This window comes from Mustela lutreola, chromosome 9 (genome assembly GCF_030435805.1).
Source record: "Mustela lutreola isolate mMusLut2 chromosome 9, mMusLut2.pri, whole genome shotgun sequence".
Lineage (NCBI taxonomy): Eukaryota > Metazoa > Chordata > Mammalia > Carnivora > Mustelidae > Mustela > Mustela lutreola.
This window is the reverse complement of record NC_081298.1, coordinates 120,298,901-120,587,258: the sequence shown is the minus strand read 5'-3', so window position 1 is coordinate 120,587,258 and position 288,358 is coordinate 120,298,901. Positions and strand designations below refer to the sequence as shown.

The 288,358-nt window shown below is 37.2% G+C and overlaps 5 protein-coding genes across 11 annotated transcripts; 3 read left to right on the top strand and 2 right to left on the bottom strand.

The window, feature by feature from the left end:
• Positions 1-504: 504 nt before the first annotated feature.
• On the top strand, positions 505-2,241 carry LOC131840563 (heterogeneous nuclear ribonucleoprotein A1-like). The gene has a single exon (XM_059188690.1). The coding sequence runs from the start codon at positions 565-567 to the stop codon at positions 1,519-1,521; it is 957 nt and encodes a 318-aa protein (XP_059044673.1). The 5' UTR covers positions 505-564; the 3' UTR covers positions 1,522-2,241.
• A 58,336-nt stretch (positions 2,242-60,577) lies between these two features.
• On the bottom strand, positions 60,578-187,868 carry MEMO1 (mediator of cell motility 1). Of its 3 annotated transcripts, none has more exons than XR_009357398.1 (10): positions 187,025-187,096; positions 133,810-133,891; positions 117,855-117,923; positions 110,310-110,422; positions 108,307-108,418; positions 92,541-92,683; positions 84,357-84,433; positions 73,676-73,780; positions 69,213-72,316; positions 60,578-61,317 (listed from the first exon to the last, which is right to left on the bottom strand). XR_009357398.1 is itself a non-coding variant. In XM_059188688.1 (10 exons), the coding sequence occupies exons 2-10, from the start codon at positions 187,083-187,085 to the stop codon at positions 72,185-72,187; spliced, it is 894 nt and encodes a 297-aa protein (XP_059044671.1). In that variant the 5' UTR covers positions 187,086-187,102; positions 187,768-187,868; the 3' UTR covers positions 60,578-72,184. The 3 variants fall into 3 exon arrangements, 2 of the variants coding, with proteins under 2 accessions (XP_059044671.1, XP_059044672.1); XM_059188688.1 differs by adding an exon at positions 187,768-187,868 and having other exon boundaries at positions 60,578-72,316; positions 187,025-187,102; XM_059188689.1 differs by lacking the exons at positions 92,541-92,683; positions 133,810-133,891; positions 187,025-187,096 and having other exon boundaries at positions 60,578-72,316; positions 117,855-117,912.
• Positions 187,869-194,970: 7,102 nt separating this feature from the next.
• Positions 194,971-205,880, bottom strand: DPY30 (dpy-30 histone methyltransferase complex regulatory subunit). Of its 2 annotated transcripts, none has more exons than XM_059188685.1 (5): positions 205,775-205,880; positions 205,462-205,533; positions 205,329-205,376; positions 198,486-198,628; positions 194,971-195,313 (listed from the first exon to the last, which is right to left on the bottom strand). In XM_059188685.1, the coding sequence occupies exons 2-5, from the start codon at positions 205,495-205,497 to the stop codon at positions 195,241-195,243; spliced, it is 300 nt and encodes a 99-aa protein (XP_059044668.1). In that variant the 5' UTR covers positions 205,498-205,533; positions 205,775-205,880; the 3' UTR covers positions 194,971-195,240. The 2 variants fall into 2 exon arrangements, with proteins under 2 accessions (XP_059044668.1, XP_059044669.1); XM_059188686.1 differs by lacking the exon at positions 205,775-205,880 and adding an exon at positions 205,634-205,768.
• Positions 205,881-220,009: 14,129 nt separating this feature from the next.
• SPAST (spastin) lies at positions 220,010-286,932 on the top strand. Of its 4 annotated transcripts, none has more exons than XM_059188681.1 (18): positions 220,010-220,648; positions 237,714-237,797; positions 239,187-239,231; positions 240,097-240,180; positions 247,580-247,675; positions 252,510-252,697; positions 253,363-253,496; positions 253,759-253,852; positions 264,009-264,083; positions 265,347-265,418; positions 267,827-267,902; positions 268,137-268,228; positions 268,369-268,448; positions 271,046-271,088; positions 272,421-272,500; positions 274,266-274,336; positions 275,902-275,942; positions 285,536-286,932. In XM_059188681.1, the coding sequence occupies exons 1-18, from the start codon at positions 220,234-220,236 to the stop codon at positions 285,656-285,658; spliced, it is 1,893 nt and encodes a 630-aa protein (XP_059044664.1). In that variant the 5' UTR covers positions 220,010-220,233; the 3' UTR covers positions 285,659-286,932. The 4 variants fall into 4 exon arrangements, with proteins under 4 accessions (XP_059044664.1, XP_059044663.1, XP_059044666.1 ...); XM_059188680.1 differs by having other exon boundaries at positions 237,711-237,797; XM_059188683.1 differs by lacking the exon at positions 239,187-239,231.
• LOC131840560 (ATP synthase membrane subunit K, mitochondrial) lies at positions 243,094-243,454 on the top strand. The gene has a single exon (XM_059188684.1). It carries the CDS (start codon positions 243,173-243,175, stop codon positions 243,347-243,349), a length of 177 nt encoding a protein of 58 aa, XP_059044667.1. The 5' UTR covers positions 243,094-243,172; the 3' UTR covers positions 243,350-243,454.
• Positions 286,933-288,358: the final 1,426 nt, after the last annotated feature.

The following is a 288,358-nucleotide window of genomic DNA, read 5'->3' as shown; positions in this document are numbered from 1 at the left end:
TTCTAAAATTTATATGGAACCAGAAAAGACCTCAAATAGCCAAAGGGATATTGAAAAAGAAAGCCAAAGTTGGTGGCATCACAATTCCGGACTTTAAGCTCTATTACAAAGCTTTCATCATCAAGACAGCATGGTACTGGCACAAAAACAGACACATAGATCAATGGAACAGAATAGAAAGCCCAGAAATAGACCCTCAACTCTATGGTCAATTAATCTTTGACAAAGCAGGGAAGAATGTCCAATGGAAAAAAGACAGCCTCTTCAATAAATGGTGTTGGGAAAATTGGACAGCCACATGCAGAAAAATGAAATTGGACTATTTCCTTACACAACACACAAAAATAGACTCAAATTGGATGAAGGACCTCAATGTGAGAAAGGAATCCATCAAAATCCTTGAGGAGAACACAGGCAGCAACCTCTTTTACCTCAGCCGCAGCAACATCTTCCTAGGAACATCGCCAAAGGCAAGGGAAGCAAGGGTAAAAATGAACTATTGGGCTTTCTGCCTGTGGACGCCGCCGAGTAAGCATCGTTAAAGTCTCCCCTCCCACCGCCGTCATGTCTAAGTCAGAGTCTCCCAAAGAACCTGAACAGCTGCGGAAGCTCTTCATCGGAGGTCTGAGCTTTGAAACAACCGATGAGAGTCTGAGGAGCCATTTTGAGCAATGGGGAACACTTACGGACTGTGTGGTAATGAGAGATTCGAACACCAAGCGCTCCAGAGGCTTTGGGTTTGTCACCTATGCCACTGTGGAGGAGGTGGATGCAGCCATGAATGCAAGACCACACAAGGTGGATGGAAGAGTTGTGGAACCAAAGAGGGCTGTCTCAAGAGAAGATTCTCAAAGACCTGGTGCCCACTTAACTGTAAAAAAGATTTTTGTTGGTGGCATTAAAGAAGACACTGAAGAACATCATCTAAGAGATTATTTCGAACAGTATGGGAAAATCAAAGTGATTGAGATCATGACTGACCGAGGCAGTGGCAAAAAGAGGGGTTTTGCTTTTGTAACATTTGATGACCATGATTCTGTAGACAAGATTGTCATTCAAAAATACCATACTGTGAATGGCCACAACTGTGAAGTAAGGAAAGCGCTCTCTAAGCAAGAGATGGCTAGTGCTTCATCCAGCCAAAGAGGTCGAAGTGGTTCTGGAAACTTTGGTGGTGGTCGTGGAGGTGGTTTTGGTGGGAATGACAACTTTGGTCGTGGAGGAAACTTCAGTGGTCGAGGTGGCCTTGGTGGCAGTCGAGGTGGTGGTGGATATGGTGGCAGTGGGGATGGCTATAACGGATTTGGTAATGATGGACGCAACTTTGGAGGTGGCAGAAGCTATAATGATTTTGGCAATTACAACAATCAATGCTCAAATTTTGGACCCATGAAAGGAGGCAATTTTGGAGGCAGAAGCTCTGGCCCTTATGGTGGTGGAGGCCAATACTTCGCCAAACCACGAAACCAAGGTGTCTATGGTGGTTCCAGCAGCAGCTATGGCAGTGGCAGAAGGTTTTAATTACTGCCAGGAAACAAAGCTTAGCAGGAGAAGAGAGCCAGAGAAGTGACAGGGAAGCTACAGGTTACAACAGATTTGTGAACTCAGCCAAGCACAGTGGTGGCAGGGCCTAGCTGCTACAAAGAAGACATGTTTTAGACAATACTCATGTGTATGGGCAAAAAAACTCGAGGACTGTATTTGTGACTAATTGTATAACAGGTTATTTTAGTTTCTGTTCTGTGGAAAGTGTAAAGCATTCCAACAAAGGGTTTTAATGTAGATTTTTTTTTTTTTTTTTGCACCCATGCTGTTGATTGCTAAATGTAATAGTCTGATCATGATGCTGAATAAATGTGTCTTTTTTTTAAATGTGCTGTGTAAAGTTAGTCTACTCTGAAGCCATCTTGGTATACTACCCCAACAGTGTGAAGTTAGAATTCCTTCAGGGTGATGCCAGGTTCCATTCGAAATTTATTTGCAACCTGCTTGGGCACAGAAGCCATTGTCTCCACAAACCTTGGTGTAGTTGAACTGACAGTTAATGTGTTGTGACCTGGAGTTCACCATTAAAAGGTCACCCAAGCAAAGTCCTGGAGTTTATTTGGTTATTAATATTATTGTTGGCACATCCTATGCAATATATCTAAATTGAATTATGGTATCAGATAAAATTATAGATGGGATTAAAGCTTGTGTATCATCCATTATCATGTGTAATCAATAAACGATTTAATATTCTCTTGAAAAAAAATGAACTATTGGGATTTCATCAAGATCAAAAGCTTTTGCACAGCAAAGGAAACAGTTAACAAAATCAAAAGACAACTGACAGAATGGGAGAAGATATTTGCAAACGACATATCAGATAAAGGACTAGTGTCCAAAATCTATAAAGAACTTAGCAAACTCAACATTCAAAGAACAAATAATCCAATCAAGAAATGGGCAGAGGACATGAACAGACATTTCTGCAAAGAAGACATCCAGATGGCCAACAGACACATGAAAAAGTGCTCCATATCACTCGTCATCAGGGAAATACAAATCAAAACCACAATGAGATATCACCTCACACCAGTCAGAATGGCTAAAATCAACAAGTCAGGAAATGACAGATGCTGGCGAGGATGCGGAGAAAGGGGAACCCTCCTACACTTGGTGGGAATGCAAGCTGGTGCAACCACTCTGGAAAACAGCATGAAGGTTCCTCAAAATGTTGAAAATAGAACTGCCCTATGACCCAGCAATTGCACTACTGGGTATTTACCCTAAAGATACAAACGTGGTGATCCGAAGGGGCACGTGCACCCAAATGTTTATAGCAGCAATGTCCACAATAGCCAAACTATAGAAAGAACCTAGATGTCCATCAGCAGATGAAAGAATAAAGAAGATGTGGTATATATACAACAGAATATGATGCAGCCATCAAAAAACCTGAAATCATGCCATTTGCGACAACATGGATGGAACTAAAACATATCATGCTTAGTGAAATAAGTCAAGTGGAGAAAGACAACTATCATATGATCTCCCTGATATGAGGAAGTGGTGATTCAACATGGGGGCTTAAGTGGGTAGGAGAAGAATAAATGAAACAAGATGGGATTGGGAGGGAGACAAACCATAAGTGACTCTTAATCTCACAAAACAAACTGAGGGTTGCTGGGGGGAGGGGGATTGGGAGAAGGGGGGTGGGGTTATGGACATTGGGGAGGGTATGTGCTTTGGTGAGTGCTATGAAGTGTGTAAACCTGGCGATTCACAGACCTGTACCCCTGGGGATAAATATATATGTTTATAAAAAATAAAAAATTTAAAAAAATATATGGGCATAAATGACTTAAGGCAAACCAGGGAGATCCCAGTCTGAATTTTGGGCGTTTTTGTTCATTATTGGGAAGAAGGAACCTGTTGTGATACCTAATTAATAAATGGGCTTAATAAAATCTTCACACATGTTCATTTTACATTTGTATTGGGATCATGATTTGGCCATTTTTAAAATTATCTTTCTGGAGGTTTTCCGACAAGATGCCCAGTGAATCTACCTGACAGAGCCAAATAAACTGTTACTAGGAAGTGCACCCAGTAAGTGGCTTCAGTTTAGGCACATATTCTCTTGGCAAAGAAAATGTGGTGCATATATCTATATACATTTATTTATTTATTTATTTTTATGAAAATATATATAATATATTATATTATAAATATATAATACATAAAATATATATTATTTTATATATTATATTCATATATTTTGTATATTTATATAATATTTATTATTCTATGTATTATAATATACAATAAATAAATATAATATATATATTTAATATTTTATATATATATAAAAGTACCACATTATCTTTTTCATTCATCCATTGATGGACACTTGGGCTGTTTCCATAATTTGGGTATTGTAAATAATGCTACTATAAACACAGGGGTGCATGTATCCCTTCAAATTAGTGTTTTTCTGTTATATATATATATATACATATATATATATATATATTCATTCCAGTGATTTAAAAAAAGAGTGAAATCTTGCCATTTGCAACCACATGGATAGAAGGTATAATGGAAAAGAAGAAAGACATAGAGAGAGACAAACCAAGAAATAGACTCTAAACTATACAGAGCAAACTGATGATTACCAGAGGGGGTGGGTAGGGGGGGGAATGGGTGAAATAGGTGTTGCAGATTAATGAATACACTTACAATGATGAAAAAAATAATGAAATAAAAATTTTATAAAGGATTTAAAAATAATGATAAAAGAAGAAGAATAAGCTATGTGAATGAGTTTAACAGTTGAAGGAGATATTTAGGGGTTCCCAGGTGGCTCAGTCTGATCTGGTTTTGGCTTAGGTCATGATCTAAGGGTTGTGGGATCAAGCCTCATGTTGGGTTCTGCACTCAGCAAGAGTCTGCTTGGAATTCTCTCTGCCTCTACCCCTCCCCAGCTCATGCACACACATTCTCTCTCTCTCTCTCTCTCAAATAAATAAATAAATAGATAGATAAAATCTTTTTTAAAAAGTTAAAGGAAGTTTTCAAACTTGAAACTTAAGTAAATAAAATAATTTAAATAAAAAAGAAAAAAATAAAAATGTCTTCCCTACCACTCTTCTGGAACTCCCAAACCTCCTCATGAAGCAAAAGACCAATCTCTGGCGCAGCAGATGACCCTTAGTACCCTACTTCTATAATGGCCAATGTACATTGTGAATGGTAGGTCCATGCCTTACTGGTTGCTAAATAACATTTTTATTTTTATCATTTTTTTATTTATCATAAACATATAATATATTTTTATCCCCAGGGGTACAGGTCTGTGAATCGCCAGGTTTACACACTTCACAGCACTCACCATAGCACATACCCTGCCCAATGTCCATAACCCCACCCCCTTCTCCCAATCCCCCTCCCCCAACAACCCTCAGTTTGTTTTGTGAGATTAAGAGTTACTTATGGTTTGTCTCCCTCCCAATCCCATCTTGTTTCATGTATTCTTCTTCTACCCACTTAAGCCCCCATGTTGCATCACCACTTCCTCATATCAGGGAGATCATATGATAGTTGTCTTTCTCCGCTTGACTTATTTTGCTAAGCATGATACCCTCTAGTTCCATCCATGTTGTCGCAAATGGCAAGATTTCATTTCTTTTGATGGCTGCATAGTATTCCATTGTGTATATATACCACATCTTCTTGATCCATTCATCTGTTGATGGATATCTGGGATCTTTCCATAGTTTGACTATTGTGGACATTGCTGCTATAAACATTTGGGTGCACATGCCCCTTTGGATCACTACCCCATAGTGCAATTGCTGGGTCAGAGGGTAGTTCTATTTTCAACATTTTGAGGAAGCTTTGTGCTTTTTTTCAGAGTGGTTGCACCAGCTTGCATTCCCACCAACAGTGTAGGAGGGTTCCCCTTTCTCCACATCCTTGCCAGCATCTGTTATTTCCTGACTTGTTAAATGAATATTGAAAAAGAAAGCCAAAGTTGGTGGCATCACAATTCCTGACTTCAAGCTCTATTACAAAGCTGTCATCATCAAGACAGCATGGTACTGGCACAAAAACAGACACATAGATCAATGGAACAGAATAGAAAGCCCAGAAATAGACCCTCAACTCTATGGTCAACTAATCTTTGACAAAGCAGGAAAGAATGTCAAATGGAAAAAAGGCAGCCTCTTCAATAAATGGTGTTAGGAGAATTGGAGAGCCACATGCAGAAAAATGAAATTGGACTATTTCCTTTCACCACACACGAAAATAGATTCCAAATGGTTGAAGGACATCAATGTGAGAAAGGAATCCATGAAAATCCTTGAGGAGAACACAGGCAGCAACCTCTTTTACCTCAGCCACAGCAACATCTTCCTAGGAACATTGCCAAAGGCAAGGGAAGCAAGGGCAAAAATGACCTATTGGGATTTTATCAAGATCAAAAGCTTTTGCCGGGGGGAGGGGGTTTGGGAGAAGGGGGTGGGATTATGGACATTGGGGAGGGTATGTGATTTGGTGAGTGCTGTGAAGTGTGTAAACCTGGTGATTCACAGACCTGGGGATAAAAATATATGTTTATAAAAAATATATGTTTATAAAAAATAAAAAATTTTTAAAAAAAAGGGCACAAAAAAAAAAAAAACAAATGCCTTAAAGATACTCAAAAACAGTGAAATATCCTTTTGAAAGTCTAAAGAAAGTTATAAAATATCATCTCCCAAAAATACACAAATGCACAATTTTGAATCAATTTGCAAGTGTTTTGCAGGGACAGTTGGCTGTGGACTATATGTTTGAAACTTCTAGGAGAGGCTGTTTCATAATTAAACATGGCAAAACCTATGGTAGACTTTTTTTTAAATTCTGAGGTAGTACAAAGGGAAGGTTTGGTAACGGCTTGAAATGACTTGGTGCATTAAGCAATCAGAAAGAAACCTACTTGTAGGGCCCCATCTCTCCTAGCACTTATGAGAGCTACATTTTCATCGTTCCATCTAAAGATAACCTTCAAGAGTTTTCATTTGACAGTTCCTGACATGGATTTTCATGAGATGATGCAGTGTTTCCATGGCTTATATTTATTTCTGTATTCCAGAGAACATTTTGTGTTGCTCTTAGCATTCAGTGTTTTATTGTAGTCCTCATTTTAACTGACTGTGTGTCTTGCTCTTTCTGTGTGTGTGCCTGTGTGTCTGTGTGTGTGTAAGAGAGAGACAGAAGACAGAGAAAGACAGAGAGACAGAGAAAGAGTGGTAAACCTGATAAATACATAGATTTACTCATAGTTAAAATTCCTGGTAAAGAAGCTCTTCAATCAGACATGTATGATTTCTGAGCTTGTTTTCCAATCTAAACAAGAATACTTATTTCAGGGTGCCTGGGTGGCTCAGTGGGTTAAAGCCTCTGCCCTTGGCTCAGGTCATGGCCCCAGGGTCCTGCGATCGAGCCCCACATTGGGCTCTCTGTTCAGCAGGGAGCCTGCTTCCTTTTCTCTCTCTGTCTGCCCCTCTGCCTACTTGTGATCTGTCTGTCAGATAAATAAATAAAATCTTTTAAAAAAAAAAAAAAAGACTACTGTTTTGAACTCTCTATCAGGAGAACCACTTATCTCCATCCCATTAAGGCATATTTCTGGACATTTATCTTGTTCTTTTGTTTGAAACACATTCATCTGTTTCTTCATTTTCCTTGACTTTCTGTCCTGCTTTGTGCATATTATATAAAACATTCATCTCTTCCAGTCCTGATGGCATGGTCTCATGCAGGAGATGAACCTTATCCTTGAACCTTGCTCCAGTTCTTCGTTGTCTCATCAGTCTTAGTGATTGTCCAAGCAGCATTCTTATTTTTAGTGGCATCTAGTAGTTGAGTGTGTGCCAAAACCTGTCTGTGTTCCAAAAGGTAAGATCACAGTCAGTGCCTGGATGCAGCCTGATTAGAAACTGGACCCTCAGGCAGCAGCTGTGAAAGTATGTAGTTAGGACCCTCCAGAAAGAAACTGGAAAATGTGCATTTTTGCCGGCTCCCTCTGTGCTATAACTTGGTGTATAGCTGCATAGAGGGTGCTCTTGTACCTGTTAAAAACTTTTTGTTTGCTACAATCCTGTAAGACTCCTGAATGCAAGCCTCATTGACTATTAGAGTCAAGCAATCTGGGGACCTGACCCTTGGATGACTGCCACAAAAGCCGAAGAACCAGATGTGTTTATAAACTCCTTCCAAGAAGATACTGGCAACTGGGTTTTATTATTGGAGTGAAATTAAGGGAGAAGGCATGAGAGGTGTCTACCAGCTTCCCAGGTCTTAGGAAGATTACAAACATCCCCTGATGCCAGCTAAATTAGAAACCTAAACCTCAGGCAGCATCTTTCAAAGTATGCAGATAAACTTCTAGAGGGAGAAGGTAAGATAGATGAGCTCTAGCTTCCCCAGTCTCTAGGGAGGATTATAGCCACTCCCTAACACCTACTAAATTAGAAACCTGGTCCTCCAGAGTCAGGTTTTAAATTATGCAGATAAACCTCTTTCACAGGAAGAGTAGGAGATGGGCAATTGTGCTGGCTCTCTCTACTGTGAGCCCCAAGGGGATAGTCACAGCAAGTGCTTGTGTGCTGATGAGTAATTGCTTCTTGGGGTGCCTGGGTGAAGCAGTCTTGGAAATCTGACTCCGTTGCCGTTTAGGTCATGATCTCAGGGTCACGATCTCAGGGTCGTGAGATTGAGCCTGTGTCGGATCTGTGCTCAGCACAGAGTTTCCTTGGGTTTCTCTCTCCCTCCCACTGCCCCTCCCCACTGTGCACTCTCTCTCTCTCTCTCAAATAAATAAATAATCTTAAAAAAAAAAAAAAAAAAGAATGCTTCTTTATTTGCTATAGTCTTGGATCCGCATGGACACAAGCCTTGTTGGTTTGTAAATATAGGTGTTTTAGGAGTCTGTTCCTCTGGCAGAAGGAATCTCTAGTTGGGGAAATAGATTTGGGGTTCAGACCTCTTGCTGCACAGGGTGAAGATAGGAGTTGGAGTTCCAGACCAACTGTATGGCACCGCTTGAGGTGAGGTTCATAGCAAGAGTATGTCTCGGTCTTTCCTACTTTTTTAGTTGTGGTATTTTCTCATTTGTTGAATGTGTAGGAGCTGGCCATCTAGTGTTCGGATTTCTTTCGCAGGAAATTGCTCCATGTCTATCTGTACCTTTGGTGTGTGTTTGTGGAAGAAGGGAGCTCAGAACCCCTGTGTTGCCATCTTGGCCAATTCTACAGAACCTGCTAACATACTATTTTGGTAATCTGTCCTCTCTCACTTCCTTTGTCTCTACTTCCACCCCCTCACTAAATCTCCAGCCATACTGGCTTTACCCACTCCAACCATTTAGAATGAAAAGAGTGAAAAGAGCTACTGTGCCATAGGGAAACTCTGAGAAATATTAACATGTAAGGATTTTGCCCTGGGGAGTAGGCCTATCAACCTTGGGTCTGCCTGCAGACCTTGAAGCAGTCTTATGATCCAACTCTAGTCCTACTCACCTACAATCCAGGGGCAGTCCCACCAGACTAGGCACCCAGCTAGAGGTGTTCCCACCTGTCCCTACAGAGACATACCCACAAACCTCAGTCACAGCTGTGGCCCCCCTGTGACTCCGCCCCAGCCCTCTCAGCTGCAGTCCAGGCCAGTCCTGTCCCCCTACACAAGGACATACCCAGAGACATGTCAGGAGCCCTCCCAAGGACCCAAAGGGAGCCACACACTAGATTGCTAGTCATAATTAGAAAGGCATTCTCCACCAAATTCATAATTTCTTCATTTTATTTGCATTTATTTGGCTTCAATTTTAACAGCTCAATCTTTGGCATTCACCCTCCTGTAATCCAGATTTTGTATTTTTCTAGATGGTTCAAGTTTTCCCAATACTATTTGTATAGTTGAGATCCCCACCCCACCCCCAATGATTTGAGATGATCACCATATCACCCACTAAATTCCTATATGTATATGAGTTAATTTCTGGGAATGCTATTCTGTTCTATTGGTGAATTTGCTTCTTTCAAACACCATTATCATACTTTTAAAATTGTTGTTACTTTATGTTTTAATATCTTATCAGGATAGTACTTCCCCAGCATGCTTCCTTATCAGAATAATTTCCTGACTGGTCTCTTTTGTTTTATTTGTCATATGAACTTTAGAATAGACATCATCACTTCAGGTTTGGGGGGAAGAGGGAGGAAGTACTGGCATTTTTATTAGGATCATGTAAAATGTATAATTTATCCTGGAGTAAACTGTCAAGTTTATGAAGGTATTTTCTCTTTCTTTTTCTTTTTTAAAGATTTTATTTATTTTATTTATTTATTTTATTTATTTATTTGACAGAGATCACAAGTAGGCAGAGAGGAAGGCAGAAAGAGAGGAGGAAGCAGGTCCCCGATGTGGGGCTCGATCCCAGGACCCCAGGATCATGACCCAAGCTGAAGGCAGAGGCTTTAACCCACTGAGCCACCGAGGCGCCCCTATGAAGGTATTTTCTAAGACCACGTAAAATGTTTGCACTTGTTCAAATCTTCTATATTTTTCAGAAGAGCTTTAAAGTTTTCTTCATGTGTGTCTTGCCAAATTTGTATGTTTTGTTGTATGCCATACTGTTTTGTTATAGTTTTGATTGCTATTCCAAGTGAGGTCTTATCTTCTAACTATTGATATATTTTGATATTGATATAGATAGATTGCTACCAATTTCCATTTATTGATTTTGTATGTAACTATCTTTGAATTCTCTTATTGCTTGACAAAGCTTTTCAACTGATTTTCTTACCATTTCAAAGCAAACCATCATACCTACAAATGATAGTTTTATCTCTTCCTTTATAATTTGTATGTCTCTCTAATTTCTTTGCTTTCCCAATTATATTGGTTAATACTTTCAGCATATTATGTAATACAGTGGTAGTAATAGACACTATTCCTGATTTTAGCAGAAATGCTAAAATGCACAATGCTGATATTTAAGCTGAGATTAGTTTATTATATCAATAAAATTTCCACTACTCCCATAATATTCCAAATTGATACTTTTGCATATGGATATCTAATTTCCCTAATACCATTTGTTGAAAGACTTATTTCCCCTCATCAAATTGTCTTGGCCCTTTTCTCAAAAGTCAACTGACCATAAGTTTAGGGTTTACTTCTGGACTCTAAATTCTATTCCATTGATCTTCACGCCATACTGTTTTGTTATAGTTTTGAAACTGCAAGTGAGTCCTACAATTGAGGTGCTCTTCTCAAAACAGTTTTGGCTATTCTAGATTCCTTATATTTCCACATGAATTTTAGGATCAGGTTGTCATTTTCTGGGATTTTGCTATAGATTGCATTGAATTGGTAGATCAAAGTTAGGGAGTACTGCCATTATAACATGTTATATTAAGTGTTCCAATCTATGAGCATAGGATATCTATTTATTTAGATATTCCTTCATTTCTTTCAACCATGCTTTGTGGTTTTCAGTATACAAGTCTTACCCATCTTCAGTTTAAATTATTCCTATTTTATTCTTTTTCATGTTATTGTAAAGAAATAGTTTTTGAACTTCATTTTTATATTGGTTTTTAATAATGTATGGAAATGCAATTGATTTTTTTATGTTGCTTTTATATCCTACAACCTTGCAGAAGTTATTTATTATTTGTAGCTGATCTTTAGTGGGTTCTTGAGATTTTCTATACACAAGATCATGACATTTGTTTATATAGTTTTACTTCTTCCTTTCTAGTCTGGATGTCTTTTATTTCTTTTTCTTGCCTAATTGCCTACTATAGATTGAATATTCAAATCACTCAAAAATTCATATGTTGAAATCCTAACATCCAGAAATACACATATGAATAATGAAGAGCTCACCCCTGTCCCCTTTCCCCAAATTATGTGACATTCAACATTACATGGAAAATCTTGTGCTCAATGTGAATGTTCAAATTGAATTGAAAAGCAACTTGTTCGGGCGCCTGGGTGGCTCAGTGGGTTAAAGCCTCTGCCTTCGGCTCGGGTTCTGATCCCAGGGTCCTGGGATCGAGCCCCACATCGGGCTCTCTGCTCAGCGGAGAGCCTGCTTCCTCCTCTCTCTCTCTCTCTCTGCCTGCCTCTCTGCCTACTTGTGATCTCTGTCTGTCAAATAAATAAATAAAATCTTAAAAAAAAAAAAAAAAAAAAAAAAGAAAAGCAACTTGTTCAAAATGGTGGAATCTTTGGGGTGAAATCTTTGAGAGGTGATTAGGTCATGAGGATGGAGCCCTCATTATTTAGATTAGTGCCTTTGTAAAAGAAGCCTGAGAGGGGTCCCTTGCCCCTTCTGCCATGTGAGAACACAGGGGGGAAAAAAAAAAAAAAAACCTGTCCACTAGGGAGTGACATGTTAACAGACATCAGACTGCTGGCACCTTGATCTTGGCCTTAGCCTCCTTAACAATAAGAAATAAATTTGTTGTTTATAAGCCACCTAGTTTATGATAGTCTGTAATTATAGCCTGAATGGACTACGACATTGTCCCTTGCAAATGTATGTAGACTATTGAATAGAGGTGGTGAGAATGACATCTTTGTCTTATCTCTGATCTTATGAGGAAAAACACTCACACCTTCACCATTAAGTATGTTAGCTGTAAATTCCTATAGATACTTTTTATCAGGTTGAGGAAGTTCCCTTCTATTTATCTTATTCCCTTCTAGTTTTCTATTCTGAGAGGGACTTGACCTTGTCAGATGATTTTCTGTGTCTATTGAAATAATTGTGTTATCTTAAAATATGGTATATTACATTAATTGATTTTTAAGTTTAAACTACTCTTGTATAACTCTGATATGTTGATAGGATTTACTAGTATTTTGTTGAGAATCACTTTTGTAGCTACATAAGAGCTCATAAGAGATTGCCCTATAGTTTTCTATTCTTTTGATATCTTTGTTTTTGGTATTAGGGTAAAACTGACTTCAGATGATGGTTGAAGTATTCCCTCTCCTTCTACTTTAAGGAATAGCTTATAAATTGAAATTCTAGCTTGTCTGCTATTAAGATGAGAACCCCCATTTTGCTTATATTTGAGTTGACTGATATACTCTTGCCCATTCTTTTATTTCTAACCATTTTGAAACATGTTATCTTAGAAGTGTATCTTCAAAGAATATAATTGGGTTTGGTTTTATAATCCCTCCAAAAACACAATTTTTTTGCTAACGGTTAAGCAAATGTTTAGAACCATTTTGAACAAGTTGCTTCTCAAGTCCATTTGAGCATTCTCTTGGGCATAAGATTTTCAATATAATGTTGAATGTCACATAATTTGGGGAAAGAGGACGGGGTAAGCTCTTCATTATTCATATGTGCATTTCTTCCATGAAACTTATTATATCATAAATATGAAGGTAAATCCAGTAAAGACTGAGGCTGAAGAAACTTGGAGTTGAACAAGCTGTTGAGCTAAGTGGGAACAAAATAGGGGAAAAGGAGGAGTGGGACATTCATACTTGGGGCAATCTTCCTGTGTCTCAGATACTTCACCTCCCTGACTGAAAACTTCACCTCCCTGAAAATTGTTCCAGACAATTTTCCCAAGTAGTTATTTTCATCCCGTTTTTTTCCCAAATGAGAAAACTAAGGTTGGAATCGTTTTCTGACATTCAAAGTGTGATTGTCAACATCAGCATCATCTGGGAGCTTGTTAGAAATGCAGAACCTCAGGCTTCACCCTAGACCTACTGAATAGAATCTGCATTTTCACAAAAACCTCAGGTGATTTGTTAGGCGTAAAGATTCACTAGTGATTTTCCCAAATCCAAAATACGTAAGTAAGAGAAACTGACTCCAATGCCTGTGCTCCTTGCTTGGCAGCTGCAAGAGAATCAAGTCACTTGCCAGTCACAGATTAAGCTCAGCTACAGCTGCGTGGAGGAGTTCATGTCATAGTATCAGACATCAATTCCGTCATCTATTCAAGAGTTCATTACCAACACAAGAACTGACGCTGTATCTCAGAATAAGTAAGGTGCTGTGAACACCTAGAACAACAAATACATTCTAAGGTAATAAAAGTAAGTCATATTGAACACCGTTTGAAGTTTAAAAACCACCTTAAGCCTTAAATACTTTGTTATGCAAGATTTATATTGGTTGCTATGAGATCTAAGCTTATTTCTGAGTGATGCGAACAGCTTTGTACCCACTGCATGTCCATGCGTGCTTCTACACCCATTCAGACTGGAAAAATAACCCTAGTGTACGAATCATGGGACGTAAATGTGGATAACAAAGGAAAGTCTTTTGTGGAATGCTGCAGGAACTCTTCTAGAGGGCCTAGCCCTTTGAATGTGAACGAAAGTTAAATTCAGTTCACACCAAGTTCAAATTCTGAATCAAAGTTCAATTCTTACAAAACTCAAACCTGTCCTTCTTTTTACCCTGCTTCTCCTTGTTGATTTTATTTTTCAATTTTGGAGGAAATGTTGTTCATATTTGTTTTAGTTTTGCTAGGAAAAAAATGTTGATGTGCTTTTTGATCTAGCTCTGGTGCTCTGAGATAGGCCAGCTTGTTCTGCTCTGAGAGCTTAAAAGAGCCTTTTAAAGAATAAAAGCATTATATAGTTCAGGATCATAACTGTTCCCAATGAGACCTTCTAAAACTTGAGAAGACTGGATCAGCCACCTCAGAGAACATTGCATACTGTACTCTACTTGCTTCCTTTGGAATTTTAGAGCTGAGAACCACTGCAGAATAAGGTTTATAGATAATTAATGCAACTCCACTCCTTTAGTTGTAAAAACTCATCTCAATTTTTGGTTAATTCTCTCAGTAAAATGTAATTGTTTTTGGAGCAGCACTTTTATGAGGACACACTGTAATCATCGATGCTATGGTCCTTTTCATCTTTTCCCAGCTGGCAAACTCTCTTTAATGACATCCCAGGGTTGAGATAGAGCAAGAGATCGCATCTTGGGATCAAAAAGGCAAATAAATCCTTTAAACTAGTATTTGCCCCAGGCCAGGATGCCTTTTCCAGGGTGACAGTATGGTGAGCATGGTGGAAAAGCAGGTAAATAACAGAGAGATAAACTACTTCGCAGCTCCAAAATACGACGTATCTGGGTTCCAATATTACTGTCACCAACTAAGCTGCTTCACACAAGTCCTAATATCTGTTTAAGCCTCAGATTTCTCACCTATAAAATGGGACCAATCCCATGTATTTTGTAGGATGTCTGTGAGAAGTAAGTGAGTTAATAATTTTAAAGCATGGCGCATGTAACAAATGGGAATTATTACTGTAAGCCCATTTAAATCCCTCCTGGGAGAGAAAGCCTGAGGTTTAAGGACAAAATAAAAACTGAGAGCCAGAACAGAGTACCTCCTCTTTGGAATAAGATTTCTTTCCATCAGTGCTGAAGCCATGGACCACCCCATGCCCTGAGAGAGTGTAGGACATCTGGAAGAGTAGAGGAGAAGACTGACCACTGCAGAGAGGAAGCCTGTCTGAACCAAGGCTGTGGGTTGTCTCTGGGGCAATTCAGAAGAATTTGGGAATACCAGCTCCACACTCCCATGCAGTGTGCCACCTCACCTCCTACTTTCTCAGCTTCAATGACTCTGGTTTGACCAGAGCACTGAGGCCACAGCCTGGTGGAAACAGGGCCAAAGACATATGACAGCAGGGGAAAAAGCCATATGTCACTTTCCTAGCTACCTACCCAAACCCATACCTCAACAGGAGAGAACCTTCCTCAGTCATACCCCAAGAGGGTACAGAAGCAGAAACAGCAAAGAAGGTGAAGATTGAATTGGTTTACATACTGCAGCCAACCTTCTGCCCTGAGCTATCAGCCTCAGTTAGTCCCTGAGAAAAAGAAGAAGGAACTAAATGATCATTTTGGGATAATCAGGCCAGGCACTCTGTTTTTTGTTTTTTGTTTTTTTTTTAAGAATGTTGATAAGGTTTATTTTTTTTAAATTTTTTATTTTTTATAAACATATATTTTTATCCCCAGGGGTACAGGTCTGTGAGTCACCAGGTTTACACACTTCACAGCACTGACCAAAGCACACACCCTCCCCAATGTCCATAATCCCACCCCCTTCTGGCACTCTGTTTTTGACCCCTTCTTTCCTCACCACATCTCTGTAGGTGTGATGGTCCCTCTGAAGGAGAAGCAGGCTCAGAGAGATGGTCAATCTGTCCAAAGTTACACAGCTCATCAAACAGAACAGAGGTCTCTCTGTCATCTAACAAACCAGTCAGCATTGAATGCTGTTATTTGGCATATAGGGTGTTTTTATTTTTGTGAATCCGGGTTTCTGTTTGTTTGGTCAGTTGATTAATTTTTCTCTGGTTCTTGTTTCCCCCTGAACACTGTTTAGTCACAGGTATGAAATTCAACCCACTTCTTTCTAAAGACTTTGAGTGACAAATTTCAATTGGAACTTAATATTAAATCTTCCCTGGAAAATCTGGAGATTTCATAATCACTTATTATTGTAGGAAATCTAAAGAATATAAGAAAGCAGAAATTCTAACCCTGTAAGGTTCTTTTCCACAATGCCCATTGTTTCTCTAAAATGATTGACTAATTTCTTCTAGAACACAGTGTTTTTGGAAGTTATTAGGAGACCTTCTCAGGCAGGAGCAGCATAAAAGGCTGAAAGGCATCTCAAGAGGTGTGCAGCCAGGACACCCATTTAAAGATCTCATATATATTTTTATATAATTTATGGAGTTTTTTCCTATCCTTGTTCTATGACATTAAAAATGGTTCACCCACTTTATGCCAGGCAGCAGGGGATAAATTACTATGCCTCTCTAAAGGCACTTAGCATTTCATGTGGCCTGACTTATGAAAACAGAAGATTCTGGTGCCAAGTAAATATTGTTTGCTTTGTTGAGCTAGCTAAAGGATTACATGTAAAATGATTCCCCTCTGCTAAGAATATTGGTTTCCTCGAGATTTAGTTTTGTGCTTTAAAAAAAAAAAATACTACTCTGCCAGAAACAATAGGAAATTAACCAGCATAGTTCCTGTGGTTGATTGGAGATGTTCTTGAGCCCTAGAAAGCCCTAGAAATACAGACCAACACTTACAGAAATCATGCTAAGCAAAGAGGAGGTAGCCGATCCATCCCTTTCTTAATTATTTTCCAGTGTGCCAACCATTCTTCTGATCATATTGGTTTCTCTTATTCTTCAATATCCCCTTCAAACATGCCTCCAGTGTTTCTCAAGTTTCTTTCCTCAATAACCGTTTCTCAATAATCCATTCCTTCATGAAACCAGCCTTTCCCATATCTTTTCAGCTATCAACTCCATATAAATGCAGTATTCAACAATCTCAGATCATTATGAAAGACAGACAGAGGAGGAAGGAGAGAAGAGGGAAGGAGGGAGAGGGAGGGCGGGACAATTTATTCCTACGATCTTTCCCCCCAGCTTCTCCCCATAGCTCCAGATCCTTTTCCAACCCTAAGATGGACATGCCTACTTCAATGACCCACCCATACCTCACTCAAACAAATGCATGTTGGAATCACCTTTTATTTTTTTTTTAAAGATTTTATTTTATTTTATTTATTTGACAGAGAGAAATCACAAGTAGACGGAGAGGCAGGCAGAGAGAGAGAGAGAAGCAGGCTCCTTGCTGAGCAGAGAGCCCGATGCGGGACTCGATCCCAGGACCCTGAGATCATGACCTGAGCTGAAGGCAGCGGCTTAATCCACTGAGCCACCCAGGCGCTCCCTGGAATCACCTTTTAAAACAAAATTTTATTGAGATATAATTGAGATAAAATAATGTATATATACTTTAAGTATACAAAGTTTGATGTATGCATATACCCGTGAAACCTTCACTGTGATCACAATAGTAAACATTTGGTTTACAGCCCAAAGTTTCCCCTAGTCCCTTTGCAATCCCTTCCTTTTCCACTTTGTGCTCCTCCATCCTGCACTCCCCTTACCTCCCAAAACAAATGGATTTGCTTTCTGTCACTATTAGGCTTGTCTGCATTTTCTAAAGTTTTAAAGAAATAGGATAATATAGGGGCGCCTGGATGGCCAGTGGGTTAAAGCCTCTGCCTTCGGCTCAGGTCATGATCTCAGGGTCCTGGGATCAAGTCCCGCATCGGGCTCTCTGCTCGGCAGGGAGCCTGCTTCCTCCTCTCTCTGCCTTCCTCTCTGCCTACTTCTGATCTCTGTCAAAGGAATAAATAAAAAATTAAAAAAAAAAAAGAAATAGGACAATATAGTATATTATCTTTTTAGAAGGGCCTTTTTTCACTTAGCTTAATTAAGGAGTATCCTTGTTGACTATATCCACAATTAATTCCTTTTTATTGCTGAGTACAATGACATTGTATAAATATGCTATCATTTGTTTATTCATCTACCTGTTGATGGACATTTGGGTTGCTTATTATTGGGGGGGCTATAAATAAAGCTATTATAAACATTTCTGTACAAATCTTTATATGGACATATATTTTCTTTTCTCTTGGGTAAATAAATATCTTGAAGTAGAATGGGTAGGTCATGTAACAGATGTATATTTAACATTTTTAAGTAACTGCCAAACTGTTTTCCAAAGTGATGGTACCATTTTACATTCCCACCAATAGTATTAGAGAGTTCTAGCTCCTTCACATCCTCTTCAACACTTGGGGTGGTCAATCTTTTTCAATTTAGTCATTCTGATAGGTATGTAGTGGTATCTCATTGTAGTTTTAATTTGCATTTCTCCAGTAAGTAATAATATTAACCATCTTTTTATGTAATTATTTGCCATTTATATATCTTCCATGCTGAAATATCTTCAAATCTTTTGTTCATTTGGGGGGGGTGGGTTCTTATTATTGAGTTTTGAGTGTTCTTTATATATTCTAGAATCAAATCATTTATAAAACATATGCTTCCCAAAGATTTTCTACCACTCTATTGTCTTTTCATTCTTTCCTAACAATGTTAGGAAATGGAGAATGACTTCAGATTTTGAAGAAGTCTATTTCATCAATTTGACCTTTTATAGATTGTTATTTTGGTGTCATTTCCAAGAAATATTGCCTATTTCAAGGTCACAAAGATTTTCTACCTGTTTTTTTCTAGACTTTTTATAATTTTAGGTCTCACATTTAGGTATATGATCCATTTTGAGTTAGTTTTTGTAAATGGTGCATAGTATAGACCTAAGTTTCTTGTTTTTGTTTTTGTTTTTCATTATACATATGCAGGGGTGCCTGGTTGGCTCAGGCGATGGGGCCTGTGACCCTTGATCTCAGGGGGTTCAAACCCCATGTTGTGTGTAAAGATTACTTAAAAATATAATCTTAAAAAAAACAAAATACAGCAATGCAATTATTCCCACACCATTTGTTGAAAAAGCTATACCTTTTCCATTGTATTGCCTTTGCTGTGTTGTTAAAAAAAAAAAATTCATTGTCCATAATATGTGGGTATATTTCAGAACTCTCTATTCTATTCCTTTGATGTAACCACTTCCATGCCAATACCATATTGTTTTGGTTACTATAGTTTAACAACAATGTTTAAAATCAGGTAGTGCATTCCTCCAATTTTCTTCTTGTTAAAGTTGTTTTAGTTATTTTTAGTCCTTGGCATTCCCATATGAATGTTAGAATCAGATCACCAATTTCTATCCAAAACAGTCGGCTGAAATTTTGATTGGTATTACATTGGCCTGCAGATCAGTTTGGGGAGAACTGACATTTTAACAATATTGAGTCTTCCTGGCCACATACAAGGTATATCTCTCCATTTACTGATATTTTCTTTACTTCTATCAGCAATATTTAGTAGTTTCCAGTGTACATACCTTTCACATCTTTGGTCAAATCTATCCCTAAGTGTTCATTTTTGATGCTATTTGTTTCAATTTCAATCTCCAATTGTTTGTTGCTTGGTACATGGAAATAAAATTTCCTGTAACAAAGATTCAGTATATCGTAAATATCCAATGTATATTAAAATTATAAAAAGTCTGGCATGTAGCAAGGGATATATAAGTGTTTTAAAAGCATCAACAAGATCTGATAATGAACTAATTCTAATTCTAATATATGTGTATGTCAGATGTGAAGGAGTACTAAGGGTCAAAAATAAAAGATAATTGAGATTTCTAACTGAGATGACAGGCAGCAGTGATCTTATTATCCTAGATGGAGAAAACAAGAGGATGAATGCACTTCATTGGGAAGTTTCTGGACATGTTGGTTTGGCAATGCCTCTTTTGAAATGAAAATAGAAAAATTTAGCAGCAAGTAACTGGAAACTAGACTGTGTTCCTTTGGATTTTGGGGGCTTCAACGAAGTTTCCTGTGTGATCTTAACCTTCACTGCCCAACTTCCCAGAGTTATAACATGCTAATGTAAATCATAGGTCTTCAAGGAGAGTTGACTGGCATGGTGCCCATCACTTTCCAAATTTATTTCATCATGAAACCGTTTTTGGTGAGGAGAAACTTACAAAATAGAAATATTCTAAACTTACAAAGCACAGATACTCTTTGGAAAACAACACTCTATATGGTATCATATTATATATCAGCTGCTTGAAAACCTTCGGGTCTTGCATTTGATCAACTCATCTTGATCTGATAAGTTTTGAGCCAATAAGAAAATTGGCTCAACCTTCATTCCACATATACTGGGAAACCTGGTATCCTTTCTAGTATGTTGCCTGGTGAGGGCAACATTTCAACTGAGTTTCTGCTTCCACTAAATTCTTGATATTCCTTCTGAATTTCCTTCTATCAAGCTGATGGACCCTTCTCAATCTCCCTTCTTTCTGGAACACTACTGACTCAAGGCTGAGGGTATGGTACAATAGAGAGGAGCTGCACACAAGTGTGACACAGCCAACAAAAAATTGGGAATTAGAGATCCCTGTTATTTAAAGAGTTCTTAACTATCCCTGCATCCAGGAAAGTTTCACTGGTTGTCTCTTGTATTCAAGCTCTACCTTCTCTTGTTCCTGGGCCCCCTTTGTCTCATCTCCTCTCCTGGCTCAGCGACTAACTCTCTATTCACTTCCAACCCACCCAGGGCACATACCGAGGGTCAGTCTTTCCACAACCATATAAGTTAGTCAAAGGAAGTTTGAATGGTTTTTTCCCTTCACCAGAAATTCACTGCCAGTACTGCTTCTATAGGCCATTGTTCCTCCTGTCACAATCAGAAGGACACTACAGCAACACTGCTCTGATCCTCTTCCATTCTGATGTCTCTCTCTAGGCATCCCTAATGTTGCCTGTCTTCCCACATTTAACTTGCCCTCAGAGGAGAGATCTGAAGAGGACAGTTGGTCACTATCCTGTATGGAGAGTCCCTACATGCATGTCTTTGTCCTAAGGCACCTAATTCTCATTCTAATCATGCTAGTCAAGGTCAAAACTCATAGCATTACAATCCTTACAGAACTTCCCATTTTGCTCAGAAGTAAGAGGGAAGAGAGGGAAGAGGCAGAAAGAATAATAAAAGTGTAGAATCATACTGCTTCTTGGCACATTTAAGATAATTTGGTGCCCAGCCACCTTTAAGAGAAAGACAACGACAGAGAGGTCAAGTGACATATTCCAGGTAGCCTGGGGAATTGACAAAGAATTGACTTGGACCAGAGTCTCCTCATTCCAAATCCACTCACAATACCAGCTTCCACCTGATAAACCAGTAACTTTAAAACTTTTTTGGCCACAACTCACAGTAAGAAACTTATTTTAAATTAGGACACAGCAAGTAAACACACACACACGTGCACACACACACACACACACACATTATTGATAGCTTTTACATAGCTCTTACTATGTATGTGCAAAGGTGTATAGATACAGATATATAGATATCTGTGTGTGTATCTGTATATGTATGTGAATAGATGGATGGATAAACAGTGAGAAGGGGATTTATAAATCCTAAGCTCTCTACATACATTAATTTACTTAATTCTCACAACAATTCTAGGAGATAGTTACTTTTATTACCTTAACTTTACAGACAAGTAAACTGAGACACATAGACACTTGTCCAAAGACAAATAGTCAAGCCAGAATTTGAATAGGCAGCATGGCTCCAGAGTCCATGCCCTTAATCATTAAACCTACTATCTTTCATATATGTGTTACACATGTAGTAATATATTTATGTATACACACATATGTATATGTAATCCTTCATGAGATAATACTTAACCTTAATTCCTATGATGTACTCTTTTTAAAAAAAATTTTTTCTTAATTGCCTGAAAACTACTAATTGATTTACAACCCACATTTTTAAAACATTTGAAAGACACTGTTAAATTAACTAGGCTAGATTTCCTTTTTAGGTCTTCCTCTTAGAAAAGAAGGAAACTTCAAAGACAAGTATAAATTGATCACTAAGTAAAAGGGAGAAAGACCCAAGTTTCTGCTTCCTGGGAAAACAGTTCTAATATCTGTCACTTACAAGAGAAAAGAAGAGATGGGGAGAGTATTCTTGCATGGTATTAGTGAGTAAATATGTCTTCAGGTCAGACATGGAGAAACAATTCCCTAAACCTCGAGCTCACCAAAATAGTACAGTTATCACATTTATTAGTACACATCTGAGCTATTTTAAAATCAAGCAATCTTATCTGCAAAACATTAATTAAATTCAACAAATATTTTTCATGTTAATAAAAATAGTTTAACACTATTTTAGTTCTTACTAATATGTCTGGATCATTCTAAGCACTTTACACATGTATTCACTAACTTATTGTCTCACTATTCAATAAGGTGGATGCTATTCTTAAGCCAGTTTACAGACAAGAACACTTAAGACTTGCCTAAGATCACACAGCTAGTAAGTGTGAAACTGGGTTTCACTTTAGCCTAAATCTAGAAGCTTTGTTCTCTCAACCACTACTTTATGCCATCTTCCACTCAGTGTTTAAGCTGTTGTGCTGGGTACTACATGGCAATCTCCAAAGCAAACCTGCTTCCTCCTCTCTCTCTCTCTGCCTACTTGTGATCTCTGACTGTCAAAAAAATAAATAAAATCTTTTTTAAAATTTTTTTAAGATTTAAATGCATTACTTAAAATTAAAAAAATAAATTTAAGTGATCTCTACACCCAATGTGGGGCTCGAATTCACAACCCTGAGATCAAGAGTCGTGCACTCCACCAAATGAGCCCACCAAGGCGCCCCTGATTTCCTATTAAAATTGATTAAGTAATGCAAGGTCTTCTAGAAGTATGCTAAGACAGAACTAGCTCATCCTTAAAAAAAAAAAAAAAAACTAGCTCATTCTCAATATAAATCAAGTATTAATTCATCATTTAATAGGTAATATTTGCATAATACAATGGCTTACATATTATGATAGCATTGTATTATCATTAAAAATTCACATTGAAAATTCATACTGGTCTATAATCCATGATTATAATATGAACTCATTGAGTAGCTCCTATTGGAATTGACAACTTTTGAGCTATCATCTATCATAATTTATATCTACTGCCACCATTAACATTAGCAATAAAAGTTTCCCATGGAGAGAAAAATATACACACCAGCTACGTTTACTGCAGCATTATTTACAATAGCCAAAGTACAAAAGCAGCCCAAGTGTCCATTGAGAGATGAATGAATAGAGAAGACGTGGAACACACACACACACACACACACACACACACACACACACAGAAATATTACACAGCCATAAAAAAGAATGAAATCTTTCCATATGCAACAACATGGATAGATGTAGAGACTATAATGCTAAGTGAAATCAGTCAGTCATGAAGAGACAAATACCATTTGATTTCATTGATATATAGAATTTAAGAAATAAAACAAATGAACAAATTGAAAAAGAAACAAACAAGAAACAGACTCTTAAATACAGAGAAATGGTGGTTACCGGAAGGAGGTGAGGGGTAATGAGATAGGTAAACGGAATTAAGAATTCACTTACCATGATGAGCACTAAGTAATATATAAAATTGTTGGATGTAATGCATAGAATTATACATCTGAAACTAATATAATACTGTACATTAATTATATTGGAACTTAAAACTTTTTAATAAAAAAATAAAATTTTAAAAAGTTTCCCACAGGGGGTGTTTTTATGTGTATGTAAGAATATGTACATTTATATTTCTATTTTTATATATACATGCACTTAACACACATATAGTTCAATAACCTCATGCAATTTCTTTCAAGTTCTTAATATTTACTCGATTTCCCATTTCCTCTGCTGTCAGAACTTGTCTCAATATTAAAGGTGAAGGGCAGTTGAATGAAACCTTCCAAGGGGGAAATTTTGAACTACAAGAGAAATAGTGGGAGGTGGTCTATTTTCCTGTTTAGTTGAGCAATAGAGGTCTAATCTTGTTCTTGGCCAAGAAGATTTTCATAAATTCAACCAAACAGCCTAGAAAGAGATCGTGTAGATTAGTATTACGTTTCTTATACTGTTCTTCAGTTCACTACGTGCACTGAATCCACCCAATAAGCATTAATAGAGCAGGTACAACTATTAGTTACGTCACTGAAGTAACACAGTTTATGAGCATAGGAGCTGGAGTCAGGGTTCCTGGATGTGAATTCCATTTAGTCACTTACTGAATAATCAAGATCAACTCTGTTAATCTTACGGCTATTTTACTTATTTCCTCTTTGTCTTTCGCCATTCTTCTGTAGCTCTCTTCCCTCCAGTCACATCTCTCCTATCATTCTTTTTCTTATAGCTCTTGAACACAGAGAGAAGCATTCCCTTCTCCATATTTCCTGTTTCCTCAGCCTGGAATATTCTTCCTCTGGAATCCTTTGCCCAAATGTAATCTCATCAGAGAGGTTTTTCCTGATCACTCTGTATAAAGTAGCATCCACGGACATCTCCCATACTCCTTCTCTTTTACCCTGCTCAATTTTTCTGCAAGGAATATGTTTGTTGTCTGTCTCTCATCAATAGTACAGAAGCTCCAGAGCAAGAGGATCTTTTCATCCGCTATGTATCCTCAATGCCTGTCACAGAGTCTTTACTTGTTGTTTCTTGGTTTTCCTCTTTTCCCCTTTGCTTATTTGTTTTGTTTCTTAAATTCCACATATAAGTGAGATCATATGGTATTTGTCTTTCTCTGACTGACTTGTTTTGCTTAGCATAATACTCTCTAGCTAAACATCCATGTCGTTGCAAATGGCAAGATTCCATTCTTTTTATTGCTGAGTAATATTCCAGTGTGTGTTTGTGTCTGTGTATGTCTATTACACAAACATCACATCTTCTTTATCCATTCATTAGTTCAATGGATACTTGGGCTATTTCCATAATTTGACTATTGTAGATAATGCTGCTATAAACATAGGGGTGCATGCATCCCCCTGAATTACTATTTTTTATTCTTTGAGTAAATACCCAGTAGTGAGATTGCTGGATTATAGTGTGGTTCTATTTTTAACTTTCTGAGGACCCTCCACACTGTTTTCCAGTGCCTGTACCAGTTTGCTTTCCCACCAACAGATCAAGATGGTTCCCCTTTCTTCACAGTCTCACCAACACTTTTTATTTGTGTTGTTGATTTTAGCCATTCTGACAGGTGTGAAGTGATATCTCATTGTAGTTTTGATTTACATTTCCCTGATGATCAGGGATGTTGAGCACCTTTACACATGTCTGTTGGCTACCTGTATGTCTTCTTTGGAAAAATGTCTATTCATGTCTTCTGCTCATTTTTTAACTGGGTTATCTGCTTTTTGGGTGTTGAGTTTGATAAACTCTTTATAGATTTGGGGTATTAACACCTTATCAGATAGGCCATTTGCAAATACCTTCTCCCATTCCATAGGCTGCCTTTTAGTTTTGTTGATTATTCCCTTCACTGTGCAGATGCTTTTTATTTTGATGAAATCCCATTAGTTTACTTTTACTGTTGTTTCCCTTGCCTCAGGAGACATACCTAGAAAGAAGTTGCTATGGTTGCTATCAAAGCAGTTACTGCCTGAACTCCCCGCTAATATTTTTATGGTTTCAGGTCTCACAGTTAGGCCTTAACTATAGACAACAAACTGATGGTTACCAGAGACAAAATGGGTGGGGATACAAGTTAAATAGGTGCTGGGGATTAAGGAGACACTTGTGATGAGCCCTGGGAATTATATGGAAGTGTTGAATACTACATAGTACACCTGCAACTAATATTGCATTGTATGTTAACTAACTAGAATTTAAATAAAAACTTAAAAATATTTTTGAATTATCATACTGATTTGGTGAATGACAATACATCTCCTACCTAGTTCATAAAGATGTAAAAAGTCAAATGATTATGTGAAAGTACTTTGTTGAATGCTATATATATGATACACTTATCCTACAGTGAAGAGATTATTAAATGACATTTACATGACTGTAGATTATTCTCAAAAAGCTAAAGAATCCTAAATCATCAAAAGATCAAGAAGAGAGGCAGATGGGTGGCTCAGTGGGTTAAAGCCTCTGCTTTCAGCTCAGATGAAGAAGAAATTGAAGAGAGAGGAGGAAGCAGACTCCGCCCAATGTGGGACTTGATCCCAGGACCTCTCTCTCTGCCTGCCTCTCTGCCTACTTGTGATCTCTGTCTATCAAATAAATAAATAAAATATTTTTTTAAAAAGATGAAGAAGAAATTGGCCATAGTGTTCATATTTAAACCCTAATACAAAAGCAATGATTAGGAAATATAAAAGTCACTCACATCTGAATATTCTGAGAACGTTTTTATTTCCCATATCAAAACTAGTTAGTTAACTAGTTGATTTCTAGGTCCTTGGAAGGTTTAATGTTTCAAAATTATGTTTCCTATTTCCAGAGCAACTACAAATCAAAATAACACCTTAAGTCAGTTAGAAATCAAAATACTGAGGATAAAATGGTTTCATCACTAGATCTGAAGAACCAGAACTCATGCCAATCTAATTTCTTATATTACGGTGTAATCTCTACCACTTCTACTCTTACTTTAAAAGATTTACAGAAGCAGTGAAAGTTCTGAACAACATAATTTTCCATTAGGGGGGTTAACAACTTTAAATGTTATATCTTGATTTATTTCAGCTACTTCTTGATTCCGATCTTGTGCCAAGTAATTGAATGATCTAAAGATACCTTACCTTTTCAAGACTAAGAACTGTTTTTCATTTCCTCTGGAGCTTTGAGGTAACTGGCTAGGAAATGAAGAGAATTAATGATGAGACAGAAGTCCTTCCCCCTCCTCTGCTGCCAGAAACTTGTTACCTCATTACTGAAGGCTACAGATGGCTGAATGAAGTGTTTCCATCCTTCCTTCCTAACAGACAATCCAATTTCAATTCAACAGTCTTCTCCAAATACATTACAATGAAACTGTCAAAAAAGAAAGTCAGAGAGAGAATTCTAAAAGCAGCAAGAGGAAAACAGATATTAAGCTATAGGAACCCCCATTAGGCTATCATCAAATTTCACAGCAGAAACTGTACAGGCTAGGAGACAGTGGAATGATACTCAAAATATTAATGAAGAAAGCAGTGAACCAAGAATATCCTATCCCCTAAAATTACTTTTCCCGGAAATGAAGGAGAACGCAGCTGGGTGGCTCAGTTAGTTAAGTGTCCAGCTCTTGATTTTGGCTCACATCATGATCTCTGGGTTCTGAGATCGAGCCACGCATTGCACCAGGCCTCCCACTCTGTGGGGAGTCTGCTTAAGAGTCTCTCTCTCTTTCCTCTCACTGAGTCCCTTCCCTCCCACCACTGATGTGCACGCGCTCTCGCTCTCTCTCCCTCTCCCCCTAAAATAAATAATCTTTAAAAAAAAAGAAAGAAAGAAAAAGAAATGAAGGAGAAATAAAGACTCCCAGACACCACTTAACTATAGTATAAATATTAAAGGAAAACAGTATTAAAAATAACTACAGCTACTATGCTTGTTAATAAATTCACAGTATAAGAAGTATATTGTCACTTCAAAAACATAAAAGTAGAGTAGTAGAAAGGTAAAGTTTAAGTATGAGATTGAGGTTAAGTTGATAAAATGAACTGTTATGTAAATCTCATAGTAACCAAAAAGTAAAAATCTACAGTACATTCACAAAAGATAAAGACAAAGGAATTGGGCACCTGGGTGGCTCAGTGGGTTAAGCTGCTGCCTTTGGCTCAGGTCATGATCTCAGGGTCCTGGGATAGAGGCCCGCATCGGGCTCTCTGCTCAGCAGGGAGCCTGCTTCCCTCTCTCTCTCTCTGCCTGCCTCTCTGTCTACTTGTGATCTCTCTCGGTCAAATAAATAAATAAAAATATTAAAAAAAAAAAAAGACAAAGGAATTAAAGCATACCACTACCACCATGGAAAATCAGCAATTCACAAAGATAGGCACAAAAAGAGAAAAAGGGGGGGGGGGGACAATGGAACTATAAAACATCTAGAAAGCAATTAATAAGAAGGAATTAGTAAGTATTTACATAACAATTATCACCATAAATGTACATTGAATTCACCAATCAAAAGGCAAAGGCTGGCTGGATTTTTAAAAAAAACCAACAGTATCTTATATACTGCCTATAAGAGACTCACATCAGCTTCAAAGTCAAGGGATGTTAAAAGATACTCCAAGCCAGTGGAAACCAAAAGAAAGCAGAAATAGCTGTATTTATGTCAGACAAACTAGACGTTAAGCCAAAAATGGTAACAAGAGACAAATAAGGTCATTTTGTAATGATAAAGGGCCAACTCATCAAGAAGAGATCATAATTGTAAATATATGCACCCAATGTCGGAACACTTAAATATATTAAGCAAATACTAACAGATGTGAAAGGAAAAAAAAGAAAACAATACAATAATTATAAGATATTTCAATACTCTTAGCAATGTATAGATCATCCAGACAAAAATGGACATGAACCACATGTTAGACCAAATGAACCTAACAGACATACATAAATATCATTCCATCCAACAGCAACAGAATACATATTTTTCTTTAATGAACATGGACTACTCTCCAGAATAAATTATACAATAAGCTACAAAACAAATCTTAGCAAATTTAAGATCTAAATAACATCAAGCGTCATTTCCAACTACAGTGGAATGAAACTAGAAATCAACAAGAGCAAAGCTAGAAAATTTAGAAACATATAGAAACTAAACAACACACTCCTAAACAGCCAAAAGGTCAAAGAAGAAATCAGAAAGTAAATCAAAATGTCTTGAAACAAATGAAAATGGAAATACAACACACAAAAAACTGTGGAAAGCTGCAAAAAAAGCAGTTCTTAGAGGGAAGTTTATAGTGATAAATGCCTATATTAAGAAAAATAAAGATCCCAAATAAACAACCAAACCTTATACTTTAAAAGAATAGAAATAAAAAATAAGCCCAAAGTTAGAAGGAAGTAAATAACAAAGATCAAAGCAGAAATACATGAAATAAAGATCGGGAAAACACTAGAAAAGATCAACTATTATTTTTTGAAAATAAAAAACCAAAATTGACAACTGATACCACAGAAATACACAGGATCATGGAGGACTACTATGAACAATTAAATGCCCACAAATGGGTTAACCTAGAAGAAACTGATACATTCCTAAAAACATCCAATCTACCAAGACTGAATCATGAAGAAACAGAAAATCCAAACAGATCAAGATAAGTAAGGAAGATGAATCAGTAACCAAAAACCTCCCACAAGAGAAAATCCCAAGACCAGATGATTTCACTGGTAAATTCAACCAAACACTTAAAGAAGAATTAATGCCAACTCTCCCCCAAAACTCTGAAAAAACTAAAGCAGAGGGAGCACTCCAAAATTCATTTTATAAGACCAGTATTACTCTTACATTAAGACCAAAAAAGGACCCTGTAAGAACAGAAAACTACAGGTCAATAAGCCTAACGAACACAGATGCAAAAATCCTCAACAAAATACAAGGAAACTAGGGGCGCCTGGGTGGCTCAGTTGGTTGGACGACTGCTTTCGGCTCGGGTCATGATCCTGGAGTCCAGGGATCGAGTCCCACATCGGGCTCCCAGCTCCATGGGGAGCCTGCTTCTCCCTCTGACCTTCTCCTCGCTCATGTTCTCTCTCACTGTCTCTCTCTCAAATAAATAAATAAAATCTTTTAAAAAAAATACAAGGAAACTAAATTCCACTGCACTTTAAAAGGATCATACACTATAATCAAGCTTTTGTATTGCAAAAGCAACAATAAAATGAAAAAGCACCCCCACAGGATGAGAGAAAAGATCTGCAAACCATGTACGAGATATGGGTTTAGTATCCAGAATTGATACAACACAGTAACAAAAAACAATCCAATTGAAAAATGGGCAGAAGAAATGAAAAGACATTCTCCAAAGAAACATACAAGCTGTCAACACATACATGAAAATGTCCTCCACATCACTAATCATCAGGGAAATGCACATCAAAACCACACTGAGCTATAGCCTCATAACTATTAGAATGGATAGCATCAAAAAGACAAGAAATAACAAGTGAGAATGTGGAGAGAAGAGAACCTTCATTCGTTGTTGGTGAGAATGTTAACTGGTGCAATTACTATACAAATAGTATGAAGGCTTCTCGAGAAATTAAAAAAACAGAACTGCCATATGACCTAGCAATCTCACTTCTGGGTCTATATATCAAAAGCAAATAAAAACAGGATATTGAGAAGACACCTGCACTCCCATGTTCACTGCCACATTATTCAAAACAGCCACGATATAGAAACAACTTAAGTGTCTATCCATGGATGGATGGATGTTTTAAAATGTGATACACACACACACACACACACACACACACACACACACACACACACACACCTGAGTATTATTCAGCCTAAAAAAGGAAATCTGCCATTTGCAACACGGATGGACCTTGAGTGCACTACATGGTGTCACTTACATGTTAAATGTAAAGAAACTGAACTTATAGAAAGTAGATTGGTGGTTGAAAGTGGCTGTAAGGTAAGGGAACTGGGGATATATTGGTCAAAGGATACAAATTTGCACTTCAAAGGTGAATAAGTTCTGGAGAGCTAATGCACAGCACTGTGATTATGGTCAACAATATGTATTATCTACTTCAAATTTGTTAAAAGACAGATCTTAAATGTTCTTCCCCTCAAAACATTAAAATTATGTGACATGCTGGAAGTGTTATCTAACACTACGGTAGTAATCATATTGCAATATATAAATGTCAAATCATCACATTGTATACTTTGAACTTACACAACGTTGTACATCAATTATACCTCAATTTAAAAAAAAAAAAAAAGAATTCTAGGTCAAGTCTTTCCCCACCCCAGCTTTTGTTTCTGTTTGCTAAATTTAGAGAATAAATAAGAATGTCTTACATTTCAATAAGGCTCTTTTAAATATTTATTTTTCAGAGGTCATTCTGATGACCCTGTGTAGTAGGTAAAACAAATATTATCATTACCCACATGGCTAAGTAGTAGTAAGGGTACGATTCAATCACAGTTCTTCCTTGATAATGACTCCAAGACTTAGAGCCTAGAGATGAGAAAAATGCTAGCATCATAGACAAAGAAGAGATTGTTCTTAATTCCTGATATGCTGAGGTTACAGTGATAGTAGGGATCTAATGAGACAGGCAGCTTTCATTTTCATCAGCTTGCCAGTATGAAAAATAATTGATGCATAGTGACCTTGGCCAGAACATTGTCATATCCTTCTTCTGCAGTTTTAGGATTCTGAATTTCCTAGATCTGCCTGAGTCGCTCTCTATTCCAAGCCAGTTCAACCTGAACACCCTCTATATATAAAATCAGAACAGGCATTTTGTGTACACGACTATTTGCGGCACAATGCTGACACCTAGCGTATTGACTGATTTTCTTTCATTCTTTTTTCCTTACTTCTGTTTCTCCTTCCATCCTTTCATGGGTATAGTTGTTAGGGTATAGTTTAATAATAGCAAACATTTACTGAGAACTTACTACATATTAGGCATTGTGCTAAGCACTTTAAAGGTATTGCTCGGGGCGCCTGGGTGGCTTAGTGGCTTAAGCCTCTGCCTTTGGTTCAGGTCATGATCTCAGGTTCTTGGGACACCTGGGTGGCTCAGTGGGTTAAGCCTCTGCCTTAGGCTCAGGTCATGATCTCAGGGTCCTGGGATCAAGCCCCACATCAGGCTCTCTGCTGGGCAGGGAGCCTGCTTCCTCCTCTCTCTCTGCCTGCCGCTCTGCCTACTTGTGATCTCTCTCTGTCAAATAAATAAAATTTAAAAAAAAAAACTTTAAAATAAAAAAAAAAAATAAAAAATAAAGGTATTTCTCTCCATCAACTATGAACAATTCTTTATCATCATTCCTATTTCACCCCAAAAAGGGAAAGAGGCTGAAAGAGTTAAATCAGTTTTTATTGTTGTGTAAGTTAGGATTCAAATGCAGATCTGTGGGACTCTGGGACTGGAGCACTCAATCACAATTCTTAAAGGAATCAAGGAGGATTGTTTTATTGGATGGCTAAGTTAGTTTCTGTGTATTCACTTGGAGTACATGTTGACACAGATTTTACTCAATACTATTTATAAGTTAACGGTAGAAAATATGACAAACCTGAGGTGTGCGGCTTTGAGCCAGCCCTCCTATTGATTTAACGACTCTTTGCATGGCAGGATGTCAGCCCTCTCATTCTCCCTCTGAGGGCAGAGAAGACCCTCCCACAGCCTTCTGGACAGGTACCTCTGAGTGTTTCAAGGACAGCTCTTCTCCTGCGGTTTTTTGATGGGGTGAGCCTACCTTTCCTCAGACTATCTTGATTGTTCTTCTAGGCTGAGTGCTCCAAGAAGCCAGAGAGAGGGTATGTGTCTTTCTCATTTTTTGAAGGCAAAACACTTGGCACATAGGGACTACATGATAATATGATAAATCCATTCACATAAGGCTAGGAATCTGTTCCTTCTTGTTTCTAAAGTTATATTCTTTAAACCTTTTACTTAGAATATGCAGGTATTTGAGCTCAACTACGTAGCGCACCATGCTAAGACTATGGTTGTTGAGTATGGCCCCCAAGTGAACTGCTCAGTCTCTGTGAGGAAACATGGTTCCCAGGCCCTGGGAGGGTCTCACCGCAGCTACTCCACTGTCTCTGTCCAAGCAGAGGAAATTTCCTTTCCCTTTCTCCCCTCCTTTCTTCACAGTTCCATTCTCCAAAATCTGATCCGAAGATGCATCAACTGTTTTAATCCAGTGGGAATAAAACTTAGAGAGGAAAGTAACAAGTTCAGGGTTAGGCTTTTCAATTGATTTGATCAAGCATAACTGGGTTGCTTCCAGGATTTCCCTTTGAACTTTCTTGGATCAGCCTGTAATCTGCCTAACCAATGAAAACTCTCTGATTAAACCTGTCTAGCACCTGCCCAAATTCTTCTAAACTAGTCGGCTGGACCAGTTTCTACTCCCCATGTCCAATGTCTGGCATATGATAAATGCTCAGTAAGAGCTCGATATTAGAGGAAATGATAACTAACATCAATGAAATAAATACTTATTCAGCATCTGCAAGTTGGTGGCTTAACACAGCACATTATCTCATTTCACAATACTGAAAGGAAATTTGTTTCCACTTTACAAATTATGAAACAGACTCAGAAATTAAGTAATTCACCCAAGGTCAGGTTCCAGATTAATATTTGACTCTAAAACTTAACACTTATTACAATATGAATCCCAAGTCCAAAACTGAGTTTTCTTCCACACCATCTGAAGGAGAGAAGCAAGTATATTTCCTAAGTGTCAGACCTACACTTTAGTTTGAAACTTTTCTCTAAACATCTGCATGAAACTGGTAGTGTTACCCTTCTAGACTCTACTCAGAAATATCCTGGATGCAGCGTCCTGCAACCCCTTCTCTGGGAAACTATGTAATAAACTGATCAAAATTAAAATTTATGTGACTAATCATTATTGTTTTCTACACCCTTTGACAATCAGATTCAATTGTATCACTGGAATATACTCTGCTCTAAGTAAATTCTTTTGTCTGAAAATTGATGTATCTAATGTCTGATAGAGTAGCCTTAATTTCATAATATTTCCCCAACTGTATACAATTTGTTATCACTTCAATGTATAAATCCACATGGAAAGATTCCTAAGAGTTTGGATACCCGGGCCATTCTCATGAGAACTGTAATTTGAGGGCTCTGGTATGGAGTCTAGGAACATAGTTTTTGTTGTTATTGTTGTTTTAAAGATTTTGTTTACTTATTTGACAGAGAGACACAGCAAGAGAGGGAACACAAGCAGGGGAAGTAGGAGAAGGAAAAGCAGGTTTCTCACTGAGCAAGAACCGCCCCCACCAACCCCACGACAGGGCTCCATCCCAGGACTCTGAGATCATGACCTGAGCTGAAGGCAGACGCTTAATGAAATTACTGAGCTACCCAGGCGCCCCAGAACATAGAGTTTTAATAAACGCCCAAGGTAATTCAGATGCAAGTGGTCCTTAAACCCCATTTTAAAAATTTCAACTCGAAATTAAAAAATCCAAGTGAATATTTGAAAAATATTCCACCCTAATAAGTGATTTTCAGCAATTATAATATACATTATTGCAATTTTCCCAGGTTTACATTTTGTTCACTTCTTGAATTTGTGCTTTTTATTTTTTAGACTTTATTTATTTATTTTACATAGAGAGAGATCACAAGTAGGCAGAGCAGCAGGCAGGGTGGGGGGAGCAGGCTCCCTGCTGAGCAGAGAGCCCAAAGCGGGGCTTGATCCCAGGACCCTGAGATCATGACCTGAGCCGAAGGCAGAGCCTCAAGCCACTGACCCACCCAGGTGCCCCAATCTGTGCTTTTTAAAGTTTTTATGAAATTTGGAAATTTTTCAAATATTATTTCTTCAAATACTTTTTCTGTCCCTTTCCCTCCCACTTTTTTCTGGGACTCCAATGATGCCTATGTTAAATTAAACTGCTTATTATTACCCCACAGATCTCTGATGCTATTTATTCCCTTTCCCCTGCCTCTTCTATTTTTGTTTCATTCTGGATAGTCCTGTCTTTAATTTAGTACCTAATCTTGTGTTAATTCCAGTTAGTATATTTTTCATTTCAAGTACTTTATTTTTCATTTCTAAAAGTTTTAGTTTGGTCTTTTTCATATCTCCCACTTCACTCATAGAACTGTTTTCTTATGCCTTCTTGACCACACGGGACAGTGAGTTTTAATGTCCTTGTCTGCTACTTCCATCACTTCTGGCATTTCTGGGTCTCTTCTTTTCTCCACCACACAGCCTTAAGTTGTGAGTCATATTTTTCTGCCTTTCTGTATACCTGATTTTTTTTTTAACTAGATGCTGGACATTCTGAATCTTGCATGATGAATACTGGATTTTTGTTAAATTCCCTTAAGGGTGGTCAGATTTTATTCTCGTGATGGTTATTTGGGATCAACTATATTCTTTGAATCTTGCTCTTAAGCTTTTTATTAAAGATGGGTACAGAGCAGAACCCTAGTCTAGGACCAACTTAATCTTTTTGAGGATTCCTCCCATAGATTATAATAATGCCTTTGCACTCTTGCTGATGGAAGGACACTACTCCTAGTCATTTCGGCTCTGGAAACCTTTATGCCTACTACTTTGCAGTCCTTCTTTTCCTGGCCTCAGATCATTTCCTCGCAAGCCTGACCTCTGCAGGTCCATGGAACCCTTCCTCTGTAAAGCAAACCTGCTCTCTGGCACTTGGCTCAACGAATTCAAGTCATCTTCGCTCTCCCAAACCTTGATCTGGCTTCTTTGAATTCTGATCATTTATGTGCTGTATGGGTTCCTTGAACTACAAGGAGATGTGGAAACTGCCTCCAGGAAGTAATCTGGTACAATCATATGGTTGAACTTGTTTGTTTCCCTTCACTCATGAATCCCAGTATTTCATTGTTGTCCAACCTCTAAAACTGTTATATTTTATCCAGTTTTCCAGATGTGGTCAGAGACTTACATAAAACATAATTATAACACTGTCATTCAAGTCACTTTTGTACTCAGATAACACATAGGAAGAAAGAATAAACATCTTGATTCTCTGAATCAAGAAAGAATAATTTTTCTCAAGCTGATTGAGAAAGCTTGGAATTGACTATATTATTTTTCTGTCATAAGCTAACATAAGAAACCCTAGATAAAAACTGAGTTATAGAAATGATTATATTTCTGTATGACTTGTATGTACTCAATGGAATATTATGCAGCCATGAACACACTTTGGAACAATTTTAATAAACTGGACATTTTCCCAAAATATTAAATGGAAAAAAGCAGACAGACTGTATATATAGCAGGATTCCACTTTTTAAAAATATGTAGAAGACAGAAATGCACAAACATGTATGTGGAAAAAAATGTTAACAGTGACAATCTTTGGAGTATGATACAATAAGTAACTTCTTTATTCTATCTTTTAATTTACATGCATACTTTTATGTTATTTTTTTTTAAAGATTTTATTTATTTGAGAGAGAGACAGTGAGAGAGAGCATGAGCGAGGAGAAGGTCAGAGGGAGAAGCAGACTCCCCATGGAGCTGGGAGCCCGATGTGGGACTCGATCCCGGGACTCCGCGATCATGACCTGAGCCGAAGGCAGTCGTCCAACCAACTGAGCCACCCAGGCGTCCCTACATGCATACTTTTAAAAATAAGTATGTATGATTTGGTTTCTCCCTGCAGAAGTTTGTTGTTGTCTTTGTTTGTTTGTTTTTCAATTAATGGATCAGGTATATCTAGGGTGTAGATAAAGGGAACTTTAGCTTGCAGCACCAACAAACATTTGCTGGGCTGGTAGGGAAGGAAGCAGTTTCTTACTGTCTTAGAAATCTTGATGAAATTGATATACAGAATTGAATAGCCAGATGTTTATACTCTCAAAAAGGAAAGAAGTATTGGGGGGACTTGCATGGGTCACCATTTCAAAGTACCCAGTATCAGATGACATTAAACTTAGCCAAAATCTTCCAGAGTAAGTCCTCTTGGATAATTTTTGTGCTCAGTCCATGTCCTGGGAAAAAGCATAAAATCACTGATTCTACCACACTGCATTCAAGGCAAGGAACTGTGAGAAATTATAGAAGCATTAAACTCCCTGTGCTCAGATCAGACAACAAAAGGAAATTAAAGGCATCCAAATCGGCAAAGAAGAAGTCAAATTATCACTCTTCGCAGATGATATGATACTATATGTGGAAAACCCAAAAGACTCCACTCCAAAACTGCTAGAACTTATACAGGAATTCAGTAAAGTGTCAGGATATAAAATCAATGCACAGAAATCAGTTGCATTTCTCTACACCAACAGCAAGACAGAAGAAAGAGATATTAAGGAGTCAATCCCATTTACAATTGCATCCAAAACCATAAGATACCTAGGAATAAACCTAACCAAAGAGACACAGAATCTATACTCAGAAAACTATAAAGTACTCATGAAAGAAATTGAGGAAGACACAAAGAAATGGAAAAATGTTCCATGCTCCTGGATTGGAAGAATAAATATTGTGAAAATGTCTATGCTACCTAAAGTAATCTACACATTTAATGCAATTCCTATCAAAGTACCATCCATCTTTTTCAAAGAAATGGAACAAATAATTCTAAAATTTATATGGAACCAGAAAAGACCTCGAATAGCCAAAGGGATATTGAAAAAGAAAGCCAACGTTGGTGGCATCACAATTCCGGACTTCAAGCTCTATTACAAAGCTGTCATCATCAAGACAGCATGGTACTGGCACAAAAACAGACACATAGATCAATGGAACAGAATAGAGAGCCCAGAAATAGACCCTCAACTCTATGGTCAACTAATCTTCGACAAAGCAGGAAAGAATGTCCAATGGAAAAAAGACAGCCTTTTCAATAAATGGTGCTGGGAAAATTGGACAGCCACATGCAGAAAAATGAAATTGGACCATTTCCTTACACCACACACAAAAATAGACTCAAAATGGATGAAGGACCTCAATGTACGAAAGGAATCCATCAAAATCCTTGAGGAGAACACGGGCAGCAACCTCTTCGACCTCTGCCGCAGCAACATCTTCCTAGGAACAACGCAAAAGGCAAGGGAAGCAAGGGAAAAAATGAACTACTGGGATTTCATCAAGATCAAAAGCTTTTGCACAGCAAAGGAAACAGTTAACAAAATCAAAAGACAACTGACAGAATGGGAGAAGATATTTGCAAACGACATATCAGATAAAGGACTAGTGTCCAGAATCTATAAAGAACTTAGCAAACTCAACACCCAAAGAACAAATAATCCAATCAAGAAATGGGCAGAAGACATGAACAGACATTTCTGCAAAGAAGACATCCAGATGGCGAACAGACACATGAAAAAGTGCTCCATATCACTCGGCATCAGGGAAATACAAATCAAAACCACAATGAGATATCACCTCACACCAGTCAGAATGGCTAAAATCAACATGTCAGGAAATGACAGATGCTGGCGAGGATGCGGAGAAAGGGGAACCCTCCTACACTGTTGGTGGGAATGCAAGCTGGTGCAGCCACTCTGGAAAACAGCATGGAGGTTCCTCAAAATGTTGAAAATAGAACTGCCCTATGACCCAGCAATTGCACTATTGGGTATTTACCCTAAAGATACAAATGTAGTGATCCAAAGGGACACATGCACCCGAATGTTTATAGCAGCAATGTCCACAATAGCCAAACTATGGAAAGAACCTAGATGTCCATCAACAGATGAATGGATCAAGAAGATGTGGTATATATACACAATGGAATACTATGCAGCCATCAAAAGAAATGAAATCTTGCCATTTGCAACAACGTGGATGGAACTAGAGCGTATCATGCTTAGCGAAATAAGTCAAGCAGAGAAAGACAACTATCATATGATCTCCCTGATATGAGGAAGTGGTGATGCAACATGGAGGCTTAAATGGGTAGAAGAATAAATGAAACAAGATGGGATTGGGAGGGAGACAAACCATAAGTGACTCTTAATCTCACAAAACAAACTGAGGGTTGCCGGGGGGAGGGGGTTGGGGAGAAGGGGGTGGGATTATGGACATTGGGGAGGGTATGTGATTTGGTGAGTGCTGTGAAGTGTGTAAACCTGGTGATTCACAGACCTGGGGATAAAAATATATGTTTATAAAAAATATATGTTTATAAAAAATAAAAAATCAAAAAAAAAATAAAATAAAATAAAATAAAATAAAATATAAAAAAAAAAAAAAAAAAAAAAAAAACTCCCTGTGCTCAGGAATTCTGTAATGTAGCTAAAAAAGACACAAAAAGACAGTAATCAAGTGCAAGTAAAAAACTGCATGGGAAATGCGCTACAGGAGTTCATAAAGAAGAACAGGACAACCAGTTGGCAAATAAACTGCACATTCCAGGAAATGTAAAACAGTACAGATGGAAAATAGGGACAAAAAATTGATGTCCTGTCCTCCTGGATAGCAATGTGAGAAAATACTGAGGAGGGAATCTATACCAGATTCAAAAAGAACAAATTCGAGAGAGGCAAGATGGTGGAGGAGTAAAGGACTGAAATGACATCAGGTCGCAGGAGTTCAGCTAGATAGTTATCAAACCATTCCAAACACCTACAACCCACAGGAGATTGAAGAGAGAGGAACAGCAATTCTAAGAACAGAAAATCGACCACTTTCTGAAAGGTAGGACATGTAGAGAAGTGAATCCGAGGCCACGGGAAGAGAGACCACAGTGGGAGATGCCAGCACCCAGCAAGCAACCGGGCAACAGAGCACAATATCCAAACTTTTAGAGGTCTGCTCCACTGAGGGACATTGCTCCAGAGGCTAAGTGGGGGTGGAGCCCGCATGGGGACAGTGGGGTCTCAGGACCCACAGGGTCACTGAAAGATCAGGGGTGTCTGAGTGTGGCAGAGCTCGCAGGTATCAGAGTGGGGAAGCTGACTAGACACAGAGCCGAGGGGTGAGCTCTCAGCTTGGGGTTACCTTAAACCATGATCCGTGGCAGAGTCAGACCATGACTCTTCAAGCAGTGACCCCACAAATGGCAGATCCAGGGATACTCACCTTTGTCCTGTGGAGGCAGGAATCTGCTGGGTATGGAAACTCCAAACAGGCTGTGTGCCAGAGACAGAAACACTCAGTCACAAGCCAGGTGAGCTTGGAGTGCAGCCAGACACCAGGGAGACAGGAGTAATTGAGCGCTTTTTTCTGAGTATGCACCAAGGGGCGGGGCCCCAAGCTCTGGGCTCCTCTGAGCTGGAAATTGGGAAGCTGCCATTTTCATTCCCATCCTCCAGTGCTCTAAGGAAAGTGGTCAGGGAACAAAAGCTCCTGAGAGCAAACCTGATTAGATTACTTAGCCTGGCCCCTGGCAAGGGCACTGGAATTCTGCCTTGGACAAACACATTTGAGAATCACAGCAACAGGCCTCTTCCCCAGAAGAACAGCAAGAACATCTAGCCAAGACCAAGCTCACCCATCAAGGAGAACAGAATTCCAGAGACAGGGGAAAGCAATGCATGGAATTTAGGCTTTTCTCCCCATCATCCTTTAGTCTTGCAAAGTTAAATTAAGGTTTTTTTTTTATTTCATTTTTTTCTTATTCTAATTTTTTTTAACTTTTCCTCTTTCCACTTTTAACCTTTTTAAACTGATTTATCTTAACAATACCTTTCTTTAAAAAAACTCTTTATAAACCTTCATTATTATACTCATATTTTATCCTTCATTGTATTTAACCTTATTTTTTGTATACATATAGGTTTTTTTTTTTTCTAAAAAATTATGGGATACAACTTCATCTAATAGATCAAAATATACCCTAAATCTACCACAGGACTTTGTTTTAGCATCCAGCCTGAGCAAATTCTCTCCCTCATTTTTCCAACTTATCTCATCAATTCCTTTCTTAGAATTTTTAAAAATTTTTCATATTTACAGTCATATTCCATCCCATCATCATGTTTACCCTTATTTTTGTATATATATAAATTTTTCATTCCTTAAAATTTGGGGAGGAAGTTTCTTCTAAAAAAAAACAAAATACACCCAAAATTAAGTCGGTGACTCGTTCTATTCACCAGTCTAATATACACATATTTTTTTTAATTTCTTTTTACCCCCTTTTTCTCCCCCCAGTTAGGAGTCTCTTCTGATTTAGTTAGTGTACATGTTTCTGGGGTCTTTGCCACCCTTTTTTATTCTCTCATTCATATACTCTTATCTGGATAAAATAAGGCAGAAAAACTCACCACAAAAAAAAGAACAAGAGGCAGTACCAATGGCTAGGGACCTGATCAATACAGACATTGATAATACCTCAGATCTAGAGTTCAGAATGACAATTCTCAAGGTGCTAGCTGGGCTTGAAAAGGCATGGAAGATATTAGAGAAACCCTGTCTGGAGAAATAAAATCCCTTTCTGGAGAAATAAAAGAACTAAAATCTAACCAAGCTGAAATTAAAAAAGGAATTAATAGGGTGCAATCAAGAATGGAGGCTCCTACTGCTAGGATAAATGAGGCAGAAGAGAGAATTAGTGATATAGAAGACCAAATGATGGGGAATAAAGAAGCTAATCAAAAGAGAGACAACAACTATTGGATTGCAAGGGGAAACTCGAGAGATAAGTGATACCATAAGATGAAACAATATCAGAATAACTGGGATTCCAAAAGAAGAAGAGAGAGAGGGGCAGAAGGTATATTGGAGCAAATTATAATAGAGGATTTCCCTAATTATGGCAAAGGGAACAAGCACCAAAATCCAGCAGGCATAGAGAACCCCACTCAAAATCAATAAAAATAGGTCCAAAACTCATCCTCTAATAGTAAAACTTACTTGTCCAAGCAACAAAAAGAAAATCCTGAAAGCAGCTCGGGACAAGAAGTCTGTAACATACAATGGTAGAAATATTGGATTGCCAACAGACTTATCCACAGAGACCTGGAAGGCCAGAAAGAACTAGCATGATATATTCAGAGCACTAAATGAGAAAAATTTGCGCTGAAAATACTATATCCAGCTAGGCTATCACTGAAAATAGGAGGAGACATAAAAAAAAACTTTGAGGACAAAAAAAAAAAAAAAAAAAAAAAAAAAAAATTAAAAGAATTTGCAAACACCAAACCAGCCCTACAGAAAATATTGAAAGGGGTCCTCTAAGCAGAGAGAAAACCTAAAAGTAATAGACCAAAAAGGAACAGAGATAATATACAGTAACAATCACCTTACAGGCAATACACTAGCACTAAATTCATATCTATCAATAGTTACCCTGAATGTAATAGGCTAAATGACCCAATCAAAAGACACAGGGTATCAGAATGGATTTAAAAACAACAACAACAACAACAACATCAATATGCTGTCTGCAAGAAACTCATTTTAGACCAAAAGGCACCTCCATATTTAAAGTGAGGTGGTGGAAATCAATTTACCATGCTAATGGACATCAAAAGAAAGCTGGGGTGGCAATCCTTAAATCGAATAAATTAGATTTTAAGCCAAACACTATAATAAGAGATGGGGAAGGACACTATATCATACTTAAAGGGTCTGTCCAACAAAAAGATCTAACAATTTTAACTATCTATGCCCCTAACATGGGAGCAGCCAAATACAAAAACCAATTAGTAACAAAATCAAAGAAACATATCAACATTAATACAATAATAAGAGGGGACTTTAACACTTCCCCTCACTGAAATGGACAGAACATCCAAGCAAAAGATCAACAAAGAAATCAAGGCCTTAAATGACACAGTGGACCAGATGGACACCATAGATCTATTCAGAACATTCCATCCCAAAGCAACAGAATACACACTCTTCTCTAGTGCACATGGAACATTCTCCAGAATAAATCACATCCTGGGTCACAAATCAGATCTCAACCAGTAACAAAAGATTGGGATCATTCCGTGCATATTTTCAGACCACAATGCTCTGAACCTAGAACTCAGTTACAAGAGGAAATTTGGAAAGAACCCAAATACATGGAAACTAAAGAGCATCCTTCTAAAGAATGAATGGGTCAACCAGGAAATTAAAGAAGAATTGAGAAAATTCATGGAAACAAATAATGAAAACACAACTGTTCAAAATCTGGGGAAACAGCTAAGGCAGTCCTGAGAGGAAAGTATACAGCAATACAAGCATTTCTCAAGAAATAAGAAAGGTCTCAAGTACACAACCTAACTCTACACCTACAGGAGCTGGAGAAAGAACAGCAAAGAATGCCTAAACCCAGCAGAAGAGAAATAATAAAGATCAGAGCAGAAATCAATGAAATAGAAACCAAAAAAACAAAAACAAATCAACGAAACTAGGAGCTGGTTCTTTGAAAGAATTAATAAGCTTGATAAATCCCTGGCCAGACTTATCAAAAAGAAAAGAGAAAGGACCCAAATAAATAAAATCATGATTGAAAGAGGAGAGATCACAACCAACACCAAAGAAATACAATTATAAGAACATATTATGAGCAACTCTACGCCAGCAAATTTGACAATATGGAAGAAATGGATGCATTTCTAGAGACATATAAACTACCACAACTGAACCAGGAAGAAATAGAAAACCTGAACACACCCATAACCAGTAAGGAGATTGAAGCAGTCATCAAAAATCTCCCAACAAACAAGAGCCCAGGGCCAGATGGCTTCCCAGGGGAATTCTACCGAACATTTACAGAAGAATTAATACTTATTTTCCTGAAACTGTTCCAAAAAATAGAAATGAAGGAAAACTTCCAAACTCATTTTCTGAGGTTAGCATTACCTTGATCCCAAAACCAGACAAACACCCCATCAAAAAAAGAGAATTACAGACCAATATCCTTGATGAAAACAGATGCAGAAATTCCCATTTACAATTGCACCCAAAACAATAGGAATAAACCTAAACAAGGAGGAAAAGAATCTACTCAGAAAACTATGAAGTACTTATGAAAGAAATTGAGGAAGACACAAAGAAATGGAAAAATGTTCCATGCTCATGGATTGGAAGAACAAATATGGTGAAAATGCCTATGCTACCTAAAACAATCTACACATTTAATGCAATCTACACTAAAGATACAAATGTAGTGATCCAGAGGGGCAGGTACACCCAAATATTTCTAACAGCAATGTCCACAATAGCCAAACTATGGAAAGAATCTAGATGTCTATCAACAGATGAATGGATAAAGAAGATGTGGTATATATACACAATGCAATATTATGCACCCATCAAAAGAAATGAAATCTTGCCATTTTTGGCAATGTGGTTGGAACTAGAGGGTATTATGCTGAACAAAATAAGTCAATCAGAGAAAGACAATTATCACATGATCTCCCTGATATGAGGAATCTGAGAGGCAGAGTGGGGGGGTTGGGTGTAAGGAAGGAAAAAATGAAACAAGATGGGATCGGGAGGGAGACAAACCATAAGAGACTCTTAATCTCACAAAACAAACTGAGAGTTGCTGGGAGGATGGAGATGGTGGCTGAGTTATAGACACTGGGGAAGGGTATGTGATATGGTGAGTGCTGTTAAGTGTGTAAGCCTGACGATTCACAGACCTGTATCCCTGGGGCAAATAATACAGTATATATCAATAAAAGTAATTAATAAAAAAAAAAAAGAACAAATTCCAATACGTTCAGAGGAAGACAGGTATCATCTGAAACAGCACTGGCTTTGTGGCAAGACAGGCTTGAGATCAAATCCAACTCTGCTCCCTATACACGAGTGGCCTTGAATAAGCTTACTCCCCATGAAACTGTTTTCTAACCTGGGGAAACACCCTGTTTCATAAACAGGGATGATTATGAAAAATAATACAAAGTACAACGTTGAATAACACAAAACTGCAATTTTAGTATTATAAAATATGGCTAATTATCAGAACTTCATATCGTCAAAAAAGAAACTATAGAATCTGTCATGCAGTAGATATGCAATAAATGTGTTGAATGACATTGCCTTATTTCTGAACAAAATAAACTTAAGTAGAAGAATCTGACCAGAGGAAAATGTATTTTCTGCACAGTATTTACAGGTCTGAATTCATGTCCCAGTTCACCTACTTACTAGCTGGATGGCCTCAAATTAGTTACCAAGCTAAAGTATAAAATGAGGATACCTATCTACTTTTTATAATTATTATAAGGATTAAAACACTCTGGTACAAAGCAGGTTATCAGTAGATTGCAGCTAGTATTAAGATTTGTAAGAAATATATGACACAGGGGCACCTGGGTGGCTCAGTGGGTTAGGCCACTGCCTTCAGCTCAGGTCATGATCTCAGGATCCTGGGATCGAGTCCCGCATCGGGCTCTCTGCTCAGCAGGGAGGCTGCTTCCTCCTCTCTCTCTGCCTGCCTCTCTGCCTACTTGTGATCTCTGTCAAATAAATAAAAATAAATAAAAAATATTAAAAAAAAGAAATATATGACACAAAGCAATGACAAAGGAATCATGAAGGTGAAACCCATTAAAACTAAAACCTGAGACAAAAGACTAGTCATGTTTTTACCCTCCTGAAGCTCAGACAACCTGCCTGCAGTTGCTCTGTACTTATATTTAATAAAATCAGATGGCCAACTGAAGAAGACATTCCTGGATAGATGAGTTAAATAAACACATTTGATAAAAGTAAAAAAAAAAAAAAAAAAAAAAAAAAACCAAGAACTAGATCATCGAAGCAGAAAATCAATAAAGAAACAAGAACATTGAATGACACATTGGACCAGATGGACCTCATAGATATATACAGAACATTCCACCCTAAAACAAGAATACTCAAAAAAAAAAAAAAAAAAAAAAAAAAAAACAAGAATACTCATTCTTCTCAAGTGCACATGGAACCTTCTCAAGAATAGACCACATACTGGGTCACAAATCAGGACTCAACCGATACCAAAAGACTGAGATTATTCCCTGCACATTCTCAGATCACAATGCTTTGAAACTGGAGCTCAATCACAAGGAAAAGTTCAGAAGAAACTAAGCACCTGGAAGCTAAAGACCACCTTGCTTAAGAGTGCTTGGATCAACCAGGAGATCAAAGAAGAACTGAAACAATTCATGGAAACCAATGAGAATGAAGACACTTCAGTCCAAAACCTATGGGATACAGCAAAGGCGGTCCTAAGGGGGAAATACATAGCCATCCAAGCCTCCCTCAAAAAAATTGAAAAATCCAGCACACACCAGCTGTCTCTACACCTTAAAAAAATGGAGAATCAACAACAAATCAAACCAACTCCACACACAGGAAGAGAAATAATCAAGATTAGAGCTGAGATCAATGAGGTAGAAACCAGAGATACAGTAGAACATATCAATGAAACCTGAAGCTGGTTTTTTTAAAGAATCGGTAAGATCAATAAACCACTGGCCACACTAATCCAAAAGAAAAGAGAGAAAGCCCAAATTAATAAAATTATGAATGAAAAGGGAGAGATCACAACTAACACCAAGGAAATAGAAACAATAATATAATAGAAACAGCTATATGCCAATAAGCTAAGCAACCTAGATGAAATGGATGCATTCCTGGAAAATTATAAACTCCCAAAACTGAACCAGGAAGAAATTGACAACCTGAATAGACCAATATCTAGTAACAAGATTGAAGCAGTGATCAAAAACCTCCCAAAAAACAAGAGCCCAGGACCTGACGGATTCCCTGGGGAATTCTACCAAACTTTCAAAGAAGAAATAACACCTATTCTCCTGAAGTGGTTTCAAGAAATTGAAGCAGAAGGGAAATTTCCAGCATTACCCTGATCCCCAAACCAGGCAAAGACCCTACCAAAAAGGAGAATTTCAGACCAATATCACTGATGAATATGGATGCTAAGATTCTCAACAAGATCCTAGCAAGCAGGATCCAACAGCACATTAAAAAGATTATCCACCATGACCAGGTGTGATTCATTCCTGGGCTACAAGGACAGTTCAACATTCGCAAATCAATCAATGTGATAGAACAAATTAATAAGAGAAGAGAGAATAACCACATGGTCCTCTCAATTGATGCAGAAAAAAGCATTTGACAAAATCCAGCATCCATTCCTGATTAAAACGCTTCAAAGTATAGGGATAGAGGGAACATTCCTGAACCTCATCAAATCTATCTATAAAAGACCCACAGCAAATATCATCCTCAATGGGGAAAAGCTTGCAGCCTTCCCATTGAGATCAGGAACAAGACAAGGATGCCCACTCTCACCACTCTTGTTCAACATAGTATTAGAAGTTCTAGCAACAGCAATCAGACAACAAAGAGAAATAAAAGGTATCCAAATTGGCAATGAAGAAGTCAAACTCTCTCTCTTCGCAGATGACATGATTCTTTATATGGAAAACCCAAAAGACTCCACCCCCAAACTACTAGAACTCATACAGCAATTCAGCAACATGGCAGGATACAAAGTCAATGTACAGAAATCAGTGGCTTTCTTATACACTAACAATGAAAATACAGAAAGGGAAATTAGAGAATCGATTCCATTTACTATAGCACCAAGAAACATAACATACCTGGGAATAAACCTAACCAAAGAGGTAAAGAATCTGTAATTGAGGAACTAGAGAACACTCATGAAAGAAACTGAAGAAGACACAAAAATATGGAAGACCATTCCATGCTCTTGGATCGGAAGAATAAACATTGTTAAAATGTCTATACTGCCTAGAGAAATCTATACTTTCAATGTCATTCTGATCAAAATTCCACCAGTATTTTTCAAAGAGCTGAAGCAAATAATCCAAAAATTTGTATGGAATCAGAAGAGACCCCGAATCGCTAAGGATATGTTAAAAAACAAAAATAAAACTGGGGGCATCATGTTACCTGATTTCAAGCTTTACTACAAAGCTGTGATCACCAAGACAGCATACTGGCATAAAAACAGACACATAAACCAGTGGAACAGAGTAGAGAGCCCAGATATGGACCCTCAACTCTATGGGCAAATAATCTTTAACAAAACAGGAAAAAAAATACAGTGGAAAAAAGACAGTCTCTTCAATAAATGGTGCTGGGAAAACTGGACAGCTATATGTAGAAGAATGAAACTCAACAATTCTCTTACACCATACACAAAAATAAACTCAAAATGGATAAAAGATTTCAATGTGAGACAGGAATCCATCAGAATCCTAGAGGAGAATATAGGCAGTAACCTCTTCTATATTAGCCACAGCAACTTCTTTCAAGATACTTCTCTAGAGGCAAAGGAAACAAAAGCGAAGATGAGCTTTTGGGACTTCATCAAAATCAAAAGCTTCTGCACAGCAAAAGAAACAGGCAACAAAACAAAGAGGCAACACGGAATGGGAGAAGATATTTGCAAATGACAGTACAGATAAAAGGTTGATATCCAGGATCTATAAAGAACTCCTCAAATTCAACACCAAACAGACAATCATATCAAAAAATGGGCAGAAGATATGAACAGACACTTCTCCAGTGAAGACATACAAATGGCTATCAGACACATGAAAAAATGTTCATCATCACTAACCATCAGGGAGATTCAAATTAAAACCACATTGAGATACCACCTTACACCACTTGGAATGGCCAAAATTAGCAAGACAGGAAACAACATGTGTTGGAGGGGATGTGGAGAAAGGGGAACCCTCTTTACACTGTTGGTGGGAATGCAAGTTGGTGCAGCCTCTTTGGAGAACAGTGTGGAGATTCCTCAAGAAATTAAAAATAGAACTTCCCTATAACCCTGCAATTGCACTCCTGGGTATTTACCCCAAAGATACAGATGGAGTGAAAAGAAGGGCTATCTGTACCCCAATGTTTATAGCAGCAATGGCCACGGTCGCCAAACTGTGGAAAGAACCAAGATGCCCTTCAATGGACGAATGGATAAGGAAGATGTGGTCCATATACACTATGGAGTATTATGCCTCCATCAGAAAGGATGAATACCCAACTTTTGTACCAACATGGATGGGACTGGAAGAGATGATGCTGAGTGAAATAAGCAGAGAGAGTCAATTATCATATGGTTTCACTTATTTGTGGAGCATAACAAATAGCATGGAGGACAAGGGAAGTTAGAGAGGAGAAGGGAGTTGAGGGAAATTTGAAGGGGAGGTGAACCATGAGAGACTATGGATTCTGAAAAACAATCTGAGGGTTTTGAAGGGGCGGGGGGTGGGAGGTTGGAGGAACCAGGTGGTAGTTATTGGAGAGGGCACAGATTGCATGGTGCACTGGGTGTGATACAAAAACAATGAATACTGTTACACTGAAAATAAATTTTAAAAATTAAAAAAAAAGTGGGGCGCCTGGGTGGCTCAGTGGGTTAAGCCGCTGCCTTCGGCTCAGGTCATGATCTCGGGGTCCTGGGATCGAGTCCCGCATCGGGCTCTCTGCTCGGCAGGGAGCCTGCTTCCCTCCCTCTCTCTCTCTGCCTGCCTCTCCATCTACTTGTGATTTCTCTCTGTCAAATAAATAAATAAAATCTTTAAAAAAAAAAAAAAAATTAAAAAAAAAGTAAAAAAAATCACATAAAAGTGAATAAATAAAATCTGAGAAAATTCAGAGTTCAACAAAATAGGTTCTCATAACTATGATCACAGGAAGCAGAAAAACAAAAGGCACAGACCTTAAGTTTGAAAGAATTGGTTTATACTTTGTATACATAATGTCATATAGTTACAATAACGTATATTTAGATGTATTGTTATGGGTACATTAGAGACCACATGTAATACAACATACACACACATCCATATCTATCTGTCCAAGAGTACCAGAAACTTTTTCTCAAAATAATGCTGTTCAAACTAAAGGGAGCACTGAATTATAGAAAAAGCACTGAAAAAGATTTGAGGACATTACAAGAAAACATCTTGTTGCTTTAGTGTGCCTAGCAGTGAGTGATGAAAGAAAAATGACACGCAAGGAATCCTGGCCCTTGGATGCCATTCATCCCCTGGCATGCTTTTGAGTCAAGATTAACAAGATAAGGAACATGCAGCCAGGAGTCGAGAGGGTGTTGAAGGCCTCATGAACAGCAAAAGTAACGTCATGGAAGTGCTGTAGTATAACTCTGGATGATTAGAAAAGAGAATGGAGGGGTGCCTGGGTGGCTCAGTGGGTTAAGCCGCTGCCTTCGGCTCAGGTCATGATCTCAGGGTCCTGGGATCGAGTTCCGCATCGGGCTCTCTGCTCGGCAGGGAGCCTGCTTCCCTTCCTCTCTCTCTGCCTGCCTCTCTGCTTACTTGTGATCTCTCTCTGTCAAATGAATAAATAAAATCTTTAAAAAAAAAAAAAAGAAAGAAAGAAAAGAGAATGGAAGAGGTCAGAGGTAAGGCTAAACAAGAAAACTCTTATTTAAAAGTCTTTAAAGGAATTTAGATTTTATCTCAATGATAATGAAACAGCATTAAAGAACTTAAACAGAGAAACACAATGGAATTTTCCTAACTAGAAAACTCTGGTGCTAGTTTGAGTGAAGGATTGAAAATAGGAAGAAACTCAAAGCAGGAAGACTTGTGAGAAGCCTATTACAAAAGTCTTATCTAGGAGTGCGTGGGTGGTTCGGTGGGTTAAGTCTCTGCCTTCCACTCAGGTCAAGATCTCGGGGTCCTGGGATCGAGCCCCGCATCGGGCTCTCTGCTTGGCAAGGAGCCTGCTTCTTCCTCTCTCACTGCCTGCCTTTCTCCCTACTTGTGATCTCTCTCTCTGTCAAATAAATAAATAAAATCTTTAAAAAACAAAAAGAAAACAAAACAAAACAAAAACAAAAGTCTTATCTATAAAATGTGGACAATGACACCTGCCCTTGCCTATTTTACTTAGGGTACTGTCAGATGATCAAATGACAGTATATGTGAAAGTGTTCCAAAAACATTTAACAAATGGTTATTATATACAGAAGATGAACCAATCGTATGTAAAATGTGAGAGTTGGTATTATTGGTATTATTTCTTTAAAAAATCATGTAAAGCAGAGAGGTGACAAAAGACCAGAAATTGGTAAATACTATTCAATATTTTTAAAGTAGAAAAGGATGCATTTCTAGAAATTTAAGACTGATAAACCTGAACTGAAGCCCCATTCTAGTATCATCCCTATATATTTTTTAAAGATTTTATATATTTATTTAACAGAGAAAGAGAACAAGCAGGGGGAGCAGCAAAGGGAGAGGGAGAAGCAGGCTCCCCGCTGAGCAGGGAGCCACATGCAGGGCTCTATCCCAGGACCCTGAGATCATGATCTGAGCCAAAGGCAGATGCTCAACCGACTGAGCCACCCAGGGGCTCCTCGTCCCTATATTTTTGCAGGGCCAACACATGGAATGGTCTAGGTACCCTCAGCCCACCACGAATAATCAGTCTATTTAGGGGTTATAAAAAGATGTACCTTAAATAATATGTGATAGACATCCTCTAAAATGACCTCCAATGATCTCTGCTTCTTGTTATTTATGGTGTTATATAGTCCTTCCCCTTGAGTAACTTGCTTCTAACCAACACTGAGAGGGCATCACTTCCATGATTAGATTATAAAAGATTCTGACTTCTGTGTTGCTAGCAGGCTCTCTCCCTTGCTGGCTTGATCAAACTGCCATGTTGGGAAGCCCAAATGGCAAGGAATTGAGAGCAACCTCCAGCTAGGAGCCAGCCAAAGACATGAGACCTTAGCCCAACAACCCAAAAAGAACTCAGTCAAGCTAACAATCATGTAAGCAAATCACAGAAGCAGAACCTTCTCCAGTCAAGCCTTTAGATGAGACTTCACCCCTGGCTGACCCTTTGAAACCAGAGGAGACATCCATGAGGCAGACAGCCAGCGAAGCTGCATCTGGATTCCTAACCCACAGAAACTGTTAGGTAATAAATGTGTGGGTTTAAACCACTACTTTTGTTATGGTTTGTTATGCAGCAATAGGTAAGTAGTACATCCTAGCAGGATTACCTTGCATAAACACAATGGCATAGAACATTCAATTTCCTAATAAACAGCAACGGACTATAAACCAGGACAGTCAAGCATTCTCATGAGAAGAAATTGTTACTCTACTTTGATGACAACCTGATATTAGTGACCTTATCTTACTTTCGGAAGTAGAAGGCAGAATATGAAAAAGGAACCTGGCCCAAGGCTTCACGATAACACCATGTCCTATTATCAAAAGGTGGTAAAGAAATAGCACAGAAAAGAGCACTGAAAATGACTAAATGAAAAGAGGCACTAAAGAAAGATTCAAGGACAAGAATGAATTGGACCAGGAAAAGGTAGTCTGGGGTGGTGAGGTAATGAAGTCAAAAAGGTTTTCAAATACATAAAGGAAAAATAAAACACATGAGGATTACTTAGGTTAAGTTATGAGGTTTCCCCTGGTTTCTTCAAGAAAGACAGCAGGCTTGAGATCATTCCTGCTTTAAAGCCAAGGCAATCAGCAAGCTGACCTCTCAAAGTCTAGGTTCTATACTTACAAATGTTGTGATGGTCATTAAAGAGAGAATCCCCTACCACTCTGAAGACAATACACAATTGAGCAGACCTCAGCAGTCAGCCTATGTTTATAGAACAATTTATACATCAGCACTCGAAAAGTATTGACTATTATACTCACTCCTGTAGTGAGGAAATCTTTGAGACACATTTAATATTTATTCCCCAATACTCTTCCAATAGCAAGTGATGTTATGGGATCAAAAGACACCCTGAAGAAAGTGGGAATAATAAAGAATATTCAAATTCCATAGATTTCCTAAAATTTGGAATTGAGGTAACAATGCACCTTTAAAGATATTACCGTCAAAATATCAAGAAAATGATCAGACCAGGGCAACTGTTTTCACACCTTACTCTTTTCCTTCACATATTAGGTCATGGCTAGAGTACTTCTGAATCATATTCTCCATACCCCAGGTTAGTTCTATGCTTCCAGAATCTACACATCATTCCAAAACCCCACAAAACAGTGATGTCACAGGTCCAAATCCTCTGACTTGGCAAAAATATGGGAAGCAGCACAGAAGTATAGCCACAGATCCTGTTGCTAATGTAGACTGAAATTATGGGTTAGCAGATATAGTCATGTCTATCCACAGGAGTAGTTAACTACCACTTTTATTACTGCTGCTGTAATTTTGGTTATACAGAGCTACAAATATCTTAGGAAACCCTAGAAATACTATATATAGATATAATATGAACTTAAATTTCAAAATTTCTTTATTTTCATTCTCAAGTTAAATCTCTGCCAGAAAGGTACTCAGGAAAACTTGTGAGTAAATGGTCACCATTCAACCTTTTATCGATTCAAAATGTCATGAAATATCACGTGCCAGGGTGCCAACAGAGGCATTACCTCATAACTGTACTAAATCATCTCAGGTAGCTTTAAAAGACTGAACTTTTCTCAAATCAAACCATCGCAGCCAGAGTTTGCAGAACCAGAACTTGTTTCACTTTTTTGAGGAGTTGAGAGAGGCCTTGAGAATAGAGAAAGGGGATATGGAAACAAATACTATGGTGAGGTTGGGTTCTTTGGTTTTTTTTACAGAGTTTGATTCCAGGTTAAGAGTTGTATTCTAGATACATCTCACACAAAGGACTTGAATTCTTCAGAATTGAGTTTATAAATAAATGAAGAAATTAACTTTTCAGTGTTTTTAAAATCTTTTTCTCCCCCTGGCCAGTTATTCCTTTGATTGGGGCCATGACATAAAAGGAGAGTAATGTCACTAAGATGACAGAACAGGAATCCCTGGGAGTGCTTGGGTTGGTTAGACATCTGCCTTTAGACCAGATCATGATCTCGGGGTCCTGGAATAGAGCCCTGTGTCAGGGGTCCTGCCCAGTGGGGAGTCTGCTTCTCTCTCTGCCTCTCCCCAGCTCATACTCTCTCTCTCAAATAAATAAATAAAATGTTTAAAAAGAAGAGGAAACCCTGGACCTTCCTTCCCCAAAAGAACATACCAATTCAAAAATTCATGGATAAATTTCATTTGTGAAAAAAACAGAAACTAATTAAGAGGCTAAAATCCAAAAAAATGACAACACTAAAAGCTAATGAGGAGGATATGGAGTTACAGGAACTCTCATTTCATTGCTAAAAATGCAAAACAGTATAGACACTTGGTAGACAATTTGGCAATTTCTTATAAAACTAAATGTACTCTTACTTTATGACCCAGCAATAGCACTATTTGGTGTTTATGCAAATGAGCTGAAAACTTATGTACACACACACACACACACACACACCCTGCAAAAAATGCTTATGACAGCTTTATTCACAACTGCCAAATCTTAGAAAGAACCAAGATCCCCTTCAACAGGTGAATGGATAAATGAACTGTGTATACCCCGAGAATGGAATATCAGTGTTGAATAATTATGACCTATCAAGCCAGAAAATGACATGAGGGAACTTTAAATGCGTATCAGTAAGTGAAATAAGCCAACCTGAAAAGGCTGCATACTATAAGATTCCAAGTATACGACATTCTGGAAAACGCAGAACTATGGGGACAGTAAAAAGACCAGTGGTTGCCAGAGCACCGAGGAAGGAGGAAACTGCAGACCACAGAAGATTTTGAGAGCAGTGGAACTATTCTGTATTGATACTATAATGGTGGATACATATCATTACGCATTTGCCAAAACCCACAGGATGTTAAAGTCACAAGTGAGCCCTAATGTAAACTATGGACTTTGAGTTATAATGATATGTCAATATAGGTTAATGGATTTGAACAAATTCATCACTCTGGTTCAGGCTATTGATAATGAAAAAGCCTGTTCATATGTGGGAGAAGAGGATATATGGGAAATCTATTTTCTGCTCAATTTTTCTATGAACCTAAAACTGCTCTTTAAAAAAGCTTATTTTTTAAAAATTAAACAAAAATCAGATTTCATAGGTATAGGCGATCTGACACAAGTCTACACTAATTTTTTTTCTTAACAGGTGGGTGGCCAGAGGAGAGAATTTAAGGTGGGGTCCACACCCAGCATAAAGCCCAGCAAGGGGCTCAATCTCACGACCCTGAGATCATGACCTAAGCTGAAATCAAGAGTTGGAAGTTTAACTGGCTAAGCCACCTAGGCACCCCAAGAGCCTACAGTAATTTCTTAAATATTCCAACATGTTTCCTGTCCTTGACCTGTAATCACTGAGAATAATCAAAAGAATATCCCACAACCTGTGAAACAGTCATAGAAAGTGCCCAAGTGCTAAATAGGCGGTCAGCCAGAAAAGGTATTGCCACAAGGACAGCAGCTATCTGTACACACGATTCTGGTAAGGTGGTAGAAGACAAAAGTCTCTTTATTGGTAGACGTATCTTACTCATCAAAGAGTATCCCAATTCTCTTTTACTGCAAGTCTACTGTTTGTATATTGCTTGAATTGTGTTGCTACAAAGATTTTAAACAGTGCTTTCAATGAGATTTGACCTGTATTATAGCCTACAAATTGCCTGAATATTATAATGTTAGGTATCATTTCCTTTTTTTTTTTTTTTTAAGATTCAAACCTTTACTTTTTTTTTTTTTTTTCTTTTAGAGAGAGAGAATCCCAAGCAGGTTCCATGCCCAACACAGAGCCTGACACAGGGCTCAGTCTCACCACACTGAGATCATGACCTGAGCTGAAATCAAGAGTCAAATGCTTAACGGACTAAGCCACCCAGGCATCCCAACAATACTAAGTATCATTTTCAATTACCAGCTATATAATATGCTCACAGTGCTCATTATATGCTTTTACAACCAGATTTTTAAATGTTATGTAACTTTTAAAAGAAATTGTTAAGGGGTATTGTCAAAATAAAGAAAAATTTTTCAAATATACTGCTATTTTAAAAGCACAACTAACAGTTTTTTTTTTAAGATTTTATTTATTTATTTGACAGACAGAGATCACAAGTAGGTAGAGAGGCAGGAAGAGAGAGAGAGAGGAGGAAGCAGGCTTTCCGCGGAGCAGACAGCCCGATGTGGGGCTGGATCCCAGGACACTGGGATTCTGACCTGAGCCGAAGGCAGAGGCTTTAACCCACTGAGCCACAGAGGCGCCCCACAACTAACAGTTTTTAAAGTGACATATTTCCCTAAGAATCAGAGCTGCAGATGCCTTGATTTCTACACCAGATTAAAACAAAACAAAACAAACAAACAAAAAACACCAGTTCATGGGGTGCCTGGATGGCTCAAATTGTTGACTCCTGATCTCGGAACAGGTCTCGGTCTCCCCATGGTAAGTTCCAGCCCTGCACTGGGCTCCACACTGGGTGTGGAGCCTACTTAAACAAACAAACAAACATCAATTTATTACCAAAACAGTAAAACTGAACTATTTCGATTCAAACATCTCTTAAATTTTATAGAAGTAAGATTTTGCCTTTTCTTTTTTTAAAACTTTATTTATTTATTTGACAGAGAGATTGAGAGAGAGCACAAGCAAGGGGAGCAGTAGAGGGAGAGGGAGAAGCAGGCTCCCTGCTCTACTGAGCACCTGCTCTACTGACAAGGGGCTAGATCCCAGGACCCTGGGATCATGAACTGAGCCAAAGCGATGCTTAACCAGCTGAACCACCCAGACACCCCAGAGTAAGACTTTTCTATGTCAAAAATCACTAACTCAGATCTCACCAAATTTCAGAGTGGCTCTAAGGGATTTAGTTGTGAACAACTCACTTTAAACGTCTGCATTTTCAACAGCTGTACTTTTACATCACTTAACAATTTTCACTGAAATGTCTGGAAGTTTCATATACATAATCTCTAAGTATTCAAATAATTTGTATTGTTACATGGCCTAATGGCCATCCAACAAGTTAAAACCTTGACCATCCTGTTTATAGATTTAAATTTAAGATGAAGCAACAATTCTAAAACTTTCAAGGTGTATTCTTTCTTGCTCCCCCCTCCCTATTACACATGCACACACACACCACCCAAAAGGGCTCATGGCACCACCCTTAAAAATGAATTCTATAGATTCACCATGAAGTGAAAAAATATTTAAAGGTCACTCATCTTTGAAACTCTTTCAAGGCAGAACCTCACCTAAACTATTACTGACAGAAGTTATTTCCCCTTTTCTTTGCCAAACTTTCCCATGACTGTGTGCCATTATGCTCCTCAGGCTTTGGGAGTAAAGTTTTTCCAGAGTACAGTATCATTTATGATGGTTTAAAACTAATTATTGACTAAAATAAAAAGGAGATCCTCACCATCACCTATGTTCCTTCTCATATCTCAAATTAAGTCAATCTTGATCTCTCCATTTCACTATTCAAACATTTTTCATTCGTCATCCAAATCTTGTTTCCTCAAATCATCATGTGTGCTACTTACCTCTGAATTTTTTTCTCCTCTTTCCATGTGTGGAGTCCAAAATTAAGCACAAAACTCTTACAAAAGTTTATGTAATTTGTGAGGACTCTCTGCAAATCACCGTGTTTAGACGGCCATTTTTCTTCTCGTGTGCATATGAGGTCATATACTGAGTAGAGTACAATAAGCAAAATTACTATTTCCAAAAAGAGTTTTCTTTTTGAAAGTCCTTGATTTTCATAAATGAAGCACATCACAGAAGAGATGTCTAACCCAACATTACTTTTTCCTTAGTTTAATAAATGCTATTGATCAACCAGTCTAGAGACCTAATTCATTCAGAAATAATTCAGACACCTAGAAAGCTATGAGAAGAACTTCCAGATGGTGACACAAAAAGATCCTGAACTCAACTTCTTCCAGATACACACTAAATCCACGGCTACATGTGGAAAAATTTCCACTGAAAACTAGCTGAGCAAATCCTTCATATCAGGCAAACAAACAAGGCTACACTGAAGAAAGGTAGGAGAGGTTAACACACAATACCTCACTATAAAGCTCACTCTCAGTTCAGTGACTCATGATTAGGAGGGAATTCACAAACCCAGAGCTTCTCCCTGAGGAGTGAAGGACTCATAACCTACAATGGGCACCCCAACTGTTAAGACTTGCACCTGGGAGATAAGCCTCAAAAACATGTGACTTTGAAAACCAATGGGGCTCATATCCATGAGACCCACAGAGCTGTAGTGAACTGAGAAGCAGCTCTTAAAGGGCTCACACAGGGATCACTTATCCCAGCACTCAGGGCAAAAAGAGCCATCTGAAAAGTGCTCAGAATTTACATGTAAGAGATCTACTCACTAATCTTTTTTTTTTTTTTTTAAGATTTTATTTATTTATTTGACAGACGGAGATCACAAGCAGGCAGAGAAGCAGGCAGAGAGAGAGGAGGAAGCAGACTCCCCGCTGAGCAGAGAGCCCAATGCGGGGCCCAATCCCAGGACCCTGAGACCACCACCTGAGCTAAAGGCAGAGGCTTTAGCCTACTGAGCCACCCAGGCGCCCCTCCACTCACTAATCTTAAAGTATCAGCCAGAATGTAGGGCCTGTTAGGATACTCTCTAGGACAAACACTAGAGGCACCATCTTTTTTTTTTTTTTCTTTCTCAATGGGCACCATCTTTACACTCTCCCTCTGCTGAGCTCCAGCACCAGAAAAACCCAGAGGGAAGCTTTTACATGCATCCAGTGCCCCAGTTTTGTGGGTGCCAATCAGGGAATGCCTCTTGATCATCTGGCTCTGGCGGAGAGGGTGACTTGCACTCCTGCGTCCCACAGGACCGTCACAGTTGTAAAGATAGTTCCTGGCAGACTTCCAGTCTTAGAGCACCGCAAAGACAGGAGGCACACCCAGTCTTTCTGAGGAAAAGCCTATTTGCTTGTGCTGGAGCTTTAGCCCAAGGGGCAGGCTTCAGGTTTGGCACACATCTAGAGGCCCACAGAACTGCTCTTGGGGAATAGAAGCTAGGAGATGCCAACTTTACGCTCTCCTTCTGCCTTGCTACAGCTCACCAGTATCTTCCAGAAAGGAGCTTATACACTGAGCCGGAGTCCCAATTTTTGTGGACTGTAAACCCCAGATCAGCTGGTTCTGGTGGCCAGCAGGGCTTATGCTTGTGGTCTAACAGAACTATATATATTTGCATAATTTAAAAGCTGCTGAATGAGATGAGATTCTGGCTACCAATGAGCCTGAATCTATGTGCTGACCAAAAGACTCCTCTTAGAACACAGACAGTTCCCTGCACACTCTCAACTACTGGGAGCTCTTAAAAATAAAATAGGCTGCTTGGACAACCACAAAAGTTAGAGAAGCAACCAAGAGCTAGAGCAGGGCTGAATAGCCAAGCTCATCTCCCTGAACAAGTCCATTTTCTCAAGACTAGGAAAGGTGGCTATTTCGCCTAATGTACAAAAACCACCACAGAAATAAAACTGGATCACTATCTTACATACACAAAACTAACTCCAAGTGGATTAAAAACTTGCATGCACGACCTGAAACCATAAAACTTCTAAAAGAAAATAGGTAAGCATTTTGATGCAGCAAATTTTAGATAAAACTTCAAAAGAAAAGGCAACAAAAGCAAAAATAAACAAGCAGGACTCTATCAAACTAAAAAGCTTATGCAGAGTAATGGAAATCACCAACAAGATGAAATGAAAACCTACTGAATGGATGAAAATATTGTGAATAATCTATCTGATAGGGGATTAATATCCAAAATATATAAAGAACTCACACAACTCAATAAAGAACCAACCATCTAATTTTTTAAATGGGCAGAAGAACTATATAGACTTTTTTCCAAAAACATATGGATTGCAACATCACTTAATCATCAGGGATATGTGCAAATCAAATCCACAATGAGGTATTAACTCCCACCTGTTAGAACGGCTATTAACAAAAAGACAAGTTGTAACAAGTGTTGGTGGGGAGAAAAGGGAACCCTCATGCACTACTGGTAGGAATGTTAAGTTGGCTCTTTTTTTTTTTTTAAGATTTTATTTATTTATTTGACAGACAGAGATCACAAGTAGGCAGAGAGGCAGACAGAGAGAGAGGAGGAAGCAGGCTCCCCGCTGAGCAGAGAGCCCGATGTGGGGCTCGATCCCAGGACCCTGAGACCATGACCTGAGCCGAAGGCAGAGGCTTTAACCCACTGAGCCACCCAGGCCCCCAGGAATGTTAAGTTGGTATTGCCACTATGAAAACAGTACAGACACTCCTCAAGAAATCAAAACCAGAGTTACCATATGATCCAGCAATTCCACTTTTGGATATTTACCTGAAGAAAATGAAAACACTGGCTCAAAAAGATATATGCACTCTCATGTTCACTGCACCATTATTTACAATTGCCAAGACATGTTCATCAATAGATGAATGAATAAAGAAAATCTGGTGTCTCTGCATGTGTACACACACATAAAACACACTAGAATATTACTCAGCTATAAAAAATAAAATGAAATCTTGCATTTGTGATACTATGAATGGAAATTGAGGACAGTATGCTAAGTGAAATATGTCAGAGAAAGAAAAATACCATATGATCTTATATACTTATAGAATCTAAAAATAATACTAAGTTCATAGATACAGAGAACAGACTGGTGATTGCCAGAGGTGGTGGCAGTGGACAGGCAAAATGGGTGATGGCAGTGAAAAGGTACAAACTTTCAGGTATGAAATAGGTAAGTCATGGTGATGTAATGTACAGGATGTGGCTATAGTTAATAATACTGTATTGCATATTTGAAAGTCGCTAAAACAGTTAAGTCTTAAATTTCTCAACACACACAAAAATTTGTAACTATGTATGGTAACAGATGTTAACTAGATTTACTGTGGTGATCATTTCATAGTATGTACAAATATTCAATCATACCTAAAATTAATGTTATATGTCAATTACACCTCATTTTTTTTAAAAAAAGAAAAAATCAGTGACATTATTTTCTTAAATAAAGAGGGATAATATTGTTTAAAAAATGACAAATAGGGGAAAAAAAAGCTGTACCCCTTCTGATGTGATGTGATTTAAAAAAATTTAGACTGCTGTGTTGCTTTAGGCTTGCACAATTTGCTCTACTATACACAAAGGAACCCCATTCAAGAAGAAACTAAAAATCCATTTTTATTAATAGTTTTTTGAGGGAAAGAGAAACAACATATTACATACATGTTTACAAACATTTGCATAAAATGATTTTCCTTTCCTTTGAAAAGATATATTTTTCATTTGGCAAAAGATTAGAACATTATTTACCATAAGCAATGAAAGCCAGCACCTTTAGAAACGGTCATATCTTCGATACACTTAGAGGCTACGTAAACTGACACGGACGTTTAGAAGAACGATGAACTAAAGCAGTGTGGTTGATGGTAGGACTGCCCTGTTAGGAGATGGCATGAAAGTTATGAGTGGTAATTAAGAATATGAAATACAGTAATCCCACACTTAGAAGGTCTTATTCTCCAGGAGGAAGAGGAAAAGGAATAGCAAAGAGTGAGAGGGAGAAAGAGCAAGAAGGAGGTTGGTTGGGGGGAAGGGAGAGCTGTTATTGCGGGGAAGGAGAGCCAGAGCATCGGAGAACACCATGACAGAGGGAGAATGAGCCCAACGTCGTGTGTCCAAACAAGCACGGCTCTGCTGCGAGGGTGATCTCTCTCCGCAGCCCCAGTCTCCGTTAAATACAGTTACCGGCTAAGGATACCAGAGTATGAGCAGATTACCTCTCCAAGAAGCTACGGGTTTAGAGCTACCTTGAAGGAGGACGTTTCTCTCAGGTAAGGGCAGTCTTTTCAGAACTTTAAAAGCAGGCTTTTGTTATTTTTGTTGTTGTTGTTTCTAATATACAAAGAAAAAATACAACAAAGAGGAAAGGACACAGATCAATATCTTTTCTCTCTTTTATCTTAGAGGAAATGTCTTCTTAAATGTTAAGAAATAACAAGCATTACAGAATTAAGCCAGTGACACAAGTGAATTACCTGTGCCAATTAACTAAAAACGGGAAGAGAAACAGATCAGTCTTGGCTTTTACAGCTTTAGTGCCTACACAGATAGAAGATAATTAAAACATACAGTATCTTTTTCTTGGGAATAACCTATTTGTTTTCAACAGAGCTTAAATTTTTAAAACCAGTCTGGACTATTCATGGTTTTTGTCCCATATTTTGCATTATAAGCCTCATTATCTTCATTCTAAAGAACATTTTCTTCACTGAACATGACAAAAATCCACACGCTCAAAAACCTCAGTATCTCTATTTTACTACACAATCCATCTGTTACTTTCTTGAGGATGTTCCTAGGCTGATCTGCAAATGAGTCCAAAACTTGGAAAGTCCAAAAAAATTCTTATTTTTTTAAGAGTATTAAGTGATATAAGCTCTGTTATAAAAGAGGGAAGTAAAGTATATCCCCTTAGTCACAGTACTGTTCATCTTGGGCAGAAAAACTAAAACTCAGGGAAAATAACTCCCTTTTCAAATACCTAGTCTTCCTAAAATTGTAGAGAAGAGGCCAACAATGTAGACATTAAAAAGGTGGGGGTAGGGGGAATGATAGATTAGAACTTAGCAAGAAAAGCTAAGGATTCTAAGCAGAAAGCTTTTCATTATCATGTAGTATTGAAATTACTCTAAAATTTCTGCTAAAAAATATCACTCTAAGCCATTTTACAGTAACAGGAACTTCGGTCCTATGAATTGGGCACAGAAACCTGAAGCTATTATGGACAGACATCTTCCTAGCTAAATTTAGCTCTTTAGAGGTCAAATTTCATGCACAGAACCAAAGTTTCTTTCAAGTAATAAACTAGCAATGATTTAAATACAATACTTATTTACCTATATTTCTATTACAAAAAAAGAATTTAAACCTCCATTTAAAAAATAATCATATATGAATGTGGAAATTAAAAAAAACATTTGTTAATAAAAAAGTCTCTACATTATGCTTAAAATATAAATTACAATCAAGCAATTTTGAGTCCAACGTTATATCTATTATAAATACTTGAGTAGAAACTGATTGCCTTTAGATATTCAATCTGAACTCTCTCCAAAATGCCAAACCTAAATTTCAGCTTGTTTTAGTACTAACAATTGGTTTAACTTTTCGCATTCAAAATGTAAGCTTTTATTTAAAAATTATTTTTAAGAGATAATAAAAGTGAGGATTTTTTAAACAGGAAAAAAAAAAGGGCAAACCAGGTACGATAGGTACAATATTTTCCCAACATACAAACAATTCTGAGAACAAAAATTACAAAATCAACTGTGGCAATTATAGAAATCTGATTTTAAATAAAAATTTTTAAAAATTTTTAACTGTTAAAACTGCATCATTGTTTTATCCAAGCTAATTTTCTCTGACAACTGTACCAACCAGAACTTTCAGGAAAAGACTTACCCTCCAAGATTCATCAAATTAACAAGCATCCAGAAATACAACATTCTCAAATACAAGTACTTCACATTGATGGTAGGCGGGGAGCACTTTATAAACCTTAAAAAGGCCAGGTTCTACTTAAATACTTGATATCAGAAGTATTGTCTAATTGGCCTACTGGTGAGAGAAAATACGTAAACTATTGAAAAGAGACAATTTTTGAAGCTTGTTTTATTTACATCAAGTTATCATGAGATGGTTCACATTTAACACAAGAAGTCAGCTCCCAGTAAGGACTTTATAAAAAGATTTTCCCCATTTTTAATCACTTCAACATTTAGTGTTCAGGAATTGCGCCAGCTTTCTTACACATTTTAAAAATCATTTCTGCTTCTTTCTTACACCAGATTTCAACCTATCATGTTGAGATATTTGAAATCCCAAAAGCCTTGTCTGGATTTAGTAAGAAATTAGATAGTTATATGGATGTAGCACATTTAAAAAGTATTAAGATTAACTTTTTGAAGTAATAAAACTTATATTTACAAACAAATGCACTTTACCAGACTCTAAGTTTATTCCAATATGCCACTGTGGAGATTTTGGAAAGAGAGTTTCCACTTTAGAGCAGTTTAATGTATCCCAGGAGAAAGGTAGACTTATTCTTTCATAACTAACATTCTTCCCTCTAAACCATAACATCCAGTCTAATCACCCAGCTGAATTTTGACAATGTCTAAAAGAGAAATACAACCTCAAAGGTCAAGAAATGTCCCGTCATGTACTCAAAAACATAGCAGAATCTGAAGGCACCACAAGGCAATCACATTGAGGGAAAACACTATGTATACACTCTCTGCTATTTCTGCTTAAAAAAATACAGAGGTGTTTTAAGATGTTATTTTATAATCAGAATAACTAATTAAAATATATTCCTCAAGTGTTTTGTTTTTCCTATAGGAAAATATTTGTGCATGCTAATATTAGAAGAGCCCTATAAACAGAACTACAAACCTGGTTAAATTCACCTCTGTTCCATTTCACAAACCACATGAATAGAGTATATATTTCAGACACATAATCACAATTTATACAAGAGAAAAGAAAGAAGACTGATAATTAACATGTGCCTAAAATGAATGTCTCCCACACTGTTTTATTAAAAATATATAAAACCCAGTGTTCCTAATTTTAAAAAAAGATATCAAAGAATTATAAAAGATAAACTTATATACTAAATTTAATGTAGAGTTTATTCAAACTATAAACTCCATAGTCCTTAATCCTTAATAAGATCACCAAAAAAGTTATTTCCTTTTTTAAATTAAGTAAGCTCAACACCCAACATTGGGCTTGAACTCACAACCCCGAGATCAAGAAGAGTCAGATGCTCTACCAGCTGAGCCAGCCAAATTTTAACAATAATCACAGAAAAATCTTTGGGGAAATTATCTGTACAATCAGTGTTAGTCAAGGCTAATCCTGGTCCCTGATTATAAATAAGTAGGTTCTGGTAAGAAATGAAAAAGTAGAATCCAAGTAGAAAATAACCCATAATTTTGGCTGAACCAAATTCTGTTTAATTTCTACCAAAACAGATAACCCACTGTAACTTCTTAAGTCATTTGGATCATCAGTCTGTATTTTTTTAGAAGGAAAGAACAAATAGATCCAGTAGAAGAAGTTTCACCAAAGATACTTAGCATGCGTTTCTACCTAAGATTTTTTACTTTGAATCTTTCCTTTGCTATGAAATGTGGCGAAGGAAATTAAATTGAGCATGGATGTAATTACAAGACAAGCTAAAACAGTATACTAAAATACCTGTTTTACATCTTATTCAAAATAATTGTCTTTTTAAATGTAATCTTTCATATCTAGAAATGTTAGTAATGACTTATTTCCAAAGTCAAAAGTATTTCAGGTAGTCTCTGTAACAGAGTCTGAGGCAGGATTCTAAGACAAGAAGCTCATTTGGGAGGTAATCCCAGGGAGCACTGATTAAAGAATGTTAGTGAGACAGTGAAGAGGAAGAAGAAAATAATACATATTTTAACAGTTTTCTGCTATGGGCAATGAAGTCCTTTCCCACTGGAAACTAGGAGACAATGTGAAACATGCCTCAGAGTATCACCAGAAGGGCAAGGAAGCTAGAGTAATTATCCTCCAACTCCCATCCATCACTGGCTGAGGGCTGCTCCCCAGGCATTATCTTCCTAGCACTTCCAATCTGCTCTGTGTGTAGGTAAGAAAATCCACGGCAGAGTCGCAGGTGCTTGCAGGACACTTAATGCATGGACTGAAAGGGTGAGAGCCAAGTGTCTGCTGCAAAAACTCACTATCAGCAATTCACATACCAAACAATATCTTAAATTTCATTTTGTCAATGTCCCATTACAAAGCAGCAGTGCATTTTATATAAGCAACAAAAAAGAATGTTTAGCCCTTCCAAGAAAAGAAAATAGACATCTTCAGAAGTAATAAAAGTATGGAGTACTTTAATCCACCAAAAGAGGTCTGTTTTTACCTAAATTAAAGTAGACATGTACATGAATGACTCCCATTTTTACTGAAGTTGCAAAATCCCAACACTATTTGAATTCAACATACCTTTGTCAGCACCAAAAACAAAACACAGGAGTAAAAATATGGTATAGCATCTGTAATAGACTGAAAATTAAAGAACCTGAATTTTTGTCCTTCACTTTGATACTAACTAGCCATACCAACTTAGGTTAAGTCATATTATTTGTATGGGCCTGCCTCAGGTTCTCTACCAGTAAAAATAAGGCAATAACGTCTGGCCTAGTTATTGTTGAGATTAAGAGGAAAGAAAAAAGTTGTGAAACTTTAAAAAAACTTTTAAAAGTACCATACATTAAATAAGGTATCTTATTATTTTCACAAAAAAAGTCAAAGGTGGAAAGGAGTTCTAATATTCAATTCTAACTCATGTTAATAAGGGAATAAATTCTGCTCTAGGAAAGAAGAGTGACTTGTTCCAGGAAATCAATGGCAACTTATCAGCAAATCTGAAAATAAATTCCAATGAAAAAGAGTTCACAGTATCTTTCTACTTGAGAGTTAGCTGAACATGTCACTAGGGCAAGAATCAGCTAAAACTGATTTTAATTGTTTTTAAAACTTTATACCATTTTTAAATGCCAGTAAACATCAAAAGATCCTGCAAAATATGAGCTGAGAACCATGGGATGGATCACTTACACTACCATTCATTTCATTTGGCCCTACAAAGAGCCTAGGAATATTAAATTCTACCAACTTTTAAAATTAGTAAGGAAGCTGGTTTCCACAATTGAAAACTGAAAATGGAAAAAGCCAATTAAAAGTGTTCCCAATTAAAAGGTTTATGCTTTCCTGTCTTTAAGAAAACACTCCATATGAAGATTGCCTTTTGGTCTCCTTGCTTTAAAATTCATCAAAATTGAACAAATACAGCTGAACGTCTACTATGTTAGATATGAATGGATAAACTTTAAATGGAAAGAAAACTTCTTAGAAAAAAATTTCCATTTATAAAATTGTTAAGCTAAAAATTCTTTTATTAAAGTCTAGTTCAATAGTCTAAGCATTTAATTTAAAAACTCACCAAACTCTGTCATTCATGTCATTCATATATTATTCTAGGTTTTTTAGTTTTCATCATATTTTAGTACATTTTACTTAAATGTAGATAACATCACATTCAGAGAATATTATGATCAGAAAAATTAAAATATTTTCCAAAAGCTGCACTGGCAGATGTAACGACCAGAACTCAGGTCTTGCTCATAGCCAAGTACATTTGGCCTTCAATAGCTTAATAATGGTATTTATATGCTCTTTGGTTTCATTATTAGGATGACAGGAAAGAAACAGGACTACAAGTAGTAAAGTTACAACCTCACTATACAGCATGAAATATACATTTGAACATAACATACAATTTATTATGAAAAGCCAATTATATTATATCATGGCTTTCAAAATCAGAAGAACTGGCTTTTAAGGTTTTTTTCTATTATTTTATAGTATGAAGGCCAAAACCTTATATTAGAATTAAACACACACACATATATAATTAATGTGATACATCTTGGGCACAAGCCACTCTGAAATTCCCAGAGAATCTTTAAATAAATGACAAATCTAAAACTCTAAAATTATTCACATAGTACCCCAAGGAGCAGCATGTATCAATAAACTCAGACAGGCAAACAAATTCCAACCACAACAGTGACTTTGAAAAGGCAAAAGTCTCAGTTACCAGTATTACCAAATGTAGAGCACAGTCAGTGATCACAGTGTGACACTCCACTCAGTTGTATTTACAGGGTAAGAGATAAAAGGCAGAATGTATCTGCCAGCTCCTCTTGGTTGCCTTCCTAATATTCTGACATTAACAGGTAAAAAATAGCAAGCTCCTTTAATATACTTTTCTGCTACAGATATGGCTCTGTTTGAATGTTCAAGAAGCACCTGTTTAAAAAAGTAAAGTCACTGATTTGAAGACCAACTTAAATTCATTTTAGTAAATAGAAACTTCTAGCTTGTATTTAAATGTTTTAACTAAAACAAAAGTATATTTTTATTCTAAAGGTCCACTGTTCCACCACTAATAGGTAACAATCATCAATTTATCATCTATGTTGAAAGTTAGAGTTAAATGATCAAACTGATTTTTATTTAAAAATTATTGGCCTTAATAGTTTTATACACATGAAATAAATTCCATTTTATTTGTACTAATTCCATTAGCTTTTTTCCAGCTTGGTGTTCCATAATTTTAGATAACACCAATAATATACCCAGGTGATGCTGATGCTGACAGCACAGGATACTACTCTGAAAACCACTGATCTAGCTTTTGAGGACTTCCAATGTTTTTTGAGGACACAGCTTATCTGCATTTGGAAATTCTCATATAGAACATCAAATATAGAACCGGAAACTTCCATTTCTTAATTTTTCCATCTAGAACAACACAGAACAATTCTATTCCTCCTACACATGGTAGTCACCCAAATATTTGAAAACAAAATAAAACACTCCCTCTCTTTAGATGTATCTTCTCCAAAATGAATATTGCCAATTTCTTTGATTGCATCCCACTCTCCTAGCATTCAGGCCTTTCATCATTCCAGATGCCTCCCTATGAACACTATAGTTCATCATCCCTCTTAATAGGTGGCCCTTAGAATTTAACACAATAACATTAAAGCTTTAGCCTGAATGTCAGAATGCACGCCTGCCAATCAGTACTAGTTCCCTAACCACATTATATCTTTCAGCAACCATACCATAGTACTTCCCAACTGATCCCGAGTAAATGAGAACAGAAGAGTGTAGTAACTTTTCCATCAACTTAAAGTTGTTTAAGCTAAATAACTCTTTTATTCTCAGTTTATGTCCTTCCTAAATATTGGGGTTTGGGGCTACAGGGCTAAATATTAAGGGACAGTGATGGAAGATGGTAGTTATTTTTCCAAAGTCTTCACATGGCAAAAGAGAGTCTCTCATTTCACAGATTCTCTTAAATCACTGGTTTATGTCCTAGAATACTCAAGGACAAAGGTTAATCGCATCCATCCTCTAGTACTGTGTAGGTAGCCAAGTGCTTAGAATAATTTCTATAATTTGCAACAACTAATCACAATCTCATCATTCCTTTAATTAATTTATAGCAGCAAAGCAAACCTCCCAGTGGGATTCAGCAAATAAAAGGGCTTCAAAGTGCTTTAAACACTAGTTCCTAAGACTTCCTATTTTTCTTTACACACTTCCCATTTCCCTTTATAATTTCAAAAAACATTCAAACCCAGTCAAGTAGACTACATCAAATTAAGAGGGGTTAAAAAAGTAGACACTTACAATCATTTGTTGCAGTTTAAATTGCTAGACAATAATTTGAACTATAAGTAAACTATACCACCATCTAGGACAGGGTCCATGGTCCATGGACCATATCGGGCTATCTTTTTGTGTAAACAGAGTTTGACGTTTCAGTCAAACAACAGCCACACCCACTTGTGTACCCATTGCCTGTGGCTGCTTCTGTATTACAATGGCAAAGATGAATAGTTGAAACAGAGACCATACGGCCTAGAAAACCCAAAATACTTAGTATCTGGTCTTTCACACAAAACATTGGCCAACCTCTTATCTAGGGCAATGAACTACTGACTACTAAAGAAAACTTTGTGACCTGCAACAATAATCAGGGACTAACTCAGGACCGACCACCCATACTGGAATATCTAAATATGAATATTGGAATATCTGAATAGTCCTTTATCCTACTCTGTATGAAGGATTTGTTGCCCACCCAAGACAAAGCATTCACTTACCTGCTCACTGAGCTAATCTTTAACATACATGTGTCAAGGACTCACTAGTAGAATAGTGAAGAATCCATGAACATAATGCTCTGTGCAATCTACGGTTAAAAAAAAAGTTGCTGCAAGTAACTCGAATGCATGTAATAAAGAAGAAACTGTACAGAACCACAGAATAATCTCCTTTACATTTTAGATTTCAAATACAAAACACTTTTAAGGCACTGAAAGTAGAAAAGCTTAAGTTTAACAATTTAGGTAATATTAACTGCATTAAATAATGCAAATTAATTTCCCTTTTGTGTTAAAAAAAGACTTTCATTTTTATGTTTGTAGAGTTGAAATCAAGATAAAACATCTAATCTAATTTCATCATGTAGCTTTTTAACATTACAGAATGTGCTTAAAAGATCACCCCACATTTTATAGATGACAATGTCTCAATAAAACATGAAGTATTTATGCAAGAGAACTAATTATTGGCACAGATAGAACTAGAACTCAGTACTCAACTCTCACTTTGGAACTCTTTCTACTTCAAGATTGAGTATAAAAGACATGCTCATATTCTAGAAAAGGGTGGACTGATGTTGAAATAGTCTAGAGTTTTAAATGTACAGTAAACATATTCACAGGGGCATAGAGCCCACTCAGCCTAAGCAAACCTCTTGTGTTTTTTACTAATCAACCAACTACAAAATCACAGAAGGAAAAAAACTGATTGATGGTAAAGCCAATTATCAGAATGATGAAAAAGAACAACCAATTATATCCTTAACAAATGCTCAAAATTAAAAAAAATAATAATCAATAGTGGAGAAGGGGCAGTATGATGGATACTCACGTATTGCCAATTTGGTACAAATTTTCTGAAGGGTAATTTGGCCATATTTTAAAGTGCCTAAAAAGTTCTCACTATTGAAACCAATTATCCCATTCCCAGGAATATAACCTAAAGAACTAATCTATTATAGATTTCAAATTTTACAGTTTTATGAAATCCATCCCACTATTATTTATAATTGTGAAATATTAGAAACAATCTAATATCCAAAGAAAGAACTGGTTCAGTCATGGTGTATGTATTCATACAATAAAATATTAGGCAGCCATTTTTTTTTAAATCACATTTTCAAAGACATGGGGAAGTACTTAGGAAGTTATAAAAAGTAGGGTATACAACTATATGGTCAGTATAATCTCAATTTGTTATTATGCACACACACAAACACATATACACACTCATACATATAAATAGCATAGACAAAGACTGAGAGGAAATACAAAAAATATTAACAGTGTTATCTCTGGATAGTGAAATTGCAGATTTTTTTCTCTTCTTTATCCTTTTCAGTACTTTCTAAATTTTTTATAATAATCATGTATCAGTTTTATACTCAGAAAATAATAAAAATTCACTCTAGTCAATTTTGAAATTTTTATAGTCTATATAATAAATAAGGAATAAATATTTATAGTACTCAAAAGTATACCTAAGTGATGGGAAATAAATCATTAATATGTAAGAGTATAATTTCCACACATGTATAGGTGGATAATTTTGAATCCAAAAGATAACATTATTTTTTATTTTTTCTCAATTCTTGAGTATAGAAAGTTGATATTTAGTAAACAAGAAATGCAAATCTTTAAATAAAATTGGTGCAAGGCGTCTAAAAATTGTGCTATTCCGGCATCACACTGAAGATACAAATGCTCTCCAATGTAATGTAGATACCCAATGTTAGGTTGAAATAGATATAATCTACTACATGCATGGTGGCCAATAATTACCTAATCAGATTATATATATATTTTCCCCCCAAAGTGACTAGAAATGGTCTATGCTAAAAAAAGAAATACAACACCATACCATTATTTTAGTTGGAAGAGCCGCACCAAAAATCATGACAAAAAATTTGTAGAACTATAAGAAAATCCAGTGGTTTTTTGTTTTGTTTTGTTTTTGTTACTGTTAATGATTTCTTGCTAAAAATTTAAGTAAGAGAGTCAAATTGTTTAAAGCATTAAAAAAGCACAGCAGTAGTATACAGTCTGCAATGATTTGAAAATCACTAAGAACACTCTTCAATATTTCCTCATTTGCAGACTACTGCCTATCAAACACGATCTTTGAAGGAAAGGACTATATCTGTTCTTTTACCAATCTTGAATTTATATTCTATATATAATATAGTAATGACACAAAGTGATGTCACACACAAAAAGCCAAACTGTATGTAATTTTAAAAGCTAACTTCAAAATACGATTCTAATGTCTGTGATAAAAAAATCACATAAATATGTAAAATATAAAATACATCCTAACATAGTTTTTACATGAGCTGAAGTTTACCACTTTTAACATAAAAATTCTGAGATGGAATTAATAAAAAAAACAATTTTCGTAGGTACCACAGAGCAATAAGTTTAAATCAGACTATTTTGAGTTGTGTAGCCCTTTATTAGCAACTAAAATAGAAGGTATCTGTTGTACAACACGGGTAGTAATTGACTATAATTGGAGATTTATTATATTCTAATACAGATCATTTATAAATGCAATTTCTTTATTAAAAAGCTTCCACCCTTTTTTTGTTTGTTTGTGTACAATTTGCAAAACTATTCTGAAAGCGGAATATATGTGCACAAGTCTGCAAAGAGTGCAAATTTAGGATATGGTAAATGCTTTACAAGTTACTTTCAACAAACTGTCTGCCACAACTGGGCCTTTACATTGCCATCCTTTTTGATCAAAATATTTTGATGCCAGCCTTCCTTCCACTGCCCTAAACTATAAAGCATTTTTTAATGAGTTGAAATTAAGGAAGGACTACACCTACTAGAAAAGAAGAGAAGAAAGTTCTATTAGTTTGAGGTTTCAGAATCCCCCCAAACCAGGACCAGTATCTTGGTAAGGGCTAGGCGGGGACCCCGGACAGAGAATGAGTATGTGCAGGTGGCATCCCTGAGGATTCAGAGCTTCAGTGGACCGTGAGTGCTCCCGCTGCATAACTCACTGAGCTGTCTTGCCAGTTTCTACACTGGCTTGACTGGGCATAATTCAAAAAGGAAAAGCTCATATTCATTCCATTCTTCTGGAGCTCTGTGATAGCCTAGGGGGGGAAAAAAAACTGGTTACGACAGTCCTCATATAAAAAGTAAATACCTCTGTGTTGGTGTCTTAACTCTGCCCACTTCACAGCTGAAGCCTAGATTTTTTACTCTGCTCTTGATTTGTTTCTTGAGCTTCTTTTCGCATATTATTAAACAGGAAAAAGGAGTTCCTTACTTCATTCTTTCAAAGAATTTCCCCTAATCTGACTTCTTGATAAATATCAGTCATCTCCCACCCTACCCTTGTTATATTTAACAAAGCCACTTCAAGAAACATGGATCTTTCTCTCTTTTCTCTAAACCAAATCATAGCCACTTCTGTCATGAAATCCTGGTCTCTTCTTTGTCTAACTTTGACTAAATGTGAAATAAATATAAATTAATTTCCAGATCTAAGGGGTAAACCACAATTTTTACTTTAATTGTAGATTGGTTCATCATTTATTTTATTAAAATTTTATTTGATCCAATCTAAATTTCCAATTTAGGAAATTAGTGTAGCTTACCTAGGTTAAATTTCAAGAATTAGATTAAGCCCTGAACAGACTTTACTTCCAGTCAATACTGCTTAAAAGAAATCATTCCTAAAAATCCACAATGTACTATCTTTCAAATTAGTGTTAGTGAACTAACACTGTAGGGTAGGTTCTATTCTAGACTAACATTACCTTCTCCATTATTTCTCTGCCTCCCCAAACAATGAAGGCATTATTGCTTCCTCCTCCCATTCCTGAATATACACACACTTTCTTCTCTATGAAAAAGTCTCACATTTTCTTTTAGGAAAGCCATACTGTTTTATTTATTACAGGAAAAATGAATATTATTATCTCTTTCAAAAATCCAGCTGCCCAAAACTTCTACCTCTTACTATTATTTACATGAAATACTGTTTTTGTTGTAAAGAGAAAAACATCACACACAATCTGTCTCATGTTACTAAATTATGAATATCTGAAGTTCAAGAACAGAATTTTCCATTTATTTTTAATAAAGTCTAGAACATTAAATAAAACAAAAAAATTAATAAGGTTACTTATTACCAGAGGTTACTTTGATTTATATTTGTAAAGAACATACTGGAACTGGCTGTGAGTCAAGAGAAAAAGTAGGTTTCTATTCTAAATAATTTTTCTGTATTTAAAAGAAAGTACTGGCCTATCTCCCAGTAACAAATAACTTTATTCATGTAAGCAAAATAACAGAAAGCTAAATTATCTTAAAGATACTAGAAAAAAAAAAAAAAGTTACCTAAAAGCAATATTCATCAATAAGGTATCACAGATGATAACAATTAAGACATTTTGAAACATCATAGAATCAAATGCTAGAAATCAAGACTTCCTAAGGATACTCACATTTAATAACACCCCAATGGGATGTCTTCCACATATAGTATTATGGTATTTCTTCAAGTAATTGCTAAAAGATACAGGGTCTAGTTGTTCTATAATACTCATACCCTAAAAAAAGAAGAGAAAAAGAATATGAAAGAAAAAGAAAAAGTACACAATTTATTATTTCCTAATTACATTTTAAAACTTAGAGCTTACTTAGAGCTAAACATAATTTTTCAATTAAGGAGAAGTAAAGAAAATATATTAAATAATCCTTGTGAAATATCAAACTCATTCATCAAAAGTAATCTCATTATGGTTAGCTCTAACCAATATGTACACTTGATTAACAGAAAACTTTCAGTCCTCAGTTTAGTTTTTTCTGACTATGTTTCCACACCACCATCACCAATTACCAATTAGCTCACAACCCTTAACATGTCACAATTTTACATTTTTCTTCTATAAATGTATTTACAAAAGTAAATCTATTGCAAAAATTAACTTTGCTATATGGCGGGGTTTTTTTTCATAACCATCATATTCCTCCTACCACTGGCATAAATAGTTAAGAGTTTACTATAACTTAGCTAATTCCATAACATACACTTAAATAACAGTGTGTAAGGCATTCTGAATTATCAGCACATGATAAAAAGAAGATACCACGAAGAAAAATGTCAACATAGTTTTAATTAACTTAAAGCTCATAAAAGATAAATGCTTAAGCAAAATAGGACTTTTATGAACTTTTTAAAATAAAGTATTGGCCTGTCTCCCAGTAACAAATAACTTTATTCATGTAAGCAAAATAATGGAAAGCCAAATTATCTTAAAAGCTTTTTATCTCTTGGGGTGCCTGGGTGGCTCAGTCAGCTGAGCGTCTCTTAGTTTTGGCTCAGGTCATGATCTCAGAGTCCCGGAAATGGGCCTGGCCATGGGCTCTGCACTCAGCAGGAAGTCTGCTTGAGATCCTCTTCCTCTGTCTTTTCCCGCCCTCCCTTCTCGCTTATGCTCTCTCTCAAATAAGTAAATAAATCTTTAAAAAAAAGAAGAAAGAAAGAAACCTTTTTATCTCTTTATACTTTCAACTGGAATGCTTTATTTTTAAGATTTTAATTCAGGATCAAAAAATTTTAGGACTACTATTAAAACAACCACTATGACTTGGACATTTATTCACACTAAATTCCATACCCTGTAAATGCATTCAAATAATGTGTTCATAATACAGTAATACAAAGCAATTTTAATCAAGCAAATAAATCAATGATTCTCACACATTCATTCATCAATTATCTTACCTTGTTTCTTATTCAGGTAAAATGTTTTACATTAGTGTTCTATAAACCAGATTAACATATTCTGAGAGAAATGTAAATGGTGGTTTAACTAGGGAATCAACTGATAAATTTTGTGTGGTTTTTAAATTATATTTCAACATGTTTTAAAACAACCGCAGTGGAAAAGTACCTAGAGTAATCAGATGAACACTCATCTGAAAAATGATAGTAATCAGTAGGTGACATAAAAATACTGCAGTGGTGGCATCAAAATTTAATTTTATAAAGAACCTGTTTTCAGAGCATTCAAGTCATTCATAAACATCATCATACTTTCCTGCAAACAGGAAAAGACAGGTATGTGCATGTAATCAACTTTCAATTGACTGCACATCAATTAGTCACTCTAGACTTGTCCACAATCAGTGTTTAATGCTAAGCTGTTTTCCCCTGCAAACTAGGAGGCTTCCAAGTCAATAGTCTCCAGTGACATTTGGTGCAAATTCAGAGAAATATGAACAAACTTAAAAATTAAACCTAAGATAAATAATTAGTACCATAATTCTGGTTCAAAGAATATCACACAGTATATTTCTAAACCTAGCAGTAACGCAGCGATGGAGTTACACAAATCTCTTCCACACATATGGACAATCAAGATATAACTCCCTAAAAATGAAGGAACTGAGGCATAAATAAGGTTAAAAGCTTGCCTCTGAATTTCTAATCTGAGGCTCTTTCTCACTCACTAGTCTGCTTCATGCAGCATAAGAGACATACTAACAATCATTTAAATACTCTCACAGCTATAATTGGTACACACATTTTAAGAGAACTTTTAACGTTCTTGGATGAAGTCTAGGACAGCTTACCTTAAATAGAACTCTACTCATTAATACATTATGTGACACTGAGGTTCTGAGGTACATGTTAATGTTAAAATCTTAAAGTACATTTTGAACAAACTTACCACATTCATATGCTGACATGAAGAATTCAAAGACAGGAAAACTAATGATCAAATTTGTTAAAAACAAAGAATTCAAGAAATTTCATATAGAAAGATATAAAATAAAGTTATGAATGTAGAGAAGACACTACCAAATAAAGTGTTTGGAATTAAGATATAATGGTTAAATGACAATGAGGTAAAGAAAAAATTGAGATGATGGAAATTAAGGGATAAAGTTTAAATATTTAATCCCCTAAAGTGTATTCTGTACCTACTAGGGCAAGAATCTATTCCACTACAATCATTCTCTGACAAATAAAGATAGTGAACATGTATGCAGTTTTATAAAGAAGGGATATAGAGAAAAAATAAGGCTTTTCTCAAGAGTTGAAATTCTCCAATTGGAAAATTCACGAAGTACGCAAACAATAGCAATAATCATAATGAGAGACAGGGCATCTATTAAGTAATACAGAACACTGGCAAATATACTTTTGTATATATTTATATCTTGATGTTAACAACTTTTAAATCATAGTTACCAAAATTTCAAGAAGATGAAAATGTTAATTTGATACTACTGCCAACAGCCAAAATTTCAAGATGAAGAAACAAAGTACTTCCCCACTAAGCTTAGTTAACTCTTCTATTACTTAAAATACTTGATCAGTGAACCTGAAGTCCAGGTGATGAAAATCTTACCTATGGCCTAGCATATTGAGAATCTGTTCACATGAACTTAAATCCAATATGAAGCAGTGAAGATCTAAGATAAAAAGCAGATATCATAAACACCAAAAGCCAATATCCATCATGATTTGGGTTTCTGAGAAATTTAGGGGCTTCAGCAAGAAATCCTCAGATTGAAAGCTAACTTTGTACTGTGAGGGGGAACAAGAGCAGAGGGAATCCATCATTATGCTGACTCTTTAAGCGATAAGTGAAAGCTCGTAATGTTAAATCCCAAGTGACAATCCTAAACTGACCAATTTTAACTGATAGAGCTGCAAATTCAGAACTCTGATAAGACAACAAAGATCCTCCCTTTTAAAAAAGTTTATATATAGGGACACCTGGGCGGCTCAGTTGGTGAAGCGTCTGCCTTCAGCTCAGGTTATGATCTTAGGATCCTGGGATCAAGCCTGAAATGGGGCTTCCTGTTCAGCAGGGAGTCTGTTTCTCCCTCTCACTTCCCCTCTATGCTCTCTCTTTCTCTCAAATAAATAAATAAAATCTTTTAAAAATTTTTTTAAAAGTTTATACATTATAAAATATTTAATTTAAATTTAATTTTAAATACTATCACCAGCAGTAATCTCCATCTATAGTAACAAACACAAAAAAGAAACAAAACTATTTTAGAGGACTTTAAGAAATTAGAACTAGAACCATAGGTCTTTATTATGAACACTTAATTAATCACCATATTATGTTGTGAGTAGGCCTCATTTTTTAAAGTAAGGATATATATTTATGTTGGAGAGATGGATGTACATTTAGGTTGACAAGGTGGGAAAAGGAAATATTCTGCTTTCGGTAAGAGGCATCAAGAGAAACCTTACAGTCAAAGAAATTTTATGGGAAAAAAAAAGTCACCCTAAAGATAGCAGTGCTAAAAAGCAATATAGCTTTTTAGCTATCTCGTAGCTATCTTAAAAGATGATATTATAAAACCTTATATCAAAGACTACTAAAGAAACTATTGCCTTGAGTTTGAGAAAGAAGTACAAGTACACAAATCTGAACAATTTCACTTTCAAAAGAGTTGAAAGAAAGAATGGTAGCTGAAGTTCAAATTAAATGAAGTGACTACTAATAAATTTGGAAGGAAAACATATCGTAAGGATGACTACAATGACATTTTCAGACTCTCTTTGCCAAATCATAAGTAATTTGGCAATGTCCATAATGAAACATTGGTCTATATCAAAAGTGGCCCAGAAAAAAAAATGATTATATGATATACATATAAAACATATATGTATGTACTTAAGTACAGTTAATGTTTCCAGTATGTAATATCAAAAGTTCACAAAAGTGAATGTCTTAAAATAAGTTCTGCTTTGTAATTACTGAAATTACAAAGTTCTAATTACCAAAAACATGATCAGCAGCCAATACTAATATAACACTTTTAGACTCTCCTGTAACTAGTCACTTTTTTCCCCACTTACAACATTTGGAAGATGCAGTTTATTTTCCTATATATTTTTCTTTACATATTTTTTTTTTTCACATAACTTGATTCCAAGATAGTCAAATGGTAGAGACGTAATTATTTTATAATAAGAGGAACAGCTATTTTTATTTTGCTTTGGAAACTAGAAACACTTTTACTTATTTTAGTAACTCTATTTAATAAGACTTTCCTGATAACAAAAAAAAAGAGCTAAAACTAATTAACATACTAATTTTGAAAAGACTATACCTAAGATTTTATACCTAAATAATTTTTCATCCTATAAAACTTTCAAAATGTGTAATAATTACAATTCAGAACTGATAACATGTTTTAATACTTTATACAGAGAACACTTCCAATTATATTTGCTCTGAAAAGATTGCATATAGAAACTAAGATACTGGTTCTCAAATGAATGAAATTATTTATAACATAAAATGGCACTTTAGAAAAGGAATATACAGAGGGACAGTCACCATTTGGTTATATAAATCAATTAAGAAAACCCAGTATATAAGAGTTTAATAGTGAGTGTACATATGTATATAAAAACACACATATATATAAACATACATACATGACTTTATGTATAGGCCTATCCAATCTTATTATTTTAATCCACTTTAACCCCCAGAAGTGACTTACAACTTGAATTAAGAACAGGCTAATAAAAGAACAGAACACTTATGAACCATTTAAAAATTCTATATATAAACAGAAAGGGACCACAAAAATCTGACTCCAAGTCAAATATTATATCAAATATTAAATTCAAATGTGTTAACAAGAAGCAAATACTTAATATTCAGAAATTATATTCCAGACTAAATAAAAATTTTAAAATTATGCCCCAATTTTGGACATCTAAAGTAAGGTAAATCAGATGCAGATTTAGAAGTCAATATTAAACTTACTGGTTCTGTGTACCCTTTGTGAGCAAAAATTTCTGATTTCAAAGACTTAGAAGCTACCAAAAAAAGCAATAACTATAGAATTATGAGAATCATGCCAATGGGTAATTGTTACCCTTTTTGCTCTGCCCCAAAGTAAGAAACCAAGGTGTATCTGTCTAATAAAAATATGCCTCAAGAAAGGTAAGTAAAGCTAGTCCTCTTAATATAAGCTATCAATATAGCATTAGAAGAAAGGCTAAAAGAATAGTTAAGTATGGATGTTTATATATAACGCATAGAATAATTAGTAAAATAATACTAAAGTGTTTAAATGTGACCACAGTTCTAAAGAGTTCCAAAGGATGCTATTATGTTCAGTGACTTGAGAATACCAGGTAAACTAATATTTTAGACAAAACACCTCTCTGTGCTAAAAGCATTAATTCAAGGATTTACAAATTTTTACGTGTGCAAAATTAAATGCTGCCTAATTAAAGTTGGCAAATGATTTAAAGAGCTGAACAGAAAGCAAGAGGAGATAAATAGGAAATTTGTTCTACTCAACAGATTAGGGGCCATAGCAGGACAGTGCAAATTCACCTACAAAGCAAATTTAGGAATAAAAAGATGTTGGGACTCTTTCCACACTACCAGAAGGCACATCTCCAGGGGCACTATGAACCAAGTCTACTTTGAAAAAGTCCCATGGGTGACTGAAATTGTAAAGACAAAGTTAAGGATTACTATAGTAGACAATCTCTCTGACCATCTACACCTTACTTACTTAACTCCAGACCTCTTGAACTTATTCCAGACCTCTTCCCCAGACTTACAACCAATACAGTCAATTCTGTAGCAAAGCCCTTCTGAATGACCTCTAAAGTAATGTAACTAGGGGTGCCCGGGTGGCTCAGTCTGCTTCTCCCTCTTCCTCTGTCCCCACCAACCTTGTGCTCTCTCTCTCAAAAATAAATAAAATATTTTAAAAAATAAAATAAAATAATGTAACTACATCATTTCTTTGTGCTTACATGCATTTCTTATCCTGGAATATAACGCCCTACATTATCCGGCCTCTGCCTATCCCTCTTGCCACAGCTTGTACCACTCTTATCCTTATCTACCATACTCCTGCAACACTGGCCTTTTTTTTTTTCTTCACACCCAGCCTCTTGCCTATCTTAAGGACTTCGCACAGGCAGGTCCTTTTGTCCAGAATGCTCTTTCCTCTGATCTTTACTTGGTTTGGTCCTTCTTATCTCTATCTCAGTTTAATGTTTCTCCTCAGGGCAGTCTTTCTCCAACCACTTAACCACCAATCACTTGAATCATTTACTATTTCAAAATCCTTTCAGTGTTTTCTGTACAGCACACATCACTTTTGGAAACTAACATATATACATGTGTGTGTGTGTGTGATTCGTTTTTAACGAGTAAGGATATATATGTATATGTATCCTTACTTTTTTTTTTTTAATGTATCTCCTCCTGTTAGAATAAAAGTTCTGTAAGTAAGTGTAAGTAAGAGTAAGTGTGTGTGTTTACTGTCCTAACTCCAATGATGCCTAGGACTATAAATGCACTAAAAAATAATTGGCAAAATGAAAATCCAAATGCCAACTTGACATCTCCACTTGGATATCTTAAAGGCAACAGCAAATATAACATATTCTTAATGTGATTTATGATTTCCCTACCTCCTAAAATATCAGTCCTATCTTCTTGGGCTTTAAATCTAAGTGAACAGTACCAATACCCAACCAGCAGCATAAGCCAGACATTTAAGAGTTATTCTTTCTTTCCCAGCAAGTTCAGTCAATCTCCAAGTCCCATCATCACTTTGTCTCTTATATGTACTGATTATATCCACTCCGTCCCTCTCTTCCACCATCATCATCGCATCCACTGTCTGAATTACCATTTGTCACCTGGATTACCAAAACGGTCTACTCATTTTTCCTTTGACCTCCCTCCAACCCACCTGTGACATTGCAGCTGTATGAGCTATTCAAATACAATCTGATCTTACCGTTTTCCTATTTAATATCCTTTAAACAGCCTGTTCTAGGAATGCCTGGGTAGTTCAGTCAGTTAAGCGTCTGTCTTAGGTTCCAGTCACAATCTCAGGGTCCTGGAATTAAGCCCCGTGTAGGGCTCCCTGGTCCCTACCAGAGTAGTGTCTCCCCCTCCTTCTGTCCTGCTCGTGCTCACACTCTCTCTAATAAATAAAAATAAAATCTTCCCGGGACGCCTGGGTGGCTCAGTTGGTTGGACGACTGCCTTCGGCTCAGGTCATGATCCTGGAGTCCCGGGATCGAGTCCCGCATCGGGCTCCCAGCTCCATGGGGAGTCTGCTTCTCTCTCTGACCTTCTCCTCATTCATGCTCTCTCTCACTGTCTCTCTCTCAAGTAAATAAATAAAATCTTTAAAAAAATAAAAAATAAAAAATAAATAAAATCTTCCCAAAAAACCAGGGACGCCTGGGTGGCTCAATCAGTTAAGCATTTGCCTTTAGCTCAGGTTGTGATCCCAGGGTCCTGGGATTACTGCATCAAGCCCCTTACTCAGCGAAGATCCTGCTTCTCCCCTCTGCCTGCCACTCCCTCCCACTGCTTGTACATGCATACGCTCTCTTTCTCTCTCTGACAAAAAAATAAAATAGAACCCTTAAAATGAATAAACAGCCTGTTCTAGATCCTCTAGCTTCATTTCTCACCCCTACCCCCAGCCCATACATTCACTGATCCACTCAACAATCGCATATATTGAGTACCCAGTGAAAGGCTGATACAAAATGGACAAAGATCCTGATCTCATGAAGCTTACAGTCTAATAGGAGAAGTTATCACCAAACAAATCAACAGTAAGTAAGTCACACAGTAATTAATACTGAGAAGAAAACTTAAATAGGGTAAGGTCATGGATCAACTGTTTACTGTAGGGGTATAATGGAAAACTATGGGTACATTTTTGGGGTGTCCCAATAATTAAAAGATACTAGTGGGTGGTATCCAGGCATGCTGATTGTCCTATAATACAAGATAGTCGCACACACAAATAATTGTTCTCATCCCATAATACTCTTGACATGTCTACATAGGTGAAAAACCTGGGCACATGGGTGGCTCAGTGGGTTAAGCCTCTGCCTTTGGCTCAGGTCACGATATTGGGCTCTCTGCTCAGTGGGGAGCCTGCTTCTCCCTCTCTCTCTGCCTGCCTCTCGGCCTACTTGTGATCTCTCTCTCTCTCTGTCAAATAAATAAATAAAATCTTAAAAAAAAAAAAACCTGCTAATAATTATCTAGACCCTTAACTCTATTTTATATATAAATACTAATAAGTTTTACATGGTTTTAATATACAGATTTCCAAGGAATGGCCATATTCATATAAAGTAAGGGAAGGCTGAACTTTGTTTAGTTTACAACCTTACTAGGAATTGCTTACCATTTTGGAAAATCAAGTCACCCAGCAATGCACCCTAGTGATATGAGTCACAAACATAACTGTTTAGGTTTGGATTGATAGCCGTTATAGTAATGATACAATGTGTAAGCATCTACTTCATAGTGTCTTCTAATATAGTTAGAATTCGGGCCCTTACAGTATTAAGAATTTATTAGTTTATCATAAACTACTTTCCCCTTATTTCTTTCTCATATCACAGTTAGGGTATTCACTTAATTTAATTATGTATATAGGAAGATTATATTCATTATTTCATTCACTTGAAAAGTATTTACTGAGCACCTACTAATGTTCTAATCACTATTCTAAGCACTCTGGATACACTGGAGAACAAAATAAATATCCTGACTAACAAAACTATAATAAATAAGTAGAATATTTAGTTTGTTGAAAGAAAAACTGCAGCAAGTAAGGTACGTTGAGAATGCTAAGAAGGTGGAGTGTATGATGCAAAATTAAACTGGGTAGTCAATGCATCTTGCTGGGAAGGTAAAGCTGAGCAAAGCCACAAAGTCAGACAGTCAAATACAAAAAGGGCCAAAGCCCTAAAGTAGGCACATCTATATCATCATCACAGAACAATAAGGAGAGTATGTGCCCTAAGTAACTCTTACAGCTCCATATCAGAATAGCTTCTAAGTCTGCTCAACGACTGCAGTGAAAGTTCCATTAAGTGAAAGACAATGTTTTATCTTCTTAATGTCTTCAGTACTTCACACAGTACCAGACACACTAGGAGACACCCATTAACCACTTGCTACATGAAGAAAATAAATGATGACATAATCAGAAAAGTTTTCTGATGCAACTGAGAATTATGCCTCAGAAAAGTAAGATGAGAACTAGAAGCCAGGAAAGGATTAAATGACTGACGTGACATCATAAATCCAAAAGAAAAGTCAGTAGATTAAGTCCAAACAAAATTCCAAAGGTAAAAGTATTAGGCTATAATTAGATCTAAGTAATAAGATAAATTTAAATATGATAAAATCTACATATAAGAAAATCTCCTGAGTAACTAAATTTGCATTCATTCCATTTGGCTTTTAATAAAATATACAAGGTATAACCTACCTATGGTTTTAGATCCAGATTTCTCAATAAAATGTTTTATCTACTTTAGACTAAATAGTCTTGTACTAAAACATATGCATAAAGCTTTTGAAACAGTGGTAAAGTTGATTTCAACATAACACAGACTTAAAGTCTGACAGATTTAAAGACAATTTAGAGACCACCTATTTCAAGACTCATCTTTAAGATGACAACTTGAGGACTAGAGAACTGAAATGATCTGTCAAAAGTCAAAGCCAGTAAGTGATAAACCTCCTATATTTAATATTCTGTTTATAAGTTTAAAAACACAAAATGATCTGCATGACTTTTCAAATAGGAAAACAATTACTCCAACTACCATACTATTTTAAGGAAAATGACAGCAGGATTCAGTGTCTGTTGTACTACTGGGCCAGGTAAGAATACAATCATATTTTTAAATTCTCTATTTAAACAACAAAATGAAACACCATTTAAGAAAGTCCAAATGGCAAAAAAATATAATAATAAAATAAACTTAAAATTTGCTACGGTTGTTTCTGCTTAAAAATAAGTAATGGCATTAGTATCCTGTCATCCCTAAACCTGAGACACTCCCCCAAATAGCATCTAAAAATCTATACATTATTCTTTGTCTTACTAATTAAATAAAATTAAGATAAAGGAAATTTCAACTAATAGAAAAGGGATTATTTTTATAATCAATATTCATATGATTATAAATTATATTTTGCACATTTAGTTAAAAAAAGATAGGGAAAGAATTATTAGTCCACTGTATATTTCAACATATTAAGTCTTGAATCACTAATCTGAAATCAAAGAAAATACCTTAGAGCATTAAAATCCCACACCTGAAAGACTTACCATTTTATCTAGATGTTCAATGGATCTATAAATCTCCCCCTGGGATTCATCATAGTAACTGTAACGGAACCTTTGACCTTGAAACAAATATCATGTACAAAATAAAATAGGGAAAAATTAGAAGCTAAAAAGAAAGCAAGCGCTTACCAAATAATTTCAGTTCTCATGGAAGGCAAAGCACAGCTTAAGCCTCTGAGAGAATCATTCCCAAGAGCCCTTGTACATAAAAATAAAAGGCATATTTGGGAAGGAATAAAGAAATGATATATCACCAGTGTTTTATGATGTTAAAAACTACTTCAAACTGTAGAACCTTAAAGTCACAAGCAATACAAAAGACTAAGGAAACAAAACAGCTTAAAAGTTAGAAGCATTGTTAAACATATTATATCACTCTGTAATGGAAGGTAAACCCAAAGAATATGATTCAAGGAAATCTGGTTTAAGGAAACTATCTCAGTGTAACAGATCAATGAAATCAATGAAAGCTTAGCTTTTGCTGTATAAATGCAAAGACTTGATCTCTATTACAGAAAAAAAAAAATGTGCAGGTCAGAGATATATTGTGGCTTATGTGATTTTTATGACTTCAATAAAAAAATTTATCTCATTTTTTTAAAACTCTCTACTTGAAAAAAGATCGATACAAGTGCCTAAAAATAGGAGGCAAAAAAGGATAAATACAATTGTCCTGCTCTGACAATAAAATCTCAGTAAGAGTACAAGCACAGAACATTCACGTTTAGCTCTTCTCCAAGAAACAGAGGGTAAGCTGGAAGAAGCTTGAAAAGAAGACAGAAAACAAAAGGCTCAGGTAATAAATCTGGCTCCCTATTATAATCGTATAAAAACTAGAAGTTAGACATATTTATAAATAATTGTGGTATGCTATTCCACAGACTATGTTGTATTTCAGACACATCTACATTTGTATATCTGTGATGCCTATATTTCTTAGAACTCATTACTTTTATATTTAGCTATTTTTAAAGATTCACCAAAATACATTTGAAAGGTATGTGAGTACACCAGTCATGTATGCACACATTCTGTGTCTTGTGCTTCATTTTTAGAGCAAAGTTCACATATAAAATTATTATCCTCACACCTGAGAAGATGGGTTTCTTTGGCTGGATACTTATGATTTTTAAGTTCTCTGTTTATCTTACTAAAAAAAATGATCATCTTATAGATGACGAGTGATGCAAAATAACAAAACTCTTTTGGTGTTCTCTTTTGGAAAAAACCATACACCACAGTTATCCACACTTCCTTTACTTGTTGATTTTGATCAACTTTGATGGTCATCTTTCTAGACTATACTGTATTTTCTTAACTTTCACATTTTAACTTTGCACACACATTAATACATATGATTACTCGTGTAACAGTTCTTATTTTCCCTCAAGAGTTGCTATTAAATCAGTATTGCATCTTATAATTCATGATATCCTAGAATCAAGAAATAAGGTTCTGAGACAATTATCTGCTTTCTGAATATAAAAACCATTTCTATCAACATTGAGGATTACTACATGTCACCATAACTATGAGATCAATTACAATTCTTGCACTAAAAAAATTCTTAAAAAGTGACAATTCATCACTCAATGCCCTTATATTAATTAACTCATCAGACATTTCTTTCAAAATTTAGAGTTAGGTATAGTTTTGTTTTTCTTTACAGAATGTACACACTTACTCCTACCTAATAGCGAGAACTATATAATTGGACCCTATTTTTTCCTACTTGCCAGATGGCTATTGGAAGGCTCAAAGTCCAATCTAAAGTCTGTTGCAATAACTTCTTGATTCAATTCACCGGTACTAAATTTCTACTTGGATTTCAAAGGTCTTTTGACAGAGTTGCCCGAAATCTTTTGTGAAATAAACAAACAAATTATTAACCTTAGACAAGAAACTTCTGACTCACTGTCAACTGTAGTAAGAGTAATATCCTTGGAAGCAATCAAGATGAATATTTTTTGAACCTGAACTACTTCAGGTTTATACTAATACATTCTCTTTTTCTTGCTTCAGGAGATAGCTGTTCGTTTTAGCTGTCAATAATCCCTGTGACTGGGATGTAATTGTCTAATCTGAAAACTGCTACTCTTCAGGTCTACAGAAAAATGCATGTACTTTCTGATAACCATTTCTACTCAAGTCTTTTCTGCTTATTTCCAAGTTCAGAGCTGCTGTTTCAAATGACTGAAGTTGGTCAAAGCTGCCTTAATCACAAGTAGAAAGTACAACTATACTTAGAAATGCTCCCATGTTCATATGGACCATTTTCACTGTAACCCTGACTTTAAAACTACTTCTGAAGTAAGAAAAAATACATAAAATGTTTTGAATACTTCAAAATACCAAATCAACATATGATTTAAAAAGAATGACAAAATGCACAGGAAATTGATGAGGAAATGTTTAACATTTTACTATCTACCTCTTGCTGCTCTTTAGGTGTTTGCATTTTGTAGCTGAAGAATCAAGTAGAAATATTTTATGAGCTCTAAATAATGTATCAATTAAGTAGCTAAATACACACTACATAGAGCTACTATACTGAAAAAGTATTTTACTTAAACAGCTCAACTTAGAATAATTTTTTAAAATTATACAAGCATTTAGAAATTACCTGAGTAATTCATTCTGGTCAATATACATACAGAAAGCATCTACTTCAAAGTAAATAGTTTCTATCATCCCAGCCTATCCGTGGGGGTGGAAGTAGGAGGTGTGTGCACACACACGCATGCACACACACACACACCACTTTAGTTACACACCTCTTGGAATTTGAATGCAAAAAAATCGTTTGTATCTAATTATCAAAAAGAAGTTTATCAAGATTTTATTTAATGAAAAATGAAAGAAATGACAACACTAGCACAATACACTGTTCATAAATGCACCTTTAATCAAATATTCACTGTTGATGTATTATGACTTCATGTTTAACTCACAAGCAGACATTTTGTTTTATAACACTTCTAACATTCAGTAAAGCTTATGCATCTAAACTGAGCAAACACAGGTGCCTCTGTACCTGGAGAACTGGACTTGTATACTTTTTTAAGTATGAATAAAGCATATCACATAGTAAGAGAAAATTACTTACCTGAAACTTATCCTTTCAGAAGGTACACTGGGAAAATGGATTCTTTGAGCCCCTGTTTCAACTCCAAGTATGAGCTTTCTAGCTTTAAGAGCCATTGACACTGCCCCTAGGGGCAGTACAAGCTTTGGAACTCCCCTAGTGAGTATGTCAGTAGTTTCTTCAGGTGCCTTCCCTCAGTTCTTTTCAAATTCAAAAGATGAGAGGAAAAATAACCCAAGAAAAAAAAATCCTGTAAAGCAGAAACCTTACTCTTTGAGGGAAGGAGGGTAGCTCATTTGTGAATCCATTCCAGAGCACGCTTTCTGAGAAAAAGAAATACAGGTAAGTAATTTTCCTATCTCCAAAGGTGACTGGTGATTAATGAGTGGATTCACAGAGTGTGGAGAGTAAGCTCCAGGGATGTCTGTTCAACACACAACAATCAACTAATGAGGACAAACATAACAATGAATGGTACAAGAACCAACACTGCTTTTTAAGTGCCTCAAAACAAAACAACAAAACAAAACAAAACAAAATATAGCAAATACCTCAACATTAAGCTATACACTGGTTTGCAGAAATAAACAACGAGCTTGGAAAGTTTATTTTAAAGCCCCCAAAAAGATTAGTGAACAAAACAGACTTTCAGACATATGTCCAGTAAAAACTATACTGTTACACATTCACTTTATCACTTTATGTTTATATGTTAAAGCACTTTCAATTATTTTAGTTAATCCTCACAACAACCTATGAGATAGATTATTAGGTCATTCCATACTAAGGACATTCATAATTGAAATCGTGAAAAACTATAGTCCTTTCATTCTAAAATCTTAGTTATAATGTAAAAAGAAAAAAAAAGTATTAGCCTTCCCTCAAAAGATCAAAAACCTAAATATGTGTAACTAGTATGTATAAAATTTGAGAAGACAAATATGAAAGCTTGGATGAGATGTATTTCAGGAATTAGCTAACTTATACACAAACCAATTGAAATTATTTAGAAAATAGTAATACCCTAGTACCTAAGAGACTAGCAACAGAAAGGAAAAAAGAGCAGGCATGCATAATCACTTGTTATGGAAAATTAAACTAGAAATCTGAATAAAGATAAATCCATAAATATTCTGGGGAATGCTACTTTTGATAGGTGACACAAATTAAAAAAGAAATTATATAAACCTATACAAATATAATTTCCTATGTAAAAATCCAAAACTGCTGAATTGAGTACAGTAAAATTTATTCATATTTAATAAAATAATTTATCACTAACATTTACCAAGTAAATTTACTGAAGTCAATTTGCAGTTAAAATCACCATAAAAAGAAAAGTAAGTAGAATGAATCGACTTAAAAAAATCAATTTCTGTTAGATGCAGTTTCATTTAGAAACCTCTTAGAAGTTAATCAGAAATTATGTTAATGAAAGCTGTCAATGATATAAATGTGAAAATACAAATTTCAAAATCAGGAAAGTACAAACATTAATATTTTATATTATATATATGGAGAAGAACAAAAATGAAAGGCAAACAGAATGAAAATTCTACAATTAGAAAAACTAAAATAGGTCCATCCTATAAGATGGCATCTTATATGGATGGCTCCATATAAGATGCCATCTTATAGGATAAGAAACTTGATCAGAAAAAGTATGGACACAACATTACCTAAGCACAGTAAAAATCAAATACTAGCAGCAAATGTCCTTCACTTACACCACAAGCCCTGGTAGTAGCAGGAAGGGCAAAATGAGGTAGTTCATGAAGTGTTACTAGGAAACATCACCCTACTGGGCTGACTAATGAATTTTCATGTGGATTAGACTAGTGATAAAATAAAAGACAGGAATTGAAGTGGTGAAGGTTTTTTTTTCTGTTAGGGTGGGGTATTCAAATGAAGGGACAGAAAGAAGAGGCATAATAGAATCTAGGTACCCATTCTCCTTCAGCTTTCCCAACCCAAGAAGAAAATTTGGGAGTATTTTAATCTTTCTACTTTTTCTCTCTCTAATGTCTTTTTCAAGTCCACATAAAATTTAAATGGGATCTGAAAGATGAAAATCTTTAAAGCAAAGTACACTTAAAAAAAAAGTCATTCGTGTAATGGACACTGGTTAATAAGTAACCAGGCAAAACCCTTCCAATCACTGTCTCCATCACCAAATCTCCTGCCTTATTTTTAACAGAACCCGGACATAATAGAAATAATGACTAGAAATGAAAAATGTTGTCACTGCTAGTACTCTGTTATTCAACAAAACAAATTCCACTGTAGGCATCTGAGTAATCTGTCAACGGTACCATAATCAAGTAAGTGATTTTTCTCCAAAAATCAGCTATTTAGAAACGTAAAGGGTGTTGACAGCTCAACTCAATGAAATTTTTAAGATCTCTGAGTATCTGAGTAACTGAATTCTTCCTGTGAAATGATTTAGAATGCAGTGTTATCATTACTTTGATATGGTAAAATCAATCTATACAGTATCTTTACCAAAAAAGAAGAAACAGCAGAAGCAGCAGAAGCAGATGAAGAAGAAGAAGAAGCAGCAGCAGAAGAAGTAATAGAAGAAGAAGAAGAAGAAGAAGAAGAGCTATTAAGAAATACCCTCACAAGAAAAAGCTTGACTTTTGAAATGGGAGTATAACATTCATTAAAATTTAGAAAAGATGACCAATGCCACCACAGCATTAAACTTGAAAAATACAAAAATTTCTAAGACATTTTATTTTAACCTGTAACTAGTCAAAAATTCATATTACTTCAGTTAGGCATATAAAATAGGAAATGAATCTTACTTTACAAGAATGATGGTTATTATTGCTATTGTAAAGGGAAACTACCAATCTTGGAATAGTATCCATGCAACACCTTCCACTTATCCCCAGATCTTCATCGAATTTCCTAACAAGAATCAGTACAGTGCTTTTCATAAGTGCAAAGCAAGCACCTAATGAGTATTGTTAGTGAGAGTGATACTAAAAAAATAAACACCTGGAAAAGTTCTATTACTTAACCACCAAATGTAAATAAAAAATGTTTTAGGCTCTGGACAATTCTCTTAACTAACACCTACCAGCCTCTGGAAATTTTGAGTTCTTATTTGTAATTGTCATCAGGAAATCCTAGCTTATAATTTAAATGCCAAATTTTTCTACAACACAGGAGATCGAAAGGCCTAAATAACTTTCCAAGAACCTAGGTAGAATACAAAACAAAATTCATCTTTCTCTCTCAATATTGTACTTAAATACAGTACTTGGATTAGGGCTTATTTGCTTTAGAATTCATTCATGAAGCAAAAAAGAATGACTCAACAGACAAGAGTGATTTTAAAGCATCTACAGATTTTTATGTGATTTATGCTGTGATTGCACATGATACCCCATCTTGAGGGAGAACCCAGATTCTAAAGAACAATATCAGAGGAACTAATTATTTAAATATAAAAGTAATTTAAAGTGATTCATAAGAGCCTTAAAAGTGAAGAGGGAGGAGACACATGCTTCAAGAATTTTTAATTCTAAAACATATGGATATATGCTTTATTACCAACATAAGTTCACAATACTAAGAAAAATATCCTTTTTTCAACAATGATACTTCTTAGTTTTTAAGATCAACTATGACTAAATATCAGAATTTCCAAGAATCTACCTAGTCCTCACATCTAAGTAATATACTTATAATCCATAAAAAATAACTTCTGCCAAAGGTAATAAACCAACTAGCCAATAGAATTGATTCTTAAAGAACCCTGAGAACCCTCAGGGAGTTTGGCAAGGTCACATAGCTACCTGTATATCCTAAACCAGGACTTCCCAACCTCAGCACTATATATTTTGGGCAGGATAATTCTTTGATGAAGAGGGCTGTCCTGTGTACTAGAGGATGTTTATTTAGCAGCTTTTCTGGACTCCACTAAGTAGAAGCCTAAAGCATTCCCACTTCCAACCCCCACCCCACTGTAATGACCAAAAATGTCTCCAGGCATTTCCAAATGTCCCTTCATAAGATAATCAGCCTCAGATGAGAAATTAGTGCCTTAAACCAAAATACTTATCTATAAAGGAGGATGGCTCTCTTAAGATGGTCTCAACACCATTCACAGAGCAATGGAAGAGAATATACCAGCCTAAGCACAATAGATAAATATTGAGTCAACTCTGGTAATCCATGCTTAAGACACATAAAAGCCAGGGGTCCCTATATCTCATTGAGGATGTTTTTCTGACCATTGTAGTACTCTATCTTAAAATTTATAATCTTGTGCCTTACATTTTCTCTATAATCAAAGAAATAACTGAAGGATGAACAGGTATTGGCATCCTCCAGCCAATGAGAAATGTCCTAAAAGGAACAGGATTCAAAAATATTCTAGAACAGTCATGGATAAGGGAGAGTAAACTGTATTCAAAGAATCAAAATATAAAATTTACTCAAAGAAGCATTCACAAATGTCTTTCTTTATCATCAGTTCACTGTGAAGTTTCCTTTCTCTTTTTATTCACAAAATAACAAAAATCACCTAAGAGTCCTCACCCTTATAAACCATTACCAATGAAGACCACAATGCTAATAGCCCACATGTTACAATCTTGGAGGGTAGCTCTAAACTGATGGCAAAAATTAAGCACCAAAGGAAAAGTAGAAAGAAAAAAAACACTAATTACAGAAAAGGAAATGTGGAAAAGGACTGGCATAGCACACAGTGCTCTTTTACCTTCTAAAGAAGAAATGTGTTTTATCTACGAAAAAACTAACTTCAGAGAATCAACTTGGAAATAGGGTTAAAAGATCTTACTTAACTCCCACTAATATAAGTGGCTAAGCAAGGATGCCCTCACAGTGTGAATCCAATTATACCAGTCGCCTTTGGAAATGTATCCATAATCTATCATAATCTGATCCTTTTTAAAAGACTTTTTTATTCACTTTTAAACCGTTGCAGCTAAAAGTAAAACTTTCCAAGGGAAGTGATAAGGAACTGAAAATCCAAGCTTAGAGTGAAAAGATACCATTAACCACAAGTATATATTATCTACCATGATATGTTAAAATCTAGAACTTACCCCAATGGCAGAAATCAGAAGAAACCACAAAGAGATTACTAGGATCCGCTAGATATTTACTGAAGAGTTTTCCGAATTCCTGTTCTTTTGACTCACTCAGAGCTCCAACCAGTACAGGAATAATGGTAAACTCATCCTTATGGCTTAAAGAAAACAGAAAAAAAAAAAAAAAAAGTCATTTAAGAAGTATAAGAATATAAGTAGTTTTCCAATGTGCTGGCACTAAAAAGTGGAACATTGATTAAAAAGGGTAAGGATAAGATACATACTGTTGAATTTTTTAATCTATAATTGAAATGTTTAAAGAAGACCACTTAAAAATAAGAGAGATACAGAATACTAAAAATATCTATTTAAATTACAGAAATGTACAATACTTCTTTAGGTAAACAAAGCTATTTTACTAGCAGGTATAATAATGTCCTCCAATATAAAAATAACCCCATCAGACCATCACCAAGACAAGTCTTCTCTACTACCCTTCAAAGCTACAATCATCTGCCTAATCCTTCCACAATTTTAAAAGAGCATTAAACTCTTCCTCAATATTTTAATCTTATCCTGTTACAAATACCACCTCTGCTGGTACTTTATAAACCTGCCAAGTGAGACCTACAAACTTAATCTTGGCTCCCATAAGATACACCAACTGCACCTTAAACCTACACTAATACACAGATACAGGACAGCCTGACGATACCACTCAAATTTCACTGGCATCTTGGGTGGACATAGAATTCAAGGAAGTAGGTATTAATTTCTAGCAGCAAGAAAAAGACACCAAACCCACCCACAATGTTTATGACATTTCCACAAGTCCCTTTTTCACTCTACAGATTGACAGATTTATGGAAAAGGAACAGAGCAGATTAATAAAGAATAACTATCATGGGCTATAGAAATAGACGTTCATCCAAAACCTTTTAAAATTTTCATTGCAGTGAAATTTTACTTACATATATTCAATACTATTTATATTCTAAATGATCCCAGATTGGAATTTTAGAAGCGTGAGTCATTTTTGTCTGACTTGTGCTGAACAGGACTTAAAAAAAAAAAAATCACCATTATAATAAATGCTTTTTAATATGTTAATCTGACACTTAACTGATGTAGGACAAACAGAATTCATAAAAATGTTTTTAAAAATACTAAATTTAAGTTTATTCCCAAATAAGTGTTAGCCTAGCTTCATAAAGCTACAGCCAGGGCACCCAAGCACCTCCCCCAGAAAGACCCCCTTACCCTTGTCAATTGCGAAATAAACAGATCATACAGATCTCCAGTCCCTCTGCAATGCAGGGGCTTCTTGGGCAGAATCTGCATCTATGGAGTAAGAAAAAAAGAGGAAGCTGGCAGAGGAAGCTGCCATGGAATATCTCCTTCTCTGACTCTTTTACCAGTTTGCTGAACAACTGCATGAATGAACAGGGGCTCTTCAATAAGTTAAGAGTGATTATCAATCAAAAGGCAAGAATCTGGGCTCTAGTAAAAATTCAAGAAGACTGCTATGACTTGTTCTAACTTCAAGTACTATCTATATAAATAAATAAACTACGATCATCAAGGAATATGTAAGTAATTATGACATGGTAGGGATGCAGTTACATAAGAATATAAAAAAGAAGTCAGAGGAAATCGGTTCACGTACCATCTCTATCACATAATAAAAGTTGAGAGGGTGGGTAAATTACTAAATACTTAAAAATGTATTTTCTTATCTGTAAAATGATCATAATTACAATATCTATTTTCTAAAGTTGCTACAAAGTGAGAAACACTACTGGAAAATACTTTGTCAACAATTGGTGGCTCACCCTAAAGAAATAATACATGTCTACTATTCTACAGAGCCACAAGCATTCCCTTACCCTCAACCTCAGCCTGCAAATCTATCTATACCGAGGTAAAAAACTCATACTACTTAGAAATCTAAGCTTTGAATCAAGATCTATCCATCAACCTCCTTGTCATTTCTTTAAAAAAAAAAACCTACTTCTGGTTCTGTATTTCCACAAAGTATGAATTAGAAAAAAGAGCATTTGGCTTTGAAATGTAATATTCCTAGATTTTAGAATTCAAGTTGTCAGGCTGGACTTCCCCAGTGAAGGTGTACAAAATCTCACCCTCAAAAAATAATTATAAAATTGTCAAAAAAAACAAAACAAAACAAAACATTTTGTGCTCTAGAAATTAACCAAAGACAAAAAACACAACAAGAATAGTTTATTCATTATTTTAATAAGTGACCTTTTTAGGAAGAACAGTGGGAGTCTGGCATCTTACCAGGAGCATTCTCTATCCCCCTGCCCCACTCCACTAGCATAGTGGGGTTGGCTGTGAAAGCCAGCAGCTTTATTTGCTGAAGGAAGCTGACTTTGATTTGGAGCAGGGAGCAGAAAACACATCCAGCAAAAAACAGAAAAGCCTATAGCTCTCATAGCCTGAGATTACAAAAACAGTGGAGGCAAGCCACAAACCTGAGGACTACCTAGAAATTTAACATGGAAATTCTGCAAAGGAGACAGCCACAGAAGGACCCAATAAATTCACATATTCTGAAGAGATGATTGATGTCCTCCACATAACTCTTTCTGACTAGAAGGCAGCAAGCACATATGTGCTGGGGAAACCCATAAGGTTCCAAGCTCCCCCAAAATGCCAGCTAATCAGGAGGGTGAGAGCACGCCCAAGGGAAAGTGGAGACCTGAGAGCAACATCACACACCCCAGGCGGACTGGAAATCTACACACACTCAGGGCGACCGGAGAAGACCCAACAGAAATGAAAGGAGGCAAGCTAGACAAAGGCCCAAATTTTGAATATGCTCCCCAAACTATACCCAATCCACCAGCAGAGGATGAAAGCCTTACTGGCTCACAGTGTTCGTCACAACCTCCAACCAATCATTACTGAAGCACTAAGTAATGCAGACATACAGGTAAACTCTAGAAAGCCAAATTAAAGAAATTTTTAAAAGCTGAGAAGATACATCAGTAGCCACAATTTTGAGAGAGAGCAATTCTGCAGATTATGGCAACAAAGTTACTTAAAAAAAAAAAAAAAGTAAATGAATGAATGAATGAACAAAAGGAACAACTACCACCACCACTACCACCTGCAGAAAATTTTAATAAAACCAGAATCAAGTTGCTATATTACAAATTTTTAGAAGTCAGTTTTAAGAAAAAATTATGAGCTACAAAAACAGTAAAGTGTAAAAAACATTCTCAGGGGAAAAAGAAAAAAAAGTAGCCAATAGAAGCTGTATCCATGTGGGACCAGATTTAGCAAAAACTTCAAAATAATTGTATGTTCAAAAAAATCAAGGAAAACTATGCTTTAAAAAATTAAAATATGGCAATGACTAAATAATAGTAAATATCAACAAAGATATGCAAGCTATTAAAAAGAACTAAATGGAAATTTTAGAGTTAAAAAGTACAGCAAATGAAATTTGCTAGATGGTCCAAAAATATTACAAAAAATCTGTGCAATTAAAGATAAGATAAATCATCCAACTTGTAGAGAGAAAAAAAAGGGACTGAAGAAAAATGAACAGAGCACTGGACACTTGGAAGACAACATCAAACATACTAGGATGCGTACAATGGGAGTTCCAAAAAAAGGTACAGGAAAACTATAAGAAGAAATAATGGCTGATCAAAAAAAAAAAAATGAAATTTTGCCATTTGCAACAACATGGATGGAACTAGAAGGTAATTTGCTAAGCGAAATAAGTCAATCAGAGAAAGACAAGTATCATATGATTTTGGTGATATAAGGAATGTGAGAAACTAGACAGAGGATCATAGGGGAAGGGAGGGAAAAATGAAACAAGATGAAACCAGAGGGAGATAAACCATAAGACACTCTCAATCTCAGGAAACAAACTGAGGGTTGCTGGAGGGCAGGAGGGTGGGAGGGATGGAGTCACTGGGTGATGGACACTGGGGAGGGTACGTGCTATGGTGAGTGCTGTGAATTGTATAAGACTGATGAATCACAGACCTGCACCCCTGAAACAAAAATATATGATAACTAAAAAAAGAAATAATGGTTGAAAACATTCCAAATTTCATGAAAAACATTAATCTCCAGTTCTAAGAGACTCAACAATCCACAGGAGGATAAGCACAAAGAGATGCCCATCTAGATACACTATAATGAAACTGATGAAATGAAAACCAAAGACAAGAAGAAAATCTTAAAAGCAGGAAAATGACCCATCACTTACAGGATAGTGTTTTCAACAAATCGTACTGGAATAACTGAATATCCATATTAAAAAAAGTGAACTTAGACCTTTACCTCATACCACACACAAGAATTAACTCAAATTCAGTAACAGATATAACTATAAGAGCTAAAATAATAACTCTTCTGAAACAGAGGTTAGCAAAAATCTTTTTAAAGGGTCCATAAAGTAAATAATAAAGTAAATATTTTAGGTTTGGGGGGACATACAATCTCCCTAACTACTTAACTGTCACTATAAAGAGAAAGCAGCCACAGATGATATGTAAATGAGTGGGTATGGATGGCTATAACCTAATGAAACATTTACAATAACAAGTGGTGGGCCAGATGTGGTCTGCAGACTATAGTTTGCTGATTCCTGTTCAAAAAGAGAAAACATCTGTGACCCTGAATTAGACAAAGATTTTTTAAATAAGATATCAAAAGTTAAATCCACTCAAGAAAGAAAAAAAAAAAAGATAAAATGAATTCATCAAAAACTTTTGCTCTTCAACAAAGCAAAATGACCTGTATCTAGAATATGTAAAGTCTCTTACAACTCAGTAAGAAGATAAATTATCTAATTTAAACTGGGGCAAAATTTATGAACAGATATTTCACAAGACAAGACATACAAATGACTAAAAACCACACTGAAAAGTTGCTCAACATCATGAGCCACTGGGAAGATGAGAATTAACACCAAATGAGGTTACACTATATACATCTATCAGAAGGGCTGACTGTAACAGGTATTGGCCAGAATGGGAGACACTAGAACCCTCACACATTGCTTCTGGAATATAAAATGGGGCCATCACTTTAGAAAACAGTCTGGCAGTTTCTGAAAGTTAAAACATAGATTCATGTGACCAGACACATCATTCCTAGTATCAATTCAAGAGAAATGAAAACATTTGTACACATAAAGACTTGTACAAGAATCTTTGTAACACTATTCCTAATAGCCAAAAATGGAAGTGATCTAAATGTCCATCAACGGGTGAATGGATAAACAAAATACGGTATATTCACATAATGTAATAACTATTTGGCAATAAAAAGGAATGAACTATTGACATATACCATAACACGGATGAAGCTCAAAAACAGTATGCTAAGTAAAAAAGGACAGATATAAAAAACATTTCATAGGATTTCATTTATGTGAAATTTCCAGAAAATACAATCTATAGAGACAGAAAGCAGATAAATGGTTGCTTAAGATTCAGAGTCGGAAGGGCACCTGAGTGGCTCAGTCCATTAAGCTTCTGCTTTTGGCTCAGGTCATGATACAGGGTCCTGGAATGGAGCCCCACATCAGGCTCCCTGCTCAGCAGGGAGCCAGCATCTCCCTCTCCATCTGCCCCTCCCCCAGCTCATGCTCGCTCTCTCTCTCCCTCCCTTTCTCAAAAAAATAAAATCTTAAAAAAAAAAAGAGAGAGATTGAGAGTCAGAGCCACAACTGCCCTCAAATACACACAGGGCTTCTTTTTTGTGTAATGAAAATATTCTCAAACTAGATGATGAGAATGATTGCACAACTCTACAAATTTACTAAGAATCGCTGAGTTGTACTCTTATGTGAGTGAATTTTATAGGATATAAATCATACAATAGAGCTGTTAAAAGAAAAAAAAAAAAATCCATCCTTGCTCCTTGCAAGCTGTGCTACCTGCAGCAGGTTACCTAAAACTACCCTAAGCCTCAATCTGGTCATCAGTAAAAACAGAGTTAATAATACTTACCTTACTTACAAGGCTCTTATGAGTACTTTAGTAATGTAGAGTTAAGTTTTAGCTCTTTTTCTATCCTATACCTTAAACCGTACTGCAGAAAATTAATATATCCAAGATGTGTAACAGACTAAAAAGAACTGACCTGTACCCCTGGGGATAAAAATATATGTTTATAAAAAATAAAAAATTAATAAAAAAAAAATAAATAAAATTAAAAAAAAAAAAAGAACTGAAATCCCAGAACCCTGAGAGGAGCACTTGCTCTAAAAACAAATAATATCACTATATCACCAATAGTCTTGAAGGTACAGAGCACTGAAAATCTACATTCTAATATCCAAGGACATTGACTGAGGCCACAATTAGAAAGAAAAGGAAAATTTTAAGATCTAATACAAACCCAAGATTTAAGAAATGTTAGAATGCCATTTAATTGAGTCAGAAACTTATAGCAGGCTTTCCTATTAGGAAAAGAGGATAGGGAATCTTGCAGAGAAGTTAACCTAACAGGTCTGTTGCAGCAATTTTTAGAAGGAGCTGCTTGTAAAGACTAGCCCTTGGCTTTTACAATGTTCCCTCCTTATGCTGATTAAGGCTGTTTTACCCACTTGGAACACTGGTACCAGCTTGCCTGGATTGTAAACAAAATGATAATGGAAAACACCCACTTTCCTTCTGAGAGTCTAGAATTTCAGTAGCTGAGGCTATTTAGGCAGGCAGAGTCCCTACATGATCAGCCCCCAATCAAAATCCTGGATTTTGAATCTTAAAGCAGGCTTTCCTGGCCAGAAAAACTGCACCTGTGTGACCTTCTATCTGACCCATCCTATGAGAGGGGGAATGCTGGAGGTCTGCACCTGGATTCCTCCAGACTCTGCCTGTGCGTCTTCTTGTGTATCCTATCTCTTCCAGTAAGCCATAACCACGAACAAACTGTGAGTCCTTCTAACAAGTCTTCAAGTGTAAGGCGGGTGGTAGAACCCCTGAAACATGTGGTAAAGGCCAAGTGGCATAAAGGAATCGTAACAGCAGAGTTTTAGGGGAGCCTTATATAAAATAATTTCTCATCTTTTCTTCCTGATCAATCTCACTTTCAGACCACAGAGACAAGCATAAAGACTTTGTATAGAATACTCTGATTCACTATAAGAAAGAACAAACTAAAAAGATCCAGAAAATATTAGGCAGAACCAAAGAACTGGGGAAGGAGGAAGAGAGAAGGGAAAGGAGGAGGCAAGGTAGCTGTCAGTGGCAACTACGGTTAAGATTTAAGTCATTATAAGTCTCCACTGCTTCATCTGTGTAGGGAATCTAATCAGATCATCAAAATGAATTTTAAAGGTTAGATAGTTTTCTTAATTTTCATTTGAGTAAGAATACTGAGAAAAAAGGTTTATACAGGGTGGGCATATTTCAGGTACCACTCAACCATCTGAAGCAAAATAACCTTATAAACTGGTTAAGCTTGCTGTCAAAATAATAAACTCTGATATTTTAGTAGGAACAAGTCAACATTTCCATGCCCTATTTCTGACCTTACCATCTCTGATAATGGCATATTAGGCCTTTCACTTCTGCATGCCCTTAAAATCATGATAATCTCCCACACAGAAACATTTACCAAGTTCTACAGACTCTAACCTTCCAAAGTCTCCCACCATCTGCTCAGATTGCTACCCATTTAACCACTATAAAAGGTTTTTTAAAAAGTAGTAGAATAGGGGTGCCTGGGTGGCTCAGTGGGTTAAAGCCTTTGCCTTCAGCTTGGGTCATGGTCCTGGGGTCCTGGGATCAAGACCCACATCTGGCTCTCTGCTCAGCAGGGAGCCTGTTTGCTCCTCTCTCTCTCTCTCTCGCTGCCTGCCTCTCTACCTACTTGTGATCTCTATCTGTCAAATAAATAAATAAATATTTTAAAAAAATAATATAATTGATATGTTGAGAGGAAAAAATGTGATCATATAAAATGCTCAATTAAAACCACAAAGGCAGAATAACAGAAAACAAAATAGAAATAAAGAACAAGGGTAATAAGTAGAAAGCAGAACAAATATGAGAGATATTAATCCAACTATATCAATAATCCTTTAATAGGTGAATGGATAAACTGTGATACATCTATAAAACAGAATATTCCTCAGCAATAAAGAGAAATAAGCTATCAAGCCAAAAAAAGGCATGGAAAAACCTTGAAAGTATATTATTAAGTTAAAGAAGCAACCTGAAAACGCTGCATACTGTATGATTCCAATTAAATGACTTTCCAGAAACTGTATTATTGTATACTATGAAGCGAGTAGAAAAGGGAAGTGAGTACCAGGGAATGGTTGGGGGGAATGAAGAGGGAAAGGATGAATGGGAAAAGTACAGGGGATGTTTTAGGACAGTGAAATGATTCTGTATGGTACTATAATGGTAGATAACAAATACTTCAGACATTTGATAAAACCCATAAACTATGTAACACCAAAAGGGAACCCTAATTAAACTATGGACCTAGTTATTAATAATGTAACAACACTTCTTCATCAACTATAACAAATGTACCATACTAACACAAGATGTTAAGAACAGAGAAAAACTGTTCGGTTAATAATAATTAATACCATACGAAGCCATCTTATAGTGGTGTTCTCACTCAGGGAAGTCAAACATACAATCAATATGGGTAAACATAAGAATTACAAGACTGCAGCTTATCAATCTGGGTAAACTGCATAAAACCAAGTTGCTCTTTTTTAATAATAGTCTAAGTACTCCAAGACTGATCAAATCCTAACCACACTGAATTTGTAAGATTGGCTAGAACCTAAAGCAGAAGATGGAACATATCTAAATACACTGTACAGTACTTTGAAGTTGTCTAAGTTCCAAATTATTAGCAGTAACAAAAAGTATTAAATGGCCAAGAAGATAATGATGATACTTTCATAGTGAACAGGAACAGTTTTGTAGTGCCGTATTTCTCAATGAAACACTTTCAAAGATACTAAAGCATCTTATTTACTATGCACATTTTTCTGAAGAAAAAGTAGTGAAGCTGAGGGAAAGGAATTGTTTTATATCTAGACTTGATGAATATATACAACTCTGAATTTGTCAATACTCATAGAATTCCTATGCCTTAAAGAGTCCATTTTGGGGCACCTGGGTGGCTCAGTGGGTTAAAGCCTCTGCCTTCGGCTCAGGTCATGATCCCAGGGTACTGGGAGCAAGCCCCTCATAGGGCTCTCTGCTCAGCAGGGAGCCTGCTTCCCTCCCTCTCTCTCTGCCTACTTGTGATCTCTACCTGTCAAATAAATAAATAAAATCTTTAAAAAAAAAAAAAGTCTTAAAAAAAGAGAGTACATTTTACTGCATATAAATTACCCAAAACAATTCATTAAAATTTTAAACTGTAAACAAACAGTAAACAGGAATGGGAATGATACAGAGAGAGAACACGTGGGGGGATGTTAAAGGTAACTAAACAAGAAAAAAGAAGTATAAAATGCTATTAATCCAGTGCTATTAATATTCAGAGTTAACCAGTTTTTTTTTCAAGATAGACGGTTTCTACATATCCTAACTTAATTCTCTCAATACAATTACAAGCAATGCAAAATTATGCATTTCAATAGTTAAAGATAATATATGGAAAACAGGATCAGAATAAGTATGCAAGATATGATCTCTTATTTACATATTTTAATCTACACAAATAAGTATGTGTATATATAAATCTCACACAGATAATACAAATGCGTACATATATATGTTAGTATACACATAACAATTTTTACTATCAAATGAACATTGATAAGTGAACACTGGTTTACTATCAAATGAACAGTGGCAGAGAGGCTTTAAGTCTCCATTTTATACTTCTTGATGCTGTTTACATTTTCAAGCCATGTACAGCACTGTACAAGTATTTTTTTAATGACAATAGGGTTAACTAAGCAAGGAGATTATGGATCATTTCATGTTTTCACCTTTATACTACTCATTATTTCTTTTAAAAGTGCTAATGAATATTATTTTTTAAATCTATTTAAGATAACACAGAGAATTATAAAGACTACCTTAGGTATTTAATTTAAAAATCTGTAATGACTATAGTGAAAAAAATGAAAGAAAAGTTAGAAAATTAAATAGTCAACTGATGAAAGTATTATATAGACATTCTAGAAAGTTCTATGTGTACTCAATAAATAGGAGTAAAAATGACATGGAAATTGCTTCATAATATGAAACAGAGTTAATAAGAACATTTGAACTCATTTTAGGAAAAATATTTAATATTTAATAATGGGAAGATCATTATTACTCCATTTAACAATTAATTATGAGAATCCTTTTGTGTACTAGGTCCTGTGTTAGGCACTGAAAGTACAGTGAAGACTAGCTGTCCTCAGGCAGGGAACAGATTAGGGAACAATCAAGGAAGGGGGACATATACAGGCAATCACCAAAAGAGTTATTTAACTACAGTGGTACTGTAGCAAGCTGTCTTTAAGTATAATCCCCGAAAATTCGTCCCACTTCTGAATGCCCAGGTCACGCCTCCCATCAAAAGTAGAATCTCTTTGGGACGCCTGGGTGGCTCAGTTGGTTAAGCAGCTGCCTTCGGCTCAGGTCATGATCCCAGCATCCTGGGATCGAGTCCTACATCGGGCTCCTTACTCGGCAGGGAGCCTGCTTCTCCCTCTGCCTCTGCCTGCCATTCTGCCTGCCTGTGCTCGCTCTCTCTCCCTCTCTCTCTCTGATAAATAAATAAAATCTTTAAAAAAAAAAAAAAGTAGAATCTCTTTTTCCCTCCCCTTGAACGTGGCCTTGCAATTTGCTTGGATGAAGAAAATGTGACCCAAGTAACACTGTGCCAATTCCAATCCCACATAGTAAGATGTCTGAAAGTTTCTAGTTTTGTTTTCTTGCTGCCCTGAACTGCCATGTACTTCATGATAGTCCACGACCACCTGAGGAGAGGGACACCATGTGAAGAGAGAGGCCCTGCAGGACAATGACAACAGGCGAAATGGAGAGCACCGAGACAAGAACACTGAAGGTAGTTCAGCAGACAACCAACATTGCAGCCCCAGACAAGAAGTGAGGTAAAGAAGTGATGAGCCTTCAGCCTAGTCAGCCTGCTTCACCAGGCAGCAGATGAAACAGAGACAAGTTGGCACCACTCACCCCGACCAAATTTCTAGTTCACAGAGTCATAAGCAAAAAACATAGGCACTTTGAAGTGATTTGTTATACTACAATAGGTATGTGAGATTAAAAAGTGGTGCTTGAAAAGGGTGCTACTGGAACAGAAACCTGAAACACTGGCTTTGAGGACACTGAGACAGGCAGAAGCTGGAAGGGCAAGAAAGAGACAAGCTTCCTGTTAGAGTGGTAAGGAAACTGCTATACAAAGCAAGAAGAAGAGGTGCCCATATTATAAACTGGCAGAACAATTAGCATTATGATCACAAGTAAAAATAACTTAAAACATTAAAAATATACCTAGCGAACCTATAGATCTAGCTAAGATCTCTAGGCAAAATATTCAAAGTGTCACTGGATTCTTTATAGCCAAGTATGTAAAGGTAAAAGAAGAAAAACATGAGCTAAAGAATTACAAGCAGAATTTAAAGGAAATATTTCTAACCAGGAGTTGCTTGGTTGGAAAATAACTGCTTCTTATCACTACTACAGATAGCAAAAGACTGTCAAAGAAATGACATGAAGACAAAGATCAAATCCAGAGCACTGCCAAGAAGTCATGGGCTCACAATCATCAAATCAAAAACTCATCTATAAAATCCTTTATTAAGACTACTGAAAGACTTAATAAGATAGGGCTTACATTCTCTCTCAGGTAGGCAAAAGGGCTTCTAAGAACCTTATAGGACCCTAAATTGGGATCCAAAGTAGAGAGAGTCCTGTCACTCACGAACTGTGGATGTGACTATTGCCTAATGGAATGCACTTATACTTGACCCACAGAAAACCCACAATGTTTAGACTAAAACAAACATTGTCCCAAATGAAAAGAGGCCTTTAAGTCTTCAAACTGTCACACACATGAATCAGACAGAATTGACTACTCAGGTATAAACAAGGCCCATTTCATATGGAGAAGTAAAAATGAGTCAGCAAGTAGAGGCAAAAGCCCAAAAGACCAAGCCAAGAGCCGGGAAAAGTAAAGAATTATGTAAGCACTACCAGAAGTCAGAGCCAAGACCTAATCAAAGAACATTCGCTGTTCCCTGATGAGATTTCAGAATTGCTTTGGACCAGAGGCTGCTAAATGCTTCCCATTCTTTCACTCTCCACTGGGAGTATCTATTGTGTGGTTAAGAATTTCTGTCTTGGGGGGCACCTGGGTGACTCAGTCGTTAAGCGTCTGTCTTCGGCTCAGGTCATGATTCCAGGGTCCTGGGATCAAGCCTCACACCAGGCTCCCTGCTTCTCGCTCTCCCACTTCCCCTGCTTGTGTTCCCTCTCTCACTGTGTCTCTCTCTGTCAAATGAATAAATAAAATCTTAAGAAAAAAAAAAAAAAAGAATTTCTGTCTTGGGGTGCTTAGGTGGCTCAGTTGGTTAAGTGTCTGCCTTTGGCTCAGGTCATAATTCCAGGGTGTGGGCTGAGCTCCTCGTTGGGGCTCCCTGCTGTGTGGGGAGCTTGCTTCTCTCTCTCTCTCTCTCTCTCCCTCCCTCCCTCTCTCTGCCATTCCACCCGTCTATGCTCTCTCGGCCTCTGTCAAATAAATAAAATCTTCAAAAAAAAATTTTTTTTAATTCCTGTCTCAAAATTGTATATGGAGTGAATGGAGGGTGCAGGTGGGGTAAAACTTGTCTTCTTAGTTCACAGGTATCCAAAATCAAGAGAAGCTGTACCCAGAAATCCTCACCCACATGCTGACCTAATGTAGATCGTAAGGTAAAAGACTTTGAAACTGAGGTCCTAACTGAACAAGACTTCTGGGCATCTTAGGAGGACTGAGTACTGCACGTTGGAGAGACACCATACTGTCCATTAGAACAAGTGTGATACAGTCCATCTGCAAAGACGACTACCAACAATTCCTCCTATTCCTGACTTTACACATGCTACTCCTCCCATCAAGAAGTGGAATCTATTTCTACATCCCTTAAATCTTGGCTAATGTTGTGTTCTGCTTTGAAAAAGAGAATGTGATAAAAATAATGCTGTCTAGTTTCAGGCTGAGGCATTAAGAGGCTGAGAACTTTTGTTTTTGTTCTCTGGTTACCTTAAATCACCATGGAAAGAAATCCACGTTATCCTTCTAGAGAGAAGCCAAGAAGAGAGAAAAGCCCTGGCTGATGAGCAAATAGACCACCTAGAGAAGAAATGAAGTGCCTCAGCTAAAAGCTAGCACCAAGACTATTTTGGATCAACTAGCCCCATTCAAGTTACCTAAGTCAACATCTCATGGACCAAAGCAAGGTATCCCCTGCCCAAACTCCGGACCCCAAATTTGTGAGCAATTATCTACAGAATGATAGCTGTGATTTTAAACCATTAAGTTTTGAAGCAATCTTTCACACAGTAATGGACAACTAATACAGGTAGCAAGTACAGCAAAGGCTACAAAGGAAAAGTACTAGGTATTTTCTAAGAGTCAATATTAGAGATGCAAATGTAATCTGGGAGAGAGGGAAGATCTCTTGAGAAGTGATATACTTAACAGTAGTTATTTAATAATATTTAATAGAGGGGGAATTATGAACAAGAATTTTGGTTGATTTTAAGTTTCTGTTTTCCTAATTTTCAACATTACATGTTTTACTTTTGAAGTAACAACAAAAATATTATTTTGTTAAAAGTTCCTTAAGGATAGGGGCGCCTGGGTGGCTCAGTGGATTAAGCCGCTGCCTTCGGCTCAGGTCATGATCTCAGGGTCCTGGGATCGAGTCCCGCATCGGGCTCTCTGCTTGGCGGGGAGCCTGCTTCCCTTCCTCTCTCTCTCTGCCTGCCTCTCTGTCTACTTGTGATCTCTCTCTGTCAAATAAATAAATAAAAATCTTTAAAAAAAAAAAAAAAAGTTCCTTAAGGATATTGTTGGCCTTATTAAGTCTAAGATATATTTTCTCATGATAAAATATGCAAACATTCCAAGAAATAACAAAAAGTTTTGTATTATTCTATGTAATTGAAGAATGGAATGTTCTGATTATACTAGCATTCCAGGAAATAAACAGCATATATTAGTTTAACAATTTCTAAAGGATTAGAATGTGGTAAAACACAATTAACCTAAAATTCTATTGCTTATAATTTAATATCACATTGATTTTCTGGAAACTTCTTCAGGTTTACACAATGCATCATAGTTATCATTGTGAATAGATGGAAATTAAATAACCTTTTCCTAACAGAATTTGGAGTGGAAATGATCCAAAAAGATTGCCACAATAGAATAAAACCAACAAGAAAATATTAAACCGTAGTAACTGAGAGTTAAAAAGAAACCACAAAAGTACAAGACAGAAAATAATCCAACTTAACTGTAGGAAAAAGACTTGGGCTTTAGCTGGCCACAAGGGTATATTACTCATTAACAAGTAAGCCATATCAACATGAAAAATATTAATGTGATCTTGGACTTCATTAATACATTTAATTAACAAATATTTACTGTAAACCTATACAGTACACCATGTATTTAACTAAGAGAATAAAATGACAAGATCCAGAGAAGGAATAATCTCACCACATTAAGAACTAGTCAAACTGTATATGGAATATTAAGTCCATGTAAAGGAAATGGTTGAAAAAATTAAACAAATGTGACTTACAAAAGGAAGACTTTCTAATTTGAATATTGCTCTAAAAGAAAAAAGCTCTTTAAAAAATTCTTTCAGGGATGCCTGGGTGGCTCAGGTCATGATCCCAGGGTCCTAGGATCGAGTCCCACATGGGGCTTCTTGCTCAGCAGAGAGCCTGCTTATCCCCCTCTGCCTGCCACTACCCCTGCTTGTGCTCTCTCTTGCTCTTTTTCTCTGACAAATAAATAAAAGCTTTAAAATATTAAATAAATTAAACAAATAAACATTTTTCATTTTACAAAATAAATTACTGACTACTACCTAATGGGCATTGTGCTAGGCAGTGGGATACAAGTAGAGAATAAAATAGGTTTTGTCCCTGTCCTCATCCTACTTAATAGTCTTATGGGCATCCTATCACTGGAAGACCTTTAGTACGTACCAAATAATAATTTGTCAAGTATATCATAAAAAATATTCACGTATTTTGCATAAAGCTGAAATAAATGAGCTCCAATGTTACTTCCAAATCTAAAATTTTTGATTACTTACTTATAGCATAAAAGAATTTGTTATTCTGAGATAAATGTCTAATGAATAAAATAAAAGGCAGACACACACACACACCCGCACTCACATATAAACACACACAGAGGTTTTTAAGACATTATCACCTAATAAAAAAACCATGTCAATTCACATGTTCAGCCTTTATAGGCAAACTACTCAAAACCAACTTCAATCAACATTAGAAATACCCAATCTCAAAATTTTATCATTTCAAATAGTAAAATTTTTTTTTAAGATTTCTTTGTTTTTTAGTAATCTCTAGAACCAATGTAGGGCTCAAACTTCCAACTCTGAGATTGAAGAGCTGTAGGCTCTACCAACTGAGCCAGCCACCCCTCAAATAACAAAAAATTTTTTAAATCCCTTTATCCTAATAATTATTTTACCCAGTGAAAATAATTCCAAAGAACTTAATACTTGTGATTTCTCTGGGATTTCTTATATTAATCAATATACCTTTCCATGGCTTTAGCTGTATAAGGCAAATGCATTTCAATACTGTGTTCATCTTCATCTGTCTGCAGAGACATGCGTTCAAACATTCCTGTCTTCCATAGTTCTCCGTAAACTAAAGAGATTTCAAAATATAGTAAAACAAATATATTAATGTATATCCTTATTCTGTGAGACTCCACTCAGTAACAAAAAACTACATGCTTTGGCAAGAGACAGAAGAATCACATAATATTTTCCTTCATTTTTATCGTTAAAAAAGAAAATAACTAGCTCTTTACAAACTCAACAAAGCAGTAATACATGTGATGGCTACTCAGCATTTTCATATGTTGCACAGCTATATAAAAATAATCATTTAAAATGTTCATCAGTTCTTTTATTACATCTAAAATCACCTCTGGGTCTAAGCTTTCCCTTGATTTCAATCAGCACATGCCAACAAGAACACAGTTGATTAGAACTCCTAGTAAAACATGGCAAAGCCCCTGCTCCACCCACTCGTGAGGCTCATAATACAGTTTTCAAGTTTTGTTTCACTTTATTATAAAATCTGTGGGAATATTATTTCCCATCTCAGATGCCTGCCGCACAAAGAACAGAAAACTCCTATTAAGCATGTTTTTTCCTTCAAAATTAAAAATTAAGCTTCTGGGACAGACCAGAACATAAATTCACCATAACATCATGCCATAAATAATTCTAAAATGATCTAGTAATTCAGACCCTTCTGATGAATTATACTTAAAAATAGATATGATATAATAATAACATGAAATTTAATATGTAAAAAAGTGATATAAGAATATTTTTGTTTTGTCATAGAACAGAACCATTTTTATAATACATCCTTAAATGGGTTTACCAATATTCAAGAAACAAATGATGGCATGACTTTTTTTCTGCTCAGTTTTGCCTGATTAAAAATCACCCATTCCTTTACTAGGAAGCTATCTAAAACCAAAATTTTCTGAATGCTCCAACAAGGTTTTAAAAATAAAGTATGTTCCCTAAAAGCATCACAGGGAGTAATAAGGCTGTTATACTCCAGCTTCATTAGTAAAAATTATTCTACCAACAAATTACTAATACTCAGTAACAATTAAAACCCCAAATTATGAAAAATTGGGCCCCAAAAATAAAGAAAAAGAGGTGATTGTCAATTTTGCAAATGGCTTCTTTCATCCTAGAGAAGAATTTGTTCCAAGATTTCGTGAAACAGTAAGCACCCAACATACTTGAAATCTGATGTGATGAACTGGAGGAATACAAAGCAAGCTCATGAAGATGGCTTTTGAGAAAGCAAATTGAATTCAGTTAAGGGGAAACTCTGAGTCAATTGTGGATGGTACGTACAAGAATATTTGTTTTGCTATTCTCTGTACCGTTCTACATTTTTAAAATGATGTTCCCCACTCTTCCAAAAATACTATTATAAAGTAAAAAGATTTCAATTTTCACATTCAATATATAAAATGAGATGAACTAAATAAAAGATACATAACAAAATAAGAGATACGTTTTAAAAATAAAATACACTTAAGATTTATGAAGCACCTTTGTTTCAGTGTTTCACTCCCCACCCCCATAAAAATCATCTGAGAATAAGGCATTATCACCATGACCTATTTACAATGAGGAAAGTGATATACACAGAGTCAGACTAACATGCCCAGAATCTTTCTTCAAGTTGTAGTGGGTACTAATTGCTTGTCTTCATGGTACAGTGAGTACAAGACACTTCCCTGAATACACATGTAATATGAACAGTCTGGAGACTAGTGGACCTGACAGATTTTTGCAGCTGGCAAAATAAACTCTGGTTGTCTTTAAGGCACACAGAAGATCTTCTAACTTTGTTTTTGCTTTATGCAGATAAGTTAAAATCAATTTTATCTTTAAAACTAAGATTTTACTTATACTATTCATATTTTTAATTTTTTAAACTAACTTATTTTTAAAAAGTCTTTAGCCCTTTAAAAGCTCTAAGATGTCTATATACTTACTCTTTTGGTCAATACGAAGGTCATACAGAGGTGTCCTATATATATCCACACTGGAAAGTGCACATCGAGAGAGGGGCACATGATGAGAAGGCCCAAGGATGAAAATTCTCCGGCTAGGAGATACACAACAAAAAGCACAGAACAATTGTACTTCTACACAAACCTTATTAAATAAAAGGGGAAAAAATAAGTAATTTTTAAAAATCACATGTGGTACCATTTTCTTTCTTGACTGATTTCATTACTTACTATTATGAGCTAAATTATGTACTCCTAAAATTTATGTTGAAGTTCCATGCCAGTACCTCAGAATACAACCATTTTAGGAGAAATATAACCATTTTAAGTATTAAAACAGATCATTAAGCAAAACTGAGGCTATTCAGGTAAGGCCTGAATCCAATGACTGGTGTTCTTTTAAGAAGAGAAAGAAATATCAGGGGCATACATGCACAGAGAGTCAACCATAGGAAGAAGCATCAAGAAGATAATCGTCTGCAAGCCAAGAAGAAAGGCTTCAGGAGAAACCAATCCTAAGAGCACCCTCCTCTGGGTCTGCCAGCCTCTAGACTGAGACAAAATAAATTTCTGTTTTCAGTTAGGGTTAGTGGCAGTTTATTACAGGAGGGCCAGAAAACTACTATACACGCAACTGATTTGCTCCTCAGTTAATTAAGTTCAATTCCTTATCTTTGTCTTTTTGTTGAAAGGCCTTTAAAAGAACATTTTAAAAAAGAAGAAAAGAAAAGAACCATTTTCAACACCTGGACATACTAGTTACTGATTTACTGAACTACAGTAAATCATCTGCTACGCTTAAAAACATCTCTGCATTCATAATGTCCAGGATACAGAAGGTTTTCAATAGCTATATTCATTGAATTTAAAAATTTCAGCTATAAATAAAAGCCCCAAATTCTAACACGTTCTAAACTTGCCTCATAAGATTCACCACAACTTTAGTAAAACTACATGATAGTATAATTTCTAAAACTCCCTATAAAATATCATTACAAAGAACCATTCTGATAAAGCTATTTTCACATTTCTACCATAGCAGAGAAAAAAGGAATCTTGTTGAGAAGAAATTCCGTATAATAAGCTTTCTCTGTTCCCATTCAAGTAGATAGAAGTCATTCTCAAAAACAAAGAAACTTGATTATGTGTTATTTGCACTGCAGCTAAAGAAAAGAACTGGGCGAAACTATAGCTTAAATCTTTACAATCCCTTTATCTTGACATCAAGGGTAAAATTAACTTCCCCTCATTTTATCTCAAACATCACTACAATCTAAATTCCAAAACTACCCATTTTCTGTTCTCCCAGATTCAAATGAACAAAATCTTTCTTCAACACACACACACAAACTTACAGATTGGAAAACCAAAACTATGAGAAAGAATAAATGATAAGCTAGAAAAACGTACCTAGAAAAAATTAATTATACTCATTTTTCCAATTAATGGACAAAGACTGAGACATGAGCTAGTTCTTTCACACCAAAAACTTATAAGATAAGGAATGTGCTTATGCGATATATTTATTTTCATAAAATTCAATTACAGCTAAAAAAATTAACTCACTGTCTGCTACATGTTACTTGCTGTGGTGGGGGAAGAGACAGTAAGGAAGATGTGGATGAGGAAAACAGAGATTCTCAGGTTAGAGTCCCAAAACTTCCTCAAGATGTCACAGATCGTAAACATAAGACTTCATCCACAGGCCATTCCTACTCAAAACCATAATCTCTTCATCCCCTTCCTCCTCCACTGCTAATACTCACTTCTTATCATCACCACTATGAGCAAAGTCAACAGCCATTTCCAATAAATAAATAAATAAATAAATAAATAAATCAGATTTAGATCCCTAAATGAACAAAAGAGATACCATTATGCTTTCCTGTCTTAAGAGTATATAAACATCATCACAATTTTTGTTTTAAGATTTTATTTATTTATTTGACAGAGAGAGATCACAAGAAGGCAGACAGGCAGGCAGAGAGAGAGAGGAGGAAACAGGCTCCCCGCTGAGCAGAGGGCCCAATACGGGACTCGATCCCAGGACCCTGGGATCATGACCTGAGCCGAAGGCAGCGGCTCAACCCACTGAGCCACCCAGGCGCCCTCATCACAATTTTTTAAATTAAAGTCTAATGAGGAACACAGATAATGGTTATGTTTAGGTGATTTGTCTAATTAAAAGTATTACATGAACTAAGAATCAAGTATGAAAAGAAGGCATTTTTATGATTGAGGAATGCATTTCTATGACAAGACAGAGGAAAAGAATATTTAAAATCAAAACACTCCTAGGAAATCCAGCATATATAATTAAAATATGAAATTACTTTTAAAATATCAATTTAAACTCAAGACACAGATACATTTCTAGGTAAGTGTAACAAGGTTCTAATAGTGACCAAAATATGAGCACTACTCCAGAAATAAACAGCAAAGGTCAGCTTGGAAAGCCTAACTGTCCCCTGCAATACCAGACAATTTACTTTGTTGGCCTTTATTGCCAGACCCAATCCACATGAAAAGATAATACTGGTGGAGAAAAGAGCTCCCACCAACTGGAATTAGCCAATTGTGCACTCAATTCTTTCCATCCTAACAGAAACTCACTCATATGCAACACAAGGAAAAAGAGGTTTAGGTCATAACAATATTAAATCTTCATTAAGTAATAAACCCAAAAATAAACCAAAAATAGGCTAAACATCATTGAAAAGAAGGGTGGGGTGAGTACCTATTAGTAGTATTTTCAAAATGGGTCTCTTTGTTAGAAAAGAAAATTAATAATGTAAATAAAAAATAATCCATTTTTGGGCACCTGGGTGGCTCAGTTGGATAAGTGACTGCTTTCAACTCAGGTCATGATCGTGGAGTCCGGGGATCAAGTCCCACATTGGCTCCCAGCTCCACAGGGAGTCTGCTTCTCCCTCTGACCTTCTCCTCTCTCATGTTCTCTCTCACTCTCTCTCCCTCAAATAAATAAATAAAATCTTTTAAAAAAATGCATTTTTCTTTTGGGGAAAGCTAGATTGCTAGATCCATTAACATCAAGACCTCAGGAATATTTTGGAGAAAAATGAATAATATAGGCATTGAAAGCAATGCCACTTTCTCTCCCTCCAATTAACTGCAAAGTACTCGGTCTTTAAATGGGTAACTGATAAATTTAGCATATCATCACTGTTGTCATGTTGTCACACATGTAATAAAAAAAACCCTTAATATGAAAAAAAATAAAAGTCACGAAGTATTCTCTTAGAAATAAATGTAGTTTATGTATAATACCTCCAGAGAATTCACATTTGTAGAGTTACTATGAGAAGTATAGCCTGTGCAACCCATTAACAAGCTACCTAAGTATCTACCTTCATAAATATCAACTATTTATTCTAAATAATGGAAAACAAGTAATTTTTTAAAGATGTTTCCTGGCAAGTAAAGCTATTTTAACTAAATTAAATGTCAGCTGGCCCTAAAGAAGATCCCTTTTGCTCTTTTTTCTACCCTGAAAGGCTTTCTGAAAGATATGAATCAAAATCAAGTTACTATCTAAGTACATCCTAAGTTCCAGGTTTTCTTTTTTTTTTTTTTTTAAAGGATTTTATTTATTTATTTGACAGACAGAGATCACAAGTAGGCAGAGAGGCAGACAGAGAGACGGGGAAAGCAGGCTCCCTGCCGAGCAGAGAGCCTGACGTGGGGTTGGATCCCAGGACCCTGGGACCATGACCTGAGCCGAAGGCAGAGGCTTTAACCCACTGAGCCACCCAGGCGCCCCCTAAGTTCCAGGTTTTCAATTAAAGTTTTAGTAACAGGAAAAGACATTGCAACAGTAAATATGAGAAAGAACTTACTTAAATATACCATTTTTTAAATTCCTTAAACAACCAAGGTACTCCTTTAAACGTAAGGTCTTGCAATGACTTCTCCTAATCAGAGGATAAAATGTAAACTCCTTACAATGGGTTCTGAAGTCTCAAATGCACTGGCCCCATCCTGCACGAACGACTTCCCCACCCCCCACCCCTTATCACAGTAGTTTGCGAATACTAATCTTGCAGTTCCTTGAAGACTGGAACACAACTCAGCCTACTTTAAAGCCTTCACAAGTGCTACTGTTCCTTTGGATCGGCTTAAAAATCATTTCCTCAGAAATGCCCTCCTCAACGCCCATGATCTAAATCCAATCACCCTGTGCTCCTTCAGCAGCACATAAACTAAATCCAATCACCCTGTATCACAGCACTTCTCAAATTGTGAACTGCAGATTCCAAAAGACCCTTTAAAGGAGTCCACAAAATCAAAACTATTTTCATAATAATCAGGAATTTATTTGCCGTTTCCACTGTGTTGGTATTTGTACTTAAAACGGTACAAAAATGAGTCTGGGTAAACCACTGACACATCAGAACTATGATCATGGTAATGGAATCAAAATGTATGGCTAGTCATGTGCTCTTTACCTTCACCCACACCAAGGTTTGTTGGGTTTTTGTTTGATTTTTTAGGCCAGTTTCACTTACTTTCATTAAATCTTGAACTCTGAGTACAGTTTTATAAAAATAATCTATATAACAAAATGTATTAAATTGGTGGTGATAAATGCATAAAGCACTTTTGCAATATACTGAATTATGTCATGGGGAAAACACTTGTGTGATTATGAGTGTGATCTAAACCAAACTTTTTTTTCATGGAACACAATTTTTACTTCAAAAAGTGACTGTAGACAAATTATGGTTATTCCAATTTAGGTATTTGGCAGAAACTTCCTAGAAAATGAACAAAATAGGCCTGCCACTTCAAAGAAAACATTGCCCAAGACATAACTGAAGCTTTTATGTGATAATCAGACTCTTGCAAAACTTCTATCACTGTGAGATGGACAGCTCTCCAATAATTAAAGATATTTCCAGGGGTGCCTGGGTGGCTCAGTGGGTTAAAGCCTCTGCCTTTGGCTCAGGTCATGATCCCAGGGTCCTGGAATCAAGCCCCGCATCAGGCTCTCTGCTCGGCAGGGGGCTGGCTTCCTTCTCTCTGCCTGTCTCTCTGCCTACTTGTGATCTCTGTCAAATAAATAAATAAAATCTTTAAAAAATAAAAAAAATTTTCTGATGATATTTGTGGTGATATTAACAAATATGATTTTTTTGGCACTGTATGATGAAATGTCAACATTCAAAAGATCTGCACAATTCAATTAAGAAATATCTTCTAAATGTTCTATGCATGGTATGACAAAATCAAGCAAAGGTAAAAGATCCACTCAAGGGGCGCCTGGGTGGCTCAGTCAGTTAAGCGGCTGCCTTCAGCTCAGGTCATGGTCTGGAGCCCTGGGATAGAGCCCCGCATCAGGCTCCCTGGTCAACGGGAGCCTGCCCCTTCCCCTGCTTAGGCTCTCTTTATCTCTCTGTCAAATAAATAAATAAAATCTTTAAAAAAAAAAAAAAAAAAGATCCAGGAGCACCTGGGTGGCTCAGTGGGTTAAAGCCTCTGCCTTTGGCTCAGGTCATGATCCCAGTGTCCTGGGATCGAGCCCCACATAGGGCTCTCTGCTCAGTGGGGACCTACTTCCCTTCCTCTCTCTCTGTCTGCCTCTCTGCCTACTTGTGATCTCTATCAAATAAATAAATAAAATCTTTTTAAAAAATCCATTCAAAGTACAAGAGAGTACAAAAGATGATCTTAGTTGACATGTAGGGAATGGATTAGTGTGGAAAGTAAGAATGGAAGCTAGCAAATTTAGTCTTCTGTGTTGGACTGGTATTTTTTCTCTCAACTTCTCATAGTTCCCAGAAAGACATTCTTCTATTTTTCTCAAAGGACTCTGAAACATTGCCAATCTTAAGGAGGGCCACGTTTAAGAGAATATTGTCAATGACTGCCAATCATTTTTAACCCTTGGACCTTCAGATTTATTTATTCAAAATTCAATTATTACATACTAATTATAGAATTAAGCTGATCACACCTTCATGCATCATTTGCCTCTCTTACTCCTCACCTCCTCCATCATCATCTTAGTCCTTGGCTCTCTCCCATTTACTCTTCTTCATTCCATCCACACTCTCTATCAACTTATTTAATACATGCTTTCTGCATCTACCAATATAGTTTCTATATCTCTCTACATATTACTAAGCCAAATTTAATTCAGGACTACCCTTCTAGAAAATAACATCATCAAATAGGTTTTGAAAAGGCTATCATATTCACTAACTTTGATTATAGCTATTTATAGGCTGAAATGAAGGAAACTTTTGGAAATCTTTCCAATCTAATTTATTTTTGTTGTTACTCATGAAATAAATTAGCTGAAATAGTATAATAAATATGTATTAAGAAGTACTTGTTAAAGACACTCCTCAAGACATCATAAATGAGGCCGGGCTAACCAAAACCTCATCAATTTGGCAACATTATCATTTTATTATTAAAAACTTACTAAAAATAATTTCCAACAAAGGTATGATACAATATGCAGAGCACACTACAAAAAAACTTCTTTTGAAGGATTATGCTCCACCTCTACTAACACAAGTCTAACCTAACAATCAACATTTGACAGAATTAAGATGGCTGATTTTACCTATTCGTACAGTGTGTAATAACTGGCGTACAGACTGGAGCCTGATACTAGTTCACATTTGTGAATTAAATATTTAAATAAGATGCTGGTCAGCGGGATGCCTGGGTGGCTCAGTTGGTTAAGCAGCTGCCTTCAGTTCAGGTCATGATCCCAGCGTCCTGGGATTGAGTCCCACATCGGGCTCCTTGCTCGGCAGGGAGCCTGCTTCTCCCTCTGCCTCTGCTTGCCATTCTGTCCGCCTGTGCTCGCTCTCTCTCCCTCTCTCTGACAAATAAATAAATAAAATCTTTTGAAAAAATAATAAATAAATAAATAAATGCTGGTCAGGAAATTAAGTAATTTAGGTGGCTATTTCTAGCAGAAGTTATTGAAAGTTCACAAATTTCTTAGAGAGTCGAATATTACTTAATAAGTCTCAATCTGCCAGAAAAAAATTTTAAAGCTAATTTCAGAGCTTTTATTGAATAAAGAGCTAACATGCTTCAAACACCATATTACATTCACTGTCAGATTCTAAAATAATTCAGCTACCTCATTGGGTCAGTAAGAAATTATTTTCTTTCATTAACCACAATTTAACAAGCAGAATAAACAATTTTAAATTACAAAATGACTAACAGAACAAAGTGCTGTGCATTCTTAAAGATGTTCATCTCTTGATTTCAAAAAAAAAATTTTTTTAAACCAAAACATTTAACCTTCTAAAATTTCCAGAACTAAACATATTACCAACAAAAGGAAAAGTAAAAACTGTGTTCAGACAATGAAAAACAGTATAAAAGCTTTTCATAACCTATATAAGGTATAATAAATATATAAAAAGTTAAATTCTTAATGAAATCGAGTATATAACAATAAGCACGCCAAAACAAATTACTTCCGTGACAAAGTGGTTGTAATTCCCTCTCACTTAAACAAAACTGTGTATTACTTACGTAATAGATGGGTCCACTTGTTTGTAAGCATGAGCAGCACAAGACCCACAGTATGTATATCCTGCGTGGCTACAAAACAAAATATTTTTTAAACTTAATCATCAGATTCGAAATAAGATATTCTCAAAAGAAAAAACCTCTTGAAAGAAATATAATAACTATGGTAAACATCACAGAATTAAGTGTATAGATAAAAAAGCAATGTAGCTAATGATGCAAACTCTAGCACACAACAGAGAACATTTAATAGTTCTATGTTCTAATTTTAAATTTTAAAAAGCATTTTGTAATTTTTTTGGTCTTAAAAACAATTAAATTTAGATACTCCAGGCTTATTGGAAGTTGCTATGTAATACTAATAATACGTGAGTTTTTAACATTCCTCTTCAATATTATTAGCAGACTATTACATATCAATGAGACCCAGAGCAAATCAAATCAGACCAAAACAAATACCCTACAATAGCAACTCACTTTCTTTTTCTATTTTCTTTTTATTTATACTTTTTAAAAATTGAAGTATAATGAACATACAGTGTTATGTTAGTTTCATGTATACAATATGTGATTCAAGAATTCTATACATTTCTGTGTTCATCAAGTACACTCCTAATCTTTTATCTATTTCACCCATCATCCCCCTAATCTCCCCCTCTCTGGCAACCACGAATTTATTCTCAGTATTTAATAGTCTGGTTTTCTATCTATTTTTCTTCCTTGTTCATTGTTTTTTTTACATCTTACATATGAGTAAAATCATATTGTATCTGTCGTTCTCTGACCTATTTCACTTGGCATTTATAACCTCTAAGTCCAACCATGTTGTCACAAATGGCAAGATCTCATTCTTTTTATGGCTAATATTTCATTGCATATGTGTGCACATGCGTGCATGCATGTGTGGGTATGTGTATATCACATCTTCTTTATCCATTCATCTATACCAATGGACACTTGAGTTGCTTCCGTATCTTGGCTATCAGGAATAATGCTACAATAAACAGGGATGCATGTATCTTTTCAAGTCCGTGTTTTCGCTTTCATTGGGTAAATATACCAAGTAGTGGAATTACTGGATCATGTGGCAATTCGACTTTTAATTTTTTTTTAAGATTTTATTTATTTTTTTTATTCAAAAGAGAAAGTGTACACAAACAGAGAGAGGGGCATAGGGAGAAGAGGATTCCCCACAGGGCAGGGAGGGAGCCCAAAAGAGGAGCTCAATCCCAGAACCCTGAAATTATGACGTCAGCCAAAGGCACACTTAACCAACTGAGCCATCAAGGTGCTCCTCTACTTTTAATTTTTTGAGGAACCTCCAACCTGTTTTCCACAGTGGCTGCAACAATTTGCACCAACTGTGCAGGAGGGTTCCTCTTTCCCCACATCCTCACCAAACTTATTTCTTGGCTTTTTGATTCCACCTACTCTAACAGATAAAAGCTGATTTCTCAGTGTGGTTTTGATTTGTATTTCCCTGGTGATTAGTGATTAAGCATCTTCCCAATGTGTCTACTGCCCATCTGTATGTCTTCTTTGGAAAAATGTCTACTCAAGTCCTCTGCCCATTTTTATCAGATTACTTGTTTTTGTTGTTGTTGTTACTTATAGACATTCTTCATATATTTTAGATATTAACTCCTTATCAGATACATAATTTGCAAATATCTTCTCTCATTCAATAAGCTGACTTTTTGTTTTGTTGATGGTTTCTTTGACTGTACAAAAGCTTTTTATTTTGGCTTAATCTTTGCTTCTGTTCCCTTGCCTGAAGAGATATCTAGAAAAATATTTCTACAGCCCAAGAAATCTCTATTAAAATACAGTCTTTTTCAAAGAACTGGAACAAATAGTACTAAACTTTGTATGGAACCACGAAAGACCCCAAACAGCCAAGCAATCTTGAGAAAGAGGAGCAAAGCTGAAGGTATCACAATCCCAGATTTCAAGATATATCACAAAGCTATAGTAATTAAAAGAGTATGGTATTGGGGAAAAAAAAAAAACAGATCAATGAAACAGAATAGGGGCCTAGAAATAAGTCCATGCTCATATGGTCAATTAATCTATGACAAAGGAGGCAAGGATTTACAATAGGGAAGAACAGTCTCTTCAGTAAATGGTATTGGGAAAACTGCACAGCTACAGGCAGAAGAATGTAAATGGACCATGTTCATATACCCATATACAAAAACTCCAAATGGACTGAAGAACTGTGAGACCTGAAATCATAAAACTCCTAGAAGAAAATAACTCACTTCTATGTCTTTAGTAATAAGAGAACTGACTTGATTTTCTGTGTATTACGCCTTTCATTTTCTCCCCTTATTATTCATCCCTTTCATCTTTTTTTTTTTTTAAAGATTTTATTTATTTATTTGACAGAGAGAAATCACAAGTAGATGGAGAGGCAGGCAGAGAGAGAGAGGGAAGCAGGCTCTCTGCTGAGCAGAGAGCCCGATGCGGGACTCGATCCCAGGACTCTGAGATCATGACCTGAGCCGAAGGCAGCGGCTTAACCCACTGAGCCACCCAGGCGCCCCTCATCTTTTTTTTTTTTTTGGTTTCAGAATTAGAATAGAATCACCTATGGAATGACTTTGTTTCCTGACCTCATTTTTTTTTTCTTGACTCATTCAAGTTACATGAATGAGTTAACACATTTTCCTGGTGCTTACTTATTATTGTGTGGCCAGTGGTATGCTGGGAAATATTTAACAACTGTCTCTACAGGGGAAAAAAGTGTACATATGTGTACATAAGCTTACCATAAATTCTACTGAGTTAAAAAAGATATGTACCACACAATTTACAAATAATGAAAAAAATATAAATCTCTTTATGGCCAATTCCACAGTCAATTGATTGTCACAGAAGACTTCCACTGATTTTTGCTGAAATCTCATATCCATACCCAAGCAATGGAACAACGAAGACATACGTCTGACCTGAATGAATCTCTGCTGATTAGGTAACAGTTTTCAAATATTAGAAGGAATTATTTCCTTCCATACTTTCTTTTTTTTTTTAATTTTTTTTTAAGATTTTATTTATTTGAGAGAGAGAGAGAAATCACAAGTAGGCAGAGAGGCAGGCAGAGAGAGAGGAGGAAGCAGGCTCCCTGCAGAGCAGAGAGCCCGATGTGGGGCTCGATCCCAGGACCCTGGGATCATGACCTGAGCAGAAGGCAGAGTTTAACCCACTGAGCCACCTAGGTGCCCCTCCTTCCATACTTTCTTACACTTTTTATAATGTAAGAGCTTCAGACACAACAAACTTTTCAGTTTAATCTGCACTATTAACACTTTCCCCATTTCTTAAGTACAAACAATCAACAAAAGGTAAATCAAGCCCTGATTTATAGCAACTTGCCAATTAATGTGGAGTAATTAATTCCTACCGTAACTGATTACAAAATGTACAATAAACTGAAAAGACAAAAGACAGGCTGGTAGAAAATAACTGTAAAACATGTATCTGACATAGGATTTATATCTGAATATGTAAAGAAATTTTAAAAGAAACCCAATACTTAAAACAGGTAACCATTTTGTAAGACAGATAGTTCTGAAAATTGGTTGCAAATTAATAAAAATATATTTAATGCTATGAAACTGTAAGATGGGGGGTGCCTGGGTGGCTCAGTCAGTTGAGCGTCTGACTCTTGACTTCAGCTCAGGTAATGATTTCAGGGTCCTGGGGCCAAGCACCAAGTCAGGCTCTGCGCTCAGTGGGGAGTCTGCTTGAGGATTCTCTTATCTCCCCTGCCCCACCCCACATATACACGCATGTGCTCTTTCTCTCCCTCTCTAATAAATAAATCAAGGATTTATTTATTTATTTGACAGACAGAGATCACAAGTAGGCAGAGAAACAGGCAGAGGGTGGGGGGAAGCAGGCTCCCTGCGAAGCAGAGAGCCCAATGCGGGGCTCGATCCCAGGACCCCAGGACCATGACCCGAGCTGAAGGCAGAGGCTTCAACCCACTGAACCACCCACATGCCCCTAAATAAATCTTAAAAAAATAAAATTAAAATAAAAATGTTGGGGTACCTGGGTGGCTCAGTCAGTTAAACATCTCCCTTCAGCTCAACTCATGATCCTAGAGTCCTGGGATCAAGCCCTGTATCAGGCTCTCTGCTCAATGGGGAGTCTGCTTCTCCCTCTCTGACTCTCCCTCCTCTCCTGCTCTCTCGATCTCTCTCTCTCTCACTGTCCCTCTCAAATAAGTACATAAAATCTTTCTGAAAAAAATAAAAAATAAAGATGACTAAGATGGTATGTTTTACATTATGTATATTCTACTACAATTTTTTTAAATAGGAAAAGCTTTGAACAAATACTTCAACATAGAATATACTGGGATGGCAAATAAGCACACAAAAAGAAGGCTCAATATCATTTAGGGAAAGGCAAATTAAAACTACAAAAAGCTACCACTAAACTCCCAGCAGAATAGCTAAAATTGAAAAGCATAACCATACCAAGTATGCTCAGGATGTAGAATTGAAACCCAGGCTACACTTGTGGAAATATAAAATGTTACAACCACTTTTGAAAACAGTTTGGCAATTTCTTAAGAAGTTAAATATACTCCTACCATATGACCCAGCTTTCCACTCCTAAGAAAACTGGAAGCATTATAACCACAAAGATTTGTACACAAATGTTCACTCCAACTTCATTTGCAACAGTCAAAAACCAGAAACAACCCAATATTCCTCCAAAGGTGAATGGATAAACAAATTGAGGAGTTAGTCCTACAGTGGAATACTCTTCAGCAAGAGACAGGAATGAACTACTGATAAACTCAAAAATAATTATGCAAAAAAAGATGATAAGAAAGAAAGACATATGCTGAGAAAAGCCAGACAAAAAGAGTTCATACTGTATAATCCTACTAATTCAAATAAAAACTAGCATGTAGCAACACAGAGTAAATCAATGCATGTGGGTAGAAAGAAGAGACAGAGAGGTACAAAAGGGAAGAGTTACAAAAGGGCACAAGGAAACTTGAGGATGATGAATGTTTATTACCTTAGTTGTGATAGTTTCACAGGTGTATACATATTTCAAATGTATCCCTCTGTACACTTTAAATATAGGCAGCTATATGTTAATCCTAGCAAAATAGACCTCTGTTTTTAAAAGGGTCATCATTTGATCTAGCTTAAACTATGAATGGAGAAAAAGAGATTCACGTAAGTCAGTCACAGCAATACAGGATAGCAGGATGCTTAATCAAGAGTTAAGTAATGTGGGACCTATACTAAGTACCTGAAGTCACCGAAGGCCTTATTGGTTGGATTAATGGTAGTCACCCTATCCATATCCCTCCGGTAAGAGAGCCTATCAAGTTGCTTCAGTATAGCAATATTCTCACAACCCAGTTCTAATCTTAGCCAGAAGAAATGTAAGTTGTTGTATGGCTCAGCACATTTAGTTTTCCTCATCTTGATATTCTAGCCTAACCAGGGGGCTCAATTTTTTCCAATTATGTCCCAAGTCTTCCAGTGCCCAACACACCAAAACTGACTACTTCAGATTCCTAACAGCTGTTCCTAATCTTAACATAACTGGCTCCCCTTCTCAATTCAGAAATATGCTACCTTGCCCAGTCATGTGGACCTTAGAAATTCTTTGATCCATCAGGACCTGTCCTGGTCTGTCTAAAACCCGAATAACATCTCGTGTTTTCAATACTGCTTCGTTCTCAGTTGTCTCTCATATCCATCCCTCCAAGTCCCAACCTTACACTTTAAGCTGGTCTTTCCATCTTAGATCTGCTTCTCAGACTTTAACTCGTTTGCTGTTCTTGAATTTAAAGACCCTGAGCCTCAGTCCATACTCTGATCTCTCAATCAATCTTGCAGCATGACTATCTCCCAGTTTTACCAATCCTGTTCCTACCCACGTGTAGTTCTTAAAAGCCAGAAAGTCATGTTAGAAACAATGGGTTCTTGGGATGCCTGGGTGGCTCAGTCAGTAGGCATCTGCCTTTGGCTCAAGTCATGGGATTGAGCCCCAAGTCGGGCTCCCTTCTCAGTGGGAAGTCTGCTCGTCCCTCTCTCTCTCCCCTCCCCCTGCTCCCTTTCTCCCTCTCTTGCTCACTCCTTCTCTCTCAAATAAATAAATAAAATCATACCAAAAAAATAGAAAAATGAAACACTGCATTCTTAAAGCATAGATAGAATAGAAATACTAAGAGTAGAAAGGTAAAGGCACAAAGGAAGGGCATAAAAGTTGAAGGAAGAACAGGAGCAAACATTCAAGTGACTGATGTAATTGAGAAAACAGGAGACTGGCCTGAGTGGAACAAGAAGTAGGGTTAAACCACCGTCAGACAGAGAAGTCTGGGCTTGATAAAACAAGTTACTGAAAAACTGCTATACACTCCAGAGCAGGGTAGTGACAGCACAAAACTGTTATAGGTCTAGTACTGAAAAACATGAGATCAGAAGCAGGAGGTGTTAAATGATGCTCTCTTGGAAACCGTGGCCTGAGGTAGCAAAATGTCATGTTCTGGAAAGGTCCCACTGCCAGTGGGAAATGAGACATGAATGTTCTACAACCTAAAAAGAAAAACTGACATATTTTAGTGTCCAAGTAGGTACAGAGTGAATGAAGAAGAGAAGAAAGAGGATAATTACGATAATGGTAATAACTAACATTTACTGATAGCTTACTCTGTGTCACTCATCCACGTAATTCAAAGCAGTAACTCATTTAATCCTCACACCAACTCTTTGAGATAGGAATTATTATTTTTCTTTATAGATGAAGAAACTAAAGCAGAAAGGTTAAGACATTTGCTCAAGGTCACACAAATAGTAAGTGGTCACAGCAGGACTTAAAGGTAGGTAGTACAGCTCCAGAACCCATTCTTAACCACCATAAGAGACCTCTATACATTTTAAGGAAGAAGGGAAGGTCTCCATGCAGTAGGAAAATCAACAACCCTAAAAACTGGAAGAATACCTTATATCCTCTAAGATTGTAGGAAGATAGGTGGTTTTGAAACCATGATTAACTGATATAAGTATGTTTTATAATAGAACTCAGATTTCAATATTTCAGTCCTTTCTGAATTTGAGGGCTTGAAGTAAAGACAAAATAGTTTCAAAAAGAGAGGGAGAGTCTTAACTTGAGGGTTAACTGAGGGTTTTGGAGGGGAGGAGTGGGGTGGTTGGGTGAGCCTGGTGGTGGGTATTAAGGAGGGCACGTATTGCATGGAGCACTGGGTGTGGTGCATAAACGATGAAATTTGGAACACTGAAAAAAAATTTAATTTAAAAAAATACAGAATAAAACATCTATTTAGGTAGCACCAAAAAAAAAAAGAATATAGTGCAGAGTATTTTTTTAAAAATCATTAAGTGTACGATCCTTCTTTACCCACATCATGAGAAGCTCTCCTTCATGAAAGGACCAAGATCATAGCCAAAGGAAAGAATTTCTACTACTTTACTTTATCCTGGCCCAGATACATGGTAATGAACAGAGCCATTGTAATAATCATCAAATCTCTCCACTGATCCTCTGCTCCTAAACCCTTCTCTCTTGCTAACAGAATCTATGACTCTAAATACATGTGGAAACAAGGTTTCATTAAGGGATCACATATAATAAAAGAGGCTTCACTAAGAGAACATCTAAGGTTTCTTTGTTTTATGCATTACTGTCAGAAGAGCAATGAAAATGTGAGCTCTACAGATAATTGAATATACACTGTAAAAGTGTATACCAATCAGTATTTCACAGGCTCTTAAAACCTTAATGCAAAGTCATTCCTGCTAGCTTTTCCAGGTCACTCTGGTTCCCAGTGTAACCTCAATGAAGGCAATCTCAAAATTATACTTTAATATCTATCACTTTCTCATTAGACCAAAACCATGCCTCTAAAAACTGATCCTTCTTGTAACACAGGGTAATTCTGCTTCTCCCTTTACTCCTTCACAGCAGACTTTATATCTTGAAGTCCAGCTCCTAATTTTCCAAACCTTCTGTGCCCCACACAGAAATGCAATCAAATGAGGAAGCAAGGCATCATCCATGGTCATTTGCTGGTTAAAGGACAGTTTCCCACACAGCAACCTTGCAGTGTGGGTATAATTTAAACTCCTATGTCAGGAAAATTCCCAAATACTACATGACATGGACTTTCACTTGTTCATCCCGAAACCTTCAAGATTACAGGTGAATAGCATAAAGTGTGAGTGCCAAAAGTCTACCACTCGTTCTATGAGAGACTTTTCATCAAAGAGGATATGGAGAACAATTAAAAAAAAAAAAAAAAAAAAACCTGGATTCAACAAAATCAGGTTCTCATAGTCCTAGTTCTTAATAGCAGCAAAAATGCAAAATAAAAAGATTGAAGTAGATGAAATGAGAAGACTGGACCAGATGAAATTCTCTCCTGCAGCAATAAGTCTACAAGATCTACCTAAGGTAAGCTATGATCTAGAAAGCTAGAAAGTAAATTTAAAAACACTTGTGAGCCTATGGGAACCACCTGAACAACAATGGCTCTAAGCAGTTTCCAGAAGCAGGAGCCTCACACTGACACTCCCCATTCTGTTTCACTGCATCTCGTCTTTTTTCTTTTATTTTCATAGGCACTCCTTGGGGGCCCTCAAGATTTCTGCTTCATAAAAAAATACTAGATGATTATATTCCCCTGAAATGTTCAGGTTAGAAAGTCATTGTGCAGAATATTTTATTTTTACAAAATGAATCTCACAAATATTAAGTGAACAATACTATGAACTAAGGAAAGTTATTAAAGTTATTCAAGTCAAGTAAGAATAAACTAACCACAATGTTGCACATCTAGATTGTTTTACTGCTAGAATAGGCAGGACCTGAGATACTGCCATGAATAATCTACTGCTTAAAATAAAGAAGGACTAGAAATAAACAAGTTACACATCTCCAGTAACTTAAATTAACTACATGATTTATAAAGATTCATTGTTTCACCATATACACCAATAGAGCTGAACTGGTGAACTTCACTCTACGTAAAATGGTCTTCCATATAAATGTTTCCTAGCTTTTAATTTTTTTTAATAATTTTTATGTTCAAAGTAATAACTGCACACAGTATAAAAAAGTCAAATAATAGAGAAAGGTACACAATGAAAAGTGAAAGTATCCTTTATACTACTTCAACTAAGTTCACTACTAAAAAAAAAATAAAACTCTAGTTTAAATGTATGAGGACAGCTACAATATCCATAGTATCTGCTTTATAGTATAAGTAAGCCCGCTCCTAATTATCTGATTACATTTTTATATTCAATAAGAGGTCTCTTAAATGATACATACTTAATGTCCAGCTCCATTCTAAGGGCTGCTGAGTTATTCCTGCATACTGCAAGATAAACAACAATTGTGGCATGAAGGTGTCTGACAGTCATGGTAGGAAGGCTTCTGGAACTTCCAGTTCATGAGATTATTTCAATATATATCCCTGGGCAACATACTGTTTCCTATACCTCAAGACAAGTAAAGTCCTAAATTAAACCAAAGGACATTTTTAAATCAAATTAAATTCTTTTTAATCCCCCAACTACACCTGCCTAAATGCCATATAGATGAGAATCATTAAGATTGATCAATAGGTGGTTTATGGGTCAATATTTATTCTTTAATGACATTATTTAATCTACATCTATATACAATATACAAATAAGCAATCTGTTTAAGCACTTTTAAAAGTATGCTGTCTAGGTTCTGAGTTGTTTGTTATTTAAGGCTCCCTTTACATGATCTATGCCCATGAAGGCAAAAATCTAAGAAGAGCTGGTCCAAGAAAGCCAAATTTTATAAAAGTTAAAGAATGTTTTTCAGGCGTGCCTGGCTGGCTCAGACACTAGAGCATGCATGCAACTCTTGATGTCAGGGTTGTATGTTTGAGTCCCGTGTTGGGTGTAGAGATTACTCAACAATACAATCTTTCAAAAAAAAAATGTTTATTTGAAATAAAAGTAGAATCTTAAAATTTTAAGTTTTCTAATTACTAAATAAGCATGTTCTTAACAAAGACCCTTTTGTGCCTAAAGAACAATAAAGTATTTGTTGTTGCTTTTCTACCAAACTGAAAAAAAACAAAACAAAAAAAAAACCTCCTCTGGAAAGGAAAATAATTACTTCTGGAAACCACATAATAAGATAAACTTGACTATATTTAAAGTTTTCATACATTAACAAAATGGAAACTGCATTATATATGCATAAACATAACTACAAAGTCGCTATATAACAGAAACATGCACACCAAACCCAAAACTATTTTCAAATACTCATTTTAAAACTTAAGGTAACTTGGAAATCCTTTACAAATCAATATATTTGTAACTTAGACTCAAACATTTCATTTCCCAGGCCACTGCCAATTTCAACTTAGAGCTAACTATAAAAAGGGAAACAAGTCTAGCTACATTTTCATGAATAACTAACCTTGACTTAATTATATGTTGATTTAGCACACCTCCCACATTTGAAACAAGTTCTAACTAGGAAGGTCACCTACAATAGTCAAATACCAGCAAAGTGATGAGAATGACATAGACCATTTCATGAGTTACTATAAAGAGATGATTATTAACCCATTGTTTCTCACCCAACTAAGGATTAAGCAAACTTCCCCCTTTATTCCTGCATCAATTTTTCTTTCTCTACTGGATCATTTCATCTATATTATAAACACTTTAATATCTCCCACCTTAAGTAAAATCTCTCACCTGACAACATATTCCATGTGCCCCATTCCCTTGATTTACAGAAAAGTTCATTTAAAAAAAAAAAAATTACCCTGGGGCACCTGGGTGGCTCAGTCAGTTAAGTGTCTGCCTTCAGCTCAGGTCATGATCGCAGGGTCCTGGGATCAAGTCCCACATCAGGCTCCTTGCTCAGAGGGGAGTCTGCTTCCCCCTCTGCCTCTCCGCCACTTATGCTCATGCCCCTCCCCTTTCTCTCTCTCAAATAAATAAATAAAATCTTTAAAAAAAAAAAAAATTACCCTCAGGACACCTGGGTGACTCAGTTAAGTGTTGGATTCTTGATTTTGGCTCAGGTCACGATCTCAGGGTCATGAGATCGAGTCCTGTGTTGAGCTCCACGCTCAGCACAGAGACGGCTTGAGATTCTCTCTCCCTTTCTCTCCTTCCCTCATCCCGCTCATGCTCTCTTTCTCTCAAATAAATAAAATCTTAAAACAAAACAACAAAATAAACTATCCTCACTTTATTTCCCTTTCTGATTCTCGAACCCACTGCAATTGCGCTTTCATCTCCACAGAAATCGTTTGTATCAAGGCCACCAGTGATCTCCATATTGCCAAATCCAATCTTCAATTCTCAATCCTCATCTTATTTGACCTATTGGCAGAACTTGACACAGCTAATTAATTTTCTCCTCACTGAGGAAAAAATTTCCATCATTTTGCCTCCTACAGACACCACTCACTCTTAGTTTTCCTCCTGTCCCACTGTTCCTCCTTTAGCACCTCCTTTGCAAATGCTCATCTTCACCCTGATCTCTAAATAAAATTAGTTTGTCTAAGGGCTTAAGTCTTTGAACCTCTTCTCTTGTCCAAATTTTCTTCACTAGGCAACCACAGCCTGTTTAGACTTTAAGTATCATATATATATATACACACACAAACACACACATACAGATACACACACACACACACACACACACACACACACCCATATATACCTATATATATCTATATGTATATACCTATATATATACCCCATATATACTATATATATTTATCAACACAGTCTGGCCCTTCTTCTCTGTACTCCAGATTCATACAACTAGCTACCCATTTGAAATCTCCACTTACAGATATATAAATATGCATCTCAACATTTACAAAGGTCAAAATACAATCCTAAATTCTACATAAACACCTTAAAGTCTACTTCCCACCTCTACCCCATCTGTCCCTTTATCAGTATAAAACCAATTCCGTATTTCCAGTTTCAAGAGCCATTTCTGACTCTTATTTTACTTTACTGATCCTACTTTGTAAAATATCCAGAGTACACTGCTTCTCATCACCTCCACCACTAGCCCCCAACCAAAGCCACTGTCATCTCTCTCTTGTACTATTATAATAAGTCTCCTAGACTGTTTCCACAAAACAGACCATCCATACAATAGCAAGAACAATCTTTCTCAAACCTAAGTCAAGTCATGTCACTTTTCTGCTCAAAATTTCTCATGAGTTGCCATCTCACTTGGAATAAAAACCAAGGTTTTTTTTAATAGCCTACAAAGCCTCCTCATGATCTAGCCAATCTCATCCACTCCTCTTCCCTTTGTACACGTCACTGCTGCTACACTGTCCTCCTTGCTTTTCCTCTACACTAAGCATATCCTGCTGCAGAGCCTTTGTACTTGCTATTCCTCGACCTGAAAACACTTTCCCTGGATATCGGCAGAACCTCTCTGTTTTATTATTTAGGCCCAAATGTTACCTTATCACCACATTTTTTTACTATCCTATATAAACGAGCACCTCTCTACCCATACTGTCACTCTCTATCCTCTTATCAGCTTTATTATTCTTAGCATCCATTAGTTCCTGATATAGAACATACAGGCATGCCTCGTTTTATTGTGCTTTGCTGTACTGGGCTACACAGATTCTGCATTGTTGTTGTTTTTTACAAGCTGTGAAGGTTTGTGGCAACCTTGAATCAGCAAGTTCATCGGCACCATTTTTCCAATATTTGCTCACTTCTTGTCTCTATCACATTTTGGTAATTCCTGCAAAAGTCTAAACTTTATAATAATAATTATTATTATTACTATTATTTGTTATTGCTATCCATTGTCAGTGATTAACTGATAATGTTTTAACTCACTGATAAGGTTTTTTAGCAATAAATATTTTCTAATTAAGGTATATACACTGTTTTCTTAGACATAATGCTATTGTTGTACACTTAATAGAATACATTACAGTATACACATAACTTTTACATACTGGGAAACAAATTCATTTGACTCATTTTATTGCAATATTCATTTAATTGCAGTGGTCTGGAACCAAACACACACTATCTTTGATATATGCCTGTAATTATTTGTTTACTGTCTGGTTTCCCAAGTACTAAAATGTAAGCACCATGAAAGTAGCAATTTTAGTTTATGCAAAATGCAGCACTGGGAGGTAGTCCAAGATGGCAGCAGAGGAATACGCTAAACTCACACCCAATGGACACACCAAATCTACTGCCACAAATCGAACAATCCCCTATGGAAAAGATCCTCAGCAAATGGTAAAAGGGCCAAGCTGGGAAGGAGAAGCAAGATGCAGTCTCCTCAAAATCCCACCCCTGGCATGGGTACCCACAATCAGGAGGAATCTCACAAATGCAGTTTTTTTCCTGAGGAAGTAAGGGTTCATACCTCACATCAAGTACCCCAATCCTTGGGAATTGTAACAGAGAGATGAACCCCCAAAACATCTGGCTTTGAACACCAACAGGGCTCACATCCAGGACCCAAACGGCTCACATACAGACCCAAAGGGCTGTAGGAAACTGAGATACTTCTCTTAAACGGCTCACATGCAGACTTAGTCACCCTGGAAACCAGCACAAAAGCAGCAATTTGAAAAGCGCCCAGACTACATGAAGGAGTTTCACTGGCTAATCCTACAGCATCTGTCAGAGGGGCAGGGGCCTGTTGGACCTCTCTCCAGGGACAGAGGCACTGGCAGGGACTTTATGGTTCTCTCCCTCTGCCTTGAGAGCACCAACAGGGTAACCCACCCCTGTGCTCCCCCATGCCCATGTGAAAGCTGTGCCTGCACGAGCCATGTGCTCCCCTATGGGCCTGCTAAAGCTGGCAGGCATATGCTGTCTACACAGGGGACACTGATCACTTGCTCTGGTGGCCGGGGGGCCTGCGTTCCTGGGTCCAAAAGGGCTGTAACAATCAGAGAGACAATTCACTACAGAGACAGTACTTTGAATAACATCCCTAGTCTTTCTGTGAAACAGGCCTATTTACTTGCCCAGAGCTTCAGCCTGAGCACCACACTTCACATCAGCTACATATCTGGAGGCTGTGGAGGTGCTTTCAGGAAAAAGGAGCCAGGGGACACCATCTTTACACTCTCCCTAAGCCTCACTACATTTCGCCAGAACCTCCAAAAAGGAGCTTATATACTCCTCTAAAGCCCTGGTTTTTGTCACTGTCACCCAGAGGACACCTTTAGATCACCTGGTCTGGAGGCCAACAGGGTGTACAATTACAGCCCTACAGGACTATATATGCCTACATATTTTAAAACCTGCTGCCTGAGGGTCTGGCTTCCAATCAGCCTATATAACTGGGGGTTGCCTGAGATCCACCCCCCAGAACACTGACAAGTCTTGGCACACTCTCAACAACTGGGACTTATCAGGAATAAATCAGGCTGCTTAGAACATCACAAAGGTTTCAGAGAAAACCAAGAGCTAGGGCAAGGTTGAAAGATAAGGTTCATCTGCTACAGGAGGCCATTCTTTGAATATTCATGCATAGAAACAAACACAGAGTCAAGCAAACTGAGAAAACAGGAAAATGTCCCGCCAAAAAAGAACAAGATAAAACCTCCCCCAAAAACCTCAATAAAATAAAAAGTAGCATTAAGAACACCTGGCATTTAGTTGGGTACATATTTGCTGAATGACTAAATAAATAATAGCTTAAGTTACTATGCTATAAGTTAATAAAGATTAACTCATTTAATCATCAAAAAACTACATGGAGGTATTATTAATATTCCAATTCTACAATGAGACAAAGGCATAAGAGATTAAGTTACTTGTATGTCACATATCATGTAAGTGGTACAGTCAGCCTCCTGTATCTATTAAATGAGATTAAGTCAGATCACAAAAATGGACCACTTAACAAAACATTTGGCACATTAAATTACCTAACACTTATGGAATACTTGTTCTGTGACAGACATTAATGTAGGCTCTATGTTTGTATTTACTTATTTAATTCTCATATTCTTCAATAAGTAGATGCTTTTATTTTCACTATTTTTTATTTATCAGGGCACCAAACCTAATTCAACAGAAGTTACATAAAAGACACTGCTGTGAAAGAAATGGGACAAACTCCAACTGTCTCGGAAGACAGTTAACATGTGTTTTGAAAGTTAGCACTGGAAACCAAATCAAAATGAACTGAAATCCTATCACTTACAGACACACTGTTAATTGTATTTGTTAGCCTGTAGTTCTAGAATGCCTTCTAAGATTCAAAGACAAAACAATCACAGATTTTCTTCATTAAAAACAAAAAAAAGCTACCCCTTCTCCAAATATCTGATCGCTATTCCATATTGCATGGTATTGTTTAACATATCTTTTTCATTATTTTTTTTAAGGTATTTTTTATTTATCTGAGAGTAGGAGAGAGCATGGGAGGGGAGAAGGTCAGAGGGAGAAGCAGGTTCCCCATGGAGATGGGAGCCCGATGTGGGACTTGATCCCAGGACTCCAGGATCATGACCTAAGCCGAAGGCAGTCACTCAACCAACTGAGCCACCCAGGCTATAATTTATAATTTATAATTTTCATTATAAGGAAAAAGTTAGCTGAATTAAAGTAGATCTTTTTACTATTTAAAACAGAACTTAGTCATTTATATCAATCTGAAATCACCAAGTTTATACACTGCAAATTACCTTCTGTTTTGAAAGTCAGTTTTGTTATCAAAAAATAAATTTTAAAATTACTGCACCTGAGAAAATAGCCAATTCCTTTATCCCTGAGTTAAAGTGAAAGCCAAAGAAATCATGAAAATCACTAAATATAATTTCTTCAGTTCAAAATACAGCATTTATTAAATTTTTAGAGCCATCGGTAGATACTATTCTATATTAATAATTAATATATGAAATATTCTGGTAAAGACCCTTAAAACTTACGGTGCAATAATGGCTCTAGCAGGTCTTTTTGTAGACTGTACTTGTGAGAGCCAACCTTCTAGCTGTGCATTCAGCTGCGGTCCTATAAAAAGAGAAAGAAAGAAATGGGAGTTAGCAGAGAAATGTACTATATACAACCATACATGACACAAAATCCTTATCGAACTTATTTGGGACTAAAATAGCTTAATGGGCACTGGGATCATTAGTTTGTATGTTAATGTTTGATACTTAACCAACTATTAAGAAAGCCATAGAGAAGGCCATGTACTGATTAAACAAAATTTGCTTTTATCCATTTACTTACTGACAACCATCTTCATTCCAGAACAACAATACGATCTATAATTTGAGGCACTGTTTAAACAAAATAAAATAAGAAACAAAAGACTCTAGGCATATGAAAAGAGAACACCTGAGTGACTGTTTACAGAGCACCAAAACTTGCCTTAATCACTAAAATCACATCCACAGAGTGATCACTCCCATACCCAAAACCTTTCCTTCTATCCAGTCCAGCCCCTACTCTGATGATCACATTGACAACCAGTGACTATGCCATGTCAAAAATCTCAATTCAAGCATCCCACTCTCCTCACTGCCTATCTTCCCAGTTCACTTCTAGAAGTCTGATGATTGCCAACAGATTCTGAGTTACTTTCCCCACCATCTATCTTTCCTCTCCTTTCTTCTTCCCCTCTTACCCAGCCTGAGACTTGTTCCATCACTCTCAATCATTTCCTCACCTGTGCCCTCACTCTTGCTCCTCTTTCTCCCCCACAGTCACACACAGTATCTTCACTTGTTCAACTGAATGAGATGACAAACACAACCATATGAACTTTAAAATTATACCCATAAATTGCAGACCCTTAGCAAAGCTCAGAAATCATACCACATTAACCTCGTGAACTTGCTCTCACAGCCTTAAGGTAATTACTTCATATAGCTTCTCATTTTACCTTAAAGCCTCATTCCCCTCTCACTCCCAGCATATGATCATGGTTTTTCATTTTGTCAAGGAAAATCAGAAGATAGCCAACCACCCTAATTTGCCAAGGACCTTCCCAGTGTTAGCACTGAAAGTCCTGCATCTAGGGAAACCTCTTAGTCACAGGCAAACCTGGACATTAGTCACCCTAAATTCAAAAGAGAAGTACTTCCTCTTCTTACCATTTATTTTGCCTTCTCTCCTGTGTCAACACATTGACCTTACTCCTATCAAAAGTCAAACAAATTCTTTCTCCACTGGGTCCCATTGTTTGTCTTCTCAAGGACTCTGCTCCTCTAATTGTCCTACTCTCCTGCACAAACTTGTCCCTTTTTACTAGATCCTTACCATTAGCTTTTTTTCCTCTGGCTCTCTTTTTTTATGCATTTAATTGTAAAATATTTAAACGTTACAGAAGAATCTAGATAATAATAAAACAAACATCCATGTACCCAGTACCCCAAAAACCTAAATTTTAGTATTCTTTACTTAAGATCTTCCTTTATTGAGAAATAAAATATTACAGACACACTTGAAAACCTTGCTGATCCCATTATACATTTTCCTCCTCAGAGGGAAATCAAAATCACTTTCTGATTTTGGTGATTATCATTGCATTATATTTTTATTAATGTATATACCCATAAAAATATGCATTGTTCTGCATACGTATTGTTCTGAATGTTTTTAAATACTACATAAATATACTGTGCATGTTCCTCCATAATTTGATTTAGTACACAACATTACTGATAACAGGCACTCATGCTGATTGTATAATTCTAGTTCACTCACTTTAATGCGGTATTATACTGTGTAAATACACCAAAATTTATCTATTCATTCTCTTCACAGATACTTGGTTGTTTCCACTGTTTCACTGCTAATAGGCAATGTTACAAGTGTCTTATAAACATGTATTAAGAGCTTTTCTGGAGGCAGCCTGCTTGGTTCAGTCGGTTCAGCAACTAACTCCAGATTTCCACTCAGGTCAGGATCTCAGGATCATGGGATAGAGCCTGTGTCAGGCTCCATGCTCAGTGGGAAGTCTGCTAAGGATTCTCTCTCTCTCCCTCTCCTTCTGCTCCTCCCAACCACACTCACTTGCTTTCCCTCTCTCTTCCTCTCAAATGAATAAAGAAAAAATGTTTTAAGAGTTCTTCTGGGGGCGCCTGGATGGCTCAGTGGGTTAAGCCGCTGCCTTTGGCTCAGGTCATGATCCCAGGGTCCTGGGATGAGTCCCACATCGGGCTCTCTGCTCGGCAGGGGGCCTGCTTCCCTTCCTCTCTCTCTGTGATCTCTTCCCTTCCTCTCTCCTACTGTGATCTCTCTCTGTCAAATAAATAAATAAACTCTTTAAAAAAAAAAAAAACAGAGTTCTTCTGGGGTTTAACCACGAATAAAAGTACTGGATCGCCAGAACACTGCAAACTGCCCACTGAAGTGGCAGATCAATTTACCCATCAGTGTAAGGGCAAAAAATGAGAAGTTTTCCTGTTAAAAATTAGGGGAAAATGGGGGCCCTGGCTGGCTCACTCAGTGGAACTTGAGACTCTGGATCCCAGGGTTGTAAGTTTGAGTTCCACATTGGGCATGATGCCTACTTAAAATAAAAGTAAAGGAAGAGATTTGTCTTAGAACACAATCGTCTTAGATCACTTTCTCTAGAAAACTTGCAATCGTAAATTCTTTCTCTATCTCTTGAAATATATGTAAATGTTTTTAAAAGCTACATAAGTTTCTAGGGACCTGAGCTGGCTCATTCAGTAGATCATGTGACTCTTGATCTGGGGATCCTGAGTTCAAGCTCCCTATTGGGTAAACAGCTTACTTTAAATAATAAATAAATAAGCAAGCAAGCAAGCTTCTAAGCAGCAACCCAGGACTCTCTGAAATGTGATTTGCACCAAAGGAGATAGCACCCTCTTTCCGCCAGTTTTTTTTTCTTTTTTAAGATTTTTTATTTATTTATTTATTTAATAGAGAAAGACACACACAGCGGAGGGCGCCTGGGTGGCTCAGTGGGTTAAGCCGCTGCCTTCGGCTCAGGTCATGATCTCAGGGTCCTGGGATCGAGTCCCGCTTCGGGCTCTCTGCTCAGCAGGGAGCCTGCTTCCCTTCCTCTCTCTCTGCCTGCCTCTCTGCCTACTTGTGATCTCGCTCTGTCAAATAAATAAATAAAATCTTTAAAAAAAATAAAAAAATAAAAATAAATAAAAATAAAAAAAAAAAGAAAGACACACACAGCAAGAGAGAGAACACAAGCAGGGGCAGGGGGAGAGGAAGAAGCAGGCTTCCCACTGAGCAGGGAAGTGCTCAATCCCAGGACCCCAGGATCCTGACCTGAGCCTAAGGCAGATGCTTAATGACTGAGCCACCCAGGTGCCCCTTTCTGCCAGTTTTTGTGGGAAAACAGGAACCTAACTAGCTGATCATCTACTTCCACGTTGCAAAATTACCTCCTATCATAAGAACACAAGTTTATTTTTAGCCAGTTACAAATACATATGGTCATCGCAATTACCAACTGATTTAGAATGAACTATGTGTGAGAAATGTTGCTATCAAGTCCTCTGACTTGAGCACTACTTACAATTTATCTTGAGAACATGTATGTAATAGGTTGTATCTGGCCATATATAAGGGTGAGCTCTCTTTAGATCTCTGAAATCTCTTAGCAGATTGACTGTGATGTGCTTCACATTCTGGCTCAATGCTTATTTTCTTTCTCTTCTGCCTCTGAAGAGAGGTTTTTCTGAAATGGAGGTTTTGGTTTAAATTATATTTCTCCAACATCAGCAATGGTTAAAAATTCCCATTTCCCCTCATCCTTATCAATATTTGATACTGACAGAACTTTTAATTTTTTTGGCAAAATGATAGGTATGAAATAATATCCCTTTATTTCTTCTAATTTGTTTTTCCCTGATATCCACTGACATTAAACATCTACTGACTTGGTTATCCCTCTGTATATATTTAGGACTAAATACAGAAACAAGTCAAGTTTATAATGAACAGCCCATCTATAAAATGCCAAAGTACAAAAAAACTTCCGATTTCAGCAAACAATGTAGTTTATTTTAATAACTTAAAATTAAGAACAATTCCAAAAACCATTATATTACATAAACTCATTAGTAACTCATGGAAAAAAGTTCAGATTTTCAATGTAAATTTTTAGCTGCCAAATAAACTCTGTATTAACTTAAAAGTACAAGTATTGCTCTAAATATTTCTACATACAGGAAGTTTACAAAACATAAAATGAATAATGGATAAAAGCAAAGAACATATTACCTCCCAATTTAGCCACTCTATTGCTAGGACCAATTTCCTTAAAAGGTTCCTAAGGTAAAAGCTAAACTCCAAGTTTCTTAATTGTCTTTGAATAAGACAACTGAGCATATTTATTTATTATGGCTGCTTAATTGCTGATCTATAAAATATCAAGTTAAAAAATGAATTTGAGTTCTTCCAGAGAGACTGATACTTGGCAATATGGTATCCTTAACACATGAAGATGATGAACAAAATATGATTTGTATTTCAAATATCACTGGATTTGAAGACACACTGATGAGCAGAAAAATCAGAAATATTGTTAAATCCTAGTAAAACTAATGGCTATGTCACTTTGCCCTGAAAAGGATAAATGGGTATTTACTTCTTTGGACAAGATATTAAAAGTAGGTTCCCAGAGGATCAATGCTTCAGGTACTTCCTTAGGAAACAGACAATAAATAATGGGCTGTATTTACTGTGATGCAAATTAACAACACTTCTGCTTCTATCCTACTTGAGTTGGACAATTTCACAAGGAAATTTATTCTCATGGTGACAAAACTACAGAGGTATTAAACATACATACACATACACACATAAACACACCCCTCCTCAGCAATGCTTTTCCTATGCAACTTGTTAACAGAACCATTCTAAGACATGTAATGAAGTAAGCCAAAATGGTTTTCTACACTTTTCTCATTGGTTTGCTCTTCCTATTCTTATTTGCAAACAAAAAATTTTAGTGGTCTGCTCACTCTGAACAGAAATCATGTGTTCTATAAGCTCGTCTCTTCTATTAAATAAATTAGCACATCATGGTCTTAACTATGACTAACAATGTTTTAATGTCATAAATAAGATTTGCCTTCATTTTTTAATTGAATAAATGTTTATGGGACACCTATTTATGTGCCAAGAAGTGGAATGGATGCTATAGTTATAGCAATAAAAAAAAGACAAATGCAATGTCTGCCTTCATGGAGCTTCTGTCAGTGTCTCAAACACAAAGAATGGCTAATAGTTAAAAAACTTCAGACACCAAGGCAAGCTAAAAAAAAGACATTTTTGGTTAGAAAAGCCTTCTAGTGTGGCTCAAAGTATCCCACATAAAGAATGACCAACAGTCATAAAATTTTTTATACCATTCTTCCTTAGGTGGTACCTGACTATTGACACAGTAAACTTAATTCCATGGGATTTGTTAAGGCAAAGTAACAAGGGACAAACAGAAGCAAAAAATATAAAACCAAATGAAAGCACACTGTCAGCACCTAGTATTTTACTGGCATTCATTTCTGTGAAACCTATTCAAACTAGAAAAATTAACCTGTAGTCAAAATATGGGGGGACAAGAGATGGGGGGACACGTGGGTGGCTCAGTGGGTTAGGCAGGCTCAGGTCATGATTTCAAGGTCCCAGGATCAAGCCCCACACTGGTCTCTCAGCTCAGCGGGGAGCCTGTTCCCCCCTCTCTCTACCTGCCTGTCTGTCTACTTGTGATAACATTCTCTCTCTCTCTCTCTCTCTCTCTCTCTCTGTGTTAAATAAATAAATAAATAAATAATCTTTTAAAATAATAATTATAATAACAACAACAACAAGAAGGAGGAGGAGGAGGAGGAAGAGGATGATAGAGGCACCTGGGTGGCTCAGTCAGTTAGGTATCTGCCTTTGGCTCAGTTCACGATCCCAAGGTCCTGGGATCAAGCCCCCTGTGAGGCTCTCCGCTCAGTGGGAAGTCTGCTTTGCCCTCTCCCTCTGCCTGCCGCTCTCCCTGCTAGCACTCTTTCTCTGTAAAATAAATAAATAAATAAAATCTTTCTTTAACAATAAAAAATAAGGGGCACCTGGGAAGCTCAGTCATTAAGTGTCTGCCTGAAGCTCAGGTCATGATCCCAGACTCCTGGGATCAAGCCCCACATCGGACTTCCTTCTCCATGGGAAACCTGCTTCTCCCTCTCCCACTCCCCCTGCTTGTGCTCCCTCTCTCACTGTGTGTGTGTGTCTGTCTGTCTGTCTGTCTCTCTCTCTGTCTGTCAAATAAATAAATAAATAATCTAAAAATAAAATTTAAAAAAATTGAAAATTTAAAAATTTGTTAGACTTTTTTTTAAGATTTATTTATTTGACAGAGAGAGAAAGAGTGCACACAAGTAGGCAGAGAGGCAAGCAGAGAGAGTGGGGAAAGCAGGCTCCCTGCTGAGCAGAGAGCCTGATGCGGGCTCTATCCCAGGACCCTGAGATCATGACCTGAGCTGAAGGCAGAGGCTTAACCCACTGAGCCACCCAGGCACCCCTATGCTAGACTTGTGGCTGCTGGATCTCTGAATTTCACAGGCCAGTAAAAATTTCCCAAATAAATGGAGGAACCAACACAGGGGTGTCAGTTTTTTTTAGTTTACTAAGAATGGATATTTAAAATATAACAACCATTTATCTATGATCACAATGACTTCATAAAATAAATAAAACCAAAAAGATGAGTACAATTTTAAGATAATCTTAGTCCTTTAAACTGAATAAATTAACCACATTTCATTGACTCCAAGATACCAGCAGTACCAACATACACCATTATTTTATGTATCACTAAGACAAAAAAGCTCCCAATTAAACAAGGACATATGGCTGCTTATCACTTAGAATTTTTTATTGGAAAAGCTATTTTCAACTTATTTAAACATGAATTTTGATACTCATGTTTATATTTTAAAAAGCAAAATAAATTCAAAGTATTTTTGGTATTAAAGAGGGCTCGTGTGGTGATAAGCAATGGATGTTATATGCAACTAATGAATCTGTAACACTACATCAAGAACTAATGATAAAGGGGATTGAGAGATACAAACTTCCACTTATAGAATGAATAAGTCATGGAAATGAACAGTGCAGCATAAGGAATATAGTCAATAATACTGTAATAACACTGTATGGTGACCACATTTACTGTGGGGATAATCCAGTAATGTACACAACTGTTGAATCTATGTTGTACATCTGATGTTAATATTTTATGTTAATAATTCAATTAAAAAATAAATGAGATGTTTAAATACAAAAAACTAATGATATACTATATGCTGGATAACTGAACATAATAATAAAAAAGATTCTGAAAAATGTCTTCAAATTCACAATCTGATATCTCAATTGTTTTTTAACTCACAGTCATTGGTGCCCTTTGTTCTTCCATAAAATCATTCTCTGTACCATGTGGATAATTAGTGATGCAATATTTCTTTTAAAAGTGTTCCTCTAGGGGCACCTGGGTGCTGTGGTCGGTTAAGCATCTGCCTTCAGTTCAGTTCATAATCTCAAGGTCCTGGGATCAAAACCCGTATCAGGCTCCCTGCTCACTGGGGAGTCTGTTTGCCCCTCTCCCTCTGACCCTTCCTCTGCTTGTGCGCCTTCTCGCTCTCTCTCTCAAATAAAATCTTTTATAAATAAGTAAGTAGGGGTGCCTGGGTGGCTCAGTTGGTTAAGCAACTGCCTTGGGCTCAGGTCATGGTCCCGGAGTCCCGAGATCGAGTCCCATATCAGGCTCCCAGCTCCATGGGAAGTCTGCTTCTCCCTCTGACCTCGCCTCTCATGCTCTCTCTCACTGTCTCTCTCTCAAATAAATAAATAAAATCTTAAAAAAAAAAATAAGTAAATAAGGAATGGAAGGAAAGGAGGGAGGGAAGGATGGAGGAAATGAAGAACAGAGGGAAGGAGGGAAGGGAGGCAGAAAAGAAGGAGTTCTTCCATTGCCTCTGGGACTCTAGTCTAAGCAACTAACTATACAAGTTCCCATGCCATACATTTCTTGATCTTACAGAAAAGTCACAAGATGCAACTAACCACAGGTTTCAGAAGACAGCTAGGAACGGCAACGGTAATCTCTTCCGTAAATGGTCCTTAAATGGCACGTTAACTCAAACATCAATGGACTGCAGTTGTCCAGTCATACAAGCAGGATTGATCCTTGAATTCACATATATGTACACCGTGGCAACTATTTCACAACCAACAATGATGTTTAGGTGCAATATAAACTATACTCACTATAATATTCTGATATTTATTTCAATGCAGAATAGCAAAAAAATCATCAAACACCAGCACTTGAGACCACCGCTTCTAACTACAATGAAAAGTATTTCTGAGAAGGCTTACCAAGTACAATAATCTCATTGAATTTTAAAAGTAACATTTCTGCAGTCCTCCCCAAATTCTTTCTCTCATTATTGATGCTGTACTATGATCACATACCTAAAATTTATTGCTATGCTATTAACAAAACCTAGTATTTTATTTTTAGATACATCTCAAGGGATACTATTTGTTTTTATGTATCTGTGATAGGACTCCTCACACAGAATACAACATGCTCTTGAAACCACAAGAATTGTCACACTGAATCTAACCCAAAACTATCTAGAGCATTACTGTATCAACCCTCCCAAAAACACTTTGCTGTGAAGAACACTGATGGTTCTCCTTGACAAAAATCTCAAAGGTTAGGCCAAATCCAAATATCTTGGATTCCTTTTTACTGACCAATTTATTTAAACATTTTAAGAATTTATTTATATTTTTTAGTTAAATTCTGTAGTTCAGAATACAGTTGCATAAGGGCAATTACTCCTCCAATGAATAACCTTTAACGTAAATGAACCAACTCTTATATTTGTCCAACTGGAAATCACTGATCACTCTTCAGCCCGCTCATAGTTTCTCAAAATTTTGACAAAGTTAATAGCAACTTCACTGGCATTTCCTACCTAAAAAGGTTCAAATTTGATGGATCACAGTGTATTTCGCCCTTCAAGTCACTTATAAAACTTTAGTCTGAAAATAGGTTTAACAGTGATCCCATTAATAGTCCATTAATTTGAATTATCTATTCCTACTCCTATTTTCTATTGATAAACAAATTCCTTATCCCTAAAAATGATGTGACTAAATCCCTTGATAGTGCCTGGCTGTAATATCTTATGTAAACTCTTTTTTTAGGATCAAAATATTGATTCTGTTTGCTATTTTTTATTGTAAAAAATATGTTTGGTATAGAAAATTGGGGGAATACGTATTATGGGGTAAAAACCAACAATCCCACAATAATAAAAATCTGAAAATTAGTATTTTCCAAATTTCCTTATAAATCTTTAAAATGATCTACAATTCTGTACCCTGCTTTTATTTACATAATAACATTATAACATAAGCATTTCCCTATATGATGAACTCCTTAAAGATAGTTTATGGCTAAATAGCATTTCACTGCATGAATGGATCACTTCGTCCTTAAATATTTTTCCAATATAAGATGTTTAGGTTGTTTGCAATTTTTCTGTACTATTATAAAAAATTCTGTAGTATATGTCTCTGTTTCATATTTAAATTTTTTTATTTTTGAATTTCTCGGAAAATGGAATTACTATGTAAATCAGTATGAGCTGTTTTAAGATTTCCATATATATATTCAAAATGCTATCCAAAATTGCATCCATTCATAATTATTCACCATGTATGACAATGACTGTTGCACCATAACCTCAACATTCTCATCAAAAAAATGTTCTGAAAGAGAAAGTAATTTAACCCACTACCCTACTTGATAAAAATTAAAATCTAATGTCCTTACATCTAGCATTTGAAAAGCCAAATATTTTATTTCTTGAACCAGAGCAATTTAACTTCTAAGAAAAATATATTTTTGGCTTCTGAGATATTTACTTTTTACTTGGACCATGGAATAGCAATATGATTCTTACCAGCCACAAATTTCCCATTACCAGTGTTTAGCAAACAACTACTAACCACAGGTCTTTATAGAAGACAAGTCAAATTCAAAATCAAGCCTATTCTGCTGCATCATGCTGCTATTTTAAATTATAATCTTAGAGATTTTGATATGCTCCTTTAATTAGATTTTTAACTAATGGAGGTCCTCAAACAATAGTCAAAAAGAGGTCTGCAGACCAGAATCATCTGATGATGATATTTAAGGAAGAGATCTCTAGGTCTTACCACAGAGCTACTGTCACAACAATCTCTGGAGATGGCAACCATTTTTCAAAAACAAGCGTTTATCAAGCTCTCCAGGTGACTCTGATATTAATATTAAAATGTGGAAGTGGATGGAACTAGAGGGTATTATGCTAAACGAAGTAAGTCAATCAGAGAAAAACAATTATCATATGATCTCACTGATACCTGGAATTTAAGAAACAAGGCAAAAAATCATAGCGGAAGAGAAGGAAAAAATGAAACAAGATTAAGCCAGAGGAGGAGACAAACCTTAAGAGATTCTTAATCTTAGGAAACAAACTGAGGGTAGCTGGAGGGGAGGGAGGAAGGCAAATGGGGTAACCGGGAGATGGACACTGGGGAGGGTGTGTGTTGTAATGAGCACTGGGTGTGATATAAGACTGATGAATCACAGACCTGTACTCCTGAAACAAAAAATACATTATATGTTAACTTAAAAAAATAAGGGAAAAAAAATGTGAGGTCCACTGCCATAAAGGAGTTTATTTGCCCATGCTATATGAATGAATGTAGCTAACAGGCTCTTGGAAGGTTTATAACTGAGATTTTTCAATGCCACCAAAAAAAAAAAAAAAAAGAAATCACATAATCTACAAATGAGCAATACGTAAATGCATAAACTTTTATCTCCAAACTACTCTGAAGCCTTAAGTGGCTTTCGTTGCTTAAAGTTTCCATAAGTTTATTTTTAATGGTATCTGTAGCCTCCCATTAGGATCAATGCCTCTCCAGCTTTTCCCCTCAGACAACCATGATGACAACGTAAACTCAGATTCTTAGAAAATAGGTTGATACACAAATTCAAATTCTCTTTTAAATCTTCTGTTTTAATCTAAAAATTCATGAGGATGTAACAGACGGACAATACAATACGACTATAATCTCAAAATTCCCATGTTCCTGTTTGCAACTTAAAAGGAGGCTTTGGGGAAAAATACACCATGTTTATCCTCTAACACAGAGTCAAGTACTCTAGTGAGGAAATATGAACCTGAATCATAAAAAGGCAACCACCTAAATGATATAAATGCTTAACGTTGGGTCCACAATACTTCCTCCATGCATATGTAACCAAGAATCATTTTCTTCCAATTGCAGCTAGTGTGTTTCTTTTCCCTTTTTTTAAATGTTTCTTTGGGTTACAAACAGTTAGTTGATACTAGTAAATCTGGGTATTTTGATACCAAATCTAAAAACAATCTGTGGAAAAATAAAACAAGTCTGCCTTATTGGACAAAATCAGGACTAAGATAAATTACACTTCCCACACAAGGCAATATTACTTTCACTAAAAAAAATAGAAGTTTCTTAAGATAAAAATTAGAATTTTCACTTTCCATATATTTCCACCACAAAACAGATTTACAGACATTACCACATTCTCACCTTATTCTGTGTAATACAGGTCTTCTATAAAGGCTTTCACTTACAGAATTTAACCAGAAAGTGATTGGGCCCAGTGGTCTACACAAAATGAAATGTGTAGTGTGACTGCAGATCTATGAACTGATAGAACAACAGATGTGAAACAATCTAAGTGTCATTTCCCCAAAAAAGGCCTGGTTAAATAAATTATAGTAGATCCCATAGAGTAGAAGATTAAACAATGTTAAACACTGATGGAAATTTTTATGAAATTGTAGGGGAGAGCTCCTAATAAGGAAGAAAAAGAAAGCGCTGTATAGAATAGAAGGTACAATATGCTGTCATCTTGTATGTGCATATACAGATTATGTACTGGTTTATATTTATGTAAAATATTTCTGGACCAACATAAAAAAAATGGATAACAGTGACTGTATCCTGACAGAAACTAAGAGTAGAGGGAAACTTTACTTTTCACTGTACTTTTTTGTATCTTTCATACTTTGTACTATGTATATATACTATCTACCCAAATATTAAGAACATGGTGCAGTCATATAATACCATGAAGTCATAAACAATGATGCTGCACTAAGATACAGAAGCAACAAAGGTCATTAACCACTGAACAGATAAAGAAAATGTGGGGGGGCCTAGATGGTTCAGTCCATTAAGCATCTGCCTTCAACTCAAGTCATGATCCCAGGGTCCTGGGATCAAGCCCCACATTGGGCTCCCTGCTCGGCGGGAAGCCTGCTTCTCCCTCTCCCTCTGCCCCTGTTTGTGCTCCCCCTCTCTCTGTGTTTCTGTCAAATAAGTAAATAAATAATCTTCTTTTAAGGATTTTTATTCATTTGACAAGAGAGATCACAAGTAGGCAAAGCAGCAGACAGAGAGGGGGAAGCAGGCTCCCTGCTAAGCAGAGAACCCGATATAGGGCTCGATCCCAAGACCCTGAGATCATGACCTGAGCCGAAGGCAGAGGCTTAACCCACTGATCCACCCAGGTGCCCCTAAATAAATAACCTTTAGAAAATTAATTAATTAATTAATTAAATGCGCTCACAGAGAGGACATTAAAAAAAAAAAAAAAGAAAAGAGACAAAATGTGGTATGTATACACAGTGGACTAATACTCAGCCATTTTAAAAAATGAAATGGGATACCTGAGTGGCACAGTCGGTTAAGCATATGACTTTTGGTTTCAGCTCAGGTTGTGATTTCAGGGTCATGAGATCAAGCCCCAAGTTGGTGTCCCCACTTAGAGTGGAGTTGGCTTAAAACTTCTCTGCTCACTCATCCTCTCTCTCCTCTCTCTCTGTCTCAATCAAAAATTTAAAAATGCATCTTTTAAAAAAAAAAAAACAATGAAATCTTGACATTCACGGCCAACATGATATATCTAGATGGTATTAAACTATATGAAATACTCCAGACCTTATCATTTCCCTTATATTTATAATCTAAAAAGCAAAAACAAATGAACAGACAGCAACAACAACAGAGAAACACTCATAAATATAGAGAACAAACTGGTGTTGCTGTAGGGGTAAGAGGTGGGGGATGCGCAAAATGGGTGGAGGGGATTAGAGGTACAAACTTCCCGTGCACCTAAGGAGCTCAGTCGTTGGTCATCTGCCTTTGGCTCAGGTCATCCAGTGCCCTATCGGACTCTTTGCTTAGCAGGAAGCCTGCTTCTCCCTCTGCCCCTCTCCCTGCTCTTGCTCTCTCTCTCTCTCTCTCACTGTCTCTCTCAAATAAATAACATCTTTTAAAAAATGATTTACAGAGGTACTGTAAGGGCCATTTAGCCAGAGCAGCTGTATCCTGACCCTCCCCCACACCCCCTCAGGGAACTTACTTAAAAACAAGTCCTGGAAACCAGTCTCAGGTAACTGGGTGGGTCAGGCCAGGTGGAGGTATCCAATCAATGGGGGCGCATACGGTCTCCCTAGCTACCAAGGAGTATGGGCCCTGCCCTTTGGGTGCCCTTTGGGTGCCAATTCTGACCAAGGTAATACGCTAGTTCAAATATCTACTATAGGGTAAAGTGTAATTCAATTGGTCACTTATGTGTGACCTAGCAGGACTCTGTAGCTTTCTCTGTGTGTTACAATCTCATTGGCCACCTGTGCGTGGCCAGGCCCAACCACATGGCCTTTGCCCTTAAAAGCTAGTCTGTAAGGCAGAGAGAGGTCGTCTCTTTGCCAAGAGACGGCCCTGGCCAGTCAGTTTGATTCTCGATGCTTGGCGCGAAATAAAGCTTTGCTTGACCTTCGCTTTGTATCAGTCTCGCTCCTTTGACCATGGACCCAACAGTACAAACTTCCAATTACAAATAAAGAAGTGACAAGGATGAAACATACAGCATAGGGAATATAGTCAATATTACTGTCATACACTTTTTGTAGAAAGCATTTTATAATGTATATAACTGTTGAACCACTATGTTGTACACCTAGAGCTAGTATTATGTGTCAACTACACTTCAGTTAGAATTTTTTTTTTTTTTTTTAATGATGCTGCATGTGGCACCTGGCTGGTTCACTCAGTGGAGCATGTAACTCTTGGTCTTGGGATTGTAGGTCTGAGCCGCAGGTTGGGCATAGAGACTGCTTTAAAAAAAGGGCGGGGGGCGGGGGATGCTGCAGATATCCCTTTAATTGACAAGGGAAAAAGAGCCTCCAAATGCTAAACCCAGCTAACAAATAATGGTTAGATCTAAGACAATACCTATATTAATAATCTAAGTTAACCAAAACCCAACTGTTGAAAATTGCTATTTGACCAATAGAATATACATTCAAGTATTAAGATACAGACCAATCTGACAAGATTTCCCTACTAGCAAAACGGGGTTCCCCTTTCGTACATCAGCTCCCTAAGTATGATGTCCATCACCAAATTTCTGGTAGATATAATCAGAGGACAAGAAAACATTCTAGACAAGAATGACCTGGAAAAGAGGACATTAAACACTTTTAAAGATACTTTTAAAGAAAGTATCTTTCTTTATGTAATATGTAAAATGTTTCAACAGTTTTGTTTTGTTTCACTTGCCCACCCAGGGACAAGTAATTCTCCACTCTTGACTTTTTCAGCAATCATTTACCAAATAATAGAGAGAAGCCAATTTGCTTTTTGAAGTAATTAACTATAATCGAATGCAATTTTTGTTTTTATGCTTTTGTTGTGGCATGTTTCAGGCCTGTTTTCTTTTCACTAAGTATTGGTAATGCATGTGCCAGCTCATCCGTCTAAGAATTATGTTTCTGATTTTGCAATCATAAGATGAAACAAAAAGAATCTCAGCAAGTTCTTCTTTGATAACTAGCCAAGAAAACATGCCTAATGTGGACTGAGATGGGCATGCCAGGTATCAGATATACAGAAAAGAAAAAGGTAGTCAGGCTTAACAGCTACTAAGATAAAACGACTACCAAGCAGTTCACAGATGGATAACTTAGGAGAAAAACCAAATTTGAAGACTAAAGAACGTGGTTAAACATGGAAGTTGAGTTATATGTGTGCATCTACTACTCTGCCAAACCCTCTGGACTGTCTTCAGTAACTATCACAAAAGCAAAGGTTTTAATGTAAAAGCTTCCCAGATGGAAGAATAAATACTTAGGTTTAAACCCAGGTGGGACCTCTCCCATTCCCAGAAGATCATACCAGAAAAGTTTTGAAAGCCACGCTCAAGAACTAGTATCTTTAAGAGGTCTTAAACAATGTCACTGGCACATTCTTTTAAGCCACAGCCACCAGAAAAATTCTACTAAAGAAATAAAAACTCCTTCCCAAACCCGTCTACACTTAGGCCAATTTGACAGACACGTAGATAGATAACCACTCAAACTTAACTTGCTACAAGCCAGCATTTCCCCAAGTATTTTAAGCAAAATTCAGATTTGTAGAACTTTGTACCAAAATAAACTGGAGGGAGTGAGTGAAAGTCCGTGATAACTAAACTTGGGGGTAAGACCAATGACAATTAAGGAAGACCATGAAATCTGTTCTAAGATGAAGACTTTGACTTGGACACACTGCAAGTTTTAGGAGACAGTAAGGCAGCTATGTAAGATGTCGAGCTGTTAAAGAGTAAGAGCCTTAAGTGCAGAAAAGGGGTGAATAACAGAAACACAGATTTCAGAGTCATTTAATTAGCGGTGAGAGATGAGAATGGCTGAGCCATCTGAGCGCACACAGAATGATGATGACAGCACGACTGTTCAAAGTGTATCTTCAGATGCAGACACTTTAGCACACAAGTAAGAAGTTGAGTCAGTGAGGGAGGGAAAGGAGGTAAAGCTCAAGAAGGGAGGTGAAGCTCAAATACAGTAGAAGGAAAGCAAAGAGATAAAATCTTCAAAATTAACAGACTTTCATGCGCTGCAATGAATGAACACAATGAGAAAAGAGAAAATGCTAATCAATGTATTTGGTGATTATGAGAAATCAGAAACCTGACAGCAATTAGTTTCAGTACCAGGAGTAGAAAATAAATTTACAAGTACTGAGAGACCAGAGAAATTACAAGAAAATGAAAACACTCCAAGAAGAGCTGAAAGCAGCACTACCACTGTCTCCTTTTTTATTTAAAAAATTTTAAAAAAAAAAAAAAAGGTCTCTAGGTCTCCCAATCTGAAGTCCTCAACACTTTATGAAATAAAACCTTAGGAATCACCAATCATATTTTTATACCTCCCAATGAAGAAAGTCAACTACTAGTATCATGAGAAAGTCAACATTCAAGTATGCTTTTGGAATTGTATCCAAATAGATAAAAACCAACATATATGTGAGAGTGTGTTTTTTGGAAATAGTCTCTAAGATTTTCTCTACACATTTACATTAAACAAGCTCTACACATTAACAATCCTGTAGCTAGTTCTATAGAACTCAAGCCAATAGTTCATGTTAAAGAGGACAGTGATAATTTAAAATACTAGCATTGGGTATTAGTAGCCAAGCTTTCATCTAAGAACATCAAAGCAACTTTTAAACATCTATTAATTATAGCTTTTCTAAACTATCCTGTTTGCTGAAGCAGAATACAAGCATGAACATGATTACATTTTACCTCGATGACACAAAATATTATTTAAAACATTTGTGTTTAATATTCAACACTTATAATAAGTAGGGATATAACAACAAAAGTTATTCTGGATAAGTACTTCGAATGAAAAGTAAAATCTCAATTTGAACTTCATTAACTGTCATCCAGAAAAATTCAGAGAGGGACCAGACTTTTTAAATTCTATTTTTAAAAATCTGCTAAATAAATAACATGAACATGGTAAAAAATACAACAAAAGTACTGTTTTCAGCTATTTTAGATATATTTGATCTTCAATTTTAAAAATAGGTAATGATATGGCAAAAAGAACTGCAAACTGGAGGACAGGAAGCCAGAATTTAAAAGATTTTTCTTTTTCTTCCTTTCTTTCTTTCTTTCTTTTTTTTTTTTTTTTTTTTGACAGAGAGCACAAGCAAGGGGAGTGGCAGGCAAAGGAAGAGAGAGAAGCAGGCTCCCTGCTGAGCCAGGAGCCCCATGTGGGACTAAGTTCCAAAACCCTGAGATCATGATCTGAGCCACAGGCAGCCACTTAACCAAGTGAGATACCCAGGTGCTCTAGGAACAGCCAGAATTTAGTGTATCTACAATATGACAGGAACAGTACTGGGTTCCTTAAAATGTTATTCTTGGTTAACTGTCATAGCAATCCCATGATATAGCTATTATTATTTCTAGCTTACAAATAAATAAGAAAATCAGTTTCCTCAAGTTCATATAGCCAGTAAATGGCAATGCCAAGATTTTGAGCCATACCAGTCTGTCTCTGAGCTGTGAAGTTGTCCTATTCAGTACACTGCCTACTCTAAAAAGCAAGTGATCCAGGTTACAGTACAAACATTCCCACAGATCTAGGCTTCAATTTCCCCTTCTATAAAATGAAGAGGGTAAACTCAATTGTGTCTGTAATTCTAGGTTACTGTAATATAACAACAGGTAGAATTATATTTTTTAAGATTTTTTTTTAAGAATAATTGTCTTTTTTTTTTTAAGATTCCATTCATCCATCCGACAGAGAGAGAGCTCACAAGCAGGCAGAGAGGCAAGCAGAGAGAGAGGGGAAGCAGAGAGAGAGGGGAAGCAGGCTCCCCGCCAAGCAAAGAGACCAATGCAGGGCCCGATCGCCGGACCCCGAGACCATGACCTGAGCGGAAGGCAAAGGCCTAACCCACTGAGTCACTCAGGTGCCCCAAGATTTTATTTTTAAGTAATCTCCACACCCCATATGGGACTCAAACTCATAATCCTGAGATCAAGAGTCACATGTCCTACCACCCTAGAATTATATAGATTGATGCTTAAAGATACTTATCAATCACTTGTATTCACTTTACTAGGTATAGCTCTGGGGTATATCACCTTTCATTCTCTGCCTTCCTTGATTGTTGTATCAGAAATTTAAGAAAGATCAACATATAAGGTATCTGGGTGGCTCAGTGGGTTAAAGCCTCTGCCTTAGGCTCAGGTCATGATCCCAGGTTCCTGGGATCAAGCCCCACACTGGGCTCTCTGCTCAGCAGGGAGCCTGCTTCCTCCTCTCTCTCTCTCTCTTCCTGCCTCTCAGCCTACTTGTGATCTCTGTCTGTCAAATAAATAAATAATATCTTTAAAAAAAGAAAGAAAGAAAGATCAACATAGAGGGCACCTGGCTGGCCCAGTCAGCACAGCAGGCAACTCCTAATCTCAGATTGTGAGTTCAAGGCCCATATTGAACACAGAGGAAGGAAAGAAGGAAGGAAGGAGAGGGGGGATGAATGGAGGGAAGATCAACATAGGAGTAACACAGCAAACACCAAGAACCTCCTTCCCAAAAGTAAAAAAATAAATAAGAAAATTGGGTATTATATAAGACAATTTAATGACTTTTAAGAAACCACATCTTTCTTGATTAAAAAAAAAAAACCCCAAAACAAAGCATTTTAAAGTAAAGCTTTGAAAATTATGAATCCCAATGTATATTCATCATCAAAAGAATCATCAGAGGTCATTTATTAACTGCCAACACTATTTATAAGACTTTGAAGCTTTGATTTTGTTTAGGACAGTAAAGACCAGGCCTCCTTGGAAAAATGGCTGATTCTACATCTGGGGGAGAACATGCAAAAGGAGTATGGAACATCTTATACAAGATCTGATGGTTAATTTTATATGTCATCTTGACTGAGTCACAGGGAGCCCAGACAGTTGTTCAAAAACTATTCTGGGTGTGTCCGTCAGGGTGTTTCTGGATGATATTAACATCTGAATTTGTAGGCTGAGTAAAACAAATACCTCCCAGCCCTCCCTGATGTCCGTATAAGCCCCATCCGATCAACTGAAGGCCAGAATTGAACAAAAAAGCTGGACCCTCTCACAAGTAAAAAGGAAGTCCACCTCCTGATAGACTTCATTGGTACTGGTATATTGTTTTTCTTCCTTCCCTCAGATTCACACCTAAACACTGGCTCTTCCTGAGTCTTAAGGACTGGAACTACATTAGCTCCTAGGCCTCCAACTTGCCCACCACAGATAACTTGTGAGCCTCTAAAATTCATAAGCAAATTCATTATAATAAAACTCTTTATATATATGTATATATCCCATTGGTAGTGATTTTCTAGATAATACAGACTAATACACAAGAATGCAAGAAAGCTATCAAAGACAATTAGGGTCATGACTAGACTCATAAACCAGCTTAAAGAGGCTCCCACTGGGGCACCTGAGTGGCTCAGTGGGTTGAGCCTCTGCCTTCGCCCCGGTCATGATCCCAGGGTCCTGGGATAGAGCCCCAAATTGGGTTCTCTGCTCAGCAGGGAGCCTACTTCCTCCTCTCTCTCTGCCTGCCTCTCTGCCTACTTGTGATCTCTGTCTGTCAAATAAATAAATAAAATCTTTAAAAAAAATTGTTAAAAAAAAGCGAGATAGAAAGGGAATGTGTAGATTTGAACAAAAGATATAACATCAGGAACAAGGCAAAAAGTTCTCCTTATCACAGCTTTCTTACATCATACTGGAAATCCCAGCTAATACATTAAGACAAGAAAAGGAAATAAAAAGTATATAGATGGGAAAGAAGAATAAAAACTGTCCATCTAAGCAAATGACACGATAATCTATGTAAAAAAAAAAATCCACAAGAATCAACAACAACAGTTCCTGGAATAAATAAGCAAGGATGGCAAAGATGTGGGATACAGGTTAATGTACAAAAGCTTTTCTATACACCAGCAATGAACAAGTAGAATGTGAAATGAAAACACAGTGCACATTTATATTAGAAAAAAAAAGATGAAATACTTGGGCATAAAGCTAACAAAATTATATGAAACCTATATGAAGAAAACTACAAATCTGAAAACCAAAGAACTAAATAAATAAATGGAGAGATACTCCATGTTCCTGGATGGGAAGACTCAACATTATCAAGATAATCAGTTCTTGCCAATTTCAGGTAAAGATTCAGTGCATCCCAGTCAAAAGCCCAGGAAGTTACCTTACAGAACCAACAAACTGATTCTGAATATTATATGAAGAGGAAGAAGGTCCAGAAAAGCCAACATAATACTGAAGGAGAACAAAGTTGGCGGGCAACTGATACTACCAACATTAAGACTTACTATAAAGCTACTGGCAAAAGAACAAATAAATAGAGCAACAGAACAGAACAGAGAGCCAAAAACAGACCCACAGAAATTCACTCACCTGATCTTTGACAAAAGAATTAAAGTAATAAAATGGAGAAGATTCTTCAACAAATGGAGGCTGAACAAGAAGATAGCAAGGGGTTATATGGTAAATCTCTGTATCTCAATTTTGCTGTGATCTTAAAACTGCTCTAAAGAAATTTTTTTAAAAATTTTTAAATAATAACATTTTTTAAATACTTATGAGACACACTAACTAACTGCAACATATGAGCCTCATCTGAATCCCAACATAAAAAGAGTTTAAAAAGAAATTATGACGATCAGGAAAATGTGAGCATTAACTGAATATGAAGTAATTAGTAACTTTTTACAGTGATAATATTAGTAATTTGTGTTTTAAAATTTTTAAACTTAGTTTCTTTTAGAGCTATATAGTGAAATGTTTATAGATGAAATGATATTCTGTGTCAAAATAATATGAGGGGAAAAATAATGTGGGAGGCCAAATGCAAGGAGATACAGGTAAAATAAATTGGCAGTAGGCTAATCATTTTGTCGTTCTATAATAGGTAAATTCTCTCCACTTCTGCAAAATCACAGAATTTTAGGGGCACCTGGGTGGCTCAGTGGTTTAAGCCGCTGCCTTCGGCTCGGGTCATGATCTCAGGGTGCTGGGATCGAGTCCCGCATCGGGCTCTCTGCTCAGCGGGGAGCCTGCTTCCCTCTGTCTCTCTCTGTCTGCCTCTCCATCTACTTGTGATTTCTCGCTGTCAAATAAATAAATAAATAAAATCTTTAAAAAAAAAAAATCACAGAATTTTAGCAGGTGGAACGATCTTTAGAAATCAGACAATGGTGAACAGGAGTAAGAGAAATGGAAACAAAGCCAAAAATACCTGAATTTGTCACCTGAATAAAAACTTTGAGTTTCAGTTTTCTCATTTATAAAAGTGAGTATAAAACACTAAGTACCTATACGGGGTGGCTTAGCATTAAATGGAATAAGACATACAAACACATGTATTTCCCAAGTTAAAACCACAATGAGATATCACCTCATGCCTGCCAGAAGGACTAAAATTAACAACTCAGGAAACGAGATATTGGCAAGGATGTGGAGAAAGGGGAACCTCCTGCACTGCTGGTAGGAATGCGAACTAGTGCAGCCACTCTGGAAAACAGTATGGAGATTCCTCAAAAAGTTAAAAATAGAACTACCCTACAATCCAGCAAGTGCACTATTAGGTATTCACCCAAAGGTACAAAAATATTGATTTGAAGAGGTATGATATTTAGAGTAGCATGATCAGTAACAGCCCATCTATGAAAAGAGCCCAGATGTCCATCAACTGATGAGTGGATAAAGATGTGGTATATTTACATACCAGAATATTACTCAGTCATCAAAAAGAATGAAATCTTGGGGCGCCTGGGTGGCTCAGTGGGTTAAAGCCTCTGTCTTCAGCTCAGGTCATGTTCCCAGGGACCTGGGATGGAGCCCTACATCAGGCTCTCTGCTGGGCAGGGAGCCTGCTTCCTCCTCTCTCTCTGCCTGCTTTTCTGCCTACTTGGGATCTCTGTCAAATAAATAAATAAAATCTTTAAAAATGAAATCTTGCCATTTGCAACAACGTGGATAGAACTTAAGTATATTATGCTAAACAAAGTCAGTCAAAGAAAGACAAATACCATATGATTTCACTCCTACGAGGATTTTGAGAAACAAAACAGATGGACATAGGGGACGGGGTAAAAGAAGGAAACAAACCATAAGAGACACTTAAAAGATAGAGAATAGGGGCGCCTGGATGGCTCAATTGTTAAACGTCTGCCTTTGGCTCAGGTCATGACCCCAGCGTCCTGGGATCTAGCCTCGCATCGGGCTCCCTGCCCTCCCCCTGCTTGTGTTCCCTCTCTTACTGAGTCTTTCTCTATCAAATAAATAAATAAAATCTTAAAAAAAAAAAAGAGAGAGAGAGAATAAACAGGATTGATGAAAAGAGGTGGGTAGGGAATGGGCAGGATGGGAGATGACAGGAGGGCACTTGTCATAATGAGCACTGGGTGTTGTATGTTAAGTGATGGATCGCTAAATCCCACTCCTGAAACCATTATTGTACTGTATGTCAACTATCTAGAATTTAAATAAAAATGTGAAGGAGAGAAAAAACCATGTATTTTCTAAAACTCAACTCTTTCACCCTTTCCTAAAGTTCTAAACAAACACTAACTCAACTGGCCTAACCTCATTTGAAAAGTGAGAAAAATAAAGTAAATCCTCAAAAGTCTACATGCAGTTAGCTCCTATTTCCTAAAACCATCCTTTTATTCCCAGTTTATACACTATAGTCCCAGTTTTTTTTTTAAAGATTTTTTCATTATTTATTTGACAGACATAGATCACAAGTAAGCAGAGGGGCAGGCAGAGAGAGGAAGGGAAGCAGGCTCCCCGCTGAGCAGAGAGCCCAATGCGGGGGCTCGATCCCAGGACCCTAGGATCATGACCTTAGCTGAAGGCAGAGGCTTCAACCCACTGAGCCACCCCTATATTCCCAGTTTTATTCAGAAAATACTTTACATATTCACCATGCTTAAATGGTGACTTACTTTAAGATAAAAAGAATTTTACAAACTTACCATTCATCAGCTAGTGTTAGCTACTTCTACCCATTACTTAGTGATTTATAATTAGAATTCCAAGCAGACACCCTTCTTGTGAATAACAGGTGATACTTACTACTTTTGCGATTAAATAATAGCTTAATGGTGTTTGCCATTAAAACTAGGCCTGATATTCATGTCCCAGAGAAGCTAAATCACTAGATGCCAGTTCTATATGGATTTCAAGAATCTCATGTACATTTTAGTTAAAATTTATGAAAAATTTCTTTTCTCAACTCTTTTAAGTTAAATATCTTTGAAAATAATAATGTATTTAGGCAAAAACAACCTAACTTAGTAGATGTTGCAACATTTGTAAACTTTTTTTTTTTTTTTTTTTTGAGAGAATGAGAGAGCACAAGCAGGGCAGACAATGGGGAGAGAGAGGGAGAAGCAAACTTCCTGATGAGCAGGGAGCCCTGAAAATGGTTTTAATGGTTATTTTGAGGTGTTAAATTCTGGATACTTATTTGGTCAACTCTATACATTCTGAATTTTTCTATAGTAACCAAGTATTTTTATGATGGAAAAAAAACTTTATATAAATATAGGATAATATAGGACTTAATTCTATAACGGAACATGGAAACAATAATGAACACTGAATTGTTTTGTAGTTATTGACATAACTTCATTAAATGAGAAGTGCTATGTAAAAGATGTTAATAGGTCCCAATCATTGCGCAGTCGATTAAGTCTAACTGTTTTTAATAGAAGTATAATCTTGTAACAGAACTTGATAGATTTTTCATGTTTGTATTTAGTGGAAACTTTTACAATTTTGAGTTCACATTTATGTAGTTAAACACAGTTCCAAAAATAGTTACTATAAAATTACTGTTCTGAACTCTATTCTCATATATTATCCTGGAGAGCTATCTGAGGCCTCAGAGGAATGGGGGATTGACCAGGATGCGTAGACACCAGAAATTAGAACTTACAAGTCCTAACCAAGGAGTCCTGCCTGTGTGTCTCAGTCTGTGGTTCAAGAACCACATTCAAGAAAATCAGTTGGTGTGCTTAATAAAAAACCAGCCCCTGCTCCCCAAAGCCTAACCCAAAAAGACTGAATCAGAGTATAAATGAAATTATCACGTCACATAACAGCACTTTACCAAATAATCTTTTATTTGCTTCCTAAAACCTTAAATAGCTTCCTCCAACCCATGAAACCATCTCACATTAATTAAATAATTCCAAGTATCTCATCTTGTGAAATGATCCTGGTATCTGAAAATGTCTCTCTTGGCAACAAGACACATCCACAGACCTGAAAGCCTTTCGGCTGCAGTGAACACGAAGAGACCCAGAGCTGCCTGTGCCTAGGCAGGACTGACTGCTAACAGCTTCCATCCTGGCAGTAACAACTTTGCTCAGGAGCTTTCATGCTGATCTTCTTTTGTTTTTGTTTTTGTTTTTAATTTTATATATTTATTTGAGAGAGAGGGCATCCACAGGAGGAGGACAAGAAGCTGAGGGGGAGGAGAAAAGAATCTGAAGGGGACTCTGTGTTAAGTACCAGGCAGACACAGGAATCTGTCTCACAACCTGGAGATCTTGACCTGGGCCAAAACCAAGAGTCAGACACATACCAAAATGAACCACCCAAGAACCCCCTCACACTAATCTTCCAACCTAGAAGTCTCTGAATCTTGCACTACCTGCAACTCCTAAGAGTGTTAGCAGGTTTCCCTCTCCTTGCAGTAAACCTAGTTTATTTCTTCTATTAATAACTAAATTGGAGAGTGTCCTGTTAGTGACCAAATTGTAGAGTGAAAAATCTTCCAAGAAGTTGCTTTAGATTAATTTACCAAAGAGGCTTCCTTCTCTCTTACTTTTTATCCCCTTGATAACAAAACTACACTCCACATTTCATATCCCTCTACTTCAACTCCATAACTTCCCCCAAATTCTTTTTTTTTTTTTAAGATTTTATTTATGTATTTGAGAGACAGAGATCACAAGTAGGCAAAGAGGCAGACAGAGAGAGAGGAAAGGAAGCAGACACTCTGCTAAGCAGAGAGCCCAATGTGGGGCTCCATCCCAGGACTCTGGGATCATGACCTGAGCCGAAGGCAGAGGCTTTAACCCACTGAGCCACCCAGGTGCCCCAACTTCCCCCAAATTCTTAACAATAAACTAAGAATAGTCTGTTTCACAATTCAACATTTATGGGGATTTTTTTAATCTTAATTTTATAGTCAATGTTATCCACTACAGATAGAATTTGAGATAGTAAATACATTCTTTAGTAAGAATACCATTCGAAGTTTTTAACCTTTCCTCAGGATCTAGAAAATATGAGAGTCCCATTTCAGGTTACAGCATACTTATAAAAACAAAACTTGGGAGATGTTAAAAAAATGTTAACTAAAAATGGTAGAGAAATGCTGGCTGATGAACTACTAAAATGTTTAAAATACCAGACATTTTGATTTGATCTTATATAGGTAATATATTTTTATTATAATTTACTAGTGATGTTTAGTTTAGGTAAGTGTCATAAATAATTCAATACTGGTTCTTACATAGAAAAGGCTAGTTACTACATCCACTTACCCATTTTTTTTTTTTTAAGATTTTATTTATTTATTTGACAGAGAGAAATCACAAGTAGATAGAGAGGCAGGCAGAGAGAGAGAGAGAGGGAAGCAGGCTCCCTGCTGAGAGCCTGATGCGGGACTCGATCCCAGGACTCTGAGATCATGACCTGAGCCGAAAGCAGCGGCTTAACCCACTGAGCCACCCAGGCGCCCTCCACTTACCCATTTAAGACTATATTAATTCCACAGGAAACTTTCTGGGAGGATTCCTAATCTCTAATATTTTAACAGAAAGTTGCATATGTTGAACTTCCAGTTAATGTTAGTTTTTTTTTTTTTTTTTTTCATTTTCTGACTTTATTTTTTTATTAATACCCATCCTTCTTGTATTATTTTCAGAGAATGAAATCTGTATTATTTATACTTCTCGAATTTATCAAAGTTCACTTTTCATCCATTGATAAAGTCAATTTTCGTGACTGTTAGATGGCACTGGTAAAAATGGCATATTCTACTAATACATATTGAATTTGGTGTGTATTTGTCGGATCTACCACTGTACTGATTATGTAGTATGGGTCTTCTTTACTTCATTTTTATTTTCTTTCTTTCTTTCTTTCTTTTTTTTTTTTTTTGGTCCATATAATTTGCCTTAGGCTGAGAGAATTGAATTAGTCTCCAGTTAATGTTAGTTTAATTGATCTCACCCTCTGTCATATTTCAGACAACTACTCGGCAGTTTTATTGCTACGTTTGTTTTGTTGATTCCTCCACATAATCAAACATTTTATTAAATACCCATTCACTGCTGGGCACTGTCACAGCCCGGCTTGAGGGTCTTGAGGTAACTATTAATGTGTTTCTTGACCAAAGAGCATACATAGTTCTCATTCATGCTCAGAAAGCACTATCACCCTGTAGAGGGGTGCCTGGGTGGTTCAGTGGGTTAAGCCTCTGCCTTCAGCTCAGGTCATGATCTCAGAGTCCTGGGATGGAGCCCCACATTGGGCTCTCTGCTCAATGGGGAGCCTGCTTCCCCCTCTCTCTGTCTGCCTCTCTGCCTACTGGTGATCTCTCTCTCTGTCAAATAAATAAATAAAATCTTTAAAAAAAATTTTAAAGATTAAAACAACAGTAACAACAAAAAACACCGTAGATACACGAGCAAAATACCTTTTACTGCCACCACTAACACCCTAACCAAACTGAAGCAACATCTCAGGTTGAAAAGTTCCTTCATATAGTAATATATCAACTAGACCAGATTTTACTCTCTCCACACCCCATCTAAAGATTTTGCTTGCTTTTTTTATATTTTCAGACTCTTAACACTGTTAATTCTTACCAGTGTTCAGATTCTTAACACTGATATGTTCATATGGGTGCTAATAATATCCTACAAAAGATGAGAGTACTCTGTTAAACTATTAAGATTCTAGACCCTTCTTTCTTGGATATAAACATAAGACAGACACATTTATGCAGAAAAATGTTTGGAAGAATAAACCTTCTGTTTTGAAACACAACTAAAACCAAGCATGAAGAAGAGTCAATAATACAAAGTCTTATTATCAGATTCAGAAAAAAACAAACTAGTAATAGCACACAATTACATGTGTGATATACTTTTTTGTTAAGGATCTTTCATGCAAATGCTGGGATGTGGTCTGGGAGTGTAATGAACTTAACTCTACTTATAATAATGCACAGTAACTTCTGGATGCTGTACTTGTCATGTTTCCCACTCCTCCACCTTTAAAGTGTGGGAAACAAACTGGGCTGAGTTAGAAACATACCAAATCAAGAAAAAAAAAACTAACAAAACAAAAAGTAAAAGCTTTATTTAAAAACCAATATAAAGGAGACGGGGCGCCTGGGTGGCTCAGTGGGTTAAAGCCTCTGCCTTCGGCTCAGGTCATGATCCCAGGGTCCTGGGATCGAGCCCCACATCGGGCTCTCTGCTCAGCAGGGAGCCTGCTTCCTCCTCTCTCTCTCTCTCTTCCTGCCTCTCAGCCTACTTGTGATCTCTGTCTGTCAAATAAACAAATAAATTCTTTAAAAAAAAAAATAAAAAATAAAAACCAATATAAAGGAGACGATACTAACAACCTTACAGAAATGAAAATTGTAAGAGAACACTATAAACAACTGCACACCAACAAATTAGATAACCTAAATGAAATGGATAAATTCCCAGAAACACACAAACTATCCAAACTGACTCAAGAATAGAAAATTGGAACATATGTATAACAAGCAAAGACTGAGTTGGTAATTAAAAATGTCCCAACAAAGAAAAGTCCAGGACCAGATGGTTTTACTAGTGAATCCTACCAAATACACAAAGTAGAATTAACGCCAATTATTCCCAAAACTTTCCCCCCAAAACAGAAGAGTACAGAATACTTCTTACCTCACTTTATGAGGCTACCCTGGTTATATAGCTAGACAAAGACATCACAAGAAAACTACAAACCAATATCCTTTGTGAATATAAAGAAGTCCTAAATGACATACTAGCAAATGAAATCCAGCAACACAGTAAAAGAATTATATACCTCAATTAAGTGGAATTTATCCCAAGAATACAAGGGCAGTTCAATATATTGAAACCAAGCAATGCAATACACCGCATGAATAAAATTAAAGGAAACCAAAACACACATGATCATCTCAGTTGGTATAGAAAAAGCATTTCACAAAACCCAACACTCTTTCATGATCAAAACAGACTTGGAGGGTCAACCTGGGTGGCTCAGTGAGTTAAGCATCTGCCTTTGGCTTAGGTCATGATACTGGAGTCCCAGAATCCAGCCTTGTATCAGGATCCCTGCTCAGCGGAGAGTCTGCTTCTCCCTCTGCCCCTCACCTTGCTTGTGCGCTCTCTCTCTCAAATAAATAAATAAAATTAAACAAACAAACAAAAAAAGACTTGGAATAGAAGGAAACTTTCTTGACCTAAGAAAGGGGCATTTATGATAAAACCCACAGCTAATATACTCAACAGCAAAAAAATAAAAGCATTCCCCTGAAAACAAGGAATTAGACAAGAATGCCCACTTTTGCCACTTCTTTTCAATTTTGTACTAGGAATTCCCAGCTAAAGTAATTGGGCAAGAAAAAGAAATAAAAAGCATCCAAATTGGAAAGGAAAATCTAAAATTATTCCTATTCACAGATGACATGATATTTTATATTAAAAAATTCTAAAGAATCAAAAAAATTCTAAACAATCCACATTAAAACTATTAAAGCTAATAAAGGAATTCAGGAGTATTGTAGGATACAAGATCAACCAAAAAAAATCAATTGTATTTCTATTCATTAGTGATGATGAATCCAAAAAGAAAATTAAGAAAACAAGTCCATATATGATAGACTCAAAAGGAATACTTAGCAATAAATTTAACCAAGGGTATAAAAGACATATATACTAAAACTATAAATAATACTAAAATAAAGACTTAAATAAAGACATCCTGTATATGTATAGACTTAATGCTGTTAAAATGGCAATACTCCCCAAAGAGATCTACAGATCCAATGCAATCTCTATCAAAATCTCAACTGCCTTTTTCACAGAAATGGAAAAGCTGATCCTCAAATTCATTTTGAACTTCAAAGGGCCCTGAATAGCCAAAATAATCTTGAAAAAGAACAAAGGTAGAAGACACACATCCCAATTTCAAAACTTATACTACAAAACTATGGTGACCAAATAGTGTGGTACTGGCACAAGGACAGACCAATGGGACAGAACTGAAAATCCAGAAATAAACCTAAATATCTATGGGATAGAACTGTAAGTCCAGCAATAAACCCAAACACCTATGGAAAATTCAATGAGGAAAGATGAACCTCTTAAACAGTGAGACAACTGGACATTCACATTCACAAAAGAATAAAGCTGGACCCCTACCTCACTCCATACACAAAATTTAACTCAAAATGGGCCAATAACCTAAATAGAACAGAACTATAAATCTCTCAGAAGAAAACGCAGGGGCAAATCATCATGATCTTGGATTTGCTAACAGTTTATTATTAGATAGAACACCAAAAGTATGAGCAAACACAAGAAACAGATAAAACTGGACTTCATCAAAATGAAACACTTCTGCACATGAAAAGATATTGTCAGGAAAATGAAAAGAACAACCTTAAAGGAGAAAATACTTGCAAATCATATATCTGATAAAGAATTAATACCTAGAATATATGCCTCTTATAACCCAACAACAAAAGGACAAACAACCCAATTTCAAAATATGCAAAAGATCTGAATAAACATTTTTCCAAATAAAATATACAAATGGCCAATAAACACCTGAAAAGATGTTCAAAATCATAATTAGAAAATGCTAATCAATCTACATTGAGATACCATTTCACACTCCTTAGGATGGCTATTTAAAAAAGAAGAAATAGAAGGAGGGGCACCTGGCTGGCCATAAAGGGTCGTAAGTTCAAGCCCCACACTGGACATAGAGAAAAGAGAAAAGACAAAGGAGAGTAGAGGGGAGGGGGAAGGGAGGGGAGGGGAGGGGAGAAGAGGGGAAAAGAAGGGGAGGGGAGGGAAGAGAAAAGAAGAGGAAGGAGGGAAGGAAGGAGGAAGGAAGAATGGAAGAAGAGAAAAGGAAAAAAGAGAAGAGAAGGAAACAGAAGAAGTCTGTTTCTCCCTCTCCCTGTGCCCTTGTCCTTGCTTGTGTACTCATTCAATCACTCTTTCTCTCTCAAATAAAAAAAATCTTAAAAAAAAAGTCACATATTGTATGGTCCCATTTATATGAAATATCCCAAATAGGTAAATCCATAAAGACAGATTTGATGGTTGACAGCAACTATAGATACATGGGAATGGGGAGCAACTTAATAGGCTTAAGAGGTTAACTGCTTAATAAATTTCTTTCGGGTAATAAGAATGTTTTGAAATTTAATACAGGTGGTAGTTGTACAACATTGTGAATATGCTAAATACCCATGAAACACACATTTTAAAATGGCTAATTTTGTATTATCTGAATTTCACCTCAATAAAACAAACCAAAAAAGACAATTTAGGGATGCCTGGGTGGCTCCATCAGCATCTGACTTTGTCTCAGATTATGATCCTAGGATCCTGGAACAGAGTCCCACATCGAGCTCACTGGGGAGCCTGCTTCTCCCTTGCCTGCCGCTCCCCCAATTAAGTGAATGCCTACACTCCTAAATCCATGCCCTGCCGCATAGACAGAGAAGATGCCACCCAGATCTCACCAGTACTTAGTTTACACATCCTAGTGGGTATCTAGAAAATGGCAGTAATGTCCTAGTTTTATTTCTTCCCCCTCCCCCCATATGTGGGGGGAGTACTAAAAAACAAAGTATCTTTGCCTAGAAACAGTCTCTAGACAGACTGAAAGGAAAAGAAAGGAAGAAGTACACAGCAATGGTGAGCTGAGAAAGGAGTCTAGACTCTAAACACATTTAAATATGGCAAAATTAAGACAGCCAAAATTACGTAAATCCTCCTCAAAAATACAATAGGAGAGGGGCATCTGGGTAGCTCAGTAGGTTAAGCATCTGCCTTCAGCTCAGGTCATGATCTCAGGGTCCTGGGATTGAGCCCTGCATCAGGTGAGCAGGAAGCCTGCTTCTTCCTACCCCACACCCCACTTGTGCTTGTGCGCTCACTCTCTCCCAAACTCAAATAAATAAATAAATAAATAAAATCTTTAAAACAAATACAGGAGAGGAAAAAAATTAATGCATCAAACCTTGGTTTAATATATAAAAAAATGTGTGTAGTATCTAATACTTAATGTTTTTTGCCATAACAAATATTCATTCAGGGTCCACAATCAATATCATTTTATCCATGTGAATTTCCAAAGGTTATGAAGAATGTCAATCCAATAGTATAAAAAGCTAACCTGTCTCAGGGAAAAAAAATCTTGTGAATAGAGCCCTAGAATGAAAACACTGGTCAGGACTATGTTAGTAACTAGTTGCATGGCCAAGTAATCCTAAAAAAATAATAATAAAACAATGTTTAATGCTGAAAATAATGTAAAATATATACATTATAAGGACATAGCATGAGGGGTCACTAACAAGCCAAATTTCTAAAATGCACTAAAAAATATGTGCCCCTAGATTAAAAATATATGAAGGTAATTTTTTAAAAACCCACCATGTCCAAAACATTGGATTGTACTTTCAAAACACTTTCTCTTCAAGTGGCCATAAAATGTGAACAAGATAAGTTTAAGTTCATTCTAGACTCTTACTATAGTTAATTTTAATTACTTTCAATAAATGTGGCTCCTGAAATCAGTGTTCCTCAAGAAAACACTGAGTAGGGTAAAGATAAAGTGGCAAATAAGGAAGCAAATTCTCACAGGAAATTTAAAATGTTTAAATAGAGTTGAAAGTAGAAAAACACTAATGAAGAATATAAACAAGTTGAATTTAAAGGCTTTCTCCATGTATGCTCCAGATTTAGAAATTTAAGTCAGGGGCTCCTGGCTCCCCAGAAAAGGAGAGGGAGAAGCAGGCTTCCCGCCCAACAGGAAGTCTGATGCCCTGTGCCACTGGAATCATGACTCCAACTGAATGCAGACCCTTAACCAACAGGGTTAAAACCACGTGTTTTGTTTTGGTTGGGTTTTTTTTTAAGATTTTTTTATTTATTAGTCAGAGATCACAAGTAGGCAGAGAAGCAGGCAGAGAGAGGGGGGAAGCAGGCTCCCCGCTGAGCAGAGAGCCTGATGCGGCCCTCTATCCCAGGACTTGAGGATCATGACCTGAGCTAAAGGCAGAGTCTTTAACCCACTGAGCCACCTAGGCACTCCAAAACTACGTGGTTTTAAAGTGAGTCTAAATCACGTGGCCAAAGTGGTTAGAAGGTACAATCCAATGTTTTGGACATGGTGGGCTCTTTTTAAATTACCTTCATTTATTTTTAATCAAAGGGCACATATTTTTTAGTGCATTTTAGATATTTGGCTTGTTAGTGACCCCTAATGCTATGTCCTTATAATGTATATTTCACATTATTTTCACAGACTGAATTCACCAGGCGAGCTGCGCTCTCTCTCTCTCTCTCTCTGTCAAATAAATAAAATATTTTTAAAAAAAAGAAATATAAGTCACATTTTAAAGAATGTTTTCAAGCCAATTTAGACTATACAAGAAAACTGTTTTGATTATTAATTAAATATATAATATGTCGGGCCGCCTGGGTGGCTCAGTCCTTAGGCATCAGTCTGCCTTCGGCTCTGGTCATGATCCAAGGATCCTGAGATTGAGCCCCACAGCAGGCTCCCTGCCTGTGCTCCCTCTCTCACTGTCTGTCTGTCTGTCTCTCTCTCTCTGTCAAATAAATAAATAATATATAAAGTGTCAAATACCCATTTCTACAAACTCAAAATATTGGGGTGCCTGGCTGGCTCAATGGACCACGCAACTCTTAACCTCAGGGTCATGAGTTTGAGCCCCACACTGGGAGTGGAGCCTGCTTTTAAAAAAGAGAAAAGAAAAGAAAAAAATGCTCAAAATATTAATTACTATGATCATATTCCTGTTATTTATACAGACTGAAATATAACATACTTTTTTCCCCATTTAGAGTACCAACTTTTCATTTCTTCACAAAACTAAACACTAAAATCTTCTACAAGAATATAAATTTTCGGGGCACCTGGGTGGCTCAGTGGATTAAAGTCTCTGCTTTCGGCCCGGATCATGATCCTGGGGTCCTGGGATCAAGCCCCACATCGGGCTCTCTGCTCAGCAGGGAGCCTGCTTCCCTTCCTCTCTCTCTGCCTGCGTGACTCTCTGCCTACTTGTGATCTCTGTCTGTCAAATAAATAAAATCTTAAAAAAAAAAAGAATATAAATTTTCAGATTTTATACTTAAGATTTATAATGAGACAAGATGAACAAAATGAAATGTTTATTTAAAAACATTCCTGACATTACATACATGGCTTTTATTATCTTTTCCACTAGCAAGCAATTATTGAACTCCTTGTGTGTAAGACACAAACTACAAAAAGAACCAGTGACAGCCATTTCCATCAAGAGGTTTATCCAGTTGGGGAAATAGCTATATAAAACAAGATAGGCTAAAAATACAGTGCCTAATGAGGGATTTAAGAGTTCAGATGAAAGAAAAGTGTCAGGAAGAAAAATAAATTGGGTCTTAAGGTCTTAAGGTAGAACCAGAAAAGCAGAAGATGGCAGGGTATTTCCAAACAAAAGGAAGCAATAAACAAAAACACAAATGTGGAAATGACCATCTCAGTTGCATGAAACAAAAGCCCGCATAGTTGAGAAAGGGGAGCTAGAAGAAGAACCCCTTAAGCGGACATTAAGGAGTTTGCTTGAAGACCCTTAGCGAAAGGAGCCAGCTAAGCCACACATTGATTCTTGACCCACAGAAACTGTGAGATAGTAAGTATTATTATCCTAAAAAAATTTTTTTAAGTTTGCTTATTTCCCATATAGACCATGGATAACCACTGAAAACTCATACACTTGAAAATGTGTTTTAATTACAAGACAGCATATTAAAACATTGTGCACTATATAATTTATACAACATACAGGGTTAAGAACTTTACATATTTGGGAGTTTTTTATGATTATCTTGCTTTTATCGATCTTATGCCATGAAATTCCACAAAACAGAATGTTTTACAAGTTAAATGATTCCCTAACATTTTACTGTCAAAGAAATATATATGTTTAATTGTCTAAGATGTTAATTTACTAAAAGCCTTGTATGGGATGCAATATGGAATGGTACTTAAGAGCTCCAACTGTGGATCGAGCTGGTTGGAACACTAGCACCAACAATGTGGCGCTGAATAATCTAATCATTTTCATGGGCTGTTGTACTAAAAGAGAAATGCAAGTGCAAACGCCTGACATACAGCAAAGACTCAATATATGCTGGCTATAATCATTCAAGAGACTCCAGAAGCCCCAGCATATGGAGCATCTGAGGGTTCATTTGTACTTACCTACTACTTCCCAAATTTTTAGTAAGACACTACCATGTATTTAGTGAATACTTCCTGATTAACTAATATGTACAAAGCAACCATTCATTACTGCCAGATGGACAAACTGGTAAATAGACTATACATAAATCTAAAACACAAACTGTCTTAACTCAGTTAAAAAATTCTACAGGGGCGCCTGTGTGGCTCAGTAGGTTGGGCCGCTGCCTTCGGCTCAGGTCATGATCTCCGGGTCCTGGGATAGAGTCCCACATCAGGCACTCTGCTCAGCAGGGAGCCTGCTTCCCTTCCTCTCTCTCTGCCTGCCTCTCTGCCTACTTGTGATCTCTCTCTGTCAAATAAATAAATAAAATCTTAGAAGAAAAAAAAAAATTCTACACCATCTACTCCACAGGCAATTTTATAAACCAGAAAACCCAAATATGTATATGATATTTCACTTAATCTAGCTGAACAAAGTTATTCATATAAAGTCCTTAATTATTAACAAATTCATAGGGTGCCTGGGTGGCTCAGTTGGTTAAGCAAGCAACTCCTGATTTCACCTCAAGGCATGCTCTCAGGGTCATGTGATCTAGCCCTATGTCAGGACACACTGAGCATGAAGCTTGCTTAAGATTCTTTCTCTCTCATAAATAAATAAACAAATAAATAAATAGGCCATTACCTTTTCTATTCAGTTTAAGATATATAATGAATAGCCAAAATAATTTTCTTCCATATAATCTCTTCACTTATTCATTCATATATTTATTTAATGAAGTTTACAAAATAGTCCTATTTCACACCGAGACTATTTCTGACACTGGGGCGACAACAATAGGAAAAGCAGGTCTGTGTTCTCAAGGAGCGTGTATTATAGAGAAGGGAGGCAGACAGTAAATAGGTAAACAAAGTAACTTCAAGTTTCGATCAATGCTATCAAACAGAACTATTACTTTGTAGCCACTCTGTCTAGTAGAGAAGACAGAGTTTAAAGATTTTGTTTATTTATTTGAGAGAGAGAGAGTACTAGTGGGGGGTGCAGAGGGAGAGGGAGAAGCTGACTCCCCACTGAGCAAGGAGTCTGACATGGGGCTCAAACCCAGGACTCTGGGATTATCATCTGAGCCAAAGGCAGACACCTAACTGACTGAACCACCCAGGTACCCTGAGAAGACAAAAATTAAAAAAAAAAAAAAAAAAAAAAAAAAAAAAAGGGCAGGGAAGGCACCTCAAGTATCTAACAACTGAACTGAGACCTGAAGAGTAAGAAGAGCCAACTGGGGGTGGAGGGCGCCTGGGTGGCTCAGTTGTTGAGCAACTACATTCAGCTAGGGTCATACTCCATGCTCCTGGAGTGCAAGGATCAAGTCTCAATCGGACTCACTGCTTAGCAGGGAGTCTGCTTCTCCCTGACCCTCCCCCGTCTCATGCTCTCTCTCATTCGCTCTCTGAAGTAAATAAAAACTTAAAAAAAGAAAAAAAAAAAAGACTTGGGGGTAGAAATTTCTAGAAAGAGAGAATAGCAAGTAAAATAGCCCTGAGTAGAGAGTTCACCATGTTAAATGAATCAGAAAGAAAAAATAATCAGTTCCACAAATCCTAGTAAATAAGGGGGAGATGACAAAAGATAATGTACAATAGGCAGGAATAAGCCAAATCATGTAGGCTACCTATAATCAGAAGCTTAAATACAAATACAAATACAAATACAAAAAAAAAAAAAAAAAAAAATCACTGAAGCAGGAATCATTAAAGCCATCAGTTACATCTGATTTCCTTGGTTTGTAAGTTCTAAAACATACTCTTACAGCATACTAAGAAATATAATTAAATACATAATTTAGAGATAACTTTATCATCATATATTTGGCAAGTTAGTGTTAGACAAATAACTAAGAGTCATGAGCATTTAGTGAGCTCCTGCTGTGTGCCAGATGCTGCTTTGAGTGCTAGAGATACAAAGATGACAGCAGTGATGTCACCTTTCACTCTGAGCAATAAATACAAAACTGGTAATGGTGATGTCATCTACTCTGAACAGTAAATACAAAACTGATGATGGTGATACCTTCTTCTACACTAAGCAACCCAGTTTTCTTCCTAAAGGCTCAAAGCAGTAGTTCTTTATGTAGTGTATTAGAACCATCTTTGGTGTATGGTAAAAATGCAGGTATCTGGGTCCCCCTTAAGCAATTCTAATTCAGCAGATTTCCAATAATCCCTCTCCACAGAGGTGAAAGAAGTATATCAGAATCACTTATATCACTGTCCTCTAGAAAATCAGGTCAAAATGAGTGACAAAAGCAGTATATAATATAGTACAGGATATACTGTGGAGGGGTGGGGAGTGTATATGAAGATAAACAGTCAGATTGACAGTCACTACAATAGAGAACTTGGGGGGGGGGGGTAGGAGGGTTAATATAATTGCCAAGGAAAAGCAAGGATTTCTATAATCCAGCAGTTCTCAAAGTAACATCTGCAGATTCCTGGGGATCTCTGAGACCCTTTCAGAAGGTCTATCAAGTTAAAATCATTTTCATAATAATACTAAAAATATTATTTGCTTCCTTCACTGTATTAACATTTGCTCTGATGGTTCAAAAGTAGGTAAAACTGCTAAGCATCTTTTTTTTTTTTAATTTTATTTGAGAGAGAGAAGCATGAGCAGGTGGGTAGAGGCAGAGGAAGAGGGAGAAGCAGGCTCCCAGCCAAGCAGGGAGCCCCATATGGGGTTCAATTCCAAGACACAAGGATCATGACCTGATCTAAAGGCAGACACTTAAATGACTGTGCCACCCAGGTGCCCCAACTGCTAAGCCTCTTATTAGCAAGGGTACTAGACAATATTAGCAGCCATTACATTCTTCGCCACCACACACATAACTTAAAAAAAAAAAAAAAAGCCAGTTTCATTTAGGAATGTCTTTGATGAACTATAGCTATAAATATGACATATCTCAACCCTTGAGTACACACTTTTCAATATTCTGTGTGCTGAAATGGAGAGCACGATGGCTGTCTCAAAGGAAAGCACTTACATGACTGAGTTGTAAGCTGACCTAGCCACTTTTTTATGGAACAACATTTTTCTTGAAGGAATGACTGACAAATAATGGTTACTTAATCTTGGGCATTTAGCAGAATTTCCTTGAAAATCAACAGTGAGCCTATCATATCAAGGAAAACAACTGTCAGTATATATTGCTGACTATGAATTCAAGCTTTGAGAAAACGAAAATTCTGCAAAATTTGTTTCTACCATTAAGGGCTTAAAAGCTTCCCAAGTCAACTAGACTTTTCTGATAAGAATGGTGATACTAACAAATGTGATTCTTTAATGATGAATGATAACATTTGCAAGATCGGCATAAACCAAGGAACAAATATTTTCCAAATGTCTAATGCATGTGTTATAAAAATTCTGCACAGATATAGATCCACTTTAAGTGGAAGATAGACAGATCTTATGAAAACAGTAGAAAAACTTCATTACTGGGGCACCTGGCTGGCACAGTCAATTAAGTGTCTGACTCCTCATTTTGGCTCAGGTTGTGGTCTCCGGGTTGTGAAACTGAGTCCCATGTTGGGCTTCACACTCAGTGCAGAGTCTGCTTGAGATTCTCTCTCCTTCTCCCTCTGCCCCTTCCACTTGTTCAGTCTCTACTCTCTCTCTCTCTCTCAAATAAACAAAATCTTAAAAAAAAAAAAAAAAAAAACACCTTCATTGCTAGGATTTCAAATTCCAGATTGGAATTAATCTTTCTAAAACTGCCTTTAGAAGCACACCACTCTGATACTGACAATCTCACAGGTATATTAAATATGTATAATTCATCCCATGTTAACTGTATTTCAATAAAACAATTTTTAGAAACCACAAGTTTAGTTTTAGTGTAACATCATAAAAGGATATACACAATTATCTGAAAAGTCCACTAAAATACTCTGCCTTTTTCCAATTCATATCTGTATGAGGCCAGATTTTCTTGATATGGTTCAGGTTAAAAATACATCACAACAAAATGAATGCAGTAACAGATATGAGACTCCAGTTGTTTTCTATTAAGCTAGACATTAAAGATATTTGCAAAAATGTAACAAATGCCAATCTTTCATATTGTTTTGGAAAATAAATTTACTTTCATTAAAAATGCTATTAATATTAACATGTAATGGGTTTTTATTTTTAAAATATTTTAAGTAAATATTTTAAAAGCTCAGTTTTAGTTTCTAATTTGGCAAATATTGATAGATATAATTTGTGATTTTTTTTAAAGCTGTTTGCGGTAATCAGTCATTTTGGGGAATGTAAAGGGACTCTACTCTCAGCCTGAAAAGTCTGAAAATAACTGTTGGAGATCTAATAATACATTATTTAGCTATTTAGATATTCAGCTCTGGGTCATCTTACTGAATACACCATAACAATCTTCTTTTGAAGAATGAGAATAAGCAATAACCAAAAAGGAGGGTGTGATAGGTAGAATGACTCTCCATGTTACAACACAAAAATATCTTCAATTATTAAATTTGTTAAGTACAAAAAGTACAGAAAAATTATACAATATGCTATATACTACTATTTGCTGAAAAGGTATAGGAAATGACGATATATTCATATGTGCTTGTATATGCTTAACAAATCAATGGATGCTCAAGAAATTGATAAAAACACATACCTATTTAAGAGATGGGGAATATGAAACATACAGGGGTGGCAATGGAATGAGCCTCTTAATTAATCCCTTAATTTTTAAAATGTCTGAATGTAGTCACAATATTTTTAAATTTATAATCCCATTTAAAAGAAAATAATCCTAAACCAATATTAAGCTACAATTCACATGTATTTTCAATTTCTAGGTTGCCCTAATCTCAGGGAGGGAGAGGGGGGAAGCTGACTCTTTTTATTAGCTCTGAAGAAAAACAGTATGGCTCGCCACTAAAAACTTATCCCAGAAGAATAAGCACTGGTCAATCTGATTTCTAGGACACAATACAGAAATGTTTTTTAAACCTATAAATAAATTTACCATCTGAAAAAGCCAAAACAGCAATAAGTAATAAGAAAATATTCAGGTGAAACTAGCAGTTATTTTATTAACTTTTTTATACTTAAAAGATGTCACTGATGGAATTAAATGCAAATTCAGATATTGCACATGACAAAAAAATCAGTGAACATGAAAACAAAGTAAAATAAAAATTATCTGAGGCACCTAGGTGGCTCGGTCGTTAAGCATCTGCCTTAGGCTCAGGTCATGACCCCAGGGTCCTGGGATCGAGCCCCCCTCCACATTGGGCTCCCTGCTCAGCAGGGAAGCCTGCTTCTCCCTCTCCTACTTCTCCTGAGTGTGTTCCCTCCCTTGCTCTCTGTCAAATAAAATCTTTTTTTTTTTTAAGATTTTATTTATCCATGTGAGAGAGAGAGTGAGAAAAAGCATGAGGGGAGAAGGTCAGAGGGAGAAGCAGACTCCCCATGGAGCTGGGAGCCCCATGTGGGGTTCGATCCTAGGACCCTGGGATCATGACCTGAGGAGAAGGCAGTCACCCAACCAACTGAGCCACCCAGGTGCCCTAAATAAACAAAATCTTTTTTAAAAATTATCTAAAAGGAAGCACAGAGAGAAAGAAAGGAAAAAAAAAAATAATTCCCAATTAACTAGAGGACAGTATCAAGCTATTTAACATACTTTTAACTGGAGTCTAGAAAACAAAGGGGGTAAAAAGAAAAAATATTTGAGGTAATAATGACTAAAATGACAATTTTTCTAAATTTGCTGCAAACTATAACCCAAGGATCCAAGGAACTTGGCAAATTCCAAAAAGGATAAACTCAGAGATTACTCAAAGGCACATACACGATGATAAAATGGCAAGAAAATGGTAATAAGTTTAAAAAAAAAAAAAAGCTTAACACAACCACAAGAAAAGAAAAAATCTACTCTGTTGAAAGAAACAAATATTTTTTTAAAATCTCACAGAATTCTCAGAAGCTGTGCAAGCCAAAATTCAATATAATATTTATAAAGTGCTAAAAGAAATACTGTCAGGCACCTGGATGGCTCAGTCAGTAGAGCATCCAAGTCTTGATTTTTATTCAGGTCATGATCTCAGCCCCTCAATGGGCTCCCCCTCAGAAGGATCTGCTTGAGATTCTCTCTCTCTCTCTCCCCTTCTCCCCTCCTGCACATGTGCACTCTCTCTTCTCTCAAATAAATAACAAAATCTTCAAAAAAAAAAAAAAATTAGTCATTAGAGAAATGCAAATTAAAACCATAATGATAGAACTTCACACTCATTAGGATGGCTATTATTAAAAGGAAAAAACAAGTGTCCACAAGAATGTGAAGGAAGTAGAATCCTTGAGCATTGTTGGTAAGAATGTAGAATAGTGCAGCTGCTGTTAATATCAGTTTGCTAGGGGCACCTGGGTGGCTCAGTGGGTTAAGCCGCTGCCTTCGGCTCAGGTCATGATCTCAGGGTCCTGGGATCGAGTCCCACATCGGGCTCTCGGCTCAGCGGGGGGCCTGCTTCCCTTCCTCTCTCTCTGTGATCTCTTCCCTTCCTCTTTCCTACTGTGATCTCTCTCTGTCAAATAAATAAATAAAATCTTTTAAAATATATATATATCAGTTTGCTAATTCCCCAAAGAGTTAAATATGGAATTACAATATGACCCAGCAATTCCACTCCTAGATAGATACCCAAAACAACTGAAAGCAGGGACTCAAGCAGATACTTGTACACCAACATTTATAGCAATACTATTCCCAAAGCCAAAAGGTACAAACAACCCAATCATCTATCAATAAGTAAATGAGGGGTACCTGTGTGGTTCAGTGGATTAAGCCTCTGCCTTCAGTTTGGGTCATGATCCCAGAATCCTGGGATCAGGCTCTCTGCTCAGTGGGGAGCTTGCTTCCCTCTCTCTCTCTCTCTCTCTCTGCCTTCCTCTCTGCCTACTTCTGATCTCTCTCTGTCAAATAAACAAATAAAATCTTTAAAAAAGAAAAATAAGAAATAACATTCTGATACATGCTATGCTATGAATTAACCTTGAAAACATGCTAAGTGAAGTAAGACGGACAAAAGGACAAATACTGGGCGCCTGGGTGGCTCAGTGGGTTAAGCCGCTGCCTTCTGCTCAGGTCATGATCTCAGGGTCCTGGGATTTTGAGTCCCGCATCGGGCTCTCTGCTCAGCAGGGAGCCTGCTTCCTCCTCTCTCTCTCTGCCTGCCTGCCTCTCTGCCTACTTGTGATCTCTCTCTGTCAAATAAATAAATAAAATCTTTAAAAAAAAAAAAAAAGGACAAATACTATATAAGTCCACTTAAATGAGGCACCTAGGATAGGCAATTCATAGATAAGATAGAATGGTGGTTGCCAGGAAATGAGAGGAGTCAATGGGAAGTTAGGGTTTTTAATGGGTACAGACTTTCATTTGGGGAAAACATGCTAGAGATGGATGTTGGTGATAGTTGCAAATTTTATGAATGCACTTAATGCCACAGAAGTGCACACTTAAAAATTAGTAAGATAGACAATTTTGTGCTGTTTATTTTACCCCAATAAAAAAAAATTGTCTTTGTATAACTAAGGCCTTGCTAGATAGTTCACATTAAGAATGTGATTTATGGTAAATGCCTGTTTTTGTTTTCCTGGTACCCTGGGCCACACTGTATCACTATGAGATCTCCAAAAGAGAGGAGGGCTGAAGACTGATTAGCTGAGGTAAGTCACAACCGTGCTTCAAGCCTACAAGACTGCCCTGCCAACTGTTCCCCAATAGTACCCCCCCCACTGCCCCCACCACCGCCGCCACATAAAAACCCTGGATACCAAAGCCCAGATGAGCTTCCCCAGTTGGCAGGACTTCATTTTGTTGTCATGCATCACTGATGAAAGAATTAAACACTGTCAGAGCAACGCCACTGAGAGGACAACTAGACCCTTACACTTGTTTTCTCCTCTATTCCACTGTATGTACTTTTTCCTTTCCTCGATTTTAATCTGCACCTTTTCTCTGTAATAAACCATACTTGTAAATATAACAGCTTTTCTGAGTTCTCTGAGTCCTTCTAAGGAATCATCAAACCTCAAGGTAGTCTCGGTGACCCCTGACCCAGAGAGAAAAGCAAGTACCATGCAAACATTAACCATAAGAAAGCTAGCCTGGCTTTATATTATAAAACAAGGAATACTTCAGAACAAGAATTACTACCAGATACAAACAGGAACATACATAATAACAGTCAATTCCAGAAACAATCCCAAACATGTAAATCAAATAGCAGAGATTCAAACTATAGGAAACAACAAATCAACAAAACTAAAAGCAACAATACACAAATCCAGAATTATAGTTGGAAATTTCATCACTGCTCTCAGGAATTAACATAAATAATAAAATAAGGAAAATCAACAGGATCATAAAAGATTTAAATACAATAACCCAACTTAACCTAATTAACATTTAGGAAGCATTCCACCCCACAACTACAGAAAACATACATTATTTTCAAATGAACACAGAACATTCACCAAGATAGACCATGTAATGAGCCATAAAACAAGTCTATTGTTAGTTGTCTGGGCCCAAGGGAGAAAAACAGATGCAACATTTCCTAAACTTATTTGACCATAAAGCCTTTCTGCAAAGGCATCTCCAGGGACTACTATTTCTCAGAACACTTTGGGAAAAGCTATCCCACCCATTTTCACCTCTTCCTATTTCTCCTCCTAGTTGTAACTAGCAAAATAAGGGAATCCATAAAAAGATCCTTTCCTTGGCTACTCAGCTGGAACTAGCCAATCTTATGAAGTACCTGCAAAAGTCCTAAAGCAGGAATAAGCCTGACATATTTGGGAAACAGTTAAGGGACCAGAACAGCCGGAACAGCATAAAGGATTAAGTGCTAGGAGATGAAATCAGAAAGTTATGCAGCAGAGGTCAAAGCATGTAAGACCTTCTAAACATCAGTAAAAATTGTGAATGTGATTTTAAGTATGAGGGGAGGGCTTTGAGAAAAGAATATTATCTCATTCATATATTTAAAAGATATCCCTCTCAAAAAGTGAAACAAGATGAAACCAGAGAGGGAGACAAACCATAAAAGACTCTTAGGAAACAAACTGGTGGTTGTTGGTGAGTGGGGATGAGGGAGGATGGGGTTGACTGACTGATGTTGTACATGTTGTAGTGAGCACTGGGTGTTGTTTAAGACTGATGAATCACCGACCTGCACCCTGAAATAAATAATACATTATACATTAATTTAAAAATTAATTAATTAAAAATGAAAAAAAAAATAAAAGATCTCCCTCTCTCTGCTGTGTAAAGAACAGAATGGAAACTAGGCAACCAGTAAGGAAGCTCTGGAAACCATAAACAATGTCAAAGACTACAGCAGCGTACACCAGACTTAAATGTGTATGTCAAAGAAAAAATGCCCAGTTTTTTCTGTAAAGAAAACTGTGCTGAGACATCTTTAAGCATTTTCTTTACCTGGCTCCCAGGATATCTCATTCTCCACCTACTGAAATGCTTAATCTGCCTTCCTTAAGTGATCTCCCTCATCTCCCCAACCTGTTCAGGCTGGAAATGTTTTAAGGCTTAGGTTATGAACCTTTTTTCTAGCTATTCTCATTCTTGTGGTGATTTCACCCAGACACTTGGCTTTGAAAGCACCCATGGGGCGCCTGGGTGGCTCAGTAGGTTAAATAAAGCCTCTGCCTTTGGCTCAGGTCATGATCTCAGGGTCCTGGGATGGAGCCCCACATTGGGCTCTCTGCTCAGCAGGGGGCCTGCTTCCTCCTCTCTCTCTCTGCCTGCCTCTCTGCCTACTTGTGATCTCTGCCTGTCAAATAAATAAATAAAATATTTTAAAAAATAAATAAATAAAATAAAACCACCCATCTGTATAATGATAATTCCCAATTTTACATCTCCAATCTAGGCCTCTCCCCTAAACTCCAGGCTCATGTAGCCAGGTGATTGTAAACATCTTAAAATTTAACAAACCAAAATTGACATCCTAACCTGCCTCACCCCATTTTTTTTCTAAGTCCTCCCTACCTCAGATGGTAGCTACTCCACTCCTGCAATTGCTAAGGGATAAACCTTAAGAAATACCCATGACTCTTCCTCTCACAGCCCACTTTCAAGTACGGCAGCAAATCCTTTCAGCTCTACCTTCAAAATCTATCCAGTAACCAACCACTTCTTACCCACCTCCCCTGCTATTACTCAGTCCAGTTGGACTAGAGCTTTCCCCTCAACTGGTCTCTCCAGTTCTGCCCTTGCCACAGCCTTCACCACTCCCCAAGGACCAAAATAGCAGTCAAATGGTTCTAGTAAATCTGAATTAGATCATGTCATCACCTGCTCAAAACCTTCCAAAAACTGCTCAACGAAAGCCCTTACAGTGGTCTTCAAGACTCACCCAACCACATCACTTCTGTGCCTCTGCTCCAGCCACTTACTTTGAACCTCTTATCACACTGCTCTGTCCCAGGTCACTTCGTGCCAGTTGCCAAGGACTCCTCACTGTTCCTCAAACACTCCAAGCCTGCTTTAGCCTCACGACCTTTAAACTTGCAGGACCCTCAGCCTAAAATTATTCCAGCCCCTAAAATCGTCTAGAATGCAAGGCTCACTCTCTCATCTACTTCAAGTCTCCACTCAAATGTCACTCAAGTGAAGTCTTCCCTTTCAATGTTATTTAAAAAACTGCAAACTTCTCTGCCATCCTTAAAACTCTTTATATACCAGCAAGCTCTGCTTTATTTGCTTTATTTTATTTTATTTTATTTTATTATAAAGCAAATATTATATACTTTCCTGTATCTAATATACTATATATTTTACTTATTTACCTTATTTATTGTCAGTCTCCTCCAAATAGAACACACACTCTAGGGATTTTTATGTTTCATCTCCTGTTACAAAACTAGTCCCTAGAGCAGTACCTTTCACAAAGAACTCGGTTTATTCAATATTGAATCACTGAATGTTAAGTAAAGCCTCTCCAGAAATGTCAAGTTTTGCTAGGCCCAGGGCACCTGGGTAGCTCAGTCGGTTAAGCATCTGCCTTTCAGCTCAGGTCATGATCTCATGATTAAGCCCCACATCAGGCTCCCCACTCAGGGTCTGCTTCTCCCCCTGCCCCACCCCCCCTCCACTCATGCTCTGCGCCCTCTCTCTCTCTAATAAATAAATAAAATCTTAAGGAAAAAAAAAAAAAAGTTTTGTTAGGCCCGAATCAAATTCTGGGACTAGCTTAATTTAAAAAAAAAAAAAAAAAAATCCTGTGTCAGTATTTATATTCCAAGAATAATATTCAATATTCCCAAGTGTTTCTAGTCACACTTTTATTATTCTATAAACTAAGATATTTACTTAACAATTACAGAGATGCTTACTGATTCCAAACAATTTGACTTCTCTCTTACTCCAGCATCACTACAAATAGAAAAAACGGCAGACTTCAGCCAGAAGTCCTTTGTTCAAATCCTAGCTCAACATTTATCAGTAGTATGACTCAGGCAGTTTTAGCCTCCTCCAAATCTTAGTTCCTCATCAAAGATAGCAAGGAGCGGGTAGATTAAAGCCCTATCTGCCTTACCTATCCTATACCTAATCACAGGATTATTGTGAAAATCCAAAATATATAAGAAAATGCTTTATAAACCATAAATCATATACAAGTATAGGTAAACGTCAAAAGTTTGAGAAAAATCTGAAATGGAACAGAAAAAGTCAATGTTTGGGAGAGCATATCTCACCATACCTCCTGGAGTCAGACTGCTTCCTGGAGTCCCTCTTCCACTTTCTACACCTTAAACAAGTTAGTCAACCTCTCTCAGTCATTGTTTCCACATCCATAAATGGAGATAATAACCTTGTAAGATCCTTTTGAGGATTACAGCTTATATACAAATATATGTAATGCACCTATGGAATAAGCTTAATGAAAGATACTTTTGTTATTCATTTTTGTCTTTCAAAAGGACAAAACCCCTAAAACAGATAAATACAAACTACACCATGGAGTTAGGAAAGAAGATGTTTTATTTGGAAATCATATGAGAAAAAAGAAGGAAAGTGAAAAAGAGCCAGAGGTAATCAAGCAATAATCTCAACAGTTTGCCTATTAAGTTTATTCTTTCTTTGTCTTGCCCTTCTCCAAGTAAATCAGCAGGATGAAATGCAAAGAAAAATCAGCATACAAAACACCACATTTAGTAATCCAAAAAAGTTAATTTTTAATCTAAATATATAATCTCTTTTCTTCAAAGAAGAACATTTTTTTCTTTTATTTTTAATTTTTTATTTTTTATAAACATATATTTTTATCCCCAGGGGAAAGAAGAACATTTTTATTAGTTCTTTAAGCTTTTACACACCAATATGTATTTTGACACTCGATACTCAAGGCACATATCAAAAAAATAAAACAATTGTGGTTTTCCAACTACAGAACCAAGATATATTTTATTAAATGTTCAGAAATACGGCAAAATGAATAAAAACAACTCAAAAAGTAAAACTGCAATTAAGATATAGATTATACAAATGTTTCAATAATGTCCTTTGAAAGCATTTCACTTTCTAGGACACCAGTAATTATAAGAGGTACTACCAATATAACAACCATTTTCACGGGGAGATACGGGGGCAGGGGAGAACCCCCACATTAAACACATACTTGGATACAAATAGCTAACGTAGTTATACCAATTTCAAGAACATTAAAATGTAATGTATCCTTTTGGGATGCTGAAAATGTTCTATTTCTGGATCTAAAGGGCAGGTTAGAGTATGTTGAACTTGTGTACATTTATCACACTGTACACTTGATTTGTATACTTTTTTTACTTGATTTGTATCTACATTTAGTTCAACAAAAAAATTTATGTAATGTACCTACTCCATACACATACAGCTATCAACTGAATGAATTCTTGATCTAAATACAAAAGGTCAAAGGATAAAGCCTTTAAAAGAAAACATAGAAAAGTAACTTCATGACATTGACACAAGCAGAGATTTCATAAATGGAAACAAAAAAGCACTAACCAATTGATAAATAAGACTTTAAAATCAAGCACTTTGATTCACCAAAACACCAAGATCCTGGAAGAGCTAAGTTAGAGTTGAATATACCTGCAATGCACATAACCAACAAGACTGTAACCAGAATATGTTAAGAACTACAAATCAATACGAAAAATAAACAGCCTAACAGAAAAAGGGCAAAAGGCTTAACAGATACTTCACAAAAGCAGAAATCCAAATGGCCAGTAACATGGGGTCCCAAATATGAAAAGGGACTCAACCTCATTAGTCATCAGGAAAATAAAATTAAAACTATATGCAATACCATTATGCACCAGTCCAGAATAACTAAAAATAAAAAGTCTGACAATAATAAGTGCTGACAAAGAGACAGAACAACTAGAACTCTCAAACATTGGTAGTGGGAGTGTAAATTTGTAAAAACACTTTCCAGAACTTCAGCAGAATCTACTAAAAATGACCATACCATAACCATGACTTAATAATTCTACTCTAAAGTACATAACCAATAAAAATGCATATACATGTTCATCAGGGGAAAAAAAGTACAAAAATGTTCATTGCAGGGGCATCTGGGTGGCTCAGCCAGTTAAGCATCCAACTCTTGATCTCAGCTCAAGTCTGGATCTCAGGGTCATGAGTTCAAGCCCTGCACTGGGCTCCATGCCTGCACTAGGTATGGAGCCTGAATACATACATAAATAAATTCATTGCGGCAAAACAACCAAACATCCACCAACAGTAGAATGGATAAGCTATGGTATATTCACATAACAGAATACAGCAATGAGAAGAAACAAACCACAAGTGTTAATCTCCTAAATTTAATATTGTACAGAAGAAACTCAAATAAGATATACTTTATGATTCTGTTTTATGTAGATTTCAAAACCAGACAAAACTTTTCTACTGTTAGCAGGAACACAGTAAGGGTTGGGGATTCCAGTACTGATATGTTTCTTGAGCTGGGTACTAATTAAATAAATGTGCTTATTTTGTGGAAATTCATCTAGTTGTACATTTTTCTTCATGGGATGTCACGATTCTATGAAAATCTTAGATAAAATGGGGACCCAGCTGGTGAATCAGGATTTCTAATCCTTTCCCACAAGCAACACTCTTCACCGATACCATACTCAGAGACTTAACTAGCAGTAGTCCTTTATCACCCCCACTGCTCTTCAGGATTGAAATAATCAGTATCTTTGTCCATAGTTCCTTTATGCCAAGCACTTTAACATTCATTCATTCATTCAAATACTTACTGAATACCTACTATGCACCTACTGTGCTGAGTACTTAAGATACAAAAAATGAGCAAGACAATGTTCCTAGCTTCGAGGAGTTCCTACCCTTACTGAAGACCACACACATGGAGGCACCTGCGTGGCTCAGTCAGTCAAGCATCCAATTCTTGGTTTTGCTTCAGGTCATGATCTCATGGGTCATGAGCAGGAAGTCTGCTTGAGATTCTGTCCCTCTGTCCTTCCCCTCACTCATATGCACACTCTCTCCCTCTTTCTCTAAAATAAATAAATCTTTAAAAAAAGAAAGAAAGAAAAAGAAGACGACAACCACACATACATAAAACCAAATAAATGTACAGAGATACACACAGGACATTATGGAAGTACAAAGGAACAACAAAAACATCCTGGGAGAGGTCAGGCATTAGGACAGTCTTCGTGTGGGTATGAACACCTGAGTGTTTTTAAAGGAGTGGGAATTATCCAGGCATAGTGCATTCCAACAGAGCAAAGAGCTTGTGTAAAAGCACAGCGTATTTAAAGAAACAACTGCAGCTGCTACATGTTGCTTAAGGGTGTTAAAAACAAGGACTGGGATGGGGTGAGAAGGAGTGGCCCAAGAGATAGAAGGATGCCAAGTCATGAAGAAATTTAGACCTTTCCAACAGGCAAGATGGGTTAATAAGATTTATGCAAAGGAATTATGTGGTCAGACAGATTATTCAGGGAGTGATGTAGAGGATGAACTGAAGGAGGGTAAGGCTGGTAGAAAGAAGGCTGGTTAAGAGGCAGTTATAACTGTCTTGACAGAAGATAGTAAGAGCCTAAAATAAAATAAAAGCTATACAAAATATAGAGAAAATACAGAGTTTAGACACATTATGCTGCTGGTCTAGAGATGGCACTTTGAAAACCCCTAATCTACACTACAGGTTGGCATATTTTTCTCTAAAGAGCCAAATAATAAATATTTTAGGCTTTATGGGCCACAGGCAGTTTCTACTACACTTCTTGGTTTATGTTTGTTTTTAAACCCTTTGAAAATTACAAACTGTTCTTAGCTAGTAGACTTGACCAAGATAAAGGCTGTAGGTTGGATTTGGGCTGCGGGCATAGTTTGCTGATTCCTGCTATACACGGGTAAAGAAGTGAGGATTAACCTTCCCAGGAGATTAATTAGTTCCCTACTCAGAAACTTCTCCCTTGGTCCTGACTGCCTGCTGAGCAAGTCAAACCACTATGCTGCACAGCACTCACAGGCATCCATACTCTAGCACCAACCTACTCCTCCGGGCTCAAGAACTATATACTCCAGTACGAATCTTACATTCTTATTAAATTGACCTCCTTACATTATTTGCCTCTGTATTTTGTGGTTTTCCCCAATGTTCTTTTCTCCTCTCTAACCGAACTAAACACCATTCCTTCAAACCACAATTCAAATCCTACTTTGAAGTGATTCCATAATCCTCAGAACTCCTAAAAGCACTACCTCAATGGATCCAAAGTTTATTTGCTATCTTATGACTTACTTCAAATAAACTGTAAATTCTTTGAGAACAAAGAACAATTTATACTTTTATCAAAGGGCTAGCATATAACAAGAGATAAATAAAAATGAAAGCATATACGTGTATATATACAAAACATATACTTAAACACACACACACACTCTTTTTTTTTTCCTCTGAGCTAGCTATGTAACTGAAGCAAATGTGATTTCACCCTTACTTATAACAGTAAGTGAATACTTTAATTCTGTGGACATTATCTGAATGCTGTAGGAAGGATAGAATGACAATCCACAATCACATCTGTCTCTCCTATTACTCAAGTTTTCAGAGCAAGTTCACTAGGGAAACAATAATAACAGGAGTAAAAGTTTTCCATTGGTCAATGTTACCAACATAGGCACACTGCGATACTATTAAGTAAGTTACTAGACGAAGTCCAAGTTTACTTAACTATTTTTACTTCATTTATTTTTTATTATTTATTATTATTTTTAAAATATAAAATAAGTTATATATTTTTTTAAAACATAAAATACGCTTTAACAACTACATTGCTTTAAATTCACCCTTTATTACTACTTAAGTTTAAAATCACACATAGACACACACACACACACACACGCCACACATGCTTTGAATTTTTTAACAATAAGTTTCTCTAGGACAATTCAAATTATCAAAATGGCATTATTGATTTCACTGAGTATTTAGGGAAAGAAGATTACATTTCAAATTTTTAAGAAAATAGTCCATTTTGGGAATTGTTGAATCACTATATTTTATAGCTAAAACTAATATAACACCGTAAAAAAAAAAGTAAGAAAATAGTTCATTTTCATTCACTACTGATAAATAGCTATGATCAGAGAATGTTCTGAGCTGGATTAAAGGATTCTTCTTATAACTGAGATTACTGAAGAAGTCTTTTCAAGTCCAAAGTGTGAGCCATACTTTATTTTACTACCCAAAAAATATTCAAGAATCTATAAAAATTCCTCAAGAATCATTTGCCCAAATTTCAAGGCAAACTACATTAAAAAGTATAAAACACTTATAGAAAGATATAGAAAAGAAAACCAAAAGAAATAAATCAAAAGTTGGCCATGAAAGTGAAAACTGAGACTTGAAAACACATTGAAGAAAGCAGCTTACTGACTTGTAACCCAGAAAAGACAATTATGCATTGATAAATTGAGTATTAATAATGCACTTAATGGAGGACAAGCCCAGGAGCCAGGGACTCTTCTATTTCTCAATTTCTGTTCTGCCACTGGCTAGTACCGAGTCTTGGGCACATCCCCATATGCAGAACAAGAAAAGCTTAACTGACATTCTCAGACTGTGGGAATTGATTAAACGTTTATGAAGTACTTTAGGATCATGAAGGGAAGCCAAATGTCACTTGCTTAGTACAAAAATACAGCTACCTATTAGGCTTGCAAATCCGATCATTAGGATTCTTTTGTGTCTACTTAACACAGCAAATCTTCAGTGAGTCAGTAAAGTGCATGTATATGGGAGTACGTTTAGTAACTTCAGAGAAATGAATTTTCTTCCAAATCTTTGTTGTTTCACAAGCCCTGTCACTGCCCAGCCCAACTATGTGCAAAAGGAAACATGATGCGATCCACAGTAAAGTTAGCTCTAGTTATTGACAAGCCAACAGCAAATGACTGAACACTATTAGGAATCACAGTGGAACTTTCTTTGTTAACTTACCAGAAATGTGACTCCTGAAAGTAATCCCAGGAAACAGTCGTCCTAACAAGACGTTCGTTAAAGGGAAAGTCCCTAGGCTTTCTTACATAAAGACGTCTAAAATGTTTGCAGACAGTGTCGACAGAAGGCTGAATTCGCGCAGACCCTAATCTAATTTCGCTAGGTAGTTCCAGCACCTGCTCGGTGGTGAGCGACTGGAGACTGGCGAGGCTGCTGAGCAAAGTGCTGATGCCATCTCCAGCTGCCCCTTTCCGCGAATGACAGTAACAATGAAAACACTGACAAAAGAGCTGGGAGGCCACCCCAAGCCACTGCTTGGCAATACTTCCACCCTACCCCCAACACACAGGAGCGGCACAGCCCAGAAAAGGGCCTCCTCTGCCAGACCTCGCAGGCGGAGACCTCGTCTCTCGTCTGGCAGCGTGAAAAAGTACTACTCGGCACTCCTTCCCAGACAGCCGAGCACCTGAAAGGTGAGGGGCACGCTGCCCGTCTCCGAGCCGCCGGCGGAAGAGGGACAAGACTTCTCGCAGGAGACGGGTGAGCGGAGCCCGCGGCGCCCACGGCCAGACCCAGAGAACCGCCCGGGTCGCGGGCGCCTCTCGCACCGCCGGCGGGGAGCAACCGCGAGCTCAGGAACGCGCGTCCCTCCCTCGGCTCCGGGTGGGGGAAGCCGGGCTCGGGCGCCCGGGCGAACCGTCCTCCCGGGGGTGGCAGCGCTCGGCCGCCCGCTTCCCCGGAGCCCCAGGAGGCGACAAGTCGGCTCGGGTCCGGGAGCTCCAGGAGCACCTTCTTGCCTCGAGCCCGGTCCCGAGGGAGGGCGCGGGCTGCCAAGGCGGCGACTCTCCCTCTCGCCCAACTCCGGGGCGAGCGAGAGGGCGTCCGGCCCCGGGCTGCCCGGCGGGATGCCACCCGGGTGGGGGAGGCGGCCAGGCCGGCCTCCGGGCCGCTCCCTCCCCACGCGGTCCTCCCGCCGCCGCGCGGGGCCGGGCCGCCGACCTCGGGCGGCCGGGCGCCGGGCCAGGCGGCGGCGGCGGGCTGACGGGCCGGCCGGCCTGGGGCCCTACCTGAGGCTGTGTACCAGCTCCCGGCGTGACTGGCTTCCCGGCAGACCACTCGGTTGGACATCTTGGTGCCTGTGCCGCCTATGGTGCACGAGGATGAATGAGGAGGCGGCGGCGGCGGCGGCAGGAGCGGCTCCGCGAGGGGACGAGACACCACGGGCCCAGCCCAGGAGGAGGCGGCAGCGGGGAGGGGATCAGCCCGGCCCAGGAGGAGGAGGAAGAGGAGGAGGAGGCGGCGGCCCAGGAGGAGGAGATGGCAGCCGGGGCGGTGGCGGCGGCAGCAACAATCACCACAAACTCCGGCGACCGCCGGAAGATGGGGCCCGCGGCGGCTTCACCGAAGCCCGGAAAGCCCCGGCCCCGGCCCCCGGACTCGCCGCTGCTCCCCAGCCGCGGCTGGTTCTGCCGAGCCGCCCCCACGGCCCCCTCCCCTCCCAGCTGGCCTCCCCGAGCCACCGCCGGTGACCCCACCCCCGTGACTCCGCGCCCGCCCCCTCCCCCCACCCCCCACCCCCGGCAGGGCCCTCCTGCCCGCCCGGCCGCCGGCCCGCGGGCCCCGCCCCGCCCCGCTCCTCCTCCAGCCGCGCGGCGAGGTTAACGGCGGAAACCGGACAGGCCAGACGGCATCTGGGGTCGGGCGGCCCCGCGAGGAGGCGGCGGCGGCTGCAGCTCCGCGCACACAAAAGCCCAGGGCCGGGGCCTGAACCGGGGAAGGCAGACCCAGAGAAGAGCCAACGCTTCCTTACTCGCCACTCTAACGGGTCCTGCCCACTGAGCATGCCCAGCAGCCGCGGCCAGGCCCGCCGAGGAATCTCAACGTGCGCGCTCCGCTCTCCGGGGTTTAGCGGCAGCAGCGGCTGGGCGGGGGGGGGGGAGCTGCGGGCGGGGCGGGGGGGGGCGGGAGGCAGGACGCAGCCGCAGGGCAAGCCCCCTCCCCCAGCCAACTTCCTTAAATGAAGAGCACCGAGGGCTCGCCGTTGCGGCTTTCCAAGAGGACAGTCCGTCTCTTCCTCCCCCCGACCTCCTCATACACACGAATCTTCAGTGGATTCACACCCCCAAGGTCTCAGTCCCAGGGATGCAAGCCTGTGGCCACGCTGGGAAGTTCATTTGTAGAAGCAGGCACATGGTAGTGTGCCTGTGGTCTCTGCAAATGCTAGTTTTTGCTTCACGGGGCCACCCTTACCACCTAATCTTGGCTTTGACACTGTAAACATTTATCTTGTTTCATTTTAGACGGATGTAGGTGCATGCCTTAACTCCCTAATTAGATTCAAGCGTGATATAGCTACCCTGTTATTCTCATCTATGAAGAGGGGATAATATATTCGAGAGCTGTCCCTAGGATTACAAGAGTTAATAAATGTAGAGCCTGACACAGTATGCATACAACAAACATTATTTCCAGCCCTTCCTTCTCTTATAAATCCCACTATTTCACATAAGTGTCAGGAATAAAGAATTACTTTAAAATTACAGAAGAATCACAGGAAAGTGGGGTATCTTGGACCTCGGAGGAAGCGTTATGAAGTAGATCATTCCAAAATTGGGAAGAAAATAAACGAAATTTGCATGTCTTTAATGAAAGATTTGGGTTAAAACCATAAAATTGTTATATCTGCATTTCATACTAAACAGTTCATTGGTAGAGTTCAAAGCAAATATCGGGCTGCCTGATATTCAAGTTTCCCTAGCGCCATAATATATTTATTTTTAATTTACTGTCCTGTTCCCACCCCTCCTCCCACTTTTTCAACTTTAAGCCCCAAGGATCTTGTGTGAGGTCCCAGGCATAAAAGCTTCATCAATTACTGGAACATTTCTGACTTTCGCACCTTTTCTACAGTTATTAGATTAAATATCCACCGTTATGTATTTCTTTACTGATTTTTTAACCCTCTCACTTTGCCACTAACCTGCCAAAATAGCAACATGTAATGCAGAAAAAGACAAAAAGAATGTGCCAAATAGCCGATTTAAAGATAACAAAAAGGCGGGTTGCAACTCTAATTCCACCATACTTTTCCCGGAGCACCAAAAATCAGTGGTAAATGATGGCATGGTAAACTAGTAAACTTTCATCATAAATTTCAAGAAAAGGAAAATGGTCGATATGGTTGACATGGCATTGATAAGCAGTGATAGCTCTTGAAGTTAATGATTCCTGATTCTGTTTCTATGACCCAAAACAAGGAGTGGAAGGGTCACTGGATACAATGAACTTCATATTTCATATTTCAGCTTCATATTTCAGGCTGGTCAAACTAGAAAATCAGATTTGAGTCATGACTCTGTTCCTCACCAGCTGTGATCATGGGCATCTAGTAATATAACCTTTTCAAGCCTCAGTCTTCTCATCTGTCAAATGCAAACAGCAATATCTGACTCACAGGCTTCCTGTGAGAATCATTTTACTTAAATCATTTTAATTCACTTTACTTAAAGTGAAAATATTCTGAAAACAATTTATAAGCTGATCTTTGTTTCTTATCATTATCCTCTGCTCCTAGCAACAATCCTAGGACTCATTCCAAACTAGTAACCTAATTTAAATTTAAGCTTCCTCCCTATGAAAATGTTCTGTTAGAGGCTTCTTTCCCCAAAGGATTATTCTTACTAGTCAACCTGTTTGGCAATATGTACAATTCCCATATTATTAACAATTTCCATTATATCCACCAGGGATTCGGGTTTGACACTCCATTAACAGTCATAGCAAAAGGTAAGATGGAATTCCTCAATAAGAGAGTCCTTATAAAGCAGACTTTCATAAGGCGCCACTAGTCCTAGAACCCAACATATGTTCTAAAAAAGCATGTCCTATATTCACTGCATCAGTCTGTATTAGCAAACAACTAGCACAACCACAATATCCATCAATATGAGACTTAGTTACATATCCACCCATTAGAAAGAATAAGGTGGTGCTGTATACTGGTATAGAGAGCTTAAAAAAAAAAAGGAAAAGGCAAATTGCAGAGCAATGTATAAAATATGCTACCATTTGTGTAAAAATAAATACTTTAAAAATATATTCCCATACACTTGCATATACACAGAATACTTCTAGGAGGAAACACAATAAATTGGTAACAGTACTTGTTTAGGTGGCTTAGGTGCAAGGATGGATAAAAGATTTAAAATTTTGGGTATCTCTGGAATTTCGTGCCACATATAGTACCTAAACAGACAGACACACACACAAAACATCTTTAGGCTTGATTTCTGGAATCTAAATGGCAATAGTAAATTGAACATTTTTATAATTTACTTATCCATGGCAGACAGCTTGAGGAGTCCACTAAATACTAAAAGCCCATACCCAAAAGATATTCTAGAATAAAACCACAGAGTTTTGAAAAAAATCAAGGCTGAGAGACAAGTTTAGCATAAAGATGCTATTTTGATTTCAATTAAAACTGGTACTCTAAGAAAGACAAACACTATTATGATTTCTCTTACATGTAGAACTTAAAAAAACAAAACGAATGAATAAACAAAAAAGCAGAAACAGACCCATAAACACAGACACAGAACAAACTGGATGTTGCCCGAGGGGAGTTGGGAAGGGGTGGGAGGTGCATCTTCCAGTTATGGAATGAGTAAGGCACAAAGGATGAGAGGCACAGTATAGGGAATACAGTCGATGGTATTGTAATAGCATTGTATGGTAACAGATGGTAGCTACACTTGTGAGCACAGCATAACTTACAAAGCTATTGAATCACTATGTTATAAACCTAAAACTAATGTAACATTGTGTGTCAACTACACTTCAATTAAAAAAAAAAAAAAAAAAAAACCCTAGGAGTGCCTGGGTGGCTTAGATGGTTAAGCGTCTGACTTCGGCTCAGGTCAAAATCTCAGGGTCCTGGGATAGAGCCACGTCAAGCTCCCCGCTCAGTGGGGAGTCTGCTTCTCCCTCTCCCTCTGCCCCTGCCCCTGCCTCTCCTGCTTGTGCTCTCTTTCTCGCTCTCTCTCAAATAAATAAAATCTTAAACAAAAAAAAATAGTACTCCAATCTAACATTGTTTGCCCTTCCATCAGAAGCTAAGCTTATTAAGTAATATTCATCAAACATTTAACTATGTACCTGACAATGTATATATTGTACATATTTACAAAATACATATTTTTTGTATTATGTACTTTACAAAGTACATATTTAGTGATTCTTATTAAGATAAAAGTCTGTTCACTCCCAATTTTTTAATAAATTTTGTAAAACTTTTTTCATATTTATTGTTAATATTATTTCAAATTTCCAGAAATGAAATAATAGTTAAAAGATTCTAAGGGTTTTATTTTTAAAGCTGATAAGAATTTTTTTTTTTTTTTAAAGAAAATACATATTCATTACTGCCTGGCCCCTTTATATCTGGTGACCCATTTTCCACTATTATATTACTTTCCTACTTTTTTTTTTTACTGGTCAAACTCAGCAAAGACCAAAATACCAAGAAAAGTGAAAGGTTAAAAGACCTAGAATGCTTTCAATATATCCCATCATTATTACTTCTGTCCATCTTTTTTAGCTACCTTATTCAAGGATAGACTCTTGAAAGAAATATGTTGAAACTATTCACTTAGCTCCCCTAAATTAATGGAGATCCACATAATGGAAAAACACTCATTTCATATCCCAGAAGTCCAATTTAAATGTAGAGATTTTTAAATAAATAGATTCTCAGTGATAGCCATTTGCAGCTTTCGACTTGGTCCCTTATTTCTACAGTGTGATATATGTATCAGGCCTCCCAATTTGTTAATGCCTTTTTGGAATCCAGTCCAGAAAAATACCTGGCTATAATATTTTACACTACCCCTACAGCCATTCTATCATGTTTCTAACAGGAAGTTATCAATCTCAAAATCCCACTATACCTTCTCCTAAATGAAATTTAAGCAAAGGTTCAATATTCTTTCCATAGGATCATCAGAATTAAGTAAACAATGCTGTCATTCTATCCAAACCATTTTTCTTTTTTTCAGTTCAAGGTCTCCATTTCCCCCTATGAATCTATGCCTGACTTGCTCTACTGGTCCTCCCACTAACCTACCTACCAATGTAATTCAAGAATTCACTTTATAGGGGCACCTGGGGCACCTGGGTGTTCAGTGGGTTAAGCCTCTGCCTTCCACTCAGGTCCTCATCTCAGGGTCCTGGGATTGAGCCCCACATGGAGCCCTGCATCCCATCAGGCTCTCTGCTCAGCAGGGATCCTGCTTCCTCCTCTCGCTCTCTCTGCCTGCCCCTCTGCCCACTTGTGATCTCTGTCTGTCAAATGAATAAATATAATCTTAAAAAAAAAAAAATTAGGTGGAATGCTTTAGAAAGATTAAGTTAACTGTCAAATCAGAAGCAGGTAAGAAGACTGAAGGCTGGAGAAAAAAAACAAGAAAAAAAGCTTAAGGGGCGCCTGGGTGGCTCAGTGGGTTAAGCCTCTGCCTTTGGCTGAGGTCATGATCTCAGGGTCCTGGGATCAAGCCCCGCATCGGGCTCTCTACTCGGCGGAGAGCCTGCTTCCTCCTCTCTCTCTCTCTCTCTTTGCCTGCCTCTCTGCCTACTTGTGATCTCTATCAAATAAATAAATAAAATCTTTAAAAATAAATAAATAAATAAAAGCTTAAGATTCTATAAATTACTGCTCAAATGTCTAAAAGCATACTCTACTCTCAAAAACCCTGATACTAAATGTGCAGACCATACACTACAGGAGTGGTTTGAGGAAGAAAAATGATACAGAATTCCCATCAGAGAACCCAATCACAGAGAAAAGATTGGAAAAGAAATATTAACAAGTTAATATAGATTATTATGTTTAAGTTTAAAAAAGAAACTGTTCAATGTCATTTATGATTTCCTACCATGACTCACTTTTTCATTTACCAACTAGATATAAGGGTTTCTACTATACACAAGCAAGAGGATACGGATTTTCCCCCAAAAGAAAAATTCTAAGCACACCCGAGAGCATTAGAGCAGAGGGTAATATAGGATTAAGGGAAAGTAGCATTAAACTGGGTTTGAATCCCTGCCCCAAACTTATTTCCCCTATAACTTGAGCAAGTTAACTAAATCTCATTTTTCTTATCTAAAAATGAGGTATTAAAATTAAACCTACCTCACAGGGTTTGGCAGATTTACAATTCATGTATTTAGCATGGTGCCTGGCACATGATAAGGGCTTGGTTAAGTAGCATGTGCACTTCCAGCAAAAGATATGTCTATTCTCAGCTGTTACTTTAAAAAGTATCAATTTCAAGATTGGGTAATTTAAGCCCCAACTCAAAGATAATATAACACTAGAAGTAATGTAGCACTAGGCAGGGTACTGCATTACTTCTAAATGGTCTTCACCAGAGGTTCTATCAGAATGCCTTGAAGAGTTTTTGTCAAATTCAGAAGCCAGGCTCTATCACAATTTAATCAGGTTCTCCAGGGCTATTTATATATGAAATATATTTGAGAAGATCCCAAGTGGCTCTGATGTAAATCATAGATGAAGAACTGCTGTAAGATGGTAAAATTATTGATGCTTTAATAAAAAATTACCCAATTAGTACTTAATCAAATGTTAAAATACCACAAAAAAGACTTGGGCAGATTAATGTAGGAAGTTAGCCAAATAGCCAAAATGTATCAGATAGAATTAGTATTTGCAGAAACTACTACATAAGCAAGAGATCCCAATCTTCGCACATTTTTCCTATGCAAATTATACACATCTGCAAGTTTAAATCAAAACCATGTCACCTTGCCCCAAGTGTCACTCCTACTGAAATAAGCTTTTCCAGTATTAAACTTAAGACATACCTCATTAGCATAGCTCGTACCTCAACTTTGTTTTCACATGTTTAGCTTGGACACACATCTTTAATGTGCTTCCAAAGCAGGTTTTTTTTCTTTTCTTTAAGAAAACTCTATGCCCAGTGTGGGCCTTGAACTCATGATCCTGAGATCAAGAGTTGCCTGCTACCAACTGAGCCAGCCAGGTGCTCCCAAGGCAGGCTATCTCAACCTTTGCATGAATTGATATTTTGAACTGGATAAATTCTTGTGGATGGAGGGGCGTGCAGGCTGGCCTGGGTATTGTGAAATATTTAGCAGCATTCCTGGCCATTACCCACTAGATGCCAGTAGAACTCCACCTTACTTGAGCAGTGACAACCAAAATGTTTCTAGACACAGCCAAATGTGCTCTGGAGTGAAAAGGCAAAGTCATTCCCCGCTGAGAACTACTTCCTTTAATATTCTTCCTGCCTGGCTTTCTTCAGTTTTCTTTTTCCAGAGCTAATGAATTATCTTAGTTTTTTCATACAGGACAAAGTAAGCAGACCCCCAAAAGAGGACTGGCTGGTGTTTTTTATTGCCAAAAGCAGCAATGATGTGAACTCACACAAGTACTCCTCACATGGCTCTCTAGCAGCAACACACTGGCAGAACTGGGTTTGAATGCCATTCAAGCACTTACCAGCAGTGTGGTCTTGAGCAAGTCACTTAATCTCTCCAAATGTTTCCTCATCTGCAAAATGGGAATAACAATATCTGCTTTGTAGAGTTGCTATATTAAAGATAATTTAAGTAAAATAGTACTTATGCCTGATACACAGAATTGTAATAAAAAACAGCTATTACTATATTACTACCACAAAGGTTTATAGCAATGAAGGATATTGCACAACCTCCGCAATACTCCAACTTCACTGTGCATTAGGGTCACCTGTGATGTTAAAAACTGAAGATGCTTAGATCCCACCCTCCAAGAGGTCCAAGGATAACGTTGAGAAAAACTGGCTGAGCTTTTCTTTAGGTTGAACTTGACTCTGGTGTACATTCATGCTGTAAAACTCTGCAGCATTCTAAGACCCAAGAAAGAAGCAATTCATGAAAATAACTGAAACATATAAAATATTTCTCATATAAAACAAAAACTACTTTCAAATAGTGACGTTTTAACAGTTTATTTTGAAGGTCATTTAAAAACAAAGTTAAAGACAATATGAGAAAAAATTGCACAGAATATACTCATTAAATAAGTATGGTGATTAAATCAAAATAAGGAATATATGTTTTCTTCTGCAATTCCGGAAATAAGTTCTCTTGTCCTGACGGTTCTTATACTTCCAAAAAGGGGGAAAAATCATGGCAATTAAAGCTGCCTCTTAATCATGTAAATCTACAGTAGAAATCAAAATTTTCTGTTCTTCCCAGTAAGTCAGTTTCGATCTTCAAACTGTGCCTTGTTTTTTAAAAGATAGGATGCTAGAAATTCAATGGGATTTGGTGGTCTGTAAGGGAAAAGAAATCCAAAGTTTAGAAATTTATATTCTAAGCATATTAATTTAAATGTACTGTTCCATAACAAAAACACATCTTTTTCAGCTTAATTTTCATTTTACTTTCAAAGGCCATTTGTGGTAAATATGGTGAATGAAATATGCAAGTAAATCAGTCAACAACATAGTGAAAAGAAACTGAAAGTTTTGTTATGGTTTAAATCTGGTTTTAACACAATTCTAAAACACGAGTTTCAAAAATGTAATTTTTGGCAATGGGATGACAATTATGCAGGGGGGATAATGACTTAAAGGGGTCACGAGGGAGAATTCTGGGATCCTGACAGTATACAGTTTCTTGATCTAAGTCCAAGTTATGTGGCTACATTTGGATTCTGAAAACTCATCAAACTGTACACCTATGATACACACAATTTTTCCTGCAGGTATTACCTTTCAATAAGAGTACAAAAACAATATAGGAAAATGGCTATAGCATCACTGAGACAAGTGGATGAACCCCCCAAAACTAATCAAAGGATTCAATCTTCATTTGGACAAAAAAGTACTGGTGTGTTTCTTTTTAAAAAGGCACCTCTCGGGATGCCTGGGTGGCTCGGTTGGTTTCAGTCCAGGTCATGATCCTGGGGTCCTGGGATCAAGCCCCATATCGGTCTCCTTGCTCAGCAGGGAGCCTGCTTCTCCCTCTGTCTGCCACTCCCCCTCCTTGTGCCCTCTCTCTCTGACAAGTAAATAAAATCTTTTCTTTTTTTATATTTTATTTATTTGACAGATAGAGATCATAGATAGGCAGAGAGACAGGCAGAGAGAGAGAGGGGGAAGCAAGCTCCCTGCTGAGCAGAGAGCCTGACGTGGGGCTTGATCCCAGGACCCTGAGATCATGACCTGAGTGAAGGCAGAGGCTTAACCCACTGAGCCACCCAGGAACCCCAATAAAATCTTTTTTAAAAAGAAACAAAGTCACCGCTATTTTACTTCAAATACTTAAATCAATAATAGTTCTAATACTGCTACCACACAGTACAACTAAGAAGTTAAACCTATTTTAAAATTAAGAAGTGGTAAGGGCATCTGGGTGACTCAGTTAAGCAGTTAAGCATCTGCCTTTGGCTCAAGTCATGATTCCAGGGTCCTGGTCTCTGGTCCACAGACGTCTGCTTCTCTCTCACCCTCTGCCTACTGCTCTGCTTATTTGTGCTCTGTCAAATAAATAAATAAAATCTTTAAAAGAAATTAAGTGGTGGGAAAATGAGGAATTGGAGGAAGGTGCTCAAAGGTACACACTTCCAGTTACAAGATGAATAAACATCAGGGCTATGATGTACGACACAATGAGCACAGCTAACACTGCTGTGGGATAGAGAGCGAAGTTGTTAAGGGGAGTACCTAACAGTTCTCATCACAAGAATTTCTTTTTTTTTTTTCTTTTTATTGCATCTATCTGAGATGGTGGATGTTAACTAAACCCACTGTGTAATCATTTCATAATATATGTAAATCAAACCACTACTCTATATGCCTTAGGCTTATACAGTGATATATATTATTTCTCAATAAAACTAGGAAAAAATGTTAACAAAAAATATATTTCATATTATTACTTTTCCTTAAAGTATTCTTGCTAAGAAAACAAGTCAAAAGACAAAAAGTTGGGGAAATCAGCTATTTAAAATCCTACTATGAAAAGGCGTATTTAGGATTAATTTACAATGATCTCAAAATATTCCTTTGGATTTTAAACAATCTTTTGAACCACCTACACTAAACAATTTTTCACACATTTATAATTAATTTCACGAATAATTTTGCCAGAATTCCTAACTTAAAAAGTGTATTTACCAATAGCATGTTACTTAAAAACTTCAAATTTTTCCTTCTAGCATTTAAAGCAGTATTTATAATCCCCCTATATCAACCTTCTGTAGATTAAGAATAAAAATATATATAAAAGAAACCCTATTTTAATTAACAGTATTAGAGCCAAGACATATCCTGCAGTCATAAACAAATCCTATTTTATACACATAACCAACTTACGAAAACATTTTCTAACTGGATTTGCTTATACAAAAAGAACTAAGGTAGGATTACAAGGAAAAAACATGTACAGAAAAAAACTTGTGATGCTGCTAACAAAGAAATATAAATCAAAATAGCTTGGCAAGACAAGTTTATAATAACACTCATGCTGCTGAGGTTATGATAGTGGAAGAAATTTGAGGACAAACTTTTGAAGAGAAAAGTGATTTTATGTGTCAAACACTTAATAATCATGTTCCTCAAACTAGCAAATCAACTCTTGTAAATTTATCATAAGAAAGTAATTAGGAGCGCCTGGGCGGCTCAGTCATTAAGCATCTAACTTCCCCTCCCACTTGGGTCAGAGCCCCACATCAGGCTCCCTACTGGTAGGGGAGGGGGGCGGGACAGGAAGCCTGCTCTTCCTCTCCTACTCCCCCTGCTTGTATTCCCTCTCTCACTGTGTCTCTGTCAAATAAATAAAATCTTAAATTAAAAAAAAAGAAAGAAAGAAAGAAGTAATTAAATAGGGATGCCTGGGTGGCTCAGTTATGTGTCTGCCTTCAGTTCAGGTCATAATCCCAGGGTCCTACTCAGTGGGGAGCCTGTTTCTCCCTCTACTTCTGTCCCTCCCCCCACCTCTTGCTCTCTTGAGCATGCTCTCAAAGAAATAAAATCTTAAAAGAAAAATTAAATAAAGGCAAAAGAAGCATTAAAACATATAAAGTGCTTGCTAATTTACATTAACAAAGAAAATTGGACCTACGTGTTCTACAATGAGAAAATGACTAAGTTAATTGCAGTGTTGTTACAATATCACAAAGGCTATGCAGAGATAAGGAAAAAGTTTTAAGTTATAATATTAAGTAAAAACACATATAATTACATGTATACCATGATTCTAAAGCTTTACAAACAGACATATGATCCAAAACTAGTAGAGATAAATCAAAAGTGTCTGAACTGATGAGATTATGGCTGACTTATTTTTAATTCTAACATCCATAAATTTCTTCTATTTTAAAAATAACACTACTAATGATATTCCTTTTTTTCTCTTTTTTTTAAACTAATGATATTTCAATTGGGGAAGTCTTTATTTAGCTTTCTCTGGTAACTCCATTTGCAGACAGTATCATCTTACCTTTCTTTCGCAAGCACAGCAAGTCCCTGTAATAAAATAGGCACAACTGTCTGATCCAGGTAGGCACGAGTTGGCAAAGACTGGAGATCCACTTTCTGTTTTGATGACTTTTCTGCATTAATCTTCTCATTGTCTACTATCCTCTAGTGGATTCAAAAAACATGCATATATATTACAAATAACTAGATTATTCTGAGCGCTAAACAAAAATTAATGGACATATGAAACTAATAAAAAAGGCAAATCAATGACTAGAAAGCTGATACTGAACAGCAAATCTCAAATAAAATCAGACCCGTTTCTAAATTCCATTTAAACTTTTCCTCTCTGAAGGCAATACAGTATCTCATTCTTTTCAGTGTGGGGCTTGAATTCAGGAGCCTGAGATCAAGCACTGCACATGCTATGGACTGAGTAAGCCACACATTCCTGTATCTCCAGATCCTACTCCTTCTCCCTTTCCTTTTGCCTGTTTAGGAGTAAATACAAGTGTTTTCTTTTTTTATATAAGAATACCTTCTTACACTATGCTTCAAAAAATTGAGATAGGACACTAAGTAGCACTGAATCACTGAGAAAGCTAGACCTGTTTCAATTCTTTCATTACAGACAGTATCAAGGACAAGACTCACTTTGGCATTGATAGGTCTGTAACACTTCTGTAACATTTGCTAAACTCTCTTAACCCAGAGAACAGGCAGAGCTTTCCAATGGCAATAGAATATACGTAAAATTTATTACCACCATTTTGTATTCAATTTTCATTTTTATGGTTATCCTCTATCAAAATGAAAATGTTTTTCCATTTGTTTCTTTAAAGAAATGCCTTCATGATTTTTTTTTTAATATTTTATTTATTTATTTGACAGACAGAGACCACAACAGACAGAGACCCAACCTTCGTGATTTTGAAAAGTGAAGAGAATTGGGGCACTTGGGTGGCTCAGTGGGTTAAGTTTCTGCCTTCAGCTCAGGTCATGATCTCAGGGTCCTGGGATCAGCCCAGCATTGGGCTCCCTGCTCAGAAGGGAGCCTGCTTCCCCCTCTCTCTCTGCCTGCCTCTCTGCCTACTGGTGGTCTCTGTCTGTCAAATAAATAAATAAAATCTCTGCTCAGTGGAGAGCCTAGATCCCCCTTTCTGCCTACTTGTGAACTGTCTGTCAAATAAATAAATAAAATCTTTTTAAAAAATAAACAGAATAAATAAAAGTGAACAGAATCAAGAAAAATATTAAGTAAACGATAGCCCAAAAATAGGGGAAATTACTAATCTGGAAAAGATCACTAATGTGATACTTAAATGATGTTTAAGAAACAACTTATAATTTCTACTCCTAAAGAATCCCCAAATTTTAGGTCTTTGACATAGATTCATCTGACACCAAGAACATCAAAAACTGCTTTATTGAAAAACTTCGCATTCTTTTACAAATTGACCATTTTAGAAACTTAGAAATAAGAGCCTATCTAAAAGGCAAAACATTGAGGCACCTGGGTGGCTCAGTGAGTTAAAGCCTCTGCCTTCGGCTCAGGTCATGATCCCAGGGTCCTGGGATGGAGCACCACATCGGGCTCTCTGCTCCGCAGGGAGCCTGCTTCCTCCTCTCTGCCTGCCTCTCTGCCTACTTGTGATCTCTGTCTGTCAAATAAATAAATAAAATCTTAAAATAATAAATAAAAGGCAAAACATTATTAAGAGCATTTTCATTTAAATGAACTTCTGGGGGAACCTGAGTGGCTCAGTCAGCGCCTGCCTTTGACTCAGGTCATGCATGGTCCTAGGGTTCTGGGATCAAGCCTCACATCAGACTCCCCACCTCAGAAGGAAGCCTACTTCTCCCTCTCTCTCTGACCCTCCCCTAGCTTGTGCTCACTCTCTCTCTCTCTCAAATTAATAAATTTTTAAAAATAAAATAAAACAAATGAACTTTTGGGACACCAGGCTCAGTTGGTAGAGCATGCAGTCTTGATCTCAGGGTGTGGGCTCAAGCTCCATATTGGGTATAGAGATTACTTAACAATAAAATCATTTTAAAAAAACTGAACTTTAACTTCAATCATACTCAAACTGGATATAAATGAGTCAACAACAACAAAAAAGAAAACATTTTCTAGACTTAGTTTTTTAGACAATTTTATTTTGTAAAAAGTGGTAGAAAACAAAAAAAAACTTTAATCATATACCCAAAATATATGTATAGACCATGGTTTCCAAAGATAGTTCCCAAAACTATGTCTACCAACTATTCTAATTTTGCTCATTTTCCATCTTTTTTGAGATTTATAATATTTAAGACAATAATGTTCTATACCTAACTAATGGTAAAAGTTATTTATTTGCTCATGGATTAAGAAATTTATTGTTCCTTGGTAAATCTTAACAGATAATACTCATATACAACAAAAAAAACTAACCATTTACATGATATTCCAATGCCTTCAATAAGAAACAGCAACACCTGAACAATTCCTATAGATTTTATAATAAACCTCCTGACCAAATCCTCTCAATTTTTCAAATATTTAGTATCTACTATGTGCCTACTGCCATGATTAATTTTAGTTGAGCCCAAATCCTGAATTAAACTAAAAATATATACATCCAAATTACCACCCCCCAAAAGGTAAAAGGTGTTAACGGTATACAACAATAATCACAAAAATGGGAAAAAAAATAAGGGGAGCCCTAGGATTGTCCCAGCTTACTACTTCCTGCCTTGAAAACTTGTAAGACGCTTCCTGCCTAGAAAACTGATAGGATGCAAAGAAAACTTATAGAACCAAAGCAGAGCCCAGAAGTCTCCCTGAGCTGAGAAGCCAGACTTGAAACTTCAGGGAGATCAAAACAACTAGAATTTTTAGGACAAAGTATTGCAAAGTGCATGGAGAGGAGAGAGATGTGCAGAAAGAGACTAAAGAGATTGCGTAGCAGTCTTCAAGTGAATACTTATCAGGGTATGCATAACAGTAAACTACGCAAGGCCAAGGAAAAAAACACCTAGAATGAGCAGGAGACATAATCCCTACAGCTCATCCAAGGCCAGGAATAGTTCATGTTCCTGTGACCCAAAATTGGAAAACTGTAATACATGAAACACTGGGGGAAATGAAAGAGGAAGATATTAGGCCTAAATTAAAGGTTGGTCTTGTTCTACCTAACAAAGCTTAAAGTAAACCTCAAAAGAATCAAACTGTTCCTCAGTAACTTAAGTGTGTCCTAGGACAAAGCTCAAGAATGTCTGAAGGAGGGGGGCTGGGTGGCTCAGCCAGGTGAGCGACTTGCCTTACAGCTCAGGTCATGATCCTGGAGTCCCAGGATCCTGTCCCAAGTCAGGCTCCCTGTTGGGTGGAAAGTCTGCTTCTCCCTCTGACCCTCCCAGTTCTCCTGCTCTCACTTTCTCTCTCAAATTAAAAAACAAAAACAAAAAAAAAAAAACCTGAAAAAAAAAAAGTTTGAAGGATTACAAAAATAAAAATAACCAGTACACAACAAGGTAAAATGCACAATGTCCAGCCTCCAATAAGAAATCACCATACAGGCAAAGAAGCAGGATATATTACCCATAATGAGGGAAAAATTCAACCTACAAAAATAGACCCAGAAATGATACAGATGATAGAACAGGCAGTGCTATAACATCTTCCACACCTTCAAGAAGGGAGAGGAAAAATAACTAAATCAAGCTTAGAGAGTACTTTTGAAGAAATAATGGCTGAAATTTTTCCAAATTTCATGAAAATTCCAAAGCCACAGATCCAAGAAACTCGCCGAATCCTAAGCACAAGATCCAAGAAACTCGCACAATCCTAAGCATATTTTTATTTAAAGACTACACAAATTAATTAGTTAATTAATTAAAAATAAAAATTACACAGAAACATATCATATTGAATCATTTAAAACTCATAATAAAATCATAAAAGCACCAAAAGAATATACTTTAAGTATGCAGAAGCAAAGAAAGGAGTGATTGCAGATATCCTGTCAGAAACAATGTCAGCCGAAAAGACAGTGGAGCAAATCTATACCTAGCAAAAATATCTCAGCAATAAAGACCATAAAAAAAGGACAAAATAATGATTTTTCAGACATTCAGAAGTTTGAAGAATTCCTTACCAGCAGACCAGAAATGTTAAAAGCAGCCCTTAAGGCAGAAGGAAATCTGGATCTACTAAAGAATGAAGAGTCAAGGGGCACTTGGGTAGCTCAGTTAAGCGTCTGCTTTTGGCTGAGGTCATAATCCTGGGTTCCCAGGACTGAGCCCCACATTCAGCTCCCTCTCAGAAGAGAGCCTCCTTCTCCCTCTCCCCCAACCTGCTTGAGCATGCTCTTCCATTGTCTCAAATAAATAAAATCTTAATTTAAAAAAAAAAGGAAGAGGGGCGCCTGGGTGGCTCAGTAGGTTAACCCTCTGCCTTCAGCTCGGGTCATGTATCAGGGTCCTAGACTCGAGCCCCACATCGGGCTCCCCTCAGCTCCCTCAGCAGGGAGCCTACTTCCTCCTCTCTCTCTGCCTGCCTCTCTGCCTACTTGTGATCTCGAAGAGTCAAGATGGCAAATATGGTAAAAGGTACATACATGGGTAACTGTGAAATATTCCTTTCTCTTACTGTTTAAATCTCTTCTAAGATAATTAACTTTTTATTTTTCTTTAAAAGGTTAATTACAGGATTTATAACATAAATGGAAGTAAAATATGTAACAGCAGTACAAAGGCCAGTTGTGAGAAAAATGGGAGAATACTGTTGTATGGTTTTGGTTTGATCTTTTTTTTTTTTTTTTTTTAAGATTTACTTATTTAAGAGAGAGAGAGAGAACAAGCAGAAGGAAGGACAGAGAAAGAGAATCTTTCAAGCTCCTGCTGAGCTAGGAGCCTGACTGGGGGCTGGATCCCCCAACTCAAGAAATCATGACCTAAGCTGAAACCAAGAGTCCAACGCTCAACCGACCGGGCCACCCGGGCACCCTTTTTGTAAGGTTTTTGTACTATACACAAAATGAAATAATACCACTTGAAGGTAAATTGTGAAGTTAGACTTGCATGCTATAAACCGTAAAGCAAGCACCTAAAAAGAAATTATAACATATAAGCCAATAAAGAAAATAAAACAGACTAAGAGAAAAAGTAGCAGCAGCTAAAGACTAGCAGTTTCCAGACTTTCAAATACTACAACAAATTAAAGATTACACAATGAACAAAGGGGCTAACATAAGAATGTTTACACTATTTTGCCAAGTAAAAACTTACCAATAAATAAACTCTTATTTTATACCATTAATTCATAAAGAATGGGCATTTTAAAATTACAGAAGCAGAAGACTGATCACCAAACAATGTATCATTATCAAACACTCCCTTGCTCTCACCTTTTTTCTCACTTTACCAGGGAAATTGGTCTGAGGACCTGAGAGAAAGACTCTCAGAATCACTGCTCTTATGTATCATGACTCTGCCTTCATATACAAGCACCATCAAGAAAAGACTGCTGACGGGGCGCCTGGATGGCTCAGTTGTTAAGCATCTGCCTTCAGCTCAGGTCACGATCCCAGAGTCCTGGGATGGAGCCCCAAGTCAGGCTCCCCGCTGGGTGGGAAGCCTGTTTCTCCCTCTCCGACTCCCCCCTACTTGTGTTCCCCCTATCACTGTCTCTCTGCCAAATAGATAAAATCTTTAAAAAATAATAAATAATAAAAAGTTAAAAAAAAAAAAAGACTGTTGTCTATAAAGAAGTTTCTTAAATGAACAGAACACAAAGTGGTGTAGAGGATCTTCACCAGGTTCAATTAAAGATTACATTATGAAAAGAAGTTCTCTTCTTAATACTGATATCAAATGCAGAAACATTCCTAGCAATTTCAAAGGCACAGAGTGGTCATTCCACATGCCAGGGGACTCAATATCATCAACACAATTTAACTGTACCTCAAAAATGTCAACCTCCCTGTGTTTAACACAAAGCCCTCCACTTACTTTGTGGTGTCCTTACACAAGTTACTCAACTTCTCTGAGCTTTACAGGACTGAAAATATATAAAAATTACTTAGCAGTGTGCCTGGCACACAGTAAAAGTAAAGAAATGTTAGCAGCTGTTACTATCATTACTCTGCTTGGTAATACTCATGCTCACATTTATCCAAACTTAATCACTGGCAATGTCTTCTCCCCTGGCTCCCCAGTAAAACACACATATCCCCCAGAAACCTATTTTCCGAACCAATTTCACCCAGCTTTGGCTAATTCATTTGTCCTAGCATTTATTCATTCATTTACAAACAACTTCTACTTTTAAACAACAACCTCCTGGCACTTATATGAAAAAGCTCTAAGAAAATATACCTCCTTTTTTATGTTTTTCACATGAATTCTTTGAGTTCAGACTTAACTATGTAAGGCAAAAACAATGTCTATTACGTGTGTTACACCTTCCAATTGCATCTACTACTGAACGCAAAGAAATCAACATTTATTAAATGTTGACTCCACCAGCACACTATTCTACTTACAAAGACAATGGGTGCAATTTTAATGTGCAGTTTTTCGAAAGCATGTTCCAACAGATTCATTAATACCCACCATGTAAAACGATTGTGCCATTAGTAATGCATTTTCGTTTCTTTACATCATTTTCAGAAGTTCATCTCTTGACTCAAAACTAATTTGAACGTCCGTTTACCACGAAGTATTAGCACCGCTAACAAAACAGGCTACCCATAATTTGATACTATTTAGTTCATGCTGATAAAGTTTTCCCTTGTGCAAAGCAACCTAGTAAAAATGGATCCCAAGTTTTCTCCAGCTCATAAGAGACGTTCAGATACGGCATTAGACCCGGGCGAATTACCTCGACATTGTCTGTGAGACCGTACTCAGAGTGAGGGTTTTCTGCAACCTAGAAAACAAAACATAGGTCACTGAGACGTGAGCCACCCCTTCACGCTACACACCGCCACCCTGAAGCCAGGGCCTCCCGGTACCTGCGTCTGTCCTTCCAGCATCTGCTCAGGCTCCATGGCGGACCCTGCAAGTCACAATCCCCGGAAACCAGTCTTGGAAAACAAGAAGAACCGTGAGTTACCCGGGAGATTTCAACACGAAGATGCCAGGATGGAGTCCAGCCCAGCTCCCGACCCCGCCCCTCACCCCCACCTGGGCGCGGGAGCACCCGGAGCAGTAGAGGAGCAAGGTGGGACAGTCCAACACAGGGCGCCCGCATCAGGTCCGGAAGCTCCGCAGCTGTCCCAAGAACCTAGAAGAGGTGGAAAAGGTGGGGGGAAGGGAGCTGATTACCCGCGCCCAAGCCGCTGGTTCTTAAGAGCGCTGCACCGCTCCACCAACTCCCAGCACAAACCGCTTCAGCCGTAAGTGACGGATGTCGCACAACCGCCGCGCCTGCGCAGAACTCCCCGGCGGGCCTGGGTGGGGAAGAACTGGGTACTGTGCTGAGTCTACTTTTCCCTGTGCGGTCGACAGAGTGGCAAAAATCTGACCCCGGCGGTTGCGGGAGGCTAGTTTTTCAACCTGCCTACCCCAGGCGAGCAACACCCCAGCTGCAGACGCAGTGACCACCGCAGCTCTCAGGGGTTCGGCCCGCGCATCTCTTAGTGCTGCCTGAGTCTTCCGCGGAAGCTCTTCAGCGTGGAAGCGAAATCATCCATCCACTGCGTGATTCTTACAAAAAAAAATCAGACCTAAGCTAAACAGTCTACGAAAGAATGTCAGTGTTTTATTCTAAAAAGGTGGGGGGGAAAGCAGCATTTGGGGATTTCATGGTAAGCTTTGATCGAATACTTAAATCTGTAAATATGCGATGTTAATGCTACCTTCCATTTGTATCAAAGTTTGCAAAAAGCAACTGGCTTTCCAAAGTGTGATACTGTTGATACTAATGTATTTGTAAAAAAAAAAAAAAAAAAAAAAAAAAAAAAAAAAAAAACACACACACACAAAGGATGACTTGCCTCCTACATTCGTAAATAGCAAAGACGGTTGTTTTAATTACAATAAATTCCATTTATTTTTATGTAAATACAAGCGATACAGTCATGAACGTTCCTACCTTTAATCCCATTTGTAGTAGCACTTGGTAATACGAAAATTTGAAAACCTAATATTAAATGTTTGGAGACTACATATGTCATATCAGTATAAGGGAATGTAAGCTATTAAAAGTCATGACTCTAGGGACGCCTGGGTGGCTCAGCTGGTTGAGCGGCTGCCTTCGGCTCGGGTCGTGATCCTGGCGTCCTGGGATCGAGTCCCACATCGGGCTCCTTGCTCAGCCGGGAGCCTGCTTCTCCCTCTGCCTCTGCCTACCTTTCTGTCTGCTTGTGCTCACTCTCGCTCCTCTCTCTGACAAATAAATAAATAAAATCTTTAAAAAAAAAAAAAAAAAAAAAAAAAGTCATGACTCTAGAAATACAGAAACATTGGTGATTATAATGTTAAGTTTTGAAAACGGTAGAATACATTTTGTTACTCTGCAAAAACTGAGTAGATAAAGATCTAAAATTTGTTTAGGAACTAGACTTTTGGGTATGTTTTTAAAGTTTAATTTTATAATGGATACTTGATTAGTATTGTAATTGGTGACAGTTACCATATGATGCTTGAGGATTTTTCATGTAGAACTTATTTATGCAAAGATGTAGACGCATATTTACAAGCTATAGAAATTGACTAGTGCATATATTATCTCAAAGTAAGATTAAATGCTTTTCAGGAGTGGGAAATAACAGCAAAGACGTTTAGAGAATAGTTGGAGAAAGTTAATAGTTCTGTGTACGTTTCCCAATACATGGTAGACACTCAAATATTTCCAAATTCCAGAAAGTAATTGAGAGCTGCTTATATATATTTTCTAAGTGCTTACAGTTTTAGTAAAATGGGAAGCTAGACGGAGCTTCTTCAAGATAGGGACCTTATTTTATATAACTTAGTACTTCACACAGTGCCTATTACATCAGAAAGTTTACAACATGTATGTATTTGATTCACAGTCAAAGCCAAATACAGATGACACTACTAAAGACTACATATGTTTATGTATGTATGTGTGTGTATAAGATACATGCATATATGATTACTAAAGGGAGCAGCACAGAATAATGAACTACCAACCAGGTTTCTCTCAATCTAAAAAAAGACTTATAAGTGTGGTTTACAAAAATTTTTCACCAAATGTTTTACATTTACAACTTATTGAAAAATTCAGAGAACAAACCATCACAGAGGAGAGATGGGAGGGGGAAAATGACAGCTAGAAATGATGTAAATGGATTAGCAAGAAAATCATAGGAAGTATAAAGTTAATTGAAGATACTGCAGAATGCTGAGTTCTTATATGAAGTTAAAGATTCTAAAGAGAATGGGCCCTGGGAACAATGATTATGACAGAAATTTGCAATAATGTGCATTCTCTAGAGAGGGATAAATTAAAAGAATGAGAAGAACTCTTGTATGGACTTGTCATACTAAACCTGGTTTATGACTCCCCTCATCTGCTTCTATTATGTCTTTTTATTGCAGCACTTATCTCATTCTGCCTTATATATTGTTTGCAGTTAAAATCAGATTTTTTAGTTCTGCAAGGCAAAAATCTTATTATATTCATTTTCATATTTGTTTCTTGTATTCAATAAATATTTTTTCAAAAGAAGTGAATTCTTAGGGAAGGCAAGGACTCGCACCAAAGCACAACTCCGACTTCTGTCTTTCTTGGGGTTTTAGGGAGATGGTAATTTAGAGATTCTAGAACTAGAATTCTAGAATCTAGAATAATAAAGAAAAATTACTGTGCTTGACCCCCTTTGTATAGACTTGACGCAAATTCCATTTATAAAACATTAACCTAGGGGCGCCTGGGTGGCTCAGTGGGTTAAAGCCTCTGCTTTCGGCTCAGGTCATGATTCCAGGGTCCTGGGATTGAGCCCTGCATCGGGCTCTCTGCTCAGCGGGGAGCCTGCTTCCCTTCCTCTCTCTGCTTGCCTCTCTGTCTACTTGCAATCTGTCTGTCAAATAAATAAATAAAATCTTTTTTAAAAAAAAACCATTAATCTATTAGATAATACTTATTTAGGAATAATACAGTATGTATAGTAAAAAAAAAAAAAAACACTTGATTTGGGATTAGATGAGTATTAGAACCTAGTTCCTTCACTCTTTACCATGTGGAAGTAAGCAAGTAATTCAACTCTTCTGTGCTTCAGAAAAAGAAGAATAGGGGAAGAAGAATCCACATGTGGATGAGGATAACAATTCTTCATGAAGAGGATCAAATTAGATAAAATAGATGAAACTGCTTTGTGCGAAACTATATGAGTATGTGAGACATTCTGCTTTATCTGTACCTAACTACTGCTTCATTATCATAATATCCTACCTTTTTTGTTCCTATTCTTTTTTCTTTTAATTAATTTGTGAGAACGTGCTCAAATAAGAACATGATTCAGCACACATTAATACACACAAACACAACTGTATTTGCAAAGGAAGATATAGAATTTATTGAGTGTAATTAGGCCCTCTGAGAATGGTCTGTGGGGAGGGACACCAACTGCCTCTGAGGAAGACCTGCAAATACATATTCCAGGTTTGGCTAACCATTTTCGAAGGAAGTATCTTTTGGGGGCTGATACAAGAAAACAACTGCTTTACCTATAGTTCCCTGTGTCCACTACCAAACCCCATGCCCAAGCATTCTTACCACTTCATCATCTCAGAAATGTTGGTATAACAAAGAACATGCCAAATGAGCTTTTTAAATTTTTTAAAAGATTTTATTTATTTATTTGACAAAGAGAGACATCAAGAGAGGGGATACAAGCAGGGGGAGAGGCAGAGGGAGAAGCAGGCTCCCCGCTGAGCAGGGAGCCTAACATGGGACTCAATCGCTGGACCCTGGAATCATGACCTGAGCTGAAGGCAGGTGCTTAACCAACTGAGCCTCCCAAGCACTCCATGGCTAGTTGAAATTTCAACCCAGCTCCACCTAATTCCAAAGACTGTGCTCCTGGAATATGCCTAGAGAAAAAGTGTATTGGTTAGTATGCTTTGGGATTCCAGCAACAAATCCCAACTCCAGTTTGTTAAACAAGTAAGACTTTCTGAGTTACAACTGAAAATCCCAGTAGTAAACTGGGTATCTAAGAAGGTTTAGTTGTGGCTGTTATACTGTCTCTCTACAATTTTCTTGCCTTCATCTCTTCTGTATTATCAGGCTGTATTATTCATTCTCAGGCTGCTTTCTCATGGTGAAGAGATCATTGCTAGAAGTACTCAGGAAAACATGCTTTCTTTTTCACATGCAAAGACAGAAAGCATCACTTCCCTTAGGTCTACCCATGTACCAAAAGTCTGACCTTTGCTTTGATATATCCATCTTGAATCAGTTCTTTTGATAAGGTGGATGTCATGTGCTGACTAGCTCAGTCTTGAATTACTGCCCATTCCTGAACAATGACAAGGATGTGACCTGGTAGTAGTTGATCCCACCTGAATTGTATGAACATTAGATAAATGGGAGAGGATCGGTTCTACAAGACAAAACCTTAGAATGGGTCAGAAAGGGAATGGATGCTGAATACTCAGTCAAAAAATATTTACTGTTGGGGTGCCTGGATGGTTCAGTCAGTTAAGTGCCCAACCATTGATTTCAGCTAAGGTCATTATCTCATGGTTGTGAGACTGAGCCCCATGACTCAAGGGACTTAGGATTCTCTCTCCCTCTCCTCTGCCCCTCCTCTCTCTCTCTCTCTCTCTCTCAAAAAAAACAAAAACAAAAACTGCTACAGGTTATGTACAGCTTACCATAAAAGGGATAGACTAAAAAGAATATTCACTTTGACAAAGCATTTCTACTTATAGGACTTTATCCCATAGAAATACAAAAATGTGTGACTAGAAGGATACTTATCATACCATAGTTTTTAGCAGGAAAATATTGGGAATAAGTTAAATTATATCTCAATACAATGGGCTACTGTGAAACCCCTGGAAAAAATTGAAAAGATCTATAGATACTGGTATGGAAAGTACTTGCTACCTAATTTTATGTGGAAAAAAATGCGTATTGCAGGAAAATCTCTATAGTATAATCTGGTTTTGCATGTATATATTTGTATGTGCATAACAAAGAGTCTGGTGAGATATAAAACAAAATATTGAGAGGGATAATGTTGAGGAAAAGTCTTTGCTTTTTCCAAACTTGTATATTTCTTGAACTTTTTTCCCCCAAAAGCATAAATTTGCTTTAAAATAAAAAGGGTAGGGGCACGCTGGTGACTCAGTTAAGCATCCAGCTCTTGACTTCAACTCAAGTCATAATCTCAGGGTAGAGGGGTGGATTTCCTTGCTGGGCTCGTGCTGGGTCTGTAGCCTGCTTAAGAGTCTCTCTCTCCCTTTCCCTCTACCCTCCCCCCATCCCGTTTACATGCTCTCAATCCCTCTAAAAAATTAATTAATTAAAATAAAAAGGATAGGGCGCCTGGGTGGCTCAGTGGGTTAAGCCGCTGCCTTCGGCTCAGGTCACGATCTCAGGGTCCTGGGATCGAGTCCCGCGTCGGGCTCTCTGCTCAGCGGGGAGCCTGCTTCCCTTCCTCTCTCTCTGCCTGCCTCTCTGCCTACTTGTGATCTTGCTCTGTCAAATAAATAAATCAAATCTTTAAAAAAAATAAAAATAAAAAGGATAAAAATATTTAGATAAATTTTCTGTAATTGGAAAATATGTAGTTATACATAACATATACAGTATTGGGGAAGAATATTTATGTGAATAATGAGTCTAATCAGTTGTATGATAGTATTTTTTTTTAAGATTTTATTTATTTATTTGACAGAGAGAAATCACAAGTAGATGGAGAGGCAGGCAGAGAGAGAGAGAGGGAAGCAGGCTCCCTGCTGAGCAGAGAGCCCGATGCGGGACTCGATCCCAGGACCCTGAGATCATGACCTGAGCCGAAGGCAGCGGCTTAACCCACTGAGCCACCCAGGCGCCCAGTTGTATGATAGTATTAAAAGAAAAATCTTCCAGTTCATCCTTCCTTTCACCCAAGTATTTATGTGGGTGGTGTGCAGAAAAGAGTTGACAGAGCAGGCTGAGACTGCTGTGCTTAGAAAGCCCTGCTTGCAAGGTTGGTTGGTATCTGGGAATTTGAATGATAACCAGCTCCCTACACAAATACAAAAGTTTCCCTAAATGACGACGGTAGCTTAAACTGTTTGTGCAAACCCAATATTTTCTTCTAAACATCTGCTTTCCTTCTATGAGTCTGGAATTTAAGGTGCTCTATATGAACACCTTAGTAAGAGGGTGCCTACATGATCAGCCCCAATAAAAACCCAAGCACTGAGTTTGTGATGAGAGTTGTGGTAGACAGTATTATACACATGTTGTCAGAACTCATTGCTGGAGGAATTTAGTGTGTCCTGTGTGCTACTGAGTGAAGATTCTGAGAAGCTGGAGCTTAGTTTTCTCCAGACTTTGCCCCATGTGCCTTTTCCCTTTGTTAATTTTGCTTTTGCTTTGTATCCTTTTGCTGTAATAAATCATAGCTGTAAGTGTGACTATATTCTGAGTCCAATGAGTCCTTCTAGCAAATCACCAAGAACGTGATCTTGGGGATCTTAAACGTTGGGGAATTTAGGGTAAATATAAATTACAATTCCTGCCCTCATATATTTGTATTCTAGTTCATTTACATTAGATATATATACATATATGTGTGATATATTTAAATGACAGTATAGTAACTGAATAACGGTTAAGTTGACTGACACAGAGCATAAATTCTGAAGAAGTTCAGATGAGGCTGAGATATATGTAAGTAGGGGTCTTTGGAGCAGTATTAACAAAGACAAAGTATTTAAGTAAAGCTGGGAGGAGTAGGAGGCCATAATACAGACTGAAACACTGAAGAGGAGAGTAAATGGAGAAACTTTTTTTTTTAAGATTATATATTTATTTGACAGACAGAGATCACAAGGAGGCAGAGAAGCAGGCAGAGAGAGGGGGGGGGGAAGTAGGCTCCCCACCGAGCGGAGAGCCCGATTGGGGGCTCGATCCCAGGACCCGGAGACCATGACCTGAGCTGAAGGCAGAGGCTTAACCCACTGAGCCACCCAGGCGCCCCTAAATGGAGAAACTTTGATACCCTTACCAGAATATAGGATTTGAGCTTACCTGACCAGGTAGAGAGGAGGATCTCAGGATAAAGAAGGCTTTCTGAAATCACTGCAGTTGGTAGAAACCACTCTTGAAAATAGACAACTCCGGTTACGTGCCCAACATTCACCCGGTGCTACCAGTTTCCATTACCCTGCTTTTGATGTATGCTAGAGTAAACATGCCCTGGCCACCATAAACATAGAAATGTAACACTCTGCTTCTATAATGAAGTACTTACAGTGATGACTGAATACAGCCTCTGAGAATTTGGACTGCTATTCTAGGGCATTCATTTCATATTCTGTATTAACTGCCTCTTCTTATGCCTCCACAGCATCAAAGCTTTAAAAATCAAGTTGAGCAGGTTAGGTGACAATTTATACTCTTACATCTACTACTGTTTCAAAACCATGAGCTCACTCACACTTTCACTAGGAATAAATCCTCTGGAAACAAGAGAATCTCAAACTGGTGTCTCAGTTTTGGATTGTTTGTTTTTAAATTTTTTTTTAAGATTTTATTTATTTATTTGACAGAGATCACAGGTAAGTAGAGAGGCTGGCAGAGAGAGAGAGAGAGAGAGAGAAGCAGACTCCCCGCCGAGCAGAGAGCCTGATGTGGGACTCGATCCCAGGACCCTGAGATCATGACCCGAGCCGAAGGCAGCGGCTTAACCCACTGAGCCACCCAGGCGCCCCTGTTTTTAAATTTTAAGCCAATATCTCCTCACCCATAGATTCCACACAAAAATTCAGAATTCTGGTTTCTCTTGAAACCAGTATGCCACACATTCTTGAAAGGCAACAATCAGCTAGAGCTAAGTAACAGGATGTCCCATTTATTAAGGGGGTGCTATCCTCCCATTTTTCATAATCTTCATCATTCATATCATACATATACTTCTAAATTGCACAGCCACACCTGAAACTTCTATACGTTCTGCGTCTCACCACCGTTGCTGGTTGCTGCTTGAGTTTTTAAGCTCCTATACCAGATCATAAATCTGATTTTATTCCTTACTATAATCTTGTCATTTTACTCACTGCCCGGCATCCCGACTGTGGTTTATATCTATTTGATGAACAAATAAGTGAATAATGTGCATGACAATATGGATTGAATAATGAGAAGTGATTAATTGCCCACAAATATGTTTTCTCTTAGTAACACAACTATAGGATAATAATACCCCCAGTTGTTACTCTACTTCTCCTTTACCTCCAGCCCTGTCTTTTGTTTCTCTCTTTTCTGCCTTTTTCAAAATCTGTAATCTCTTGACTCTAAGTGTGAAATTTTATTTTACTTTTAATTGAAAAGAGGTCCTTAATATCTATCATTGGTCTCTACTTCAAATAATCCAGCGTCTCTCAAACTGAAGGTCTGAGGAATTCCTCAGAAGAGAAGTCGGGCTAAAATAGCCAAAAAAACTGTCTGGTGATAGTCACTTGGTAAATAAATTAATGGGTTAAAGTGATAAGGTGACCAAATGTCCTGGATTAGTTAGCACAGTACTCACCTCCTCCTTTTTGTCCTGGTGAAACTGGACCAGATTCCCTTTGAGATTAAGTGTCCTGCAAGTTCTTACCATCTGAAAATTGGGAGGCCATCACACTGTGGGTTAAATGACAGGTTAGGATCTTCAGTCCAGCGGGACTATAAGGCCAGGATCACAGCCAGGCACTATTTCTCTTGAGGCAGATTTAGGAAGTGGTCACTTCAGAAAATGGGTTTGCCTGGGATGTAATTCCAAGAGGCAGGAAATGTGGATTGAGATGACTCAAAACTGAAATCCCCGGAAAGTCTGATTTCTGGACAGAAACAAAATTTATCGAGGACTTTTCTATCTCAGGTATTATGCTGGAGGTTCTAAGTGAATTCTTTCATTTTGGAAATTTCTTAGTCCACCCATTTTACAGAGGCATTAACTGATTAAAAATCTTGTTGCAGGGGCGCCTGGGTGGCTCAGTGGGTTAAAGCCTCTGCCTTCAGCTCAGGTCATGGTCTCCGGGTCCTGGGATCAAGCCCCACATAGGGCTCTCTACTCGGCGGGGAGCCTGCTCCCCGCCCCCGCCCCCCCCCCCACCTGCCTCTCTGCTGGCTTATGATCTCTGTCTGTCAAATAAATAAATAAATAAAATCTTTAAAAAAAAAAAAACTTGTTGCATATTGCACAGCTAAGAACTAGCAGAACCAGAATACCAAACCCATCTTTCTGACTCTCTTTCCCATATTCTTACTATACAAAAAAATTGGCAGAGGTATATTGGCACAGTCAATATTAAGCACAAGGGAATAGCAGAGACTTAGCAAGTGGGAATCCAGAGGTCAGAGACTCAACACTAGGATGCCAAGGAATGAAAGATCACTCCTGCTCTAGGGACCGAAGATACATTTATTTCATCATTAATAATATATAAACAGACTATGTAAAAATGTTTTTCTTTGGAAGCCTACATTATTACCTTAATTCTCTGGAGTAGTATGTGTCATTAACTAATATGTGATGCTACTTAACAAACTGTTAGATCTTCAAGTTCCTTATTTTTAAAGAAAAATAAATGAATTAAAATGAGACGATAATGCTTAACTCAAATAGTGGTGGTTGAATAAGACAGTATAAGTTAACCTGCTTAGCCCAGAATATGGATTCAATAAATATTAGCTGGTAGTAAATAATCTTAAAATTAAGTGTGTTGGGGCGCCTGGATGGCTCAGTTGGTTAAGGGTCTGCTTTTGGCTGAGGTCATGAACCTATGGTCCTGGGATCCAGCCCCGACAGTGAGGAGCCTCCTTCTCCCTCTGCCCCTCCCCCTGCTTGTGCTTTCTCTCTCTCTCGCTCGCTCTCTCTCTCTCTCCCCTCACGAAGAAATAAATAAAAATATTTAAAAAATTAAGTGTTTTGGGGCACCTAGGTGGCTCTATTGGTTAAGCAGCTGCCTTCGGCTCAGGTCATGATCCCAGCTAGGTCCTGGGATCGAGCCTGCATGGGCTCCCTGCTCAGCAGAGAGCCTGCCACTCTGCTTACTTGTGCTCTCTATCTCTCTGTCAAATAAATAAATAACATCTTTTTAAAAAATTAAGTGTGTTAATTTACCTCATGATTAAAACTAAGTAGGTTTTTATGATTCAGCAAGATCATTGGGAAATGCTTTCTTAGATGAGCAATTCATCTAAGATTTAAGTTGAAATCTGAATTTAAGGTAAAAGGAAATTCTACAAATAATCACTATGAGAGATTACTTGCAGAGATGGTACAATAATTCCTTCCATCCCTAAATATATATGTATATATGCCCCTTTGTAATGTAACTTTGCCACTCCTCCATCAAGTATAGAATTTATTTTCCCATTTCTTACTTTGGAGCTGGCCTTGGGATTTGCTTTGATGACAGAATGCCACAGAAATGATAATGTGCAAATGTGGAGTTTAGGCTTCAAGAGACCCTGCAGCTCCCACTCCTGCTCTCTTGGAAGGCAGATGCTACGTAAAGAAGTCTGGAATACCCTACTGGAGACACGTGCCCCAACCAACAGCCACCACCACCATCTGGACATGGGAGGGAGGATAGCTAGGGCACCCAGGTCCAATCAGATCCCATCAGATGACTAACATCTATGTGAATGACCACGGGCAAGGCCAATAGAAGAACTGCCTGGTAAACCCAGCCCACATTGCTCACCCACAGAATCATGAGTAAATAATGGCCATAATCTTAGGCCAGTACATTTTTGGAATGTTTTATTACATGGCAATGGATATCTATAACAATCACCTGTTTAAATTGTTTTTCAAATTATTAATATTGAGTACCATAAGAAAGGCATCAAGCTAGGTGCAGAAAGTAAGCCAAAATGTGTAAAGTTTGGCTTCAAATAAGTTGTGTTGAAATAAGCAGAGAGCCTGCCTCTCCTTCTCTCTCTGCCTGCTTCTCTGTCTACTTGTAATCTGTCTGTCACATAAATAAATAAAATCTTTAAAAAAAGAGTTAAAAGATAGGATTGTTTCTGCAAGAGGTGATGAGGGAAGGATTTATCAAGAAGTTAACATTACAGTTAAGCCATGAAGGATTTTGACAGTGGAAGTAGGAGGAGAAGCTATTCTAAGAGAAAGAAAAATGACTTGAGGACTGTGGTCCAAGGAAGAGCAAAGAATGTTTGGAAACTTGACAGTAATTCATTTTAGTGGATTATAGTATCTGTGTAGATGTGAGAAAGAACCATTCTTCAATCAACAAATGTCAAGCAGCAACTTCATTCCAGGCACTGCCTACTACTCTGTTATAACGTAATACATGTGAAAGCTGAGTCACTCAGTAGTCCAAGATCACAGAAAGTGGTAGAGCAGAGATTTAAATGCAACCAGTCTGACTCCAGAGCTACTCTACTTTGAGCTGTGTTAAAGTTAAAAAGTTATTTAAGGAAAAACAAAAACAAAAGTAGCACCAAACTAAATATCCATCAACAGTTGAATGGTAAAATAAATTGTAAATTTATATAGTGGAATACTACATAGCAGTGAAAATAAATGTATTATAGCTATACAAATTAACTATTGAGCAGAAGAAAGCTAATTAAGAATACAGGTGGTGTCTACGGCCATACCACCCTGAAGGCGCCCGATCTCGTCTGATCTCGGAAGAATACAGGTGGTATGGCTGCATTTGTATAAGGTAAAACCAGGCAAAACTACACAATATATGGTTTAGAAATACATATGTACATTGCAAAGCTAAAATGAAAGGCAAAGGAAAAACAAATACAAAATTCAGGACAGTGGCTTTCTCTGAAAAGGGAGAAATGAAACTGAGATTAGGGAGGGGCTCAAAAAGTGCAAGGAACTGGTTACATTAGTTTTTCTTGACACATAGAAATTATATACATCTTGGGCGCCTGGGCTCAGGTCATGGTCCCAGGGTCCTGGGATGGAGTCCGGCATAGGGCTTTGTGCTCAGTGGGAGCCTGCTTCTTCTTCTCCCTCTGCCTGCCATTTCCTCTGTTTGTGCTCTCTCTCTGTCAAATAAATAAGTAAAATCTTAAAAAAAGAAAGTTATATACATCTTGTTTACATGATATACTTATAGATTTCACATAACAACAAAAGTACTATGGGTTTCCAAAGAGAGAAGTCAGGAATTGAAATTAATTAGAAGTGAAAGATGGTGCCTAGGTGTCTCAGTCAGTTGTCTGCCTTAGGCTTGGGTCATGATTCCAGGGTACTGGAATCAAGTCCCATATCGGGCTCTCTGCTCGGCAGGGAGTCCGCTTTTCCCTCTGCTCTGCACCTCCCCCCCCCCGCCCCGCTTGTGCGTGCTCTCTCTCTCAAATGAATAAATAAAAAATCTATTTAAAAAACCAGATGTAGGGGCTCCTGGGTGGCTCAGTGGGTTAAAGCCTCTGCCTTCAGCTCAGGTCATGATCCCAGGGTCCTGGGATCGAGCCCCGCATTGGGCTCTCTGCTCATTGGAGAGCCTGCTTCTTCCTCTCTCTCTGCCTGCCTCTCTGCCTGCTTGTGATCCCTGACTGTCAAATAAATAAATAAAATCTTAAAAAAAAAAAAACAAAAACAGATGTAGGGGCGCCTGGGTGGCTCAGGGGATTAAGGCCTCTGCCTTCGGCTCAGGTCATGATCCCCAGGTCCTGGGATCGAGCCCTACATCGGGCTCTCTGCTCATTGGAGAGCCTGCTTCTTCCTCTCTCTCTGCCTGACTCTCTGCCTACTTGTGATCTCTGTCAAATAAGTAAGTGAAATCTTTAAAAAAAAAATCAGATATAAGAGAGGATATTTGAGAATGAGAAATTGGTAGAAACACAGAGGCAGGAAAAGGGGTAGGGAGCAGTTGGAGGGGAACAGAGGACAGGTCGTTTTTGCAGTAATTTATGTTTGTACGGGAGTAGTCGTAGGGAAATTTAAATAAAGTTGTGGCCAGAATATGGAGATTTTTGGAAGCTGGCATGAAGCTTTTGCAAATCTCACTCTATAAACAATAGGAACTTTGTATCAGTTAGGACTCTTTATTTTTAGGCAATAAGAAACAACTATGGTTAACCCAAGTAAAAAGAAAAAAAGAGGAGAAAAGGGAGATAGATGGGCAAAGGGAGAGAAAATCAGAGAAACAGAGAAACAGACTGAATAGTTCATTGGATAGGTTACACTATCAAGTGACCAGTCCAGGAAACTGGCAGCTCTGGGCATCTCAATGAGACAAACTGACAGACCAGCTTTTTAGAGCACTCAGTTCCTAGTACCTTCTATTCCAGTGTGTCCATCCCAAACTCCAGTTTCTAGGAGAGTAGAGTAACCTCGTGTTTCCATCTCTGATCTGGGAGGCCGGGTTCAGTGCTTGCTGGTCATTGATATACAGGCAGCAGAGGTGAGTGGGTAGTTCCCAAAGGAAGGGACATCCAGTAGGTTAAAAAAACAAAAAAACAAAACACAAAACAAAACAAAACAAAAACAAAAACCAACCAACCAACCAACCAAACAAAGCCCAGTTTGGATTTTCAGTAAACTGTGGGATGATCAGTGTGAAACCTAGGAATGCCCCTATTCAAACTAATTCTTCAAAATAGACATCTAAACACATACTAACTAAATCTCTAGAATTGTTCACTTTGTTTCACTGGACTAACATTTTTGGTTTCGGCGACTTTAAGTTTATATGTCTCTACAGTTGCTTCCCTCACAGAGAATAATTCCCAGATTGGTCTCCATTAATTTTTTCTTTCCATTTATTCTTTTTAATACAAAATACGATCACATCACACTGGTCTGTAATATCCTATTTTCACCTAACAAATAATCATGGACACCCTTCTTTATCAGTACATAAAAATCCACCTCATTCTTTTTAAATGTTCCACAGAATTACATATGGGTATTCCATAATTCATTTAATTCTTTTCCTGTTGATGGACATTGAGATTGTTTTCATGGTACCCATTACTTTTGAGATGGAAGTCAGATCAATCATCCCTTGCCGGACACTGGCAGAAAATGCTGAAAGAAATATAAGGGCGATAGCACTGCGAGATAGTAGCCCTGCGAACCCGTCGAGCGAGCCCAAACCGCAGCTGTCCCCACGGTAAATTGATGACTGAGGTTTTCAGCTTAAGCAACTCTCCCGGGATAGCGTAGTCTGTAGAGCGACGGATCCCCGAGGGTGACGTAGCTGAATTGCACCTTGGGAACTGTAGTTCCACACGGAAGAGCCCGAGGGGCGGGAGCTGCACACGCGCACTAGGAGCTCAGGGCAACAAAGACGGCGGCGTGCGCGCGCGCGCTGGAGAAAGACATGGGCAGGCGTGCGCGTGCGCGGCCACAGCTCGGAGCTACCAGGAGGCTGAGAGGACACAGAGCGGGAGGGGCAGGAACCACCGACCGCTGGAGGAGGAAAGGGGTTGTGCTCCTGGCCGAGCGAAGAGAAAGGGGCGGGGCCGGCGAGCAGCGCGTGGAGGTGCCGAGCTCTCGGAACGGCGGACGCGCGGGCGTCTGCGGCCCTCGCTGTCCCAGTGGCCGCCGCCGTGGCTTGGTCGCCGTCGGTCTGCGGGAGGCGGGTTATGGCGGCGGCGGCAGTGGGAGCTGTGAATGAATTCTCCGGGTGGACGAGGGAAGAAGAAAGGCTCCGGCGGCTGCAGCAGCCCGGTGCCTCCCAGGCCTCCGCCCCCCTGCCTGGCTCCCGCCCGTCCCGCCCCCAGACCGGCCCCCCCTCCGGAGTCGCTGCATAAGCGAAACCTGTACTACTTCTCCTACCCGCTGTTCGTAGGCTTCGCGCTGCTGCGTTTGGTCGCCTTCCACCTGGGGCTCCTCTTCGTGTGGCTCTGCCAGCGCTTCTCCCGCGCCCTCATGGCTGCCAAGAGGAGCTCCCGGGCCGCGCCGGCGCCGGCCTCGGCCTCGCCCCCGGCGCCAGTGCCGGGCGGGGAGGCCGAGAGCGTCCGAGCCTTCCACAAACAGGCCTTCGAGTACATCTCCATTGCCCTGCGCATCGATGAGGACGAGAAAGGTAAGTGCGGGGCTGGAGGGAGGGGGCGGCGGCGCCGGGAAGAAAGCGGACGGGTCGCCCAGGGAGGGCAACACCTGCGGTCCCTTTCCTTCGGGAGCGGGCGGCGCAACCCCGGAATTGATCCTCTCCCCCCGCCCACCCCGGGCGGCTTCACCGCAGTCAGACTCATCCTCTCCGATTCTCAGTGAGACCTCTCCCCTTTCAGGCACCCTGGCTGTCGACTTTGTTTCAGACACCAGCCTTCCCCTGCACTTCTGCATGAACCAAATCCCTATGAGACAGCCAGTCGTGCTATTGACAGTGACAGTTGTTCTAGAATGACCACACGGATTCTTTCTTGCACTGTAAACAATGTGTGCCTTCCTCCGAGCCAGGTTTCCAAAAGGTTTCGGTATCGGAGAAGCTGTGTCTTGTTATAGGCTTTTAATGAAAGCAGAGTTCTGTAGTGTCAAAAAAAAAAAAAAAATGGTGACTTAATTTTGAAAGGAACAGCTGCATATGATTATAGCTGACTTGGCATTTTTTTAAAGTTTCGTGACATTTTATCCATATAACGACTTCTACGTATTTTTTTATAAAGTTCTATTTTAACATGAAACTTTTGTCCTTGTTAGATTTTATTTCATCTAAATCAGTATTCCAAGGTAGCCTCTAAGTTTCTCAATATAACTTGAAACAGATTTGAATTTCTTTTATTTTTTAAGATTATTTATTTCTGAATGAAGGCAAGAATACTGTATCCTTCAGATTTCTGAAACTAACGTGTTTAAGTCGTGCAGTGGCTGTACTGTTAGCTTTGTATGTGTTCTTTACTTAATCCTCACAATTACCTTGTGAGGTGAAAATACTGTTAGTATCAGCGTGTTGCAGATGAGGGAACGGAGGCTCAAAAGATTAAAGCAGGTCATTCCAAACCTATGCTAATTCCTAATGAACACTTTTTTATGGAAGATGAGAACTGAAGTTAGGAGTTTTGCAACATTTTGAAAATCCCTCCTTTCATGCCTGCCTCCAATATGCAAAGATCTTTTTCCTGTAACTACCAAAGAACATTTTTGTATCACTTCACTTAGGTACTCACTTGCACTGTCATTTATCCAAAAGACAACAACATTCAGCAGGTCATTTGTAGACTCTCACTACTGTCAACTACAGAAACTGTTCTAGAATTTAGTTTTGTTGAAACCTGTTTCCTTTGTGGAACCCAGGAGTGAGATGTATTTTTTTTTTTAAGATTTTATTTATTTATTTGACAGGCAGAGATTACAAGTAGGCAGAGAGGCAGGCAGAGAGAGAGAGAGGGGAAGCAGGCTCCCCGCTGAGCAGAGAGCCCGATGTGGGGCTCGATCCCAGGACCCTGGGATCATGACCCGAGCCGAAGGCAGAGGCCTCAACCCACTGAGCCACCCAGGCGCCCCAGGAGTGAGAAGTATTAAAGAAGAAGCAGGTGTTCATGGTTTTGATAGTAAGGACAGTGGAGTTTAAGAGTTCGAGAAAGGGGGCATCCGGCTCTCTCAGTCGGTGGAACATGCAGCTCTTGATCTTGGGGTTGTGAGTTCAAGCCTCACGTTGGCTGTGGAGATTACTTTAAAAAAATCTATAGAAGAGAGCTCTAGGAAAGAGTTCTGTTTAAGAAAAAAGAATACCATGTGTTTGTGGAAGGAAGTTTTTGTTAAATGTTTCATTCTGTACCATCTCTTGGAACATTGAAGGATCCTTGGTGAGGATGAATAAGGGTACCATAATCCCTTCCTGGAGAAGCACTGTTTGATTGCACGATCCAATTACAGTAGGGTCCCCAGAAGTTTACTAATCTAGGTCAAAAGATGTTTTAGAATAGGGGGAATACGTTTAAGGGTAGATTCATTGTAGTATTTAGGAAGAGAACACCAGAAAACACAAGGAAATTTTTTTTAACACTGGGTGATGACAGCTGGGAGGTAAGATAAGAGGACAAGGATAACCTAGGTATTAAAAAAAAAAAAAAAAAAAAAAGACCCGAGGCTCTTAGATTTAAAGAGAAATCAGTTCATTAAGTAGGGATAAGTGACAAGTAGAAATCAGACCTTTGGTTTCAAACTTATGACTTGTCTTATAGAGTATTAGATACATGACTACACCTATTATATTTAAATCTTCTAAAATATTTTAAAAGTATATTTTCAGCAATGCATAGGTTGCATACTCAACTCTCCACTGTTAATGTTTCTGTTCAAAGTTTTTTGCTTTATTTGTACTATAGTTTTTTGGTTTTTTTAAAAGATTTTTATTTATTTGACATAGAGAGCGAGAGAGGGAATACAGCAGGGGGAGATGGGGAAGCAGGCCTCTTGCTGAGTGATGCAGGGTTCCATCCCAGGACGCTGGGACCATGACCTGAGCCAAAGGCAGACGCTTAACGACTGAACCACCCAGGTGCCCCAATACTTTAGTTTCTGAAGTAGACTTTAGAATAAACTATGATAACTTTTTAGTTTGTGTTATACAGCTGATGTATTATGTGCTGAAACTAATTAGTTCAAACGGAAACAAATTAGTTAAATATTCATTTTTCCTTAAAAAATGAATTAAAGCTAAGTTTTTATTGTCATAGTTCTTTTCTCATAATTTTCCCTTAGAATATTCAAACTTTTTATACTTTAGCCTTAATCCAGTAGTTGCAAGAATTTACGTTTACAGTCTGCTTATCTCTCAACCACCCTTGACAGTGTAAAATAAGAGAATTTTATTCTCCTTTCTCACTGTGTCAAAATAGATATGGACGGATAGAAATGAATTGTCTTTAAAGCAGTGTTCAAACATTTCTTAACTTTGTGGTAAACCGTCAAGGGACTAGTAATGTCATGCACTGCCATTCCCTTAGTAACCTGACTTAGCTTCTAACTATGTTGAAAGCCACTTTATTTCATCAGGTAACATGGGCTATTTCAGACTGTTGTGGTGTTAATTAATTGAAACATTTGATGCCTTGAAATAATAAAGGCCAAATTAAATCTCATTTCAATAAAGTAGTGTATAAATATGGTTTATAAGGTGACTGTTTATTTTGTATTTTATTCTTATGGCATAGTCAGCTTTGACACTGAATTTTCAAAAAGGCCTAAATTTGTCTGAAACCAAACTATTTAAAATAGAGAAGAATAACACAGTAAATTTAATTACCTAATGTAAGGATATTTGAGTTCTGTTCATTAAAAAAAGCATTTATTGGATACCAGTTAATTTGCACAGTTCTGTGCATTCTAGATGCTACTTAAGAAAACTCACTTCCTCTCCAGTAAGATGTAAGACAGCATCTGCTCTTTGATCATTAAAATGTGTGTGTGTGTTTAAAAAAAAAAATGTGTGTGTGTTTTCATGCATATTATATGTCTCATTTTTTTTAGGGAGTTAAATATTTTTTTGGATATATAATTGTTGAACATCCTTGGAAAACTGATAACCTTTTATATCCATTATCTATATGGAGAAACTGAAATTTAAAGAGTGAACTCACATTAGCAGAACCAGGAACAGAGTTTAGGTGAACAGAAAATTATGCCCCTCATTATACTTTCTGCTTTAAGCAGGTTTTCTGTTTTGTAATCCTAGTACTGGGCCCCTTGGAATACTTGGGGGAAAAGAGGAGGTTGTCATAGTGGGTCTTTGGATTAACCAGAACATGATCTAACATGTTTGGCATGGCTCCTGCAAGTAGACAAGCCTAAGATCTCCTGGGTAATAGAGTGGTGCAGGTTTTCTGGGTGTGGTTTGATTACCTGGAGTATGTAGAACTTGACAGTAAGGGCCCAGTGTGTTGTATGAAAGAGAGTCGGTTTCTCAGGATATTGTAGGAATGAAGAACCTGGGATCAAGGACAGAAATGGTCTAAATAGAATCTCTTATATTTATTCCTAGTCAGCTCATATTTAAAACATTAGGCTTTTAAAATGTTGTCATACAAATTTGTATTCCTATGTAACAACCTTGCACTATTTAACCTTGCACACACAAAATACCTTTCCTAACTATATTTTCAGAGTGTTGATAGAGAATAGGGATCATAAATGTCAGATTTAGTGTACTTTCTTTTACCCCTAAAAACTGCTAGTCACTATTTTGAAAGGATTGATTTCAGACAATTTTCTTGGGCCTAATGATTCTTCTTTAAAGTTTCCATGATTACAACAAAGAAAGAATTATTCGGGTGGATGGATATTTACATAATATTACTCTTTTCCAAAAGAATAGCATTACCTTTTATTAAATACACGATATACATTTCCCATTTCTATTCAAGAATATTTAATGGCATTTGCACTAAAGAGACAAAAAGGCAGCCACTGTTAGGAACTTGGTCCCTTTCTCTGGTTTTTTAAAATTGCAATTTATATTTTTCATAATGTAGAATACAGTTAAACCCTATAAAGCTCACCTGGTAACTAGATTCCTAAGAGTATTGTTAGTCATCCTAAGAACAGTTAAGGAGTAGACAGGCAGTAAATGGATATTAAATTATTGAAAAAAGGATCTTCCCTAACCCTTCCTGCTTCTTTTTCACTATCGTATTCCCCATGTTCCACCCAATGGTAGTTGGCTTTTTGACATCTGGCAAAGTATAGATTTTCTGTTTCTCTACTACTTTTCGTCTTTTTTGACCTGTAATACTCCTTGACCTATATAATACCAGTGGAGGTATTAATGAGCTAAGGTAGCCTTTTTTTTTTCTCCTTGTGAATTAACTACCCACACTAGACATCCTATAGAATGAAACTTTGAGCACACTCAAATCTCAGCAGTTGTTCATTTGGTAAATGAGGAAAGAAAAATAATAAAATCTATGATTATCCTAGAGACTATGTTTTACAGCTATGAAGGTATAGCATAGAAATGTTAAACTTATTCACGTGTCTTTGCTTCTCTTTGCAATTATTTATGCTATAGTAGAAAAGGAGAGAATTAACTGTTCTTTTTTACTTTTTAAGATTTTATTTATTTATTTGACAGAGATCACAAGTAGGCAGTGAGGCAGGCAGAGAAAGGAGGAAGCAGGCTCTTTGCTGAGCAGAGAGCCCAGTGCAGGGGAATTCGGGGCTCAATCCTGGGACCCTGGGACCAGGACCTGAGCTGAAGGCAGAGACTTTAACCCACTGAGCCACCCAAGCGCCCCTTAACTGTTGTTCTTAAGTGGGCTTTGTCAGTGTCTTTCAGTCAACCATCAGTAGAACCCCTGTGGCTGAACAAGTGGGATTATATTATAGAAGCGGGGAGAACACACATGGTGGGAACCATGGCATCTCAGGAAAGGGTGCTAGAAATAACTTACGGGATTTGGGCTTATATCAGGTGATTTTGAGGAGGATTTAAGGAAGCAGGATTTTGTTCTTCTGCATTGGATGCTGTCAGGAAGAGGGGTATTCTATGATTAAGTATCTTGAATATGATCTAGAAAGCGGGAAGGCCAGAAGGAGGCTAAAGCTGTAGCTGGTTGAAAAGCACTCATTAGCCTGAAGAGGAAGATGCTTGGTATTTCATGGCTTGGACAATATTCATGTTTTTCTGTATTTAGACATGATTATGGAGTGGTCATGTTTTGTCTTCATCCATTACAATCACAAAGTGACCTTATCTGATGTTGATGTTCTATGAAATTGTTTATGATCAACAGAGCACCAGGTCTGGCAGTAATGCCAGTTCAGCTCCTAGTTACACCAAGGCCTGCCTGATAGTACCAGGCCAGCTCTTGGATGTCAGGGCCTGCTTTTCTCTTTCTCAGCTTCGAGGACCTAATTTTATCCTTTTAAAATTGTAGTGCCTAGTATTCAAAATGACATTTGAGTTCTGACTATTCAAGATCTTGGCGAAGTTACTGCACTGAGTCAGTGTTTGTAAATACTTAGTGCCTGCATAGAGTAGGTCCTCAGAAAACAGGACTGCTGTTATTCAACAATCCTTTTAAGATTATAGCCCCTGTGAGTTATTGTTAAACCTTGATACCTTGTTTCTGTTACGCTTTTTAGGATATAGCAGCCACATAAATGACATTTGAGGAAGAAGGGGAATTACCTAAAGAGTGATATAAAAATGTTTGCTAATTGTGACCCTCAGTTCAGAAAAAAACAGATGGAATTCCCCCCCCCCAGCTCACTTAGTATCCTAACCTTTTATTTTATTTTATTTATTTTAAAATATTTTATTTATTTATAAATAAAGATTTTTGTTCATTTGACAGAGAGAGAGACAGCGAAAGAGGGAACACAAGCAGGGGGAGTGAGAGAGGGAGAAACCGGCTTCCCGCTGAGCATGGAGCCCGATATGGGCTCGATCCCAGGACCCTGAGATCATGACCTGAGCTGAAGGCAATTGCTTAATTGACTGAGCCACCCGGGCGCCCTAACCTTTTATTTTAAAAGAGATAAAACTAATCATTTTGTACTCATATGTGAATATAATGTAAGCGTCTCAGTAGAGAATTTGGAAAATAAAGAAAGTGCGTAGAAAAAAATTAAAGTTACCTACTACCCATAGTAAATACAAAAGACTTCAAAGAAGATAAATTAATTGACATTCTTAAGGTTTAAAGAAAATGTCCAAAGCTGAGATGATTTCTTTCCATGGGATTCAGAACCTTGCCAATTAAATGGGAACGTCTTTACTTCAGAGATAAACCTTGAAGTTGGAAAGTGAATGCAAGTATGACCTTTTTGCTGAATTAAAACACAGTAGAAAGTATCCTTTCTGTAGTAGTGAACTATGAGAAGAGTAATCTGGGGGCTCTTCACTGATGCTTCATGATCCTGTGACTTATTATAGTTTAGCACACAATGAAATCTGTTGTAGGATTTTTTTTTTTTTTAAGATTTTATTTATTTGAGAGAGAGAGAACCAACGTGAGTAGGGAGTCCGGCAGAGGGAGAGGAAGAAGCAGATTCTCCCTGAGCAGGGAGCCCAGTCCCAGGACCTCTGGATCGTGACCTTAGCCAAAGGCAGACACTTAACACACTTAGCCACCCGGACTCCCCTACTGTAGGATTTTTTAAAGATACCTCTTATTCTGCTAATTGTGACCCTTGTAAGTTCCTAAAAGAAAATTGTGTAGGAAAATTGGTATATTTGTTGCGTGTTTTTTGTAGGCAGATACTAGAGGAGTAAATAAGTAAAAGCAGTGGCTTTACATAACTTAAATGAGCAACAATCACAAACATACACTGTGCATGCAGTTCCGAAGTAGAAGGATTTAAGTTAGCCAACAGATGTACCAATTATAATAAATATTGTAAAAGTAATATTGATGTGCTGCTTTTGTTTTTTTTAAGATTTTATTTATTTATTTGACAGAGAGAGGAAGGGAAGCAGGCTCCCTGCTGAGCAGAGAGCCCGATGCGGGGCTCGATTCCAGGACTCTGAGACCATGACCTGAGCCGAAGGCAGAGGCTTAACGCACTGAGCCACCCAGGCGCCCCGATGTGCTGCTTTATTTTTTAAAGTATTGTCACATATCCTGTTTCACTTGATTTTTGCCACAACTCAGGGTTAGGTGAAAGAAATGTCATCTTGTTTTTAAGTCAGCAGAGTAAAACCCAGTGAGATTAACTGACTTTCCCAAAGTCATATAGCTATTAGAGGATATTCAAGGGCTTAAGTCCCCATACTGTAATATCATGAACATACATCCTCTCTCTCTCCATCCCAAACTACTCTTATTTTGTCCCTTCTTGTGGCAGTGTGGGTACTACTACTACTATCTGAATGAAAAGATACAGTATATAATTCATAACTTAATCTACTGTGCTTACCTCTATCTAAAGATGGGTATCATTACTATTTCTGTATGCTAGCATATGCTCAAAAATTAAAATAATGGGGGCCCCTGTTGACTCAGTTGGTTAACCATCTAACTCTTGGTTTTGGCTCAGGTCATGATCTTGGCGTGGTAGGATTGATCTATGTGTCCAGCTCTATAGCTCTGTGCTTGGTGTGCAGTCTGCTTGAGATTCTCCCCACTTTGTGCATGGGTGTGCTCCCTCTCCCCCAATGATTAAATCTTCTAAAAAAATTAAAATAATGAACAAATACACATATAGAAAGTGAAAATCCTCTGTAATCTTATTCTTAGGGAGGTGATTACCTAGTAAGTTATCTGACCTCGTGTATTTATATAAACATAAATATTTATTCATTTGTGGGAAAAAAATGTTATATACAGACTGATCCGTAACCTTTTCCTTAATGTATTGGGACTCTTTCCATTTCAATATACTTTATCAGGGTGCCTGGGTGGCTCAGTCACTAAGCATCTTCCTTTGGCTCAGGTCATGATCCCAGGGTCTCAGATCTGGCTCCCTGCCCAGCTGGAAGCCTGCTTCTCCCTCTTTGGCTTTCCCTACTTGTGTTCCGTCTCTCGCTGTCTCTCTGTCAAATAAAATCTTCTGAGAAAAATATATACTTTACCTTCCCCTTCGATTTCTTTAGCTTTTAAGTAAACTTTGATTAAATTATACATAAAGTGCACAATTACTGTAGTGCTTAGTGAATTTTCAAAGTAAACATAGCAGTTTGAAACCCTACCAGGTCAAGAAATAAGAGTATTCCTCCAGAAGCCTGCCTTTGTGATGTTCTCTTCCATTTACTACCTTTCTCCATTCTTTGCAAAGATACCTACAATTCGAATTCTAACACTATAGATTAGTTTTACCTGATCTTGAGCTTTATAAATGAAATCACATGGTAAATGTTCTTTTGTGTGTGGTTTCTTTTGCTTAATATATGCTGGTCAAAAAAATTAACCAGACTGTAGGAACCCTTTTACACTGGTGGTAGGAATACAAGTTGGTGCAGCCACTTTGGAAAACAGTGTGGAGATTCCTTAAGAAATTAAAAATAGAGCTTCCCTATGACCCTGCAATTGCACTGCTAGGTATTTACCCCAAAGATACTGATGTAGTGAAAAGAAGGGCCATCTGTACCCCAATGTTCATAGCAGCAATGGCCACAGTCGCCAGACTGTGGAAAGAGCCAAGATGCCCTTCAACGGACAAATGGATAAAGAAGATATGGTCCATATATACAATGAAGTATTATGCCTCCATCAGAAAGGATGAATATCCAACTTTTGTATCAACATGGGACTGGAAGAGACTATGCTGAGTGAAATAAGTCAAGCAGAGAGAGTCAATTATCATATGGTGTCGCTTACTTGTGGAGCATAAGGAATAACATGGAGGACATAGGGAAATGGAGAGGAGAAGGAGGTTGGAGGAAGTCAGATGGGAAGATGAACCATGAGAGACTGTGGACTCTGAGAAACAAACTGAAGGTTTTGAAGGGGAAGAGGGTAGGGAGTTGGGTGAGCCTGGTGGTGGGTATTGTGGAGGGCATGTATTGCATGGAGCACTGGGTGTAGTGCATAAACAATGAATGCTGGAACACTGAAAAGAAATAAAATGGAAAAAATATATATGCTGCTCAGGTTTATTCTGTGCTGTTGCACGTGGCATTAGTTTGTTCATTTTCATTGCTGTATACCAAGGGCCACACAGTCCTTAGAACAGGCCAGTTAGAAAATGTATTTTCATTTTTTAAGGCATAGATAATCTAAACTTTGCTGTTTTAGTCATTTTAAGTGTACAATTCAGTGGCATTAAGTCCATTCCCAATGTTGTGCAACCATCAATACTGTACATTTCTAGAACCTTTTATCATTCCAAACAGAAACTCTGTACCCATTAAACAATAACTCTCCACTCATCTCCCTTTCTCCTTCTCTCTTTCCTTGGTAATTTCTGTTCTGCTTTCTGTACCAATGAATTTTCCTATTTCAGGTACCTTATCTAAATGGAATCATTCAGTATTCTTTTGTATCTAACTTGTCTCACTTAGCATAGTGTTTTCAAGGTTCATCACCCTTGCATTGTATATCAGATTTCATTTGTTTTTTCTTTTCTTTTTTTTTTTTTTTTAAGATTTTATTTATTTATTTGTAAGAGAGAGAGAGTGAGAGCGAGCACAGGCAGACAGAGTGGAAGGCAGAGTCAGAGGGAGAAGCAGGCTCCCTGCGGAGCAAGTAGCCCGATGTGGGACTCGATCCCAGGACACTGGGATCATGACCTGAGCCGAAGGCAGCTGCTTAACCAACTGAGCCACCCAGGCGTCCCAGATTTCATTTGTTTTTAAGGCTGAATAATACTCCATTATATGTATTTACTACATTTTGTTTAATCATTTGTCTGTTGATGGACTTTGGGTTTTGCCATCTATTGTGAACTGTGCTGCTGTTAACAGTAATATATGGCTATCTGTTTGCTCCCCTGCTCTCAGTACTTTTGAGTATCTACCTAGGAGTAGAATTGCTAGATCATATGGTAACTCCCTGTTTAATTTTTTGAGGGACTGAGAAGTATTTCCACATCACTTGTACCATTTGTACATTCCTGCTGCCAGTGCACAAGGTTTTCCAATTTTTCTACATTTGTTAGTTTCAGGGTTTTTTAAATAATAGTCTTCCTAATGGATGTGATGCACTGCCTTATCATGGTTTTGATTTGCATTTCTGTAATGATTTGCGGTGGTGAATGTTTTTTCACTTACTTATTGGTCATTTCTGTGTCTTTGAAAAATGCCTAAGTCCTTTGTCACTTTTTGTGTTGGGTTTGGTTTTTTTTATTGAGCCATTTAGCAAATATTTTAAGCTCTCTGTCACAATATTTTAAGATCTCTGAACATTCAAAACTCTCATATAGTAGGCGTGATCTAGTAAGTTTTTTATTAACATATAATGTATTATTTGCTTTAGGAGTCACAGGTCCGTGAATCAGTCTTAAACAATTCACAGCCACCATAGCACATACCCTCCCCAATGTCCATCACGCAGCCACCCTTTCCCTTCCCCATTACCCCCAGCAACCCTCGGTTTGTTGCTTGAGATTAAGAGTCTCTTATGGTTTGTCTCCCTCCCGATCCCATCTTGTTTCATTTTTTCCCCTCCCTGCCCACCACGACACCCCACCCTGCCTCTCAAATTCTTCATATCAATAATCATATGATAACTGTCTTTTCTCTGATTGACTTATTTTGCTCAGCATAATACCCTCTAGTTCCATCCACGTCATGGCAAATGGCAAGATTTGGGGGTTTCTTGATGGCTGCATACTATTCCATTGTGTATATATATCACATCTTTATTCATCTGTTGAGGGACATATAAGTTCTTTTCATAGTTTGGATATTGTGGACATTGCTGCTATAAACATTCAGGTGCACGTGCCCCTTCAGATCACTACATTTGCATCTTTAGGATAAATACCCAGTAGTGAGATTGCTGGGTTGTAGAGCAGCTCTATTTTCACCTTTTTGAGGAACCTCCATGCTGTTATCCAGAGTGGCTGCACCAGCTTGCATTCCCAGTAATGGGTAGGAGGGTTCTCCTTTCTCCAATTTTTTTTTTTTAAGAGTTTTTTTTTTTTTTTTATTTTAGAGCAGATGCATGAGCGGGGAGCGGGGGATCAGAGGGGGAAGAAGAGGAAGTTGGAAAGAATGCCAGGCAGACTCAGTGCTGAGCGCAGAGCCCGACACAGGGTTCAGTCTCAGGACCCTGAGATCATGACCTGAGCTAAAATCAGGAGTTGGATGCTTAACTGACTGAGGTGCACCCCCTGTCAAGGTGCGCCCCCCGCCAAGTTAAGTTTTACGTACAAAAACAGATGGCTGACAATATTTGACCTTTGGGCCATTGTTTGCCTTAGATTATGTAGTCCACTAAATTATTAGCTAATAATTTCAAGTGTAACAGTGAATGTAAATTTCTGCCACCCCAATCTTCTTTTTATTTGATATAGTCTGGTTGGTTGAGTTTGACTGTTAGTAGGGGCTATAGAGGGAAGAGAAATGTGTATGGGAAACTAAGAACTGTAAAGTATCTTGAGGGCCTTTTATGTCTTGGAGACCATTGGAAGATTTGATTTTTCTGCCATAGTTTAGTCAAAAGGGTGATCAATGGACAGTAGGGGCTATAGTTTCCCTTACCTTAAGGTAAGTGATTTGAATATGATTTCCAGCCCTTGTGCAAGCTGGCCTAGTTCTTAATTCTTTAGTTAATTAAGATTCCCAATCCAAATCCTGGAATCTTTGCCACTACTTCTCTTGGGCATGCCCTGGAATTCACATTTGGTCAGCTGAGTTCTGTGAGTCTGCTGAAAGCTCTGCTTAGTTTCTTGGCTACTTTTGCCTTCAGAATCGACAGTTTGCTTTAAATAGAAAAGTGCCCCAAATGCCAGCCCACCTCTGTTGGCTTTTTTTCCTTTCCATATTTTGGTAATTTTTGAAAATAGCATCCTAATGAATGTGACATAGTTCCTTTCCAAATTTGGGTAATTTTCAATATTTCAAAAATTCTTTGATCCCTTCAAACAGATGTTGTTGTTGTTTTTTTAATATTTTATTTATTTATTTGACAGAGAGATCACAAGCAGGCTCCACTCTGAGCAGAGAGCCCGATATGGGGCTCGATCCCAGGACGCTGGGATCATGACCTGAGCCCAAGGCAGAGGCTTAACCCACTGAGCCACCCAGGCGCCTCTCAAACAGATGTTTTAAAAAGAATTTTCTGCCTTTTGTCTCGTAGTCTAATTTTACTCTTATAATGAAAATTGTAGTTCTGGTGTTATATTCCAAGCCATAGTGAAAATCCTTATACATAAATGTTGGGAGTATTGCACTTTTGAAGAGTCAGATTTATTGAGGTATATTTTACATACAGTGAAATTTAACCTTTTTACGAGTTTGTAGTTCAGTGAGTTTGGCAAACAGTTGGGTAACTATGACAACAACTGATACACTGAATGTTTTATCACCCCAGAAGCTCCTTTGTGCTCCCTTGTAATCAGTCCCCTTGCCTTCCCATTAGCTCCTGGCAGTCACTGATCTGATCTGTCCCTATAGTGTTGTCTTCACTGAGTTTTGTGTAAATAGAATCATACAGTATGTGTAGCCTTTTGTGTCTTGCTTCTTTCATTTATAATGTTTTTGAGATTACCCATGTTCCTGCATTTACCAGTAGTTTGTTCCTTTTTATCGTGAGTAATATTCTGTGTATGGATGTACCACAGTTTGTTAATCCCTTCACTAAATGATGGATATCTGGGTTGTTTCCAGTTTTTAGCTGTTAGGAATAAAGCACTGTAAACATTCATATACTGGTCTTTTATGTTTTCATTTCTTTGGGTAAATACATAGAAGAAGGGATTGCTTTGTCATATGGGAAATATATGTTAATTTCATAAGCAGCTACCAAACTCTTTCCCAATGTGGCTATACAGTTTTGTATTTACACTTGGAAACATATGTGAGGTGTATTTATATTTTGTCTTATAATTTTAGGTGCTTTAAAAAATTGTTAGTGTAGGGGCGCCTCGGTGACTCAGTGGCTTAAAGCCTCTGCCTTCAGCTCAGGTCATGATCTCAGGGTCCTGGGATTGAGCCCCTCATCCGTGCTCTCTGCTTGGCAGGGATCCTGCTTCCCTTCCTGTCTCTCTGCCTGCCTCTCTGCCTACTTGTGATCTCTGTCTGTCAAAAAAATAAATAAAATCTTTAAAAACAATTTTTTTAGTATAGTTGATATCTTATTTTTCAATTTTAAATTAAAAAAAATTTTTTTTTTTTTAAAGATTTTATTTATTCATTTGAAAGGCAGAGATTACAAGTAGGCAGAGAGGCAGGCAGAGAGAGAGAGGAGGAAGCAGGCTCCCCGCTGAGTAGAGAGCCCGATGCGGGGCTCGATCCCAGAACTCTGAGACCATGACCTGAGCCGAAGGCAGAGGCTTTAACCCACTGAGCCACCCAGGCGCCCCTCAATTTTAAATTAAGTACTTAGTGATATCTTGTGATTTTAATTTGTAGTTCCCTAACAACAAATGATGTTGAACATCTTTTCTTATACTTATTTGCCATTTGTCTCTCTTTGATAAAGTATACATTATCCAATCTTTTGCCCACTGTTTTTTAATGGATTATTTGCTTTTTTTAAATCATTGTATTGTAAGAGTTCTTTATATATTCTGGTTACATGTCCTTTATTAGACCTATTGTTTTTGAGATATTTCCTTCCAGTCAGTCTGTGGCTTGTGTTTTCATTATCTAACTCTGTCTTTTGAAGAGCAGGAGCTTTTAATTTTAATGAAGTCTAGTTTATCAGTTATATCCTTTTAAGGTTTGTGATTTTTATGTTGTGAATCTCTGCCTAAGCCAAGATCGTGAAGAATTTTGTCTTATTTTCTTCTATAAGTTATATAGTTTTAGGTTTTATATTTAGTTGTGTGATCCACTTCAAATTTTTTCTGTGTTGAAGTTTTTGTTTTTATTTGGATATGGACGGTCATCATTCTAGCATCATTTGCATGGAGCCCAACTTGGGGCCCAGTCCCAGAACACTGGGATCATGACCTGAGCTGAAGGCAGGTGCTTAATGACAAAGCCACCAAGGCATGCCTTGGCAATGATTTTAGCATTGTTTTTTTTTTAAAGGCTATTCTTTCTTCAAGGAAATACCTTGTCATCTTTGTCAAAGTCAATCAGTGTTACATGTGTGGGTCTATTTCTGGATTTTCTCTTCTGTTCTACTGACCTATATGTCTGTCCTTTCGCCAGCAGTTTTGTACTTACAACTCTTGTGAGAATTACTTAGGCATTTTCTGTCATCATACTGATTTGTGAGATTCAACTGATGTAGCAAGTCAACGACCTCCTATCAAAGAATGTTAGGTAATTGAGTCATTATTAAGCATGCAACTTTATTTATTTATTTATTTATTTATTTTTAGAATGAGTAGTGTGCGTGCATGTGTGCATACACATGCTCACACACGAGCAGAATGGGGAGAATCAGAGGGAGAGGGTAAGAGAGAATCTTAAGTAGGCTCCATTCTCAGCCCAGAACCCAGTATGGGGCTCAATCTTATTACCCCAAGATCATGACTTGAGCTGAAATTAGTAAGAGTCAGATGCTTAACCCACAGAGCCATCCAGGTGCCCCATGTAATCAGTCATTTAATTTGCCTACAGTAATATACTAAAACTCCTTAAAACATTGGTTTGGATGTTGCCAGTAAGAACTGTCATACTCTGCTATTAGGAGTGGAAGTTGATACAAGCACCCTCAAAAAGTAATTTGTTCATTTCTAGTGAATGGAAATGAACTATGGCTTATTAACTCTACCTCTTAAACATATACCCTAGAAAATTTGGCACATATACATAAGACGACAGGTATAAGCATGTTCATTGCAGCATTATTTGAAATACTGAGAAACTGGAAACAACCTAAATATATTTTAATAGAAAAATAGTTGAATAAATTGTAGGATGATAAAGGATACGACATGAAAGTAAAAGTGAATGAACTAGGTCTCTATATACCAACATAGATCTCAAAAGCAATATAAAATTTTAAAATGAAACTATGCAAATATAATAGGAACGATAGAAAAACAGGTATTAGAAAGATATTCACTGAATGTATTGTAGTGGCTTCGAGAAAGGAGAGGAGCATTGGAATGGGAAGCACAAAAAAGGAACTTTTGTATCTGTTAGATTGTAATTTATTTAAAAGAAAAAGATTTTGAAGAGTTTATTTGAGAGAGGGCATGCACAAGCAGGGGGAGCTGGAGAGGGAGGAGAAGTAGACACCCCCCCACACCCCGAGCAAGGAGCCCAATGCAGGGCTCGATCCCAGGACCCAGGATCATGACCTGAGCTGAAGGCAGATGCTTGTTTGCTTTCTTTCTTTACTTATTTATTTATTTATTTTAAATTTAATTTTATTTTTTCAGTGTTCCAAGATTCATTGTTTATGCACCACACCCAGGGCTCCATGCAATACGTGCCCTCCTTAATACCCACCACCAGGCTCACCCATCTCCCCACCCCCTTCCCCTCCAAAACCTTCAGTTTGTTTCTTAGAATCCACAGTCTCTCATGGTTCATCTTCCCCTCCAATTTACCCCAATTCACTTTTCCTTTCCATCCCCTAATGTCCTCTGTGGTACTTCTCATGCTCCACAAGTAAGTGAAACTATATGTTAATTGACTTTCTCTACTTATTTCACTGAGCATTATCTCCTCCAATCCTATCCATGCTGATACAAAATTTGGCTATTCATCCTTTCTGATGGCTGTGTAATATTCCATTGTATATATGGATGAAGGCAATGCTTAACGAACTGAACGACCCAGGTGTCTTAAAAAAAAAGGAGAGCGCTATCTTACACACATTTTTTTTTTTAAGATTTTTATTTATTTATTTGACAGACAGAGATCACAAGTAGGCAGAGAGGCAGGCAGAGAGAGAGAGGAGGAAGCAGGCTCCCTGCTGAGCAGAGAGCCCAATTCGGGCCTCGATCCCAGGACCCTGAGATCATGACCTGAGCCGAAGGCAGAAGCTTTAACCCACTGAGCCACTCAGGCGCCCTCTTACACACATTTTGATTTGCTGTATTTTTAGATCCTTTAAAAGTTGTAAACCAGTCATTTGTTTCAAAGAAAATGGATGTGTTACTAAATGTGACTCTAAATGCCACATTCCGTAATCTCATGTATCGGTTCTTAAGATGCAATCATTTGTTAAATAAAAACTCACTCCAGAAAGGAGGCACCCAACAATGAACAAATTACATCAGATTTCAGTACAATCGGGTTAAACAGTGTTTTTTTCTCATTATTGAAATCATGTTTGTATATTCTAATAGTATGTATTTTAAAGACCATTTATTTAAAATAAATTCTTCCTAATTAAAATTTCTTTCCATAGTACAGTATTTCACTGGTTATAAGCATCAGTGCCATGAGATGGCAAAATAAAGGATTCACAGCCCTAAAATTCTGAGAAACACTGAAGTCTATACCTCTCTCTCAGAAATTCACATGTACATTAGGATGCTAGAGGTACTAAGAAGTTGTATAGTGGTATTTCTCAGATTTACTTGATCACAACCCACTTTTTCATGTATCAATAACAGTAAGATCTGGGAAATGTTTAGTATATTCTAATATATAATGTCTAGTATATATACAAATAATTATTTCTATTTTAAAGCAGGACAAAAGGAGCAAGCTGTGGAATGGTATAAGAAAGGTATTGAAGAACTAGAGAAAGGAATAGCTGTCATAGTTACAGGACAAGGTAAGATTGTATTTACATTTGTTTCGTAGCCATCCCGAATTATATTCACATGTTTGCCCTAATTTCAGATACACCTATCTTACTAAAAGTATTTGACAGATTTTGAAATGTTATTATTGACATTTATAGATTTACAGTTAATGCTTTATTACCTGTGCTAAATTTGAAATTATAACCAGCTATGCTTAAACTTGATTACCAGGTAGCAGTCAGATAAAAACCAATATATTATTTCTGTTGTCCTTGAACCCACTGTTGGTGATGTTTTAGCCTCATATTTAGCTCTCTTTTGAAACCTGGTCCTTCCCTCATTGTTGAGGAAGGGAAGGAGTGTTTAATCATACTCCCTTTTGTGTTTGTGGGTAATGCTTGACTGCAAGTTAGAATATGAGCTATAAATGTCTTGCTTTGATTCACCTTGGCTTTTTAAAATCAAAGAGGTTATTTGTCATCTTTGCTTTCTTATCACCTAAAATTAAAAATTAGAGTCTAATAATATTTTTAAATATATAGGTAACATTTATTGCACACCATGCTATGTGCCCAAGCATCATTGTCTGGGTTTCATGTCTTTTATCTTTTTTAATCTTCACCACAACCCCACACTCTGAGACTGCTGCTGTTATCCTAACTTTTCACATAAATAACCTTAAGTACAAAGAAATGCGGTAACTTGCCTACAGTCTCATAGCTAGTAAGTGGTAGGTCAAGTCAGGATTTGAGCCCAAGCAATCTGATTTCAGAGCCTGAATTTTTAAATATGATGCTGTGACTATTATGTAGTATGTGGGTACCACTATTAAAGTATTTCACTTTATCACAACTAAAATAGATTCAAAAGAAAAAGTTGTATAGACTGAGAATTTTACCACTATGGATCCGTCCACTCAGTGGATGTTTGTTGTCTAGTTGGCTGACTCTACTACTTGTATCTGCTAATCTCTAGTATTTACTATGTATCTAATATTGGCCAGGTTTTTTTTTTTTCTCTCCCCTTTTTATTTTGAGTACTTCTCTATACTGATGTCCTGCACAAAAGAGAGCAAAATAGAACAACGTGGGAGGTTAGACCTTTGGGACTTTTCATTATTTTTTCAGTATGACTTTTTTTAGGTATTATGTATACAATGTATTTGTTGCTCTTTGTCAATTGCATGGAGGCAGAGCTAGAAAAAAATGAGTTAATAAGAAAGATAGTATCTCATTGAATCAAGTATGCCTCTAATTGTACCCCTAGGAGAAAAAACAGTATCAGTTGAACTATGACAGTATTCTCTTCTTACCACTTGGAATTTGACTTTTACTTTATTGTATGTAATGTCTTCATCCTATTTAGACATAGCTGTAATCACAATATTAACATCAAGGACCAAATTTGTTTTTGCACAGGCTGTGACATACTGTGGTATGAATGCACCCTGGCCGATAGCTTTAGTAAGTTGTACTGGTTATAAAACACATCTCATGGGGCATCTGAGTGTCTCAGTTGGTTAAGTGTCAGACTCTTGATTTCAGCTCAGGTCATGATCTTGGGGCTGTGCGGTCAAGCCCTGCCTCAGCCTCTGCTCTGGGAGTGGATCTGCTTAAGATTCTCTCTCTCCCTCTACCCCCACACCTCTCACTCTCTGAAACACACACACACCCCTCAACTTCAGAAATTTATTTATTTTTTATTTTATTTTATTTTTAAGATTTTATTTATTCATTTGACAGACAGAGATCACAAGTAGTCAGAGAAGCAAGCAGAGAGAGAGAGGGAAGCAGGCTATCTGCTGAGCAGAGAGCCTGATGTGGGGCTCAATCCCAGGACCCTGGGATCATGACCTGAGCCAAAGGCAGAGGCTTTAACCCACTGAGCCACCCAGGCGCCCCCAGAGATTTATTTTTAATGTAGGGAGGAAAAATACACCTCAAAATCCATGAAATCATATGTGAAGCCCATGAAATACCACAGTAGATCTGAAACCATCGTAAGGAACTATAACTAATTTTTTAAACTTTATAAAGACTGTGACTCCCAGAGCACCTGGATGGCTCAGTTGCTTAAGCATCCAATTCTTGATTTCAGCTCAGATCATGATCTCAGGGTTGTGAAATCAAACCCCATGTTGGCTTTGTACTCAGCGGGAGTCTGCTTTTCTCCCTCCCTCTGCCCCTCCTCTGTCTCTCTCAAATAAATAAATGAATTAAAAGAAAAAAAAACTGACTCCCTGTGAGATTAGTTGGGGTAATATTTAATCTTGAGGAAATATTAGTAGGGAAACAGAGGTGTTAATTTTTTTCCTCTTTGTTCTTTCAGGTGAACAGTGTGAAAGAGCTAGACGCCTTCAAGCTAAAATGATGACTAATTTGGTTATGGCCAAGGACCGTTTACAACTTCTAGGTATCAATTAATGAATTGTATAACTGGAATAAGATGTTTTTGAAATGTTTGTTCAGTGAAACTTTACATGTAGTTGGAAATAGATCAGTAATCTTGAAAATGTGTTCTATGTTTTTTTCCTAGCTTACAGAAAATTCTAACATTTACAAGAGAGAGTATAATGGATTAATTATCCATCACTCAGCTCTAACAATTATCAACTCATAGTCAGTGTTGATTTATCTGTACTCAAGGGCTGGCAAATTACAGCCCATGGACTAAACCCAGTTCACTGCCTATTTTTATAAGATGGCACACAGCTAGCTACTCATTCCTCTATTATTGTTTGGATGCTTTCATGCTACAGTGCCTACAGAGTTGAGCAGTTGATACAGAGATCATACAGCCTTCGGAGCCTTTTAATATATAACTTTAAAAAATATTATAATATTTACTATCTGGCTTTTTACAGAAAGAGTTTGCCAGCCCCAATAAATCCCTACCCACTCACCCCCACTCCATATTTTATTGAAACAAATTCTTGACATCTTTATATTTCATTTACAAGCATTTCATATTGTATCTCTCAAAGCTAAAGATGCTTAAAAAATAAAATTACCAGGACACCTAGGTGACTCAGTCGATTAAGCACCTGCCTTCAGCTTAGGTCATGATCTCAGGGTCCTGGGATCAAGTCCCACAACATGCTTCTTGCTCAGTGCGAAGCCTGCTTCTCCCTCTGCCTGAGGGAGTGCCTGTGTACTCTCTCTCTCTCTTTTTGACAAATAAAATCTTAAAAATAAAAATAAAAAGTAAAATTACCAAAATGCCATTATCACATTTAAAGTATAACCAATAATTTCTTTTAATAGTAATAAAAAATTATGGCCAAAGAAACGATCAGTGTCCAAATATAGTTTACAAATAATATGTAGTATATGATATGTATTATGATGTATAGTTAATATCTCAAAATTTAATAATTCTTATTATTTTTCTAATAATTTTTTGCACCAGAATCTCAAGAAGATTCATATGATATGTTTCTTTTAATATACAAGTTCATCTGTTTTTTTCTTGTAATTTATTTGTTGATGAACCAGATCTTTGACACATCGTGGTTTCCTGCAGTCTGTTTTTTGCTCTATGCCTTTCTGTAATATTTTTTTTTAGATTTTATTTATTTGAGACAGAGAGATAACAGAAAGAGAGAAAACATGAGCAGGAAGAGAGGCAGAGGGAGGGGGAGAAGCACACTCCCCCCTGAGCTGGGAGCCTGATGTGGGGCTCGATCCTAAGACCTGGAGATTATGACCCGAGCTGAAGGCAGACATTCAGCCATCTGAGCCACCCAGGCACCCCTCCATGATATCTTAATATGTTCTTCTGTCCTCCCTATAAATTTATAGTTGAATATAGACCCTTGATTGGATTGAAAGTTGATTTTTATTTTTTAATAATAAGACTACTTCATAGGTGGTTGTGTTTATTTGTCAGTAGTTCTGACATCCTGTGATGTTAGTAGCAGTTGATGACTGATGCCTAGTGACATACATAATTCTATCATTCTTTCTGTATTTATCAGCTGAAATAGGTCTATAAAGAGAAGCTTTTCATCTTTTATTTGAATGCTTAAGTTTTAAAAATTTTTTCTAAGATCAATCTACTTCTAAGACAAAGTGGAATTAAAACCCACCCCTCTTGGATGGTTCTCTACTGTAACTTGATGTGATAGAAATAGATATTGGTAAATAGGCAGACCTTATATATTTATTGCTCTGTGATTTGTGGTAAGTTATTTAGCATGTTTGAACCTTTTTCTTGTCATTTATGATATGCTAACAGATAATATTTATTTCATCATATGTGACCATTAAATTATTAAAGGAACCTAATCATAGTAACTACTCAAAAATGCTGGGTTTTATTCTCCTCCTTATCTTGCTTTTGCGGAAAAATGTACTTATACACTCATACATAAATATCATGTATTTACATACTCATTCATTCATTCATTTTTATATGATCCATTGTGTTTTATAAGTTTTTTGCCCCACACTGGTGAAAAGAAACCCTTTAATGTTTTTAGGTGGCTGACAAGGCAATGTTCCCCTGGCTTCTGTGACTGACAGTGTTTCCCTTCTTACACATGAAGATTATTATCATATCACATAAAATTAAATATTATATCAGAGGTTATTATAGTAAAATAATTGTTCTCCTTCATACTTTCTGTGTGTTTTAGCTATAATGTCTTTCACTATATGTACATATATATGATGTGGGTTAAGACTGGTTTTGGAACATTTTGTAGCATGTTTCAAATTGAATATTAGTAGCTAGTTGTTATCTTTTGAAGATGTGATACGATAAATTGTTGGAAGCATCTCATTAATTATGGACTTGTCTTTAAATGCAACTTTGTCATTTTTTTAATCTGTGTTATTAAAGGAGAGGACAAAAAGGATTTATGATGTGAAGCTAGGCATTAAAAGAATAATCTTTTGGATGTCATCTGTTGTCATCCTCAAAAACTCTGTATACCTATTGAAGGATCTTACTTTAAAAAAGAAGTGGAATAGAAGGCATCAACATATTCCTGTCTTCTGAGAACTCAGAGTCTAGAAGTATATATACCAAAGATAGTAAAGATAGTAAAAAAAGAACTGTGTACAGGTGCATAGTACCAGTATATGGGTACTGTATGTTGGTTAAGAAATGGAGTTTTTCAGAGATGGCACACCCAACAGTTGTCTAATTAGTTTGGAGAATCATTTTGGGAGTTCCCCATACAGACTGGTTTGAGAGGTTACAGACTGATAAAATGGAAAAGGTTCCTGTATGTTATATATCTTCAAGTTAGCAATCGTAAACCTTCAAACAAAGCTTAACTGTAAGCTTAACTGCGGGGGAGGAGGCTTCTTCCAGCCGGCTGCGGGCTACCTGCGTACTAGCCCTGCGTACGTTGAAGGACACAACCCGCGGAATTGGTGTCTTCTGCAAGATTGAAATCATGGCAGGTCCAGAAGCTGATGCCCAATTCCATTTCACTGGTATCAAAAAATATTTCAACTCTTACACTCTCACAGGTAGAATGAATTGTGTACTGGCCACATATGGAGGCATTGCTTTGATGATCTTATACTTCAAGTTAAGATCTAAAAAAACACCAGCTGTGAAAGCAACATAAACAGATTTTAACTTGTACCTCATCTGTTAAGTTCCCATGCCTGGAGAAGCTTTTGTCAGCTCATGATGTGATATTCAATTTGTACAATAAATTATGAACCTGGAATTATGAACCTTATAGATAAGAAGATAATTTTGGCATACCTGGGAGTTACCCTTTTGTTAAAAAATAAATAGCTTCATATAACATTCATTTATTAAGTCCTTACTCTAGACCAGGTACAGTGCCAAGGATATTAATTAAATTTATTTAGTAATTCAGTAAGTTATTGAGCGATTACCGTGTTCTAGGCACTTAGGATATAGAAAAGGATTCCTCCTTCATAGAATTTTTACTCCCAACAGGGGGAAGACTGGCAGGAGTGAATAAACATAAAAAATAAGTTATACAGAATGTTGGAAGGTGATAAATACATGAAGAAAAGAAAAAGTAAAATGTAGTAATGGAGATTAGGAGTGGATGGCTGGTGGTTTGGGCTTGTAGTTTTAAATAGCATTGTCAGATATGCCTCTTTGAAAAGATGACGTGAGTTAACCAGGCAGGTATCTGGGAGGAGATTGGTCCAGATAGAAGACCTGATGTAAACCCTTAAGGAAACATAACTGGTGTGTTTGAGAAAAAGGAAAGAGGCCAGTGTGCCCCAGCAAGCAGGGTGTGGGAGAGATAAGATCAGAGAACTAATGGGGAGCATTTATAAGGATTTTTAGGAAAGGAATGATGTAATCTGACTTATGTTGTTGTTTTGTTTTTGTTTTTTTGTTTGTTTGTTTGTTTTTAAAGATTTTATTTATTTATTTGACAGAGAGAGATCACAAGTAGGCAGAGAGGCAGGCAGAGGGAGAGGAGGAAGCAGGCTCCCCGCTGAGCAGAGTGCCCGATGCGGGACTTGGTCCCAGCACCCTGAGATCATGACCTGAGCCGAAGGCAGCGGCTCAACCCACTGAGCCACCCAGGCGCCCCTGGTGTTTGTTTTTTTAAACAGATTTATTTGTTTTAGAGAAAGAGAGCACGAGCAAGGGGAGGGGCAAAGGGAAAGAGAGAGAAGCAGACTCCTGACTGATCATCGAGCCCCCTATGAGCCTCAGTCCCATGACCCTCAAAATCATAACCTGAGCCAAAATCAAGAGTTGGCCACCCAAGTGACTGAGGCACCCAGGCACTCCCTGACTTAAATTTTAAAAAGATTACGTTGCCAATAGACTCCCAAGAGTAGAGCCAGAAGAGTAAATAGGACCACTATTGAATTACAATAAGCTAGGAGAAAAATGGTGGGAGGCTTGGACCAGGGTGATAGGAAGAGAACTTGTAACAAGTGGTTGGATTATGGTTATATTTGAAGGTTGACCAAACAGATTTATGGATAGACTGTTGCTATCTATATAATGTTGCTCTCTTAAGGGGCTCGTGATATATTGTGGGAGGTAGACACATGAATAGATAAATCTTCTTCACTGAAGAGGAGATAGAATATTTTTAGGGAGATATAAAAATATTTTGTAGGATGATAAAATAGGTGTCTGGAAAGTATACCTGAAAGAAGTGAACCCTAAATGGGAGATTTAAAAAGGTGAAACTTTAAAGGATGTTTGGGAGAAAAGACATTTCAAGAAGAAGCTATAGCATGAACAAAACTCAGGGTAAGAAATGGCAAGGCAGGTAGGGAAAGGTGCTAGTGCAGAAGTGAATTTGAGAATGCTTACTATGTATAAGAGATGTAGGCAGATCATGGAGGGCCTTAATGTTATATAAAAAGGTTTAAACATTCATCTGTGGCCAATGGGAAGCTACTAAAAGGTTCTACTTTTTTTTTTTTTTTTTTAAGATTTTATTTATGTATTTGACAGACAGAGATCACAAGTAGGCAGAGAGGCAGACAGAGAGGGGGGGGGGGGGTAGCAGGCTCCCTGCCTAGCAGAGAGCCCGATGCGGGGCTCCATCCCAGAACCCTGGGATCATGACCTGAGCCAAAGGCAGAGGCTTTAACCCACTGAGCCACCCAGGCTCCCCTACTAAAGGGTTTTAAATGGAAGAGTTATATGGTAAGATTTTGCTTTTAAGTAGATGACTCAGATGGTTGTATGGGATTACATGTGAAGCAAGGTGGTGGTTTTATTTTAAATCATTAATTAATCTACAAACCTTTAGTGATTGCAAAAGGAAGCATTAAACTAACTTTATTTTCTTTAACAAAAATGAGTTGGAGCAGGTTCATATTAGCAGTATAACTACTAATATGTTATATATGTGTTTCCACACATACAAATCTAAATCCTATACACTAGAACAACTTATGTGGCTTTTTATTCTCAGTTATTAGTTATCAAAAACAAGGATTTAGTTTGTTTATTTTCATTATGTAATGAATATTCACATGATCTTTTTCTCACATTTCATTGAAGAGAGCATTAATTAATAAAGAAGACATTTATAAATCAGGGTTTTTTTTTTTTTCTAATTTATGTCTATTACCAATACAAATGGTTTCTTTCTCAGTATGGTGAAGAGTATTATCATTGAGAAAAATCAGATGACCTATCTGTTAACTAGCAACAGCAACAAAAAGCTCCAAGGTATATTGTATCAGCCAGTTCTAGGCTACAAAAGCTGTTCAGTACTTTGTGCTTTGTGCAGAAAGGTTAGCTGCTATTTAACCTGTCCCAAAGGCTTATGTGGTTGTACCATAAACCAAGCATGGCGCCTGCTTGTCTGACCTTAGAAATGAAAGTTTAGGAGAGTTAGTATATATGTGCTACATATTTGCATGTATTCCTTGACTTCCCAGTACCAAAGAAAAGAATCAGTATGAAAATTTGGAGTACTGTAACAAAATAAATATGGTAAACATTGGGCCCCTATTATGAATAGGGGCACAGAACAGGTACTCTTTGTATATTATTTTATTTAATCTTTGAGATTCTCAGAACGCTGAGGTTCAAGTTAAGTTCATACTAGTAAGTGGTAGATCAGGATGTTTGTCAAGTCGCAGTAGGGATGACTTGAATGAGGAAAGAGAGTGTAGCAGTAATGTACAGGGGCAAGACAGTTCAAACTGCTGCCCTCTTGGACTTCAGGTGCTAGACATAGAGACCTGGATCTTGAGAGGATTTGTTATTTAAAGTGAAGGTAGAGTTGAAATAATCCTCTTAAATCTTTGATTAATCTTAGAAACAGGTAATAAAAGGACATGCTACAATATTATTAGAGTTTAAATATGAAAAGTATCCATCTCATACTGTGTCCTAGCCACCCATTTCCCCTCCCCAGAGGCAGCTGCTATTCTGTTTCTCTGGATCCTTTTTAGGGATAACCTTTATGTATACAAGTGTGCACATGTGTGTATTTAAGTAAATGCTACTGTTCTGAAGCATGCTAATTCCCCTTTGCTCTGTAGCCCTTATTTTTTGCCTCACATCATTAACATGTAGCTGAATATTTCTTAGTATTTCTTAGACATTCCTTAAAGTTTTTTTTTAACTGTCATTTTTAAAAAAATGATTTTATTTATTTATCTGACAGACAGAGATCACAAGTAGGCAGAGAGGCAGGCAGAGAGAGAGAGAGAGAGGAGGAAGCAGGTCCCCTGAGGAGCAGAGAGCCGGATGCGGGGCTCGATCCCATGACTCTGGGATCATGACCTGAGCCGAAGGCAGAGGCTTTAACCCACTGAGCCACCCAGGCGCCCCTTAATTGTGTCATTTTTTTAAGTGTTGTTTTCCTTTCCTCAAGTGTCCTTTCTTTTTATCTTTTCAAATCCTAGCCAATTCACAGCCCACTTTTTTCTATAAAGCCTTTTTAACTTTCTTTTGTGCTATACAATCTTTTTTTAAAAATATATTTGTATTGTAAGTGGCCAACCATATTTAATAAGCATCTGGATGATAAAAGCCATATTTATTTTTTGTCTCCATGCTGTTCTCCCTATATAATGATGTGGATATGTTAGACATTCAGAAAATATTTGCTGGTGATAATAGTGATATGAAATTGCCTCAGGTTAACAAACCTGAATAAAGCATATTTTGAACATAGTCAATCAGTGAATTTCTGTTGCTATTTTAATGTCTGAGTTTTACTAACTGTATTTTTAAGAAAATTTTATGTAAATACCAAAACCCTTCATCTTCTAACACCTTGAATTATTTTTTTGTTTTCACATAGACATCTTATTTTTTCATTATGTATTTTTTCTTTTTGTTTATTTTGTTCTTTCTACCCCCCTCTGTTGCATAGAGAAGCTGCAACCAGTTTTGCAATTTTCCAAGTCACAAACGGATGTCTATAATGACAGTACTAACTTGACATGCCGCAACGGACATCTCCAGTCAGGTGGGTTTAGGTTAACTAACATGTAAAATAATAAAGTTGCATGCGGAGTAGAGTCCTGCATAACCTGATAATGTTGATTTGACTTTTTAATGGTAGATTTGGTTGGTTTTTGTTTTCACAAAGCTAGGTGGAAAATATAGTGTCCCTGTGATTCATGGTGTATAAATATATAATAGATATAACCATTCTCCAAATGCTTTATTTGCTTATTTTGCAACCTCCCATTTTTGGGATTATAAAATATAAAGGTTCATTTTTCTAAATTATTAACATCTTCTTTGGTTTCTGTTGTATTTTCACCATTTGTTACTTTTTTCATGCATACCTATACCAAGTTTTTATGAAGTCATGTTTTTTAAGGCAGAAATTTCTTTCTTTTTTTAAAGATTTTATTTCTTTGATGGAGAGAGAAGAATAAAATGGGGAGGGAGAGCAGCTGGCAGATAGAGAGGGAGAAGCAGGCTCCCTGCTCAGGAGGGAGCCCAATGTGGGGCTTCATCTGAGGACCCTGGGATCATGAGCTGAACCGAAGGCACTCACTTAACCAACTGAGCCACCCAGGTGCCCCAATGCAGAAATTTTAATTCCTCTTTGTTATATATCAATTTTAATTGCACAGCAATTTTCATGTATACCACGCATGATTGCTTTACCATAGCACCTGTTAGGAAAAAAAATTTTTTTTTAGATTTTTATTTATTTGAAAGAGAGAGAGGATGAGCAGGGAATGGGAGAGGGAGAAGCAGACTCCCTGTTGAGCAGGGAGCTCGATCCTGGGATTCTGGGATCATGCCCTGAGCCAAAGGCAGACACCCAACCAACTGAGCCACCCAGGCTCCCCCTGTTAGGGAAAATTTGAAGCTGAGTTCACATAGTGAGGAGAAACATTAGAATACTACTTTAGTATATGTGCTGCTTGAAGGGGGCACACATTAGAATGCTTTTAATTTACTGTGGGTTAAATTTGTTTTCCATGTTTTCCATGACTTTTGGGTATCAACTCTTACAGAGAAGATCACATGCTTTTTTGGTTTTGCTTAGGTGCAGGGGATATCTTCATTTCCTAAGTTCTCTGACATCTTGGCTAGTTTTATTGATGATTTTTTCAGCCTTCGTTTCACATTCAGGGCTTAAATTTTATTAAAGTAAATATTGCTTTGTTCAATTTGTAACATAAAAACCTTAGTTTAGACTATAAGACACCTGCCTTCTTTATTCATTTGTAATACAAAACTTTCAAGACTTTAATAGAGAAGAATTATGGTAAGTGGATATCTATGGACTGGAGACAATAGGTCATCAAATCTTTCCCTTCTGGTTTTACCTCTTAGGAAGTTCTTTGATTTGTTGTTCAAGTACAGAGCCCCATGTCATTGACTATATTTCTTTTCTTAATCCTTCCTGTACATGATTTAAAACACCATTTCTATAAATGAAACAAGATGGGATTGGGAGGGAGACAAACCATAAGAGACTCTTAATCTCACAAAACAAACTGAGGGTTGCTGGGGGGAGGGGGGTAGGGAGAGGGTGGTGGGGTTATGGACATTGGGGAAGGTATGTGCTATGGTGAGTGCTGTGAAGTGTGTAAACCTGGCGATTCTCAGACCTGTACCCCTGGGGCTAATAATACATTATATGTTTATAAAAAATTTAAAAACACCATTTCTATTATAGAAATAAATATTTTTGCCTGTATCTCTTAGCATAGATATGAAGAGCTGATATTTGCATAAGGAACTTTTTAAAAATGTAAGAATGCACCACATGTAAATAATTAACTTTCCAACATATAAATTTGAGATCCTAATAATCCTGCCAAGGTAAATAGCAAAAATTTCTTAGCCCTGAGGAGCTGGTATGCCTTTGCTTTGTTATCTTGCTTATCTTCCACTTCATTCCATATAATGAGATCTCATGGTTTTGTTTTGCCCTTCAAAACTTTCTCTTCCTGGGACCTATGTTAAAAAAAATCAACCTATTTTATTTTATTTTTTGGTATAACCTCCTCTCTATTCCTGGATATTTCTTTTTTTTTTTTTCCCCTCCTATTATGTTAACGTATCTTATTTTAAATCTCTAGTACCCATCTGTTCTATTCTGTTTTCTTGTTGGGGGGCAGCATACTGAACAGCACAGCTAATTTTTGCAGTACTGGTTATTGATACCCATTGAGCCCTAGTCAGTGAGCTCTCTTACCTGGGCCTGTTTTCACAAATGTCACCCACCCACTTCTGGAATATTCTGTGATATTTCACTAGATGAGTTATTTCATCTCTCCTAGGAAATAGGTACACCGATGTCCACTTACTACTTTAGTGGTATCTACAGTGTCCAGTTTTCAACTCAAAATTACTAGACATGTAAAGAATTAAGAAAGTGTGGCCATTATTCAAGAAAAGAATTAGTCACTAGAAGCTCACCCTTGACTGGGCCCAGATGTTGATGTAGCAAAGACTTCAAAACAACTATTATAAATAAGTTCAAAGAATTAAAAGAAAATAGGGAATCAGTTAACAAACCTGCAATCTTAGCACATAACGTAAACTATACAATAAAAAGAATGGAAATTCCAAAGTTGAAAAGTACAATTGTTGAAATAAAAACACTTACTAGGTAACCTCAACAGCAGATTGGAGATGTCAAATGGAAGCTTCAGTGACCTTGTGCTAGATCAATAGAAATTGCAGTAAGGGATGGAGTGCAAATGAGTACAAGAAAACTTTTGGCTATGATGGAATCATTTCATATCTGGATGTTAGTGGCTATTTCATCTTTAAATTCATCTTTATAAACTCATCAAGTTGACCTGTTTAAATGGATACATTTTATTATTCGTGGATTATACCTTAAAGAGTTGATGAAAAAAATAAATGCTGAGAGGCTTTTAAAGGAAAATAGTATTCCTCTTCCCATCTCTTCCTTCTCTTCCTGCCCTCATCCCTAGGCTGGCTCCTTGTGCAGTGTCTAACTCTTCTTGCTATTTTTTCTTTTGTTTCCTACTGTGTTTCCAGATATTATGCTTATATTGCTATTACTGATTGAATAGTTTTTGATATGTATTGACTTCTTATTCAACTAAAAAGAGGTTTAATTCTTATGCCAACATTACCCTTCATCTCCTGATACATAAATATCACTAGTTTTAGTTATGCTGAAAAATCAAATTTAACATTATAATGACTTAGCATTATTTACCCAGAGCCAAATAGTATATTCTAATTACGCTTTTTTTTTTTTTTTTTTTTTAGTTTTTCCTTCCCACAGATTCCTTTCTGTTTGCTTTTTAACCAAAAGACCTTCTTTAGTAGTTCTTTCAATGAAAGTTTGTAATGGCAAACTTTCTTAGTCTTTCTAATGTCTGAAATACCTTCATTCTTATGTGACAGGTTACCAGGATATAAAATTAATAAAGGTTAACACTTTTTCTTCCTACAGCATTTTGAACATACTCCATTGCCTACTGACTTTTGTTATTTTTTTTTTAATTTTTATTTATTTATTTGACAGATAGAGATCACAAGTAGGCAGAGAGGCAGGCAGAGAGAGAGGGAGGAAACAGGCTCCCTGCTACGCAGAGAGCCCGATGCGGGGCTCAATCCCAGGACCCTGGGATCATGATCTGAGCCAAAGGCAGAGGCTTTAACCCGCTGAGCCACCCAGGTGCCCCTGACTTTTGTTATTTTTAATGAAAAGTCTCCTATCATTCTCAGTTCACATGGAAATTCCTGTTCACTTACAGTCTCAGGACTATGTTTACTATCTGAAGAAATTCTTTTCTACTTTCCTTTTTTTCTTCTGAAATGAATGATCTTTATCTTCAGCCTAGATAGATTTTTGCTCTTTTTCATGTCTTTGCCTTTGCTTATTGTTAGTCCCTTTTCTGGACTGCTTTCTTGCTTTGTCCTCTAGGGTTGCCATCCACTAGTTCCTTGAACATATGGTTCAGAACTTTACGTTTATTTATGGGGGAAAAGTCTTGATCATCTTGCTCTGCTCTGAAGTTCTCTTCCTTTGAGTTTCCTTAAAACACCTTAAGGGATTTGGTGATGAACACAAAAATAAAGTTTTTGTCTTTTCTCTAGGCTATTCTAATTTGCTTATTGATTTAACATTTGTTTTTACTGTAAACACTTATTAGTAGACTTATGTTTGTTATGGAGTATATACAAATATTCGAAACAGTGGTATTTTTGAACATTTGAAAGCCTATAGTCTATGTAGAAGTACAGTATACGTAGGTCAACTTTTAGGATTAATTGATGATGTTTCATTTGTGTTCATATATATATATAGCACGTAGAATACTTGGCATATTACAGCCCACATCTTTATACCATTTAAATTAAAAATGGATTGTTTCTAGAAACTCTTTTGATGGACATAGACTGTGGGATTTCATACTATTTTAAAGTTTTAAAAGTTTGGAACCACGGTAATGCAGTGCTTTCCCCCCAGCTCTGTAACAATATAACTCTAATGCCTTCACTGCGTTTTGTTTCTTGAATATTTGGTGACTTCATTTGGGAATCTTTTTATATCCTCCTCCTGTCCCCACAAATAAAAGTGTTTCATCTTATTACAAATACATATTCCTTATAAGAAAATTAGAATATACATCAGGAAAAGGAAAAGTGAAATAAAAATTAAATAACCATAATCTTGTCCACCAGGTGATAATCCCAATGAACATCATAATTGAAATCTTATTTTGAAATATTGCTAATGTAAAAAAAATAGTATTAGCTTAGTTTTACAAATTTGTATCCATCTTTATTTTATAATGTTTAACCACAGTTTTCTAACTGTCATGATTTTACTTTTTCTTTGATAGAAAGTGGAGCTGTTCCAAAAAGAAAAGATCCCTTAACACACACTAGTAATTCACTTCCTCGTTCGAAAACTGTTATGAAGACTGGATCCACAGGTCTGTCAGGCCACCACAGAGCACCTAGTTGTAGTGGCTTATCCATGGTTTCTGGAGTGAGACAGGGACCTGGTCCTGCAGCTGGAACTCATAAGGTATTTGAAGACCGTAATGTTAATTGCTGTGCTTCTACAAATAGAAGATTTTGAACATGCTATGCTTGCTGAAGACTATTGCAAGTACTTTATAATATCTTGGAGAGCTGCTAAGTTTCTACAAAATTGATTGTAGTTTTCTTTTTTTTTAAATCTACAAGGACAACTTGATATTAAAAAGCAAATCTTATTTTAATTTCCTTTGGACCTAATTAGGTATTTTTTTATTTTATTTATTTATTTATTTATTTATTAATTAGGTATTTTGTAGTAAGTTGTTCATCTCATCTATTTTATATAATATGTATAATTTAAAATTTATTATTCTCTTAATTATTTAAATTTGTGTAAATGTTTTATAATATTAAACATAGTTTTGTTATAATTCTAGCAATCAAAATTATATGACTGAATTGTCATAGGGCCTTTTTGTTTTATGGTACCTAAATCTCTATGGATGTAAACACACTCGTAAACACACTTCATACCAAATGTAGTTTTGTAGTGAATACCATTTTACCCTGGAGGGAATACACAGTTTTGAGTTTTTTTTATCCTTTTTCCTATTTTTAAACTTCTAATTCTGTGAACTTGAAGAGTAATTCACTTATGAAAAGTGCTAATATTAGGTCATATTTTTACATTACAATTTTGTGTCCTTTAAGAGTACACCAAAAACAAATAGAACAAATAAACCTTCTACCCCTACAACTGCTGCTCGTAAAAAGAAAGACTTGAAGAACTTTAGGAATGTGGACAGCAACCTTGCTAATCTTATAATGAACGAAATTGTAGACAAGTAAGTTTTGCCATCTAAAGTGTTTTATTTAATAGTTTTTAGTTTTGAATTTATTTATATATCATGGATAAAATACATAATACCTTATTTAATGTACATGATGGTTTTCAGTTATTATAAATGTAGAAAGCCATTATTTTATTGATTTAATTGTAATTTCACAGTTAATATAAAAATAATTTTATTTCATAGAGTTTAGACTTCATATTATAATAGCTGAAGCATATTTTGCTGTGAAGCTAACTGAAATTCTGTTTCTTAGTGGAACAGCTGTTAAATTTGATGATATAGCTGGGCAAGAGTTGGCTAAACAAGCCTTGCAAGAAATTGTTATTCTTCCTTCTCTGAGGCCTGAGGTAGGTTCTCATAGTACCATTTTCCTATAACATCATTCACTACTGAATCCATATTAGCAGTAAAGAAATGTGTGAGCTGCGCTAGAATGATTAATTCATGAAACAGATTTGATGCTTTTAAAAGAAAAAAATTAGCAGTTGATGTTATTGTAGGAGAGAAGACTGACTATACTGTAGTCATTGAATGATTATTATATATATTATAACATATATTAAATGTGTTATATATAATACATACAATATATAATAATGTAAATAAATAAATAAATATATATAAAACCAAGAATGGTTATTGTAGGAGAGAAGAATGTTTATAAAGATTCCTAGTAACCAATCCATTTTTAACATTTGGAGGGAGAAGTAGGTGACATAAAATAATTTTACATCAAGGTAAGAGGGATTTAAAATTAAGAGACAGAAATCATACTGGAGAAAAGGGAAGTTAAGATAAAATTTTTACGTTTAAGGACCATTTTTTTCTTATCATAGTTGAAATACAGTGTTACATGAGTTTCAGATGTACAACATAGTGATTTGACAATTCTGTACAGTGAGCTATGCTCACTATTATAAGTATAATTACCATCTGTCACCACACTGTGTTATTGCAGTATTATTATCTGTAGTTCCCATGCTGTACTTTCCATCCCTATGACTTATTTGTAACTGGAAGCTTGTATCTCTTAATTCCCTTGACCTATTTTGCTCATCCCCAACCCCTTCATCTCTGGAACCACCAGTTTGCTCTGTTTTTATGATTATGTTTCTGTTTGTTTGTTTGTTTGCATCATAACAAGAACAACAAAATTAATGTGAGGTGAAGGATGTGTTAAGCCTATTGTGAATATTTTGCAGTTTATGTATTAAATCTTACTGTACACATTAAAATGACACAGTCTTATGTCAGTTATATTTCAAAACTGGAAAATTTTTTTTTTTTTTTTTTTTTAAAGATTTTATTTATTTATTTGACAGACGGAGATCACAAGTAGGCAGAGAGGCAGGCAGAGAGAGAGAGAGGAGGAAGCAGGCTCCCCGCTGAGCAGAGAGCCCGATGCGGGACTCGATCCCAGGACCCTGAGATCATGACCTGAGCCGAAGGCAGCGGCTTAACCCACTGAGCCACCCAGGCGCCCCAAAACTGGAAAATTTTTAAAACCAAAAACTGGTACAGTAATCAAGAAAATGTGTCTTTGTGGAAAGAATAGACAAATAGATCAATAGAACAGAATAGAGCGCCCAGAAGTACAGAGATACAAATGCTATCATTTGACAAAGGCACAAAAGCAATTTGATGGAGAAAGGATAGTGTTTTCCACAAATGGTGCTGAAACAAGTAGACATCTGTGTGCAAAAAAATTCTAGAGGAGGAGTCAAGATGGCGGAGAAGTAGCAAGCTGAGACTGCTTCAGCTAGCCGGAGATCAGCTAGATAGCTTATCTAAAGATTGCAAACACCTGAAAATCCATCGGCAGATCGAAGAGAAGAAGAACAGCAATTCTGGAAACAGAAAAACAACCACTTTCTGAAAGGTAGGACCGGCGGAGAAGTGAATCCAAAGCGACGGGAAGATAGACCCCGGGGGGAGGGGCCGGCTCCCGGCAAGCGGCGGAGCAACCGCGCACAAAATCAGGACTTTTAAAAGTCTGTTCCGCGGAGGGACATCGCTCCAGAGGCTAAACCGGAGCGAAGCCCACGCGGGGTCAGCGTGGCCTCAGGTCCCGCAGGGTCACAGAAGGATCGGGGGTGTCTGAGTGTCGCAGAGCTTGCGGGTATTGGAACGGGAAAGCCGGCTACAGAGACAGAGCCGACAGTAAGCTCGCAGCTCCGTGTTACCTTGAACCGGTCGCAGGCTCGGTGAGCTCGGAGCGCGGCCGGAGGTCAGGCAGACGGGAGTAACTGGGCGCTGTTCTCTGAGGGCGCACTGAGGAGTGGGGCCCTGGGCTCTCGGCTCCTCCGGGCCGGAGACCAGGAGGCCGCCATTTGTATTCCCGTCCTCCGGAACTCTACGGAAAGCGCTCAGGGAACAAAAGCTCCTGAAAGCAAACCCGAGCGGATTACTCACCCCGGCCCCGGGTAAGGGCGGTGTAATTCCGCCTGGGGCAAAGACACTTGAAAATCACTACAACAGGCCCCTCCCCCAGAAGATCAACAAGAAATCCAGCCGAGACCAAGCTCACCTACCAAGGAGTGCGGTTTCAATACCAAGGACAGCAGCAGAATTCCAGAGGAGGAGAAAGCCAAGCACGGAACTCATGGCTTTTTTCCTGTGATTTTTTTTAGTCTTGCAGTTAATTTAATTTTTTCTTTTTCATTTTTTTTTTTTTTTTCTCGCCTTCGGGTAAAATTTTTTTTTTTTTTTAACTGTTACCTTTTTCTTTTTTAACGATTTTTTACTAGTTTATCTAATATATATATATATATTTTTTTATATTTTTCTTAGGTGTTTTCTTTTTTAAAAAAAATTCTTTTCTTTTTTTTTTTTTTTTTTTTTTTTTTTTTCTTTTTTCTTTCTTCCTTTTTGAACCTCTTTTTATCCCCTTTCTCCCCACTCACGATTTTGGATCTCTTCTAATTTGGCTAAAGCATATTTTCCTGGGGTTGTTGCCACCCTTTTAGTATTTTACTTGCCCCTTCATTTACTCTTATCTGGACAAAATGACAAGACGTAAAAATTCACCACAAAAAAAAGAACAAGAGGCAGTACCGAAGGCTAGGGACCTAATCAATACAGACATCGGTAATATGTCAGATCTAGAGTTCAGAATGACAATTCTCAAGGTTCTAGCCGGGCTCGAAAAAGGCATGGAAGATATTAGAGAAACCCTCTCGAGAGATATAAAAGCCCTTTCTGGAGAAATAAAAGAACTAAAATCTAACCAAGTTGAAATCAAAAAAGCTATTAATGAGGTGCAATCAAAAATGGAGGCTCTCACTGCTAGGATAAATGAGGCAGAAGAAAGAATTAGTGATATAGAAGACCAAATGACAGAGAATAAAGAAGCTGATCAAAAGAGGGACAAACAGCTACTGGACCACGAGGGGAGAATTCGAGAAATAAGTGACACCATAAGACGAAACAACATTAGAATAATTGGGATTCCAGAAGAAGAAGAAAGTGAGAGGGGAGCAGAAGGTATACTGGAGAGAATTATTGGGGAGAATTTCCCCAATATGGCAAAGGGAACAAGCATCAAAATTCAGGAGGTTCAGAGAATGCCCCTCAAAATAAATAAGAATAGGCCCACACCCCGTCACATAATAGTAAAATTTACAAGTCTCAATGACAAAGAGAAAATCCTGAAAGCAGCCCGGGAAAAGAAGTCTGTAACATACAATGGTAAAAATATTAGATTGGCAGCTGACTTATCCACAGAGACCTGGCAGGCCAGAAAGAGCTGGCATGATATTTTCAGAGCACTAAACGAGAAAAACATGCAGCCAAGAATACTATATCCAGCTAGGCTATCATTGAAAATAGAAGGAGAGATTAAAAGCTTCCAGGACAAACAACAACTGAAAGAATTTGCAAATACCAAACCAGCTCTACAGGAAATATTGAAAGGGGTCCTCTAAGCAAAGAGAGAGCCTACAAGTGGTAGATCAGAAAGGAACAGAGACCATATACAGTAACAGTCACCTTACAGGCAATACAATGGCACTAAATTCATATCTCTCAATAGTTACCCTGAATGTGAATGGGCTAAATGCCCCTGTCAAAAGACACAGGGTATCAGAATGGATAAAAAAACAAAACCCATCTATATGTTGCCTCCAAGAAACACATTTTAAGCCCGAAGACACCTCCAGATTTAAAGTGAGGGGGTGGAAAAGAATTTACCATGCTAATGGACATCAGAAGAAAGCAGGAGTGGCAATCCTTATATCAGATCAATTAGATTTTAAGCCAAAGACTGTAATAAGAGATGAGGAAGGACACTATATCATACTCAAAGGGTCTGTCCAACAAGAAGATTTAACAATTTTAAATATCTATGCCCCCAACGTGGGAGCAGCCAACTATATAAACCAATTAATAACAAAATCAAAGAAACACATAAACAACAATACAATAATAGTAGGGGACTTTAATATTCCCCTCACTGAAATGGACAGGTCATCCAAGCAAAAGATCAGCAAGGAAATAAAGGCCTTAAATGACACACTGGACCAGATGGACATCACAGATATATTCAGAATATTTCATCCCAAAGCAACAGAATACACATTCTTCTCTAGTGCACATGGTACATTCTCCAGAATAGATCACATCCTCGGTCCTAAATCAGGACTCAACCGGTATCAAAAGATTGGGATCATTCCCTGCATATTTTCAGACCACAATGCTCTAAAGCTAGAACTCAACCACAAAAGGAAGTTTGGAAAGAACCCAAATACATGGAGACTAAACAGTATCCTTCTAAAGAATGAATGGGTCAACCGGGAAATTAAAGAAGAATTGAAAAAAATCATGGAAACAAATGATAATGAAAATACAACGGTTCAAAATCTGTGGGACACAACAAAGGCAGTCCTGAGAGGAAAATATATAGCGGTACAAGCCTTTCTCAAGAAACAAGAAAGGTCTCAGGTACACAACCTAACCCTACACCTAAAGGAGCTGGAGAAGGAACAAGAAAGAAACCCTAAGCCCAGCAGGAGAAGAGAAATCATAAAGATCAGAGCAGAAATCAATGAAATAGAAACCAAAAAAACAATAGAACAAATCAACGAAACTAGGAGCTGGTTCTTTGAAAGAATTAATAAAATTGATAAACCCCTGGCCCGACTTATCAAAAAGAAAAGAGAAAGGACCCAAATAAATAAAATAATGAATGAAAGAGGAGAGATCACAACTAACACCAAGGAAATACAAACTATTATAAGAACATACTATGAGCAACTCTACGGCAATAAATTTGACAATCTGGAAGAAATGGATGCATTCCTAGAAACATATAAACTACCACAACTGAACCATGAAGAAATAGAAAGCCTGAACAGACCCATAACCAGTAAGGAGATTGAAACAGTCATTAAAAATCTCCAAACAAACAAAAGCCCAGGGCCAGACGGCTTCCCGGGGGAATTCTACCAAACATTTAAAGAAGAACTAATTCCTATTCTCCTGAAACTGTTCCAAAAAATAGAAATGGAAGGAAAACTTCCAAACTCATTTTATGAGGCCAGCATCACCTTGATCCCAAAACCAGACAAGGATCCCACCAAAAAAGAGAGCTATAGACCGATATCCTTGATGAACACAGATGCGAAAATACTCAACAAAATACTAGCCAATCGGATTCAACAGTACATTAAAAAGATTATTCACCACGACCAAGTGGGATTTATTCCAGGGCTGCAAGGTTGGTTCAACATCCGCAAATCAGTCAATGTGATACAACACATCAATAAAAGTAAGAACAAGAACCATATGATACTCTCAATAGATGCTGAAAAAGCATTTGACAAAGTACAACATCCCTTCCTGATCAAAACTCTTCAAAGTGTAGGGATAGAGGGCACATACCTCAATATCATCAAAGCCATCTATGAAAAACCCACCGCAAATATCATTCTCAATGGAGAAAAACTGAAAGCTTTTCCGCTAAGGTCAGGAACACGGCAGGGATGTCCATTATCACCACTGCTATTCAACATCGTACTAGAGGTCCTAGCCTCAGCAATCAGACAACAAAAGGAAATTAAAGGCATCCAAATCGGCAAAGAAGAAGTCAAATTATCACTCTTCGCAGATGATATGATACTATATGTGGAAAACCCAAAAGACTCCACTCCAAAACTGCTAGAACTTATACAGGAATTCAGTAAAGTGTCAGGATATAAAATCAATGCACAGAAATCAGTTGCATTTCTCTACACCAACAGCAAGACAGAAGAAAGAGATATTAAGGAGTCAATCCCATTTACAATTGCATCCAAAACCATAAGATACCTAGGAATAAACCTAACCAAAGAGACACAGAATCTATACTCAGAAAACTATAAAGTACTCATGAAAGAAATTGAGGAAGACACAAAGAAATGGAAAAATGTTCCATGCTCCTGGATTGGAAGAATAAATATTGTGAAAATGTCTATGCTACCTAAAGCAATCTACACATTTAATGCAATTCCTCTCAAAGTACCATCCATCTTTTTCAAAGAAATGGAACAAATAATTCTAAAATTTATATGGAACCAGAAAAGACCTCGAATAGCCAAAGGGATATTGAAAAAGAAAGCCAACGTTGGTGGCATCACAATTCCGGACTTCAAGCTCTATTACAAAGCTGTCATCATCAAGACAGCATGGTACTGGCACAAAAACAGACACATAGATCAATGGAACAGAATAGAGAGCCCAGAAATAGACCCTCAACTCTATGGTCAACTAATCTTCGACAAAGCAGGAAAGAATGTCCAATGGAAAAAAGGCAGCCTTTTCAATAAATGGTGCTGGGAAAATTGGACAGCCACATGCAGAAAAATGAAATTGGACCATTTCCTTACACCACACACAAAAATAGACTCAAAATGGATGAAGGACCTCAATGTACGAAAGGAATCCATCAAAATCCTTGAGGAGAACACGGGCAGCAACCTCTTCGACCTCTGCCGCAGCAACATCTTCCTAGGAACAACGCAAAAGGCAAGGGAAGCAAGGGAAAAAATGAACTACTGGGATTTCATCAAGATCAAAAGCTTTTGCACAGCAAAGGAAACAGTTAACAAAATCAAAAGACAACTGACAGAATGGGAGAAGATATTTGCAAACGACATATCAGATAAAGGACTAGTGTCCAGAATCTATAAAGAACTTAGCAAACTCAACACCCAAAGAACAAATAATCCAATCAAGAAATGGGCAGAGGACATGAACAGACATTTCTGCAAAGAAGACATCCAGATGGCCAACAGACACATGAAAAAGTGCTCCATATCACTTGGCATCAGGGAAATACAAATCAAAACCACAATGAGATATCACCTCACACCAGTCAGAATGGCTAAAATCAACAAGTCAGGAAATGACAGATGCTGGCGAGGATGCGGAGAAAGGGGAACCCTCCTACACTGTTGGTGGGAATGCAAGCTGGTGCAGCCACTCTGGAAAACAGCATGGAGGTTCCTCAAAATGTTGAAAATAGAACTGCCCTATGACCCAGCAATTGCACTATTGGGTATTTACCCTAAAGATACAAATGTAGTGATCCAAAGGGACACATGCACCCGAATGTTTATAGCAGCAATGTCCACAATAGCCAAACTATGGAAAGAACCTAGATGTCCATCAACAGATGAATGGATCAAGAAGATGTGGTATATATACACAATGGAATACTATGCAGCCATCAAAAGAAATGAAATCTTGCCATTTGCAACAACATGGATGGAACTAGAGCGTATCATGCTTAGCGAAATAAGTCAAGCAGAGAAAGACAACTATCATATGATCTCCCTGATATGAGGAAGTGGTGATGCAACATGGAGGCTTAAGTGGGTAGAAGAATAAATGAAACAAGATGGGATTGGGAGGGAGACAAACCATAAGTGACTCTTAATCTCACAAAACAAACTGAGGGTTGCCGGGGGGAGGGGGTTGGGGAGAAGGGGGTGGGATTATGGACATTGGGGAGGGTATGTGATTTGGTGAGTGCTGTGAAGTGTGTAAACCTGGTGATTCACAGACCTGGGGATAAAAATATATGTATATAAAAAATATATGTTTATAAAAAATAAAAAATAAAAAATAAGTTTGACTCAAAAAAAAAAAAAATAAAAAAAAAAAAATAAAAAATAAAAAAAAAAAAAAAATTCTAGACATGTACTTTACACCTTTCACAAAAGTTAATTCAAAATTGGTCATAGACCTAAATGTAAAAGGGCTAACTATAAAACTCCTGCAATATAAAATAGGAGAAAATCTAGGTGATCTTTGGTGTGAGGATGGCTTATTAGATATCACACCAAAAACATAATCCTTGAAAGAAAAAATTGTTAAAGTTCATGAAAAATTGTTAAGTTAAAGTTCATGAAACTTTTCTTTGAAAGACAGAAAGAGAATGAAAAGACAAGCCACAGACAAGGGGGAAATCTTTGCAAAACATTAACATTTGGTAAAGACTGGTATCCAAAAATATACAAAGAACTTTCAAAAAATTGAATAAGGAAAAAATGACCCAATTAAAATGTGGGCAAATATCTGAATAGATACCTTACTAAAGACGATAACACAGATGACAAGCATTTGAAAAAAAAAATGATGTTCAACATCATTCATCATTAGGGAACTGCAAGTTAAACAACAGTAAGATTTTACCGCAAACTTACCAAAATGGCTAAAATCCAAAACACTCTCAGCACCAAGTAAGGGTGAGGATGTGGAGCCATGGGACTGTGACTCATTGCTGAGGGAAAAGCAAAATGCTACAGCTGCTTTAGAAGACAGTTTGACACTTTCTTAAAAAACTGAACATACTGTTACCATGCTACACAGCAATTATGTTCTTTAATATTTACCAAAATGAGTAAAAAATGTATCCCCATATAAAAAAACCTACACATAGATGTTTATAGCAACTTTATTTGTAATTTCCCAAACTCAGAAACCACTGAGTTACTCTTCAGTAGATAAATGGGTAAACTTGGTATATCTATATGATGAAATACTATTCAGCACCAAAAAGAAATGAACTATCGGGGCACCTGGGTGGCTCAGTGGGTTAAGCCTCTGCCTTCAGCTCAGATCATGATCTCAGGGTCCTGGGATCGAGCCCCGCATCGGGCTCTCTGCTCGGCAGGGAGCCTGCTTCTCCCTCTCTCTCTCTACCTCCCTTTCTGTCTACTTGTGATCCCTGTCTGTCAAATAAATAAATAAAATCTTTTTTTAAAAAAAAAAAAGAAAGAAATGAACTATCAAGCTTTAGAGATGTACAGAGGAACCTTAAATGCCTGTTGTTAAAGAAACCAATCAGCAACAGCTAATAACTCTATGATCCCAACTATATGTCATTCTGGAATGGCAAAACTCTGGAGAAAGTAAAAAGATCAGTGGTTCCCCCATGGGGAAGACGGAAGGATGAACAGATGGAGCACAGGGGATTCTTTAGGGCAGTGAAACTATTCTGTATGGTTCTGGAATGATGGAGACATGATACGAATTGTAAACCCTAATGAAAACTATGGACTTCAGTTAATAATATCAATGTTAGTTTATCAGTTGTAATAAAAGTACCACACTAAGGTAAGATGTTAGTATTAGAGGAAATTGAGGATGTAAGGAGTTATGTGGGAACACTGTACTTTCCATTCAATTATCTGTAAATCTGATACCACTCAAAAATATATTTTTAAAAACTTGAATATGAGCCATTTCATCTGGTTCAACTTAAAAATATGTATACCTTCACTATTAAGCAAAGTGTTATCAATCTTGTGCTTCACTCTTGATTCCCTGCCACCCCTGGTGTCTCTGAGTCTATAGACCCTGGTTTAATTTCTCTAAAGAACAAAACTTCTGTTTCCTTTGTCTGTGGAAGAGGAGTACTTTCCTGAGTGATCTTGGTATAGGGGACAGGCACATGATTTGAGTTATTCTTCATAGAAACTTTCAACCAGTTCCTCTGTTTTTGGTTGCCTGCCTTCCTGCTGCTTTCTCTGATATGTCATGCCTCCACCTCCTGAGCTTTTGCAGGATTTTTGTTCACATCTGCTTGCTGTTTGTATCCTCCATATCCCTTCACAAGCAGAGCTTGGGTTTTAGCTCCTTCAAATCTGCTAAATAATTTACCACACAAAAATGTATTGTGTCTTCTGTTGTCTCCTCCCTCTTTTTATTTTGAAGATTTATATTTTCTATATTCATTTACTGTTATTTTGGTGAGATTTCCAAAGGAAGTAGAGAAGCATACCTATGATCAGAATGTCATGTTTAACCAGTTTGCTTTCATTTTCAGTGAGATTTTTAAAAATTTTTTCTTCTGTTTTTAATAATTACACCAATTTATTGATTATGTGTTCTCTTTAGCGCTCTGACGAGTTCTGTTTGGGAGGATGCTACAGAAAATTGGTGTTTTTTAGATGACACTACTTAAAATATCTGGAAAGAAATGTCTCCAGAATCATAGTTATAAACTAAACTGTATGTTTTTAGTTGTTCACAGGGCTTAGGGCTCCTGCCAGAGGATTGTTACTGTTTGGTCCACCTGGAAATGGGAAGACAATGCTGGTAAGAATTCTTTTAAAATTTGAGTGTTCCTTTTCTTTTTTTTTTCAAGATTTATTTATTTGAGAGAGAGAGAACACAAGCCCAAGTTGCAGCGGGTTGGGGGGTGGGCAGAAGAGGGACAAGTAGACTCCCTGCTGAGCAAGGAACCCAATGCGGGGCTCAGTCCCAGGACCCCAGGATCATGACGCAAGCTACGAGCAGATGCTTAACCAATTGAGCCACCCAGGAGCCCCTTGAATGTTCTATTTAGATAATCAGAAATAGTAATATGAAAAAAGAAACTTTGTCCCTGAGTTGATTATTTTTATGATTTGCTTTTTGCTATAATACAGTTCTCTTAAGTTTTTAAACATGTTTTTTTTTTTTTTAAAGATTTTATTTATTTATCAGAGAGAGGGAGAGAGCAAGCACAGGCAGACAGAATGGCAGGCAGAGGCAGAGGGAGAAGCAGGCTCCCTGCTGAGCAAAGAGCCCGATGTGGGACTCGATCCCAGGATGCTGGGATCATGACCTGAGCGGAAGGCAGCTGCTTAACCAACTGAGCCACCCAGGCGTCCCTAAACATGTTTTTAATGAAGAAATATATGAAAAACCAAATGTTATCTTCAGTAGTATGTTTTGGGCTGGTTAAATTTAACAGTATATTTTTCATTATTTACCCAAGTTAAATAATATTTTTACTTCAGAAGAGCTTACCTTACTATATTGGGTATCATTCTAACCCATTTTTTGTTTGTTTTTTTGTTTGTTTGTTTCTCGTTTTTTTCACTATCTTAACAGCGTTATTTAAATAATCACATAATATACTTTTTTCTTTCCTTCTTTCTTTTTTTAAAAAAATATAATTGACTGACATATAACAGATTTTTTTCCAGTATCCTTTTGCCCAAGTTTTTACTGGAATCTGGATACCTCTTTCTCCTACACTGCTCTTCTAGAGGGGAAAAGTAAAGAAGAAAAGAGTTCAGCTGTTTTTCTTCCAACAGTTGTCTTTCTATAATTAAGAAAAGCATATACCCTTTTTTAAAGCTCTCCTTATCTATTCCTCCTTAGAAAAAATAAAGAAAATGGAAAGAAGCAAAGCTCTTCCTAGACCTTTTCCTCTTTGCTGAGAAGGAAACATTGATTGCCACATGTCAGGAATTGTATTATAGTTTATATTTTTGGAAAGTCTTTGCTAGTGTTTAAATTGATCAAATGTGGTTATCTTTTTAAAGGAAGACATTGAAACTAATGTAAATATTTGTCCTTGTCATTTTTAAGGCTAAAGCAGTAGCTGCAGAATCTAATGCAACCTTCTTTAATATAAGTGCTGCAAGTTTAACTTCAAAATATGTGAGTGTTTTTTCTAATACTGTCATGTTTTATGCTACTGTCTAAATGTTACTAAGTATAAATGCTAATAACATTACACAATGATATTTTTGGGTTTTATATCTATATTTAGAGATGATGAAAATCAGTCACTCTTCCAACTAGAAACTTAACCTGTTTTAAAGATACAAGTGTGCTGTAAAATGCTGTTTTAGTTTGCTGGGGCTGTGTAACAGAGTACCATAAACTGGCTGGCTTAAACAACAGAAATTTATTGTCTTACAGTTTTGTAGACTAGAAGTCCAAGATCAGGTATTGGTAGGGTTCTCATTTTTGCAAAGTAATTAAAAGTAACTATAAAATGATACCTCTTTTCTTAGTTAAATTTTACTTTCTGTTTGAGGTTTTATAAGTAAAATTGTTATTAAAATAGGTACACCCAACATTATACACTGGAAAACACTGTCTTGGAAGTTAGGAGAGAGGAATTCCAGCCTAACTTTTGGGTACTGAGCTGGCCTTAAGAAGATACAACTTTTTGGTCTCACTTCATTTGTGAAGTGTTGATGTTGCACAAGGCAATCTACTGCAGTTCCTTCTAGCTCTGTGAATATTTGTTTTGATGATTCTAAATCTGAGGCCATTCATTTTTTTCTCTTTAAAGAAATTTTCAATATAAAAAAATAGGTGCCATCTATAGGGTAGAGGAGTTTTTACAGTAGATGACTCCAAACCTCATGACGCTTTCATTAGATGCTTTTAGTGTATAGAATGGTTTTAAGTAATGTCTCAGCCCCTGGATATTTCAAGGGGTGTTCTTAGACCTCTTGAGCTACCTAGAAATATTTATATGCCTATCAACAATGATATGGTGAGAATGAATTTAAGTAAGTTTAGTTTAGGAGAGCACTTTCCAGCTTATCTGGTTCTGTAAATATACCCTACAACTGAGGGCTTAAGAAATCTCTACAGTATCTCTTTCTCTACCTTAATAGTCTGTCTTCTCACTAGTTATACTCGTAATAGCTATTTCATTCTCAAGTCTTAGGAATGCAGGGTCAAGCAGAACAGAAATGTATTTCATTTTTTAAAGTACTTACTAGGCCAGATCCAGGTTTCAGCACCAAAAATAGTAATAATAATAATAATAGTGAGTACTTATCAGATTGTATTAAATAATAGTCTGTTTTTTTATTATAAAAGGCAATTCAGTATCCCCGCGCCCCATGAATTCCTTAAACCAAATCTTTGATAATTGCAAAGAAAGGAAATTAAATTCCTACATTCTAGATTTTCGATCATGAAATTTTTTTTTTTTAAGGAAATATAAACGTTTAATTGTATTAATTCAAAAGAAAAACAAAACAACAAAAACACCAAAGCATAAAACAACAAAACAAAACAAAAAGACTATAAAGGCAAAACCTAAGAATGACAGCAGTAATAACAAAATGTTATAGAAAAAAACAAATTTTTTTTTTAATTTTTTATTTTTTATAAACATATATTTTTATCCCCAGGGGTACAGGTCTGTGAATCACCAGGTTTACACACTTCACAGCACTCACCAAATCACATACCCTCCCCAATGTCCATAATCCCACCCCCTTCTCCCAAACCCCCTCCCCCCGGCAACCCTCAGTTTGTTTTGTGAGATTAAGAGTCACTTATGGTTTGTCTCCCTCCCAATCCCCTCTTGTTTCATTTATTCTTCTTCTACCCACTTAAGCCTCCATGTTGCATCACCACTTCCTCATATCAGGGAGATCATATGATAGTTGTCTTTCTCTGCTTGACTTATTTCGCTAAGCATGATACGCTCTAGTTCCATCCATGTTGTTGCAAATGGCAAGATTTCATTTCTTTTGATAGCTGTATAGTATTCCATTGTGTATATATACCACATCTTCTTGATCCATTCATCTGTTGATGGATATCTAGGTTCTTTCCATAGTTTGGCAATTGTGGACATTGCTGCTATAAACATTCGGGTGCATGTGCCCCTTTGGATCACTACATTTGTATCTTTAGGGTAAATACCCAATAGTGCAATTGCTGGGTCATAGGGCAGTTCTATTTTCAACATTTTGAGGAACCTCCATGCTGTTTTCCAGAGTGGTTGCACCAGCTTGCATTCCCACCAACAGTGTAGGAGGGTTCCCCTTTCTCCGCATCCTCGCCAGCATCTGTCATTTCCTGACTTGTTGATTTTAGCCATTCTGACTGGTGTGAGGTGATATCTCATTGTGGTTTTGATTTGTATTTCCCTGATGCCGAGTGATATGGAGCACTTTTTCATGTGTCTGTTCGCCATCTGGATGTCTTCTTTGCAGAAATGTCTGTTCATGTCCTCTGCCCATTTCTTCATTTAAGCAGCTGGAATAATGTTGCATTTTATATGTATTACAGTGTATAATGCCTTGTTTCAGGTGGGAGAAGGAGAGAAATTGGTGAGAGCTCTTTTTGCTGTGGCTCGAGAACTTCAGCCTTCCATAATTTTTATAGGTAAGAACATGTTTTATAACTAAGTTGAGTATTTATGAAATTCCCCTTTCCAAATTTGAAAGAGATGATAGGAAAGATTATTCAGAAGGAAAAAGTTTTAAAGAAGTGCAGTTAAACACTAATGAATTGAGTAGGACCCAGGATATTAATAACTTAAGTAGTAAACAAGATTAATCTCATATGACTCATATAGCTTGGCTTTTAATTAAAATCTTATCCTTGTATTTCCATTAGATGAAGTTGATAGCCTTCTGTGTGAAAGAAGAGAAGGAGAACATGATGCTAGTAGACGTCTAAAAACTGAATTTCTAATAGAATTTGATGGTGTAAGTACTGATTATGGTATTTTTAAGGTGGTAGTATTTTATTGTACAGTTAAATGACCTAAATTAGAAATACAGATACCTTTATCATGTTTTTGTTATTACTCTATCTAAAAGTACTGAAAAATTTTTTTGGTTTATAGGTACAATCTGCTGGAGATGACAGAGTGCTTGTAATGGGTGCAACTAACAGGCCACAAGAGCTGGATGAGGCTGTTCTCAGGTAGGGAGATGATGTAGAAGCACACATCAGTTATAGGTGTATTTATTTCTGTGTTCCTCTCACATATGTCTTATTTCCTTCACTTCTAATTTGAAGACAAAATTCATTATTTTCCTTCTAGTATCCATCCTTTGGCTTTTACTGACTACTAAAGGTTTTGAAGACAGAACTACCATGATCCCACGAAAACTAGTTCACACTCTGGTTTCAGGCAGCCATTCTTAATTCTTCTGATTAGGATTAAATTATCTTAAAACTCTAGAATTGATTCTTATTCCCTTTTACTGGGCTTCATGAGAAGATGATAAAAGCAGGATTCTTGGGAACTGTTCTGTGTTCTTGTGTGATTGAACAAATTTATTCCCTTCCTACTGGGAGGACGGTTTGAGTCAGTGTAAAATTCTTGGGGCTCCCTTTCTGTTCCTGAGGAATTGATTACATTGTCCCATTGTTTCTAGGATTTAATGTTGCAGAGTAAAAGTCTGAAGTCAGCCTGCCTTTTTTTTTTTTTTTAAGATTTTATTTATTTGACAGGGAGACACAGCGAGAGAGGGAACACAAGCGGGGGGAGTGTAAGAGGGAGAAACAGGCTTCCTGCCAAGCAGGGAGCCCCTGGGACCCTGGGATCTGACCTGAGCCGAAGGCAGACGCCACCCAGGCGCCCAAAGCCAGCCTGCTTTTATTCACATTTATGGATTGACTTGATTTCTTTCTTTTTACTGGATATAGTTTCTAACCATTGAAATCTAGTTATGTGAAACATATGTTGATCTGTCTTTATTTTTTCTGGGATTTGGTGTTTGCTTAAATTGCTGTTGCTTTGGGAAAGTTATTTTGAATACTGTCTTTAATTATTTTTTCCTAATTCATTCTTCTGGTTTTTTTCTTTCACACACAGTTTTTGTATTATGCTGCATCTTTTTGTCTTCCATATCTTTAATTTTTTTTTTAATCCTTTTTAACTCTTAGTTCTTTTTTTGTTTTGTTTTGTTTGTTTTCTTGTTTGTTGTCCTTATTGCTCACTGGGTTTGTGTCTAATCTTGTTTGTGCTACTACTTTTGTAACCTCTGTGTCTGTAGTGGTTGTCTTCTTCATTTTCATTGCTTTCCTGATCTCTGCAATCCCATTTTTTTCATCTTCTTTTGTCTTATTTCCTTGAGCTTTTGTAAGTCATTGCCTTGAGCCCTTATATCTCACTGAATTTTTATTTTATTAGATTTTTTTCCATTGAATTATTTTATTTCATGAAAAGATATTTGATCACAAATTTAATTTGTTCTTGTGTATTTCTCTATGTGTCATTTCCCCCCCTCTTCTTTGGCACTTTAAAGAGATTAGCTGTGTGCTTTTGCCTATTTTGCTTACTATTTTTATTTGAATAAAGGGGAATTTTCTTGGAAAGCCTAGTTTTGGAGTAATACTATAAGGAAAAGAGCTAGAAAAATAAGATACTGAGCAAGTATCTTGAGTTGTCGTATGAATAGTCTGGACTAACAGGTAGTCTCCCTAAGTCACAGTCAAACCCTACCTGATAAAGATTAGTCAGCACAAGACAACTTAAGATCTTCCCAGACTGACTGATGTCTTCTTACAAAGATGATGTGTCTTTGAATTTCTTTTTTGCCATCACCTTCATTGCCATTCCCCTGCTCCTCACTAGGTATCACATGATTTGCAGAGCCATTCTTCACATGCTTGTTTAAATATGGGAGGTTGGCTTTATTACTCTTCAAGAGTATACTCTATTTCCTTTGGAATACTCTGTGCTCTGATAGCCATATCTGGAATCTGCAGCAACAGATCCTGTGTGTATCCTCCTTCCTCAGTATGATTTTCATTGCCCTAGGAAACCCCTTCTTCATACACTTTAGTTGTGTATATGTTACCTAAGTTTGTTGATGGTAAAATTTACATCTCTGCTCCTGTGGTCCTTGGTTTTAGTTGTTTTCAGTTTCAAGAAGGTAGCAGAGATTTCTTTATTCTGCTTATAACAGATATTTTGTTTGTTTTGAAACATTATTGCTATTGAAAGCATACACATACAGGGATGCCTGGGTGGCTCAGTCATTTGAGAGTCAATCTCTTGATTTCAGCTCAGGTCATGGTCTCAGGGTCATGAGATTAAGCCCCATATCAGGCTCAGTGTGGAGCCTGCTAGGGATTCTCTCTTTCTCCCTCTCTCCCTCTGCCTGTCCCCTACTTGTGCTCACTCACACTCTCTCTCTCTTTCTTTAAAAAAACAAACAAACAAAAAGATACACATACATAAATGGTTACTTTAATTCTGACAATACTGAATTAAGATTTTTTAAAACATTATCTGGAGAGTTTTAAAAGAGTAGCTCAAGGGATGCCTGGCTGGTTTAGTCAGTAGAACGTAAGATTCCTCATCTTGGGGGTTGTAAGTTCAAGCCCCATGTTGAGTGTAGAAATTAAAATCTTTAAAAAAATAACTGACTAAAAATAACTTCGTACTGATGACTACTAAAATGCATTCAAATATACTTGAAGCTTTTTTCTTGTCATCTGCTACTTGAACTGAGTTACTTTTACTTTCAAAACCATGTTTCTGAAATTGAATGAATCCTTTTTTTTAGGCGTTTCATCAAACGGGTATATGTGTCTTTGCCAAATGAGGAGGTATGTATCTGCATTTTTTTTTTTAAACAGAAACAAGACCTACCACCTTGACAATATTGATCTTCCAATCATTAATGTAGACACATTGAAAACCAGTTTGGCAATTTCTTAAAAAGACAAATGTAAACTTAAGACCCAATAATTCCTTTTCTAAGAATCTGCTCACAATAGATGAAAACATATGTCTGCACAAAGATGTGTATAAGAAGTATTATATTTATAAATAATAGCCAAGAACTGTAAGGAATCTAAGATGTTCACCAACCATGGAATAGTGTTTAGCAATAAAAGGATTGAGATATTTATACATGCTATAATACAGAAAAACCCCCAAAAGATACTAAGTGAAAGACAAACCACATGTAAAAGATAACCTATCATATAATTCCATTTGTATGAAATGTCCAGAAAAGGAATATTTCTAGAAACCAAAGGAAATAATGGTTTGCAAAGGCTAGGGGTGGAAGTGGGGATTAACTGCAAACAGGCATAAGTGAACTGATTTGCGGTGATAGCAATGTTCTAAAAGTAGATTACGGTGGTGGTTACACAACTGTTTATTTATTAAATTGATTGAATTGAATTATATATTTAAAATGGGGAGATTAATGTCCTATGAATTCATACCTCTATAAAAGTGTTTTTAAAAAATTGTGATTGTTGAAGCACCTGTGTGGCTCAGTGAGTTAGGGATCCAACTCTTGGTTTCCACTTCAATTATGAGATCAAACCCCACTCAGCCACAGAGTCTGCTTAAGATTCCCTCTGTCTCCTTCTCCCTCAGCCCCTCCCCACTGCATTCCTGCACGCTCTCTCTCTTTAAAATAAATGACTCTTTAGAAACAATAACAGTATTAAATTAAAAATTGTGGTTCTCTAGCTCAGACCCTTAACATCCTTGATAATAGTAGCAGCTACTTCTTTAGTGTTTTATTTGGATTATCTTTAAGTCTCTCAAGAACTCTCAAAAAATGGTAGTTTATTTTTCTTTAAAGATTTTATTTATTTGAGAGATAGAGAAAGTAGGAGTGGGGGTTGCACAGGGAGAGATAGAAGCAGACTCCCCACTAAGCAGAGAGCCTGATACAGGGCAGGATCCCAGGCCCCTAAGATCATGACCTGAGCCAAAGTCAGATCCTTAACTGACTGAGCCACTGAGGCACCCCCAAAAATGGTAGTTTTAACTCCACTGAATAGACATGAGAGAGGTTCTAAGAGTGATTTGTTTTTGATCATTCAGTTCATAAGTGAGGGTCAGGATTTGAACCTAATTTTTGGGTATTTTATGAAGCCAATTCTTGGGACTGATAATTCTTTAACTTTTTTTTTCAGACACGACTACTTTTACTTAAAAATCTGTTATGTAAACAAGGAAGCCCATTGACCCAAAAAGAACTAGCTCAACTTGCTAGGTGAGTAATTTGATTTGGTCTATTCTTAAAGCTTTTTTCTCTTCTTTTTTTTTTTTTTTTTAGGAATTCTTTTTTGTTTAAGGAAAGCTCAGGTATGAAATGAGTATTTTATCCTTCAGAGAACTTCATCTCATCCTTTATTTCACCTTTTTTCTTATCTCTTATTCTTATATATATATTAAATTTAAATTTCTAGGTAACTCTACAAGACCTAACCTACATATCTGATGATGATACTATATTCTTTATATAAATTTATTAAAACTTAAAGGGACACCTGGGTGGCTCAGTCAGTTAAGCCTTCGGTCTGCCTTTGGTACAGGTCATGATGCCAGGGGGATGCTAGGACTGGGATCCAGTCCTGCATTGGGCACCTTGCTCAGCATGAAGCCTGCTTCTTCCTATGCCTTCCGCTCTCCCTGCTTGTGCACACTCTCTCTCTCTCTGACAAATAAATAAATAAATCTTTTTAAAAAACCACTTATTATAAGTGGTATTAAAATAATTTTATAGGGGCACCTGGGTGGCTCAGTGGGTTTGGCCTCTGCCTTCGGCTCAGGTCATGATCTCGGGGTCCTGGGATTGAGCCCCGCATTGGGCTCTCTGCTCAGTGGGGAGCCTGCTTCCCCCTCTCTCTCTGACTGCCTCTCTGCCTGTTTGTGATCTCTCTCTCTCTCTGTCAAATAAGTAAATGAAATATATATTTTTTTAATTTTATAAAAATTTGGGGCGCCTGGGTGGCTCAATGGGTTGAGTCTCTGCCTTGGGCTCAGGTCATGATCTCAGGGTCCTGGGATCAAGCCCCACATCTGGCTCTCTGCTCAGCAGGGGGGCTGCTTCCCCCCCACACATACCTTTCTGCCTACTTATCATCTCTCTCTGTCAAATAAATAAATAAAATCTTTTAAAAAATAATAATAATTTTGTAAAAATTTAAAAATCTCTGCCCATACCAACACAAGTATTTTCATATAAACTTCTCCTAATGTTACACATAATTTTTTTTTAACTTTTGCATCTTCAGCCTTTTTTATGAGTGGTATACTTAAGTAGAAACTAAATATAGAAGGTGGTTTTTATTGAATTTTAGTCATGAGAATTTTTTTTTAAGATTTAATTTAATTAATTTATTTATTTGACACACAGAGAGAGAAATCACAAGTAGGCAGATAGGCAGAGAGAGAGGGGGAAGCAGGCTCCCCGCTGAGCAGAGAGCCCAATGCGGGGCTCGATCCCAGGACCCTGGGATCATGATCTGAGCCGAAGGCAGAGGCTTTAACCCACCGAGCCACCCAGGCACCCCTAGTCATTAGAAATCTTATAAGGTAATTTAAATACTATTTTGAATTCCAAGATACCTATGAAAAAAGAATGAATTCAATACTTAGAAACATTGAGGTTCTTCTTTGTCTTTCCAATGAAGAATTCAGCTAATACTTGATCTCTGTAGTTATATAACATAGTACATGATTAAGTAAATGCTTTCTTTTCCTGTCTTATTTTTCTCCCCTTTGCCTCTAGTTTATAGTTCCTTTTGATAATCTGGCTGCCCAGGACTTTGCTGTGGGCGTCCCATTCAGATGTGCCTCTTTTTGCCAATGTCTTCTACCCCAGTTCCTTCCTTCACCCTGTTTGTCCTACATTTCAAATTGCATAGCTTTCTGCTTGATAACAGAGGCAAACTAGATGTTACCTTCTTTTTACATGGAAATTTTAAATCTGTAAAGATAAAAATAATTTGCCCTTTCTTCCTTCCCATTCTTAGAATGACTGATGGATATTCGGGAAGTGATCTAACAGCTTTGGCAAAAGATGCAGCGCTGGGTCCTATCCGAGGTATGTGTGTAGACTTTGAAACATTTAGACCTATTCGTTAGACTACTTTAGAAGTTTAAGAAGTCCTTATTGAGAGGTTTTGTTTCTGTTTTAGTTTTAGTAAAAAATCATTTAAGCTGCTATAAAACTTGATACAAAGTGGTTTCTAGACTTCTCATGGGGCCACATATGTTCTCCATTGCATGTTCTTTTGATTTCTGTTTGTTCTCACAAAAACAAAAATGTGAAACCATTCTTAGCTCACAGACCATATAAAGACAGTCAGTGGGTGTGTAGACCATGACCTCTGTTTCAAACAACAGATTTCAGGGGCGCCTGGGTGGCTCAGTGGGTTAAGCCGCTGCCTTCGGCTCAGGTCATGATCCCAGGGACCTGGGATCGAGTCCCGCATCGGGCTCTCTGCTCAGCAGGGAGCCTGCTTCCTCCTCTCTCTCTGCCTGCCTCTCTGCCTACTTGTGATCTCTGTCTGTTAAATAAATGAATAAAATCTTTAAAAAAAAAAAAAAAAAAAAACAGATTTCAGGGTGTTTTTTTTTTTAATTAAAAAAAATTATTATTAAAGTACAGTTAACATACAAAGTTATATTCATTTCAAATGTACAACATAATGAGTAGACAATTCTGTACATTAAATGATGTTCACAATAAATCACCATCTACCCTATGTTTCACTTCTTGGTGGTAGGAAACCAGCAGAAAACACAAAGGAAAAGAAAACATTTTTATGCAAGCAAAAAAGAAAAATAAAGGGGAAATGTTCTTATCTGTTTTTGGCACTTTTCACGTCAATATTCAGATATCACTTGAAATTAAAGTATCTAAGAGAAGCTTTTATTTGTATTGTTATATGTTATCTTTTGCGAAATTGCTTTGTTTTGATGCAGGGTTATTTGCTGTTTCTGAAATACCACTATGATACCACTTTAGACTAGGTATTCTCAACTGCTTTTCCACAGCCAGCATGGGCAGTGGGTGGGTGATGCTCTCAGGTATGCACTCAGATTGTTGGCTATGACGATAAAATAGAACATGGAATGGACAACTTCTGGAACACATCTGCAGTGAAACAGTGTATTGACTCAGAATTGCTGCTTTGCAGAATAATAAGTGTAACCTTGACAATATATTTTGAAGTTCTGGGCAAAAAGCATTCTAGTCAAACTCCTGCTGCCTGGTACATGTCACGAGTGGACTCAACAAATACATAATACATAAACCATTTGTATTTTTTCAGAAAATTTTAGCTATTCTGAAGCAGATAAAAGTTATTGGGTTTAAAAAGAATAAAGCCTTTGTGAAAAAAAAACTACATTCTTTTAACTTCAAAGTTGTGAAATTTATTGTTCTTAGGCAATAATGCAGAGAAAGTGAATGCCTCCCACTTACTCCTAAAGACTTATCCTAAGCATTTATAAATTGTGCTCTTAATATTAATGTGTATTTTCCTTTTAATAGAAATAAGTTATATTGAACATGTACTATTAGATCATTGTACTCGTTTTTGCTCTTCAGCAATTTAAACTTAGAAATCTTTTTTTTTTAAATGGTTGTCTTGTATTTTACAGAACTGAAACCCGAACAAGTGAAGAATATGTCTGCCAGTGAGGTATATTACTTTCTAGTTATCTTTTCTTTGCTCTAGTTCTCTATATTGTAAGACCTATCTTTTGTCTGGATTTTCGTAGTTAATTAGAAGCTAGAAAAAGTTAACTTTGCTTTATTTCAAAATATAAGGGTGTATCAAATTACAATCTCTTTGTTTTTTTTTTTAAAGATTTTATTTATTTATTTGACAGAGAGAGATCACAAGTAGGCATAGAGACAGGCAGAAAGAGAGAGAGAAGGAAGCAGGCTCCCTGCTGAGTAGAGAGCCCGATGCGGGACTCGATCCCAGGACCCGAGATCATGACCTGAGCCGAAGGCAGCGGCTTAACCCACTGAGCCACCCAGGCGCCCTCAAATTACAATCTCTTAATGGTGTTTTTTGGTAATATTAAACAGAAAAAAATTATAGAAAACTTAAGAATTTTGTTCTTTGTAATAAGTTAATCCCTTAATATTCTATTTTGTAAGATTTTCAGCATTTGTTTTTGTCCTTATAAAAGCAATACCATTGTAATGTAATTCATTACATTTTAATATGGTAGGCCCTCTTAGGAAAATGCTAGCGCATTTCTTTCGAAAAAGATTGCCTGCAAAATATAAAGTTGGACATGCAGAATTATTGTAATAACTATGTAAGCAAATATTTAAAATCAGTATTATATTTATAATTTATAAGTCAGATATTTTTACTGCCCAAGTTTGTACAGCTATTGAGGAGACAGTGAACTCTTAACATAGAGAATAAATGTATTTGAGTACATTTTTTTGACTGTCTTTTTTCTTTAAGCTTCTATGTAAACTTAGTTGTTTTGCGGTATTTTGCGTGTGGTAGTTAATCAGCTGCATTACTAAGAATACCCTCACACTTACTGCAACCATCATTCCATTTTTTTTTAATTTTCTTTTTTTTTACTTTTAAGATTTTATTTACTTGTCAGAGACACTGAGAGAGGGAACACAAGCAGGGGGAGTAGGAGAGGGAGAAGCAAGCTTCCTGCTGAGCAGGGAACCCAATGTGGGGCTCAATCCCAGGACCCTGAGATCATGACTTGAGCTGAAGGCCATTGCTTAATGACTGAGCCACCCAGGCGCCCCTACCATTCCATTTTAGAAAGTCTAGTTTACCTAGAGTGTGTTTGATATGAATGAAGACTAGGAATGGAGAATGCTACACGCTTTCTCTCTGGCATTTTGCTGCTATTTCCTTAACAATGCACATTTAAGGGACGCCTGGGTGGCTCAGTTGGTTAGGCGGCTGCCTTCGGCTCAGGTCATGATCCCAGCGTCCTGGGATCGAGTCCCGCATCGGGCTCCTTGCTCGGGAGGGAGCCTGCTTCTCCCTCTGCCTCTGCCTGCCATTCTGTCTGCCTGTGCTTGCTCTCTGGCCCTCTCTCTCTGATAAATAAATAAAATCTAAAAATATATATATATATATATATTTTTTAAAAATGCACATTTAAAATATAAGTTTCAAGTCCCTTTTATCTGACTTGTAATTTTAATTCCACATTTTTAAAATTCTTTCTTTACATGTAAGTACAGTACAGTTTATGTTCCCAGTTTGTGTCTTGTGGGTTTTTAAAAATAGTTTAAGTATAATTTATTAATAATATCCCATAAATACATTTTTTAATGTTCTTAAAGCATAAACCTGATAGTATCTTTTTACCCAAAAAGTAAGCATCATGCATGAATTATTTCTTCTCCACACACTGTTCCCCTGCATTGGATCCAGGATAGATAATCTTGATCCCTTGTATACTCTGGCCCCCTAGATTCAGTCTGTTATTAATTCAGCCAATTATGTGACAATTTAGGGCTCTGTATTTGTCCCTTGGAATGACCGTGTGGAATAAAGGGACTAATTAAGGCAGTAATGAGCTAAAACCACCAACTGGCAAATAAGTTTGAGTAAGAACCAATCTATAAATTCTCAAATGTCTTCATAGCCAAAATCCACTCATCTCTTCATCTGCAAGTATTCTATCTGTCTCAAGCTCTAAGGCCATAGCATTTCTTGTGGAAGTCCATTGGGAAGTCCACTTGTATCTATAAATGGAATGCTTTGATGCACTTTGATTACTATCTTATAATAACTGGCAGCCTTATTACTTGAAATAAGTAGGTGGCTGCTTAGAGAATGGGAACTCTTACAAGGCTATCCATTATTGCATGAGATAAGAGACCAGTTTTCTACTGATAGTGACTGTTAACCTTTGTGTATATTTTGCCCATCCTGAGAATATATACACAATCAAATTTGAGCAACATTTTTCTTTATTTTTGAAAGACATTTATTTATTATAAAGAAGGAGAGCAAGCAAGTTGGGGGAGGAGTGGAGGGAGAGGATCTTCAAGCAGACTCCCTGCTGAGCACGGAGCCTCAGGTGGGACTTAATCTCATGACCCATGAGATCATGACCTGAGCTGAAACCAAGGTGGATGCTTAACCTAATGAGCCAACCCAGGTGCCCCAGCAACATTTTTCTTCACTGGACAATATCAGCCTATATATAGTTCCTGTTTTATTTGAAGATGAAAGAAAGTGAGTTTGTTTTCTTTTTTTTAGTAACTCATGACTTTAAAACAAGATAGTTCTGTTGCTATAGGTATGAATAGCCATATAACAAGTTGCCCAAAAACTTAGCTTAAAATGACCACATTTATTATGTCACATTTTTATGGGGTTGGGAATATGGGCAGAGCTTAGCTGAGTCCTCTGCTTTGAGCTCTGTCAGAGGGCTGCAATCAAGGTGTTGGCCCAAGGTTTCTTAAAGAGCTGTAATCAAGATGTTGGTTGGGGCTGTAGTCCTTACAAGACTCAACTGCAGCAGATCTGCTTCCACACTCACCTACATAGTTCTTTGCCAGGTTCACTTCTTTGTGGGTTGTTGAGGTGAGAGCCTGTTTTCTTAGTCATTGGCTGAAGGCCTCCTTCAGTTCTTTTTCCACATAGGCTTCTCCAACATAGTACTTTCTTCATCAAAGCAAGCAAGCCAGGAAGAAGAGAAAGCATCAGCAGGATGGAAGTCAAAGTCTTTATAATCCTGAAGGTGAACTCCCATCACTTTTTCAGTAGTCTCTTCTTTTTTTTTTTTTTTTTTAATATTTATTTATTTATTTGATAGAGAGATCACAAGTAGGCAGAGAGGCAGGCAGAGAGAGAGGGGGAAGCAGGCTCCCCGCTGAGCAGAGAGCCCGATGTGGGGCTCGATCCCAGGACCCTGAGATCATGACCTGAGCTGAAGGCAGAGGCCTAAACCACTGAGCCACCCAGGCACCCCTCAGTAGTCTCTTCTTAATGTCCAGTCCACATTCAAGGGGAAGGAATTACAGAAGTGCATATATAACAAGAGATGGGAATCATTACATGTCAGAAGATGCCCAACATATCTGTAAATCAATTATAATTTTTTTTTAATGTTTAAAGGGTTACATTTGGCCAGTGAAATCTGCTTTTCACATTAAGGTGTGCCCTTTTAACATTACTTTCAAACTTTGAGACACATTCTTGCATTCTGGTAATCTCAACACCTGGAATCAGGAACTCTACAGGAACCCTGCTTCATTTTTTTTTTAAAGATTTTATTTTTAAGATTTTAAATTCTCTATACCTAACATGGGGCTTGAACTCATAACCCTCAGTTTAAGAGTTGCATGCTCTACCAACTGAGCCAGCAGGGCACCCCAAGAACGCTCATTCATTTAATGGAGAATAATGTTAAGACTCTGGGATTAGAAATTTATACTGCATTATTTTTTATTAGTACTGGTGTTAAATTAGCCTCCTCCATTGACAAGAGCCTGAAAAATACACATTTTTTTTTAAATTTTTTATTTTTTATAAACATATATTTTTATCCCCAGGGGTACAGGTCTGTGAATCACCAGGTTTACACACTTCACAGCACTCACCAAATCACATACCCTCCCCAATGTCCATAATCCCACCCCCTTCTCCCAAACCCCCTCCCCCCGGCAACCCTCAGTTTGTTTTGTGAGAGTCACTTATGGTTTGTCTCCCTCCCAATCCCATCTTGTTTCATTTATTCTTCTACCCACTTAAGCCTCCATGTTGCATCACCACTTCCTCATATCAGGGAGATCATATGATAGTTGTCTTTCTCTGCTTGACTTATTTCGCTAAGCATGATACGCTCTAGTTCCATCCATGTTGTTGCAAATGGCAAGATTTCATTTCTTTTGATGGCTGCATAGTATTCCATTGTGTATATATACCACATCTTCTTGATCCATTCATCTGTTGATGGACATCTAGGTTCTTTCCATAGTTTGGCTATTGTGGACATTGCTGCTATAAACATTCGGGTGCATGTGTCCCTTTGGATCACTACATTTGTATCTTTAGGGTAAATACCCAATAGTGCAATTGCTGGGTCATAGGGCAGTTCTATTTTCAACATTTTGAGGAACCTCCATGCTGTTTTCCAGAGTGGCTGCACCAGCTTGCATTCCCACCAACAGTGTAGGAGGGTTCCCCTTTCTCCGCATCGTCGCCAGCATCTGTCATTTCCTGACTTGTTGATTTTAGCCATTCTGACTGGTGTGAGGTGATATCTCATTGTGGTTTTGATTTGTATTTCCCTGATGCCGAGTGATATGGAGCACTTTTTCATGTGTCTGTTCGCCATCTGGATGTCTTCTTTGCAGAAATGTCTGTTCATGTCTTCTGCCCATTTCTTGATTGGATTATTTGTCCACCAAAAAAGAGAGCTATAGACCGATATCCTTGATGAACACAGATGCGAAAATACTCAACAAAATACTAGCCAATAGGATTCAACAGTACATTAAAAAGATTATTCACCACGACCAAGTGGGATTTATTCCAGGGCTGCAAGGTTGGTTCAACATCCGCAAATCAGTCAATGTGATACAACACATCAATAAAAGTAAGAACAAGAACCATATGATACTCTCAATAGATGCTGAAAAAGCATTTGACAAAGTACAACATCCCTTCCTGATCAAAACTCTTCAAAGTGTAGGGATAGAGGGCACATACCTCAATATCATCAAAGCCATCTATGAAAAACCCACCGCAAATATCATTCTCAATGGAGAAAAACTGAAAGCTTTTCCGCTAAGGTCAGGAACACGGCAAGGATGTCCATTATCACCACTGCTATTCAACATTGTACTAGAGGTCCTAGCCTCAGCAATCAGACAACAAAAGGAAATTAAAGGCATCCAAATCGGCAAAGAAGAAGTCAAATTATCACTCTTCGCAGATGATATGATACTATATGTGGAAAACCCAAAAGACTCCACTCCAAAACTGCTAGAACTTATACAGGAATTCAGTAAAGTGTCAGGATATAAAATCAATGCACAGAAATCAGTTGCATTTCTCTACACCAACAGCAAGACAGAAGAAAGAGATATTAAGGAGTCAATCCCATTTACAATTGCATCCAAAACCATAAGATACCTAGGAATAAACCTAACCAAAGAGACACAGAATCTATACTCAGACAACTATAAAGTACTCATGAAAGAAATTGAGGAAGACACAAAGAAATGGAAAAATGTTCCATGCTCCTGGATTGGAAGAATAAATATTGTGAAAATGTCTATGCTACCTAAAGCAATCTACACATTTAATGCAATTCCTCTCAAAGTACCATCCATCTTTTTCAAAGAAATGGAACAAATAATTCTAAAATTTATATGGAACCAGAAAAGACCTCGAATAGCCAAAGGGATATTGAAAAAGAAAGCCAACGTTGGTGGCATCACAATTCCGGACTTCAAGCTCTATTACAAAGCTGTCATCATCAAGACAGCATGGTACTGGCACAAAAACAGACACATAGATCAATGGAACAGAATAGAGAGCCCAGAAATAGACCCTCAAATCTATGGTCAACTAATCTTCGACAAAGCAGGAAAGAATGTCCAATGGAAAAAAGGCAGCCTTTTCAATAAATGGTGCTGGGAAAATTGGACAGCCACATGCAGAAAAATGAAATTGGACCATTTCCTTACACCACACACAAAAATAGACTCAAAATGGATGAAGGACCTCAATGTACGAAAGGAATCCATCAAAATCCTTGAGGAGAACACGGGCAGCAACCTCTTCGACCTCTGCCGCAGCAACATCTTCCTAGCAACAACGCAAAAGGCAAGGGAAGCAAGGGAAAAAATGAACTACTGGGATTTCATCAAGATCAAAAGCTTTTGCACAGCAAAGGAAACAGTTAACAAAATCAAAAGACAACTGACAGAATGGGAGAAGATATTTGCAAACGACATATCAGATAAAGGACTAGTGTCCAGAATCTATAAAGAGCTTAGCAAACTCAACACCCAAAATACACATATTTTTAAAATATTATTAATTCGGGGTGCCTGGGTGGCTCAGTAGGTTAAACCTCTTCCTTTGGCTCAGGTCATGATCTCAGGGTCCTGGAATCAAGCCCATATCGGGCTCTCTACTCAGCGGGGAGCCTGCTTCCCCTCACCTCTCTCTGCCTGCCTCTCTGCCTACTTGTGATCTCTGTCAAATAAATAAAATCTTTAAAAAAAAAAAGTATATATATAAATAAATCTTTAAAAAATTATTAATTCACTCGGATAGAGTGCATTTATTTCAATATTTCAGCATAACATCTACCTGAATTTTAATCCCACACCTAAAATATAATTTAATCCACCTTTTTAAAAAATATATAAGGAAGAACCTTATTTTAGACTAAACTTTAGAGAGGAACACTAAAAACTTAGTAAAACTGTTGAATGAATTACAAGAAATGACATTACTGGTATCGATTGTGACCATTGTACTAATTATGTATTAGGTTACATTGTTACAAGTTTTGGTTCTATTGTATACTTTTATCCAGTTTTTTTAATCTGATGGGTTTTTCTTTTTTTTTATTAAAGATTTTATTTATTTATCAGAGAGAGAGAGGGAGAGCGAGCACAGGCAGACAGAATGGCAGGCTGAGGCAGAGGGAGAAGCAGGCTCCCTGCTGATCAAGGAGCCCGATGTGGGACTCGATCCCAGGACGCTGGGATCATGACCTGAGCCGAAGGCAGCTGCTTAACCAACTGAGCCACCCAGGCATCCCCTGATGGGTTTTTCTAAAGATTTTATTTATTCATGAGAGACAGAGAGGCAGAGGCAGGAGAGGCAGGCTCCCCACGGAGCAGGGAGCTCAATGTAGGGCTCAATCCCAGGATGCCGGGATCATGACCTGAGCCGAAGGCAGACGCTTAACCATCTGAGCCACCCAGGTGCTCTAATCTAATAGTTTAAGTATTAATAATTTGGTAGTACTTTTAGCTGTTAGTCTTGGACTTACAAGTTAATATTTATAAAATGCTTAAACCAGTCTGGCAAATAGTGGATACTATGTAAGTATCCATAGAATAACTTTAAAATACATAAATAATAATAATGACATTTTATTATGGAGATTAAATAAATTATTTTATCAGTCACATTTATGAGAGGAGAGGAAAATACAAGTAGTTTGGTTTCTAAAATCTTATACTAGAATTTTTTTTAGTTATTATTCAGTACAACTGTAATGATTAAGGGTATTATCAGGCACTGGTATATATACACACATTTGACTTTTATAGAATATAAAAAATATTTTATGAGAATAAAAACAAATAATTATATTGGAATTCTGTGTTTTTAAAAGGTAGTGCTGGGACACCTGGGTGGCTCAGTTGGTTAAGCAGCTGCCTTCGGCTCAGGTCATGATCCCAGCGTCCTGGGATCGAGTCCCACATCGGGCTCCTTGCTCCGCGTGGAGCCTGCTTCTCCCTTTGCCTCTGCCTTCCACTCTGTCTGCCTGTGCTCGCTCTCGCTCTCTCTCTCTCGGACAAATAAATAAATAAAATCTTTAAAAAAATAAATAAATAAAAGGTAGTGCTAAAAATTGTTGGCTATAAATTCAGGGTACGATGTACTCTATTTTTAAAGCACAGTTTGGGGTGCCTGACTGACTCAATGAGTAGAGCATGTGACTCTTAATCTCAGGATCATGAGTTCAAACCCCATGTTGGTCACAGAGCCTACTTAAAAATAAATAAAATAAAAAATAAAGCATAGTTTGTATCCACCTTAACTTTGACTTTGTTATTTCATTAGTTTGTTTCGATAAGATATCTTTGCCATTTATTTTTCTCTTTCTCAAATTAGCTACTAGTTGCTTTTCCTGTTGTATATATTCATCTGTTACTAACTTCAAAATATCATATATAAATTTCATATATATTTATGTGCACCATTCTATGCAGTTCAATTGAAATTTCATCAAAAGCTCTTAAGACTAATTTCTGCAACAAATACATTTTATTCAAGAATATCATAGATAGTAGATTACATTCATCATCCTTCTACTCTTTGGGCTTTAGGAAGAGCCAGTGTGTGTTTTAGTTAAAAAAACGAGTAGGGCTCATATGATTATGTGGTAACAATATGTCCTTTTCCTTTTTGGAGACAGCCAGCGCCTCCCAGGAGGGGACCTTTTCCTTTTTTACTTAGATTAATCTACAGTTTACAAGTATGGGTGATTTTCTCAATCTGTGCTCATCTAGATATCAGAGGGTGTGAAATAATTAGATTCAGTTTTATAAGAGTAATAAAAAGAAGAATATATATGAATATCAGTTGATGTTTTATCTCAAATTATCCTTTAACTTATTTTTGGGCAAAATGCACATGTATATATCAGTGACAGTTTTAAAACTGTTTAATTTTGTGCCAAGCTCCTTTTGAGTTTTCAAGGTATTCAGGTAATTATAGATAGATGTTGACTCAGCATTTTTTTATTCTACATTCTCATAGCCAATTAATAAGGTCAGAAAATGAGGAGCACCTGGGTGGCTCAGTCGGTTAAGTGTCTGCCTTTGGCTCAGATCATGGTCTCACTCTTCTGGGATTGAGCCCCACGTGGAGCTCCCTGCTCAGCGGGGAGTCTGCTTCTCCCTTTCCCCCTGCCTTTCTCCTGGCTTGTGTGTGCTCTCTCTCTCTCTGTGTCTCTCATATAAAATCTTTTTAAAAGGTCAGAAAATGAGGCCAAATTAATACAAAATGTATTATAAGTAATATTAGTATTAGAAAATTTCAGATACAAGCATCCTGTATGTTGTGAAAAGCATTATTTCCTTAAAAGTCTCATGTGCTTCTTGTAAACCATCTTCCTTTCTAATAAACCCAGCATGAATTTAGCTAGAGTATGCTTGGTGAGACTTGAGAATTCTGAAAGATGTAATTGCGATTCTTTTTTCTGCTTGTCTGTACTTGTCAAATTTTCTATAATGAGTGTTTTCTGTTTTTATAATGGGAAAATATTGGGACTTAAATTTTTAATACCTAAGAATTTAAACACATATAATAAAAGTATATTAATACAGCATATAAGATTTCTTATATAGCGAACTTGCCTAACATATAATAATAAGTAAAATATGATGATTGGCATGATTTTCTAAGAATACATTTATATGTATTTATAACAATAATAAGCAGCATCATTACTTTAATCCATCTTTGGGTTAACTACTGAATATATTTTCATTTGTACTGTCATGTGTTTTTTTTAAATCTAGATGAGAAATATTCGATTATCTGACTTCACTGAATCCTTGAAAAAGATAAAACGCAGCGTGAGCCCTCAAACCTTAGAAGCATACATACGTTGGAACAAGGACTTTGGCGATACCACTGTTTAAGGAAAGACCTTTGTAAGCCTGCAGAACACTTTGCTTTTGAAGAGAGAAACATGCCATGTTAATTGAATAGTTATCAGCTACAGAAATTGAGCCTAAGTTTACAGGACTTTTCAGAGTCTTAAAATTACTTGTGCACTCCAACAGATGCACCATAAAACAAAATTTAAATAAAATATACAAATGGAGTATTTTGTCGAAGGCCTGTTCATGGTTATCCCAATGGGCGCTGTAAGTTAGAGCACAACAAAAACTGATTCTGGTCTTCTTTACCAATATAATCATGATGTAAATAATAATTTGTATATTGTGTTGCAGATGAAAGTATTCCAGAGACAGTGAATGGTAGAAGACACAAGCGCCTTTGGTTGTTTGTCTTCTGATGTCTTTTCTTAAAATAGTAATTTTTTCTATTTTCCTTTCCTACTGTTGTCTTTACTACAGATGATTAGAATGCCAAACACTCTATAAGTTTCTTTTTGTTCTTTTCTTTTGTAAGTCCATTGTGCCAAATGAAACTTCTTCCTATGTAACAGTAATAGGAAAAAGTATTTTGAAGGTTTTTCTTTTTCATAAATCTACACATTAAACATTGTGTTTCACTTTTCATGTTTCTATTACCTTGTTACCAATTTAGAAAAGAATTTGTTGATAGCATCAAAGCAAATCTAGTAAAATAGAAAAAGAGATGGTTAGAAGGTTTGAGTCATTCTGTCATTACAACATGTAGATCAGTCCTCGTGTGACCTGAAGGTATCTTTTTCTAATATATCTGTCAGAAATCTATTGTAGACTGTTAATTTGTTCCTAATGGAGTTTATTTTCTGCTAGAATTATTCTAATATTTAAGAAGGCCAAGTTTAACTGCTGTAAAAGTGGTTCCTGTGTGAGAGAAGGGAAGAACTGAGAGCTAAGACATTTCTAATTTATTGCTTATTGCTTTCTTACTGTTTACAGGATAATTATAAGCCAATGGATCTACCATCTTTTATTCTTAATAATTATTAATCCCCTCAATGAACCTTTAAAAAAATTAATGAATTTTTATACATTGCATACATTTTATAGGTTTCTTGTGCTCACTTTGTTAACGAAAAAGTTAGTCTGTTAATCTGTCTCTTGTTCCTCAAGAATGTACAGTAATTGTTTCCGTTTGTATAAGTATGCCTGAGTTTTATTATTAAACTGTCATTGTAGGAGGTAGAGACTCATATCATGGCTTTTTAAATATTGTAATAAAGGCAAATGGATATTTGCCCTTAGTTTACTGTTTAAAAGTTTGTTTACAGAAATTTTCTTTGGTGCTTTTATGTAAAATGTCATGGACGGAAAGAATAATTTCATAGTAGTAACAAAGATTTTTTTCATTTAGGAAAAATATCTTTGGTTTTGAGAGAATACGTTAAAATTAAAAACTTGCCCCATCTAGATAAGAATTTTATAATGAAGACATACATTCTTCTTAATTTTAATCTTGTTCCTGTTAAAGATTTACCTACATATAGAAGATGTATGGTTTAAGGTAATGTGCTATTTGTAGCTATAATTTAAATGTCTCCTCTAATCATGACCTTAGAACTCCCTGGATAACAGAAATGAGGGTTGAAATAAATAGGGAAAAACAAAACAAAACAAAAAACACTAAGCAGAACCATGCCCATTTTCAGTCATATGTTATATCTTTTTAAGATCTCAAATATTAAAGCATCAATTATAAAATACTGATAATGAAAGATGATGCAGTATTCATGATGACAAGAATTAGGAATATCCAAAGTTAAAACATTCTCAATAAAGTTCATAAAATTTCACTTTGTATTTTCATTTAGAAAAGGATTAACTTGTTGATACTTGAATAACAGTCGGTTATACTAAATGTCTGTGCTTCATGTTCAACTTTTAAAATGTAATCTTTAAATTTATCATGATTCTGTCTGCACTAATGTAGCTCACTATTTTTATTGGGATAGTTTTTAGATCACAAAGATATCAAATATTAAAAGTCAAGCTAATATTGTCATAAACACTGAGTCAGAATTATATTACTGTATGAATAACAATTCATACAGTATAGAAGTTATTTCACTTCCCTGACCAAAGTCTGAAGTTGAACTTAGTGCTAGTGAACTATTTTCTATGACTTACTTTTTACTTTATTTTATTTTTAGCTTAAGCTGGGCTTTTTTTTCTCTTCATAAAATAAGATGATGATACAGTAGGAGGTGAAAGGGATTGGTCTGGTATTTTTCAATAAAGGTAGAAGTTGCTGAGGGTTTCTGAATTGTTAAACTTAGGTTGTGACCTTTTAGATTCTACATTGAGCTTCCTGTCATTAATTTCTTAGAAGATAATGCCTAAACATGAAAGATTAATGTGCTCATGTTAATATGGCAGTGTTTTGTAAACTATATTAAAACTTGTTATACTGGACTTTGAGACAAGGGAAGTCAATACTATCTTTCCCAGTTATCTTAACAGTAGGAGTTTATTCTAAGTCTGCCATTGAGGTTATAAGATTTCTCACTATGCTTTGTGCTTAGGAAGAACTGGAGGAAAAACAGATACTAGAATTACAATTTAAGTAAATAAACAGCAGTCTTTATTTATAGAGTAAAATTCTTTATATTTTGTACAAAAATTAATTCTTTTGGTAGAATGAACCATTTACAGTTTGGCTTTGGACTCAAGTCAAAGTATTTTCCT

Coding starts and splice junctions, on each gene's coding strand:
- MEMO1 (XM_059188688.1), bottom strand. CDS start 187,085: ATGTCCAACCGAGTGGTCTGCCGGGAAGCCAGTCACGCCGGGAGCTGG. Junction 117,924..133,809: donor GCTAGAGCCATTATTGCACC/GTAAGTTTTAAG, acceptor TTTGTTTTGTAG/CCACGCAGGATATACATACT. Junction 72,317..73,675: donor CCATTGGGGTGTTATTAAAT/GTGAGTATCCTT, acceptor TTCCCCCCCTAG/GCTATCACAGAGCTCCAGAA.
- DPY30 (XM_059188685.1), bottom strand. CDS start 205,497: ATGGAGCCTGAGCAGATGCTGGAAGGACAGACGCAG. Junction 205,377..205,461: donor TGCTGGAAGGACAGACGCAG/GTACCGGGAGGC, acceptor TTTGTTTTCTAG/GTTGCAGAAAACCCTCACTC. Junction 198,629..205,328: donor GTCTCACAGACAATGTCGAG/GTAATTCGCCCG, acceptor TGAATCCACTAG/AGGATAGTAGACAATGAGAA.
- LOC131840563 (XM_059188690.1), top strand. CDS start 565: ATGTCTAAGTCAGAGTCTCCCAAAGAACCTGAACAGCTGCGGAAGCTC.
- LOC131840560 (XM_059188684.1), top strand. CDS start 243,173: ATGGCAGGTCCAGAAGCTGATGCCCAATTCCATTTCACTGGTATCAAA.
- SPAST (XM_059188680.1), top strand. CDS start 220,234: ATGAATTCTCCGGGTGGACGAGGGAAGAAGAAAGGCTCCGGCGGCTGC. Junction 265,419..267,826: donor CAAGTTTAACTTCAAAATAT/GTGAGTGTTTTT, acceptor GCCTTGTTTCAG/GTGGGAGAAGGAGAGAAATT. Junction 274,337..275,901: donor AGCGCTGGGTCCTATCCGAG/GTATGTGTGTAG, acceptor TGTATTTTACAG/AACTGAAACCCGAACAAGTG.